Raw genomic sequence first — 288358 nt, forward strand, 5'->3', positions numbered from 1 at the left:
TATATTGGGCAACTGTGACCGTAACCACACCAGCCTCAAGTGGAGCGAACAGGTGGCCCGCCACACAGGACCACTGGTCCTGTTGCGCGCCCACATCCACGTTCAGTCACGAGGAAATGCTCCAGATACCATATGATGGCCTCAAAACTTTTGGAGGAAATATCAGATGCTTCTGGGAAATCAAATCCGGAGCTCGGCACCCACACAGCCCAGCATGAGGCATACGCTTCAGTCTAGAGGGAGGAGCATCAAAGCAAACCGTCAGTGTTGTGGCCCCAAACATCCCCTCAGTATATTTCTATCGAGTTAATTTCTTCTGAGCTGCTTCACAATGACAAGAAAGCTGGCCTAGTTTGGAGCTCTGAATGGAGCTTTTCTCCTTCCAATCATTTCCTCCATGTATTTGTTTTTCAGAGGCAGTATCCTCTGGTGGTGGGGAGATGATAATGTCACGGAGGAAGGGAAGTGATGGTCTGCACGGTGTTTATACAAGACTTTGGCATTTGTTGTCATTGGGTCTTTCGTCATTGCCGGGCAAGTTGCCACAGAGCCCGTTATATCCTCCACACACACACACACACACACACACACACACACACGCTCCCCACTCTGACCCATATAGGTGCTTTGAACCGCTGGCAGGCCCGACAAGATTATCTGGGCCCCCTTCCCGGGTAGACCATTGGGATGAGGGTGCGTGGTGGTTTGTGTGTGCATGAAACATGTAAGTCTCTGCATGTGTGTTTGCATTTCCGATGCTGTTAAAGGAGATGTAAGGTGTCTTCTCCGGGTTGTTCTTTTCTTCAGACCGTCACTGAAGGTACATGGAGGATAATATGGATTTCTTTAGGGGTTAACAGTTAAAACCAGTGTACCTTGACAAACACAAGCTTCACTTTGCCAGGACCCTGTGAGAAGCCTACATGCACTTATATTCAGGAAGTATTAAATGATTAAGTTAGAAAACCAAACAAAGTTTCCTCCCTAACTGTGATGACTAATGTGCGGCCTGTTTGCCCTCTCTCCCATCTTGATTACATAATCCCACATTAATTAGCTGTGTGTTGCAGTCACTTCCTGTGGCGCGACCCTCAAATGGGCTCCATCCTCAATCTGGCCTATCGACTTACAGGGTGCCAGAGCTTTTTCTTTGAAGGCCGCCTCGGCTTCAGAGGCAGAAAAACTCTCTGATCTGACGGCTAAAGGAAAGGGGCCCCTGCAGTGTGCCGTTACGGACTGATAAAAAAGCTCGAAAAACAACATTTGGGTAACACACACACTCACACGGGGAAAATAAATTAAGAATAATTTGGTTGTGAAAACAAGAGGCGCTATGGAACAATGACAATCTGGCTCCTTTGGTAATTTCCTGTCGCCGTTCATTCGTGTGATGTGGTCGTGACTGTTCTGCCGGGATCAATCAAACCTGTGAGCAGATGGCATCGCACTCCTCCGGTGGACTGGGGAGTGTCTGTGTTTTTTCAGAGGCGGTAATTGGCCCGCTATGTCATGGACCGGAGCATGCTAACAGCCACTGCCATCGCCGCTGTGCTGCGACAACATGAGTCGCTCTGCTTTGTATGGCTCATAAAGTGCTACCTGAGCTACAGGCTCCGTTTCATATCAACTCAAAGTTGTGTCAAACGTTGCTATAATTAAAATGTTACGATTGGAAAAACACATTTCAGGAGCGCATACAAGCTAAGAAATGCAACATTAACGTTCGCACTCTCGTTAGTATTCCAAGTCATGACTGTAACAGCCGACATAAGACACCTGTAAAAAAAGAAATTGGACTACTTTGTCTTACTACGGACGTCCAGGCCAGGAGACCCCGCAGAGTCACACATATCACGTCTTGGATCTGAAACTCTGAGCTGTATTTGTTAACAGTGTTTGCGTTTAGGTGAGTAAATCTTATGTGGATAAATGGAACCGTGTGTGGGAGACTCAGCAAGCTCTATAAAAGCGAGGCAGAGTAATTGCATGTGTACTGTACGAGTGTGTGTGTGGCTGAGACGTCGAGCACTTCAAAGCTTTGATGTTGGAGCTCCTAAATGAGGGCCACCAGAGGTCCAGACTAATGGGACATCATGTGGAGATTAGAGGCCAAGTGTAGCAGGCTGACAACACGACGTAATGTATGTATGTGTATGTGACAGAGAAAGCGAGGGAGAACATGAGATTGTGTGTGTGTGTGTGTGTGTGTGTGTGTGATCCCCGTGTTTCTTCTTTTTGAAATTAAAAGTGAGTTTGTCTCAGACGGAGTTTGTGGGTAATTGGACAGGAAGGTCAATAATGCTACGAAAACATCACATCAATCAAACTTCTATGTTCACACAAAGTATCAGAGTAAGAAAATGTTAGCCAGCGTTTTCCTCAGTATGGTATAAATCCTTTATTAAATAATCATAACAATAATTATAATAACAATCATAAAAAGAGCATTTCTGTACAAAGACCCCCTTTAAAACAACAACAACAGCAGTCCGAGCAGTGCGAAAGGGGGATCCTGTCCTTTTTCTTATTTTTTTTTTAAACGTTGTTTGGTCCTCCCAGGCAGAAGGGGGCGCTGTGACTGTCACTGTCAGCGTCAAGTTACTGTATCTGATACCGGCTCCAAAGGCAAGCTGGATCCCCGAGGCTCCAAGGCACTTTGAAGAGAGTCAGTGGGGTCCAGAGAAACGGGCCTCAGAGGAGAGTGTGTTCATGGTGAGGGTAGATGGGATGAAATGTTGAGTGCATGTGTGTGTAGTGAATCCACGGCATTTATGTACTCCATGGTCTCAAATATATACCTTAGGCTTCTCAGCGGCAACGGTTGTTCCCTTCATTTTCAGTGTTCATGAGCGAGAGAGGGTGTGTAATAATGTTTCTGTATATACATCTGTATATACAAGTGAAGCAATGTGTGCATGTGCGTGGGAGCGAGACTCTCCCCCTCTTGTGAGTCCATCAAGAGCACAAGACCCTTTCTGATTGGTTCGAAACAGTCCCGAAGAATGCCCGCCTTGCAGAGCAGACATTATGAAAAGTAAACAAACAAAAAAACAGGCCACAATTAGCCGGTAGTTTGAGGTGGGGGTGGTGTGTCTGTGTGTACGTGTGAGTTGGGGGGGAGGAGGGGGGGGATAGGTCCTTTAAATCATGGCTTTTGAGGTCCACATGTAAAAAGAGAGAGAGATGGATACCTCCTCTCTTGTCTTGGTGTCGCCTCAACTTTCCTTTTTCAACATTTCCGCGAACAGTTTGCTTTTAAGGCTTGTTGTGTGTCCGGGGCACACGGTCAGTCGATTGAGAAGAGCTGTTTCTGGCATTAGTTTGTTTTCTGTCCTGGCGGAAAGCACAGGGAGGACATCGCCCCTGTGAGAGAGAGGCAGGGGGAATTTAGTGCTCCGTCAGTCATAGTCTCTCTCACTCGCTCTTTGTTTGTCTTCCTTCAGTGGTTTTCAGTCTCTGCCCTTAACAGCAATCCATAGGTTGCACCGACCAAAGCTCCTTGACCTTTCACCATTAACCACAATGTAAACATGACCTTCTCTTTGACAGGAACCAGTAACAACAGTCTCCGACAACTAAATCTAACAATAACTCTCTCTGTCATTAAAAGAATGTGTTAAAATGCCCCCCCCCCCCCTCCTCCTCCCTCCCCACCTCTACACACACATACGCCTCATTTTTTCTACTTATCTGCCATCACAGGCTGGCGATAGGCCAGAACGAAAACATTAAACAGAAAGAGAGTGACCGAGCAAACTCGATGGACGTCTGTGACTAAAAATACCACAGACTGTCAGGAACTAAGAGGATAACTGAGGCTGATAGGTAGCAGATTCTACGACGGAACAAAAAGAGCCAACGGGCCACACAAAGGAGCTAAGTTCTAGGCCACTGTGTTCACATGTGATCAAAAAAGACGCTTTCTAAGCACGTTCCTAACCTACCACCTTTCCAACACGACGTGTTCTGACTCAGTATGTGTAGCTTACAGTATCCAGCTTCAAAACTAGACCTCTTACAAATCTATGATGCATTTATAAACAGTTCTCTTTTGGTGGAGCAGGAATCTGTAATTGATATGTGTAGATATTTTTTGAGGCCTAACATCCCCGCAGTGGAACGATGCATCTGGGTAACCCCAGTCTCTCTCTCATTTCACCACATGAACTACCAACACTGGAGCGGGAAACGAGTTCTCGTTTGAGCTAAAGAAAAGAAAAGAAAAGTGGCTTTCTCGTTGTCCGTGTGTCCCGGCATCTGCACCACTCAAGTCAACTGAAAGTGAACTGGAGGAAATTAAGAAAATAGTGCGAGGTTTTTCACAAAATGGCTGCATCTCTCGCTCTTGTTCCGTCTCCTTTCGCGTTCCCTCTCTCGAACCTCCTCACGCCTCGGTGCAGCAGCGCTGTTGGTTCAGCTTGACCTTGTGCTTGAGACCGTCGTACAGTTCGAAGTTGTAGTTCTCCAGGGTGGTGGAAGAGCGGGACGACAGGCCGCTGTAGGAGCAGGTGCAGTACAGGAGGAGGCCGGCGCACACCGCCCCGAGCACGACGCCCAGGGAGCTCATGACGATGATGGTGACCAGGATGGGGTCCAGCGTGTACAGCCACGAGTTGTCCTTCTCTGAGACGCGGGTCACCGGAGGAGATGACGGGGATGCTGTGTTCCACTCAGGGAACTGTATAACTGGGACAAGAGGGGAAGGAAAGTGGGAAAGTTAATTTCACGACAGCTAGAAGAGACTCTTCTGCCTCTACTGATCAAAAGGTGTATTGAGTGCCTTACCTCCACCGAGCGCGTCTCTGCCACTGAAAAGTCGTCCGTCTCCAAATTCATTGGGTCTCTTCACTGTCAGAGAGAAGCACAGGAAACGTGGTCTTAAAGCATCAAGCACATTCTACACATAAGTACAGTTACAGCATTTGGATGTTTATGTTTTCAATGTAATACCATTTGTAATGCTAACAATCAGGTGGCACCGGTGATGCAGGACCACACACACATTCACCGATAATTAAGTCTTTGGATATTGTAAACTCCATACACACACACACACACATACATCTTGGAATAATAGAAAAATATGACTTTATTAATAGAGAAAGATCAATATGATACATTCCGCTCAAACACACAGTCATCACATAGCATACTGATGGTATAAGACTGTTCATTCTGTGTGAATAAAGATGCAAACACATCAAATAAGCAACATTACCCATCGTTATCACCATTAAAATCATCGACACAGTTACGGTCAAGTTTAAGAGTGGTGTATAAGACGATCAAAGAAAGAAAACAAAAACTAATGGCAACAAATGGAAAACGTTTAAGTCGTGCGTGTGACAGTGAAACTCACAGCCAGGGGGGGGGGGGTGTGAACTGATATGTATGTGAGTGTCTGAATTGGAAGATTATAAGTGAGGTAAAACTTGCAATGGCTGCAGCACTTGAGCCAAATAGCTCAAGTGTACTTATACTTTAGATGAGTTTTCTTCCCACTTTGTGTGTGTGTGTGTGTGTGTGCGCATTCGTGTCTACGTGTGTGAGTGTGTGTTTGCGCTTGCTGCTTTTGGCAAGCGTGCAAGAGTGGGAGTAACTGCTTGGCAAGGCACACGTCTGGATCTGGAGGCCAATGGCGTTATTAATACTGTTTCCGGGGCAACTGAAGTTGGCAGCGGATTGGGTGACAGAGGTGTGGTAGAGCGGAGGGAAAAGTGCTTACCGCAGCCTTATTAAATGTTATCTGTCCATTAACTAATTACAACTATTAGAGGCTTGGAGCGAAACGGTGTCGAGATGGCCCACGTAGGGTGTCCAATCCCTCCTCCGCGAGTTGATTTAAAAGCACATTGTGAGAGTGTGCCAAAAAACACTTTGAAGAGAAAAGTGCAGTTTCTAAACTGTGGCAACAAATCGAGGTGCTTTGTGCTGAGCTGTGGGCTAGTAAGTGATGGATTTCTGCTGGTGTGACAGATCACGAAAGCACGGGCCGTTAAGCCACAGAGTGAAGACCTCAATTTCTTTCAACCTAGGGTGATAAACTGACCTCTGTACCCACTGATGGGAGAGAAATTGGTGCCAATTTGTCTATCTCAGTCAGAGATTTGAGAAATTTCACAATAAAACAGGCTTTTAGATCCCGGATACATGTTAAACATGAATAAGAAGTGCATTAGCTATGTCTCATGTTATGTTAATAGCCATTTATGGCGTCTTATGGCACTAAAGGAAGAAGCGTTGATAGCTGGAGCTCTGTTCTGGTTTTCATAACAGCAGAACGCTACACTTATGGCTTCCATCTGGTCCAGCGGCATTGTGGGAGTTGTAGGAGTATAAATCAAGAGGGAAATGGTGATGGCAGACAGCTGTGTCTATTTACAACCCCAAAAACAACAGCACATATTCCCACTGAAAACACAACAAGGCTGGGATCAGCACAAGTTTCATCTGGGCAGCTCCAAGACATGGGGGAACAACTGGGGTGGGTGGTAGGAAGCATAAATGGGAGTGGGAACAACGTGCTTTATTACGCCAGAGAATCAAGATGAAACACTAAACACTGAAGACGGCTGCATCCATCACTGACTGATGCCTTTATCGGGAGAAGACAAGACGTTCAATCAAACGAGCTGGTTATCTCCATTTGTGATGCAGGACTTAAAGTATGATGGATTTGCATTCCTTTGTTTTTAAATGTGCACATGCTCTGTTGAAAAGCACAATGGAAGGATTTTTCCTCCTCCGTTACAACCCCCTCACTATTGGTACAACTCATATCACAGCTATCTCATGTTGTTATTACAGAGATACCAAGAGCTTTATTTTTCTGGGGCTTGCCAGATCATTTCCACAGCCAGCACGTTGAATGCCTCTCGGCCTAACAGTTTTCTCCTCTCTCTCTCAGCACTGCAGAGCTCCTCATGTCTCTGGGGTCTTGTTTTAGCCTGTGGTTTGGCAGCTCTGGCTGGCTCTCGCAGCGGAAGCAGCTCGACCCCCTTCTCTTCCCAGCCCACACATGTCTGTGTGTATATCCATGCTGGGGTCATTTCAGGAGGACCGTTGGGGTTATGAGGAGCCAGACGGCACTCAATGGTCCGAGACAAGCTGTTTAGATAAATAACTTACTCAGACTTTAGTCCTCTCATCAGGAGCAGCATAGTGTGAAATGTCAACAGCAAACTCCTTAATGGAACAAAGAAGAAAACAGCAACCGAAGCTACATCCATTCGAGGCAGAGAGAGAGAGAGAGAAAGATGTTTCTTTTGCAAATTTTCACTTGACAGTTTAGGACAATGTCATCATCACCCTTGCAACTGTAAACTAAAGGAGGGAGGGGTTCGTCGAGTGGATGTTCTGTCAATCTTGCGGCATCACACGGCCACTGACATCACAAGTTGGCGTCCTGCTCTGCCAAACACAACGCAGCTAAGTGCTTCTTTTCAGCAGAGGGTACGGTGTCGGTCCCGGCTGTCCAACCTCACTGTCAGGACTGGCTCCACCCCTGGGGCGGCCATACTGGAGGACCAGTTAGAATACTGGAAGCACTGCGAAGAGCTGTGATAGGCCACTGACAGCTGGCTCTTCTTGGTGGCCAGGTGTTGTCGGCAGCAACAGAGCGCCCTGACCAAGATGGCCACCGCCAGGAGAAGGAGGGCACCCCCCGCGGCCATAATGTAATACCAGTGGATGGGTAAGGGAGGCACAGGAACGCCTCCCCCTGGTGGAGAGATACAGAATAATTGGCCAGCGGGAAAAGAGAGGAGTGGCACTACATTTAATTTCTTTATTTTCTATCCCTATTGGTCTTCATCATATGAACAGCAGGCGTGCGCCTCATATGAGCATGCACAAGCATGCCAGTTGCAAAAAAATAAATAAATCTCCAAGGCCAAAAAAAATAAATGGAAAATTAAAATGCATCCAATTCTCTCATGTAGCTTGGGTTGCAGTTGGAGGACAAGTTTTCACACCAAGATCATCAAGAGATTTGGTTTGAAATCAGTCCAATTGTTGTTCCAGTCAAATTCGATGCAATTAATTTTTTTAAAAGCTCCAATGGAATGACTTGGTGTGAAACGGAAGCCAAAATAATTAGTTATAAAAGGACCCACACACATTGAATTAAGGAGCTTCCTCTTCCTGTTTCGCACGGGCACAGGAAGTCACAAACAGCCCCCTGATACAGCCTCAGAACCATGCAAGAATCAGTCGGACACCACATGGGAACCCAATGTTCCAGAGCTCTCTGAGCTCATATTGGATTGGGATTTGTTATTTAGCTGGCAGATTTGTTTTGAGTACATAATTTATCCTGTTCTCTGTTCTTGGTTTTTCATTTTTCTTCTTTCTCATGCATCAGCCTCCTGGCCAGTCCTCTCCCCCCTCAAGCCAAGCTCTGTCTCCTTGGAGACTATCTCCACAGATCCTCTACACTGCCGCCCCTGGTTTGAACCCTCTCCTCAAATTCTTGGAAAGTTCCAACTAATCACCTTCCAAGAAGCCTATCCAATCCAAGGCTGCTATGCAAAAACAAACCACCGAAGACATTGAAAAACTATGAAATCTGAATCCAAACTCGATGTGGAGCATTGTAAGACAGAGAGAATGTCAAATTGAACTAGGGGAAGTGAAGCAGAGCTGAATACATCCTGATTTTTGGACCGTGTCACATAATTACAGAGGGAAATGGTGCGTGCTCCTGCTACTTCACACTGCACACACTCATTAGACAGAGCTGAGTTAGGGAGAGGAGAGAGAGACACCCGTGCTTGCCGCTGCTCAGTCACTCTATCTGATTGCTTTCCACTGGGGACATTGGTGTGTATGCGTGTGCTGATATTATTGTGTGTGTTTGTGCATGTTTATCAACGGTTAGAGACTTTGTGTGTGTGTGTGTATGTGTGTGTGAAGGCAGAGGAGTAGAAAAGCCAAAGAAGTGCACACACATCACATTCGCACTGAAACCGCCGAGCTCTTATCTTATTGGAAGACATTATGAAATGCCAAAACACTAACATCAATCTCATAGAGTCCCCCAGGATGCTCTAAATATTTTTCATGAGGCAGACAGTTATTTAAAACCCTTCAGGCTGTGTCAGGCAGCGTAGAACTGAGAATATGTAGCTCTTTTCAAATATCTGACTCCATGAGGTGTGCTTGAGTTAGCTTGCCTTGCACGCAGAGTTCGCTCTTTTGAGACTAATCCTTTGTTTCCACTGAGACTGGCAAGGTCAAACTAGGTAGCACATTACTGACTTTGAGAAAATGTGATAATTAAGATTTTAGCGAGGGGTTTAGTATTTGTTTGGTGATGTCTACATGCTGCAGCTGATGACATGAATCACCAGTTTTAATAATGAATGCAGATTTATTCATCTGGAGTCCCAGAGCTCTAGCCGACTCAGCCTCTGTGTTTTCGGAGACGGCTCGCTTTGGGCTGATTGTTTTTAGCGGTTGAGACAACTGAGTGCCACCAAGCAACCCCAGGCTAGTGCATACCAACGGGCAGGAAGCAAGACCAGAGAGGAAGTGACATCATATCAAAGTCAGACTCACCTGGGTTTTCAGGAGAAAACGCTGCAAAGGGTTCTGCGAGGACAGAGAGAGAGAGGCAGGCAGAGACAGGAAGAGAAAGGGAGAGAGACAACTGTTAGATAACTTTAAATACGAGGGGAAAGTCAGCCAAATGTCACACAAATATCACAACTATCAAAGTCCTCCTGAGGAAATTTAAGTTAACTCCTCAGATAACTCACATGAGTTATGGCATTTAGTCGGCTCTTTGGCCAGAATGCAATTTCAAACAGAGTACATTGTGCGAGTGGGGAATCTGAGATGGGCTGTGCTGAGAGTGTATAGGGTACGTGTGTGTGTGTGTGTGTGTGTGTGTGTTTATGCGATCGCAAAGTTCACGCATTTCAAGTTGTTTATCTGCCGAGTCCAGTTAAACTGGAGCGAGCAGGTTTTTTCTTTTTTGGCTTGCTGCAAACGCACAGAGCAGAACCTTCACTTAGATTGCCTGGAATGCAAACACAAAGAACTGGTGTGTGTGTGTGTGTGTCTCAGTGTGTGTTTGTGTGTCGGGGGGCAAGTGGGAGAGAAAGAAAGAGGGAAACCAACTTGGGAACCGGAGCCTTTTGGCGGGTACCCCAACATACTGTGAAAAACTCAACTGCGTTGGGTGATAAGCAACATCCCAGAATGCTCTGGGAGTGGCGAAGGAGGGGGGCTGCGCTGTCATCTTTGCCTTCTAAGCTGCTGTGCTGCTTCGACTCTCTCAAGATTTGATTGATGGAACGCAAAAACACACACAAACTAAAGTGTTTGCTGCGGGCTAGGGACACTTAGCACACACTTTCCTTGCTCCCCACTGTGGTCCAAACTGGACGTCAGTCAGAAGCGATGACGGCAGGTTTTCGGCTCTGAACCCCCGGCTCGGTCTCTGATCTGTTTAAGACCCTCTCCAAAGCCCACTGCTCGGGCCAGATTAAGGAGGTTGTGCTGGCGCTCGGCTCACACCAGGCACCCAGAAAAGTTGCTTGGGAAACAGCCTGTCTAGTAATTCCCTTTGACGGCTCGGGAAAAGCTCTGTTTACAAATACGACAGAGGAGTGAGAGCGAGAGAGATGGAGGGAGAGGAGAGAGAGAGGGAAGAAGAGAAATCTAATGAAACATAGATTAGCATCGCCGGGGCCCACGGGGCATTTATGGCCTAGTTTTACTATTCTTCCTTTCTTTTCTTTTTCTTTTTTATGGAGGAATAAACGTTGTCCCTCCCTCTCCTTCCTCCTCTCATCTCCGTATTCGGTGGGCTCTTTGGAGGAGAGGCTGTCTCCAAAAACTGTGGAGGGAAGGGTGAGGGTTGGGGGTGTTGATCACTTCATGTGTGTCATGTTCAAGGACCTTCCTGGTGGACGAGATGGTGAAGTTGACAGGGGGCTGGTGGGTCAAATGGATGTGTGTGATTGTCTATTTGTTTTAGTTTTTTGTATTCTTCTGGTTGGAGAAGATTTTGGCGAACTGTGTGTGTGTGTGTGTGTGTGTGTGTGTGTGTGTGTGTGTGTGTGTGTGTGTGTGTGTGTGTGTGTGTGTGTGTGTGTGGGACTTACGTGTACACTCTTTCAGGGGGGTGCTAGAGCTCATGTGGAAGTTGTCTATCCAGATGTGTCCTCTGGTGCCGTGCACAAAGAAACCCTCCATCACAACCTACGGCAGCCAAAACAGAGGAGGAGGAGGAAGAGGAAGACGGAGACAGGATGAAGGCAACAGGGAGCAGAGGGGGTGGAGGCAAATTGAGAACGAGGACAAGCAGGAAGAGATGGAGGAGGAGGAGAAAGAGGATAAAAACTTAATACGTTGCCTGTGATTTCAAAGTTGCACTCAACACTTGCAATCATCCTCCCTATCTCTGCAAGCTTCTTCAACTTACTTTTTTATGAGAACATTAACTGCTTGTGATGTCTCTGACAAATGCACAGCGATCCCCAAACAATCACACAGCCAATAGAGACAATATGGCTTACTTTAGATCTGTTTGAAGTCAAACCTGGCCTAAGGTGACAGTTGGATTAAAACTGATGCTTTCTATTGCTCTGAGAAGAATATATCTCCCTCAAAACAACCCTGATAACGACATTAAAGGCATGTTTCTCTTTCTGGGGAGGCACATAACAAAGGGTTTGACCCAGATACTTTAATATAGCTGATAATAACTTTACAGTCATTTTTCATACCAGTAAAGAGGAAGTTCATTCCAATCTTTGTTCAACGTAAAAATGAGTATTATTACCTGGAAGTCTTTGGGGGATCGAGGCAGGATGGTGCGACCCTCCCTCCAGACGGGGCCCTGATCGTCTTTCAGCGTCCACAGCACGGTCTCCTCGTTGTGGGCGTCCCGCAGCAGGACCTTCAGGTGGCCCTGCGCCTCCCCCGACAGCTGGTAGGAGAAGAGGAGGCAGAGGGGCCCGGTGTCGGCCGCCACCACGGAGCTCACGAGCCGGGCCTGCTGCTGCTCCGTCTTTAGGCTGGCGTCCATGTACAGGTAGCTGTTGAGCTCTGGAGGGGAGACGATAAGATAATAAGCATGTGTAAAAAGTCACCACACGCACTTTCATCTGCTCTACTTTGAAAACAGAGAAGGCTTCCTAAATCCAGCACTTTGATGATTTCCACGTTTTGAAAATCCTATAAACTTTGGACCTATGAAACTCTTTCATAACCTAAGTGAATAAACTCAGGACTACATTGGATCAAGTGGAAAAATATGAACTACATCATGGAGAATTCCACAGCGTCAATATGCAACCAAGCGGTTTTAGTATTTGTAACACATTGCCAGAAATGAGCAGAGCTTAGTTTTAACCTTGAGTTTGCTGGTTGCTACAGTCATTTAATGGCTTTTTATTTCAGCCCTCAAGGCAGTAAAAAATAGGAAATTTGAAAGGATGTGTAGACTTTTGATATCAACTGTAAATGGATGTTTTTGTGGGGCACAAAGGCAGCACGTACACATACTGTGTGTGCATACACTTTGGCACAAGTATGATCATAAATCATCGCTGTTTGCACATACGGGCAGACGTAGACACTTAAATATCCATGTGTACAGTACAGCTTCACACAATTACAGATATCTCAAACAAAAAAGAAAGAAATGAATCACCACCTAACAGGAACGCGATCACTGCCACAACAATAGGGAAGTGACAAATGTAAACACACAGAAGAATAGGTCCAGTGAGAGCGCTACCAGAACTCAAGTCAAGACCCTCGGGGCACATTTCTCTTCATTCCCTTCCAGGTAAATGACTTACACAACGGAAAAGTGCAACAAAAAGCACGCCGCTCCATTTGTTTACTCCAGAGGATGTTTAGTTTGCAAATTGGATGCCGACATGAATTCCATTGTGAGAGATCATTGAGCCTACAGTATGTTTCAGTCTGTGTGTGAGAGAATGACTCAAAGAGGCGTCTGCTGAAGAATTTCTTAAGTGGGTCCTGTGGGAAAATGTCCAGCATCAACAATCTGCAGATTAAATCACCTGCTTTATCATGTACAACTGTGTGTGTGTGTGTGTGTGTGTGTCGGAGCAACTGCCTTTCTGTATTACATGCACGGAAAGTCCATCACGGAGCAGGACAGGTATCTCCCAGAGTGTGTGTCTGTTTCAGTTTCACACCACAAGGTTTTTTCTTTCACACAACGTCTGCTTTTTATCCAAAGCACTTCACGGTAGCAGGGTGTGTGTTTTTTAGCGTAGCCATGCTCAAGTTATTGAGTGACTGGGTCGATAACCTCTCGCTTTGTGTGTTTGTGTGTGTGCAGTCTGTCCGGCAGATCCGACAAGCAGTATCTGGAGGGACAAATCTTCCTGCGACTTGACAGCTCCCCTCTGCCCACCATACGCCCAGACTAGCCTGTGTGTGACACTTCAGACAGTGTGTGTGACAGAATGTCCCTCGGCCCTTCTCGGCGCTGGAATGAGTGTGTGCGGGTTCCTTCGCTCCACACGACACTGTTTTCTTGTGTATATACACTACACCTACAGAGGATGTGCCAGTGAAACCTATTTGTGACTCCGCGAGGTGTTTCATCACACATTTTAAATGTGTGCACCAAAGACTCTTCCTCCCAATTGAAGTGCGGCGTCTCGCAGCGAACCCCCCATTGTTGTGCCTCTTGTTCGCCAGACAGCTCATAATCGAGGCTGCCTCGCCGTACGCTGCACAACAGAGCATTATTAATCCATTTCACAGCGGTCTCCTGCCGCGAGAAGCAAACGAGGATTCAATCTATGAAGCCTATTTAGCATGTTTTTACTAGCGGGGTATGTTAAGCCAAATAACACAGTATACGGGGACTAATTCCACCTCTGTGCCTAATAATTGGTTTCATGACTGAGGTCAAGAGGTGAGGAGATCATGGTTACTGGCTCTCATGACGTTAAAGAACTCTATAGAGGATTAAACAGTGATTTGATAGCAGTGAAATAATGATCCTGGGTTGGCTGGGATTCCTGACCTTTGACATCAGAAGGAAATCAAAGGCTGGCGTGGCGTGTCAAAACGGCTGGAAATGATACACCGTACATGAAAGCCACAACCTGACTAATCTGAGCAACCCTTTCCAGTCCGGCTGTGATGAAAGAAGCTGCTTTGAAGCCCCCCCCCCCCCCCCCCCCCCCCCGTCAAAGATGGCTGTGACCTAAATCGGTCACGCTTCAGGAAGGTTTCTGTGAGATCCGTTTGCCCTGCCGAACACGACCCAGGTGACATCACAAATTTGACAAGAAAGCGGACATGCTGAACCTCTTGTTTAATTCTCTCCAGCTGGAGAGATGCTGAATCTTTCATGGAAACTTGCTCGAAACCAATGAATTTTAAAACAAGGTTGAATAACAATCCCTTACCCTGCCTATGAAACATTATAAATAGTTCTTAAACCCAGCAGGATACTTCTTCTATAGCTTTTAATAACACGCCAAAAGCTGCACTTTTGATCCGCGGGTATGTTATAAAAGGGAAAATTAATAATTATTTCTTCAAGGAGTGTCTAAGTAGACGGAGGCCTACACAGCATCATCTGGGATGTGCCTGCGGTAATGGAGGGGCAGTAGCGGACAGCTGGGAATAACTGCTCGTCTTAGGAATCTCCTCCTCTGAACTTAATTGGAGCTACCGGGTCTTAACCCCTTCCTGCCGACACGTCACACATTTTGACACACAGAGGCGAGCGAGCGGAGAGCTGCTGTGTGTCACGTGTGAGGCTTTATGTGTCTTGAAATTGCGGCGTGGCTGGCAGACGACGTTGCGGCTAAATTAAACCGGTTTCAATTTAAGGAATTATTTTAATCAAATTGAAAAAGGACTCAATGTAGAGAATGACTCCATTTAATTAGTGTCTAGACTCAATGAAGTTGATAAAAGAAACGTAATGCATTTGTGCAAATGAAATTCTCCTTGCATACATAAAAGCTCTGCAGCAGAGAAGCTGATCCCAAAATAAAACTTGAAAATGTCCAGAGTCTGCCTGAGCTGCTAACAGCATTGTTTTGTAAAATCCTCCAGACCTGCACATGTAAATTTAGACCAATTTTAAAACAAAACAACAACTTCTTGCTACAATAAGAAAAGCGTAAGTCCCTCTGCTAACCAGACAGCGGCAGTGAGTCACGCAGAATCTTCACATGACTGATGAGGACACTCACCGTGGCTGTGCAGGGACCAGAGCAGAGGGGCGTTGGGGTCATACGTCCACCCACACAGGCCACGGTCAAAGTCACAAACACTGTCTGATGGAGGAGAGGAGGCTACTGGAGAGGTGGAGAGCAGCGAGGAAGGAAAAAGAGAGTCAGAGTGCACACAGGTATGAGCAATCATTTCAAATGAAGAAGCATTAAAAGCTTCTCTACATAATGTCATACAGCTCTTTCAAAGGCTTCCATCAGTTCTATTACTGCTCCCTAACAGCACTATTAATACAGTACATCTTCTCATGCTAAACACTCATGTTGCCTGGACTCACCTGCAGTCGAAACGGCAGCAGTTGTGGTGTCAATGTCGGGCACAGTTGGTGTGACGGTGTCGGCCGGCGTGGTCATTTCTACAAAAACAAACATAACACAACTCAGGTCAAAGCTGGGTGTATGCATGGAACAATGCTCAGACATTAGATTACTGCGAAGACGACACATTAATCACCAAATGTTTGTTTAAGAGATCGTTTAAGTGGAATTTCTCCTTCCACGGTTGCAGACGAGAGAGAGGACCAGGATACACAGATGTGACAGGAAGTGATAAGCAACCGAGGCAGAAAGGAAGAGGAAGTAATGAGGTGTAGTGTCTACAGACACGTCTAATAACCTTCCATTGAGTCTATATTCCAGTGATTTAGATAGCAAATTAAGCCAGTTACAATAACACACATAATAAGTCTTTTTCTCATAGACTTCTGTAGAATCTGATTTCTTGTGCTCCCCTGCAAATGGCAAAAACTCAGTTCAGGTTCACTATAATAGCACTGAGAGAAGTTGTGCGGCTGTTTGGAGCGACTTTTGACCATATTTCATCACATTAACAGCATGTTTCATTATCCTGTATATGAAGGGTGAATTAAAGCGCATGAGTGTGACGTCATTGTCCGAAACTAACTCTATCTCCCGTATCCTGTCTCCTCTCGGTCATCCCACCCAGAGTGTCAGAGACAGATTAGGGCAGACACACATAGCCCGAGATGTTGTGTCTGGTTGCTCAGGCGTCAGTATCAGTCTAACACACACACACACACACACATATGTCCACAAATGCAGAGTCACACACACACAGAACTGGGGTTAAGGCTGATGGATGGATGAGTTTAATAAACTTCCCTCGACCTTGGACAGGGTGATCACACTCTGGGACTACTCACTGGCTGTCAGGGAGGACACAGCGCACACACACTCCGTCTACCATTTATTTTTGCGTGTGTGTTACCAAGTTTCTCGCTCACTCTGTAACTCATACGCACTCAGAAGAAGGGAACGCAAACAACAAGTGAAATGTCCTCAACATCTATTGAAGCACAACTGTATCACAAGTACAGACAAACAACACACTATGGCATAACAAGTTGCTCATTAAAACACATCCCATGTGTGCACACACAGACATGTGTTGAGCAGGCTGCTGCTGGAATGTGAAGAGGGAGAAAGCGCTGTGTTATCAGGAGCAGATGGGTCAACCCTGGTGTGTTATGGGAGATTACGCTGAGGTTTGGGTCACGTCTCACCCGAAGAACCAAATGTATCATGTGAATAAACTGTGTGAGCTGTTTAACCATTGCTACAGATGACCCCTGAAATGAGTAGATTATTAAGCATCTTACATTTCATATTGCTTTGTTAGCTTTCCCTAACAGGTCTATCCGAACTCTGTGAGCTCATTAGTTGGAAAATGAAACGCAAAAAGCATCCAAACATCGAAATTCATCACCACACTTTACTCTGCTGTTAGTGGCAATACGGGAGCGTCCCGCTGGTCTTTCTGCATGACAACCATTATCATTTAAAGACTATGAAAGGCACTAAGGGCAACAAACGCGGCGTGATACACAATTGATCCGCTTAAAGGAACTTCCTGTGGAAATGAGCGCGACGGCGCCCCAGCTGGAGAAATGGCAGGCATGAAAGGGCCGGCCCCAGCTGGCGACGGTTTCTGACATTAACCCAGCGTTAATGTCACGTCCTTTATGCCTGTCATTAACTACCTAATGAGACTCTTATTGCTGCCGGCCCACTGGGAAGGTGAGGCTAGGGAAGCGGCCCTCTTCCTCCCGAATTTCAAATGCATCTCTTGTTCCCCTTCTCCTCTTCATTCTGTCTTTTGTGCTCACTTTTTGTGATTGCGTTTCTATTTCAGTCTAACCTTTCAGTCCTCCACTCAAGTCTTGGGAATGGGGCCGTTAAAATAAGCATATACATTACCTGGCCGCGAGAACACACGCGTCCCGTGTGTGTACAACTAAACACACACAAACACAAAACACACGACCTAGTCCATTAAGATTCTTCCCTGCTCCTGAGCACTCGATGCTTTCAAAAGGTCAGGCCTTGTCACAGTGTAAATGTGCTGACCTTTCCAGGGTGTGACAGGAGTGTCGGGGGCAATGGGAATGGGACCGCGTTTGTGTATGTTTACGTGACACAGAGAGAGAATGTGTGTGAACGTATGTGACCTGCCTACCTTGCCCTAAGCCCTGTCCTTGACGTGAGGAGTGTGTGTGTGCTGAGGCAGGTCTGTACTGTACATGCGCAGCAGAGGGTTCTTGTAATGCAGGAAAAGTCCCTCTGCAGCGGAGTGTTGGCTTACATAATGTGTCTGCTGCTGCAGGTGATGATGCAAGTCATCATCATGCACGAGATGAGACATTAACACTTAGAACTGGACCCAGGGGAACTGCCGGCATAGATAATGGAGGTGCACGCTGGCACGTACAAATACACACTGCAGCGGCGCATGCATAAACATACGCTCATAAAAATACACATAGACATACACAGAGATAGATGCTTATTTTTCAACACACACAGACACCAAAAACACACACACACACACATATATATATATAGACAGGGTGGAAAGGGCTCTCTGCTAAAAGACATTGCTCCCTCCGAAAGAATCTGACTCAGCAATATGTCAGAGAAGAGAAAAAAATATTCAATTATGTAGAAAGCTTTTCTGTAAATCTCTGCTTGGCAGTCCTAGGCACTTACACACACACACACACACACACACACACACACACACACACACACACACACACACACACACACACACACACACACACACACCCCAAAAGAACATGATGGGAAAGAGAAGTAGCCATTCTTTGAAAATCTTTTGGGTGGGGTTAAGTGATCATATCAAAGTTCATCCACACACACACACACACACACACACACACACACACAGACACACACACACACACACACACACACACACACACACAAAGCCAGTGCGTAGCTGAGACACGTGAGATTGACAGTACAGTTGTGTGTGTGTGTGTGTGTGTGTGTGTGTGTGTGTGTGTGTGTGTGTGTGTGTGTGTGTGTGTGTGTGTGTGTGTGTGTGTGAGAGCTGTAATCCAGTGCTCTTAAGACTGAAATGATCCTTCCTGGAAGAAGGGAGAGAAGATATTTTTGCATTTATTTTACAGTCTCATAAATTTATTTCCAGAGCTCATACATTTTTCATTTTTGGAGCATGAATACTTGGAAAAAGAACTGTCATTGTAGAGGATGTGTGTGTGTGTGTGAGACAGCTGTGCAGGAACAGGGGGGAAACAGAAGGAGTCAGGACCAACAGCAGTGAGCATGGAAAAGAGGTGCGAGTGATGAGTAACGGAGGAGGAGGAAGGGGGAGGAAAAGGAAAGGAGAGGAGGCATGGTAATGAAAAAGAAGAACAGAAACATTTATGGACCCACGCACTGTGCCTCAGGGTGGGAAAAGAAAGAACTGCAGCCATGTGTAGGAATGAGAGAGAGAGCTTCTTCTGCCTCAATGTGGTCGCTGCTGCCATGTTCAGACTATAGGAGAACATATTGTTTCCTGTACAGAGAAGAAAGTGACCAGGCATTTAGAGCAGCAAGAGATTATTGCTTCATCACTTACTTTTCTATTATTATTATTATTATTATTATTTACATTTTCCATAGCACAAGAGCCACGTACTGCGTGGTTTTGAGTGTGTGTTACTGTCCGCACAAGTGGAAATAATGATGATGTGCTCTAATCTTTTATCTCTCTTCAACTACAGAGCAGTGCACTTCATCAGCACTTAGTACGCATGTACATTTCTCACTTTCTGTGGTTTATTGTGTGTGTGTGTGTGTGTGTGTGTGTGTGTGCTTGTGCTGAGCATGTTGTGCTGTACAGCCATTCTGTTCAGGCACAGAGGGAGTGGTAAACAGTGAGAGTCCACATGTGTGTGAGTGCCGGTGAATGTGTGTGTTTCTCCAGCACTACCTCACATCTGGATAACAGCCCACGCTGGGAAGTGCACAAACCAATGCTCTCTCTCTCTCTCTCTCTCTCTCTCTCTCTCTCTCTCTCTCTCTCTCTCTCTCCGGGGATGCATTCCTTTAAACCGAACCCTGTCCACTCCCCGCTGGTGCGGACACTTGTTGTAACTAACTTATATTTCCCAGGTGAAACAACGTCAGACACAAATCAAAACCACAACCTTTGAGGGTCAAGCTTTCACTGTGCTTTCCTTTCCTCAGCCAACACTGGGTGTCTCTTCACCTCTGGCAGTGTCTCGCTCATGCATATCTAATGCGAGCCTCACTTTTCTGCACCTTCCTCAAGGTCCATTCAGTTCTGGTTAGATCAGTTCATTACAGCACTTGGGCAAATAATTCAGCCCGGAACGGTGTAGGCAGCAAATTATCATACACAAAATGAATTCCTGTCATACAAGATACAGCAGAACGTCCTACCTGGAAGGTCGCAGCCCAGTATCTCCACTCTCATCCCGATTCCGGCTGGAGACCACCTCTCTGGGTACAGCCTGATGTACTGGGACACTATCTCCTCAAAATGACGCAGCTCTGGGGTGTCGTAGTGTGTGTTCCCCTCAAAGATCTGCCAAACATACACAAAGACAAAATGTCATCTCGAGGTTTTTTGCAAACACATAATTGTCCTGTGTATCTTCCTCTCTCACCCACCTTGGGCAGGCTGGTCTTGATGTCCATGATGAAATACCACTCTTTTCCATTCAGGCTGTGTGCCACTTTGTATTTCCTGACAAACGCCCGGTTATCTGTGGTCGCCCCACTTCCTGCGTCTCCTCCCCTCGCTCCCTGGGTGATCACTCCGCGCACTGTCTTAGGCACTCCAAGGTCCACCTGAGGTTAGATTTAAAACAATGCATATTGAATGTACTGCACAAAACAACACATGGTTTTTGCAGTAATGAAGCCAGAACTTAAGATACTACTTGTTGTATATAAACATGATATTTTCACTGGGATAGCAAACAAATGACACCTCAACCAGACTATAACTGGCTGTTGTCTTGCATATTTAGCACTAACCCTAACCCTAGAACATAATACAGTGCATGAACAATGTTTAAAATCTTGTACCTGAAGCCACTCCTCTCCAGCCAGCGGCTGTGCAGGGGAGGGGAACCAGCCGGAGCGACTGGCCACCAGACGGGCGGTCCCAGGGTTCCACACCATATCTCTGCTGGAGGAGGCCGAGATCTGGGCGTCGGGGAGCAGGCCGGACAGCAGGCCCTGCAGGTCTGAACACGGAGCATCTGGAGTGGAAAGCGGAGAGGGCAGAGATAAGTTTAACCTTCACCTCGGGCGGGGGGGGGGGGGGGGGGGGGTTGATGGAGAGGTTTCAGCGACGACCTAACATACACTCATGCTGTTACACAAATTACCGCCTGGGAGCTGTTAAGCATCACCACAGGATTGCACTACTGGCCACTCAGCATTAAGAGTTTAGAGCAAAGAGGAGAAGGTGAGGGGAGACACTGAAGAGTTGGGGAGGGGGGAGAGACGTGCAGTGCAGCACTATTGCTTCATCTTAAATACGCAATTACACCGCCATTAGTGAGATAAAAGCATACGTTAACTCCCCTGCTTTGCATTCAAATCTCACACATACATTTTAAATATGTTATTGTGTCTTTATATTCTCGACAATAGATTTGGGCTTTTCGCTGCGCTGCACACATTTCATGCTCATTCACTGACAGAGAAAATGTTCACGTACATGCAAAAGCACTTGGAAATGAAACTCATTCAGATATGGATGAGCGAGTAGCACTGAAAGTAACTTGCTGAGGGAGTATGTGAGAGAGAGAAATGAGGATTAAGGGGATAAGAGAGGTATAATACGAGGAACCGGGAGGCAGGGAAGTAGAGACCGGAGAGAGTGTAAAAAAGGAAAGAGAGCTGAGGATGACGGCTCGGGGAAGCTGGGAGGAGAGCAAGATGATGGAGACGAGGCTCCTAAAGAGGCAAACAGTGGGAGAGGGAAGGATCGAGGGAGGAGGAGACACAGAGGTAGAGAGAAAGGCCACGAGGAAGGGAGATGTGGAGATGTTAGTTGTGCTGACGGTTTAAGAGAACACAGATCAAAGTTTCATGCTGTTATATCACTGCAAAAGCAGAGGATGTAAATAATAAATAAAAAGGCATAGGAAGTGTATATGTGTGTGTGTGCTGGGGAGTGGTGTCTGTGTACATTTCAAAGGGTGCGCCGGTTTTTGAGGTCATCTGCTATATTTAGAAGCTGTGTGGATGTACCTGTGCTGTAAGAGCTAACAGTTATTTCAATAGCAGCTGTTGAGGCTGAAGCGAATCACAGTTTGTGATGTAAGAGTGAACGGGGAGCCATGAATGATTGATCGGGACTCATTTCTCAATATAGAGGAGCTCACAGAGCAATGAGGACACATCGAAAGAGTATCGTAAAACCGCGAGAGGGGAAAGAGGCGTCGCTGGGGGGAGATGGAGACAGAAAGCGAGCGCTGAGAAGAAGTTGAGTGAAATGACACTGGTGGAGTAAAAGTTTCCTTAATTACCCCGAAGCTCGCTATGTTTAAAAGATAGCAGGGGGGAGTGTGGGAACGAGTCTCATACAGATGTATGAGTGAGTGTGTGCCAGTAAGTGTGTGTGTTCTTGGCTTTTATGGTTAAGGCCTCTTGAAGATGATCTTTTGGGCGTTGAAGAGGACATGTGATGCTCACTTTGAGGTTCAAAGTCAACTTTCTTCAGGCAAAATAAATGTTAGAAAAGTCTAAACTTGTGACACGCACACGCCCACACACACACACCTGTAATCTGGCATCCGTAGAGCTCGAAGCGCAGGGCGATGCCGTTCCTCCAGGTTTGTGGTCGGATACGAACAAACCGGGCCAGAACTGGCTGTGGGACCCGATTCAGAACGACCTCAGCTGGGTCTGTGTTGGCGTGGAAAATCTGTGAAAACAAAGGTAATTGTATGAAGGAGATGTACTGCTCATACCGGTATGAGTGCTTATCTCTCTCTCTCTCTCTCTCTCACACACACACACACACACACTTGTGCTTGGCTACACGCACACACAGTGGCAGGCCGGACAAAGCAGAGACAACCCAAACATGGATCCAATGTCACCATCCCAGCTGTCGGTGTGTTTTAGGGTCAAAGGTTCGGCGCTGGGAGGCTGGGAAAGCCTGACGATGGATGAGGGTTTCTCTCACACACACACACACACACACACACACAGACACACACACACAGACACACACCAACTGCCATACACCTCCATGCTGGTGGCCATAGGAAGCTGTGGGAGACGTGACCTGACACGTCCAAACATGATTGGCTGTCAGACACGCAGGAAGTCTGTCCAGGTGGGCAGGATGTGAGTGAAATGAACTTCCCAAAGCATCAACATTCACTTCTTCTCTCCGAACACTCCCTTCCTTCCATTTGCTCTTAAGCGGCGGGGTGGGGCAGCAGGGGTCGGAATGCAAATGTAACCAGGGTGGTCATGTTACTTCCTGTTTAGGGCAGAAAAGCCCAAAACAGTCCTGAGATGCTCGAGGGCGTTGGATGGAGACATTCAATGACAGAGAGTCTTTCCTTCCTTATTGCGTCAAAAGAGATTATAATTATAAATAACTTCCTCTTCCCTCCACTCTGAATCCCTATATCTCAACACCTCCATCCATTTCCTCCTTAAATGTCTTCCTCAAAACCGTTTATATCTCTCTCTGCACACATCCTCTCTCACCCCTATTGCCTTTCTTCCTCTTGTTGGTGGCTACAAACTGAAACCACACACACACACAAAGACACAGGAAACCACATGAACCCCCACACATACACACACATCCTACACAAGCAGACGCAGTGTCTTTTAACTGAGTGACTGTTAAGTGTCATTCACTCTATCTGTCTGTGGTCGACCGGGCTGGCTGGCTGATAGCGGAGCCGTTGACAGATATTCGACTTACATCACGGCCACTACGCACAGCGGAAAGACAAGTGCTACAAGCAGCTGAATTAAAGATTAAAGGCATCATTTCTTTAAAAAAACGATCCCTACATGACTTTTCTTTTACTCTACTCCAAGCAGAGGATGATCAAACCAAAGCACGCTCCCTTAGCCTTAACGTTTCATAATGTTGTTCTTATTATAAGTCATAAACAGTGTGATTTCAATTAGAGTTAAACATATCTCTCTGCCACTACTGGGTGTAAAGTGACCTAATTGTAAAATTCCCTGTCTGGCGCATGCCTCCAAAAAAAAAAATGATATGATTTTCCAAAAATTCCATAACCAGTGGGAATATGAGAGATATGACTTCAAAATCCGACTCAAGGGGTTTTATTTGATTTTGGGCATGGCCTGATTTAATCAAGTGCAGCTGACACTGGTAATACAAAGCTGTGTGAGTGTTTGAACAGATAAGCGGGTCTATCTCTGCTGTATCTGCTGCTGGATTGAGGATAGACAGCCGTTGTGTTTACCTAAGAGGCCAAACAGTGGATGTGGGCTCTTATGGGGGTTATGTAAACACCCACGCATGCTCACATAAAGTAGAGCGTATGGCGGAGGGCTAGCCTCGCATACAACCGACACATCTCTACCGCTCCCAGATATTGCGTCTATGAAACAAAGAGCAGCATGGAGGGAAGACAAAGAGGACAAGAAAAACAAGAAAAATGACTGCAGGGAGGAAGAGTCCTCAGAAGAATAGTTAAAAACAGATGGGGAGGAGGCAGGTGAGAGAGGAGAGGTTGAACGGAGGGCAGCAGATATAACTAAATGAGGAATGTGGAAGAGGAGGCAGGGAGCGGTGGTGAGTAGGAAGGACAGAACAACAAACTGATTCATCACCAAAACAGGAAATACTCAATCCAAGTGTTAATGAGGCCAAACGGCTAAATTCAATGGAATTTCCTACACTTCATTATTCAGAGTCTGAAAACACTAAAATATTGAAATATTTCTCCACTACAACTTCCCAGAAATGTTCCAATGGTACGAGATGTCCGCCACGACTAAAAGGCCATTAGCCGGGTGCATTACAATATTTCCAGCTGCTTTCCTCTGTTTTCATCTTTGGATAAAAGCAGAGATATATAGGCCGACATTACTGACAGAAAAGAACTATTTCTTCAATAAGAACCGGCTCTCAAGAGGCTCTTTCCATTTTACCTTTGGATGTGAGAGGAGAGAGAAGCAACTCAGACAGGAGAGAGACAAAGACGAGGAGAAGTCGGCTCTTAGCTTCTTCTGTCTCCTCCGCTTCCTCCCATCTATTGTCAGGCTACCTGAGAGGTCACTCATTTCACCCCTGACCCGTTTCTACCAAGGTTAAAGATCAACGGCTTGAGGAAGCAGATGGTTGCTCATTGACCAACTTGTCAATAATGTGGTTACTTTTTGACTAACTAGAAATGTGACATGAATTCAAATGTATGCTGGTGTTGTAGACGGGCAAGCTGCCAGTCTGTTGTCTGGGCCGCCGCTGTAATCTGCCCGACGACTGGCATGTTTATTGTGCTTGTGTATGTCTATGTGAGCCTCGTCACGTGACGTGCAGGAAAGGTGGGCTGAATAATTAACGTTGTCATGTTGTGTCTCCTAGTGTGGAGAGTCATGAAAATATAACGAGGCCCTGCACACACACACACACACACACGCAGCAGCATGTGACGGCCAGACTCGTGTGTGTGGACATTGCGGGACACAGGCACCACGGGTATTTAACTATTGATGAACTCTCCGGAGAACGAGGTCACCGTGAAAGATGTGTGTTATAGCAAAAACCCTCTCTGAATATCTAAAGCTCTGGATCAGCAAATAGAGTAAAAAAACAAGCACGTGTGTCTTGTTAGAGCAAAAAGAATGTGCTCTGTGGTAAAACGAGGTGTAGATAGATGTATAGATCATAGCTTGATTCATTTACCATCTCTCTCTTTCTCTCTCAATTCTGTTCTTTTGGCACACGTCTCCTTCCCTGCCAGTGTTTTCCTTCAAGTTGATGGCACCACAGGGAGACGCAGCGAGCTCTGCACAAGACATTATTCCTTTCCCGGCCGCTTTTTCATCCCCGCGTTGTTCCCTCGATCCCAGTCTCTTTCTCTGTCCATTACACTCGTGAGCCCTGTCTTCTTGCTCTAGTTATTCCCTCTGTCTCTCTATTTCTTTCTAGCCATTACCCCCCCTTTTGCTCCAGACGTTCTCTCCCTCCCTCCTTCTCAGTATGAAGATGTTGACAGTAGGAACTGGTTCCAGCTGGCCGCTCTCCACTACTGGCTCTAAGAAGAGCTAACAGCGTGTGTGTGTGTGTGTGTGTGTGTGTGTGTGTGTGTGTGTGTGTGTGTGTGTGTGTGTGTATGTGAGGCAGTGATTGTCTTAGAAATTGTCTTACAACACCTTATGTCAAATTCTGTCAAAGTGTGTATGCAGAATTATGTATGTATTATGTATTAGCTTGAAAGTGTGTGTCTGTATGAGGGTGTGTGACAGCGTGATGGAGGATGACCTAAAATGCTGTGTGGGCGTTTTTTCTGTCTCTCCCAGGTTACTTGTGCGTGTGCGTGTGTGTGTTTTAGCACGGCCTCACAATGCTGTTCAGTAACACAATGCTTGGTTAGTGCAAGGGCTGATGGGATTTTCCTCACAGACGGATGACAGTGTTTTAATGTGATTTTGTTTAGTGCACGTGTGTGTCTGCGGTACCGCTACAAAAAAAATCACTGTGTGTGTACATCTATGTGTGAGATATGCAATTCCTAAGTGTGCTCGCATCTCATCAGGTAATGAGGTGCATATGTGAGAAGTGTGATTTAGAATTAACAAGTCACATGGGTGTCAAACTGAAAGTGTGTGGTGTGCAAAAAAATGAGTCACACACACACACACACATGTGCACAAAGCCTGTTTGCTGGTGTGACTGAGGTGATTGCAATCTGCAGTGCTGGTGCTTTTCTCTTCCGACAGCACTTTATATTTCTTTCCACACAAAAAAAAAGCACCGTTTCCAACAATGCCAGCTTCTCTCTCTCTCTCTCCGCCTCTCTCTCTCTGTCAAATAATCTTTATTGGCATTAAATCCGTCACTCTTTGTTAACACGGCAAATAAGAACACAAATCTTGGCAAATCAACAATAAATCGTAACACGCTGTCCCCAAAAAACAAACACGGTGAGGCAAGAACTGCCGAGCCAATCCTTTTATTCATGGGTGATTCATATCGGAAGCAAAGACACACTCATGATGGCTCAACCTTCCACAAACACCAGCGTCACATGCACTCTTCCAAAGACACATTAGCTTCCAGCTCACTGTTAAATTACAATTAAAAGAACCGAATCCCAGTCATTACGGGACCCCCTGATGAGAATTCAGTTTCAACCACTTAAGGGCTCTTTGGGGGGCTTAGGACGGGCAAACTGGGAGTTTGTCAACAAGACAGGTGGATTAGCAGTCACGGAAGACTCTACTGTGACAGAGGCGGACCTAGGGAAAGCGAAGAGTACGGGGAACTCTTCAGCTTCAGCTCAAATCATGACTGCGAATTGAGTGCGACTCAAAAGTTTTATTCCTGAATCCAATCCAACCGTCACCGCTGTGGTCGGCGACAACACAAAGAGAAACTTTTATCCAACGTAATCGGAGATCTCTATATTATACAGCAGAGAATGAGAACGGGCAATAAATCTTTGTAGATTTGAAGTACAATTCAAGAGAATGTTGTCATATTTGCTTTATGATCACCAAACACAGATGGTATCTTTAATTCTGTCTACATCTCACATATAAAATATAACGTTCCATTCTTAAAACGCGCTCACGGACCGTTGAGTCGAATGTGTCTGCTATCCGTTTTTTGATCTTTCATTTTCCGACTGGACTTTTAAAAGCTGCAAGCATAACCAATTTTCAGATGTTCAAAGCGACCACTCGTACGAGCAGCATCTCTCCCAAATGCAGGCCGATGCATCTGTCTGAGTCCATGTCTAAACAGTTTTGTTTTTTTCTCAGACGAGATTAGTGGACTCAGATTACACGGTACAGACACACACATCATATGCATATGCACGCACAGATCTCCAGACAGAGAGATCAGCCAGAGGTTATTTTAAAGGGGGGGGGGGGGGTCTGTGGATTTTGTATGTGTGCATGTGTAAGGAGAGGGGGAGTCTAATAAATGGCACAGATGTTGACTTTTTAAGTCAAATCCACGTTTCCCTCAATAATCTCCACATCAAATACCCCCCCGCCAGCCCCACCCAAACTAATCACCGGCACACACAGAAGGGGGCCCCCAGTCTGTGTGGATAAGTGAGTGGATTAACCCTCCACACACACACAAGCCCACCCTCGCCCCTCTCTATTTTTCCGCATGCAATCCACAGTGACCTTAACCCAGAAAACAGCGAGTTCAAATCCCCTTGAGACGGGCTTACTGTAGGTCACAACAACGACCTGCGCTGTATATACATTCAAACACAAGTCCCCAGACTTACTCACAAGCTCCATCAATTTCAGAAAATGATGTTGCTATGAGTCTCTTAAAAGCCAAAACTTGCTCAGTCCACACACCTGGTATGACTCCACAAACCTAGGTGTGTGCTTATGTGTGTGTGTGCGCGTTAGTGTGAGAGAGATGATGAATAGCAAGCCCAGATAAGGGCACATAGAGGACTCCATTGTTCTTGTTTGTCAGCTTCTCCCTCCTCTCTCTATATCTCTATCTCTTCCTCCCTCCAATTCCCTCGTTCTCTACCTCATGACCGGGGTCATGACTCAGGTTCATTAACAGGCCTACGAGGGGAACGACTCCTTCAGGAATGTTCCATGTATTGATATGGCTGTGAGACGCACACAACAGCCTCTGTTGTTGGAAAACATTGTGATGGTAGTATAAAGGTTAGAGAAAGGGGAGCTTGTAACTACAAGTTCCTGGATGAGGAACGTGTTTTTTTAATGCAGGCTGTTCTCAGACACTGTTCATAGCAAATAGACGCATGTTGCTGGACGTGCACAGTATGCACGTGAATGTGAAATCCTACCTTGTGGTTCTTGCCGTGCCGGTACACCATCCAGTCCTCCCCGTTGGTGCTGACTTCCAGTTTGAAGGTAGTGACGTAGTAGGACTTCTGTGTCTCCGTTGAAACGGCGCCCTGTGTGGCGATGCCCGTCAGAACCTTCAGGAAGTGAAGGTCGACCTGGAAAAAGGAGCAAAACAGAATTAAAACATGCATTTAAAACTCATTTCTTAATAGAAGAGATTAGAACAGATTATAAAAGAATAGAATCGGAGGACGGTGCAGATTGCTGTAGGGATTTATGTTGCTCAGGGCTGATGTAGATAACAGAGACAGACCAGCTGCTGTGTCTATCTGTCATACAGACAGCAGGGGATGGACACCAACTGTGGCCTGCTGCTGATGGAGCTTAGGGTGGTGCATGTGTGTGTGTATCTTTGCATTGTCGTGTGTAAGAGGAGGAAGGCTGGAGGCAAAGATCAATGGCGTAGTGTTCGGATGCATTCCTGAAGAGCACCTTCATCAATCACGGGCTTCTCGCCGCTATCCTCTGCGCCTGTGTGTGTGTCCACGTGTGCATGCATACGCGTGGGCCAGTGTGTGTTGGAGACAGCAGAGAGCGCGGAAGCACTTCCTTATCATCTGTTCACAGTTACTCCTTTTCCTTTCAGATGTGTGCTGTGCTCCTGTTGTTCTCCTCGATACTAACATCCCTGAAACTAATTGTAATGCCGATTCACATTTCTCTTTGTGTGGTCTCTATGGTCACATCACAGCTGGAGTTATTATCATTGTCAGACCTGGATGTACTCCTTGTTGCTGTCCTCTGAAGGCGTCCAAGCGTTGTCGACGTTGTTGAGGCGGGCCTGGCGCGGCAACCAGCGGTTGTCATAGAAGGTGGTCGAAGCGGTGATCTGATCGTCGCTGATCTTCCCCGACTCCATACCGAGCGCCATGCTACAGTGGAACGCTGGTGGGAGAAAGAGATGAGCAGATGGAGAAAGCAGAGCGTTAACAGTGTATTTGTTGACGTGGCTTTACAGTAGAGATGGAAAATAAGGGATGAGAGAAAGGAAGGAGAGTTGAATAGAATGGATGACAGATGCAATAACTTTTATTAAAGAGAGAGGGAAGATCTAAGCAGCATATTATACCATTTATAGACAGAGACAAAAAGATAAATCCAGACAGAGAAAGGGCAAAGGGAGACAGAAAGCAGCCCAACAGGTGAGCAAATGTAAATTGAGGTGAAGCTCATTTATATTCTAAAAGAAAATAGTATGACTCTGCTTCTGAGAAACCATGCTCTCTTAGGAGAGATCAAAATAGACTGAGAGGGGTGAGAGAGAGCTCTGAGATTAAAATAGCATTAACGTAGGTAAAGCGGAAAAGATCAAGAGAGTAAGAGGAGTGAAAGATGAAGAAAGAAAGATGAGTGTCGGCAGAGATGACTGAGAAGAAGCTGTTGAAAGGGAGAAAATAGACCCACACAGAGAGCGTTTGCACACACAAACACACACTCGCTTAAAGTCATCTCAAACTCACAGTCGCTGACTTCTTTGAGCGTCATGTTGTATCGGGCGGAGAAGCCGTCTTTGGCCACGGCCATGTCAGTGTGGAAGGAGAGGGACAGCAGGCCGGAGGACGACTGGATCTCCGGAGGGATCTTCGTCCCGCAGTACCGACCAATCAGAGGAGACACTGCAGACACATAGGAATTAAATTGATGAGCGTGTTTTATATTGTAATTCATTTGCTGTCTACAGATACATTTTTAAGGTGATATTGAACTAAAGGTTTACAGTAGGGCGGCTTTTATTTAGAAGAATCGAGTAGTCTCTGTTTGCATTTATTGCTTTTGCTCTACGATCCTACAGCGTGTCCTGAAGGAAAAGGAATCCAACACCGCAAAGGCTGCTTCAGTGGCCAAGCTGCTTCAGTAAGCGTTGTCTAATGAGTCACAGCATGCTTCCCCCACATTTCTTTCTCCCATCATTCCTCTCTCTCTCCCTTTTCTCTCCTGTCCATCCCTCCATCTGCCATGTGTGTCTCAGCCAGGGCCTAGCAGGGGGATTGGAATCCCCGCCTTAATGCAAGCTGTACTGGGATCAGCTGCAAACACACACACACACACACACACACACCAGTGAGGATTACTATAGTCTCAAGGGTAGCTCCCTCACCAGACACCAAATTCTTCACCCTTCCGTCTTGTCTCCCCGTCCCTCTTTCATGCCCGAGGACTCGGCTCACTGGAACTGGGTTACATTTTAATTTCCTCCTAATTCTCAACTTTGAATGGTATAAATTGTTTTCAGCTATCAAAGCTCCCAAATTCAATGCTATAATTGGAATTTTAAATCCACTTGGATCCCTTTTTAGCAACTGCAAATAGAATAATTAGAGCAAGTCCTCACTTCTTTGCTTCATATTTAAAAAAGAAAAGGGGGAAAGAAAGTGACCAAGAGAGAGGTGGGGAGTGAACCACTCACCACTACTAATGTGCTTTTCATCAGCACTACAGCAACTAACAGTACCCTGTGGCGGTCACTATCAAAGCCCTTGATAATATCCCTTAAAATGTTTTTTCCTCGCCACTTCCTGATCCCCGCTGATAGGCCACTTTCGCAATGCTCGGCACCTCCTATTGGATGCAAACAGATATGCATCGCAGCCATCACTCTCACTCGCCCGGGGGAGGAAGGAAGCGCTAGGTGATAAGGAGATAGGACAGGGGGAATAGGAAGGGGGTGATGAAGGGTGTTATTATGGAGAGGGAAGAGGGGCATGGGAAAGGGCTGCTCCTTAGGGGTGTCGAGGCACTTTCAGCTTACCGTGTGAAATAATGTTTCCTCTATGTAATGTGAAGAAATGTAAGGCAAGGCTGACATCAAAGAGCTATGGCTGCACGGGAAATTGAAGACTGGTATGCAAATGTCTGTGTGGGAATGTGTGAGTCTGTGTGGGGTTCTGAATGTGGATATGAAAGTGATGTGTGTGTGTTATACCCAGAACCATTTTCTCAGCATGTGTTTCCACGCACCTTAACAAGTGAGTGTATAAGGCTTTTATCCAGCGTGGTGAGTCAGTGTGCGTGTGATTTGCGTGTGTGTGTGTGCGTGCGCTCTCACCTTGCGGCAAGCCGTCCCACGCGTCCAGCCAGTCGTACTTGCAGTCGCCCTCTCCCACCAGCAGGGGATCGTTCTCGAGGTCAAAGGTCAGGAACGTGAGGGTGATGTCCATGTGGGGCGGGGCGATGATCATGTAGGAGCACTCCAGATTATGAGGGTATTTATCCGGGAAGCCCGGAGACTCGATCATGCTGGAGGAGCTGGTGAAGTTGCGGAAGCAGAATTCCGACCCTGTGCGGATACAAGGATAAAAGGATATTTAGAAAGGAATAAGCAATCGTTCATATTAGCAGAAGATACGGGCGTGAGCAATTGATCACACTCGGATATCTCATCTGACTTGCAGAGGGTGTTGCAGAGAGTCGTTCATCACTGACAGCACGCTGGAATATACAGTAGCTGTGGTGGTGAGACACACAAACACACACAGGGCTGACGATCACCGATGAAGGAGAAAATACACTGTGAGCAAATGCTCAAGTGGGCGTACGTAACGTTGCAGCTTCTGATCTGTGCAGGCTAATAGCTCTGTGTTTGACACAAAAGCACCAACATTTTTAACCACTTCTGTGTTAAAAACAATAAAGATGTGAGAAAAAAATCTATTCTAATCTCCGAAAAGTAGTAATACTATACGCTTGACAGCTTTATTGCTCCCGTTAAAGACTTGCTCCTCATACGTTATGTAATATGACTCAATGATACACACTTAAGCAAGGCTAAGAAGAGTTGACTGACTCCTGCTCTATTCTATATACTCAAAACAAATATTCTCTAACACCCTCTCTTCACCTCTTGTTATTTTTTACACACACACACACACACACACGCACACACACACATCACAAACATTGTGTAATGGCTCTAAGTGGGCCCATTGCGGTGGCTCCTCATTAGCCATGCAGATTTATGCGCCCTGGGCGGCTCACCTTGAGCGGCGGCAGCTGTGTGGCTCAGATCATCTACCCATCAGCCACTGCTCCACGCCCCACTGGGGAGCCTGAGTCACGGCCGAGTGTTTATGGAGTGGCACATCAATGGTTAGTTTGAATATACTTCAAACTAATGTCACGCACACAGCCCCATTCACAAACTTTTCTGTCCTTTTCACACTCACCTCGGACGTTTCTATATTTATGAAGGCTGTAAACAAGTCTGTTTAGTCTTTCTGTGTCTCTATCTATTTAACGTTTGCCAGGAGAGCAAATATCTACGTGTCAGAAGACTTCTCATTAGGTCTTTGTTTAACTCAATCACTGCTCTCTTCTTGTGTGGACGCTGATAGCAAACATGTTTTATTCCATTTCCCTCTGCCAAGACGCTCACAAGCATATAACTAGCACTAAGAAAAAATCTGTTCGTGTAGTATTTTCCCATCATTGCATGTGGTGGAAAAGCAGATAGGGAGGCCATGTTGAAGAGACTCAAGGGAGGATCTTTCTGGTGGATTTCAAACCTGGGAAAGTGGGGTTACATCCAGGAGCCCTGGATTGTCTCAAACAATTGCCAGGGAGCGTTTGATACCCAGATACATATTTATAAAAGGCAGCGTTTAGGGAGCACAGACATGTTAACATCGCATTCCTTCTGCAGCATTCCTCCAAGGCACCAGTCCTTATTATCAGACAGCCCTATAAAAGCTGAGGGGTCGACAGGCTGCTCCGGCCCTCCCCTGTCTACACTTGGTTAATGGCAGAACGCTGACCCCAATCACGATGAGAAAGAGGGAAAACAACCTCAGGAGACTGTCTGTGCCTCTCTCGCTTTGTTTTTCTTGTTTGATCTATTTTAATGCCAATTGTCCTGTATTTTCCTCGACTCATGTACGCATTAATGTGTTGACAACGCCCGTGTATGTACCTGCCTGTCTATCGATGTTGTACTGAAGATGTTGACACAAACGTATGAAATCTTCCCCCACATGTTAAAAGCAGCACTCAAGCTCTTGTGTGTCGACTCCCATACACGCTGCAACATCAAAACATGCCGTGGATCATCTGCCTTCATGCTAGGAGCCTGGCTGCCTACACACACACACACACACACACAGACACAACACACACACTCACAGAACTAGGCATGTTGAAATATGACGGTAATTAACAGCAAGCTACCGGCGATATCCCCTCAAACGGATGACCTCACCTCGCTGTGGTGATAAGGGTGTTTTTGTGTGTGTGTGTGTGTGTGTGTGTGTGTGTGTGTGTCTACAGTTAGTAACTGAACAGCATAAATTGGAGTAAACACGAATGCTATGAATCCATAAAAGCAGTTAGATGCACATGATCGTGATAATGAAACATTTGCATGTGTATGCCTTTTATGAAGCGTCCTCACATGTGTATCTTTTGCTGCCGGCATGTTTGCCTCTCCGTGTGAGTCTGTATGTGTCTGAAGGTGTGTGTGATAGCTTCACAGTATGTGTGAGACCCAGTAACACACTGGCCTTGTTTCTTAGTGGGTCACTGTGCAGCAGTCTGGAGTCTCGCTGCCGAAACCTTCAATCTGAGCACAGCTTGACTCCATCGCCTCCAAACACACTACTGTGTATTTGACACACACGAAATAGCTGCTTCACACACTCTGCCGCTGCCACGTGCCAACGCTGTGTTCATATATTTGGGTGTGCAGCCGTGTTTTCGTATGCATGAGTACCTTCGTCAGCGCTCATTAGTTCACAGTATATGAACATGCTGAAAACAAGTCCTCTTTACTACCTCCCTCCGTCAACCCTTGCCTTGAGCAGGGCCCCGGTTGGTGCTTGCATCGCACCATGAGCTGCCATTTGGCAAGGGATGCTGGCAAAGAAGGGGAGGTCATGGTAAGAGTGTGTGTGTGTGTGTGTGTGACGCTGGGGGGCGAGAGGGTGGGTTGCTGGGTAGAAACCACTCAACTCTTGCACATGATTGCCTGATGTAGTAGCAGCTCCACATGTTGTGTCAGGGCAACCCCCTCTCCTCCTCCGCCTCTTCTTCTCTCATCCTTTCCTTCGTTCCCTGTCTTCTCAGCAGCAACATGCCGAGTCTGTGTTCATTCACTCTTTTAACTCGGTCTCGTCTGGCGTCGCCTCGCTCGTCCCGTCCTCGGCACGCAACTCTTGCTGAGGGCTCACCTCTGCGCACAGTGTCTGCCGCACATCAAAACACGCCTCACCCTCCAATCTCTACCTGCCTGTCTCCGTCTGACATGCCTCATACACACACAGATCTCTCATGTAACCCCCGCTGGAGCTCACTTCCAGATTTCATTGAAGAAAGTCTCTCCTGAGGCATTTGAGGAAGGGTGTGTGTATGCTGGCGTGAATGTGTGGCGGAAGAGGCGTGCTTCACAGTGGGGTTGGGGTGGAAAACCCACAACAACAACAAGAACAAGACCCAAGCAAAGAAAAACAACTTTCTTGGCGTGCCATGGCTAAACACTTTTATGGAGCCAGAGAGACATCAGTCTGAAGCCACTTTAAATAGAGGAATGCTCCTTTAAGTCACGTATCACGCTGATGGAAACATCAAGTTGTGATGGAAGTGTTTGTGCAGCTCTCGATTTCCTTATTCATGGCATTTGCTGATGATGCCTCATTATTTCATTATAATCATCCGATTTATTCATTCATGAATTTGATTTACCTTTGCTCGTTAATAACTTGAGTGTAATTTCAGCATCGGGATGAATCTGGCGTTTCAGGAATAAACACCACTTGGCAATACGCCATATAGTAACAGCCGTCACTGATGCAAACGTTGGCATCCAATCAACGCGATAGCATCAGAAATACACACAGGGCAAATGTTGCGACTGGCACTTGGTAGGGGGTTCCTGCCTTAAGGCTGTGCTCCCGCCGTGACCCCTCAGATGTCACGCAGCGGTCACAGAGGAGACCCAACACCCTGGGGTGCTCTCTGCCCAGACTTAACTCGGGATTGGCTGCGACGTTATCTGCCCCTGCCGCGCTAGTGGTGGGCTTTGGGGAACTGGGAAGAAGGGGGCTTTATTGGCAAGTCTTCCCCCTGTAGCCGTGGTAACAGCGTCAGCAGCACATGACTGTAAGTGAAAGTGTGTGAGGGATGGATGGGGGTGTCGGGGACGGGGGGGGGGGGGACGGTGGGTATGGGGGTTGGAGTGGTAGTCGGGGCTGAATAAAAGGTTAAGCACGCATGAGTAGGAGAAAAGTAGGCCACAACAATAATAGGGAGGAGGGGAGTCGTGCACTTTCACTGTACAGCGGGATTAAAGCATACGTGTGTGAGTGAGTATGATGGATGTTGTTTTGGGGCAAATGCTTGCCCTGGCTCTCCTCAGGAGGTGCACTGAAGGGTGGAGGGGTATCAGGATGTAAAGCCAAAGGTTGACTGCTGCTCCTCCTCGCTAGAAATAATTAGCTTTCATGCACTGTACCCCATTACACACACACACACACACACACACACACACACACACACTGATACACATTCGCACATGTTGACACAAACAGATTGCTCGTTCAATTCACAAAACCCTAGAGTTGTTACAGTCACCACTTATGTAATAGGGTTGAATGAACAAAAGAAAAACAACTAGCAGTAGTAGTTCATAGAACGGAAAACAGGCCAAGATATGCCTTCCGCACTCACACACACACACACACACACACACATACACCCAAAAGCAGACACACTGTCTGAGTTCTGGAGACAGCGTGGTGGGGTCAGCCTGTGCTGTCTGTTTAATATGGGAAGGAAGCTGACACACACTGACACACACACACACACACATATATCTCCCAGCGGTGTGCTGAGATTTCTATCTATGCTAGGACGCACCCTTTAAAAACACATACAACCCATAAACACACACTGTACCAAGAATATTCTTCCAGTGCAGTCTAGGATTTCCTCACACTTTAACAGCTGTGATAGCGACTTTTAAATATAACAAAATACATCTACATGAATGCATACGTTAGTAAAAAATATCACTGTCTTCCAAAGCTGATTACAGGTACACAAAAATGTAACTAAAATGCATTAATGAGTGTAAAGTAATGGCAGTGCAATTACTCCCAGTCTGGTAAATAAACACATCTTAGCTGGGATCTCTGTGTTCACATCAGAAGTTGTAAGCTGTGTTTAGTGGAAACCCGTAGCCCAGGCCTGCCACGGTAAGACAAACAGCTAAGATGAGAGAGCGTGCGGGCGCTGGAAACGCCGTAATTAACACATGGCCTCTATCACGCATCCTGAAAACATTTTCACTCTCTGACTTACTCCTGCTTTGTTGGTCTATCTCCCTTCACCCCAATCATTTCCCTACCGCGTTTGTCTGTCTGTCTCTCTCACATACACACTCACACATCTATCATTCCGCCTACACATAAATACAGACTGGCAGAATCTCACACAACAAGCTGAGTGGAACCACCCACACAGGCAGCGAGCAGACACCTACATGTGCTCACACAGTGACACAATCTCTTATACCCCCTGAATTTATACCAGGATCTTGTTAAAGCCATGGCAACCGCATCCCCCATCTACAAGCCTTCAATCCACCAATGTATTGTGTGTGTGATACAGATGCAATCTACACTATTACATTGTCGGGGTTCGAGCTGGTGGCCTTGGTAACGGAGCTGAACTGAACGTCAAATCTGGGTCACATTCATTTGACACAAAAGCAGAGATATTTTTCAAAGGAAGGAGGTGATAACTCAATGCTCTCTGTGTGGGATGGAAGCTTGTTTTTTGTGCCTGAATTTTACTTTTCTTCAATGGGTTTCAATTGAAACACTTGAGACTTAAGATTCTGAATTTCAATGAATGGTGGCCCGCTGTTATAGAGCACAATCGGCTGGTGACTCACTTGAACATAAATCTTTTAGCTGCCTCAAGGCCACCTGACCATTTCACCTCACTTCTACTATATACATACACACACACACACACACACACCACCACCAAAACAAATACACTTTCCACTACAATCTCACCTGCAGTGTGCGCCTCACCTCGTGCACTTCAACGACCTCGAGAAAATTCCATTTCGCCACACACTCATCCCCATCAATCTCCCCACCACCGCCTCAAGTCGTAAACCTTTAACCTTAAGTCCAACTCCAAGTTGCCTTGGAGCTCTCTCCATCATACAACCACCACCTCCCACATCAAGCCCCCACATCTCCCCAGAGGAAGCAGATCCTGCTCCAATTAAACAAGCATTCCTCTCATGCTTTCAGGCGGCTTGAAGGTAATTATTTCTCCTCTCTCTCTTGAATTTTTTGTTTACATGCACGACTGCCGCTGCTGATGATTGTTTTAAGAGTGTTGGGGTGAATGATCACAGGTTTCGGGCCATTAACATGGGGCAAAGACAAAATCATTAACTTAAGTATTAATGTACAGCGGAGCCCTAATGTTTGGCTCAGAGTGTGGAAAAGTTGAAACTCTTGTTTCCCACAAATGTGAATCCTTGAAGACATTAATGTAATTTATATGCCTTGAGCAGTGAACCCTGGTTTCTGCCCTTATCGTAAAAAATACGCAACATGATTCAGCTGCCATGCCTTGTATTCCAAACTTGACATCAGCATAATGTAAAACTGAAACAAGATGATAATAAAACTCTGCTCTCTGCTGAGTATCCAACACACACACATTTGTAGCTAGCTTAATAAAATCTTATATAAGTTTAATAAGTTCTCCTAGAATTGTTTCCAGACTTGTCAAAATAGAGAGGTATGATTACAGGATTATGTTGCAGTTTTGATCAAACTAGAAAAACATTTAGCAATATGAACCAGTCAATTCCAAACTGCCAATCATGTTTCCGGTCCAGTCTCTCACCTGTTTTGAAGACCTCGTAGCGTAGAGAGAAGCCCGCCCCCTGGTGCGCGTAGTCTGAGACAAATCGGATCTGGAGGGAGGGTCCAGACGAGATGATTGGCGCTGGGGCGATGTTGCTACAGTGTCGACCCAGAACGTCGGCATTTTCCGAAGTGCCATCGCGTATCTCGATGAAGTCATACCTGATGAAACAACAACGAACGACATTATTTCCTGTTGCTTTAAAATGTTTTCCCACAGAAAACAATCTCAAAATTCAGTTTGCATTGATCTTAATGCAGCAGGAAGGAAATAAGAGAGGTAAAGAGATCAAAGGAGGGCGGCGCAGAGAAGATAAACATAGATAGGTAGTTATGGGGTCATGCAATGAGGTAAGCTAATAAAAAACCAGACAGGTGTGGACCTACTTACCATCAGAGTTCAGCCTCAGGACAGAATACATAGCATTTAGAAACCCAACATAACATGAAGACACAAGTCAATATATCTGCACACAGACGTGACTCAGGACAACAAACTCCCAAATCATTGAATGTTGGACCGTCTGTGTTACAAACATCCTCGATACTTAGATGGATTCATTAATAAGAAATGCAAAAATAGACAGAGGAGCTCATGAAAAAATAAAGACGCGAGGGCTTGGAGAGAGGAAAGGTGAGGACATTAGCGACACGTGAGTGAGTTGGGGGCTTTAGAGAGATAGATTAGGATAAATAGATGTGAAGGCCCCTTGCTTCATAGCTTCCACATGCTTGCGCTCTCAGCTCAAAATAACTTTTGACTGGCCAACTGACCCTGAACGATAAAAGCAAATTCTTAACTGTCAGGTCAGTGTGTGTGTGTGTGTGTGTGTGTGAGAGGGTTTTTATGAGAGAGAAACAGAGAAAGAGAGGCAGAGAAAGCCCACCTGGCTGATCCTGAATTAGCTCAGAGCCCTGTGTGTCATTGCTCTAACATTATTAACATGCAGCAGCACAGTCACAGACAGGCAGAGTGAATATGCAAAACATGACATTGTTGCCAGGTCAAATATAGCTTAATATGTCATAAATATAAGTACAAAATGAGAGGGAAAGGAGAGATTAAGAAGTGACGAAGACGTGATGAATATAGCAGGTTGCTTGCATAATGAATGATTATTTCACCCTTGTATCAGTTTGTATAAAGGGCTCTCTTTGTAAACCTTAATTTGCCCAGCAGCTACACTACCTGCTGTTTCCAGAGGAACTTTCAATTCCTCAACAACATTTTTTCAGACGTGCTGCACAATGAAAACTGTTATTTACTATAAAACACAGTCCATCTGTGCATTACCTCCAATAATTGGCACCATAGCTTTGTTGACACGATTAAGGAAGATGCCGGAGAACCACAGGGTTTTAGGGTAATAATTTGGGGTTGTGTGACAATATTGGAAGGTGTGGAAAACTCCATAATTTCTGTTTGTGTGCTCAAGTACTGTTTTAAGTGAGATAACCTGAATTTCACTTGAGTAAACAGGCAATCATACGAGAGGTAATCTATACTTTTCTACCTCTTTTTGTTGCTGCATTTTTTTGCTAAATATGCATGTTATTGTATTTCAAATTGCGCAACTGTGAAACAATTCCTTGTAATTTTGCTCTCCATAATATTTATCCTCTCTCTCTCTCTCTCTCTCTCTCTCTCTCTCTCTCTCTCTCTCTCTCTCTCTCTCTCTCTCTCTCTCTCTCTCTCTCTCTCTCTCTCCACAGAGCTACCAAATGTCTCTTCACCCCCCATATTGTGATTCCCTGCGTAGCTAACTGCATCGCCACAGGAGCCCCGCAGCTACACCGAGGACGCCCTCCCATCACACACACTCATGCAAACACACTCGTCTCAATTAGTTCATATGACGAAGCCGTCAAAAAGACAACGGGGCCGCTGTTGTCTCGCTAATTACTGTGATGGGTTCTTTGAAGCTGAAAGAGCATCACATACGTCTCTGGGTTTTCAGACACTTTTAAACACAACATCTTGCTAATATTCTAAACAGTTTTTTTTCTCACTACTTCCTCAAACTGAAAAGTATTAAGTAAAGCTGAGAGGTACCAATCAGCTCTAGGCTGTGTTCCTTTATGGCATCCAAGCACTAAGACTGCTTTTGTACTGCGGCTTGGAATAAAACGTGGATTAAGTAGAGTCAGTAAGCCTCTTTCTTGGCTATTTTACTCCTGCAGTGTTCTGATTCCTATACGGAGCATTCAAGATAAAACTGCTGATGGAGGGATAATCCCAAACACGTTAATCTGGGTCAAAGTGGCACATGCACAGGTGAGGATCAAACGCCTGTAATGTCACCACAACACTGTTGACACCATGCAAGCATCCCACAATGTGTAGGAAGTGGGGTGTTTCATTAAACACAGACATTGAGTTTGCTGGTATAATGAAAGGTGGTATGGAATTGGCTCGGGAACGACAGGATGGATCACTTTTGACTAAATGTCCGGATCTATCTGCCTCTAGCTGCTGCCATGCTGGCTGTTGTTCCGCTCTGCCTGTGTCCCTCAAGGCCCTCAACTGAATGGAAGTGCATCACTAAATCGCTGAAGTGCTCTTTCACCAATTCACATTATATCTGTGCACCAGAATGGAAGAACATATGTGAATTATTCAAAGACAGATGTCATTCCCCTCTAAAGAAGACGTTGTGTCGAGATATTGGTAAGAAGACGTTTAGAAGTTTCAGTGTACCACCTATGTGATGTAAAAAGTAGCAGAGCACTCGTGCTAGTGAGTACAGAAGCCGTCTTCAAATTTTCTTATACATGTCTTGGTTGTAATCCTGCATTACAGAGGCGATCGTGAAGGCTTTAGCTGCAAGCTCCCACGGTGAGCCTGTAAGAGCCACGGCTATCCCTAAGTACGCCTGCTTAGGGCTGTAACTGACACATGCTTAGGGAAAACACACAGTCAAACATGTGCCAACAAATGCACACACGCAGATAGACAGACATGTACACTCGCGCAGATATGGACAAACACAGGCGTGCGCGTACACACTCGTCGCCAACACTAAGGATAAAAGGCCTGCGAAAGAGCTGAGAGCCTAATTAGGTTTTAATTGATTTTGGAGTGGGTCTCTATCCTTCTCCCTCTCTCTTTCTGTCTCGCTTTTTCCGTCTCGCTCTCTCCTGTCGTGGATTAGCATCAGCGAGTGAGTGTTCCTCAGATGTGATTATTGACCTGTTCGCTCAGCCTCTCCCCAGGCTCTGATGAATACATGCATGAGGGCCTGACGTGTGAGAGCCCGCTGTCTCTCTCAAACACACACACTTGAATGCATTCCGTGACACACGCACACACACAGAAATTAAATGTGCACACACAGAACCCCGCGAAGACACACACTCAAACACTCACACACTCACACACACAGAGCCAGATTCCATTAGGTACTTGTTTTGATCCAAACCCCGCCTTATGTCTGACACCACCCATTCCCCATGCTTTCTGTCTGTCTGGCAATCTGGCTGTGTTTAGGGAGCCATTACGGGGCACCAGTTTGAACCCTCCCTCATTTCTCCCATGGAAAATAGCTGGAGCAGAGGGAGCGGGGTTAAGGAAACTAGAAACCCTTAAGGGCCAGTAATTCTGCACCAGTTCAGACATGTCTTCTCTTCCTCTGCTCTCATATATCACTCCGTCCCTCCGCCAAAACAACTAATTGCCTTTCGCACCTTTGCTGTTTGTCGAGGATAGGGACGTCCCCCGCAGGCATTGACGCCTCACCACCGAGAAACAGAACTGCGGGATGTATACACTGTATGTATGTATATTTATAGGTCTCTCAACTTGCCTTTAGTGGCCTTCAGGGCTCCAGTTAGTGGTCATCGTCTTACTCTGAAAGAGTCCCATTTTATTTATCTTTAGTTCTCCTTTAACCATCCGTGTGCAAAAGAAGTAGCTTGGGATCCTGCGTTGCATTAGGTTTCATCTAAATGCCTACATAAACACAAAGCATTCACTGGGAGCGTCAAAATTACACAAAAGATTAACACGCAATTTGCTGTGGGCGCGTCATGGTCGTCTGATTTATTTTGTTTATGCCTATAAAAGAGCAACAGCTGTTCGCGAACATCAGCAAATCAAAACTTGGCTGCGCTCAGACACTGGAGGCCTTCAGTTGAAATGATTTTTCCTCTCTGCTCCATTGTGTGTCTTTTTCCACTCTTGGAGCACAGAAACCCACAAGATCCCGATCGGGTAAACAATGCAGAAAGTCTGTCGCTTCCTTCTTCTCCCTCTGCAGAAGCAGAACTGAAGTAAGGCGGAGGCCCAGCTACACGAGCATCTACACACACTACCACCCACTACTCCCGCACCTCGATGGGGACTCTAATAAACCATAAGTGCCTCTGAAATATTAACTAGATGCTGCGAGCAAAATCCCTGCAGATCTACAGAGCCTGCCATCTTCAATCTAGCCCAAAAAACAAATAGCACTCCTCTTCCTCGTGCCTCACCTCCCTCTTCTGCTGTCCATCACAGACTCATACTTACACATGACTGAGGCCAAACCGCTGACCACAGGCCGTCTGGGCTCGGCCCCGGACCTTCTAGTGCGCCATCGATCTGAAACATCAGACTATAACTGCTGTCTGAGCCGAAGCTGCACCTGCTGGATGCATTTTAAATCGATCTCTATCAGCATGTATTTTGCGAAGGAGATTTTTTTACTCGCTGTGATGCAATTTATCCAGACACTCAGACAAAATGTAGATCCTCCAGTCAGCTTTGCTTCCATGTTTTGGGACTGACGAGCTTCACACGAGACGATGCTTATATATCTGAATGTCTTCTGTGGCAGGCAAGAGCAATTAAATAAATCATTTGAAATGTTTGATAACCCAATTAATCCAACCTCTTACATATTATATGGTCATTATAGCGCTGACAACTGTAATAGTCATGACCGCTGGACGCTGATGACCATGATCTTGTCCTAAACGCGGGCCAAGTGCCAGATATTGACGGATCAGAATCTGAACAACTCCCTTTAGTCGTAACCTCTGGCATCTCATCCGTCTCTCCTTTCATCCCTAACCATGACCCTCCTCCTCTTCTTCATCTCCTTCTCTCTCTGCCCCTGGACCTTGCTGATCATCTATCGATTTCACATTACAAGCGGAATACAGATATTGATCCCACACCTCTCTAGACCCCCTTTGGGTGTTAGTAAGAGGGTAATATCATGCACACACACACACATGCACACACGAGGACAGGTATGTCACAGGCCGGAGAGATTTACAGCTTTGTGTGTGTGTGTGTGTGTGAGTTATAAAGTTATAGCATCAAATCTTCCCACCTCAGGCTGAAGTCAATAACAAATAATAATAATAAAAGTGAGGAAATAAAAACCAGAAAGGAGGAAGAAATGAGTCTTCTGGAATGACATGTGTGTGTGTGTGTGTGTGTGTGTGTGTGTGTGTGTGTGTGTGTGTGTGTGTGTGTGTGTGTGATTCTGCCTTTTTCAATGTTTAATTCAAGTGTGTAAAAATAAAACACTTCATTCTCAGGCTGGAGGAGAGGGAGAATGAAAGAACAAAAGGGAGGAAAGAGATAGATTAAGATAGGGGGAGAGAGAGCTGGAGAGAAAGAGAGAGAGAGAGAGAGAGAGAGAGAGAGGGAGGCAGAATAATCCCCCCTCATCCTTTCTCTCTCTCCTCCTCAGCTCCTGGTATATCACTAGGTAGCATCCTGGGGCCCAGTGATGGCAGATTGCATTAGAGATATGGGCCTGATATTTCATCTAGCCTTTATTACATTTAGTTCACATCAATCGGCTGGCAAGCTGGAGGTAAGAGCTATTTGGCACGCGGTCGGACTCCCCCTGAAATGAAATCCAGAATTAAAGTGCCACCTCAGACACGGAGTGCCTGCATAAAGCTGAGGATTTGATTGCTGCAGCAGAGCCGTGGTTTGGCTACGTTACATCGTCCGGGTACTGACTGTTTGAACCCACTGAGGGAAAATCACCAGCTGGCCAGGGACATTAGAGAGTTCTGACCCCTTGCCTCGGCTGACCAAGCACTTTTCTCCATTTTATAAGGGCCTTGAGTGGCCATGGGGGGATATGGGGGCTCATGAGCTCTCTTACACCGACAGGTTGCATGCTTAAGTGTGTACGTGTATGTGTTTTTAAGTGTATCCACCGGAAACACATGTCCGTTTACAATCTTCGTGACCATTTTACCGTGTTTTTCTTTTTTCTTTTAGTGATTCCACGATCAGCAGTCCAGACCACATAGCTCTGCGTCTTTCAGGTAACACACAGCTCGGGTTTTCTCTGCTGCGGTCTCTCTGTAATCCCAGCTGTCACACACATTTCCAGCCTTGACCAAGATGGTGAGCCCTCCACCTCTGCAGCCTTTCGCCTTCCCCCCATGCCCCCCCCCCCCCCCCCTCTCGCTCTAACCTCGCAGAGGACCGTGAAAACATGCAAAAATGTACTCCATGCTCGCTCACACTGCCGTGCCTAATCTTACAGGCAAAAAAAGGAAGCTAGGCGTAACAGTGCAACAAGGCTCGGATCAATCCGGGTGAAAAGCATAGCACAGAAATATCGAGCCGTACTTTAGCTTTTTCCACTTATTTCTGCTGCTATTTCCTAAGGGAAAAGCATCCTCTAGAAGGGCAAACACATTAGTGTTAGAGGTTATGCATAAATAAATGTTGGCGTGATCCCCTTTTTCCTCTAATGGGCCTTCAAAATGAGGGTAATCACAAGGAGGCTGGTTGGATAGATGGATGTAGGGAGGAGGAGAGCGGCTTGTCTACTGACTGATACTCTTACATACTCTCAGAGTTACTCACACGTAGACGCCTTTCTCCCACCCACGCTCACTGACTCTTCTGCTCACACATACACACTCATACGAAGGGAAAGTGAGTGGGAGTGAGTGTTAGAGGGCAGGCCAAGGCCTCAGTCCCCCCAGGCGAGTGTAAAAAAAAAAAACATCGCAATAAAACCGTCTGTGGAGAGGAGAAAAGAAGAGGCATTTCAGTTTTCTCTTCCTCCTCCCTCTGCCTCCTGCCGCCCTGCCCGCCTTAGGCTGTGAGAAACTGCTTGACACACTGCTTATCAACAGCTGAGCCGTTGCTCTCCACCACTACAGCGGGGAAGTCCAGAGTGCTACTGCGACTGCGTTTGGCGTAAAAAAGCGTTTATTACTGAGCAACATATTGCAAGGGAGATAATTATGCATCATTCCGCTTTTGACAAAAGCAAGCGCCAGAAACCTGGAGACACAAAGCGGAGACATCAAAATAACATTCCCCCCGGCTCGCTGCAACGTGACACAACTGTGCGAACAGATTCGACAAATCATTACAAAAGCCTTTTTTACCAAAGCTGCCATTGACGTCATCATGAAAGTAAAAGAAATGTTTTCTCCTGGCCAAACAAAGTGCTTTGTCGGTGAACAATGCAAAACCAAAAACAGCCATCTAGGATTTTTAATTCTTCAATTTACAGAGAAATAAACGGTCATGATGGTCTGTGTTCACTTCAGACCGAACACACAATGAGAAAGTCTCAAAGTGGGCGAATTGTGTAACATTCTCTCTGACTCGGTTGTTTAAAAGAGGATTAAACAGAGGAGACCGTGACTTCTTCCTCGCTCCTCTGAGGTCAAAGACAATAGAAGACCATATGATTTGGATTATTCACGTCTCTGAAGAAAGGAAACTGACCAACGCAGTCATATCCAGACAAACAGCTGGGCTTAATTCTCTTCTCCTTCCTTCCCCGTGTATCTACATCATGATTCTATTCTCTCATCCTGCCCTCACACTCACAGGATGGTTCTCATACGTTTAGTTGAGAGACAAATGATTAGTAAAATGTGTTGACATAAATCAGCATTCAGCAAAGCAGAAAATGGTTCCAAGTAGAATAGAACAAAAGGTACGACATCCTGAGTTTAACCAGAGGAAGAAACTCTACATATTGAGACATTAGAATCATTCTTTCCATTCAGTCTTTATTGCGTCTTTGCTGGTCTGCATTCACCATTGTGTGAATGAGATGTGGAAACTGTTGAGGTGCAGCCGACGTGCCCTTGAGCAAGGAATTTAATGCAGTAATTGCTCTGGAGAAGGCCAACGCTAAAAGTGTGCGGTTGCACCGGGCAGCATCCAGGAAGAATAATGTGTGTAATGGTGTGAATGCAGAAACGGACGGCGCTGAAAAGAGCTTATGTGCTTCACCATTCTCTCCATAAATAATTATTTCACAAAAAGAAAACCGCAGTCCACTTAATGGTCTGCAGAAAGCTTGTATCTGCAATTATAATTTCCTTTGCAATTGACCTGTTGTGGTCAAAATGTTTCAACACGTTGGGATAAAGCCAAACCGCCAGCAGTGAATTATAATATGTAAAAACCTGTGTGCTTCAACAGGAAATGACTTATTTGGGATGCTTATGCAGCATACTAATGGGAATGTCAACACAAATCATCATTCAGCCAGAATAATTCTTCTTAATTCTACGTCTTAGCATTTTTACTGCGCTAGAAGAGAGGTTTCAGACATCACAGACATCACACGACTCCCGTGTGCACCCTCCCCGTCTTACTTGCAGTCCAGCCTCTCGATTTCAAAGTGTGGGTTGAAGTTGAGGACGATGCGCTGCGAGGGCTCCGGCACCGTGATGATCCAGTGACAGTTCTGGTGAGGCGGGTACTCCAGAGGATAACCGGGGGAAGTGATGTAACCCGCCACGGCGGCATCGAAGACGCCGCCGCACTGTGCCACTGTGAGAGAGACACAAGGGTGGGGTAGAGGGGGAACAGTTATTTATTGTAAAATATACAAAATATACAAAGTAAATGTGGTAGGTTTTTATTTGTTTCTTTTATTTATCACACTCCCTGTAACAGTGACTCGGAGGACGCTCCTTCATTTACCTCGTTTCTCTGTATGAAGATGTGATGAGCAACAAATGAACAGTAAAACAAAGAAAGCAATTTAGGCTGTCAGAAATTGGAAAAACTTCTCCATTGTGGCTTCTCAATGCGAGTGGGAGCGCATGGGTAAGCTATTAAAACAATAAAAGATCATCAATGCTGCATTTGGTGAGCGCACACACATGGAGATAAACACACAGAGCCTTTTTCACCCTCTTCCACACCCAGGCTCTTATCTCTCTAGTTCCCCGTCGGGAGCGTTCACCAAGTGTAATTGTTGCTCTGGCAAGCCAATCTGCAAACATTAGGACACATTCCCTGATCCTATCACGCTCTCCCAGGAACAATAGCCTGCCAATGGCGTCGCTCGGAAGGCTGAGACAGGAAGTGACACGCAGACGGCCTGTCTAGCGGGGTTCTGGGGGTCACCCCGACTCTGTAATGAGAAGCTCACGCTGCAACAAAGGCCCTATTCTCTGCTCACGCCCTGACAGCTAAGGCAGCTCTCGCGCTTTTCGTTATCTCCCATAAACACGCTAAACACATAAACTCACATGGACATACAAAAGAAACATGTATATGGGTATTTTTTATGCACACACACACACACACACACACACACAGACACAGACACATCCAGTGGGGCATCACACACACACAACATTGTGCACAATGGTTCTTTTATTACTCATTGCATTGCAATAGATTTGCAGGCATTATTATTCTTCACGGAGGCAAAGGTGCAACGTGTTCTCCATGACAACAGCGGGGGGGGGGGGGATTTGGCTCTCTACCTACCTCTATATGTGTGTGTGTGTGTGTGTCTGCTGATGCACCACGGGGATCTCTAAATGTAATGAACTTTGTGATATTGAACTCAAAGGAATGACTGTTTTCTTAATATTGGAGCTGGCGAACGTCGGCCACATAAGGAAAACAACATTGAGAGGAAGGGAAACTGCCACAAAGCTTATGATGTACTGACATTAACAATGTGCTACCAAATGGTGGGCTTAACCACTCAGCCGCTGAGATGCATCTATTCTCGACATAAATGTGTTGATATTCTCGCCTGTTTCTTTCAAATTTCTGTGAAAGCATCAATAAAGGAAGCGGAAAAGAAAGCAGCACCAAAGGCTTGAAGTGTAATAGACCCTTCAAGTGTTGACATTTCCACCGCCTATTGTGCTTAAAAGGCACACTTAAGATTCTCTGACATTTGATAGAGCGGCGATGGCTTCCTTACTTTGTTGCTGGAGAGGAGCAATGCCCACGCTCACACACCAGGTGCACGCAGCTGCCAGTGGTTTCATGAGAGTGCGCGACTCCAGCCGCCCACATACACACACACACACACACACACACGCATACACAGGCCGTTACACAAATTTGCAACACACACACAAATTGCAGCTACATGTGCTCATGTGAAGGCACGTACAGGGACGCGTGCTTAAATACACACCCACGCTTTTATACACACACGCGCACGCACACGCACGCACACACACACACACACACACACACACACACACACACACACACACACAGCCGCTGCTCCATGTTCAAACGGCCACCCACGCAAATACACATCCAAATACATACAGAGGGCCTGTCAATCATAAGGGCCGACAGAGGTGGAGAAATAGCTAACTGAAACATTTCAGAAAAGATAGCAGGGATGGCAAAGAATGACAGAAAGCCCCCCCCCCCCCCTCACACACACACACACACCACTTTATCTGCTGCGGATGTGCAGACAGACAGTCATTGTTGGGAAGCCTATGGAGGGAACGGTGTGCAGGAGGCTATCAGCACGCAGAGCCTCGCCAGATTAAGCCGTTTGGGGAGAATCCTGCAGCCTCGACACTTTTTTCACTGAGCTGCCCATTCAATGGCCTCCAAGAAAGATGAAGAGGAGGGGTAGAGGCAAGAGGGAAGAAGGAGTGGGAAGGGAAGAAGGGGGGGGGGGGATTACAGTGGGGAGGAAAATGGTAGAGGCGAAAGAGAGGATGAAAGGGAAGAGAAGTGGTGGATTGAAAAGGAGGAGAGACAGTGAGGCGATGGATAAAAGATGGATTGAGGAAGAAGGGGGAAGATTGATCGTACGGGCAGGAGGGTGAAGGCGGTGGGTGGGGTTGATGTATGATGGGTGGGTGCGAGTACCGAGGTGGGAAGAGCGAGGACGAGTGACAGGCGGAGAGAGAGAGAGAGAGAGAGAGAGAGAGAGAGAGAGAGAGAGAGAGAGGGAGGGAGGGAGGCGACAAAAGGTGATGAGGAAGGAGAAATACATAGATGAGAGAGAAAGACGCAGTGAGTGAGAGAAGAGATGGAGCGAAGGGACCGTGCGTGTGTGTGTGTGTGTGTGTGTGTGTGTGTGTGTGTGTGCAGAGAGCCTGACGAGCCTCATTAAGACATGCCTGCTATCCAGCGGCTCCCTGTAGACACTGACCCCACTGGGAAACCTCTGTCAGTCAGCTCACACACACACACTTGCATTGGCAGTGTGTGTGCGTGCGTGTGCGTGTGTGCGTGTGCGTGTGTGTGTTTGTTTGCTCCTGCTAGGATAAAAAAAAGAATGATGGGGATGCAGCAGCAGCAATATGTGTGCACAAAATGAAGCGCTGTGAGAATATTGTTTGATGACAGACGTGTGTATTTCTTCCTAATTGCTTGAATGTCTATTGCAATTAGTGAGTCAAAAATATGCATTTATGATGTTTGTGTGTTTCACTGTTAAGCAGCATGTTTTGGTGAGAGTAGAACTTGTGGTGTTGGATGAGTAACACAGGGGAAGCACTCAGGAGCTGCCAGCGAGCTTCATGAATTACAATGTCTCTTCTACTAGAGGAGCCAATCTGTCTACACACACACACACACACACACACACTCACACACACACACACTCACACACACACAAGTGCCACATATGTTTCTACCATGCTGGGACCGAACCCCTATTACATGAGAACAATGCCACCACTATGTGTGTGTGTGTGTGTGTGTGTGTGTGTGTGTGTGTGTGTGTGTGTGTGTGTGTGTGTGTGTGTGTGTGTGTGTGTGTGTGTTGTGTACACTGTTTCTAAGAGCGAGAGTGTGTTTTTCATTATTTTTCTGTGTGGATGAAACTGAACTGCAGCAGAAACACTATAAATGTGTGTGTGCCTACACATGCAGCCACACCGTTTGTTTTCAGCGTAGATTGTGTCAATTAAATGAACGTTAAGTCAAATCTGTGTGTGTCTGTGTGTCTGTGTGTGTGTGTGTATACACATTTTCTAGTCACTCCAGATCAAGTCTTTGTACCCGCTGTGAGTGCCTTTATCTTCATTATCTGGGTAAATGTGCATATGTCTGCATGTCTTAGTTCACGTTCTGTGTGTGTATGTGCACGCCCGCGCTCTCATTTCTATTAGCCCGCCTTATCGGGGAACTATGGCGTCACGCTCTGGGATAAGCTGCGAGTGTGAGGAGAGGCGCTGATAAATCCCTCCATCATTCCTAGTGTCTCTCGTCCCTCCCTCCCTCGCTCATCCCCCCCCCCCCACCCACCTTAATTAAAAAGTGCTATCGCCCAGAGTGAGGGAATGAGAGGGGAGAGTGGGCAGCACTCATCCATTCAGTCAAGAGCAGGAGTTGTCTCTCTGACTGCTTTTAATCTCACCCATTCCACACTAGACTGGACCCAAGGAGAGGGAGAGGATGAAGAGGAAGGGCGAAGAAAGAAGATTTCTTCTCCCTGTGCTTTAATACCTTCATGCTGAGGGAGCATGGAGGTGCTTTGGGGAATAGAGGCAGGGGCATGAGCAGTATTAGTTGCAAAGAATGTGTGCGAGAATTTAAAGTTCATATTAATGGAAATTAAATCAAATATAATCAAACAGGCATGGATTCAAAACTTTGTTGTGGGAGACATTTCTTTAACTTTCGTTTGATTTCCATTTGTGTGTGTGTAAGAAAGATGCCCTTGCTTGTGAGCTAAATGCTTCACCCCTTACTTATATGTATATATCTGTAACAATCGGTACAAGATGTTAAAAGGACGTCCTTTCACTCAGAGACATAATAACTTGCATTGATGTTAAGATAGATTCAACGTATTCATATCTACCGGATTGAACTAAAATTCACCAAAACACAAACATCAGCCTGGAAATGCAACACACACACACACACACACACACACACACACACACACACACACACACACACACACACACACACACACACACTAGCTTTTGGTTAAACAGAGATAATGTGTTTAAAAAGGGATTTTTTTTCTTTTAAGAACTGACAAAAGCGACATCAAAGGCAGATCATATCCTAAATCCTCTTTTCCTCTCCCTCTGTCTCCTTTTTCTTTCTCTCTTTCTCCTCCTCCCTCCCTAACAGGATAAGTGCTCCATGCTAATCAGCTAAATGCACAGTGCTGGTCATCCTGATCAATGGTTCAATGGATCAATCGGGTAAACAGATGGTTGCTGGTGCCTGCAGGGGGGGTAATGGTGTGGGCCTAATCCGAAACACTACCTGACTACAGTATCATGTCTCTGTCTCCCTCGGTGCACTCTTTTGTCTCTGAGCGGCAGCGGCAAACCTGCACAGCTGAAGCACTTTTCACAAAACATTTCCTTGTCTAAAGAGTGGAAATGGCTGAGACTACATCAGCGAGGGAGAGCTGTGAAGAATTGAGCTTTGCTGCAAGGGTCTTAGTGATTTGTTTGCCACCCTCTACCCCCCACCTGACAGACTGTTACCTTTCAGTGGAACTGACTGCCTAAAAAAAAAACCTTTCTGGGAGAATTGCAGCTCTTACAAAAGCAGTTCCTCTTAATTCACACCTTTTGCTTGTGTACCCTTTCCTCTTTAACCCCGCTTGTGAATTACAGTCAATTTAAAACGCTTTGCCTCTTGACAATGCTAACCCCCTCCAGCTCCCATCTAAACCCGTCCCCGAGCACCCGTTAAGACCCCCCTGTGCGGCTAATGCGACAGAGTGAAAGACCCAGCTCTGTTTTATTTATGGGGGTCTTGTTTTTAATTTCACCCCGAGTGCGGCGGGCTGTTCCAGGGCTTTTGTGTAAGCCTGCGACTCTCATACCTGACTGGTATTGAACGAGCCGCTCGGTTTGTCTTTGGCTATGAATGCTAATAGGTGACCTTGTTTTCGCAGCTGATACCTCTGAGGTAGATTAAAACACAGAGAAATGCAAAGAATTGAAGGGCGGCGAAGGCATAAGGGGAAAAACAGACCAAGAAAAAGGATAAAAATTGTAAAGTTCATTCAGCCAGGAGATAACATTTGGAAAAGAAATGATTAAAGGAATAGAAATCCAACTGGGGAAGAAGTCGATACCATAGGAGGAGAGGATGCACAGCCGCCCACTCAATAAACATGCAAATGAGCTGCTTAATGGCCTGAATATTAATGCTTGTGGTAAGGAGTAATTGATGCACATGTCACTGAGTCAAAGCATTGTGATTATAGTACAAGTGAAGTGGAAGTCTTCCTGCTTTGGCTATAAAGATTGCAGCAAATCGGTTCTTGAGACAAGAAAAAGGGACCTTTTCTTTTCCATGCGAGGACGCCACTAGCAGGAAACAGCAAGGCCACAACTGGAAATGTCCAAACAACAAACATCTTTCATGCCATGCAGAATTTTGCTCCACAACATTTTAATTGAACCTTTTTTTGCTGGAAAAGTACCAAGCTGCTCAAACCAGATGGAGTTAATCATCAAAAGCACGAACTTGTGTGACTCTAGTGTGCTTAACTTTCACAAAAGCGTGTCTGTTTTTTAATATACTTCCAAACTCTCTGCAGCGCTGTGGCTGTGATTTTACCTCACTTTAGCTGCGGCACACCAGACCAGTGTCACTTCATAAACCCTTAACGCGATCTGTTCCCTAGTCAGGTGGCATTTTAACTCTGTGACCCCCTTCACGCTTTGATGTTGCCCTCTCCTCACACTCTGTTTGATGCACAATCCAGGCCCCGAAATCCTCCCCTTCCTTGTTCCCTTCCTGTATCTTCACATTAAGTCCCGGTGGGTGCCACGCTCACTTTTCTGTGCCTGATAGCTTTGCATCTGCCTCCCATTCTTCTCTGCAGTCCCTGTCTCTCTGTCCCCTCACGTCCTCTGTGAACCACCCTGTTCTGTTCTCCTTCAGTCTCACTTCCCTCTGGCATCTGTGTGTAATGTGGCTCTTGAGGGGAGCATGGAGGCAGGGACATGCGGTGCAGTGTCTTGGCAGGGGAGAGAGAGCGAGCGAGAGGGAGAGAGGGGAGGGGGATCTAGCTTCTTGCTTGCCTGATGGCTGCCAAGAGGCCCACATCTGTCTCTGATCAAGGGGTACACAGGCAGCCAGTGAAACACACACACACACACACACACACACACACACACACACACACACACACACACACACACTCAGAGGGATGGCTGAAGTGACTGTCCTATTTAAAACAAGTAGCCTAAACAAGAGCGAGAGCCCATATGAAGTGAACAGAGCTTGAGTAAAACCAGCGGGTGGTGTTGTAAAGGCTCAACCGTCATCATGGGATCATGGTGAAAAGCAACTACAACCACATGTAGACTATAGGACTACATAGCATACAAACTATACATCTTATTCCAATACTCAATACAATAGGAAATGATAACTGTCATACATTGAATCGTGTGAATTAGCATGATCAACAGACACACAACATACCGAAACATTAGATTCACTATTGTCTTTTTTTGGGGAAGAAATCCCACATGGCGACAGGCGAAGAAAACGCGCGTCCATATTAAACATACAACTGTGACACCCGGAGTCAAACCACCGTAAAAACAACAAGAATGCTAGTAAGCGCGTGAGCGAAAGGCCATGTGTCATCCCACACAGTGGCGTCACTTCTCCGCATGGTAAGCCCCAACATACAACATCCTGCACATTTCTGCTCACATACCGAAGCAATAACTACTCATTGTTATTATTAAAAAATATATAATTCTTTGATCATGTCAGCAGATGGAACCCTGTGCTCCCTGGTGTTAAATCCACATTTAATGAGTCTTCTAAATAAATGTGGCGCTTCGCTCTCAGTTTGTGGACTCGTTTGCCACTGTGCCGTTTCTGTGCTTTACGAAAAAAAATAATTAGGCCTGCTTAAGTGTCTTAAAGCAAGGCTCGGAATCCCTACCAGCTGCAGGGCTGCTCATCCCGCACTATAATCTCCCTTCTTATTGTTATTTGATTGCCAAGAGCGCACGGAGGTGACGGTGCGCCGCCGCCTGGAGCTGCCGGTGCTCAGCCACCAGCAGCCCTGCTTTCACCTTGCACAGACAACCCCGAGGAGCACGCGGAGATAATGAAGGAGAGACTTTTGGTGGCTGATGAAGATAATGATTATAATGATGGTAATTACAGTCCTATTAGTGCAATCCTACAATGACAGTGTAGCTTTTACGCACGCTTTGTTGGACACCAGCGAATTTATAAAATAACAGCTCAGCCTACGCCTCAAACCTGTTCTCATCCGGATGTGAAATATCATGTTAATCAGGCACGGGTTTGTTTATTTCCCTTGATGAATATTTAAATTGCAGAAAAATAAAAACAAGGGGCAACTCGCAGTAAACAATGTGTTTGAATTTTCAAAAAGCTTCGTGCATATAGCTCATTCACAGTCCAGAGCGCTGAAGGCTCTGTGCAGCTCCCAGTCGAGCTGGGACAGATAACTGTTTCCGATCTTCTAAATATTTCATGAAAGCATTCAAGTTCTTTAGTTTTATATGTGTAACAGCTGGCTTGGCACAGGGCTGAATTAGACTCTGACTTTCATTTGAAAAGCCATCTTTGTTCCTATGATGAAACTCACACATTAGACCGATATACAGAATACATAAAAACCCTCTCATTGCCTCCCATATTTACGGGAAATAAGTGTGCTCGAGACACATGGGTCTGGTTATCACACAATGGCTTGATCATGTGAATTGAAATAATATTAAACACATGAGAATAGCTCTTAAAAAAATAAAAAGGTTAATCAATTGTAAAGCAGGTTAAACTCAATGTGAACTCATTCATGCTTCTGGGTTATAGAATATTACGTGTTTTCCATTCGGCGAGTTTTGGTGGAGACAGACCATGCGTACGTCAAAATCAAAGAAGTAACTACAACTCACCCTCTTCTCCTCTGACTCTCAATGCCAGGTGACACAATGCCATTAAAAATCCAATCAGCGACGACTCAAAATCCATCTTGGATGATGCAGTAAACTCGCAGAGAGCTTTAAGTTTCTAATGTTTCCACCTCGTAGAATATCAATTCTGCTGCTCCTCCAAAAAAAAATCCACACCCCTGTAGGACCAAAACCCGCTGGCTGCAGTCAGACCACTTCAGGAATAATCCCACGGAGTTTATTAAACCATTGATGGAGGAAACTATGTGCCAACTACATGTCATTGAAGAAATTCAGAGATTTCTATTTGCACAGCCCCTTTGCCTTTTAAGTCATTTAGCAGAGCTATGCCACTCAACCTCATCCAAAAAAAAATAGTGAACAAACAAACTCCTTGATCAATATTGCGTGCGCTCCGCAGCTGGGAGGCTTCGGGCGATATCTGCGCTCCACAGACGGCGGCTCCAGGGTGCGTCAAGTTCCGACTGAGAGCTTCTCAGTCTCCGTATGTCCCTCTCTGCGTCCCCGCGTATTTTGCGCACACAAGGGTTGGTTCTCCTCTAAGGGCTTGGTAGTAGCAAGTCCTGGAAGCCAACGTCCGAGAGTCAGAAGCTGATTTTTAATGTCCCAGAAATATAAATAAGAAAATGTGTTGCGCTCTTGCTCTCCAAAAAGACCGTTAATGGCATGCCACCTCCTGCAGCACCGCTCCTCTCTCTTGTGTGTGGCTCTCTCTGGTAGCGGCTCCGTAACAGCCTGCGCTCCGCGACACCGGCGTGTGTCCTGTCGACGCGTCTGGGAGGTGTGTGTTGTGTGTGTGTGTGTGTGTGTGAGAGAGTGATCGCGCTTTTGAGCTGAGCAGCTATCGCGTTACAGTCACGGTGCCTCGGCTCCGCCCTCTCCTGTCGGTCGCTGATTATAGGGAGGGAGAGAGCGCGCACGTGCACGCGCCCCAAGCTTTCAATCGCTTTCTCCCTCCCTCACACACACACACACACACACACACACACACACACACACACACACACACACACACACACCCCCTTTCAGAAGATACCACAGATAAGGCCCAGATAAGACATATTTTAATGGTAAACCAGGGCACACAGAACTTCTCCTAAGGCTGTTTTCAAGAGAACAGAGAGGATTGATGAGGAATAGAAAAATCCCAGAGAGAGTGAAGCAGGAAGGAGTGTCTGTCTGTCTGAATGGGGAAGGGGTGGTTGCACAGCAAACAGGCACAAGGCCGCCTTTCACCACAAAACACATAAAAACGAGCAAAACCAATGTCAAAGCCCTCAACTCAATAGAGGGAGAGCCCACCTCAGCCCTGCCCAATCTCTGCCCTGCAATCAACAGGCCTAAATACAGAGCGAGAGGCCGTGTAATGACACAGTAGTGAGCCCAAAATAATCTGCTGAGAAAGGCCTCTCCAGCGTCCAGCCCATGTGCCCTGCCTTTGGCTTATATTACCGTGTAATGTAATGGACTCAGGCCTGGCTGTGTAATGAGGTACAGTATGTAGCCTCGCTGGCATCTTTATTTGGAACAGCTAGGTGCATTCTTTACCCCCCCCCCCCCCCTTATAGGTATATGTTTACACTTGTGAGAATTGAACTTAACATTAGGAGTGTTTGCACAACAGACTTAAGATAAGATGGTGGTAAACGGTAAAAAACAAGCTTTTGCAGCCCCCATCATCCTGCCTTATTCTCCCCGTGACAGTCTGTAAACAATGTCAACAAAAGAGGCCGATGTCCTTGACGGAAGGTTGTATGACAGGTCTTGGTGTCACTGCCTGTCTGTCTGTCACCTCACTCTTCACCCCCCCCCCAGGTTGACTAGATACAATCAACTTGCAGCTTTCTTACGGCCTGCCAGTCATTTTTAAGCCCACCTCTCCCCCGAGGGAGCGGCGGCTGTCAGACGTCACTGCGATTGGCTAATCTGAGCCTCTGGGTGGGGTTCTGCACCGGCGTAAACCAGTTTGTCATGTGCTGTATTGTCAAGTTGTTTATGTTTGAGAGTTTAGGGTTAGGGCTGCTGTGCCACTTGTGTGCTGTGTGTTTATTGATGAGAAATCATTGATTAAGCTTTTTGATGAGCGGCGGGGGGTCTACGCTTCACCCCCGTGATGACCCTTTCACAGAGATAGAGAGAGATAAAGAGAGAGAGAACACAGCCACTATAAAACCTTCCAGCAACACTGGGACTTCTTGCTCTGGTCTGTTACCCCCCTCCCTATCCCCAGGGGTCATTTGATACTCCTCTTTCCCATTTGTCAACATCTCTGCCCTCACCGTCAGCTTTCAACCCCCCAAATATTGGGTCAACGCATGGTTAATGGAGGGCAACAGTCCACAAGAGAACGTGAGAAAGAGAGAGATAAGGAGGGAATGTTGTGGGTGGAATATGTTCGTATCGATCCCCCAAGGGAACACATATACTGCAGCCTTCATATTTACAATTGGGTGATACTTTGATGTCTGATTTTCTTGGATCTTTGAGTTTCTGTAGGGGACACACATTCATCCATGTTGGCTATCGCTCCAATTCTCCAGACAATGAGCGGCTCTATTCACACATGGGCTAAACACGGACTTAGTACTAGGGAGCTGGCAGGGTGAGGTCCGTCTGATGTCCGGTCCAAATGATTCGGGCATTTGTGTTCTCACATACAGCTCCTCCGGGTAATGTCTGGATCATTTCAGGGTTGCAGTGCACGTGTGAAAAGGGGCGTGGGTAATGAAACTCCTTGCAAGCACATGCCATGCTACAGTGTGAGCCTCAGTTTAAAAAAGCCACTGCATGTCTCAGTGTCAGAGGCTGTTTAAGTACCACCGCAGTGAAATCAAACACTCAACTTGCAGCCTGCAATATGTGGAACCCTTTTTCCTAATGTGTTTCACCCCGGGTCTTATCATCTGTATTCCCTCTGTCATCTCTCTGGCCCAAAATCCCGCCGACAAATGGCTGCCGTACAGTCCAACTCCTCACCTCAGCACACCTGCGCTGTGCTCACTCATGGGTGGTAGAGGAGAACACAACAGGGTCTTTCTCCCTGTTTTGTGTGTGTGTGAGAGAGAGACAGAGGGAGAGATAGATACCAACCGCTGCCTTACTGCCTCTCTTATCACAACCTGCCCCGGAGACTGACAGCATGACTGATAACTCTCCCTCTCTTTCTCTGTCTCTCCCCCCCCCCCCCCCCCCCGTCTCTGTCACACACAAACACACACCTCTCTCCCTCTTTCACTCTCTCAACACCTCTCCTCCCCCTCTCTCCCATCAGTGTGTTTCGCCAGTAATCCGGCCGTAGGTTCAAGGAAGAAACTGTGAGAGTCTCGTAGTCTTTTAGAGAGGCTGAGTGATCCCAGTCGAGGCCTTCAGCTTTCTTCTCTTCATCACCGACAGACGTGGCTTTAGATCTAACGGCGGAGGAGATAAGTTAGAGATAGCCTTGACTTGACCCTATCAGCATCTCAAGTGTGTGTGTGTGTGTGTGTGTGGGAGGGGCATTCAGAGCACATCAAGGGTCAAAGAGGCAGTTTTGTGATCTCCTTTGGTATTCATTGGAGTGACACCTCAGCTAGCAATATCAGAGCTTTCCAACCGTTTCTAGGGCTGACAGGAAATGATAACAACTGTCACACATACCGACGCACAGGTTCGAGGCAGAGCCCTTTCAAAACCTCTAGGAGCTCCGTGTTAAAACCGTGTAGCTGCTGCATCATTAATCTTCAAAATGTTCTGTTTGTTGTATTTTTATCTTCACACTTTTTCTTTGCTGCTGCTGCAGTGACCCAATTTCCCCTTAGGGATCATTAAAGTTTCATGTAATCTGTATCTTATAATCACATCTACGCACACACCCTTGTCTGCCATATATTGTAAAATATTTTAAACACCAATTCCTCCAGTGAGAAAGGATCTCCCTCTTTTTAGCAGGAGGCACAAATCTCTCACATCTTGCACTATTTCCAGACTTACTGCCACCGTCAAATTCCTGATGGGCCACCCAGGCTATGGGCATGCCCTGGCCAGGGTAATAATTACGCACACACACTTCAACCGACTGTACTGCATACACTAATCTGGCTTCTGCTGTGCTGGCTGGTTGGTTGGATTGTATGGAAACATCTGGTGTCTGGCTGCTGTCTCACCACTCCTCCTCCTCCTCCTCCTCCCTCTGTGTGCTTCTGTATGTGCTACCTTCAATACCAAAAACAGCTCAATCATCAAAACACTTTCAGCTGCAGTTAGAAACAGCACTCACAGCTGACAGAGAGGAAACCTCAAAGTAGAGCTGCGTTGAAATGCAGTGTTTTGATTTAAGGAAACAACCCAAAAAAAGATTTTGCTCTGCAGATTTGCGTCCATCAGTGTTGTTGTGAGCTGTACTATACTTTATCTGACATTTTGTGGTTGCTAAGATCAGTTTGTCAGGCAATAGAGATGACATACCCAATGACTACCCCGAGCTTGTTCCAGTACATGATTCATTTGCAGTACACAGCTGAGCCTAATGGGGGCAGGCAACTGCACCAAGCCAAGGTGGTGAGGAAACCAGGCAATCTTTAGGAACATGGTGTAAATATGATCAAACCTGATGCTAGATTATGCATACATTAAAACGATTAAGATATTAGATCAGCATGCAGGCAAACTGCACATATGACAGCTATCTAGACCCATCTAATTTGTTTAATCGCGGCATATCCAGAGCATCTTAGAGTGCAGTTAAAAACAGGCAGAATCTATTAATCATTGAGTGAATAAGTCACAGTGGATGATCAGCATGTGCCAAATGCCCTATTTTGATGAAGGGTAATTTATGAACCTGCCTAATAAGTTGCTGTTTTTGATTCAGATTTGAGTTTTGCTTGTACCACATGCAGGATGAATGCGCTGCGGTGCATCTACCCCATAGCTGTTGTGAGCTTGGTTAAAAAATGTTGTTTGCTCACTTTAATTGCAAGACGCCCGCTCTATTCCCCGGCCACCTCTCGTTTATGATACAGCATCATTATCCTCTGTGTGTTGCAAAAAGGGGGTGAAGAGAGAATGCATCTCCTCTCTTCCTCTGCTGTTCCACCAGGATCTATTTTACTTCTGCTCTGTCTCTTTCATCTCCTTCCACTGGCCTGCTGTGTGTCTTTATAGTCACATCAAAGTGACCTTCACCACCCTTTTCCCTCCAAAACCCCCTACCCTTTCTTTTAGTCAGGAGACTGAACTGAACTGAGACAGAGAGAGAGCGGGGGGGGGGGGGGGGGGGGGCAGTACAATACCTGACATGTTAAGCAGTTTTCAATGAGTGATCGAAATACAATTGCATAAAAACTTCCCTGCAGAAGTAACAGCTAATGTTTTTATGCATTATCTGCTGCTTGCGTGCACATCAGTGTGTATTTGTGCTTATAAATGTATATATTTGAGCGTGTCTCTTTTCCTTTCTTGTGTGTACGAGAGCGTACGAGAGCGTACGAGAGTGTACCCCCCCCCCCCCCCCCCCCCAAGCCTCAAATTGGGTTTGTAGGTTCCAACCCCACTCCATCACGGCAGGAATGAGTGCTGCATTAGGAGGCAATAATAAAAAGACAAGAGCCCATTCTCCACGGCTTGTTTACTCTGCAGGGCCTTTATCACTCGGCCTCTGAAGGAAAGATCAGCGCTTGACAAACCGGGGAGAGAAAACACTGGAGGACAAGTGCATGCTAATGAGAGAGAGAGAGTTTTTTGTTTGGGGGGGCAGATAAAAGTGTTGCACGGCTAGGAGCTACAGTTTTGTCTGCTGCTACCAGAATAAGAAGAATCGTGTCTTTATCGTATGAAGTCAGGCACTTAAACATTATGTATGCATGCTGTAACTGTAATATTACATCATGCATGGGTTATTTTTATATAAATATGTCTATTTATACTCTGCACAGACTAAATGTAGATATTTTCTGCATGTCTGTATCTTATAGGGTTGAACTGGGAATATTTCCAACACATCCACACAAGGATACATTTCCCCAGAGTTTGTGCCATCTTTAAAAACAAGTCACAAATGCATATATTATAAATGCAATGCATCTGTTGGGGACTATTTTCAGCTGCGGATTAATACATATTGGGTGCTCTTGCGTGTATTTAGGGTGGCAGGACAGTGTATGTGATTGTGAAGTGTGTTATAATAATGTCTCTCAGTGCAACGCTGTAGCTCACTGGTGTGTTTCGGCCAACAATGGAGCTCCCTGGCACAGAGGAATGAGATACATCAGGCTTTGGCGACACAGGAAATGTTAGTAGGGTCGATTTATTGTTGGTTTTGGTCTTTTCATGACTTCTGTCAAAAATGATAAAACAGGGTGGGACAGAGAGACATTTAAAAAGAAATATGCGATGAGTCATTTCATTAAGTAGAGACAGACAGACAGACAAATGGGCAGACAGATGGGCTGAGGAAGTTTGAGATGTAAAAAGGAGATTTGCTGTGCATCTGTTCTGGGAGGAAGAGGATGAAGAGCGAGGGAGCGAGGGGCACACAAAAGGAGGAAAAGTCACATTTACAGAAAGACGCAGAGGAAGGCACTTAGGATAAGATGGCTGACCATCTAAAGAAGCAAAGATCTTTGAGAAAGGCGGCTCCCTTAATGTGGTTTAACCCTGGTGCCTTCACATTACCATGGTAATCTTATCAATATCGTGTGTGTGTGTCTGTGTGTGTGTGCGTGTGCTTGTTGGGGACAGCTAAGCGCTCGGCCCCATTAGCAAAACCTAATTGACTTACAGCCTTCTGACCACAAAAGGTAACATCTGTGTCAGCCATGTAAGTGAATGCCCCGTGCCACCTCACACACACACACACACACACACACACACATACACAAAGACACACAGGTTTAATGACATTTGCTTCATTGTGCATCCCTTTTCTACTGATTGACCTTGATATATTTGTCTCCTTGAGACGAGATGGAGCGGGAAATGGGGCCAAAAGAGAGACAAAGAGAAACCTTTAAAAACAGACAGTTTAGTCGCTCTGAAAAATCATCTTATCCTCAGACAGAATCACATTTATATTGTCACTTAGTCAAATATTAAACCCATTTCATCCAAAGGGAATATCCTACAGTACATGTGCATCGTTGTTTACATAGTTTCATACATATTTGGTCATTTTGGAAACTTTAGGATCTTTGGTATAGATGGTAGTAGAAGAAGAAGTTAGTAGCAGATTATTCAATCTTGCCATGTGACCTGTTTGTGGTGAGTTTTAAGTCCTTATATCCTCATATAGTTTAGTTTAAGAGAACTTACTGAACAGAATGATATCATTATTTATACCAATCAATCCAGTAATTACATTTCTCAGACTTCAGGGAAAGTGCTCCCTTAATTTCAGAGGATGAGAGACTTACACCAGCCATCAGACAGACACACAGACACACAGACAGGAAGAAGCGACAGGACGACAGGTGAACAAGACAAGCCCAGGGATCCATCCTTATTTAGCCGTGGATATAGGATATCAAATGGAGGACAGGGGACACCTCCATATAAGCCTGCTATTATTGAAAATGACTAATATATTCTGCAGAGAGAGGCAGAGAGAGAGAGAGATGGATGAGATATGGAATCCGATGGAGACTGACACTCAATCTTTCTGAATAGTAATCCAATAACGTCTCCTGAGTTTCCTTATGGCTAATCAATTGTGCCGCAGCGCAGAAACAAATCACCATATCGCCGAGTCAATAACCGTCAGTCATGGAAATACCTCGCCTCAACTGTCAGTGTTTATCAAGCTCGGCCGGACCTCAGCTCTCGCTGCGTCGGCGGAGGGAAGGGGGACACGGGTATGTTCGGTATGCACTCTTGCAGCTATCTTAAAAGGTGGTTGTAATTCCGATAGCGATAAGAAGGAGATTGCGCCCTGACCTCAGGTGAAGCCGAGCTCGAACAAAGTAAAGATGGATGATGATGTATGGATGACTGGGCAAACACAACAAACACGTTTATCAGGGGAGCGGGGGAAAGGTCATGTTGGGAAAATCAACACAACATAATGTTTAATCCATTAATAGTTAGTCGCACTATGTTTCCTCAGTCGCTATATTCACATTCCAGGTCATCAGCGAGGCTGTTAACTAGCTGTTTGTGTCATTGTAGCATGTCCTCTGATGCTATCAACAGCCAGCTGCTAAAAGATAACGTTGGCCTCTCTGTGTTTAAATCACATTATCACTAATTAACAGTGGGCTGAGTTTAGTCACAGTGACAAACAGAATATTTACCCAAAAACACAAACCAGTCAGATGAATTAATCTTCTTACCTTCACAGTCGGGGTCGGAGACAGCAGCTGGTGTTTTTTCCGCTCACCTAAAACAAGACACTATAAGTCCTCAGCGCTGCAGTCGGGGGGCCAAAAAGAGTCACAAAAGTAACATTGATTGACAGGAAATGTCCCGTCTAATTAGCAGCTTTATTAAACACACCTGTGTCTGCAGCCCAGCCGCACTCCTCGCTGTCCTTTATGACTCAACGAGTCGAGGCCTGTTCGGAGAGAAGCAGCGTTTTTAGGAAGGACAAACGTATTTTGCTTCCACAAAAGGAAAATGATAGGACTTAGAATTTACAGGCGTCGGAAGACGGCCAACTTCCCAATGCACCACCCACTCCAGGATTTCATCCATTACACCAACTCCGTGGAGTATAACTCTGCAATATGTTAATAGTTATCTCTTAAAAATGTCAGACTAGATAGAATAAGTTCCACACTAACCTGACCTGGCGTGTCAGACTTTATGTGCTCACTGCGGCGACACGGTTAACGTCTTATACCGTATTAATTACAGCGAGGCAAAACTGTCAAGGGTTCACCGCCGTGATGATGAATGAAACATGTGACTGCTGTCACTGCCAAACCAGAATTGACTCATGTTTGGCTCTGACCTAGATAAGCTTGGCGTTGTGGGTTTTAAAATTCTGTCTGAAGCATTTTACATTAATACATAGTCCAGTACTGGAAGGCCATTTTTGTTTTAAGGGAAAAGCAATTCCCACTAAGTGGCTTTTGCCTTAGTTTCCTGTCCTTACTGGGAGGATGGGTAGTGAGAAAACACCAAAAAAGCAAACGGCTTAGTGACCTTACATTGTATTTAAATCCTCAAATCAAGAGTCAAGACAGAAGTATGGGATCCTCTCTAATTCCTGATTTAATAGCGTTGTTCCTTTTTTCATTTGCTTGGCAGAAAGTTTCAAAAGACTTGTATCGGAGCTTTGTTAAGTAAAAATTAAATCTTTATAAGTGAAGTTCTTTTGTAACAAGATTAGCAGAATCCTTGTCCGCCTTCACACTACAGCCTTTAATTATAAATTGTTAGAATTATAATTAAGAGAGCTCGACTGTCTGACTTGTCATTGGTTCTCTAACTGATGTATAAATCCCATCTAAAACAAGGATAGAGAAGATGATGCTACATGTAGCAGGGATATCTCACTCAAATATCACATATAGTCAGATAGATAATTATAATCATGATTAGATAATTAACACCCAGCCATTAAATGCAACTATTTCTAATTAACACGCGAGTAAATAATATGTTTTATGCTTTCATACGTCAATTTATAACTCGGACAGGAGCAAGTCTGAAGTTTAAACAACATTAAAGTGATAAGTGCTGGTGCTGAACTGTCTGTGTTGAATGCCACATTATGTTTGAGTGCTCTGCTTTGCCGTGTTATACATCTCATAGAGCCTAATTAACTTCTAGCTGGGCTAAATCTGATGGCGGACACATTAAAATAAAGCTCCTGTGGTGCACAATTGACATAATGGGAATTTACCCCGAGGTAAAAGGTCTAGCGAAATAATACTATTTATTTCTTAATGAATTATCAATTAATTAGTAAATGATCGAGTCTCCTCAGGCAGCTTGCAGTGATTGGCTGACCCAGTATTCACTTTGCTGATCTTTAAAGCAGAGTTATAAAGATACTATCAGACGGAGAAATGTTACATTTTCTGTTAGTCAAGGTTGAGTGTCTTCGTGCCTTTATTCCCTTCACAGCTATTTGCTACTATTACTGCTCTTAAAAGTGATATTTTTGTGAATGAAACGCACACAAAAGCTTCGCCTGATTTATTTATGATAGGACACTGCCTCTCTTAGCGGTCATGCATCTCCATTCAAGACAAAACGGGTGTTCAAAAAGGGAAATCTCAAGAACTTTCCTGTAAATCGTCCATTTCGAACACTTCCTGTCTGATTGCTGTGATGCTCCAACGTCACAGTTGCCTATTAACATTCTCATTAGTAAAAAGCTGCTAAATATACACATTGAATCCCGTGAGAGGAGTCTGATATGTGTCAGTGTTCACTTTGGATACTCTTGAGAATGATTCTGTTGCAGAGTTGTGAGCAGGAAGCATCACTGTTGGTTTGGCTAGGTTTCACTGTGTGTGTGTGTGTGTGTGTGTGTGTGTGTGTGTGTGTGTGTACACCATCTGGATGGGGTTTTATAGTGACAAGCCCGGTTGAGAGTCAGATGTGGTTCAGTAGCTGCTAACCCAGCGGCCATGTTTGGAAAAGTTAATGTCACTTATGTGGAGAAAGTTCTTTAAAAAGTAGATTTGGAAAAAGAGGACGTATCACCTAATTAGCTGCATTTATAAACTGCTTTAAATACTATGAGTTGAAGAGTCGTGTGTGTGTGTGTGTGTGTGTGTGTGTGTGTGTGTGTGTGTGTGTGTGTGTGTGTGTGTGTGTGTGTGTGTGAAAGAGACAGTGATAGTGAAAGGGGAAAGATAGAACATTACCTTACTTTCTCTTTCCCGCCCTCCCACCTCTGTTTCTTCTGAAGAGGAAACAACAATGGCAGCATTAAGTGTCTGATCTTTGATGTGAATGGACCCTAAGTGGTCCTTTCAGCAGCCTGAGGGGGAGGGGACGGAGGGGGGGGATACAAGTAGTTGTAGTAAAGGGGGATCTCGCTTCAATGCAGTATGTATGTTAGTTTCTCTGAAACACATATGACATTAAGAATCTATACAGGCCCTATATTGTAGTTTCACAATCTGACAGTTATTTTGAGTGCATGGTAAACATTGTAACTTCACTCCCTCCGTCCTTGTCTCCCCATTAAGTATCAATTCCCAAGTGCGGAACCATCTCCTGTATTCTATCAAACCATGTCAAACTTGCCCCCAAGTCACCCGCCTACCAGCGAAGAGCTCTCAATAAAAAACGAGTAAGTTGTCAATCATTTGGCTGCAAAGTCCATCAAACACAAGTGGCAGACAGGATCCAAAACACAGTGACGTATAGGATGCTTTAGAATACACCGAGTGGGATCACGTGAGCCGTTCGATTGAGATGTTGAGGCATGTTGAGCTTCATCATCCAGAGAATGAATCTGGGTATGCTCCTCTTCATTGTCTGTGCAGAAGAAGAACAATCTACTGCAGGTGGCGTGCTGGGAGGCAATGGGACCTCATGAGCCAGAGAGATATCACAGAAGGAAAGAATAAAACATGCTTCATGCCATCCACCAGCCTGACCTTCACACTTGCTCCATAAGGGGAACATTACTTCCTGCATTGGCACTGAACATTGGCATTGGAGGGGGTCGGCTCTGAGCCCCTCACAACCATATACAACACGTAACGGATGGATAGCCTCCTCATGTTGGGTAAATCGGTAAATTGGGATCAGGTCAGACAGAACATCTGCAAACATTTGAAGTGATCGCCGTATTCTCTCTGCCACCCTGCAGCTCTTCCCAGGCAAGCACCATCATATGCTGACCCAGGAAAATAAAGCAGAAATGAATATATATTGTTTATGGTGATGATTTGAGAGGACGTGGATGCTAAGAAATAAAGAACTACGACATCGGGAGAGAAGGAGAACGGAAGAGAGAGGAAAAATATGAAAGAAATGATAATGTAAGGAGGGCAGGAAGAAGGAGAGGAACTGTCATATCTCCGCTGTAATAGGGGAAAGGGAGCCTTTGCTGATTGGAGTTGCCATGGCAATGGCTGGCACCTAGTGCATGTGTGTGTCCGTGTGTATCTGTGCATGATTGTATTTGTGTGCACAGGGTTTTGTGTATATGAATGTGCTTGTGAGCATCTGGAGATGTTTGTTAGTGTGTATATACGTGTGTGTGTGTGTGTGTGTGTGTGTGTGTGTGTGTGGGGGGGGAGGTTTGAATGGGGGATCTTGTTGGGGGATTATCAGTGTTGTCAAAGGCAAATGAGGAAGGGGACCAGAGAGGCACAACGAAGCGCTACTAGCCTCCTCTATGGATTGCAAACACACTGTAAACACACAAGCAGGAGACAGACAGATGAGCGTGTGTGTGTGTGTGTGTGTGTGTGTGTGTGTGAGCGAGATGTTGATCTTTTACTTTGATGCACCAACAACCTCTACTTTTACGCAGCTACACATGTCGAACTGATTGAATTTGGGATGATAGAAAGTGGCAGAGAAAGATGAGAGCCAGGAACAGAGAAGCTTGGATGTCCACATGTGAGAAGAAATGTTCGTCCAAATCTTCAGACACGGTTGCCTGCTTGAGCTTCTTCCTGCCAGAGTCTGGCTGACATTAGCCAAGTTACAGAGAACTTAACATGCAGTAAATTGTGGAAATATACTCAGTTATCACTCAAATTTGCATTTGAAGACTGCTGCACAGGAAATTACTCTCTGGCACTGAAACACATGACAATACTGTGTGAGCGGTCAATGCAAACGTCTCACAGCAACACAAAACACACTAAATGTGAACCACGTTTGTAATCCAATTGCTCTCCGACGGCGATACACACACACACACACACACCCCACACTCCTCTGGGTAATGACTGCAGCCAGATGCATCATTTTCAATCCCAGGTTCCAGGTACGATACCACCGAAAGGTGATGACAATAGCGTCTAATTGTTTTTCAGGGGTCACAAACATGTTTGTCGAAACGTCTAAACCGACACCTCGTGTGTCCTGCTCATTATTAATAATGGCCACAGTGCTGCGGCGTCTCACGCCCTGCTCCGGGTCAATATGTTTTCAATTCAAACTTCTAAACTGGAGATGGTTTGGAAGCGGGCAGGGTGCCATGCTGCTAAAACCCACACAGTAACAGGATGATGGATGTGTTGAGTCAATTGGCCAGACTATGTCTTGGAATGTGTCTCTATTAGGATTAATCTTTGACATGCGGTTTCCCACAGATCACCTGTCAGTCAACAGAGTTTTGGTAGATGGAGCTAAACATTTTTTTTCTGCTTTGCTAATGCTAACAACCCAGGTTTTCTATTTAACGTAAAATGCATCACATGCAAGTGTGCACAAGGGCTTCCCGTGAAAATAGCCACCAGACACTGGGTATTAAGAAGGCTATATGCTGAGCCACTAATCTGTGATAGACAGGTGCATAATGAACATGTATTTATAGGCGAGGCAAAGCAGGTTTATTTATAAAGGACATGTCACACACAAAGGCGATTCAAAGTGCTTTTTATAAAGGCTACAAACATTAATTAAAAAATCCAGCATTAGACGATAAGACGTTAAAAATTAAAGAAATTAAAATGACGAAAATAGAGAAATGAGTAGAATCGCGCTCGGCATTGAGTGATTCAGTCGAAGGAGTATTTTTAACATGCATGTAACGGTAGCCATGTGAGTCTATCATACAACCTGGTTATAGTTGTGATGTGTTGCTCTGCAGAACAGTCTGAAAGGCAGCAGAATATAAAAATAGTTACACGCAAGAAGGAAAAGTTTGAGATGGAGCCGTGTTTTAATCACAGATGCATCCGGACAGTTGCTGTGCATTGTTATACTCAGTACGCTGCTGTGTCACACAAATCCTTGAATAATTATTGCACTTAGTAACTGATAGTGATTACAGAGCTTTTTTTTTTAATATCCGTGCTATGAATAAATAAAACGACTACAGCAAACCTGTCATTACAACGGGCCAGTTTCAGTTTACACTCTGGATTCCTGCTGAGTAAATACAACAATCTGCCCGAGCCTGTTGTCATTTCACTTCCACTTCAAATCCTCAGCCGCTGTGGGAAAGAGCTCCAGTTCATAAATCATTCACTTGTTATTCTGCAACCCAGATATGGAACAGACGAACGCATCGCAGTCAGCCTCCAATCCCACATTATATCCGTCTTTTCTGCTTCTCTGCGACTGTGATAGAAAAATCCCGGCACAAGTTTCCGACTTAGTGAATGTCAATCTCTCGGAAGGTTTGTGAAGAGACTTGCTTCCACGCGGCCACAATAGGCTTTTTGTGACAGCTTCAGTACCATGATAATTAGGCAGAGGTTGGAGAGGCAGGCTAAAACTGGGACGCCATTTGCAGAGTTTTCACATGTGTGTGTGTGTGTGTGTGTGTGTGATCCACAGTACACAATGGACTGGCAGCTGCTGTAAACGATAGCAAGGTCATCACTATTGCAGCCACTAGATCAGGACCGTGTGTGTGTGTGTGTGTGTGTGATGGAGAGTCTGGGAGAGAGAGGAGAGAGAGTTGGCAAGTGTGTGTGTGTGTGTGTGTGTGTGTGTGTGTGTGTGTGTGTGTAGAGGGAGTGCGGCCACATATCCATCCATTTGTGAGAGGTTTTTAAGAGGACTTTTCTTAACTTTGCAAAAACAAAAAGAGCAAATTAAGTGCATTCCCATTAACTTTATTGGAGCGTATAAAATATCTCAAGCAAAATGTATGGTTTATGTCTTGGTTGATAGCAGTAATACTTGGTTTGCAGTCTAAAAAGAAGACGCAGCCAAGTCAGATATAAAACAACAAAACTACACAGAGAAAAATGGATCAAGGCAGAGTGGTTGAATTGCTTTTCATGTTTCATGTTGCCGTATTGTATTTCATGTTGTCTGGAGACTGTTATGAGAATATCTGGGATCACAGCCAAAAGCTGCTCATAATTCATGTTACTTGTCTGTTCACTGTCCATTTAAAGCATGAAATCCTCAGTGACAAAAGCAGAAACAGGCTGGAGCGAGCTACAAATCTGCTCACGGGGTCAGGTTCTCCTTCTCCAATACAGTCTTTTTAATGTGACACTTGCACAAAAACAACTTGGAAATCTGGCAAGTGTGCCAAACAAGAGAAAAATAGGGAGACGTGTGCATAAACAGAGGAACACACTGTACCTGTGAGATGTTACTTCTGACAGGGAAGGAGCTGTCATTCAGGAGCTTCTCCCCCCGGTGATGGAGACGCTGACCCTTCGCAAGTCGACTCGTTGTTTCCTGTTTGGCGAAAAGGAAATGCAGAAAAACTGACAGCATAGCATTTGTTTTTTTCACAGTAGATGAACAATTTATACACCTTGCACACGAGCACAGGTGTTTCCACTTATTCTCTGCTCGGGGGTGAAGTGGGTGGAGGAATGCAGGGATGACCACATGTCCTGTGCTACAAAGAAACATCAGGGTGGAAGTTCTGTCCTCATAATCGAGCATGTCAAGTCATTTTATTTATATAGAACCAAATCCCAACAGAAGTTATCCTCATGTTCATATGGAGCATATAGTGCAAAGAAAAACTCCCCATGCATGAGTTCCTGAAAACAAGGTCTAAACCAGGCAAAACAAGCATTTGTGTGGGTGGAACAAAAGGTGTGTAAAGAGCAGCTCACCCCACTTTCTTCTCATCGTGCTGCAGTGAACTGTGTCAGGACACAGTGACATCATCGTCGGGTGTGGTCTTCCATCTAATGTGTTTACTTGGACATGTTTATTTTCTACTCTAGCCCACTTCAATAATAAGAAACAGCACGGTTTCACTCTTCATCATCATCTCTGTTACGATCGTAAAAAAAGAAGAAGTCTGGATTTAATAGTAGTATAGGAGAGCTTGACGGGGGAAATGGCTGCACGGTACCGAACAATTTGGCGCTAAAGCAACACGAAGAGCACAAGTCCAGCGTGTAGACAGAGAAGCAGGGTATTGAAAGTGTCACATTAGCTATATTTATTAAAAATCTCCCTGCTATGCCTGACTGTGCTCTAGATTTCCTTCTGGTACAATAGGTTTTTTAATGAATTGGCCGGCATCCAACAGCACAATATTACCCTGACAATAGCAGCGTTTGCACGCCACTAAGTATCTGATGGGCTCTGCCGATTTCTCTGCTGATGTGAAGCGCTAAATACGGAGATGCCATTAGTGTGGGCCCGGCAGCCCACAGCCATTATCTTAGCAACGCCATCTTGACATAAACATTTTGGAGGCAATTAAAGATTATATGTGTGTGTGTGTGTACGTAGCTGTCAAACAGCAATTACGGTGACAATGTCCTCAATGTGGTTCCGGACGGTTCATTTTCATATCAGAGGAGACCGTGATGTTTTCCATGATTTGATTAATGTGTTTTCAGAGGGACACGTGCAGCGCGTGGGGACGTAGTTGAAAAAAAAAAAAAAAAAAACCCACGCACATCTGAAGACATACTCAAACACACACACACACACACACACACACACACACACACACACACACACACACACACACACACACACACACACACACACACACACACACGTGGAGATGGATGCGAGGCAGTAAATGGCTCTTAATTGATGCACAACATGCTTTGTTTCATTATTTACAGGCTCGCCTCATTATTCTAACATTCCCTACTCTAAGTACTCCACAGAGCTGCTTCCATGATATAAACAAATAAAAACAGAAGCCCAGAATAGCAAATGGCCCAACTTCATCGTTATGGGACGATGTGGTCGTGTGTGTGTGTGTGTGTGTGTGTGTGTGTGTGTGTGTGGGAAGTGGGGTTTACATTATTTGTAAGTGTGACAGAATGTGAAGTCGGTTACAATGTTCGGGTTGACCGTAATTGAGTGTGTGTCTTTAGGAATTAATGTGTGTGTGATTCTCTTCGGCTGTTGATGTCAGAGGTCTGAGACTATGTTCGCACGAAGCCGACCAAAACTGAAAATGTGTGGAAAAGATTATTGCAGTCGGCTTGAACTAGTTTTTAGAAATCAAAGCTCAGTTTTTGGTGAGAAAAACACTTGAATAAAAAGCATAAACTGAGAGGAGAAGATGTGTTTTGATTTAGCCATCTTACGATCGCTATACTTCTTCAAAATGAAAGGTGGTAATATGTCTCATAATGCTAATAATGACCTATAATCATCTTATATGCGCGGACGTAAATCTTTCCAAATGATGTAAATGTCACTTTGAAAGGAAAAACCTGTAAAAATATAAGTTAATTCAATGCAATATTTTACAAAGGGTGTGTGTGCAATTGATCACATCTGGGTGTGAGTGAGATCACTTTATTCTGACGGGAGCGCGCACGTGTGTGTGTGACATGTCAGGCCTTAATTGAAGCAGGGTGTAGTGCCAGACTGGCCATTATGTGGCTAAATTTTGATTTAATCCGCAGAGTTAGTGCTCCTGTACTGGGGTCCAGTCACTAAGGAGGCCGAACATGTAGTCCATGTGTGTGTCAGTGCATGCATGTGTGTGTGTACACGTACAGGAGCAGACAGCTGAAACCAAGCCAAAGGCAGAACGGCATGCCTCTGGCATGAGCAGCAAACTTTCCAGAGTAACTGAGACCCCCAGCTGGTCTCTACAGAGCGGTGTAACTTTAACGCTCCACTAACATGAGCTGACACACTCTGGATCCAAGAGGAGGAAGGGAGGCCTGGGTACGACCTGAGGAGGATGGAAATAGAGATAGTGATGGTGAAACAGACAGATTGACAACCCAACAGACTGAGAAACACAGCGGCAGACAGATGACAACAAAGCAAGTGCAAGAAGAAAAAAATAAATAATCAAATGTAGGGGAAAAAATACCTGCCAGAGAAAACAGAGAGGAAGAAACCCCCCAGTGTACTCCAAATTGCAGAGCGGGGCATTAAAGTAGCTTGTCAATCACGACCCCCTCGACACGCACGGAGCAGGTGAGCCGAGGTTTAACTGATACACACACCAACGAGTCAATTACAGGCTGGCGAGGCAGAATGTCACGGCCGCCCGGACACTAAACCGACAGCTTAACCTCCTCACACTGCATCAATATGCCTCACCGGAGAGGGGAGGCCGGGATGCTGCGGGAGGCTGCGGGAGGCTGGGAGCACGTGCATGTGTTCTTGTACTTCATAATAGTGGAAACTTAAAGTGTTATTTCCACCTGGGCCTTATTCCCCCAGTGTTTGCTCACATAGGTATCAGTTTTGGCGTCAACATTTCATCGCTTACTTCACTGTAAAAGTTGACGTCGTTGCTGCGAGAGGCCGGGAACGCACGCACATGGAGATCACTGCCAAGACGCAATTACAACATGTCCGCACGTCATTACGTCATCGCCTATTTGCATGTAATGGCAATGGAAGCTGGCACTTGTATGCTACTTCAGCTAGCATTAGCTCACTGGCAAGTAGTAGACCAATCAAGAGTGATGGTGCGTTCAAAGACAGCTCTGCAGATAGGAACAACCATACTGGATAAACCTTCTCAGAATATGAGGGTTTGATTGAAAGGCATCATAAACAGCATTCATTCTATTCTGCTGGCAGCGTTAGATAAGTAAGTAATAAGTAATATTCACACCACAACACAATATGGATGTTTTCCTAAGCAATGAAAACAAATCCTATCCTTTCACTGTTTCCGAAAAGGCCAATTACCACTGACACTACGCTCAAGGACATTGACACTGAACCTCATTTGGGTTTGGTTTTTGCAGAATCATCCAATATCAATGTTTTGTTTGGCAAGTGGCTCGTCTGAAATATTATAACAGCAGCAGCAGCAGCAGGCAGAGAGGAAGTGTGAGCTGAAGTATTATCAACGTGACCCTGAACAGCTGCCTGAAAGTATGTGTCCTTATAGTGTTTTAGAGTTGTCTCTGTGACTGATACTGGAGTTCCAAGTTCCTTTTTAACCTCAGAATTCATTGCATTGGCGGTGTGTCCCCTTGAGCACAGTCTGTAGAGTTTCTAACGTAAGATCAGTGCACATAAAGGGCTCCAAAAGCCGACCACAGAGGCCTCAAACACTCGCCAGTTTCACAGCGGGACAGCCCCGAGCCCTCGTGGACTTAGCAGGAGCACGTGTCTCAGGCTTCGCTCTGCGACCTTAGTATCAACAGTCATATTTATGCAAAATTTAAGTCACTCTAGATCAGGGGTAGCCAACGCGGTGACCACGTGAGTCGCCCGCAGAGCATGTTCTAAAAATAGCACTAGTCACCACAGAGCTCCGTCTAAAATTTGTATTTCATTTTATATAAACTCTGACCCTGTAAACCAAATCTCCATTTCCCTTCTCACTGAGACAAGCTAGCGGGAGCAGCTAGGGTGGGGCGCGAGGTGCGTTGTTTACGCTAAACATGGCAGAGAAGCGAAAGAAAACAAACTATTTTCACAATGATTGGGAGGAAGTGGATAGACTGAGAACATAAATAAATAATATTGCATGTTTAAATATGTTTCCTTCAGACAGTCTCTTCACATATTTGAATATTTATTATTATGATTATTAATGATAATATTATCATTAAAGGTGAACTATGTTATTCAGGAAGTTTGTATCTGTATGCCCTTCGTATTATTCAGTACCCTTGAAGTAGCTCTTGGTATCAAAAAGTTTGGTGACCCCTGCTCTAGATCGACATTTGTCACAACACATCCCAGCACTCCTGCCTCGGGCTTCCACTACACATGAACCTAAAAATCAAAACATAAATGCTGACTTCAGTGGCATCCATGTTTACTTTCGTACGACAGCATGCCAAGTGTGATGTCTTTGTTATTGTTCACACTTGAATCTGAGCCTTAAGGCTCGCCGTACGAACGTATAGTCAGTGAGTCCATCGGGGGGAACTGGGCCAACAGGTAACACAGTTCAAATGTTATGTTTTTGTAAAACGTGTTAAGAATTAGGTATGAAATGATTCACATGAACTCAACGTGTTGGGCTCCAGCATCCATGTTCACAGAAAAAGCAGCCTGTCCACACACACTTCCTACTGTCAATTGTGCTTAACTGACTCACACATCTCCTGTTATTCCACACACACACACACACACACACACACACACACACACACACTTCTATAGGGCTGTTGCTCACTTTGCTTTCCACTCAAGAGGAGGAATAGGATGTGACACAGACACCCATCGGCCTTCACCCTTCCAGGGCGTCTCTATACGTGTGTGTGTGTGTGTGTGTTTGTCACCTCTATGAAGTCTGTGTGACTGCCCACACACACACTGATGCAAACAAAGGCAACTCTATTCTGCTATAAAGCATGAAAAATGGTTTGTGCATGCATGTGTGTGTGTGTGTGTGTGTGTGTGTGTGTGTGTGTGTGTGTGTGTGTGTGTGTGTGTGTGCTAGCTGGGAATTAAGCAAAACACACAGGGAATCCCCGACTCAGCCCTCTCACCCCTCCCTCCCGCCGCCCGCCCGCCCCTCTCCCTCTGAAGTGGGGTGGGCTGAGATAAGGCGTGTTATAAAAACACACTCTCTCAGAGGGTGGTCAGAGTGAGCAGGTCACATATCTCTGTTTACAGGGGATATCCATGATGAGAGTGGGTACAAGGAGAACAAGCCTGTGTGTGTGTGTGTGTGTGTGTGTGTGTGTGTGTGTGTGTGTGTGTGTGTGTGTGTGTGGTTTATTTACTGAACTCTGGCTGCCGCGTTTTTATCTATGTTTGTTAGGGAAAGATTGTGTATCACTCAAGGCGACGGTACACTGTGAGTGCGAGGCCGTGCCAGGGAATGTGCATATAAATCAGGGAAGAGGTCACACAAATGGGGGGGGGGGTAGGGTAACAAGGACTCTGCCCCCTGTAGGTGAAAGTCAGGACTAGCATCGGTGCACAAGTAATACAAACTCTTTAAATAACTTTAAATGATCAGAACTATCTGCAGAGTCTTTTTCAAAGCAACTTTTAAAGAGAGATTGGCAGGCTGCGTGTGTGTCGCTCTCGTTTCCTGCCTATCACAGAGCTTATCTGTGGACTGTAAAGAATTGGGGGAGAGGAGTGACAGAATGGAAAGAGGAGACGGAGGAGTGTGGCGGAGAGAAACAGAGAGATGGACGCATGGAAAGTCAAGCTGCAGAGTGAGAAGGGCAGGCAGTTGGTAACTTGTGTCTGCGTGTTTGAGAGCGTGTGTAGTTGAAAGGAGGCATAATGAAGGGGAAGGCAAATGAGTGTTGTGTTCTTGCACATCTACCGGAAATTCTTTTCCTGCAATAAAAAGAGTCTTGCGTCAAAAAGAAAGATGAAAACCTCTGCCTGTGTTCTGCTCCTTATTTCCCTCAGGCTGCAGCTCTGCAGTGAACAACCGCCTCAAGAAAATGAGCTTGAGGTGATGCACACGCTCGTGAGGAGGCTAGGGTAAGAGAAGCAGAAGGAAGCAAGTTTGTCTTCACAAAAAGCTTCTCGATTAGCCACTAATTGCCTCGCCTTAACGAGCAGGACATTTCTTAGCACTAATGAAGCTGGTGGAAGGCGCAGTGTGTGTGTGTGTGCATGTGTGTCCCAGCTACAGTGCGAGGTGTGTGTGTGTTTTTGAAAGATAGAAAGCCTAGAGCGGAGATCTAATGGAGTCGAGTCCGCAGCTCATTTTCGGCGAGCTGTTTGGCATTCTCTGGAAGGAATGCGTGGATGGATTACACTGCTGGCTGCTACGGCGACTTTCCAATGAGGCTCCACTTTGTCTTCACCCTTATCTAATCCACGTCGGAATGACCATCTCTGCAAAATGAAAACGAGGCCGGAAATCAAATGACCTGCCTGTTTGTTGCAGCTGCACGGACGGACATGTGATTTGAGAAATTAAACTCGGAGTCTACTGCGTGAAAGTGTGATTTGCATTGCACGCTGGTGGAGGGAATGTTCTACTTAAAGATGCAATGCATGGGGCAGCCCTTTTTGTAAACGTTATTAAAAGGCCACTCTACAGATTTGATTTGTCAGAGTCTATTTTCTTTTACTAACGAAAGATGCTATCAAGTTGCATTGTGGGACATAATCAGGACTAAAAGTCTTCCCTTCTCTTTTGAATCCCTCCCAACTTTATAGAAGGGAAATGTTAAATCACTGGAGTCTCACATTTGAAATGATTTGCCTTCTTGCAGAGAGTTATACGAGAGGATCTCATATCTGTATGATAAATATGAAGCTGCAGCCGGTTAGCTTAGCTTTAGCGGTATGGATCTGCTCATTTAACTCTCTGCAACAAAGTGAAAAGGTACATTTTCAAAATGTCCAACCGTTCCCTTGCCAAATGAAATGTCACCTTGTCTAACGGGGCCAAACAGTGTCTTGACCTTTGACCTTTTGACCCATCAGGACAAACAGTGGCAACACTGTCAAACAGTTAAAGTAGTCCCAGTCTCACTGTACACCAGGTTGTGTGTTTCTATTTTTATATTAGACAATTAGGCACCGTTTGCAAGCTCATACAGAAACTAAGCAGTCTCTAATTCCTCTTGGACCCGGCAGAGCTCGATCTCAGCCAAGCGGCCGGGCTAACTGGGACACACGACATATTACCCCATCCTTTCCTTGCCGTTCACAGCAACCCAACACTCCTGACACAAGCTCGCCCCCAGCACCCCTGATTGCCAAGCAAAACACCTGGCATCTGTGTAAGAAGGGCGCCAATTTCACAGTGACTGCCAGGCGGTCAGCTGAGCCTCTGCCCCACACACACACACACACACACACACACACACACACACACTGGTAACGTGTGTGAGGGCAGAGCGTTGCGGCTGTGCTGCAAAGACAGCTTGTGTGTGTGTGAGAGACAGCGGTGGAAGCGAATGAAAAGTCTGCGTTAGAATAAGAAATTCTACAAAGATACGAGTGTGTGCATGACAGACAGCTCAGTCTGGACACACACAAAAACAGTTTGTCAGCGTCAGTACACTGGATACATTCATAACTATATACACATCACAAGCGCAACCGCACTGTGTTAACTTGCATGCCGATTTGTACTGTATGCATGTCAAGTGTTGGGCAAAGTGCCTACGTATAATTTTATATGGTTCCAGTGTCTATCTGACATTGATGCATTTCCCTGTTGCATGCTTCCATTCCTTGGCTGGAGTTTTGTGTGTGTCAGAGGCCAGGACTGGTGCTGAAAGCCTGATGGATGGGGTCCAGGGGTCACGGACTTCAGCTGTTCCTGGCCACATCACAACCCAGTGAACCACACCGCTAGCCTTGGGTTAGCACCAGAGTGCACGGCACCAAACTTTGGTGTTTTTCATTGTTGGAGCGACGGGAAAGCTGAGAGGGTCCGGGGTCATATATAAGGAGAAGATTTTGCAGGGTTTGGAATGCCAGCGCGAGGACACGCGAGTCAAAAGGGACGCCGTTACATAATGTGCGTGAATTGCCCTGCAAGTTGTCGTGGCGCTTAGTCATGAAATTAAGACCCACTGCATGCAAGCTCAGGGAACTTCAGACATGACACAAATAGCCTGCTTATAAAAGCAAATGACTAAAATTAAGTACAATTTTCACTCTTAATATGTCTCAAGATTTAAAAAAGACATGTTTTGAAATGTTTTAGAAGCAGGAGGTCTAAATAATAGCGAATATTTTGCCAGCCCAATTCCATTGTTTACAGGATATTCAACCTTTGAGACGCAGGGGACTCTCTTCAGCACAGGGAGCACATACACATGCAGCCCCCCCTCTTATCAGGTGGGATGTTGCATCCAAAATATTTGAGATTTACAAAACATAAACTCAAAGTGCCTCAAAACGTAGAGTTAGAAACGCCGTGTGGAGCTTACTGAATATAGCTTTGCACTTACGCTCAGGCTCAGCGCTGACTGAATGTAATGCAGATGGCATTCCAGCAGCACGCTGCCCACACGTGACGCGGTGCCAGTGCTGCCGAACAAAGGATTTGATGAAGGCTTGTACAGTATGTGATGTGAAGGGGCTCAGTGACCCTGCACATCCTGCTTTCCCCCCCCCCCCCCATATAAAAACCTTTCATTGTTGCCACGACGATGTCATCAGCTCTGCGAGGGGCTGCTGTGCCAGGAGTGGCGGCCACGTTGCCATGGCGACGGTTGGTGTAAGAGATGGCGGGTCGGTGGCTTCGGCTGTGGCGTGTGGGCAAAAGCGAGAGGGCCGTCGTCGCTTTAAGGGTAAATATGGTCGAAATTAACGGCCGCCGCCGCATCGACACGGCAGAAGAAGAAAAGACATTAAGTAAAAATGGATGTCTTAAACACAGCACAAGGTGAAACCAAGCAAGAGCATTGCACAGGATATGAAATTATTTCCAATATCAGCCCGAGTGTGGAAATTCAATTTCACAGCTCATGAACAATATCAAACAAACATGCTGGCTGAAAGAGCACACTCCACCCTGAGTGATACTGTATCAAAAGGCTACACAGCAGACATAAAAGCGAATGAGGTGGGTGAAGGGCAGGCTAACGGCTAACGGGTAACGGTAATCCATAACTCCACCAATCTCCATATTCAGGCCGTTTAAACTGCACATTAGCCACCAGCTATTCCCATGGCCCGCCTCAGACCTGGGAGGGGAGGCGGGCCGGCTTTCTAATGAACTGTATAATTAAATGAGAAGCTCTGCTCGGCCCGCTCCCACTACTCTCCATTCCGAGACCATGTTGCCTTAACGAGGGCTGAATTGAAATGAATGGCAGCAGGTGAAGGACAGAAGGACAGCGGGCTAATGTGGTGGAATGTGCCTTTAATGAAGAGGATGAAAGAAGAGGGAGGGGGGGGGGGGACAAGAGCTGGTCGAGGTCACCGTGGGCACTCACCCGTACCTTCACTCTGCGGTGCGAGGGTCCCCACACACTCTACTGTACACCCCCCCCCCCCTCCATCTCTTTCTGTCTATCTCGAACACCTTTTTTTTGGGAGCTGTGTGGGAGAGAGATAACCGTTTCAGCTCTCCACTTTGCCCTCCCCAGAGCACGCCTTTTGATTGACACATGCTAACAAGCTAAGGTGTTCGGCAGGGGCGCTGGCAGAATAGGTAATGCCGAGAGAACATAACCGGGGAATTCTCACACAACCCGTGGTTCATGACGATCGACTGGGGAACAGCCTGTGCTTCTGCATTCTCACCCCCCCACCCCGTCCCCCCCACCCCGTCCTCCTCCTTTTCAAGAAGTGCGACAAGAATGTGGGCTTATAGGGTGTCAAATTAATTCAAACTCATAACACAAGAAGAAAATGTAAGTGGATCTTCAAAAAGAACCGAGCAGCATCGTCGGGGAACTTGAACGAAGAGCAGAGAATAGACAAATAGCTTTCAAGGAGGGGTGGGGGGGGGGGTGGGGGGGCTTCATATCAAGCAGAGGGAGAGGAAACCTGCTGATGTGAGGCATGTCAGCGTATTGACGGCCGTGACCGCGTCCAGTGAACTAAAGTCTCTCCAGAACAAACACACACCGTCTACATCAGACGTGTTACAGCCGAGCTCTCCCGACAGGGATTTCAAAGCTTTCCTTTAATGGACGTTAAATGCAATTAATTCTCCGATGTTCCGTTGTTGCCGTTGTTTATCGTCTTTGGCAGCAAACTGACCACAAGCACTTGAAGGAGGCCGTTGGCTGCGTAGTTATTCTTTAAAGTACAGTGAACGGGCAGCGGAGACAACTTAAGTGCTGTGAGATGCCCTCTGTGAGAAGAAGAGACACGGTCCGGAAAATACTTCCATCGCAGTAGTTGGTGGAATCTAAGCGTGACCACACATCTTAACTCAAGGTCCACTTAGTAGCTTTTTCTAGAGGTTTCAGTTGAAGGAAAAAGCAAGTAAGTGGGCCTTTAGTAAAGACTTGTATGTTGTTGTGAGGAGGCACTGGCTGTTTGTTTAGGGTTTGTCAAAAATAGCCCATAAATGCACGTTTTCATCAGCTGACAAAGTTCAGATCCTGGAATGTCTTTGATCAGCACACCAAAAGGGAGCTTTTCACAATGTTCCATGCATTACCATCGCATAATGCCATTAACGTGGCATTATTCAGCATGGTAATGCCTTTGGTAATGGTCAACCCACATGAGCATGTGACTGTTAATGACCCAAAACATACAAAACCCTCTTTTAAGAGGGTGAACATCCTCCGGCGCTGCTCCATCAGTTCAATGTGTGTTTTGTCATCACAGGATGGTCAGCAGACAGCTGCTGTGTTTTTGTTTATCCAGCTTCTGGTTTGTGGTGCATTGTGATGCTGTTTTGATATGTACTATATGAATAGAAACGGGTTATAATAAGCATTTGTTTATAGCTATTACTCAGCTTGTAGGTCAGGATCCGTGACGTGTGCAAAATGTGCTTTTAAGTGTATTTGCGCTCCGACAGAGGAGGGTCAGAGCGGTGCAGAGACGAGACGGATCAGCAGAGGCCCGGTCCTTGTTGGCCTTGACGCTAATTAAACACTAACTGATAGTAAAAGCCTTCTCCACACTCTAATTATTCCCCATTTCAAGTCTAATTTCACCAATCAGTGCCATCTTTATTTCTGAGAGCAAATTGGGCAGTAATCATTTTCCAGTGGAGATTTCCCTGCTTCTAATTGTTGAATATGATTTAGTCATTATCAGAACGCTGGCTACTCTTATCAGTCATCTCATAGGGCAAATTTATCTGGAGATTGTGCTGAGAGAAATTAAGCTGAATATTTTAATGAATTTTTAAAGTGATGACTCAGAGCGTTGCCGTAGTTTGACTGGATATTTTTAAACATGCACAGTCTGGATAATTGGTTCAATGAAACAGAAATAGGATGAAAGAGAGAATTTCAAAAATATTTAATGCAAAATATTTGTATTTAAAAAAGAAATCCTGCATTTATTTGACAGCATGATTGAATCAAACCACTATTCGACACATTTAATGAGTTTTCAGTGCAGTGACTTTCAGCAGTGATATGTTAAAAGATAAAATGTTTCATTAGCTGCGCCGTGTGTGTATGAGCAGTCACACGGCTTACGCTTATAATATGTAGCTTGTGTGTGGATCAAGATTTATACATTTTTATTAGAAAACACCACAAAAATATCTCATTTACAAAGCATTCGATAAATGTACGGTAAATGTATAAGCCACTGCCACTTAATCAAAGGCATCACATACAACAACACAGTGTGATAGCAGGATGCAGAGGAAGTCCAAGAGACAAACATCAAGGACGAGAGGACGCTTTGAAGGGGAGCTACTTCCTTTTTCCTGTTTGTCGACTTCAACTTCCTGTGTCTGCTGGTCCGGCTGCTCAAGGTGCCCCCTCTCTATTTCCTCCAGTTTGTTCAGCTTGTGCAAAATGCTGGAAAAGAGTTGATTCTATACAACATGTACTAAGTTACCTCTATATATTTAATTGCCCTTAATTACATTTTTATTCAACATTATAAAATCTGTCGTAATACGATCCTGTTAATATAAACATGGGCACACTTATACACAAAGCGCTCGCAAACATGATTATATATATGTACACACGCGTGAGTCCTTAATGCTTGTTAAACCTGTCTTGGCCTGTGGACAGAGTTATGACCAGATGGTTCTAAAATAAGTCTAATTTCAGCCTCCCAGCTCGTCACTTATTCTTTTATCAGATAAACTAATATGGCTAAATCGCACTTCTACACGTTGATGTCATGTGTCACAAATCTGGAAACACTATTTATTTATATTCTTTGTATGACTGGCCTTCAACATCCTTTTCTGAGTACCTTTACACCGCACCGATCAAGGGGTTCTTCCGCCTTTGCTCGGGCTGTCTCTCGTCTCCGTAGCGTTCCCCGGTGTCGGGGTACCTCTCCGGGCTGGTGTAGCGGCCCGAGCTGGCCTGCAGGTAGCCGTCTCCTCGCCCTCCGACGGCTTCGTTGTAGTGGCGTCCTCTGCGGCCCGCGTTGGGAGACGGGGGAACGTCCTGCCTCACTGCCGCACGGTGCTGCTGCTCTGCGCGGGGAGACGAGGGGTAGTAGCGCTGGTTGTTGGGCGCCTGCGGGAGCTGCACGCGGCCCGGGTGGCTGGAGGCTGGAGGGTCAGAGTAGTGGCCCGGGTAGGGGGCAGGATCTCTTGGCACGGGTCTGGAGTGGGTGGGGTAATCATATGGATCCCTCCTGAAAGAGAAACGTGGTCAGTGAAGAAGGTTTTTAGGACTGTCTGACACACGTACGTATAGAGTATACGTATGTAGACAATATTTAACACTGGTTTGAACTGGTTTGGAGTAGAGGACGAGCCACAGATTTGGCCCTCCCTTGCGGTAAGCCTCCTCCTGTTATTCAGTTTACGTGGCGAGGCTGTGGCCTTGGCAGGATCGAGTTGTGGGGGGAACGTGGATGGAGAGATGCCAAGAGATAACAGCAAATGCCTTGGTAAGCATATATGAGGCTGTGTGTGTGTTTAGCTGGAGTGTGTAGGAATGTGTGTGTGTCCCAGGGGTCTGCAGTAACGAGGCAGCCAGCTGGAAGTCTCCGGTTCCCTCCCCGTAGCTCTGGGTGATTAGGGGCTAAACCCCTGGGTAAGGCGACACGCGGGCCGTGGGGAGACGGAAGGAGAGAGAGGGAGAGACACTGAGAAAGAGAGGAGAGGAAGTGAGAGAGGGGGCAGAGAAAAGAAAAAAGGGAGGGCTGCTCACCTTTCACAGGCCCATTCAAATGTTTTCCATCTTATGTGCTGTTTCCAGCGCTGGGTGACACACACATCTAGCTCCAGCAAGTAAGCAAATCTAAAAGTCAGGTCTTGGTCGGCCTAGCTGGAAGGGAAACTCTCCTATTTTTAAAAGTGGTGATCTACAAGGAGCCCCGTCAACATCACAAATGAAGTATCTTTGCAAACAAAGACCACGTCACTACCTCTTTAAGGCCATATATAGGAGCTCATTAGTACAATGCTACAAGGTATATTTGACTTTATGTGCACAAACTGTTCGTAGTAAATGAGATTCTAATTGCGATACGCTTCGCGATATTGGAAAGAATACTAATTTTTGCATAATCTTGGTGATTTCTTTTTCTTTACAAAGATCTGTCCCATGGTTTTTCCAAGGATAAATCTAAAATAGATATCTCTATATCCAGAAATAGATATCTCTATATCCAGATTACAGACACCAAGGTTCTTGTATAAATAACATTGAAGAAATCAATTAACTGCAGAAAACAAACATTTAAGTGCACGCAAACACACATTTGCTGACGCTAGTGTTGGTCTAAACATGTTCCGTTAACTGGCTACAGTTCAAATTATTATAGCACATCAATCAGCGGCAGAGAGCGGCGGAACAGAGTTAGACATTTACTTCCCACCCTTCAACAATGGCTCCCACTGTAGTTATTATACAGAAGCCTTGAGCTTAGCCCTCTCCCTTGTTCTGCAATCATATCCCTGCGTCTCCTCTGTCCACTCCCTCGAGTCCAGCTCGGCACCTGTTGACTGGCCAATTAGAATGACTCACTCACCACAGATTAGGTCGCACACAGCTTGTGCATGTGTGTGTGTGTGTGTGTGTGTGTGTGTGTGTGTGCATAGGAGGACTTCCCTTGAGGATATTCATGGACCGTGGTGACGTGCATTTCTATATGTGTGTGTGTCCAAGATATCAGTGTGTTTTCTGTGGGCTGGGAGGCCTGACCACCCAAACAGAGCGCTGGGACAGGATACACAGGTGGTCCCAAGAATGAACAGCGCTGCCTTGTCAGTCAGCAGAGCAGGAAAGACCGAGCCGCACGCACGCACGCAGAGAGACATGCACACATGCATTGCAAAGGCCTGAGAGATAAGGTAAGGAGGCATAAAAGGAGATCTGAGCGGTAGAAAAGGAGCAGATGTGGAGGGAGTCTGGGTGAAAACTAAATACTCCTCCATGTAAAAGCCTGGCGTGGAGTGAAAAACGCTAGAGAGGGAAAGCGAGACGAAGGTCAACCTCCTCATTAATCCAGATTAAATGGTGAAGGCCACCAGGGGAGGCAGAGAGGAAAATAAAGAAGGATATAGGGGTAGAGGAGGGGGAACACCTGGGTCCTCTATCCGACTCAGGGCCACCCAAACAGGAACCTCTGCTGGCTCCCCCATTCTTCTCTCATCACCTCCCTCTCTGCAATCTTCAATTTCCACATCTTTTCCACTGGAATATTCATCTTCCTCTCTTTCTCCGTCACCTCTGTGACCTCCCCCCCTTAATATCCTCCATGTGCACGGTGTTATTTTAAATGCCTCCGCCATCTTTGCGACGCCATCCTTGGACAAACGTGACACTTGTGGACGCAAATTTGAGGGAAAAACAAGGTCCATTACCGTAACTTTGCTTTACAATCACTGATAGACTCATCTGTTTCAATTAATTAACTAATTAACTCAAATTAAACGAAGCGAACCTAAACACACCAGTGTAGGCGTGAAAGCACCCCTTAAATACGCTCTTTGTTTTCTGGAAGGGATAAATGAAGTAGGATAAATTCCTGAAGTGCCAGGGTAAATGGGTCTGGATGACCTTTGACCCTGGCATTACGAGGCCTAGTAGTCCAGGAGTAATGGCTGCTCATATGGGAGTACTTATGTTTCTTCAGGGAGGTGAGTGTCTGACATTTTAAAAGTGTTTGCAGAAGGAGCAGAAGTGTTGGACCTTGATCTCCATCAAAATGTGCGATATTACTATGAAACCATTGCATAAAAACAAACATAGGGCAGGCCCTGACATATTGTGGTTCATAGCATTTGTGTATCTGTGTGTGTGTGTGTGCACAGCAGCTGGGGGATTAGGGGGTCCACGGGCCTCAGTGACCCACAGAGAGTTCCTCATCCCTGGGTCACACAGCTGGCTGCAGCCTGGTCGGGAGATGTTGGGCAGGGAATGCGTTTCGTCTTTGTGTGAGTCAGCTAACCTGAAATGTCCTCACGCCATGTCGAATGTCCCAGAGCGAGCCAGAGGAAGAGCGCATCGCTGCGTTTGTATATCCCAAGTGTCGGCACGAGATCTTTTGTTTACTTGTTAACTTGCGTAACCTCATCGGTAAGTTTGCGTGCTACGAGAGAGGGGAAGCGTGAGAAGGTGAAAGAAATAAAAACACAGAAAGTACACGCCAAAGAAGTTCCATATAATCATGAAGCGATGTGTAAGAGATGCTGGGTGTTGGTTCTCCCGTCTGCCACTTAAAACATAAGTGAGTTACAGGACAGGGTGGAGATATCCTCCAGAGCTTTTAAATGACAAAAAACCTGCCAAAAATGGCGGATTCCTGCCGAAACACAACCTCGGTTGGCGTCGGTAATGACAATTATTAAAGGAGCTCCGCTAATCCAGCATGAAGAGAGCTTCTGACAATAAGAGACATGCGTGTTTTCATGCAGCTGTCAGGAGAGTTTTGCGCAACACTTTTGAAATGTCAAAGACAAATGCAAATGAGATGTTTCCATGAGCGATGTTGAAATAAATAAATAGCTGTCAGAAAAGGGAAATGGAAAGACTTTCAAGAATGAATTAGTACTAGGTTTATTTATTTCCCTGTTGTTATTTAATGTACTGGTGAAATACAGCCATCATTAACAAAGCAGCAGTTACAACTGACATGGGAGTGACAGTCGGGATGACATTACTCAGTCCGAAGGGGTCATTTACTGATTACATTGCAATGAAACTGAACCGCACGTCTCTATAAGTCACCAGTAAATGTATTTCCATCATTATTCATCATATCTTTTCTTCAAATAGTTATTTGTGTATACGTATAAACCTTTTGGTGGGAAAAGTAGTTCTATGTCCTACCTTTAAATTGGATGCATTTGCAGTAAAATGAGGAAAGAGAAAATGGAGACGGTGTAAAGAAAGGGAGAGGCCGACAGGAGAAGAGGAGGTTTAGCAGGAGGCCGATGTAGACAGTCGTCTGTCCCTCTGAGGTCTATATAGAGCAGCAGCGCAGGGTGTGATGTGAACCGCAGGGACCAACTAGAGTGGAAAGCTGTAATGACACGCCGTGTAATACATCTGACTCACACTTCAAGCACATCAGCACCATATACCACACTCCCACCCACCCTCAGAGTGTGTGTGTGTGTGTGTGTGTGTGTGTGTGTGTGTGTGTGTGTGTGTGTGTGTGTGTGTGTGTGTGTTGGGAGCAAATGACAGCTTGAATATTCCATGCGTATTTATATGCATGTGAATGTGTGTTGGGAGTGTATATGATTACAACAGTGAAGGGAAAATGTGTGTGTGTCATCATGTGTGTTGCCATGTAGGCATCGCTTCCGCCTTATGACAGGGAGGAATTTGTGTGTATGGTGATAGCATGGGGAATAGGGGGTGAAGGGGCTTACCCTGCACCTGCCCCTAGGAAACGGAAGGAGGAAATTAGTAAACAACCCCCCCCCACCCAACGCCTTATTACACCCCACACTCACCATCCTGGTCCTAAACAGCTGGAAAACAACCATGTGTCTCTGTCAGACCTACACACACACACACACACACACACACACACACACACACACACACACACACACACACACACACACACACACACACACACACACACACACACACACACACACACACACACACACACACACACACACTTGGGGATCTGCATTTTTCACTTTTCACTATTTCACAATATCTTTTGGCCTGATTTCAGAGCCCAGTAGTTAGAAACTTATTTTAAGACAAAGGTTTGGCACAGTATGGCGCAAAACATATACTAAACTAATAAATAAATCTACTATATATATATATATATATATTAGAGAAGACCATCTTGGTGGTTTCTCGACTCTACGAGGATGAAGGATTTTAGTCATCGGACGTCTGGATCTTAAGTTATCAGAGAAACAAGCTGAGCAAACGTTAGCTGCAGCTGCACAGTGTTGGAGAAACTCTGATATGTAACATGACACTGCATCATTCAGTGCTTTCACTGCTTTTAATCATCGGGTGCGTTTGTTTCGGAGACCTCTGTGGATAATTTAGCTCCCAACTAACAATGAACAATAAATGAATCCTACCCGGGACAAACTCCCCTGATCCCCTGCTACGTCTTTTGCTATTGTTTTGATTGAGAGTGGCAGAAAGATACATATTGTGCGGTTAAATAAAACACTTTTCCAGTTAGTTATGTATAGAGACAAAAACAAATGCCTGAAGAATGAAACATTGCGATTCTACTGAATATATTATTCTTTACTTCGTACTACTTACCTACTCTGCCTTCTGCTTAAAGTTTAAGGATGCATGTTTGTTTGTCTTCTTTTCTTCACACACACACACACACACACACACACACACACACACACACACACACGCATGCATAATAAATGAGTGCAAATGTTAAAACATTAAACTGCACTCAAATAAGTGACATTTGCACATATAATTCATTATTATGAGAACATACAGATGCAACACGGATGCATATGTAAGCACAACTGCCAGCTCTGTGCTCACCTGCTAGTCAAGTGATGAGCAACAGACACGCGTTGCATGCAGAATGCATTAATTGCTCTGCAGAAAAACAGCTGCTGCACTTCACTGCCAAACACTCCCACACGCAGACATTCATATGCATGTCCGCGCACACTTTCCTGGGTTAAACGTGTCATCATTTGTAGGAGAAAAAGTAGCAGGAAAAGCCTTCATTTATTTAATATAGTGAAACCAGTGTCCGTGGTCTCTTGATGATAAGTTGTAGCCAGAGCACAAACACGGTCATCAATTACTGTAAAAAATGGTTTGTTTTAAAAGATGTAACACAGTATGTTAAGCAAGTTGGCATACTCATTAGTGTATGATGCATTCTCCAGATTCTCCAAATTCATCCTTGTCCTAACTAACCCTGCACAGCCCCACACACACACACACACACACACACACACACAGTCGTGGCGCTAATGGCGCTGTGCTAGCTGAGTGCTACAGACACAGAGCAGGCCCGCTGGCTCCGCTACAGAGGAAACCATTAGCCACTCTGGCCCTGGCCGCAGAGGCAGCGCTGCTAATCAAACCGGGCTATGTCAACAACAGCAGTGGAAATTGGCTCTCACCTAGACACACGTGCTTCATCTAAATGGGCCCGTGTTTACACTCTCTGCTACTATGTACTGAGCAGTGACAAGGGATGTGAAATGTATCAGTGGCAGGTAGCGGTGGGACCGGCTGCAGAGTGGGAGCTTTCTGCTGGAAATGAGCAGGCGAGGAGAGACGGGAGGCACCAGGGCAAACAGTATGTACACTTAGAATAGGTACTCTCATGAAGCTCATGTAATGACTCATTCATCACTTTAGTGATGCCGTGCTTCAGACGACCATCAATAACCGTTTATTCTACAACATTGGGATTCATTTGATTCTAATGACTTGCACTACATCTACCTGCTGCTGTTGTGCAGAGTGAATGACAATGACTGCAAGAGTACAACGAATTGTACATTCCTGCACCACCAAAAAGTAAATGCAGCCATTACTAAGGAGGTCAAAGGTCAGATTTACTTCTTGGACAGCACTCCAAGAGGGAGAGTTATCATGTAATAGAGACGTGCTGGGGAACAGCAGTGACGGCTAACGGCAGAAACAGATGGGAAAGCAGAAACTTTAAGGCAAGTCGCAACTCATTTTCTATTTCTCAGATTCTTCACAGTTCAAATCGAGTTCACTTTATGCCCTTTCTATTATATTTCATTCCATTCTGAGCAAAGAAGAGAACATTTGAATTCACGCTGACTCCTGTGCGTCTTCCACAGAGCTGCCTGTCCGTCTGTATTTGCGGACTGAACGTCATGCAGACTTGTACATGACAGTCTTTGTATTTCTAACTGAGCTCATAAAGAGCGCCGAGGCCTCAAAGTGTACGTCTTTTGGTTTATTCATAAAGAGATGATTTTTATTTTGGGAGAGAGGGATGGAAGGGGGAGACGTAAAAGTGATATAAACAAAAGCAAAAACAAAAGGATTGATGGAGTCGGAGGGAAAAGCCCAGAGAAAGGAGACGTGGTTGTAAACAGGTAGAGCCACTGCTGCCTGAGCAGTGCATGTGGCAGAGCTAGCTAAAGCCCTTTCATTTCCTACTGCTGATTCCATTACATTGTCCCGTGTCTGAGCGCAAACACCCCTAGCAGGACAAACACGGCCGCCTCTGCACACCAATGGGGCCCGTTCCTTCATAAATAAAAAAGAGGGCCCGCAAATAAGAAAGGGGTCAGGACGCCTCTCGGGAAATCAAACAAAATAATCTGCACATTGCTTCAGATGCTCTCGGGGTGCTTATTCAACAATAAAAGGAGGGGGGGGGGGGGGGGGGTCACATCACCTTTTAAATCAATCACGTAAGGTCTTGGAAAGATATTAGCAGCTGTTATGGGCTAAATGTAGAAAAACGAAAGACTCTCCAGGACCGGAGAAATGTAATGAGTTACAGAGACAATAACTGTAACCGAGTGGGGAGAGTTTAAAGTGAGTCATTCGACAGCTGGACAGCAGCGAGCGGAGAATCACTTGATCACTTATGAAACTGTGAGAAGCAGGATTAGTTTTTAATAAAGACGGGGCGAGTGCAGCGAAAATAGGATTTCTCCCCTGACCTTGAAAAATGCCATCGGGATTCTTTGGGAGTCTCGAACTGCGGGACGCAACGATGTTACGGACCTTTGCAATAAATACAAACATTCAAATGTGTGAGGAGCGACACTATGGGAGCTTATTTCCAGTTGACAAAATCAGACAAAGAAGCAAAAATGAATGAAAAGGTCTCGGGGTTTCTTTCCTTTCTTGTTCATCCTATTCTGATCAACAGATTGCTTTCACTCAGAGGGGGGCCGAGACCCTTATTCTTTCTTATTCTGTGTTTCTAAGTATGTCCAGGCTGGACATGGCTCATTTAGTCCAGAGGAGACAGAGCCCTGGGTGAAAAGGTTCAAGTGCTGAGGCATGGTGGAGAAAACCAAGTGGCTGTAGGACTGCAAAGTGTGTGCACTTTTCAGGAAGGTCAGATAAGAGTCCTTAAGGGACACTTTCCCACATACCGGAGGATACTCAACATGCTGAGGACAATGGAGACGTTACCCTCTGGTTTTTAAGGAGGGACAGAGAGCGCTTGATGAGAGCACTGAGCGTTCACTCCACAAACAAAGAACCCGAGAGGCTCCTTCAAATGACAGCACGATGTACATGCTAGAGGTCTTCAGGAGTCCAAAAAAGGAGACCAGATCCAAAAGGGACCCGAGGACAGTCGCTGAACCACATGGACCAAACAGAAACGGGAGCCAACACAGGCGGCAGAATGATCTTCTAAAGTTAATGGCTATAAACGAACTCCACCACGGTTGCATGACCTTACGTCACCACCACTAAGCTAAAGGCAGACTAGTGTCTCATTGAGCCACTTGTTGGCAACCGCCTTCTTTAAGACATGTAAACACTTCAAAGTTCCCCTGGTGGCGTAGTTGCTGGTGTATTTTATGATGTAGTAAATATTTTCCTTAGCTTGTGTGGTAACCAAAGACCCTATTTCAAGCATCACACAAAATAACATTCAAAAACAAATTGAACCAGAAGTGCAAAAATGCTGACTCATTCCTGCTGCACTCTGAGACTGAACATCATTTGGACCCGGCCTGATGTGGACCCCGTGTTGGGTTATTGGCGGACTGACCGAAGAATTCTGCTTTGTTATGTTTAATGAATGGTGTCCATCACATGACAACAAGTGATCACTGCTGAAAACTTTAAAAAAACGAAACAACAACCTTTAAAGACCTTTGCTCCACAAACACACACACACACACACACACACACACACACACACACACACACACACACACACACACTCTGCTCTCTGACTCACTGGCCATCAGCTTCACATTAATCAACCAATTATCAGCCCCGGCCAGCAGCGTAGCCGCGCCAAGCCGGCCCCCTAATCCAATCACCTTGGGGAGTGGGTCAGGGGTTGCTCTGATTGGATAACCCGGGGCCGGGTCGCTGCGCTCATGACCTGCCGCTTTGAATTGGTAATGATGTTAATATTCTCCATATGGCGGTGTGTGCACGTGCATCTGTGTGTGTCCCCAAGCACAGAGCCTATCCGCGGGCTGAGCTGCACCCCAGCGTTAACGGCCAACGGAGACAGAGGTAAGAGCCAAAGCAGCACTCCCTCCCTCCCTGGGGGCAAACCTTTCGACGCTGCCACTTCCAGCCCTCTTTCCAAATCCTCTTTCCCAGACATCAGCATCGCTTGTTGGCTGCCGTGCAGTAGCTCTCGGCACTAAGTCCCAGGCTGACGTCCACTTTCTTTCACTGCTATTCTGGCATCCACTCCTTCAGTTCCAAAGAAACTCTTGATTTGAGAGGCGAGAATAGCCAGGCAGATCTCGGTTTAATAACATTCTGTACTGCAGGAGGTGAGAAATGTTTTCTGATACAATCAAGGAAGAGAGAAGGTAACATGAGAAATATACTGGTGGTGGTGGAATATACTGTGTTCCTTAACGCTGCAACACAACACTGAAGGTAACATTTCATCCCCTTCCTTCTGACTCATACCTCTCCTCTCCTCTCTCTCCATTTGCTCCCATCTGTGAGGTGCTTTGCTACATCTCCTGTACTATCCATGCACACACATTTACACTGACACACACACACACACACACACACACACACACCTCCTTCACTCCCACCCCTCCAGCTGCAGCCACAGCCGGCTCCACACAAAGGCAGGCCAAATGTATGCTAATGAGAGCCAGGCCAATGGTGGAGCCGCACTCATTTTGAGAGGAAATGGCTTTCAATAATGGCGGCCCCCGGGGGGAATTTGCACAAAGTTCAGCTCCACTTTGAAAAATGCATTCAATTCTCTTCTGTGTCTGCTCTCTCTCTCTCTTTTTCGCCTGTTTTTCCCTCCGATGAAAAAAAATTATTCCCGGAATACATTTGCGTCCCCTCCTCTTGCCTCTTGTATTTATGCGAGGGGGAGTCGGAGGAGTTTTTTGCGGGGGGGGGGGGGGGGGGGGGGACTGAGGAGTCGTGATTTATCTCTACAGAAACAAGAACAAAAATATGTAAGTTTGAATAGTGTTCAAACTCTATCTGGCACTTTATTCTCTTGCTTTTGCTCTTCTGCTGAGGCAAATATCCCCAGAAGCATGTCGACTGTGGCGCATGCATTTCAAATGGATGGCTTCCTATGGGTCTTGGGTCTAAAAATACTTCAAAGAGGAGATGAATAACAATTAAATAACAATACAAACATTTCTTGAGGTAATGAACATAATTTGAACCTGTAGTTTTATCTTCATACCTAATAATAAAAGCCAGAGAACATGATGACTGCTACTTAATGCCTTAAATAGAAAACATGTGAGCTGTCATTTTATATAATATATTCCAATAATTCAGTGTATTTATTAGTATGCTGTAAGACAGTGTAGGCATTAGAGCAGGGCTGCAACTAATGATTATGTTTCATTGTCTATTGATCATTTCTCTGGAGTAATAGAGGAAAAAAAAGTCCAAGTTGACGTCTTCAAAATGTCAAAACAACGACGTGAAATCCAAAGAGATTCAATTTGCAAGGCAGGAACGTTGAAACCGCTTTACACAGAAGCCATTTTGACACGGCCTTGGTGAAACACAGGTGTAATTAATAACATTAATTATGGCCCTGTTCCAGTAAGGTGTGCCAGGGCTCTGCTACTGAGCACGCTGGCTCACTGGCATGGCTGAGGCAAACTAAATAGAACAAGACCATAATTACATTTATCAATAACACCTGTGGTTACCCTGCAATGACATGTCCAAATGACTGCTTTCAATTTACCGCCCTTGCTTCAATGTTATTGCGTGGAAAGTTTTGAGTGTATGGCGAGCTTCTTCTTCCTGTGTTACTGTACTTAAGTATAGTTTGAGCTGTCAAAGGTCATGCATGTCTCCCTGGGTGTGTCTGTCTCCATTTGGGTTTGTCTCCACAGTTACAGCTGGCTAATCTGTCCCTGCGCTGCTTGCTCGTGTCCCTCCTCCTCTCGCCCAGATTCTCAGTGTGTCTCGTTCCTCCCTGAGCCGGTGCTGATGTCTGCGCTCCCTGGTGCCTGTCATATCAGGAGGAGCAATAACCCGTGAAATGACTGTTCTCTTTTTCTCACTCTCCTCCTTTCCATCCCGGTGTCCCCTCTTTTCCTCATTCTCCTCCTCTCACTTTCCTCGCTCCACTTCGCTGTTGGGGCAGCGAACATCACGAAGATGGCGTTTTCTCAGTGTGCGCACACACACACACACACACACACACACACACACACACACACACACACACGAACTGTGGAAATCTGGACAGGTATGAGTGTCCCTTATTTGACATGGGAACGTTTATACAAATATAAAGGAACATGTGCAGTTTGGTTAAACCCACACTAGAGGTTATACATTCTTCATACCATCCTCTGTGCATGTGTGTGTGTGTGTGTGTGTGTGTGTGTGTGTGTGTGTGATCCTCCTGCCTGTGCCCTGCTCTCTGGAGAGCTGAGCACTCCTATTCCTGGGATGAGTAGACGCTCCCAAGGCAAACACTCCAGATTTAATTATAAGCTCCAAAGAGGATTAGTCTGTGCCGTGTGTGTATGTGTGTGTGAGTGATGGAGACACAAAGGGAGGGAGTGGCGAGAACTTATCCCTTTATTTCCTGCATTGAAGACTAAAGCACACACAGAGTGGTCTCACCTGGGGTGCGTGGGGTACTGCCGGTCCACCTCTTCGTAGCGGGGCGCGGCTCGAGATTCGGCTCCCCTGGCTGCCATCTGTGAGGAGACACGGGACAGGGAATGTAAGCATGTAGACTAAAAAGGACCAAGCTTCAGTCACTCAACAGACAAAATACCCTTGAGCAAGGTGTTGAACTCCGGGAGAGATGTTTGTGGATTCTGGGCTTATTGAAGCAGAACAAACATATCCTCAGGCTATAGGTTTAACCTCAGTAATATTCCAATTCAGTGGATGTACATCAAGCATTTACAGCATGCACGTGTTCGTGTGCAGCCTTCAGAGGAAACACAAAACAAGAGCGGCAGAACTCATGGAACGCCCCCACATGTGGAAACGTAAACACAAGTGACCACATGGAAGCGACGTGCCCCTTCCATTCAACATGTGTGTGTACGGTTCATGCAAACATGCCAGTTATATGGAGACAATTACATCTAGAGGAGGTTGTTGTCATCCACAAACACCAGGAAGTGATTGATTAAAGCCACGTCCAGGCTCAGCAGGATCAATCTGGAAATGCTGTTTACATATGAACTTTGGTACACAGTTTCAGGTCATTTTGTGTCCACACTGGAACGCCAAAGTAGTAGAGCTAAATCTCTTCTGTTGGCAAACAACGGTGGATTAAAGGCATCATGCGATAGGAGAGTAGGACAGACACAGTTTGGCCTCGGAAGGCTAAACCTCGATGCACAACAGCTCATTACACGGTTTGATTTTGGAGTGACACATTAGCACCCTCCACCATCGTCTTAACACCAAAAGAGGGAATATGTTGTGGACGTTTCATCCTCTCACAGTGTCTGTGCACACTCCTGTTCCACACTAACGGAAAGTGTTTGAGGAAGGTGTTAAATCATCCTGTTTTGGTGTGAAAAGCACCAGCTCAGAGTGGATCGGAGGCGAACATGTAAAGAAAAAGACGTGGTGTCAAATGGAGTTGCGCAAGTGGTGTAAGGTTACAACAATACGAGGGGGTTTAAACAAAGACAGAGAGGAGAGAGAGAGCATGCCGCTTCAATCATCTGTAATCTAGGTTCTGGGCTCACAGTTTCCACACACAAACACAGGCTGTTTACTCAGAGGACATTTCACCGGTCAAACACGCTGTAGTGTAGCACGCACACTCCGGCACGTTTGGTCAAACACGCCGAAGCAGCCGTACATACAATAACCGACATGTGTGTACATAAACAAGCAATCACAGGTCCGACAGACGCTCATTCTGAAGAGGTAAACACGCTTGATCCAGGCTATCAGAGCCACATACACAGAATGTAATTTCACAAACACACACACACACACACTATAGAGGGTGTAAATGACTCCATGCAGGGCGAGTGTATCGCTGTGTTTTGCATGTACGTATGAGTTCAAACTCATTCTGCATGTCAATGTAGCAGCGGCGCATTACCAGATATCATTAGCATGTAATGTAGGGAGCTCTAATGTCTCTGAATGGGAGCCAGGAAGTGAAAGCACATCAGAGGCAAGGCTGCTGCTCGACTCACTAAAGTGGTTTTGTGCCTCTGTGTGTGTGCCTGTGTGTGTGTGTGTATATGTTAATATTGTGGTAGTCGGGGAAGGCATATGTGCGCAGGTTTAATACGATGTCTGGAAGCGAATGCTCCGTCTTTTGGATGGCGGTGTGTTTGCGTTAGGTAGGGGACATTATGCATAATGTGAGGTGAAGGGGACATTAGTGTCAGCAAGAAGCTGGGACTCAGGTGGAAGACCTTCTGTGCGTGTGCGGCGATGTGTGCGCGTTGAACGAGACATCATACATCTTCTGAGCATGACGCGTGGGGAGAAGGGAAGAGGAAGAGGAAGATGAGGAGGGGAGGAAATGTGTGTTTGGATAACACGAGTGAAATTCTTTGTCCATTGATTGTATTAACATATTAGCCTGCAGACATAGGTCCGAATGATTCCTTTATTAAACACACACACACACACACACACACACACACACACACACACACACACACACACACACACACACACACACACACACACACACACACACACACACACACACACACACACACACACACACACACACACACACACACACACACACACGGATGTCATATGGATGCTTTTCATGCAGAAGCCCATTTCCCCAAATTAGACAGCCAGCTTCAGTGCCAGATGATGTGCCTCAAAATACTGCTGTGGCACGCACGCACACACACACACACACACACACACACACACACACACACACACACACACACACACACATACATACACAAGTCTGAGTCTCACCATGGCAACTGGTAAAACAGCAATATGAAATTCATTCAGGTTAGAACAAAAAGTCAGACTTCGGAGGAGGCGGTCATAGAGCAAAGAGCCTCGTCTTCACAGCTCCGGAGGTGAAGAGCGATGACGCGCATTTTGTTATTCCTCGCACGCCACGCAAGTTCACGTCCTCATCCTGGACCTGGTGACATCACATACAGTGCTGTGTGTATCTGCGGTATATGCATGTGGCATGTGTAAGTGGTTATCAGTGGAAAAGTTAATGTCTTGTGCAGACAGTAGCTGACAGAAAGCCAGATTCTCTGTGGAGCCCGTGCCAGACCACAATAGAGAATTTCCTACTTCTCATTAATGTGTCATGTGGGAAAATTGTAAAGCTGAAAGACTTTGTTAATCTCGGAGTTCACTGCGGTTGTGTGCGTGCATTCGTGTGCAATACAGCCAAACCTTATCAGCAGCTCCTCAGTCCGCTTTTTAACATGTTGTCATCAGGGAAAGCACATTAGCCTAAACATATCAGGATCAATCTTTCTTATAAAGTGTATCATTGTGCTGAGTCATTGCCGCAATTCACCAGCTGACAAACGCTCAGGCGGAGTGCTTGGCGCGTGTGTGAATGAGCAAAAAGTCACTTTTCCATTTTTCCAAATTAGAAAGCCCTGTGTCGACAGTGCCAGACGATACACTTGCAACACACACACACACACACACACACACACACAAAGACGCACCAATCAACTCCAGCAGCACAGCTGTCGTATTCATCAGAAAGTATTGCCGGAGATCAGGAAATGAATTTCTTGGAGCACTTTTGGCTTCGCTGTAAATTTGCGATGCTCGTATATACAATAAAGCTCAAATGAGAGTCCAAGTGCTTTGACACGATGCCTGAGCAGGGCTTTCATCCTGTGACTGAGATGCTCAGATTTGCCTTTTCCAAACCGCTTTCCTGCACCGTCTCTTGCCAAACAGCATAATTAGCCTCCTGTACTTCCATCTATTCCTCTTCCATCCTTTTCTTTCTCCCTCCCTCCATCCATCTTGGATGCTAATTACGCATGTGTCTCAGTGTGGAGCCTCTGCCTGGCACCCCATGCCCACCTCCTGTTGGCAACCTCACCCCGACGCCCTGCATCCGACTGGCACGATGAAGCGGAACCCACCCGCTATTCACCCCCCCCCCCCACCCCCACCCCTGAAAATCACTGTGATGAGATTCTGCTGACTGCCCCATGAGAGGAGAGGGAACAGATAAGAGTGGGGGAGAGAATGGAGCTGGCAGGGAAGGAAAACGGTTTGGCTGGTGAGGAGGTGGACGCAAAACAAAACGGAGCACACACTACTGCTGCCACTTGTTGTTGACAGTTGTTCATACGGTTGTTGAGTTTGAGCTTTAAATGCCCAAATACAAAGAAACCACAGCAGTATGTTTATACAAGGACTCACCCACATACAGGGTTTCATGTGTACGTAACGCAACCCTGTAAAAACACCTGCAGAGTTACTTTTTTTTTTGTTAACTGACCAAATGAAAAACAACATAATTATGTGTGTATTAGCGCCGTGATTCGGATCTGTTATTCTTCGGCCCTTTCCACCAAGTTTCATGAAAATCGGGGCCAGTAGTTGATCCGTAATCCCGCTGACAGACGGGCAAACTGAGCCAGAAACATGACCTCCTTGGCGGAGGTAATTATCTCCAAGACTCTCTTAACGTTCTCAGTGTTCGTTCCCTTGTGTTTGTTAAGCAGCCATTGGCGTGACTGAGTGCATTTTCAGCAGAAAGTTTCTTAACAAAATTCTAAATGTGCAATATTTTCCGTGTGAAACGGCTTGTTGGCATAGTTACCAACTAATAACCAACCAAATCTTGAAAAGGTCAAAGCACCTCTTTGATGCTAAGCCGTTGGCACACACAAGATTATGCTGTATTATGTGTGTATATATCAAACAGGAGGCTCACTCGCCCCCCAGTGTACACTAAACACTCCCACACCTGGACCCTTGCTCACTCTGAGCTCATTAGCAGCAGATGGTACACACACACACACACACACGGGGACCAAAGGTTACACACACTCAGACTGGAATGCAGTCTATTTTGGTAATAGGCCAATCTGCTGGTAATTGTCTTCATTGTTAGTGTTTGTATAGGCCTCAACTCTTGACCTTAGAATGGCTTTCTTACATTTACATACAGTTGGATTCGGACTTGTGTGTGTGTGTGTGGGGGGGGGATTTAATCTTCCCTTGTGAGGATGTAACAGGTAGTGGGAAAAGACTGCATTAGATAAATAAGCCCTGCATCATTTCCTGCGTCTCCAAACAGACTACTTTATCTGTCCGAATAAATTAGCTAACCTTTCAAACTGTTTGCACAAACTCTAAATGTCTAAATGTTTACTGCACACATTCAAAATAATGTTTTACTCTGCAGGAAATGTACGGATGTCCCTTGCTTCCAAGTGGACAAACAAATGGAGAAAAATATGTTTTGCAACCCAAGAGAGTATTTGATTTGTTTAAGTGGCTATTAGCCACGACAACCTTTGTGACTGGACGATTTATCTGCGTGGAACGGGCTCGGAGGCTACACGAAGCACTTGTATTCTTATTGGGTTATTCTGATACCCCACGAAGCTGTAATCAACATGCATCTTTAACCTGTTCCATGTGTGTGTGTGTCAGTGTGTGTGGCCATGGCAGTGGCCGTTGGGGTGTTGTTTATTTACTGGAGCCGTGTCCCTGTTCCTCTCCCCCTCTGTGGGTTTGTTTGCCTCCCCACTGTTCACTGAAATAACATCCAAATACCCCAGTGTGTGTGTGTGTGTGTGTGTGTGTGTGTGTGCTTTATTCTTCCCTCTCCAGATTGTGATGCCCCCAAAGGTATGTCACAGGGTGTGTGACTAAGACCGAGTTTCGCTTCATTTTTTACCAACAGTGTGTGTGAGCCTCGACGCACACACACAAGCTGCAATATCGCCAACAGCTCCGTCGAGTCACGTGACCGTGTTTCTGTGACGGGCGCCATCTCCACAGCACAGGTTACTCAGTCGTCTGTTGCCCCCTTACAGCCACAGGTTTGTGGATGTGGGGGTTGACGCCACCACCAGTGAGGCTTTGATGAGTCAATTCCGGCTCCTCCTGTCCTCCAACGGCCCCGCTGCAAATGTCGTGAGGCTGATGCGTTTGACCTTCACATACTTTTGATGCAACTCCTGCCAACTCCAGACTGAAGGTCCGTTCACCCGAAATACATCTGCAGCCGTTTGTTTGTCTGAAGCACAGAATCGGGAGAAGAAGAATCTGGATTTGTCTCACAGAGGGTTTCCTTCTCTGGATGGTGAAGAGGCCTGTTTGATGTCCCAGCCTTTTAGTGTAATGGCTCACATGGTTCCACTGCCTACAATTCTTGTTTGAATTCCTCATCTTACAAAAAAGGAAAAAAAATCCAATTTGTCCATCGTCTCTTTTCCCTCTCTGGAGAAAGACAGTACGAGCTCAAACAAAGAAATAACTCAAAGTCTCTGTTCCCTTTGTTTTAGAGCTGAAACCATCAGTCGACTTATTGATGAGTCGTGAGTCGAGTTAAGGTGAATTTCACTCGTGCTTCAAAGTGTAAAATTAAAACACAGATTGGGACTTAAGAATATGATATTAATGTGTAATACATTGTTTAGAACAGCAACATGCCCTGTGTAAAATGAGTTGGAGCATTCACTTCCTTTGGTATGGTTGTATAAAGTGTGACCTCAGCAAAGAGACACTAGCACACAGGCCCGACCCTACTGAAGCTCCCCATCTTTAACTCAAACGCCAGACTGGCGACGAGCTTTGAAGTGCGAGCAGGGCGCGAGTGAGGAGCAGAATGGGAGATTGCTATCAACTTGGAGACAGATCACACTCTGCAGTGTGCCCGTAGGCCAGAGACACGCTGTGGGGATAAAGACAGACACCAAATAAGTCCCTGTAGCCCAGATGGGTAGGAGGGAGAGGAGGGAGAAAAAATAAATAAAAAACCTTGCGCGGTTGCTGTGCAGCATTGGAATGAAGTGACTTAAAACAAAGGAGAGGAGTGTTTTAAGCCTCGGGGATGAGCTGGAGAGACAAGGACGGAGACGAGTCCGTGGCTGGAATCTCTCATTGTGACTTTACGAAGAGAAAAGCGGGAGAAAGGTGCAAGACGTGTGCGTGAAAACTCTTGATAGCAGTGGGGAGAAACATAATGCCGGAATGAGATGTTCACTCTTGTCTTTGTCTCCCAGGAGTGTGAGCGAGAGTTCAGCCTGTGCCTCGGTCTTTGCGTGTGTTTGAGAGAAAGAGGAAGTGCCCCTGTGTGCGCCAATCAAACAGCGAGGTGCCAGCCGACGGCAAGAAACAGATGATGCAAAAACTGTGTAGGTGGTCGAAAAGAGTGACATTATTTAGGGAAACATTACCGCCTTTGCCTCTCGCGTTCTACTCTCTTATCTGCAAACAATCAATGCACAAATGTGGCAGAGCACATTTGTTTTCAGAATATTAATGACGCATCATATCCAGATAAAGTGCCTTATTCTGGAACGCTTAAAAGGTATTAGTGCAAGAAACAATTACATTTGCAATGCAAAACATGGATTAATCCCACCTCGCTGGCAAATGTCTTCAAAATGATCTTGCAAGACTGAATATTGGACTAAATGGCTTGTTTAGAAGAATTATCTTCGCAGCACTACTTTCATTTTTGAATGAATCACCTCAACGTTCTCCTGTAAGCTCTCCCTCCTGCCTTTTTTTTTCCTCCTCTGTCATTTTCCTGTTTTCCCAGTAGCAGTCACAGTAGCGTGTTCAGGGTTATTCCGGGGTGTATGATCCAAACACTAACTTGTGGTGGGGCCTGTGTAATTACACGGGCCAGAATAGCATCGAGCCCGGTCCGGAGCTACGGGACCAACGGGCAGCCTTTGATCAGCGCTGGCTTCAGCAGCTGCACGGGGCTCACGAGGAAACCAGGATCAGGAGACTGCATTTCTTGTAATTACCGAATTTACGAGATTTCCCTCAAAAAAGTTTGTGTGTGTGAGCTGCCAGCGTGGGTTTGGCTGGAGCCTCCTACAGAGAAATGAACTCTGAGAACAGCCACAGTTTGGCCAAAGCTGAGGTTTGCAGCCCTTTGATGGTGACGGAGTGTGTGTGTGCGTGTGTGTACATGTTGCCTTTGCATGGTTGATTGTGTGTTTCTTATGTGTTTGGGGTATGTTACCTCTTAAAAGTCTGTTATAAAGTGTGTGTGAGCGGGCGTTCGTGCTCGTGAGTCAGTTTGTGGCCACGCACATTTGTATGTAGTGTGTATGCATGTGCACGTGCGGTAATACGAGAGCGCATGTGTGTGTGTAAAGTCATTCCAGAGGGAGCTACGTCTCTAAACTTGTGAGTATGAAAAATAGAAAGCAGGACGTAATCCAACTTGCTTGGATGCTTCAAATGCAGCTTTTCCTATGGGGATTGTGAGTGTGCGTGTGTGTGTGTGTGTGTGTGTGTGTGTGTGTGTGTGTGTGTGTGCGTGTGTAAGAGGGGAAGAAAGTGAGACGGACAGAAAGAGAGCGATGTTGAGTGATGGTGTGCGTGCTAGCCGGTCATCTTTCTCTCTTTCCTCATTAAAATATGGCAGGTGCATCGGTAAAACCTCAAAATCGACACGCGCACGCACACACACAGGGCACGCACACAGACACACACGGGGCACACACACACGGGGCATATGCTAACCTGATTAACACTAACATTAGACTAACATTAGTGCAGCCTCCTTCAGAGAAACACCCCCGGACCAGCTGCTCTCTCTCCCTCACTTTCTTCCATATGCACACACCAGCATCTCGGCCTCCCACGCTCTGTTTCTCCAATTCATCTTCTCTTATAAATCTACATTTTTTACAGCTTATTTGCACAAAGTTTCTAATTAATTGGACAGCGATGGAGACAAACGGCACAGAACATGTATTGACAAAATAAATCTGCAGGCTGCAGCAGTTGAACTTGCGACTCCCAGTGGGACATTTCTTTCTCTTTGGCCTCCTTAGGTAGAGATTTAATGTCGTGTTCAAGGACATCCCATGCCTCCTTCGACCTTTCTACCACCTGAAAGCATCACGGCTTTCTCTGCCTCCCCCGCTCCATTCCTTCAGTCGTTTATGTCAATGCCTCCACGTGTCCGTCAGTCCCATCTGTCTCCTCGTCGTGCCAATCCAATGATGTGCTATTCCTCATCCAACCCATCTTCCCCTTAAGGCGCCTCTTTAAGTCTCATTTGCTTCGACTCTGCTCTATTGCTTTGTCACGTTCTCTATCTTTCTCACAAACACATGTTCCCCTCTCACTTTCCGATCTTCTGACTGGCTTCCTCGCTGACGCTCTCCTTCCCTGGTTTCCCATTCCCCTCGTTTTCTCTCCCTCCTCTTTCTCTCCCTTGGATCCCCCCCCTCTTGTCTTTATAAGCAGCTTTCTGCTTGGCCAACAGTAGCAGGACCAGCCTGCCAGCACATCCATTACCATTGTGAGTGTGTGTCTTCAGGTGAGAGGGAGAGAACAGTGTGTGGTATAAGGAGGCACTTGAGAGGTGAAAGCACTGGTGGACAGTCACTGGGGTTCAGTGGGAGCCAACCAATCTCACCAGTAAACAAACTAAATATCAATATGCAACCAAAAAAGGGCCTGAGGACACATCTGCTGTTGATAATAACTTTGTGACTTTCTAACTCTAAGCTTTTGGATCAAGTTCACACATGAATACGCGTGCATTCATTAGGACTGTGGGCGCAAAAAACCCATCGGGGGCTTTTGCCTGTGGGCACGAAGCATCCCGCACGGATCACCAGTGCCTGCATGTGTGTGTGTGTGCGAGTGTGTGTAGGCCATCTATCACCGTGACAGGCTGGTGCGTGTTTACTTAATGATGTGGGGGTTTATTTATGAAGTGATGGCCGACGTGTGGGAGGGAGAGAAAAAGTGAGAGAGGGGGAGATATTGAGACAGCCTGAGGATGTGACATTAAAATATCATCAAGGTGATGGATGTCCACACGCACACGACATTAGAGAGAAGTACAAAAAACAGCTGCGCAACGGATGACAAGTCGTATCTGGACTTGTGCGAGTGTCTCTCTCTATGTGTGCGTGTGTTTTATAATGACTCAGAGTGTGTAGTTGCGTGTGTGCTTTTCTGTGACTTCTGTGTTCATTAAAGTGTCACATGTGCTGCCACCGTTGTTTACGACTCACAGGGTAATGAGTTGAAGATAAGATGCATGACTTCATTTCAGTGAGTTTCTCCTCTACCCAGCGCCTGTGTGTGTTACACTGGATGAAAACAGATTCTGGTTCACTGTGGAGTCACTTTATAAATGGTCAGCTGAGATGCACACAGTACTTTTACATTATAATAAACAGGCCAAGGATGTGCAACCAGGACTGTAGTAAACAATGACACATAATGTGAAGGGTCCTGGATGTTCAGGTGTGTGATTGTGGTCAGTGCGTCAGAAAGAAAAAAAGAAAGAAAGAAAGAAAAAAAGAAAAGAACAAAAGAACAAAAGAAAGAAAGAAAGAAAAAAAGAAAAAAAAGAAAAAAAGAAAAAAGAAAGAAAGAAAGAAAAAAAGAAAGAAAGAAAGAAAAAAACAAAAAAACAAAGAAAAAAAGAAAAAAACAAAGAAAAAAAGAAAAAAAGAAAGAAAGAAAAAAAGGAAGGGTTAACTCAGCGTGGACATAAAAGCAAAAATAAAGTGGTCATTGTTATGACATCTTCTGCTCAACACTTTTAAGAGACCTTACTCATGTCTAGCTTTAATGTTTTTAATGTGTACTTAATTGTACCTCTGTGTTCTGTATTTAACCTTCTTTTAACTCCCTGTTCTAACCTCATAGTTTCATTAAAGCCCTTGTGCTAACTAGCATCCACTATAAATAAATACATTGTATGTGTCCCTATCAAATAAACCATACATTTATTAAAAGATGCTTCTGGTTGCATTATGGGAGATGTAGGACCCAGTGTTTATGGACCTTAACTTTATGAAGTATCCCTTTTACAATGTGACAGAGTAATTCAACTATTGAAATATTGAGTTAAAAAAAAAATCAGCCTCTACAATAACAATGTCATGTGAAAAGTAATTCCCGACTTCAAGAACAAAGAAGTCTATGAAAAGAAACGGCTCGCTTTGCTTTTGTGGCTTAATTGGCCATCAAGACATTACAGAGAGCCTATCATTAGCATATAGAGAAAGTAGACGGAGAGAAGGGGACAGTGTGATTGTCATAATTACAAGTGTGACCTTTACACAGACAGGGAACATGGGGGAAGGGTCAAATTAGAGACGGAGAGATAGACAGAGACATGGAGGGAGAGGGGTTAGTGGAGACAAATGAGGAAGGGACATGAAGTCCTTTTTGAAGGCCAGATTTAGCTGCACACACACCCACTTAAACGTGGCTCACCACACACAGGCGAACAACTCCACCTCAAGATCATGTAGATAGACGACCGCTGAGAGAATAAACAGAGACATGAATAGATACTGAACCGCGGTCTTTTATCCATGCTTGTTTACGCCAGAGTAGGTTAGTGTGTTACCTGGGATTCTTCTAGCTAGAGAGCAAAAGGAGACACACACACACACACACACACACACACACACACACACACACACACACACACACACACACACACACACACACACACACACACACACACACACACACACACACACACACACACACACACACACACACACTCGTCTTCTCTTTCAAATCACATAAAAAACACTCAGAGGGAGAACGGTGCTCCTGGCCTTGTGTGTACAGCTTGGAAAAACCTTTTTAACCATTCAAGGCTACTGACATAGCGGTGAATAAAAGAGCAGCGCGACGCTAAAAGGCTGGTCGCACAAGGCCGAAGCGAGCAAGTAAGTGTTGCGCTCAAGTGGCCTGCATTTACGCTATTGTCATAGCACACTGAGAGAGAGAATAGGTAAATGTGTGTGGAGTAACACTGTAAACTTTGTCAGTACCTGAAGGGGAGCAACCCTCGACATAAACAGTTATCAGTTATGTCTTATGTCTCAAACATGTTTGTATCCACATATTTAGATCAGCTTTCAATTCAAGGCTCAGATTGTTATAGATTTAAGTTTTATTCTCTTGAAAGTTGATTGTTGGTTTGTTTTTCAGCTAATATTGAGCGCTTCTTCTTGTCATTTACTTAATCGTTGTATTTTTCTGTTCGTATTTGTTATTGTACTGTATTTATATTTACAGAACTTTATTATTAGTTGTTCAATTAAAAGCACCATGTTGTGTTTTAATACAACATTCCATTATCATCTCTTTTTTTGTACCCAATATATTACTTCCTGGGTCTTTTACTGTTTCTATTCTCGCCATGTGTGTGTGATTGTGAGTGGAGTGTTTCATTATCGGGCCCCTCAGGGGAGGAACCCACCGTGGCTTTCACCGTGGACACCTCTGTCTTTTCTTTTTGGGTGAAAAACAACAAATCAGATCAGAGGTTGCGCCTCACGCCTGCTGCGCTTTAATTGCATCATAGTTTCGGTACCGACTGAGTCACGGCGAACCGATGGCAGAAGCACATGCTGCACGGGGATGTGTAATGAGTGATGAAGCCCTTCGGGCCTCAAAGAAGGTGGCCGCCGTGTGTGTCTGCGAGTGCCTAATGAAGACTGGTTGGCAGAGCTTCATTGCTCAATAAACACGCAGACCACAATAAGCGAGGAAACGAGCACAGCAGGATGCAGGCTGTGTCAGGTGATTGGGTATCGACGATGTTGTCAGTAAATCCATCCCATATTTCCCAGATTCCCCCGCGTGCTCGGAGGAAATGCCTTCGCAAGAATCGCCCCGGCCAGATTCAGCGATTCTGATTCGGATCAAAGTGTGATTTTCTGCATCCTTGGGCTCGCTATTGAAAAAATCCCATTTGAAAATGGCTGATAAATGGCTATTGATCTCCACGGCGAGTATGCGGAGTTCAGGAGTGTGCGGAGGTAAATGAAATGATTCCTCAGGCAGGATCGATACAAGTTCAGGGACATTTAGCAGTGCAGCTTTGTTAGGAGAGGCAACAACTGGGAGATGTCAGGCCATTGTTGTCCTTGCCAAAATAAGAAAGACAGAGAAGAGGGAGCAAAGACAAGAACACCAGATAGGAAGTGGAAAAGCAATAGCAGAAGAGAGAGAGAGAGAAAGAGAAAGACAGAAGGTTGTGTTGAGCTAAGAGAAACAGTGGATGGAAATGTCACCGGTCTAATAGATCTCTCCACAAACTAAATGAGGAGGAGAGCGGGCGCCATCAGGGTGGCACACAGCACCTCCAAATGTTAACAAGGGAGCTGAAAATAGCCGGAGAAAGGCTCAGGGGAAAACAGGCTGGGCTCGCAGGAACACTGGAGTGCTCTGGAGAAACATACTCCTTCATTTGACATTTCAATCTTTTAAACCGGTGTCCAGCGTGGGTGTGTGTCACGCTGCAGAACACGTCATTCCACGGCGGTTTGGGTGGATGTTTAGGTCAAGAAGCAAAAGAAAACGCTACTAAAAAACATTTCCAGGCCACACACACACACACACACACACACACAACTCAGGCATGCACACTCACCCGAAGTGGGTCGTTCTCCAGGACTCTGCGGCGTGCGGCGTCTAGCTCGTCGTAGCCCGGAGCGGCTCGGGCCTGCTGGTACTCCCTGCGCAGCCCCTGGAGACGCTGGTCACTGCAGAGAGACAGAGAGGTGTAAATAATCCATAGTGGGTGTGCTGTGAGAAGGTAATCTCAAAGATTTAGGTAGACAAGGGACTAGCAGGGTTCCCATCATGGCTTCAAAGTCGAATTCCAAAACTAATTCCATGATAAACGGTTTAATTTCCACCACAGCTGGGGGTTACAAAGTGGAGAAAAAGCCCGAGCGGAACATGGTGCATTCAGCTTCATCCTTTCTTAAATCCACCTGTATTTATTTTTTTCTGCTCTGCAGTGAAAACCCTCGGCAGCACAGGAAGAGTGACAGGCAGACAGATAATATCCACAAAGTAGTGCCTCTGAGAAGACATCAGTGCCTGAACTGAACTTTCTACAGCTGACAGAGGGAACCAAGGTGCAGAAAACGCTATAAAAACATTTGATGGATTTGCCTTTTCACTTAAAAGTCACGTAGACCAACGCAGCGCTCTCATCAATTGAACTGCAGACAGACGCATCGACAAGTCGACACCCAAATGATCCCGCTGAAGCTGACATTCAAATGACCGAAAGGGGGAAAAGAAGAACACCTCAGCGAAAAAACTCTAGAAAAAAAAAAAAAAGGGAAAAAAAGGTGGCGGTGACTGCGAGTGAAGAGATAAGAACTCAGGACAGAATGGGGACAAAACTTAAAGAGAAACATCATCATGCTCACTGGACCCTAATGCTAGATAAGCTCCACACACACCTGAGAGTACAGAGCCGAGCACGCATAAACAAAAGGTATGCGCACACACACACACATACACACACACACACACACAAAAAGGCCAGACGCAAAAATGGTGCACCTGAGTGAGCACAATCCTTCAGGATGTGCGACCAAAGTACGACACAGTGGCGGAGTTTATCTGTGTTTACTGGCTGCATTGGAAAACCCGTATCTCATATTGGACACTGATACGAGTTCGTTTGCTATTTCGTCTTCAGGAGATACACGACGTGTAAAAATATTAATACAAGGATAACAAAAAGCAAACTTTCCAGCCTTCCTCTGCACCTGTAAGACTCAAATAGCCCTAACAGCTACACACAAGGAAGGCCTTTGTCCGACACGTAGACACCCACGCAGCCTTCATCAAACGGGCGATGTGCCGTACATTCTAATGGTCTGACCCCGAGGCAGATATTGACCGAAATGGAGCGAGCGAGAGAGAGACCGAGCGAGAGACACCGAGCAGATAGAGGTTCATTAGTGGAGTACATAGCTTACATGTTTAAGTCTCTCTTGTGACCCTTCCTTTAATTAGAAATATCTGGCTGAGTGTGTGTTTGTGTGCGAAGACAACCTCAGGAATGTATAAAAAGTGTGTGTTTTTCCTTTATAATTTAGCATTTGGTACACACTGTGAACAGCGTGTTTGTGCACGTGTGCATATCCTGATTTGACGCAGCCTTCTATGCAAATCGGTGAGGACCGAAGGCTGAATCATACACACTTCTGTGCCATTATGTTGGGATGCAAAGGGACGCTGGTATGTGTGGACTCTCATTGCAGAGCGATGCTGCCATGAGGAGTTTCCCAAAAAGGTGCTGCAGCGAAACCCCAGCAAAGACTCTTCTCCTTCATAAAGACATCTGAGGCGGCATTAGGCCGAGCTAAGTGTTGCTTCTTTACGTTGCTTGATTTCCACACTACTCCGTTCTCCCCCCGCGTCCTGCAGACAACCTTGCTGTTCAGATATTCACATTTAATCTCTTGTATTATTTATTTATTCACTCACTTGCTTTTTATTACTCTTACTCACCATATGCCACCCACAGCTCAAACAAACAGACCCTGAGAGAATGCATGCACAGAGCCGACTTGCGACTTTTCTTCTTTTTTCTTCACGCCACCCCTCTTCTACCGAACCCATTAGCCAATCCCTGGGCCCGTAATTAGGGCTGCCATTTTGATTGAGCGTGCGTGTCGCTCTCCCAATGAAACAACACTGTAATTATCTCATTATGCCGCGGCCTCCGACAACGCCAAATATTATCATATTAATAGCTGAAGACGGAGGCTGACTCTGGATGTGGGGGACGGAGTTTGGAGAGTAGCAGTTTGATGGGTTGACAATTCAGCAGGCTGCTTTCCAAACAGTGACAGAAGAGGAAGAGGATGCACGAGTGTGTGTACCAGTCTGTATAAGCAGACGCATTTGTCCTGTCCTATACGTGTGTGTGTGTGTGTGTTGAGAGGGAGACGGCTAGCTCCCCTGTTGTCAGCAGCAGCTAATAACTGCTGCTGATTGTCTGCAAACCTGAGGCCAGTTGCATAAACACAACAGAACTAAGCTTTGGAAATATACTTTTCTCAATAGAGCAGTGTGATGTGAGGCTGTTTGACAGATGAACCAGGAAGAACTCTTCCTCCTAAAAAGGGTTCTTCAGAAGCAGGTGGTTCTGGGTAGAACCTCAGCCCTTCAGAAAGAACCCTTTTGACTCCTATTTCTGAGTGTAGTGAGCTCATACTGAGTGCCTGACATGCAAATAGACCACGACTAATAAATACGTCAATAAAATCTTATTTTGCTATATTAGCTCTACCCCTGAAATTGCTACCACTTAAGTCGGACGTGTTTTTCCTTCAAGTATCATATTTCATCCATATTTCAGAATATCTGACTATGCAGGTTGATATGAGAGCGTGCTGAGGGACTGGAGGAGACGGTGAGGAAGAGGGGGAGAAGATGAGACACAGGAGCAGGAAATGAAAGATGCATCAGAAGACAGAATGAGAGCAAAACCAAACAGCAACATAAAGACGGAGAGGGAAACTTGGAAATGAGTGAAAAGAGAGAGCAGGGGAACTGGAGTGAGAACAAAACCTTCTGATATGAAAAAGGAGCGGGAGGAGAGTTTGTGAGTAATGCAACTATCCCGTGGTGTGAGCCTGTGTGGGGGCAGGCTAATTAGGAAGTGTGCGCCGCCGCCGGCTGATTTGGCGACTTCTTCTTGCTGCGGCCAGCTGATTTAAACACAACACACTGGGGGGAAAAAGCTCAGGCAGGCAGTTTTTTCTTTTCTTTCGCTGCCTGTGCGCTGGAGGTAAGCACACATCAAAGTGTGCGGTCAATGTTTGGTTTCCTGGCGCAGTATTGGGAATAAAGTCGGACAGAAACTCAGTGGAGCTCCAAACGGGAGGCGATGGAAAAACAAAGAGCTTTTTAAAGTCCCGCTGCATAAAGAAATGTACCTTTATATACTCCGTCTGAACTCCAGTCTGTTATCAGCTGCAGCGTAATGCCCTCATCTTTCAAACTCAAAAACATACTCTCGAAACTTCTGACCCCTCCGGAGCCAAAAACGGTTTCTGACACATTACTCATCATGTATCTGTGTTCTGTTAAGTGCACAGCCATAAAAACTCAAATATGATTAACTTTAACACCAGCTTCCAGTAACAGTAACTGACCATGAACTAAAGAAAAAGCTCCAAAATGAAACTGCTAAGATAGAGCTCCAATAAAAAATGCACGGAAGACAACGACTTAATATGCAGGCTACACTAATGATGTGTTGTTTTCAAGGGAACAACACAGCCTCTCTCTTTGAGCTCTTCCTCAGACAGGTGTTGCCTGACAACTAAATCCACAGCTGAAAACAAGAGGAAGTATTTTGCGGTTGAAATACACAGAAATAGTGAGTTTCTGCATGTGGAAGTCTTCTTATATAACGTCAGCTTTGCATGCTGGTTGCTTCCCGTCTTCTCGCTTCATAGGGGAATAAAACCGCGTCGAGGAGGGAAGAAAAGGAGACGGGGAAGAAAAACCAACACTATTCAAGAGCAACAAAATACCTTGTAGTTTCTTTCAAAACACGTTTCTGCAATTAGTGGAGCCTGTCTACAGTGATTTGAGAATTGGACTTTGTCGCAGTGTCAGCTGAACTTAAAGGGACGTATTCCTCGTACTTGATCCGTGGTAGAAATGTGGCAGCATGCTCACTGATGTGTCATTTATTTGTCTTGGCTTACAAGATCACCTTCATCTTCCTTTTCTTAGCACAATGGTGCATTTTATAATACACCTCTCTCTCTCTCTCTCTCTCTCCTCTTTCATCTCGTCTCCCCGTTTCTTGCTCCAGCTACAAGGAGTGCCTTCTGGCTAATAAAATTTGACAAGCATAGCTAACCTTTTTTCTCCACAGGTCAGCCTGTAGCATAGCTCTAATCAAATGTGACGCCCATCACGGCACACACCTGCCATTGAAGGCCTAATGAAAATGTCCAACAGTAAATTAGGGAGACAGCGCCGGAGACCACTGTTGAGGGCCTTGACAGGAGGAGAGTCGTGTGTGTGTGTGTGTGTGTCTATGCAAACAATGTGGATGCAGAGTTACGCACATTTACATTTAAAAACATTTGAATGAAGCTATATTAGCATTAAGGACGTCCCGCGTGTATAATGAGCACATTTCTCCTCATCATTAAAACAGTGTAATGTAAAAGATGAAAGAACGCAGATATGTTGTTCCCTTGGAAACAATAAGAGATGTGCACGCTGCAGCTATCAAGGAGTGCATTGTGGGAACATAACATACTCTGAAATTGGAGCTGAAAGTAACTTATGAATATATATATATATATATATATATATATATATATATATATATATATATATATATATATATATATATATATATATATATATATATATATATATATATATATATATATATATTTTACACACACACACACACACACACACAGTAAGTGAGCTCACACCCAGGATTTGTGTGCAGTGGTATAAAAGCCACCGGACCACACACAGCATTGTTGCTAGGTTACACTGGACTTCCTCGCCTAGAAAACATTACAGGTGGGTGGCTCTGTGTTCGTCTATTTCTGATCATGTGTGTACGTCTGCGGGGTTCCAACCTCAAGGCGGGCGGTGTTGTGTTTTAACAGATGTGCAGACTTTGTGAATGAGCGCCCGTCCAAGCCGCAGGTGGCGGAGCGGCTACGAGGAAGCATGAGGATGGGTGTGAGCGCGTGAGGTTGTCCGACATGGCCAGCTTCAGTAACTTCAGGTTGTATACCATTAATGCTAAATATTGCATCCTTTTACTTTACGCAAAAGTTAAAGACAAAAATAATAAGCTCACCTTTTTCTGACGGCCGCAAGTTAGTTTAATTACTTGCGATTGGGCAGTATGACGGCCCACTAACAACACTGTTACACATTTATTTCTGTCCTTTCTTTGTCCCTGGAGACAGAGTTAACAAGCTGAAGAAGGCTCCTTATCCATCATGCTAATGCTGAAGACCATCTAATATACATTATGAGCAAAACAGGGGAGGGAGAACGGACACGTCGAGAGTTTAAGAGAGACACAGCGACGGAGGGACAGCGAGGGAGAAAACAGGCTGGTAATGAAGTACCCAGCACTAGTGGATGAGAGCTAAAGTGGTCTAACAGATCTGTAAGGCTGCTAGACTGTGGCTAATTATCCCTCCTCCTCCTTTGTCTGCATCCTCTCCTCTGTCACTTCTTCTTCTCTGGAATGTACTCTGCCTATGCAACGTGTTTTCCCTCTCCTCTCGGCTCTCGCTTCTTTCTTCCCTCTTTCTCTACGCCGCTTTCTCTTTTCTCCGCGTCCCTCCGTCTGTCACTTCTTTCCATTCCCATCTGTCTCCTTTCCACGTCCAAACCCCACTCTCTCTGTATCTTCTCTTTTTCCTGCATGAGATTGGGTGTCTGGGGCTTAGCTTTTGATTTGCAAGTCAATAGTAATTTGTGTCAGAGAGTTTAAGTTGAGGGAAGTTTTAATGTGGCCTGTATTATTTCACACGGGAAATGATAAATTTGCATTAGAATCCTCTCTTGTTTTACTCCTTTTCTCTTTCCTGTTCATAACTGGCTGCAAGTTGAACTCCGAGGTTTCAAAAGCTTCAGCAGTAATAATATGTAATATCGTTGGAATGACAACTCTGATAAGCAGTGCCTTTCTGGGGGCTCTGACACCCCAATATTATAATAAATAATACGTTTTTACTCACATATAAGCTAATTCTGTCATTATTACTTTAAATTGCTTGTAAAATACCTTCTGTATTTGTATTTGTGTGGGAAAACAATGGCTATTTCAAATCATGTCCACATCCATACTGGGTCAACAGAGCAGGTTATTGCAGCAAGACTTTGACTCTCAGACTGCTTTTTTTTAACTTCCCTGTGTACACATTCATATATGTTATTCTTCATATGGCATCCATGAACACCTCGGATAGTCTCGAGTAACTCCACTTGTATTCATTTTGCATTCATATCTTCATATCTGGCCACTGGTGGTCGCATCTGCTGCATTACAGCGCCTCGTGTGAACAGACAAGGTTACAGCTGGTGGCCTGAGAATAGTGGTGGCTTCAAATTCAACATTACATTAAAGAGAGGGCAGAGCTGGGGCGACCTGGTGCTTTCAGGGATGTGCTCTGCTGCACCTGGACCCCATATATACTGTATATATATTTATGGGTGTGTGTATGGGTAAGAGAATAAGGCATATGGAGAGAGAGCGTTTTAAAAGGAAGGAAACACATATTTTAAGCAGTAAAACTGACCCCAAACAAACTTTTTCTAAATGTATACAGTAGATTAATACTAATCAGTTCTTGCTACTAATATTACGGAAAGATTTAATTATTGAGAATTCAGATTTTAAAGATTAACAGAGGTCAAAATGATCACAACAGGGAGTTACATAAATCATGCATGGCATTACTTTATGAGTGTGTGTGGCTGTGTGTGCGTATACGAGGGAGTTGCTACAGTGTAAGCATGCGTTCATGTTTAATGCATTTTCCGGATTGGCAGCGCATGAATTTAGATATGTGCAAATACTCCCGGTCAAGCCGTGGTCTGTGACCTTGTGTGCACACAACTACCTGCATCAAGCCAGAACTACAGATGCAGATGCAACACACTCAAACACCTAAGTATTACGATGCATGTCAAGTCAAATTGGGAGTTGGAGTTGGGTCCTCGCATGTATAGAAAAACATAAATGATCACCTTTCAGCCTGTGCAGGCGGGGGTCTGGACTTGTTGACCTTGGCGTAGAGCCCATCCAGCTCCTCGGAGGAGACCCGGAGCGGGTTGGGCCCGCTCGTCAACGCAGCGGGGGAGGGCGTGCGACTGATAAACAACTGGGGCGAGGGCGGCTGGCGGAAGTTGTTGATGCGGGCGTAGTTGGGGTCGCTGTCGTCGTCTTCCACGTCGGGGAAGGAGGCTGAGTCGGGGGTGACGTGGCCGGAGTGGATCTCGGCGTAACGCGGATCGTAGCTGTCGGGCAGGAAGGGAGGAGGCAGTTTCACAAGGGAACACAAATACACACATTTTATTTGCTCTTTTCACAATTCTTTGGCTCTTTCAGTCGTATCCACCCATTCATACCCGTCTCCACCCATTCATACCCGTCTCCACCCATTCATACCCGTATCCACCCATTCATACCCGTCTCCACCCATTCATACCCGTATCCACCCATTCATACCCGTCTCCACCCATACCCGTCTCCACCCATTCATACCCGTCTCCACCCATTCATACCCGTCTCCATTCATACCCGTCTCCACCCATTCATACCCGTCTCCATTCATACCCGTCTCCACCCATTCATACCCGTCTCCACCCATTCATACCCGTCTTCACCCATTCATACCCGTCTCCACCCAGTCATACCCGTCTCCACCCATTCATACCCGTATCCACCCATTCATACCCATCTCCACCCATTCATACCCATCTCCACCCATATCCACCCATTCATACCCGTCTCCACCCATTCATACCCGTCTCCATTCATACCCGTCTCCACCCATTCATACCCGTCTCCACCCATTCATACCCGTCTTCACCCATTCATACCCGTCTCCACCCAGTCATACCCGTCTCCACCCATTCATACCCGTCTCCACCCAGTCATACCCGTCTCCACCCATTCATACCCGTCTCCACCCATTCATACCCGTCTCCACCCATTCATACCCGTATCCACCCAGTCATACCCGTCTCCTCCCATTCATACCCGTCTCCACCCATTCATACCCGTCTCCGCCCATTCATACCCGTCTCCGCCCATTCATACCCGTCGTCATACCCGTCTCCGCCCAGTCATACCCGTCTCCGCCCATTCATACCCGTATCCACCCAGTCATACCCGTATCCACCCAGTCATACCCGTATCCACCCAGTCATACCCGTCTCCGCCCATTCATACCCGTCTCCGCCCAGTCATACCCGTCTCCACCCATTCATACCCGTCTCCGCCCCAGTCATACCCGTATCCACCCATTCATACCCGTCTCCGCCCATTCATACCCATCTCCACCCATTCATACCCGTCTCCGCCCAGTCATACCCGTATCCACCATTCATACCCGTCTCCGCCCATTCATACCCGTCTCCGCCCATTCATACCCGTCTCCGCCCAGTCATACCCGTATCCACCCATTCATACCCGTCTCCGCCCATTCATACCCGTCTCCACCCATTCATACCCGTCTCCACCCATTCATACCCGTATCCACCCATTCATACCCGTCTCCACCCATTCATACCCGTCTCCAACCCGTAACCCGTCTCCATTCATACCCGTCTCCACCCATTCATACCCGTCTCCACCCATTCATACCCGTCTTCACCCATTCATACCCGTCTCCACCCAGTCATACCCGTATCCACCCATTCATACCCGTCTCCACCCATTCATACCCATCTCCACCCATATCCACCCATTCATACCCGTCTCCACCCATTCATACCCGTCTCCATTCATACCCGTCTCCACCCATTCATACCCGTATCCACCCATTCATACCCGTATCCACCCATTCATACCCGTATCCACCCATTCATACCCGTCTCCGCCCATTCATACCCGTCTCCGCCCAGTCATACCCGTCTCCGCCCAGTCATACCCGTCTCTGTGATCAGGGATCCTGTCCAGCTCCTCTTCATTCAGGGCCTCCAGTTTGTTTTTGGAGGCTTTGGCAGCGTCTTTGCTCTTGTCGTCTTTCTTCCTACCAAACCTGGACAACACAAAAAGAGACACAGATGCCACAAGGTGAGTTTTAAACCGACCTGAACGAGTCGGTGTATTAATCTTAAAACCTCAGGTAGATAAAAACCTGCATGCTGCCAAATGTGCTTTTATTTTGGAGGCGAGGTTTATGTGCTTTAATAGAATATTTTAGGACACTTATGATGAAACATTAACTTCACTCAGGCAACAGAGCATGCACAAGTTTATGGAAGACGCTCTTTAACACACACACACACACACACACACACACACACACCCTTGCATCACATTCCCAAATGGTGACACACTCATGCACACCGCAAGACTCATTCTTACTCCCGTGAGTTCATTAGTGGCTCTGCCTGGAAAACGACTGCTTAATGATAGATATGGTTATAATGTCACAGCAGGCACTGACAATCCACAGTGTGTGTGAGTGTGTGGGCACATGATAAAGGGATATAGTTGCCACGCAGCCTATCAAGCATGAATATTTTAACATTTTGTCCAATAAAATAGCAGTTACACCACAGTGTGCTATGTTTTTCTTATCAACTATGCCATAATGACCATCATCATCATTCTTGAACTCTCATTTTACAGGCAAAATATAGTCGTCACCTCTGTTCCAGTTATAATGAAGCTCACACTTTCAAGAAATTAAGCCTTTTCCTCTAAATATTTCATGTCTTTCCATCTCTCGCCTCTTGCGTCTCACCCACCAACCTACTTTTTTCTTTCTCCTTCCCTCCGAGCTCCCGCTGAGCCAGTCTAATGTCTGTGTTTATCTCATTAACAGCGAGGCACTTCTTCTTACAGCTACAGGCAGATACGTGGCCTGAATGGTAACCCTGCTGGCCAAGCCGAGACCAGCGTGGAGCATCATAGCCGCAGTGGACAGGGAGGCCACGTCGACCTGGCAGCGTCCTGCAAACCAATTAGTGTTGTTTCTTAGCTACACTTCACTTACACCCGAGTGCTTTAACGCTGCCAGCAGCACGGCAGATATATGCTGTGAAGAAGGCACAGAGGTGACCAATCATATGATCTTCTTTTCATACAGTTAACACTGTTGCGTGTGCTATGTTTACCACCAGTGTTTAAAAGGGGAACCTCAGGAACTTAGATCTGCTCTTCGGTACGTTTGGTGGATTCGTTTAAGTTCAAGAACACTGGATCCTACACTTCCCAAAAATGTCAATATTCCAGAAAGCTTGGAAGAATATGTCCAAATGGACTTAGTTTCAAAGCTCACAGCACAATCTAAGTTAAAGCTAATATGTTGTTAACCATTGAGAAGCTGAGGCCCGAAAGTCCATTTTGTTTATTGTTTTGGTTGTGTGGTTTTACTTCATGCGTTTTATTTATTAATTGAATTTTTTTCACAATCCAATTCCAATGTCTGAATATTTGTAAGAATTAAAAGTGAATTGCTCCTTGAAAGAGTGTAATTGCATTTATATGCTATTATATTATCATTACATCAGAGGCATAAAATGGTCTTAAAATATCAAAATTGCAATTATTTCATAACATACCGTCCAACACAGGGAGTTATCGGGACCTGCTCACCCATAGTAAACCTATTTGAATCGTTTTGGCTGACTAAGCTCTTCTCACGGTGGTGTGGGTGCGTACAGTCAGGCTAACCATCCTTATCAGTGCAAGGAGTCATGTGACCACTCACCAGGTCTAATCAGCCACATGATTGAAAACACCTGTATGAGTGTGCAAGGCGGAGTAGTACTACCTATTACTGGTGAACTGATCTCAAATCAGTGGAGTGGCCCTTTAAACAAAACCGGCATCCATTACAGTTTCACCTGATCTTTGAGCCTTTTTAGAAAGATTAAATCTGCCATCTGCAACGTCCCCGTTTAATCTTTACTCTGGCTACTAAACCCTTGTTGCTCTAATGTATTTCCAGCTCACTTCCTAGACATCCCTTGCCACAGAGAACAGTGTGGGCGCTGCCGCAGCGGCTTTTCTTTTTTCTTGGAACTATTTTGATTTTCTAAGCACTCCCCACATTATGCGGGAGCCAAAAGCAGACGACTGCCAATTACCTCACTGATAAGCATATAGAATTCAGTGTTGTATAAAAGGAATATCAGCACTATTCATCTTAGTATGCATCAATAGACATATAATTATATTACATATAAATATATGATTATCCAAAATCCCAGGTTTATCTGGCTAAGCTGCCTGATAGATTTACCCTGTCCCCACACACACACACACACACACACACACACACACACACACACACACACACACACACACACACACACACACACACACACACACAGAGCACCTTAATCAACATTCAAAGGGGGCAGAGGTCCACAGTTGGACCCATCATTATATCTGCATTAATTAGGAAAGCCACTTTTTCTCACTGCATTGTCTGAGAAGATGGAAGGAGAGAGGGTGGGGGGGGGGGGGGGCAGCATGAGTGTGGGACTCCCAATTAGAGACATGTACCTGCCATGAGGGAGGTGGTTATCCCCCTCTCTCCCATTATCTTATCCCATCTTTTCCCACTGCGCTGAGCCAACTGTTTGTTAACTATGTCCCATTGCTTTCCTTTTCTCTCTCCTAGCCTATTTTCTCCACCTTCTTTGTTTCCTTTATTAATTCCGTCTCTTCTTAGGACACTTTCTGCTCCATCACTTTTTCAGACATCTGACAGTTAATTTCCTGTGCTCGCCGGATGCTGGATAAAAATAAGTGATGGAACTATACTGTACGCAGAAGCACATGCACAAACACACATCTACAAAAACAGCTCTGTGAAGCGAAGTTACACATCCAGCAATATAGAAAGCAGTATATTGTTCACTAACGCAGGTAGGGCAGCCACACACACACACACACACACACACACACACACACACACACACACACTCTGGCAGACAGCAATATACACACACACGGGAATTCTGTAGGGAACTGCAAACCGTCTCAGGGAATAGGACATCTCATTAACTTAGCATTATCTACCTACACAACCACTCCATCAAACTCTCATTAGGGGGAAGTAGGGGATCCGAGTGAGTCAGGCTGCTCTGGTGTCCCATTTAATACACTCCCCACTGTCACAGAAGCTACCGGGAACCATGATTAGTGTGTCGCTGTCATCATTAGCCCGCCGACTCCCGCCGTCGACCCGCCGTCACCTCTGTGAGCCCGGCATCTTGAGACGAGACTTCGCTGGACTGTTTGGTTTGCATTGAACTCTGGGAATGAGAGTTCCTGACAGTATCTTTGTCACTGGGGCTGCGACGATTATTTCCATTACAGATTAATCTGCAGATTATCACGCTCGTTTCTTCGATTAATCGTTTGGTCCGTCCCCACTTTTTTTTAATGTTTTGTAAGTGAAAAACACAAAGATATTCAATTTAGTATGATATAAAGCAGACAATAAAGCAGGACATTTCAATATTTGAGAGGCTGCCTTTTCTGCCATGTCTGCAAAAAAAGATCAATTAAAAAATAGTTGCAGCTGTATTTGTCATGACACATAAGTATATTAGAGATATAGTATTTATAGTTCCTGTGAATAATGATTAAAATTCACAAGAAAATGTAAAAAAAACCCAAAAAGATTCTATTTTTACAATTTGTTGTCATCCGTTTTCTAAGGAAGCTGATTTAAAACTAATTTTTCATCTACTTCTTAAAGACCAAGTGGCCTTTACTCTTCTTCTTCTTGTTTCAATTAGACTGAATCTCTTGTGAAGAACCGAGGGCGGCCATCATTGACGATGACTACAGCACTTTACAAAACCGACTGATTTGGAGAGCCAGCTCGCTGCAAAGAAACTGGACTGACTGTAATTACTACAGCTACTGTCATTCTCATTACTGTAGGAGAGGGGAGGGGGGGGAGGGAGGGGCGATGTGCATGCGCTCAGTTAGCCGTGCTCTAATGAGGCTCTATATGTAACATGGAGATCACAGCTAGCCAGTGTGCTGATGTCACCGACCTGACCTGTGTAATTAGCCCTCCAGGCAGGGAGGGAGAGAGAGCTCACTATTACACAAACTTAACCATTACAGAGGTTTTTCAGAATTCTCCAGCCCCAAACAAAACATTTCATCTCTGCAGACTAAACAGCGTGACGGCGGCTTTTCCTCCATGAACCTTTCAAGAAATCTTTTTTTCCCCCCGCTTCCGATCTCAGCATTAGGGCCGCTTTGTGACAACAACTCTGACGGAGTGCAGCGCGAGTGTGTGCAGTCTTAATAAGCTTTTGCAGCAGGGAGTCTGTGGGTGGTTATCACCAGGCAAAGCGAGGGACGTGTGAACGCTGTCTGGCACTGAAGATGTGTGTGTGTTGAGGGAGTCATGTTTTCAGGACGAGCACGAGGAGTGTGTGTGTGTGTGTGTGTGTGTGTGTGTGTGTGTGTGTGTGTGTGTATTATGTGTGAGCTCACTCGGTGAAACTCATGCACACCAAACACTCAATGTATGTACAGCTGAGGAAGTTTCTGCTAAGTGGCATTAAATTACTGTGTTGTCATGCAGACAGATATCGACGTGTTGCTTTAAACTCTCTGAGCAATAAAACACGACACATCTTCTCCATGTTGTTTCCACATTATGACTTAAAGCTGACTGGAAAGGACTCTTGAAACTTAAATCACTATTGAACAGAACACCAGGATTTCCTGCAACATGCTTGATGAGTTCTCTGGTAGAAGAAGGCGGCAAATAGTGAGAAAACTGGCCAACTAGGGAGTATGACTGAAAGTCAGATACAGAAGCAAAAAGAAGCAGAGTGGGTAAAAGAGCAAAAAGAAAGCCAAGAGGAAAAAAAGAACGAGTAAAGTGAGAAAAAAGGAAATTAAACGAGCAAGCCAGAAAAATTGAGAGCCGGCTAAATAGCCGATCTGCCTTTGAGAATACGAGAGAGACACTAAGAATAAGAAAGAGCCGGAGAAGAAAGAGAGGAAGCAAAAAGAAAGTGAGAGAAAAGAAGAGAGCTGGATGGGTGAGCAAAAGCTCCTGTGAAAGTGCAGCTCGGCTGGGGAGGAATAAGGAGCTTAGGAATATATAGAAGCAATGCAGCTGCGTTCAGAGGCACAGGGAGAACAGTTAATCAGCCAAGCAGAAATGTTATCGCAGTAATTAGATTGCTCTGTATGTATTTGGAGAGGAGTGCACATATCTCAGTGGAGTTTGTGGGAAAGGGAGAAAAGAGGGAGACGGATAGAGGGAGGGTGAAAGAGGAACAAACCGAAGAGCAGACGGAGAGAGAAATGGGAGACACACACACACACACACACGGAGATTAACACTATAGAGAGCTGTGATGTAACACACATCCTCCTTCTCCTGTTCTGGCAATGTGGCGTCGCTTCACGGTGAGACTAGTCGGAAAATATTTCCGGCTTAGAATAGACAGAATGACATCCGTGGCAAAATATAGACAACAAGCGCTCTTTAAAATTGGTGTGGTTTCCTTGTGGAACTGAGGATCAGGCTACAAGTAGACCGACACCCAACAACAAGGTCAAGCCAGGCCACTGGAACCCCTTTGATTGACAGCACCAACAGCCAATCCTGGCATCGCTGCAGAAAGCCCCATCTCTGTTCAATAATGAAGCAAAAACAAAACTGCCAGCAGGTCCCGAGTTTGCCCCACTGGGCATAATTAAATCTATTTATCCGACTTCCTCTCCATATGCCCTGAGCCGCGTACCAGCAATTTGGCCAAAATCAGCTTCCATTAATGGCCGATATTAGCAGAGATAGCACTAAAAGAAGGAGTGTGAGAGATACGACTGCACCCTGCAATCCACCCGATGCTAATCGCAGTTAAAACAGCTTCACTTAGAGTGTATGAATAATGTAGGGAGGAAGATGCGTGTGGAGGATTCATCCGTTAGTTCGTATTTTGATGTCTAATTCTTGAAAGTGCGTTAACTCAGACACACGGAGGGAGTGCATGAGAAAATTCCAAAGAAGCACGGGCCTTGCTACAAATATATATAAACGGTCAAAAGGGGAGGAATCAGTTTAATTTCCATTTTAAATGACTAATTTAACACCTGGAGGCCGACAGACAGGTATGAATGATTGTTCTCAGGGGAGGAGAAAGCAGATATGGAGCTTTTCTTAATCAACGCCTGGCCTGTCCCCTGAGTGCGGATACTTCAGTCAGACAAAAGAGAGAATGACGGAGGGAAGAGAGGGAAAAGGGAAAGAAGAAGACGAAGGAGGCAGGAAGGAGACATGAGAGAAAGGAGCGAGTTAGAGAAAGGAAGAACAAGGCAAAGAAAGGGAGGAGGAAGAGAGAATGTGAAGCTGCATGATAGACACCAGGGGAGTTAAGAGAGGGAGAGAGAAGAAGGGAAAGGGAGGAAGATGGAGATCAAGGAATGGAGATGATGCAGAGAAAAAGTGAAGAAATGGTGAGAATAAAAGATGGAGAGAGGGAAGGAAAGCAGGGAGAGGAAGAGCAAATGAGAAGGTTCTGTGTGAGCGGCGCCTTCCAGGGGCCGTCTGGAGAAACATTGGCTCTTTAATTGTTTGCATTCTGATTTGTGTCGTATATTAGCAATTCCACACAAAATCCGTCGCCAACGGCAATTTGTGGTCTCGTCTTTCCTCTTCCCTCCCCACTTCTGTCAGGGAGGCTATTAATATTTAAGGAGACTACTGGGCGACACGCTTCATCCTCACACCCTGCCATTGTGGAGGGAGCTTTGTACGTTGGCTGTGTATAGACAGACATAAACACAAGTAGCTGGGTGGTAACTACAGTGACTCCTCCGCCCTTCTGGTACTGTATGTGAATACATTTAGTGGGGGGGGGGGAAAAAAAAGATGCCTTTTCTAAATTCTTAACATTTCCCCCAGCTGGAGGCTGGAGGAAAGGCTAGGTCACCGTGGCTCCAGATGACAGCCATTGGCAGACTGGAAAAGGTTAGACTCTTGGCTCCCGCGGCCCTCCGCACATCCTTGGACAGGAAACACTTAACCTTCTCCGTCTGGAAAGCAGAGGTCACGTTCCTCGTGTGTTTCAGTGTTCGATGCGCGAGGCGGCGAGGGAAGACACAAGTGTGCTCCTGCGTGTGTGTGTGTGTGTGTGTCATTAGACATTAAATGACAAGAGGAAGTCCATCAGTCACTCATGGCATGTAGATGACTGTATAGGACATTTGAGGTGTAATCGCTTCCTGGCGCCCCGTGCTTTAAGCATACATGTGTGCGTGAATGCTAATTGGTCATGACTGCTTCCTGTGGCCACATGAATACCTTTAATTGGCCGCTGAGTGATGGGCAGTCGGCATCCGAAATGCCGCTGAGCTGTCTGGCCGATACGGATGTGTCTGCACTTCAAAGCGACCATCCCTCGAGGTCAATTCAAATGTCATAACTCGATAGGAATTGATGGATCGTGAAACTGATCAACACAAATGGAAGTCTCAGCTCCGCCATCTCATTTGATAATTACCTTATGGGGCAATAATTCACTGTACAAATGTGCGTATCATGTTCCTCAGTTGGATTAGTCACAGACGTTACCGGCAGAAATAAAACATTTTCATTTCTAAATGAGATCTCCGCCGTTTGAAAAATGTGACGGCTACTGGCAAAACTCTGGAGGACATTAGCGATGTGATTAGCTTTCTGAAGATTGCTCCTTACAGAACAGGCAGTATGAAACATTAAGCCGATATATAATAGACAATGTGGCCGACTAAAGAAGTTAGACGAGAGAGTGGAAATTAAACCGTGCAGACATCCAAAAACTTCCCCCGGGAAACTCTGCAGGAAGGAGGTAAACAAGGAGTTTGAAGCCCATGAATAAAGTCATTAATTCTTCTACTGCTCCGGCGGAGCCGCGTCACGGTCAAACTGCAGAGGAGCGAGTCCCCTCCCTGCCGTAAATAAGAAAAGAGCTCTGAGGCGAACGCTGTGGGAGAAGAAGAGGAAGGTGTAGCCCGGGCATGAAAGACAAGAAACATAAAAGCCTTTGGTGTGAGAAGAGAAGAGAGGGAGGGCCGGGGAGGCCTGTTGTCACTGCCCCTTTATCAGCTGATATATATGCATGAGGATTTCCTCATCATCTCCACTGTCAATTCCCCATCCCTCTGATATTTGACGGACAGCTCACATCAACACCAATAAACCCGCACATCATTTCAAGAACGCTGCCCATCGTGCCGGATGGAGGGTAGAAACGGAGGGAAAGAAGTTAATTTGTTTTCCGGCGGCTGCCGTCGGTGATAGCGCCAGTGTCTGTTTGCTTCCATGGCAAAGTTGTAAATTAGAATTATGCCTCAATAGAGTGTACAGGAAGCTGCTTCGACTATGCGAAAGCTCATTTTCAACGATTGGAAAAATACTTGGCAGCTTCTTATATTTCGGGCGGCGGGCAGCAAATTGTGCACAAATGTGAATTATGAAGGAAATTTAAGAAATAGCTGTCATTTGTGAGACTGCTGTCTCTCTATGGAAAAGGTGATTCACTGCTTGCTGTTAACATTTCAATGTTACAGCACTTTCCAGGGGGTTGAGAGGTTTGGTGGGAAAACCGCATTAGGAATCGCAACGGCAGATAAGAGAGACCCTAACCCTACGCGGGACGTCCATCTCAATCATTCAAACCTCTCACCAACCTGCACACGAACACAGTCTGCAAGGCTTTACCTTCCCTGGCAACATGTGTTTAAAGCAGCCCTGATTAGCACGCCACGCCCGTCCGCTCCGTGCATGTCAAGCATTGCAAAGAAAGTGATTTGTGGATGTGCATATATTATTTATGGTAAAGATAAAGAGATGAATAGAGATGAAGTGAGAGGGAGCGATAATGCTTATCCACAGGAGATGGGTTTGCCTGTGTGCAAACTGTATGCATATTTTACAAAAGAGAATACCAACATTAATAACTACTCTCTCGGAGACATATTCTATATCAGAGCAGCTAACGGTCCTTAAATGGCAGACGAGATGTTGGATCAAAGGGATCCACCTGCGGTGCATTAACCAACGGTGGGATTAGGTAATGCACCTCCAATTTACCCCCGTCGCGGCTTAGAGTCACCCACACAAACATGTCACAGGGACTTTGGTATGCCGAGCAACACTTTTGACAACCTTCAAATACTCTTCGTCTATCTTTCCCTTCCTCGGTGTTCTTCTGTGTTTAAAGTCACTGCGAAGCTGCTTATTGCCAACAAACAGTGATTAGTGCTCCAGCCAGCTAAAGCTGTTATATATTTGCAGGTATAAACACTCATTAGCACGATGATCTTTTCCTCTGATGCACAGGAAACGATCACTTCCTGGTTTGTTAAGAGTAAACAGGACGATATCTCATGTTGTTATTACTGGCCATCATGGCTGAGCAGTTGTAGAGAAAAGCCCCGACGACAGAAACTTCACAAAGACTAAGTCCAGGAACAACACGCCTTGTGCTGGTTTAACTGGCAGGAGTTCTCCGGGACCTCACAGAGCTCATATTAGCACACTTAATCACAGATCATCACAAACTTGTGTGAATTCAAACGGGACTTGAGAGCTCATTTTGTCTAATGTAGCCTGGTTAAATCAATAGTTCACTCCAGGAATTAATGAGATGAAAGAAACACTCAAATATAAGTTACAAAGGACTCGGGAGGTCGGGAAGAAAGGAAGTAAAGGAGAAGATGGGAACATCTTAACACTGTGATTATATTTTCAATCGTACAGCATTGAGTTTGTATTTTGTTTGGGTTATAAATAAAGTTGCTTAAAAAAAGTCGGATGCTCTCGTCTTTTCTTACATCGAGGTCAAGGACAAGAGGTTAGGAAAAGACATAGGACGCAGCTTAAAAGAGGAAGGGAGCAAGGGTTTAAGGAAAGGGAACGAGGAGAGCACAGCGACAGCAGTAATCCATCAGGAATCATCTCGCAGTATGACAACAAGGCTTTGAGATGGATGAGAGCGGAACGGACGGCTCTAATTGGCTTGCATCCCTGTCGGATTTCTTCAGCGCAGCACACAGAGAAGTGGGGGGGAAGAAGATACATCGTGTTGTATGTGGATTTGTAAACAGCGGATCAAAAACGCCCGGCTTTCATGTCTCCTTAAATTGCTGCGGGGTGGGGGGGGGGGGGGGGTCGCGCTGTCACAGTGGGACGCGTGCTGAGAGCGACAGCTGAACATTGATCCTGACTGACTGAGTGAGTGACCGGACGGGACGCGGGGACGGACGGGACGTGTCAGCGCCCAGCGGGGCTGGCGGGGCAGTGACACACCTAGTGATTGGTCGCACGCGCTCGAGATGCACATGGAGTTGGAATAAACACTTGATGACACAAGAGGATGTTAGTCACACCCCTGACCTCCTGATTTACTCATGTTGGTTAAAACTATAATATGTCTAATCCTCACATAAGCTGCCAGCATCAACTTCTAAAGGAGAAACTTGTGAAGAGATGTGGCAGGGAGCACAGGGAAGTGCAGCCTTTACTTTTTAGATCATAATATTGTTGGCAAAGGTTGTATTAAAACGAGAGAGTGTAATGTAAATGTCCTTGTTCGATAAAGACATCTGAAACCTTTGACCAGGTTAGCCTCTTTGTTCTACAGGAGTGAGCGGATGTCAGGGAACAGCAGCGCAGAGTTCCAGTGTTAGTCTTTCTGCGGCGTGTCAGTGGCACAGCCCCCGAGGCTACGTTACAGGCGAAGGCTTCACCGCCGTCTGCTGAATACAGACAAGACAGGCAGTCAACCTCTGCTGAGGAAGGTCTGAAGGGCACAGCCGTGTGTCGTGGCTTATTTAGCAATCGGGGTGACAGGATGCGAACGGGGCTTTAAAAGCCCGGTGAGGAAAAGGAGGAGAAGCCACATCTGACGGCGTCTCGTGCGCGTGCAGAGCGAGACAACAGCTGAACCGACGTGCACATCATAGGGTTTCAATCGCATCATTTTCATCCGCCGTTAGTCATGGAACTCTATTAAAATATCATTTTCTCGAAGCATTTCCTTGAACGTTCATCCCGATAATTAACGAGCATTTTGTCACCATCGTCTCACAATGTGGAAAGTGTGTACGAAAGAATATTTAAAATAATCCAGTTTAGTGCTGAACTGCTCTGAATTACAGCTGCACAACAATACAAACGTCTTAATTACACTTCGCTTTGCTTTGTAAAAACAAAACTTGATTATATCGTCAAGATACAATTCCACTAAAAGTCAATAGATATTGAATATACTCTGAACTGTGAGCACAATTTCCACAAAACACTACAGCACCCTGATTAGGCCAATTTGTAACAGCTGGAATACGTGAAGCAAAGACTAAACAGTATGGATGTCGGCGTCTTTGACCTTTTATCATCCTCATTTTTAACCTTTATTTGAAGCGCTTTCTTGACGACGGCAGTTAAAAACAACGACAGACTCTCAGCAGGAAACACCGACTGTAGAGGAAATGATCATATAAAGAAGATCACATATGGATTCAGCAAAAACAAAACCCACAAATGTTGCCACAACAAATGTGATCTCCAGAGGTCACCTTACACCCAGCTGTTTGCAATACACTGCTGCCAAAATCAGCTTGTTCTTCAAATACCGGCGCAGCTAAACTAAATATTTATTGCCGCTGAAAGGACAGGGCCGACTTCCAACGTTTGTTTTGCAGAGCTGCCGCTGCGCACGCTTCCATTGCAGAGGTAAATTGAGGTCGTATGTTTATAATTTGCCCTTTTCCTAATGCTGCCATTGGAGTAAAATAACATTTGAGAGCCGCAATTAGATTGAACCGTGCAATACTCCGGCTAATTAAGTCATATTTCAAGTTCAATAACGATCAAGCCGGCCAGATAAAGGCCAGTGAGAGAAAGGCGAGTGTGTGGAGCAACAATCTGGGAGCCTTTTATACGAGACTCTGCTCTATTGTTTAGTTAGAAAAGCACTCAGACGCAGGGCTGGGATGAGCAGTGGGCTGCGTTTGAGTGTTTCTGACTATTGTTGCCAATTCAAAAAGGATGACCGTGCAAACAAGAACAAGCAGAAGGTGTGTGTGTGTAACTACCAGCATTCATATTTGTGTCAAAAAGTCTAGAGAGGTTATAAAAAGGCAGGTTTTAAATAATAATCAACATAATATCCGGTTGCATTTTCTCCAACGTTGAGAGAAATGCTGCATTATTCATACACTACAGTCCAGTGCACTTGCAGAGCAGCTGCCGCTCCTACAATGAAGTTTCACATTTTTTGCTGTAAGACTCACGCTTTACTGCCTTTACTGGCATCTGACATGATCATCGTCTTTGATGTGAAAACTTTGGCAGAGCAAAAGAAACGGAAAGTTTGCATCTCAATCTTAAAAGCTCTGCAGCTTCTCTCCCTTTACCCGTCACTGTTAGGTTTACAGTGAGGTCAGTTCAGCGTCTTCAAATAAAGACGGCAAGTTAGTGACCCTTTCACAATAAGAGTATGTCTGACCCAAAGAGGACTCATAAAGAGGGCGATGGAAAGAGACTATAAGAAGAAAGAAATCCCAGTTCCAACATGTACACCTGAGAAATGAGGGGAAACAACAGGAAGTGGTTCGGCTTGTGGAGTATAGATGCAGAGATTACCTTCCAGACATCCACACAATCTGTCACACAGCTAGCAGTGTCAGCTCCTACATATTCCGCTGCGGCGAAGCAGCAGAAGCTTGATGTGTGTAATAAATTGAACGTTTTTACGATGAAGTAAAGTACATTTTATTGGGGAAAGGAAGACTTTTCGGCGGGTTTGCGCTCAACTACAACCTCCCTTGACACGCGCTCCTGTGAGTAACTCAGCTCCTCTGTGTGCGTCCTTCATCTTGCCCTTCTCCTCTCTGCCCTACTCTCCACTAGCAGCCTAACCATGTGAACATCTCTTCCATTACTGCCCTTGACACTGTGGCCGATTGGATTCTTATCTGCCATCGGTAGGCCAACGCTCAGCCTGCGCTATCTCTCGCCACAGCCTAATTGAATCTCAAGTGTTGGAAGTGCAGTGATACACTGACCACATCGTGTCACTGCCAATAGATAAGGACTTCCCGTTGGAGGATTGGACCTCCACAATCACGATGGGGACACGTTGATAAAGGGGTGACAAGCTGCTTGGGTTGGGACTGTGTCGGTGGGACTTTACTTGGATTGAGAGATAATGGATACCCTCCATTACAGCGAAGGTTGTGTTCGTATCCAATAATCCAATATCCCATAATCCTGCTGGGCTCAGTGGGCAATTTGTTGAAACGTAACCAGGGGGAAAGTAGGGCAGCTGTTTTCCGTCGATTTCTACATAAATCCTGAAATCGAGCGTTTACAGGAGGGATTTTATTTCCTTCTCTGAGCCCGACCCTGAACATATGGAAGTTAAACAACCAAAAGTGCCAGTTCCCAAAAATAAAAGTGATCACGCTCACACGTTTCTTGTTATCAGGTGACCTTTTCAATTTAGAGAATTGAGTTACTGTCAATTTATCATCAACTAACCAAAGGGTGTTGACGCTACAAAGGTTTAGAATAAAGAAACCCCACGTCTGTTGTTTAAATGTATGACTCGTGACTTTAAAGTATATTCCTACCTCAAGAGGCCAAATCCTTTCTTTTTGGTCTTCTTCTCCGGCTCATCCACAGAAACGTCAGTCTTCTTCCCTTTGCTCTTTTTCTCTTTCTTCTTCCCTTTGGTTTTCTTCTTCTTCTTTCCGTCTTCTGCGTCCAGGCCGTGGCGAGAGGAGCTGCTGACGGGAGTCTCGTGGCCGGAGCTCTGCTCCGACAGGTCGTCGTCTGAGGGGAAAGCGATATACGCACAGACTGGAATACACACTCATAGATGCAGCTGCATGTATAACATTTTGTTCAGTATGCATGTACGTTTCAGTGTGCTAGTTAGTCCTCTAATAGGCAGCATTTCTCCCAGTGCAGGGGGGCTGGCCAGAGGCACGTCTCTCCACCTGGATGTGCCAAGCCAAGGACACCATAAGAGATTCTCATGTAGAGTTTAAAGTATAAGAGCACCTGCTAAAAACAGAAATAGAGTCAGACCTCTAATACAAATGCAGACATTTTTCATGTCAGCTAACACGCAGGATCATTTCCTCAGTTATCACACACGACGTCCAACATGTCTGTGGGTTCACAAGGTAGAGAAGTAAATTTTTTTAATAATATGCTGCTGTAAGATATAAAGTTGCTCTTCCTAAATTGCTGAGTGGATAAAATCATGTAGCATTTCATTACGGTACTTAGTCTAAGCAGTGTCCCTTGGCAGGCCTCTGGCTCTTCTCGAGTGCCAGTGTGTTATAAAGCCTAAGGGATGTGCATTGGCAGTGTAGGGTCTTATTAAAAATGGAAAATAATCCCAGGAAATAATCTTATATTATAGGAACAGAGACAGTCCTACATTAAGAATGAACATTACTTTAAGCTGTCTTGTGTCTCTTTCTTGTCATCAGTACAATAAACAGTAAAATGTTAATGAAAAGTCTTACCATCCTCAGAAGGTCCATCGTACGACTTGTCGATGGCGTTGCGGAAGCTCTGGTTGGCTCCCCTGCCCCGGACAATGTGCGGCCGCGGGCGGTGAAAGGGCACCTGGGCCCTGCTGCGGCTCTGCTTGGCCTCCGACACGGCCGTCTGGAGACTCTCGAGCGAGCTGGACTTCCAGAGGCCCAGGGTCGGGCCCAGCGCTCCGCCCGCTGATGGCTCTGAGAAGCAGAAAGAGACGAGAGAGGACGAGAGAGGACGGGAGGGCCTGTGAGCGATGACGTGGACGATTGTATTGGCAGCAGATACAGATACTTTATCTTATGTAAACACGCGGGGGGGAAAAGAGCATTGAATACTGCAAATAAAAGTTCTGAAACTATAAAAATAAAACCTGTGAAAACAAATACAAACACTTTAAGGCAGAAGGTCAAACTAAGCAGGATTAAAGAGAACAATCTGATGGAGTCTTGACTGGATCAGAATGACAGACCTTTCCCAATTGCCATTTACTCTAAACTATATTAATAAAGAATATATAAAAGCTGGTGATATCTTGCCTTTATCAGCCTTATAAGACCACCTGAGTGTAACCTGATGGATATGGCCTTTTGGAATGAAGCTCAAAAAAGTTAAAATCCAGAAATATAATGTTATGAAGATGAAATGTGGAGAGAGAGAGAGAGAAAGAGAAAGAGAGAAAGAGAGAGAGAGAGAGAGAGAGAGAAAGAGAGAGAGAAAGAGAGAGAGAGAGAGAGAGAGAGAGAGAGAGAGAGAGAGAGACAGACAGACAGACAGACAGACAGACAGACAGACAGACAGACAGAGAGTTAGAGGTAAGAGGGTGAAACCAGGTTTGACAGATATGAGGGGAAAGTCAAGAGTCTATAGGAGCAACATAAAGGAGGGGGGTTAAGTAAGGATGAATGAGGCGGAGTGGTACAGGGACAGGTGAGGAGCGGTACTACGGGAACTGACAGGCTCATGCATAAGCAAAAGAGAGGGGGAATAAATGAACTGCCATCATACTGTACTCGGGTATGGCCTCCAAGTCGAGACGGGAAGAAAGGGGAGACGGAGGAGCAGGAAAGTGATGAAGGCCACAGCTGATTCAGCAGGGAGTCGGAGAGAAGGGGAGGAGGCGCCGGGGAAGGAAAGTGAAGATTTGAGGAAGATTTGAGGAAAATGCAGAGCTGTGGGGGAAAAACACTGAGAGAAAACGAGACAAAGGAGAAGAGAGAGTAAATGTCACGCCAAAGTGGGACCCGCCCTCACGCCGCTCTGTGAGAAACCGGTGACCAACAGTGAAACCCATCCCAGTCGTGTATCACAACGAAACAGTGGCAAGCGCTCTTCGAAGAAGTTACCGACGGGCTGCGAGAGTTTTTCCGGCATCCTGTAGGGATGACTTCCTCGCACCGTGGCACTCCCTGCTTAAGACGTCATTTCAGAGGCTTCAAAGCTTCCGAAGTAGAACGGGAATAAAAGAGGGAAGTGAAACTGAAGCGGCGGTAGAGTCTAAAGAAGGAAAGGGGGGGGGGGGGGGGGGGAGTAAGCGGAGCATTGCTGCCTTTTAAGTCCTAAATTGACTTTCTGAGAGGAAGTGGGATTTATGGGGAATAAGGGGTTATAAATAGAGAGGGGGGGAGCGCTCAGGAATAAAACGCTCAATTTGAGAGGCAGGATTTGTGTCACAAATGTAATTACGGCTGTCCAGCTCGCAGCCTGATAGAATTAAGCTCCTTGCCAGCACACTGCTGCACTATACACAGACAAAATGTGTGTCTAAAAGCGTGGGCACGCGTATGTGTGTGTGTGTGTGTGTGTGTGTGTGTGTGTGTACTACAAAATGGGAGAATTTTTGGTCCAATAAAAAATAAATAAAAATAAAGTCATGATGCTGCCTGTATGAGATAGTGGCGTGTGTGTCCTTGACCGCTTTAGATGAAACGGGAAGAAATATGATCACTTTTGCTAGTTTGCGTGGGGGCTCTGAGTGTGGGGGCTTTGAGCGCACTCATTCCATGCATGTCAGGCGGATGAGGCTGGAGGTAAATGAATAATGAGCGTTTAATAGGATGGATGAGCGAGGGAGAGGTGGCTATCATCGCCAGCTCGATCCAATGGAGGGTGAAATCAGCGTTTATCACATATCGCTGCCCGCTGTGCCAGCAGATGCTCTCGCCGATCCGTTCGCATCACGTCCGCCTGATTGCCACTGATTCAAGCTGGTGCACATATTTGACAAACAGCCTAACAGCCAAACATGGCAATGCCCTTCACAGCTGTAACACTCCTAAATTAAAGATCAAGCCTCTTCACTTTCCGTTTGGTGGGGAAGTCCAGTGTTTCAGGAAGACAATGTTTGGAGAGTCCAGTGTTGAGGAACATCAAGGAAAACTTTCAAGTGATAATCAACTGTGTATAAAACAATACTTATTCGACTTTTGATAGACAAGCGACTTCTGTAAGAACATCCTTAATGCCAAACATGTTTTACTGAAAACAACGAACCTGCCAATTACCTTTTTAAAATGCTGCTTGCATTTCACACTAAACCCACAAACATCCACTCAGAAGCCCACACCTGTTGTGCATACTGTAGATGTATGCACAACAGTGTGCACATGCCAACATCCACACACACACACACACACACACACACACATTTCAGTGTGCTATGTACAGTATATTGTGACTTTAGTACAGGCTGTGGTGTCAGCACAGCAGTGAAGTCTTTGCCTACAACCTAGCCGTGGGTCCTGCTGTGCTGACAGGCCCTGCGAGGAGGAACACTGCTCCATGATGCCGCTTTGTACTTTAAAAGTGAGTGTGACACACCTGCAACCTGTGAGCGGCACTCTCATACAACTCATTCTCTGGTTTTATATCACGGGGGGGGTCAAAACTTATATTTAAAATAATTGCGGTCCACACAACTTTAATTATCTCACACAATGAACACAAGTAGAAATTAACTTGGAAATTGAAATTGGATTTTGCCTTAAAAAGTTAAACAAAACCAATTGTCAATATAGTTGGCGATTAATTTATCCAATCAGCTTGTCTTCTTTATAATAAATGTGACGTTGTTGTTCCAGTCAAAACATGCAAACAAGCCCACACGCTTACACACATGCCAGATTAAACCCCGGCACACTGCAGCACCCTCCCGCAGTGTCTCAGCGGGGTCTTAACACTCACCTATCAACTGGACTACAATGAGCTCCACAGCCAGCAGCGCTGGCTGAAAGGTTGCCACGGTTACAAGAAAGTGCCCCCTCCATCAAAACCGCTGGGGGGTGGGCGGGACGGAGGTGACGGTGAGTTGCCAAGGAGACACTTTAGCCAACAGTGAAAAGGGGCTTGTTTGCTCCTGGCCCAGAGAATCACCACAGTGCTCACACATCGCAGAACCACACACACGTTTCCATCTATATCCAATCTGAGGACGGGCCAATAAAACAGGCTCTGACCTGCACTCTGCCATAAAAACACACATCTCACACACACACACACACCTGTGAAAAGAAAGCCGGCTCGAAGTGTCACCCTGTTCAAAGGAGGTTATTTATTTATTATTGTTACAAGGGACAGAATAACCTCTTCCTGTGTCACACCGGTTCAATAAAAGTGCAAGAGGAGCCTTAAGGATCTTGAATTACAATAGCCATTAACAAATCTCATCTCCATAAATGTTTATGAATGGATTTAAGTTCTTTAAACTACGCGGAGAAACGGACATAAAGACCTCTCATGGCGCTCACGACCGGAGATTAAATGTACTGAATACAGACCATTAAAGCTTTATTGGAGCAAAAACAATGATGACATGCGAGACGTCTAAAGAGTGGCAGGACGCAGATGTAGGCATTATTCTACTGAAGATGTTAATATTTCAGAATGGATAAGAATGTGTAGTTTCATTTTTGCTGTGGTAGTTTTTAAACCCAGGAATAAACAGGATCAGTTCATTGTTGATTTAGTTTTTCTTCATGGGTCGCCTCTCATCCTTTGAATAGTGTATAATGTTTCGTCACAGAACGTCATCGATGCTCCGTCTTCATCGTCGAAATGTTTTCTCATCATACGACAAACTTGACTTCAAACCAAATCACTTCAGACAACTGTATAGCCGGTAAAAGCAAATCCAATTCATGTTATGGCCAATCAAAACTCCACTCCAATTAAAGACCTGTCCGATCATTAGGCATCCCTCCATCTCTACGTGAATGCACTCAGCTATATCAGAGGCTGAAGCTGGGTGGAGGCGCTGCTCTGGCAGTAATTGGGTTTCGCTGTTTGGATGTATGAGAGAATGGGGGACATATGGGCGGTATGTATTCAGCCTCAGACTAGATGAATGGCTTTAATAACTGGAGAGGACTTAAAAGGCCATTTCATAATTACTGCTTACCTCTACTGGATTACAGCAGCGCAGGGGGTTGGCAGAGTATGGATGAGGCTTGGAGCGCACTGCGCCGAGCGGGACATGAGCCATTTGTACACGTGTGACGGATGAAAAGTGCTGGTGCATTGAGGGAGAACTGTGGAGTCATACATTCACAGACACACCTGCAAAACAATCTGCACGTGAATCTTACCGTCAGGGTCTCGAGGTCTTTATGGGGAGAACATTTTAGACTTGAAACTGACTTTTGGACTATTACTCGACCCATATATGCATCATTTTAGACCGGATATGTCAGGGACATGAGGAAAATAAGACCTAATAGAGGCTCCACCACTTGATGAGCAGCCACTCACACACACTTTCACTACACCTTGTTGCCTAGAGGTCTAAGATGTTGACCATGTAAAAAGAGCAGAACAGAAAAACACTTAGAGATGATCCTTACAGATGATAAATCAATTTGAATCTACACAACAAATCCACAACGACACGCCAGATGCAGAGAACGGATGGAGGGAGGGAGGGAGGGAGGGAAAGAGCTCAGGAGCGAGTGACAGCGAGAGGCAGAGTTACACAGCACCCAAACAGAGCGTGTGAAAACAAAGCAGAGGCTTCAGCGCTGGCAGGACGTCGGCTGGTTTTAAAAAGTCTCATTGTGCGGAGAGAGAAACGACGGGGACTAAAGGGCGCGCGGAGAGACGGCTCTGACGTCTGCGCTGCAGGGTTAGCCGTTAGCTCGGACAACGGATGTGTTCAAATGATCATCAGAAAACACACATGGAGGGAAAATAACCACATTACAGCAACATGAGGGCTGAGATGCAGTATTGCAGTTGTGTGTGTGTGTGTGTGTATGTGTGTGTGTGTGTGTGTTGTGTGTGTGATGGATGAGCTCCCAGGTGTGTTGTAACAGGGCAGCTTGCTGCCAGGGGAGATGTTAGACTCTAAGGGAGAAAAATGGGGGGGATGAATGAAGGGATATCTTTCCATTACTCTCCTGGCGGTCTGCAGGGTGTTCACACACATATACACTCACACACACTTTCACAAAACATACAGAGGCACTAAAAGGCTGTTCTGACTTGGTGGAGGAAACTCTGAGACTGGAGCATGTTCACCATAATCACATAAGGCTGGAACAGATACAGCTGCAGAGGATGGAGAGAGAAAGAGAGAGAGGAGCGAAGATAACGGAGAGTGAGTGAATAAAAAGGGATCAGCCTGTTGAGAGAAAGAGAATGAAAGTGATCATAAAGAGAGAATGGGATGTAGGAGAGAAGGAGGGAGAGGGGGAAGAAGAATGAGAGATGAAGGTTTGGGATTGCGAGGATACTAAAAATGGGGGATGAGCTGGCGACAAAGAGCAGGAGACGGAGAGAATAATCAAGAGAGAAGCGAACGGGAAGAAGCGGAAAAGCATGAGAGCGCTGGCAAAGATGAAAGGCAAAAAAAAAAAAACTAAAAGCTCTATTGAAGATGGAGACTCTTAAGACGAGAGAGAGAGAGAGAGAGAGAGAGATAGAGAGAGAGGAGAGAGAGAGAGAGGAGAGAGAGAGAACTGACAGTGTGAGTAAGTGACAGAGAGAAGGATGGAGATAGGAGAGAGAGAGAGAGAGAGAGAGAGAGAGGGACAGTGTGAGTAAGTGACAGAGAGAAGGATGGAGAGAGAGAGAGAGAGAGAGAGAGAGAGAGAGAGAGAGAGAGAGAGAGAGGGACAGTGTGAGTAAGTGACAGAGAGAAGGATGGCGAGAGAGAGTTAGAGGAGTGAAGCGCTCCTCGCAGCGGCTCTAGCCAGAGAGAAAAAGGGTTTTAGCCAGATTAAAGAAGCCATGCAGGCCTCTTAAGACCATCCGCCTAATGAAATATGTCAAAGCTCATAAAGAAACACTGAGGCCATTTAGGAGGGAGGGAGGGGCGGGGTGTAGCTCTGGAAGCTTGGCAAATACACTGCGTCAGCAAAAATGAAAAACACGCAAAAGCCCTGTCAATACACATTAGCTAAGACGTCAAAGGGGCAGGAGATGAAAAAAAAGAAGAAAGGAATGCTGCGGCAGAGGAATGGATTTATATATCATAAGGGTTATAAGGGTTAAGGCTGATCAGAAATGCCAAGAAAATCATACCATGGAGGAGGAGGTGGGAGGGGGGGGGGGGGGGGGGCGAAGCCACTTGTGTGAATGCTGAGTGTGGGGGGGATTTGAGGTCACCAACGATGCTCGGGCCATTTGTATTCCACAGGCAACAGGCTTAGTTGGCTTGTTGCAGGTGGATTTAAGAGATCGGTGTACGCGAGTGCGAGTGCGAGGGCGAGTGCGAGTGCGTGTGCGTGTGCGTGAGACACAGAGGCAGAGAGCCTGTCTCCCAACATCAGGACTAAAATGCTGCTCATGATCCTTCTCTTATATTAGCCTTGTTGCCGTATCAAAATACAGTGGGAGCTCTAAATGACACGCTGCTGAACTCCACAATTAAAGTCACGACTCCTGCAGCCCGACCTGCCAGCAACACTCTGATTTATATGTGTACTGGAGATGGCCAGAACAAAACCACACGACGTTGGCTACTGAGAAGCCATGCTGGAGCAGTTATATCTGGCTCAGTGGGAATGCATTGATGCCCTATCTGCTCCTTTCGCAGCACACACTGCTCCTACATACAGCCCTGGAACTGTGTGCACAAGCTATAATAACTTTTGACCAATTTCTTCGTTCTTTATCTTTGGTGTGAGCACTGCTTGGTTACATTTGTGTCCATTTCCAGCCTTCCCTACTGGCTTTGCTGTATTTATTATATCTCACAATTGAATAAAAAAAGGAACGCTGTGATCTCTGGTGCGACGCTCGATTTGCTGCAGTGGGTTCCACTGTGACGTATTGTTTTACGAATTACACAAGTGGACACATTTTAAAGCCCTTTACAATCATTTTTACAGTTTTATTCAGATGTGACTTTTACAATTCATGCAAGATATTTGGCACCTGATGCAATGGAGCGACATCGAGGAAGAAGAGTGATGTCACGGGCTGATATTAAAACTTATTTCGCTTTTCAAGCCCTAATGACAGATCACTGTGAGCAAACTGTCCTGTTTTATAATATATGACAAGCATGGAACGATAATTGGGATTTAATTCCCATCTGCTCACATGTATGTAAACTGGATATTTACAGGCAAACCAGACGGGGATTTAATCTCTCTGTGTATTTACCCTTCAATTCATGTGTTATAAGTTGTATAGAAAAGTTGTGACGTTGGACATATTCCATAGTGACTTATATAGACATATTTGCATACTGAGGTCTGAGACGGCTAATTCCAACAGTTGTCCCCGCAGTCAGAAATATAAAGCGCTTCAATTCTCAGGAGTGAATTACACATAGTTTGAACCACTACGGTGTAATGGCACTCAGTAAAACTGTATTTTACCTTTAACTAGACTTTTCTCGAATAAAACAAGGTGGAAGTGAGTGAGGAGGAATAACCGAAGCACAAGACATTGTAATGCTATACGGCCGCTGTCAGCCGGGTGAGGATTGAGCACTGTGGGCCTGCTGACCTGGACGGCTATAAAGCAGCGAGAGCTCAGACACTAAGTGCTTCACAACTCAACTTTGTCAGCCGGGGAGTGAAGGGAGGGGGAGGCAAAATGAGAACGAGGAAATAAAGAAAATGTTTGAGAAAAGCTAAAGAAATGCAGAGGAAATGAAGAATCTTCACGCAGAAGGTCAATTTTAGAGAAATGGGGCAGATTGCTGGGACAGAAGCGTCTTTCTGTGAGAGTACGGATGTTTTTAGATTATATACAACACTCACCATTCCTCTGCCCGACCAGTGATCCCATGTTGCTCTCATCAGCCACTAAAAAAAGCAGACAAAATCACAGTTAATAGCTCATATTATTGCAAACTAGAATAGAGAGCAGCTTTGTGCTGCTTTGTAAATGGTTATATTGGTATCTACTGGTGCTGGCACACGCTGTAAACGACTCCCTGCAGTAGTATCAGAGGGAGGAGGACGAGTGAGCGACGAAATGAGACCGACTTAAAGAGGAAATGAAAAAGAAGCAGAAATATAAGGAAACCACAAGAAAGAGTAATGATATTGTGCTTGTGAGAGAAAATGAGAACAGATAGAGGTGAGACAATGAGAGAAATAATAAAAGGAGGAAAAGGAAAACAAGAAGAAACCCCCACTAACACCCCACCCACCACCACCTAATCTAACTAAACAGGATTGCGGTCGTCCAGCAGCCGCCGCCGCCGCCACAGGCTGGGATACAATAATAGGTTTTCATTACGCTGCTATTTCTCTTAAATAATCCTTTTCATTTTTTATGAGGTCAATTTTCCCGGAGGAGAGATGGGTGAGGGAGAGGAGGGGAGAATATTGGAGGGATGGAGGAGGCTGAGAAAGTGATAAACAGCGAGCAGAGGGAGCAAGGAGGGACAGATGGAGGGTGATAGGGTGTATGAGCGCAAACCTGAAATCAAAAGAACTTGCTTCATATAATCCTGAAAAAGAAACATCTGTAGCAACCAAGACAAAGACATAGAAATACCTTTGTTGTGCACACATGCCAGATAAAATAAAAAATGACAGTTTGGAAGAAAAGCTATTCCAGGCGATATGACCCAGCCCTATAATGAAAAGCTTCCTTTGCTGTGAAGGAAAGATATAAGTCTGCACGGCCACCAGCCAACTTTGTCTCAAAGTGTAGAAAACCCCTTTTAACCTCCAGTCAGCTGCCGTATAGTGTGATGTATGTGCACTATATTACTGGATACTAGAACTACATCAACCTGCACTATATGCTGGAATATCGTTTATGTGGAAGTGCAGGAGAGACGGTAAAGAAACAACAAAGAAAAAGAGGAGAGAGAGAGACAGAGAGAGAGAGAGACAGAGAGAGAGAGAGAGACAGACAGACAGAGAGAGAGAGAGAGAGAGAGAGAGAGAGACACACAGAGAGAGAGACAGACAGAGATACAGAGACAGATATAGAGATACAGAGAGAGAGACAGAGAGAGAGAGAGACAGACAGAGATACAGAGACAGAGAGAGAGAGAGAGAGAGAGAGAGAGAGAGAGAGAGCGAGAGAGAGACAGACAGACAGAGATACAGAGACAGATATAGAGATACAGAGAGAGACAGAGAGAGAGAGAGAGAGAGAGAGAGAGACAGACAGAGATACAGAGACAGAGAGAGAAAGAGAGAGAGGCAGAGACAGAGAGAGAGAGAGAGAGAGAGAGAGAGAGAGAGCGAGAGAGAGAGACGACAGAGATACAGAGACAGAGAGAAAGAAGAGAGAAGAGCAGAGAGAGAGAGAGAGAGAGAGAGAGATAGAGAAGAGAGCGAGAGAGAGAGAGAGACAGACAGAGATACAGAACTAGAGAGAAAGAGAGAGAGAGGCAAGAGAGAGGAGAAGAGAGAGCCGAGAGAGAGGAGCGGAGAGAGAGAGAGAGAGGCAGACAGATAGGCAGACAGAGAGAGAGAGAGAGACAGAGAGAGAGAGACAGAGAGAGAGAGACAGACAGAGAGGCAGACAGATAGGCAGAGAGAGAGAGAGAGACAGAGACCTAGAAGAGAGGAGAGAGACGAGAAGGCAGACAGAGAAGAGAGAGAGAGAGAGAGAGAGAGAGAGAGAGAGAGGCAGACAGAGAGAGAGGAGACAGAGACAGAGAGAGAGAGACAGAACAGAGAGGCAGACAGAGAGAGAGAGAGAGAGAGAGAGAGAGAGACAGAGAGGCAGACAGAGAGAGAGAGAGAGAGAGGACAGAGAGAGAGAGAGACAGACAGAGAGGCAGACAGAGAGAGAGAGAGAGAGACAGAGAGACAGAGAGGCAGACAGAGAGAGAGAGAGAGAGAGACAGAGAGAGAGAGACAGAGAGAGAGACAGAGAGAGAGACAGAGAGAGAGACAGAGAGGCAGACAGAGAGAGAGAGAGAGAGAGACAGAGAGAGAGAGACAGAGAGAGAGACAGAGAGAGAGACAGAGAGAGAGGCAGACAGATAGGCAGAGGGAGAGAGAGAGAGACAGAGAGAGAGGAGAGACGAACTTCTCTACAAAATGGTAACTCTCTTAATTGTGAACAGTTTTTCACGACATGGTTTGTTATAAACGTAAAGAATTGAACATGATGTGTACTGTGTGTATTCGTTTAGCGGAGCCACAACTCAGAATGATGCATTTAAGAGGGTCACCGCCTGAATGACATAAAGTTCCAGGTCGGGCAGCTCCACTTATGTTTTAAAGAGCCTCAGTCTGTATCCAATAATTAAATAACTTTTAACTTCAAGCAGCCTCGTCATTGTACACAAAATAAGTTGTATTGAAAGCGTAGTCTACAGGCTTCACGTCTCCTCACAGGTCTGACGTTTTAATGCACTTTGAGCATCTTGAAGTCTATGCAGATCATTTCCCATAACAGACCATAGCTTCTTAGACTGATAAATGCATTAGTTTCCATTATTGCTGGTTCAGTCGTACCGTCAGACTCGCTTGAATAAGTTATCTGTTGCAGTGTTTTATTGTTGTTTTAAAGAATGCAAATGGGAGCAAACACTCTTTTTCCCTAGAGGTACAGCTATAGAGATACAGATCACCTTGGCATCGGCAGGCGGTGTGTGTGAGGATCTCTGTGTGTGAGTGGAAGCTCTGAGTCAACAGACTATTTGCTAAGGCACCCAGGGTTAATAAAAGAAGCTCACCTCTTTCTGTCAAGTGGCGTTTAATAAAAGCTAACCTGCTCTGTGCTGCGGCTAAAGCTCAGATACATGTGAGTGTAAAGACTGACATGTGGGAAGCTCTCCGCAGGAAGGGAAAAAAAGAAAAGCTCTTTAAATATAAAGCGTGTAGACAGGGTCAGCATCTGAGGTCTCGTATGTGCTCAGAGCTCCTGCCATCATGTACACACACACACACACACACACACACACACACACACACACTCAGCTCTGCTAACTACCTTGTTTCAGCCCTGAGCACTTTGGAAAGGGAAGGGACAGATAGAAGCAGAGAGATAACACAAAAAACAGATTGAAATGGAGGATGGCCAGAGATGGAGATAGAAGCCAGAGAGGGGAGGCAGATAGCGCTGGTTATTGGAGTGGGTCCTCAGTGGGATAGAGCAGAGAGAGTGTGTGTGCGTGTGTCTGTTGTGTGCACGGCCGTGCGTGTGCGGACCACCCTTGTCCATAATGAAAGCCAATCAGCTTGGGTGGCAGAGGCGTGTGCTGCAGGAAGAAAGCCAATCCACTGAACCTAATGAACCGCGATTGGAAATCAGGGAGAGGCAGAGGAGAAAGAGAGATAGATAGAAGAGAGCGAGTTGAGAAAGAAAGTACTGAAGGGAAAATGGAGATAAACAAAGATGGAGGGAAGGCTGAGAAATAGAAATAAAAAGCGAGAAAGGAAAAATGAGCAGTGACAGAATCTCGACAGTGACGAGAGGAATTGAAGGAAAGTATCAAAAAGAGAAAAGTAAGAGATGAAGATGGAGAGAAAGAGAAGAGAGGGCGGGATGGGGGTCACCCCGGGTTAATGCGAGGAAATAAGCCCCCTCGTTCTCGCCTTCCACTCCCACAGCAAGGGGCGAGATTGGAAACCTCACGCCCAAATACAAGACACACACACACCAGACGGCGTGTTCATGCAGTTCGTTGGAAAGCTCCTGGGTTTATGAGTTCAGGAGGTCAAATCCCCTCAGGCCGGGGATAATAGGAGGGGGGGGTACATATGACAACAAAGAAATGTAGTGATAAGAGGCATGTGATAGCTGTTGTGTGTGTGTGTGTGTGTGTGTGTGTGTGTGTAGTCTGTCTCCATGATCAGACTTCGTATGTTTTGTGATGGTTGAGAATGTTTTTTTGAAGAAAATTCGTTCAATCTGGTGAGAACTTTAATAACAGCTTCTTTCATTGAGAGTGTGTGTGTGTGTGTGTGTGTGTGTGTGTGTGTGTGTGTGTGTGTGTGCTCACCCAGGTCCATGCTCTTGGACGCTCTGTTGCGTGGTCTGTTGTCCTCGTAGTCCTCGTAGTCCCCGCGGGGCGGGCTCTGATACTCGCTGCAGAACAACAATCACAGTTATTTTAATAGATCATTGGATCGATATCCGCTGTGGAACCAGAGCAGCAGCAGCAGCAGAGGGAACTTACATCACGTGACTTACATCACCCAAACAACAAGGAGTAAATGACATTTTAAATCCACACACAAACAACAGATCATTCAATTTCCTCTAGTCCAGATGGCATGATTCAGTAAAACAATAGCATCTCTATTAAACTTACAGGGATATATGGATGCCAGATTCTAACCACATGAGACAAACACACGCACACGCACACGCACACGCACACACACACACAGACTCTCAAACATCATTCAGAAACCCTTTACTTGTGCGGTGTGTGCAGCAGGATACTTGCAGAAGTGTCGTCGCTCTTTCTAAGCCTTCAAACTCAGAATTGACTCTATTATGCAATCACCATAATGATGTATGCATAGTGCAAATAGGCTATTGCAATTAGACTGTAAAGTCAAAATAATGCATATGAGCCGTGTAATATTTAGTGTAATGGCTCTTCTTTATCTCATAACACAGCGGCCCATATTAAGAGTGCCATTAGAACATAATAACTCCGGCCCTGTGTGTAGTTTCATAGAGTGCTGATGGTGCAGTGTGCTGCAGATTATGTGCGGGGGTACCTGTGGCGTGGGGGAGTTAGCGGTAAGTCTCTATTAATTTCCTCCACAGAGCCGAGGGAGGGCGGCGGGGGGAAGCCTTCCTCGAACTCCTCGTCGTCGTTGCCGTAGTGACCGTAGCCGCCATTAGCGGTCACAGCGGGATATGAAGCTGAGGAGAAACAAGAACAATCAAACGGGGTTTCTTAAAGAAAAAAAGAAACTTGGACGACAGAAGAGGTGTTTCATTCCTCGTGGAGTTTAACACGTTAACTTTTTAATGCTCCGAATGTCCTGAAGGCAGTACAAGCTGAATGAATACCGAAAGCGTGCGTACACTTTCTACTTATTGTTCATATATCTGCAGTTGCACACAGAGATATGAAGAAATACAGACATCAGTGTCTTTCATTGGACCATCAATATTAGAAATATAGAGCTCTACATACAAACACACAGACTAATCATTTCCATTCTAACTTCCTGCATTATTCCCCCACTGTAAAGCCTTTGTGTTGAAATCCCCTCTCTGTACAAAATAACTAACAGTAGCACCAGTCTGACAGAGAGCTGAGAAAAGCATCGGGGGGAGGGAGGGGGACGGTGAGAGATAAAGAATGAATTTAAAACAGTTTGTTAGTCTTTTCTTTTCTTCTTTTCTTTATGCACGCAACGCCACACACTACCCTGAATGCAAATACGGCCCACGTAGAAGCCGTTTCATCAGCGTAATGATTCCAAGGTCGGATCTTTTGCACATGAAAAGCAAGCAAGTTCAGGAAAAACACAGTTAATGACTTCCCCCTCTGTGGCTATAAATAGGCAGGGTCGAGAGTGAAAGGAGATATGAAGAGAGTCTGGAGAAGGTGTGACAATTCTAGAGATGCTCAGGGTGGCTGCGACAGGAGCCTTGGCTGGGTGTCATGCTGTGCAGCTATAGCACACACACACACGCACACACACACACGCACACACAGGAAGACAAACATACTGTGTGTACACTCTCAGTGGCAGATAACGGCGGTACACAAACACTCAAATCCTAATGTTGACTATCTGACAGTTCAAATGGACAAATGTTGTGATTTGTCGAGTGTGCGGCTCACCACTTCCAGAGTCCCCGTGCTCGTCGTCGGTCGTCATCGGAGTGTGACCCGCGCCGTTCACGGGGGGCTCCGTGCTCCGGAGTGGCGAGGGTCCTGAGAGGCCCCGGTGGGCACTGTGGCCCCGTGGCTCCTGTCGACAAGAGATGAAGAGAACGGTTGTTAAGGGCTCGTATGCAAAGATGTGGGCCACATCCAAGCCAAAGTGCTCATGAAAAATTGATGATGTTGCCTCACACATCAGAAGATTAAACTTATTTATTTTAATACCCAGTAGGAGTGGACTAATGCCTTTTTTTATTCCTTTTGTTTATCGCATATCAGCCAACGTTGTCCACTGCTGCTATATATGCAGAAGAAATAGTATTTGATGAATCTCTAACCGCAGAACGACGGTCTTCTGTTGGAAGTGAAGATACTGTTTAATTGGATAAGCTGGGGTGTGGACATATAACCTGTTTTACGTCTATACATTGTTAGATTTCTTCTTATGCCAATAATATTTGTGCATGTAAAGTTGTGAAGGGCTTATTGTGAAGAGACTCAATGGATGTGCACACTCACTAACGCTGTAGGATACAAATGTGAGCATGTCAACACATGGCACAACATTGAAAGATTGATACAAGACATTTTGAAACAAATAATACGGCATTATTAAAGGACTCCTTTCTAAGGATCTGTAGGATGTGTAAATATGTTTATATATTGATCACAAAACAAGCTTCAACACTGTAACTGCGAAGACACGGCGACTCTCTTCTTCATGTGCGCGATTGGAAACGCAGTAATTAAGACAGTCCTGACGGCCCTGACAGGCATGTTATCGAACAGCCCAGCACTACAAAAGACCCCCCCCCCCCCCCCTCCTTACAAATGGAGATAAGGACTTGAAGTGCTGGTGGAGGATGAAAGAAGCTAGTCAAAGAGATGGGATCTACAGCTGTCACACACACACCTATACACTTATATAGGCGTGACAAAGAATAATCATTAGAATAATGAAATGTGTTTCGATATCCTGGTCGTATCAAAGCATCGGGTGGGGTGTGTGCACAATGGCATGGGCGTCCCTGGGGTATCATTAGTAGCTAGCATACATGTTAATATGTCCCTTCATCATAGCTGTCAATCACTTTGAGCTGATATATGTGTGTGTACTATACATTTGCACACAAAGTTCTGACAGCTTCTCTACATGTGCCATAAATCCCGTCATCCGTCCGTCTCCGCAAACGGACGACTCGCCCAAGGCTTTTGAAGCCGCCTGGCAGACAGGCAGTCAGATATCTTAATCCCACAACAATACGTATACAGGGGGGGGGGGGGGGGGATCCATCCATCCAGCCAGCCCCAACCTACAGCTGCACACAATAGGCTTCTGAGAGGCTTAGCCCTGCCTCACCCTACGGTGTCACCCGTCCCACCCGTCCCACCCGTCCATCACCAGGGCTCGAAAGCAAAACAGGTAAGAAATAGAACACTAACAATTGTGGGGTGTTTTTCTTTCTCTTTTCTATTTCTAATAATATTTATATTCTAGTGTGTCAGTCACAGGTTATGTACTCGCAAAATGTCCTAAATGAAACTTTACAAATAAAGTTTGCATGACTGAACGATTCAATCAAAAAGAGCTCAATGCTAACGTCAGCATGCTAACTGGATCTCTTACAGATCTAACTGTACGGCCGATAAACTGTCAGAAACATATTGTCATTTATTTAACCCTCGTACTGTGTTAGAAATGTGCGCATATCTTTTGTGTCCGCTGGTCTAATTCTACCTTTTGTTTATTTTTTAAAACAATATAATGTAAAATCTACATTTAGGTTTGTATTTTGACACATTTACCGTGCTGTTGAAAATGTAAATCAAAAATAATGTAAAATCTGACCCACAGAGAACTTTTGTTTTTAATTCTATGACAGCAATAAAACATTCGGGGTAGTTTTATTGTTCAAAGCCACAAAGACTCTTTAATATTCTCTGCCGGGTCAGATTTGACCCAGAACATCACATTATGTAACCTTAAAACCAAATAAAAAGTGAAAACAATTTGTGTTGTTGTTTTGCGGCCTTGTTCCAATAAAAAACTGGTTAATATTTATGAAATATTTTAACTAGAAACGGGTCAAATTTGAGCCGGAAATAAAATGGGAAGGTTAAAACAAACAACGATGTTTTTCTAAAAGGTAAATAAGGTAATTCTATGGTGATTTAGGGTCCCTATCACCTATCTCTAATGAAAACAAGCTGCAGACAGAGACGGGGAGAGAAAGGAGAGACGCTGAGGGGCTCAGGGAGCTTTGCTTTAGGGAGCGTTTGTTTTATCACGCTGCGCCACGGTGCCACCAGACTGACTGGGTAGTGATGAGACTATGCAGATATATAGTGCACTTTGAACTGGGTTTGATAGCATTCATCTGCAGGCTTGGATAACTAAAAACACACACACACACACACACACACACACACACACACACGCGCACACACACACACACACACACACACACACGGGATTTTGTGGCTTAGATGAGATGGAAACGCCACAATGGGCAGGTCAATGGCAGTCAACCCACTAACCCTCCCGTTAACACTCCCTCTCTTACGCACATTATCGCTCGGCATCTGCTTTAACTGCTGTGAAACATCTTTATGAGCGTCTGAAATAATCAGTCATGGTTCAACGTGGAGCTGAAACGACGGACTTAACCAAGAAACGGCTATTTCCCACCGCCTGTCATAACTGATGTCTTCATAAGTGCGTCCATTGGTGCTGCTTTTCGAGCATCACTTCAACACACCTTCTTGTGGGACTTGATTGATTCTAATGTTGCTCTCAAGTTTCCCACCAGGGAGTTAACAAACTGCCACCTCGTTTTTTTTGGTTTTTTTTAACGGCACTTCAGCACACAAAAGAGGTAAAAATAAGCAAAGGTTAACACATTCCATGCACACTAATCACATCTGTCTCTTCTCATTAGGTATTCCTAAATGTGTTTATTATATATATATGTGGCTGCGAATGTGTGACTCTTGGTGTGATTATCAATGTACAGTTTAGGTGTTGGACTATATCCTGGTGTCAGCTCGGAGTGGGAAACAAAGGGTAAAAGGAAAGACTGAAAAGAAAAAGAGACCGGAGGCCAAAAGAGAGGGAACAGAGACCCAAATGTCATTTAATAAAGTAGGAGGTGCAAAAGGAGCCAGTGAAAACAGAGAAGCAAACAGAGGCATGCAGGAGGCTTCAGATTAGCTTTATTTCACAGAGGAGAAACAAGCAGGTGCGACAGAGAAGCAGGAGTACATTCCCTTAAAAAATATGGAAATTAAAACAAAAGGAAGAGTTAATATAAAAACTTATACAAAATAGAAAAAACAGGAAGACAACCCGCTGGTTTGAAGAGAAACTATGAAAACAATCATTTCAGTGAGTTAACACCGACGACAGAAAGGAGGCGGCACAGAGCGAAGAATTTAGTATCGCATTGAGTTTATGGGTAATATTTTAATAAGAGTGAAGTGTATGCAGTAGCAGTTAGTGGTTTTGGCAAAGACAAAAGCTTTCAGTCAGATTAATAAGCTTCATCGGCATCGATCGCTAAAAATGTCCCGTATTTACACATCAACGATTTGGTGCAAAAGACTCATAATTTCATTCAAAACATAACATCAGAGGAACTATTCACAACTTTACAGAGAGTTTAATTAGAAATGTGATGCACAGCTTTTGCCTGATGATGGAAATGATGCAAATAAATATATTTCTGTGTGTTTTTCTGCTCAGAATTGATGCACTGTAAGGTATTACGTGCAGAAATGACTTTGTGTTGCACACAGTTCAGATTGTGATTAGGAATTATAATGTGCTCCTGAAACAGCTCAACAATGTCTTTAATTTGCAGCCAAAGTGTCACTACACCACTTTTGTGTGACCCGCATATACTGTACACACACGCACACACAAGCGCGCGCACACACACACACACACACAGTCAGAGTCCACCAGAGAGCTGGATGTCTGGGTGCGCTGGGTGTCTGGTGAGAGCTCGGTTGTGTGCGTAGTTATGCGAGTGTGTGTCGAGGTATCTGTCTGCAGGTGTGTGTGTGCTTCTGTTGGGTATCCTGCTGTGTGTGGGTGGGTCTCCGTACATCTGCCCTGCCATCGCCCTGATGTTCTCAGTGTAACTGTTGCTCTGAGAGCCGTCTCGTCCGTGGATGACGTCCGGCGTGCGGCTGCGCGCGTGCCTGGACATTCGTCCCTGAGCATCGACGAACGTCCGAGCGTTATCTGGCGCCGAGCGGCCCTGCCTTTCTGCGAGCGCTCGGCTATGTGCGTATCCAAAATCGGAGCTTTCCCTATTTAAGTTCCCCTGCGTGGGTCTGTTGAAGCCGCTCAGCGTCTGGCCGTGAGAGACGAACCCAAACTCGTACCTCGAAGCCGGTCTGTGCACATCTTTCAGTGCGTACCCCCCTTCGTCATCGCTGTACTCACTATCCCTTTGTGCGAGGCCAAACGTGTAACCACTACGCTTCTCCCTGTGATTAGAACCATAAGTGTATCTGGTGTGCGTCTCCCCCGGCCTCTGTGTGTAACGCTGCCTGTGGCTGTGAGGCAGCGGCTCTGTCGCCCGCCTCCTCAGCGTGGGGAGGAGGGAGGAGGAGCGGTGAGGCGGGGGCGGCTGATGGCAGACGTCACTCACTCGTACCTGATTGCTGGAGCCCGTGTGGTGGTTCTGGTGATGGGACCCGTTTGAGTTTGCCGCGGGGTAGAAACTGCCCATCTGTAGAGAAAGTAGGATCATTTGTAGGAAAATTAAACTTTCATGGATGGTGACTTTTCAAAAAGGAAGTTTTTTATTTCGACGTTTTTATTATTTTAGTTGGAACTGTGTTTACATCGAGGCGCTGCATTGCTAATCTTCAAAGTAATAACTGTGCTGAGGCCTCTTTCATATTACTGACACGCATGTAGGTCAGTATGTACAGTAGATCTTTACTGTGAGCCTGACATGATCATGATGTGTGTGATGTGCGTCATTGATTCTGCTGTCAGAACTCTGATGAATAATCTCTCAACACATCAGGCTGCGCCGAGGATTTCATAATGCATAAGCATCCCTAAATGTTTCATGTAACCAAATTCATCCAACCAAACTTTGGGAGTCAAAAGATTCTAACGTGTCGCCCCACATCCACACGAGCTTCAAAATGAAGGAAGTGACAGGAAGTGAATGACAGGGATATAATCTGTGGTTAGAAGGATACTTTTAATGTATGACACTATGCTAATTCAAATATTTTATATATTTTAAACATGGTATTATTATATTATTAAAAGGACATACTTTCATTCTCCCAACTGATTTCTGAACTATAAGAAGCTCTTTGATGTAAAGCTCGGCTGCAGCCCTTACATGACCTCAAACTGTCAGAAAGCAAGAGACTGACTCCCAACCACAAAATGCACCCAAAGAACTGCAACTCCAGAAATGTTTAAAGTAGGATAACAAGGTGATATCAGCTGTACCTGTCTGGGTGCTCGCAGCACCACCAGCTGGATGGTGCCTCTGGCGGTCCCCTCTGACGACATGGAGTGCCTCAGCGTCTCCATGGCAGCGTGGTTGGAGCGCCCGAGCAGCGACTCACCGTTTACCGCGATCATCTGGTCATTTACGCTCAACCGCCCGTCCTGTTGGGAGACCGAGAAGTTATCAGCATTAGCATGAGGGGAACGAACAGTGAAACTTTTCTAAATACCGGCCGCACTTCGTTTGAATTTGATCTAAACTAGCCGCATAGAAAATGAAGCAATAACAGGCCTTTTGAAGAACTTCATATTTGCTCATGACACTTATGCTAATGTGTCATAAAAAATAAATGACGTAAAAAATGCAAGGGTGAGGAGGGGGTGTCTTACATAAAATAAGACACACATGACTGGTCACCAATAAAGTTTTAAGAGAGGAGAAGAGGAGAGGTGGGTGTGTGTGTGTGTGTGTGTGTGAGAGAGAAAGTGGAGAAAATGGTAGAAGGGGGAAGGCAGGAAAATTGCGGAGTTAGCAATCTACTGAGAGCGGGAGAGCCATGATAAATACATAGAGCAGCTAATGGAATAGCCTCTGTGGGCACTAAATCACTTCTAAGTGTTTTAAATAGCAGCCTCTCATAGAGAGGCAACACAGAATGGTGCCCTGGAGGGAGAGAGGACAAGTGAGCAAGAGAGGGTGAGAGAGAGGGAGGGGGGGGGGGGATCAAATAAGGAGAGGAACGCAAAGGGCAATAATTTATAAAAAGGAACAATAAAGATGAGGACACGTTGAGTCACTAAGACTCTCTTTGAGTGTGTGTGTGGAATCATGATTGGTCCGTTACGGTCAGCACTGACCTTTGACCCCCACCTCATTAACAAGGCACCATCGGGGCTGACCTCCAATGCAGACTGGGATGGCGCCACACACACACACACACACACACACACACACACACACACACACACACACACACACACACACACACACTCCAAGGATGTCATCAAAAATTGATGTTTGTGCCAAAGTCAGCGTGTGTGTGTGTGTGTGTGTGTGTGTGTGTGTGTGTGTGTGTGTGTGTGATATTCCCTGTTAATATCTTCACTTTCCAAGTACACAGCTGCAGCACCCTACATGTAATTTTAATTTGTTTTCTTCAGCATACTCTTTGATATGATCGTGTGACAGGATCAGGGAGAAAGTCAAGGAACATTTCTTTATGATAGAATTGAGGCCCCGGGCCCCCGACAGCAGATACGACTCTTTAATGGAAATAGGTTAGATCTCTACATGACTCTTCCTCATCTCCTCCCTTTTCCCCCCTGCTGTGCGATTGTGTGCGACTCGGGGGACGCCTGGGTTCCCTCCTCTGTCCTGGCCTGGCACTGCAAAGTCTCATCAGGCAGGCTCCTTAGCTGCTTTTCATTAGCATGCATCAACATCGAGGAGGACACACACACACACACAGACACACACTGATGTATTGTGTTCCTGCTGAGTGTCTCCACTTTTCAATTTTCCTTTTTTCTCCTCTTATTCCGTCTCTTTCCATCTCTCTATTGTTCGATACCGCTCATTCCTTCCCTCTTAGATCCCCTCCCCTCTCTCACTTGTTCTCCCGCTGTCTTCTTTCAATGGGATTCCTCCCTCCCTCGCTACTGTCCGTCTCTCTTCCTGCTTGTCTTTCTTCCTCTTATGTGGTATCTTGTCCCAGAAACCTGTTTTGCAGCCAGCCGGAGATCTTACCAGGCCGTTCTGTCGGAGTGCTATCCGCGTTGGCAGCTGTCGGAAACTACTTCTGAAGGCACTTTGGGGAGCTGCTGTCTGGCCGCCCTGATCCCAGACCAGCCGTTTATCTACAACACCACACTCGTCTCTGTGCCTCCTCCAGATCTGGGAGCAGCATCGAGGGGCACGAGGAGTTGTGACATGTGAGGGAGGGGGGGGGGGGGCGCAGATATTGAGGCCAAGTGGAGGAATCTCCAAAGTGCTGAAACGGGATGTTTTTTTCTTCCTGATGCACTCACAACTTGAAGTGAGTACTGAGTGATATAGATAAGACGGCTGCAGTGCTGATGCGACGAGGCCACTGGAGGGCAACGAGAGTCAAAGGTCAAGGGATGGCGAAGCAGAGGGAGAAAGACAGGAAATGAGATGAGAGGCGAGAAGCCAGAGAAAGAGGAGAAGAGAGGAAACAGAGAAAGAGTTTGGACAAATAAAACAAGATCCTGCTAAACTTCCTACACAAATATCCGTTCTTAGTTCTGGATAAAACAATAACTCAAAAGTACCTTGATTAGTATTTTGAATTAAAATGTTTCTGCAACGCTCCTGATAAAAACCTAATGAGGCATTTTGGGACTATATAGAACCCTTTCTTCACACATGTGCCCACGTCAATCTGCAAGGATTAAAGGATTTGGAAAAACTTTCTTCTCTTCAGAAGACTCGACTTCTGTAACGGTGTCTTCACAGGTCTCACTAAAAAAATCGATTCGGCAGCTGCAGCCGATTCAGAACTCTGCTGCTCGAGTCCTGAGGCCGAGAACGTGGATATCTCCAGTCGTCACACTCGCTTCCTGGCTGTCAAATAATTGGTTTTAAAATACTACTAAAGGTTTTTAAAGCACTGAATGGTTTATTCCTGATCTTCTGCTACATTACAGTATGACCCAGACCTCTCAGGTCGTCTGGTTCAGCTCTGCTTTCCGTCCTCACAGTCAGTTTTTATGCTCCATATATATATCTGGAACTAATTCCCAGAAAACGTATTTTTAAATCAAGACTTTTCTGTTTTCCGCTGCCTTTAATCAAATCAAATTATTATTACTTACACTGCATCTTCTACTCTTGTGTTGTTTTACTTGTCTTATTCTATTTTAATTTTTAATCTCTTGCCTCTTTAATGTTTTAATTGTATTTAAATGTCTTTTTGTGGTTTGTTGTCTTGAGCACTTTGTATCGATGCGTTTGATGATTAATGTAAAGTGCTCGGGATTTGCTTTGTTGCTGCAACGTGCCGTATAAATACACTCGCCACATCAATACTTAATTTAATCATTTAGAAGAATTCCTGTTAATTACAACTCTGGACGTTATTTTTGTAACTATCCAGGTTGTTGTTTTTGAACAACACATGAGGATCCTGTACTTTGTACGCGGCCCCTCCATGGATGATGGACTTGATGAAGATGCCCAGGTCCTCCCCGGTCTCTCTGGACTTGTTGCCCTTCAGGCTGACCCCCAGGCCGGCCGAACCCGACTCATTGAGGGGGATCTCGTACATCAGGTGCTCCCTGCCGTCCTCCAACACCAGACTGCCTTCCTCTTCCCCTTTCTGAAAGACAGGAAAGTATTTCAAACTCTTACACCAAGTTCAGATTTCTCTTGAAATGTTATGTAAAAAGCTACAATTCCTCGACAGGAACTCAGAGTTCATACCTAATAGCTACTTTACATAATAAGTGCTGCGTGTGATCGCTGACGATTGAGGTGGGAGCACCATATCTAATGCACTCCCGGATAATGCATGCTCCTACACCACGCTGATTATACTCCGCACCAAACAGAGAAACATAATCAAAGAGTCGGAGGGAAGAAGTCTGCGGGGAAGAGGAGTAAAAGAAAGGGACGGAGGAAGACAGGAGCAGGTGTTGTGTCCCGGAAAAGAGAGATGAAGGTGTAGTGAGAAAAAGAAGAAAGCTACTGTAGAGAGGTTATTCCATTTGGAGATGAAAGGCGCAGACGGAGAGCAAGCCATTTCTAAAGGAAACATAATAACCTTTTCATACCTCCCTCCTGGAGCACAGTGGGGGAGGAAAGAAGCGGAGGGGACGAGGATGGAGGCGCAGAGGAGCATTTAAAAGTAATAACCCATCCCTGAGGTATACCCGCTTCTCTCATTCACACTCCCCCCCCCCCCCCTCACTCTTTACATTTCATTCTAATCTCTCAATCTTACTGTACTTCGCCTCGCTCCACTTTCTACAGGTCGCTCTCGACATCATTCACCCGCTGCTTTCTAATGTGGAGAAAATGACCGTGGCAGCGGCGGCAACAGAATATATGGGGGGGGGGGGGGGAGAGAGAGACAAAAGGCAACAAAAGTAAAATGTGTGTCATTAGAGGAAGGCAAAATGGAGAGTGGGAAAGAAAAGCCAGGTTCAGTCACCCAGGGAAAAAGGGCCTGCGGAGGGGAGGAACACCACTTCACTGTGAGGCCCTATAGAGATAGATGGGAGGTTAACGGTGTGTGTATATGCATGTCTCCCCCCCCCCCCACCCCCTTGCTTTTCTCACTCTAGAATAAAACTGAAAATAGAGGTTCATTCACTCCGGGAACAACAGACGCTGGAAAACTGACTCATGTCAAAGTGAATCTTGTAGGAATGTGCATGTACATCACACCAGCCATACCTCTCGTCACAGCTCTAAAGATGCGAGTACCCGCATACCAGGATTGCGGAAGCCTTACATCAGAAACCTTTCCTGCCACCGAATCAGAAATCCATGTTCCTCCGTCACTGTTGCACAATGTTGAAGGATGTGGGAGGCAAATATGTCCTCCAGTAAAATGCTGTATAATTCATAACCGTAGGAGTTCTCTCTCACGATGAGCCCCCCAAACTCTGTCCCCCTCCGTCAACACTACTGCTTGGTCGAGGTGCTTCGTTAAAACAATAGGAACTATTCCGTATCTCTAACAGACACAAGACTGCAAACTGTAGCAGCTGTTGATCACTTGCAGGTCGGTTAAGAGGGGTGAGGAGTCATTAAAAAGGTACAAAACAGTCAATATCATTGTGTGTGTGAGGCTGATGTTTCGTACTGAACTTTGCCGCTCCTGGTAATCACCTTTCAGCTGGTGTTCTGATTCCTTGATATGCCGATAACAAGTTAAATCAAGCAAAGCAAGTCCTGGAATCTATTTTCTATTTCAGTACAATACAAGACTTTTCAGTCGGGGCTTATTTTTATCAACAAGGCATTTCAGAGTGCTGCTACTCAAAACCGGCGGAATTACAAAGACAATCCGTCGCTTCCTGCGTGAGAGACACTTGAGAAGACTCAGGTGGCAACCTGGGAGGTTTTAAATACCTCTGTGATCGAGCTGCAATAACACACAAGGTGAAGGTGGACCAATCAGAGCACAGCAGGCTCTGGAGAGAAGCCAAGATATTGGAAAGTTGTGAAATGTAAAGTCACTTATTCATTGTATCCTATTAATCTATTACAACTCAGTGGTGGTCCAAACACTCACACACACACACTCCAAAATCCCCTCTAAAGCCCTTTGCTTGGGGGAAGTTTTCCGTCCCCAGGGTGGCTGAGACCCCTTGGTTCCCCTCTGTGCGCCCCCACCCTCCCTCCACGCTTAGCCCAAAGCAATAGCTCTTTAACAAGCTTTTAGCCAGGAGAGAGACCACCCTCTTCAACACTCAAATGAGGAGACAAAAAGGAGCTTTTTCTTTCCCCAGGGTGGGTGGTAAGGGAGGGGAGGGGAGGGGGGGTGATACACAGCGATTACACACAGAGCCTTTTGTCGCTGAGGATTTCTAAATGGGGGGTTTCAAAGCAGGTGGGATTAGTGGTGAGAGCGACATTCAATTAAGATGAGATCTCGCCGCGCTCGACGGCAACGATGGAGCTGCCAATTAATCGCCTTAATGTCTGCCTCTTCGCCGCTTTACACCTTTACCTCACAATGAAGAGAAAGGAAAGCAAAATGACTGATTGAGAGATAATTCTGGTGAGTTGGAGGGGGGTGGGGTGGAGGGGGGGATTATGAAAAGAAAAAGAAGTGAAAGAAGAGCTTCAGAAGACAGAAAGAGGGAGAGACGACAAATAAAAAGACGGCGAGGACAAGCTGTCTGGCGACCCCTTCTTCCTGCCGACTGGCCTAGGCTCGCTCGCGACTGAGGGTCAACCATGTGCAGCGTGACCCCTCCATCCTGTCCTTGGCATTATTCTGCTACGGACACACACTTTCACTCACACGTATCGCACAAAAAAACCCCACAAGAAACTCTCTAATCTCAAACAAAACGAGGCCCCGTGATAGAATGAGAGCGTCGAGCGTTGGAGACGCAGAAACGCTGACAGGAATGAAACTGTGATTAGAAGTAGAAGAACTTTTTAATTACTTGGAGTGTGCGTGTGAGCGCGGGAGACGGGGTGGAATACGCTCGTCCTTTTGTGTCCTAATGATGAGGCTAATTCACATGGCTTGCTGTTTGTCTTTTTTTGACTGAAAGAGACCAGTGTGCCTCCCAGGACCGCCGAGTGCTTTCACAGAAGCACACGCTGCTCATGAAACATCAATACCCTCGCTATTGAAACTAATCAATCAGCAGCTCAGCTCAGCTCCTCTAAAAGTCCACTTTGCTTGTACAAGGGAGAGAAAAAAAGTCAAAAGACTATGAATGCTGGAGAGGAGAATATAAATCTTTGCTTGGTAGCAGGATGGTGCACGGAGAACAAAAACCGGCCTTTAGACCCCGATGACCCGGGTTCTAACTGCTGTGTCAGCAAGTGTCTTTTCTGCTGAGTGTCTGGCACAACACTGACCCCTGACCAGCTTCAGGGTTGCTGCCGTTTAGCCGAGCCGACCTCTAATCTCCATCTTCCCTTAGTCAAGTATCACTGGGTGTATTTCTACTGACATCAGTGCAATGTTGGCCGCTCGCTCGCTTATGGGTCACTGTAAAAGCCCTGTTAACGTACCACTAGTCAATAACGCTGCCATGATTAGAGGCAAGACTGGCATGTGTGTGAGCGTGAAGTGAGAGCAGGGTCACACACTTCTTCTTCACAGTGCAAATGTGTTTAATATTTTTCAAATATTCTCCTGCTCAGCTGTGAGAGCAGACTTCCTTGACTTCCTTTTTCTGGTGTCAGTTTCAGGTTTAGTCAGACTTTCGATTTAATGATTTTGGATACAAGGACACTCGGCTATGAGTAATGACCTTTCTTTTTCATCCCTCTGCACTGCTGTGACTGATACTTTCCTAAGAATTATGACAAAGAAATCGGATTTATCCAGCCGTAATAGAGCCGGGTAACTTGTTTATGGGTTTTCGGGCGGCGAGACAGTGACAGGATTGAAAACGTGATGAGGATTTTACAGAAACGCCTGAGAGGTGAGACGCAGGAGAGGCAGAGCAGAAGCAGGGGGTCTGTACTTACTGATCATATCATCACAACGTGGCAGAAATGGTCCCAGATAACGAATCTGACACTGTCAAGTCAACTCCTTCTGCTTGGAAAAATGTCGAAGCCCAAATGAAACCTTGATATATGCAATAAGCCGATATTTGGAGTTAGAGAAAGAAAACTTTTAATTCAGCCAATTAATCTCCACAGCTACTGAATTTAAATCTGTGATAATGAACTGCTGATTTGCATCAGATTTCTTTCTTTTAACAAATGACCGTAGTCATGCGGCTGCTTGCAGGGAGTTTTTACAAGATATCACAGCCTCTAAGACATCGATAAATATTCATGAGCATCTACGCTCAGTCAGACACAGAAATGCAGCCGGACACCTACGCACAAGCGTTTCTCATACGACGGGAGAAGCAGATGGCCACGTCGACTTAATGCGTCTCCATCATCATCATTACATCTTTTGAGCGACCGAATCGACACGAGCCGCTCCTCTAAATGCATTTCCACTACAATTTACTACATGAGAGCAGCAGGAATAAGAGCCGAGCAATTAAAACCTGCAAGGAGGGAGAAAGAAAATCTTTCTTGGTTTGTATTTTGCAGTAGAGTGTCGATTTTGGGAAGGTGGGGGTGTGTAGTCACATCTTTGGGCTACTTTCAATGAGGAACTTTTTCACCGTGGTATCTGTGTATTTATGTAATCCTTCGCTCTTTGAGGGTCTGCACAGAACTTCTAGAGTGCTTGTGTGTGGTGTCTGTAAATATACTAGTGTGTGTGTGTGTGTGTGTGCGCGCTTAGGGTACATCAAACCGTCTTTGAGGTGGAGGACTGTGCTGGAGATAAGGGCCAGATCTCACGGGGCACCGACAACTTCAGCAGCCTCGACAGAAACAGGAGTGAAGGCTCTCTCTCATTCTGCCTTTGCACCCCCCCCCGCACCCTCTCTTTAAGTCTCTAATGCCCAAATACAAGCAAGTGTTAGATGAAGACTGTAGAGGCTCTTCAAAGTGCACTTGTTATGCCAACACTGCTGGGCCATTAATGAGGGCAAACTATTTTTGGAAGCAGTAACTCGGCTGTTTAAAGATTGTGTGATGTCTGTGTACACGTGTGTGTGAGAGAGTGGTTTTTTTTTTTTTACCAAGGACTAGGTGTTTAGGAGTTTGTGTGCACGAGTGTGTGCGCAGCCACTCTAGGTGTGAATATGCATCAGTCACTACAAAGCCCTGCGCGTCTTACTCTGAGCTCTTTGAAGTAGCGGAGAGGGAATAATCAGAATAACCACCGAGGACACCGAGGGGAGAGAATAGAAGCGGCGCAGGCGAAAAACATCATTTACAGAGAGCGGGTGACTTTCAAGGGGCCAGCTGGCTGGTAGTGTATATGTTTAAAAGTGTGTGTTTATTGATAAAATGTCCCCCAGTGAGGCACAGTCAAACTGTGTGTCAGTTTCACAGCCGTGACGCTGACCTCTGACCCCGTCAGCCGCTGCAGGTTAACGGTCACGTAACGCTCGCGGTGTGTGGACATGCGTGGACATGCTCGCACGTTTCCTGCGGGGCGGCTGCGGCTTGTGTGTGTGACTTCCTCTGGCATCGCTGTGTCAACAAAGCAGAGTGGGACAGGAAGGCCGGAGCGTGCTCTGAGTGGGGGGGTTTGTGTGGCTTATAGGAAAAGGGCATCAACATAAAGAGGTTAGGTCCTTTGAGAGAGAACGAGGCACAGAACACGACACAATGTGAAGGAAACGTTCCCAAAAACTAAACAAAGATGAAGAGGCGACAGGAAAAAGAGCGCAAAAGTGAAGACAAATCATCAGCAGAAATGACCAACGAAGAAGACGAGGGGACGTGGATGCTATGTTTTTTCTCTCTTACCAGTTCCCGAGGTAGGAAGATGTCCTCCTGCCGTGCGACCACAACACACACACTCTCTCCCTGCCTGGTGCTGCGCAGCATGGCCACAAGTTCCTCCTGGCTGTGGCCTGTCATGTCTACTCCGTTCACCTACGCACACACAAAAACACACACACACAGGAGTATACTAAGCAAAGTGTATTATCCACTCAGTGCTCCACCAACACGTGTTAAATGTTTAGAATTCTGGTTAAATCCAGATAAGATAAAAACATTTTCCCAGGACACTTCCTCAGTGAACCAGCAGGTGAGCCACAGAGCTGTGTTTCCTGCTGCTGCCGCTGCGCTGCTGCTGCTGCCGCTGCGCTGCTGCTGCTGCCGCTGCGCTGCTGCTGCTGCCGCCGCTGCTGCTGCTGCCGCCGCTGCTGCTGCTGCCAACAACAGAGTCTGTTGCTGTGACGGTTGCTTTTCTACTCTGTGGGAGATCACCAGCCGGGGTTCTGTCTTACCTCCAGGATGCGGTCTCCAGACTGCAGGCGGCCATCTTTGACTGCCGCGCCGCGCTGCAGGATGTTCTTCACCAGGATGGGCCCTGGCCCGTGGACCGAGGAGTCCCGGGTTACCACGGTGAAGCCCAGACCCTCGGTGCCTGCGGGAACAAAGCAGCCCGCGTCACGGTGAGCATTAGGGACATCAATCCCCCAGCAGGCGAGACCTTTATTACCTTTATTACTTTTAATTTCGTTTTAATTGAATTTTCCCTCTCGTCCTCCTTCTCTGTCACTTCTCTTCTTCCTCTCTTCTTCCCTCTCTCCTCCTCCTCTCCTGCCCTGCTGAACCCAGTCTGTGGTTTAAGCATCTTCCTCACATTAACTACTGTTTAAGTGCTTGTTTTCCTCTGGAGGGTTTTGTTGCCTGGCTCAGCCTCTGAGCCGCCGGGAGAAGGCTTCTCTCCGAGCCGGATTAGACAGACTATGCCTTTAATTTCACGTGTGAGCAGGCCGAACGGTGGTTGATGAAGGGAGGTAGAGGGAGAAGATGGGAGGAAGGTGGGGGGCGGAGGGAGGAGAGAGAGAGAAGAACCTGAGAGATATTATTCCCTTCTCTAGCTTCCCTCCCCGGGGATGCAACGTGATTTCCACAAAGATTTTCCTTGTGGGTGTGAGCCTCCGTTTATCTGTGTGTATACATTTACAAGTATGTGTGTGTGTATCTGAGGCCCCACACACACATACGCATGAGTCATCAACCCCCAGAAGCCTCCACCCTCTCCCTTTTTCACGGCCTCACAAGCCCCAAGCCATGAGTGAAATGTGCCACGCTCTGTGTGTGTGGGTGAGTGTGTGTGTGCAGGGAGAGTAAAGCCGGCGTGGCATACTAAAGGCGGTGAGCGATGCTATCTGGTCTCCAAGCTAAGCCTCTGCCTGCCCTACATTAGCGCACCTAAACCTCACCGCCTGTCAATCACGGAGAGAAAGAGCCTGTTGCCAAGGGAGAGGGTGTTAGAAACCCCATAATATCCTTTGCTCTGATCTTGCATCAGGTGAAAGGGATGGAGGTAGACAGGGGGGAAAGAAATCTAACAAAAGAAGGATGGAGAGGAAAAGGAGGAGAAAATGGGAGGGGTGAAAAGATGCGGGGGGGAAAGAAAGAAACTAACAATAAAAGTGCGGTGAATAGGGCTTTGAGCCCAATTTCTTCTATCCTTTCATCTGGGTATCTTGGTGCCTTTCTCTGCGTGCCTGTAGCAAGTGTGTGCATGCAGCCCAATTACAGCTATCCTTTCAATGCCTCATACCACTACAGGTTGCTAGAACAGAGCCTATCACAGTCCTACAAACCTATTCCAGTGCTATCAACACATCAGCGCTCCAGCTCTGATGCATTTTAGAGGGATAATAGATAACGCAGCTGGAAGCCAGACTGAATCAGTCTGGATTGAAATCTAAAAGCAAAAACACCCAGACGCGATGTAATGCTGCAGTATAAAAAGTGGAAAAGTTACTTTCAATGTGGGATAAAATAGCTTTCAGTGGTGCAGAGTTTTATATGGGACTACTTATATCATCTTTACATTACATCAGCAGAAAAACAAAGCTTTTTGAGAATTGTTGTGTTCTCCGACAAATTGAGACATGATTAAAAACTCAAGTCAAGTTGCAGTTAACATCCATGTCTGTCCAAAATGCCATCACCTCATTATGTTATCCTTTTACAGATTTGTATGAAATTGTCCCAATTAGCATATACATTCTTGCGTTATGGCCGCAGTGACATTGATCTATGAGCACCAACATCTAATTAGTTCAGGCTGGAATCCAAGTGGAAGTTTGAGGTTGTTGCAAAAATGTTAAAAACAACATCTGTATATTCATTTTCATTCAAATTCAGCTGCACATTTACCTTTCTTCAGGTCAATTTTGAACTTCTTGCCGCCCTTCCTGCCGGTAAGGTTGGCCAGGCCGGGCACAGGGCTCTTACTGGTCTGGGGGCTCTGGCTCCTGGGTGTCGGGGAGGAGCTCGCCGCCCTGGTTGGAGATGTGGGAGACACTCTTTCCAAGGAGCCGTGCCCAGGCCGGCGCTCCGCCAGCGGTGTGTTCACCGCAGCTGGCTCCGGGGTCCAGGCACGCGGGTCTGGACGCCTCACTTCTAGCTTGGTGTTCAGTTTGGCATCTTGTTTGGGTTCTGGTCGGGAGTCGCCTTTAGCACGGACCACCATCGGACTCTTTCCTTTTATCGGGGGGTCTTTGCCGTCGCCAGTGAAAAGCTGACCGATCAGGCTCTTCTCGTAGCGCGGCTTGTTGGCCAGGGGGAGGACCTCCAGACGCACGGAGGAGGACGACATGGCGTGGCGGAACACATCCTGGGACCTAGGGAAAGAAATTGAGGAAATAATGTACACGTTTGCTTTTTATACATGTGATTTTAAGTTAAATGGGAAATTCAGGAAGGGACATCTGACTGCAGTCTTTTTCACTTCAATTATAACACCCTCACTGCAGCCAATTTGCCTCGTGAATTTGCCACGAGGAAACTGTAAAACAGCAGAAAAAGACGGAGAAAGTCGAGCAGAACACAGAAGAAGAAGACAGCAGAGGATGAGGAGGGTGAATGAGGCTTGTGCGTCGTTAATGGAGCTGTATTTCAATTTGGATCAAGCACAGAGTGACTCTTCCAGCTGGTTTGGGACATTGCGGCCCCTGTCAGATGGGGGAGACCCCGACAGCAGGCTCCTATCGCAGGCCTTAATAGACTACTATCAGCACAACATTCACACAGCACAGACGACACAGTGGGATGCAGTTAAATGGACCCATTCAGCTCCACCGTGGAGAGGACGGAGAAAATAGAGAAAGAATGGGGACGGGAGGTTGTCGACGTGTGTGTACCGGAGAGAGGAGGAAATAAGAAACACAGAGAGACACACACACACACACATTTCTTTGAGAATAGATGGCGAGGCACGAGAGGAAGATAATGATTTGCCTTTGGCTGATAAAAGGAAGCAAAATGAGTGATGGGTGAGGTGTCTCAATACACAGGGTAGGGGAGGACGCACATAAACAAGGAGAAGAAAGATATTCTATTTCTGCTTTTTGTTTTAGCTCTGAATCACATCCCTGACGCATAAAGAAACACAGACACTCATTTCTAGTTTGGATAGCGAGTTCCATATTTGGGGCCGGTCCAGGTTGGTAAAATATCTGGATTGCAAAGACATAACACATCTCTTATCACAACTCATTTGTTAGTAGCAAATTATTAAGATTATTATACAAAACATCCAGATAGCAGACTAAGAAACTTTGCTAAAATGCCCAACTTAAACTGAGCAGATAAGTAATGGATTCTAAGGCTGTCCTCGAAGAAAGAAATTCTTGGTCGGATTATTTTCGAGATGAATTGATTAATCGTTTGGTCTTTAAATGTCAGAAAATAGTGAAAAATGTCCAAAGTGATGTCTGCAAAATGTCTTGTTTTGTCCAAAATCCAAAGACATTCATTTGAATGTGATGTGATGTGAATGTGAACAGAGAAAAGCAGGAAATCTGCATATCTGAACAAAGAAACGTGCAAAAGCATCACTTTAAAAATGCTATTTTTTTACCAGAGATGTGCTCAGAAGTTTCTTGGAAATAAGTCTTTAATCAAATTACTAAAAGACAAACAAAAACATTTATTGACTAAAACCAAAACGACCAATAACTCGACTAATCGAGGGGAGCCGTGACCGATTCACATTAGTAGAAGGCTTTCAAAACCTTCCGCTACTCGTTTCTGATCCCATTAGTAACGCTTTGCTTAGATGTGTGTGTTGGGGATCGCACCCCGCACTCATACTCACTGTGCGAAGGTCTTGTCCTGGAGCGGCGTGTCGTTGATTTGGACGATAGACTCATCCGGCTGGAAGAGATTCTCTTTCTTGGAGCGACTGTTTTCCTCGATGCCTTTAATGTGCAGGCCCAGGGTCCTAGCAACACACACACACACACACACACACACAGTAAATATGAATTCATGGAGGTAAACACAGATATGATTACATGCCAACGCTTGTGCATTTCTATAAGTCAACATTGCCATCTGCCTTTCCTTATGAATGTCTGATTACATGTGGTAGGGGGAGAGTGTGTATTTGCACAATATGGGAGTGTGTGTGTTTGTGTTTGTGTTTGTGTGTGTGTGTGTGTACTTACCGTCCACTGAGAGAGGAGCAGTATGGGATCACATGGATACCCAGGGGTGCCCAGTTACCTGGAAACTCCACAGCCCTCGTCAGGTTGCTGTCAACAAAACACACACATCTTAAAAGATTGAAAGTGAGGGTGTAAATAAGGTATTGCATGCAATCATAAAAACACTGATACAGTAATACACAGCTACACACACACACACACACACACACACACACACACACACACACACACACACACACACACACACACACACACACACACTCCAAACCTTTCCATTTGCAAGCTCTTCAAAATAAATTAGCATTTTTCCTCAGGGCTACACTGATAGGGATACAGATGAGCTTACAGGTACTCCTGCCAAACGTCAGAAAGAACATGTGTGTGTGTGGGTGGGTGCTTGGGACGCAGGTGGCTACTTCAGCCTTTATCTACCTGCTTCTCAACCACCCAATCTAGCCGGTGGACAAAAGAAGAGAGCCGGAGATAAAAGAGAAGGACAGATAGAGGAGCAGATAGAGATGAAACAGAATGAGCATCTCTAATAATCTGTGCCGAGCCCTGAACTGTGGCTTTTAGCAGCAGATAAACAAGGACAATGCAGCTAAAAGATAAAGAGGAAGAGGGCTTTAGATACCGGGTGGCTCAGAGAGGGGGACCTGCATGATGGGAGCATGGTAGAGGAAGATCACAGCAGAGCAACGGAACATTTCCAACTTGAAGTCGGAGAAATCCTGTTCTTAGTCATATTTGCAGTTTTCGTTGCATCAAGTCTGCTTCGTAGTTGTTCCTCTTTGTACAGCTTTACAGTCTTATCTGGTGACATTTTTACTTTTAACAATAATGACAACAAAGATTTTATGCACAAAGCTATTCAGCTAAATGCATGTTTTGGTTAGAAGAAGTAGGAAGATTGAAGCATTGACTGAATGGTACTAATTTGCATTTACAATAAGTTATGGCCAATTATTTTCAAACAGGAAATGATGTATCTTTGAGGTAACCCAAAAGAGGCCAAGAACATAAAAGGTTCTGTTTTCTCCAAAGTTTCCCCGCAGAGCTTTAACAAAGCTACAATGCAACAAAAAAAGAAGAGATGAGGTGTCTACGTGTTAAAAAAAAGAAGTAAGTCTGAGAAGAAAGGCAGTGAAGTTCAAGGTTTATGTGCTTCTTGCACGTACACAAGCCCAAGGACTTGCCAGGATCATTATAACACACTCCTCTGTCTCTGTCACCCCGCTCTCGTTAACCTCTGCCACGGTCACACACACACACTGTACACACACATCCCGCACACACGTCCAATTTGCATTCTTATTGCTACATCTATTGCATACTCACAAACACCATCACTCACATTCCTCTCAATTGAATTCACAAATACACACATGCATCACATTTACATCTATTAGAGAACACAGTTACGTCTAAACAACACACGTGCACCAGCCATGAAGTGCACACACACACACACACACACAGACACACACACACGCTGTTTAAATTTAATTTCAGTGATGATAAACAATCAAGACACACACACACACACACACACACACACACGCACACAAACAAACGGCGGCACAAACAAGCTCATCAGAGATGCCGTGGCTTGTTAGTGCCGCACTCTAATATGCAGAATAGCTCCGCTCACCCATTTTAGCATCCCGCTGACACAAACACAAACACAGTCATGTCACTGGGGGGAGAGAGGGGGAGAAGGAGAGGGACAGTGGGACGGATGAAACGTGCACCGAGGAGTGAGACAGATGGAGCTCCCGCTCTTGGTTGACTTCCTCTACATCAACGGAGGCCGAGTGCCCAACACACTTGCGGCCGGGACTCACTGAAAATGTGCCCTCGCTCGCTCACCGTGCTTTTTTTAGCCGCCAACCATCTGTTACCAAGGCGAACTATCTGTGAGAGTCATGCCTCCATTGTATCCCAGTGCTGTCAGGACTCCGCTGCACTTTAAAATGCTGAAAAATCACCATCTGTCACCGCAGCGTAGTCTCTTCCTGAGCGCCCGTGATTCTCACCGGAGTTCTTCTTTAATAGAACGATTTTCTAATCGGGAAAATCACTCGGCTGCAGAATTATCTTTTTTACTTTTGTCCCGGGCTTGCCGGGGTGAAGGGTTGTGATGAAAGGGGTTAACCGTTGCCATGGTTGCTGCGTGACTGACAGCCTGTAGAAATGAAGATAAAACTCCCATCATGCCAGAGGTCTGCAGGTGACGTGGCCAGAAACAAAAAAGGTGGAGGTTGCCATGGTGAGATGTCTGCGCTCAAATACAGTACGCTCATTCACCTGTACACACACACACACACACACACACACACACACGTGAACCGTTGTACTAACACCTGTAACGGATTATACAGCATGTGCATAAAGATTTGGTTCATGTTGAAGCATTCAGACACAAAATGCAGTTCTATGAATTCCAAAGTTGTCAGATACGATTATTCATTACAGATCGTCAAACTAAGCAGTAACATCCGTTGTTTGTGCTTTACCTGACCGCAAAGCTTTTAGCATAACGACCCATAAATAACAAGCAAATCAATCAATGGAGTGCAGCGACAAACCTTCTCACTTCATAGGGTCAAAGGTCAACACCCGGGATATCGTCACATTACAACAGTATCATACTGAATAATTAAGACGGGCGAATATAATTGTACTTCAGGAGCGCGGGACGGAACTAAACTTGAGGTTTGTTATGCAAATGTTGCACGGGATCACTGCATTAGGTTATATACTGTACGTGTGCGCCTCCCTCTCACGGTGGGCGGAACACCGGCGTCCCCGCGGGACCGACTGAGATTGATGAACCTAAAAAAAGCCCAACATATTAATCAATAATGCAAATCATTAGGTGCAGCCCTACTACTTTACATGGTAATGTTCCTGACCTTGCCTCGTGAGGACCGAAAAGCTAGAAGAGCAACGCTTTTGGAAAGTGAATTTTGGGATGTATTTACATCCTTCGACACTTTTTTGGATTCTGTTGTTTTAGTGTCTACGTCCTAACGTAAAGCACTTTCAACCCTGTGTATGAAATCTGCCACACAAGCAGCGCTGGTGAGTAACTAGTTACATGTGACGGAGTATGTGGTTATATGTTATATGGTAATTAAATGACCATATAAATATAAATGTAATCAGTTACTGAACATTTTTATTTAAATTACAGTTATCAATCACTTCAGGACTTTTCAGCCCAGATTAGAACATTTGTTAGAAAAGTGATGTAAGTTACATCCCTTTGATGAAGTAATTAAAATATTTAAATTACCTACATGTTTAACTGGATAACTAGATATCTGTAATCTATTACATTACAAAAGTATCCAAGTAACTTGCCTTGTTGTCATTTCAACTTTTACAATAAGTGTAAGCAGGAACTTCCCTCCAACCCCTGTTCAAAACTCACCTCTGCTCCTCCACATACAGATTATAGCCCACCACCACGTATGGGACACACACACACACACACACACACACGCACACACACACACACCAACTGTTTAATCCAGTGTCAGGCTGTCAAACAAAGACAGGAAGGATAATCCCAGACTCCAACACGGCAGCGTACACAGCTACAGTATGATCTGTCTGCTGCCATTAGGACATCCAGAAACACACAGCACACACACCACACGCACACTCTTACCTGAAGTTAACTTGGCTCATCTTGGCGGGGGGTGGTCTGTTTTGCAGCCGGTCCAAAGCTCCTTTCAGTACATGGTTGATTTCCTGTTTAAAAAAGAAAAACACAAACAAACCCATTCAGTCAACATGATACAGCTAAAGTGACACATTAAGAGTGTCTACGTTTACACACACACACACACACACACACACAACTAAACAAACAGGAATACGAGGAGGCCCGTCGCCAATTAGCAAAACAATCTAACGCCGCATCAATCACCTTTGCAGACAGCGAAGAGAGAACGACCGCGCGGACGCTGAGCTCCCGACGCACGCCGCTGTCCTTGCTTCACTCTATGTACATTTCTATCTGTCTAACTCTCCCTCCCCCTCCCTCCATCCCTGCCCCATGGTCAGGCAGGGCTCTATTTTTAAGTCGGCGAAATCAACAACCCCCAGGGAAAACGAATACAAAAAAAAAAAAGGATGAGGGAGAAATGTAGGAAGACAAGAGAGAAAACGGCGTCGTCAAACTGTTGCGGGACGCTCTAACACGCCAATGAGTGGGGGAGAGCAATTGCCCCAAATCGTTTAAAGACAAGAAGGGTGCAATTAGGTCCTTCTGCCTTGTCACTTTCATTGTGTCACCAGTACTAATGGCTGAAAAGCTCCCGCCCACCAACCCGCTCCTTAGCAACCCCCCGACCACCACACCCAATTCTCCGGTGGACCCCTCCGTCACACAGCGAGTAAATCCATGCTTTAAAAACACACATACGTCTCCTGCAAATATCACCTACACACATCGACGCCGCAGAGCTGCAAACATGAGAATGGTGCGAAAGCGGGGTGAACTTTCAAGGGGCCGCTGGCTGGTAGTGTATATGTTTAAAAGTGTGCGTTGTTTATTGATAAAAATGTTCCCCCAGTGAGGCACAGGTCAAAGGTGTGTCAGTTCTAACAGCCGTTTTGACGATGGACCTTGACCCAGTCAAGCCGCCGCAGGTTAAGGTCACAGTAACGCTCGGCGGTGTGTGGACATGCTGGACATGCTTAGACGTTTCCTGCGGAGGAGGCGGCTGCGGCATTGTGTGTGTGACTTCCTCTGAGGCATCGCTTTAGTGTCACCAAAGCAGAGGGACAGGAAGGCCGGAGCGGTTCTTGAGTGGGGGGTCGTTTGTGTGGCTTATAAGGAAAAAGGGGCATCAACATAAAGAGGTTAGGTCCTTTGAGAGAACGAGGACAGAAACGAACACACATGTGAAGGAAACTTTCCCAAAAAACTAAACAAGATGAAGAGGCGACAGGAAAAAAGGAGCGCAAAAGTGAAGAACAAAATCATCACAGCAGAATGACAAACGAAAGAGAAGACAGAAGGGGACGTGGATGTGCTGTGTTTTGTTCTTCTCTACCAGTTCCCGAGGTAGGAAGATGTCCTTCCTGCCGTGCGACCACAACACAAACTCTCTCCTGCTGGTGCTGCGCAGCATGGCCAAAAGTTTCCTCATGGTGGGCCCTGGTCATGTCTATCTCCATTCACCTACGCACCAAACAAAAAAACACCCACACACAGGAGTATATAAAGCAAAGTGTGATTATTCCACTCAGCTCCACCAAACACGTGTTACAATGTTTAGAATTCTGGTTAACATCCAGATAAGATAAAAACATTTTCCCAGGACAATTCCTCAGGAACCAGCAGGTGAGCCAAGAGCTGTGTTTCCTGCTGCTGCGCTGGCTCTGCTGCTGCCGCTGCGTGCTGCTGCTGCCGCTGCGGCTTGCTGCTGTGCTGACGCTGCTTGCTGCTGCCGCCGCTGCGCTGCTTGCCAACAACAGAAGTGCGTTGCTTGTGACGTGCTTTCTAACTCTGTGGGGATTACACAAGCCGGGGGGGTTCTGTCTTACCTCCAGGATGCGGTCTCCAGAACTGCAGGCGGCCCATTTGACTGCCGCCCGCGCCTGCCAGGAGTTCTTCACCAGGATGGGGCCCTGGCCCGTGGACCGAGGAGTCCACGGGTTACCACGAGGTGGATGAAGCCCAGACCATCGGGGATGCGCGGAAACCAAGCAGCCCGCGTCACGGTGAGCATTAGGGACATTCAATCCACCCAGCAGGCGGAGACCTTTATTACCTTTATTACTTTTAATTTCGTTTTTAATTGAATTTTCCCTCTCGTACTCCTTCTTATGTACTTATATTCTTCCTCTCTTCTCCCTTCTCCTCCTCCTATCTGCCCCTGCTGAACCCAGTCTGTGGTTTACGCATTTCCTCAATTAACTAATGTTTTGAAGGCTTGTTTTTCCTCTGTGAGGGTTTGTTGCCTGGCTCAGCCATCTAGAGCCGACGGGGGAGAAGGAGAGAGAAGGCCTTCTCTCCGAGCCGGATTTAGGACAGACTATGGCCTTTTAATTTCACGTTGGGAGAAGGACGAACGGTGGGTGGTTGATGAAGGGAGGGGGTAGAGGCGAGAAGATGTGGAGGAAGGTGGGGGGGGAAGGAGGGAGAGAGAGGAAGAACCTGAGAGATATTATTCCCTTCTCTAGCTTCCCTCCCCGGGGAGGATGCAACGTGATTTCCACAAAGATTTCCTTGTGGGGTGAGCTCCGTTTTCTGTGTGGGATACATTTACAAGTATGTGTGTGGTATTGAGGCCCCCACACACACACGGCATTGAGTCATCAACCCCCAGAAGCCTCCACCCTCTTCCCTTTTTCACGGCCTCACAAGCCCCAGCCATGGTGAAATGTCTGCCACACGCTTGTGTGTGTGGGTGAGGGAGTGTGTTGCAGGGAGAGGTAAAGGCCGGCCGCTGGCATTACTAAAGCGGTGGCGATGCATACTGGTCTCCAAGCTAAGCCTCTGCGCTGCCCTTACATTAGCGCACCTAAAAACCTCACCGCCTGTCAATCACGGAGAGGAGAAAGAGCCGTTGCAAGGGAGAAGAGGGTGTTAGAACCCATAATATCCTTTGCTCTGATCTGGCATTCAGGTTGAAAGGGATGGAGTAGACAGGGGGAGAAGAAAGAAATCTAACAAAAGAGGATGGAGAGGGAAAAGGAGGGAGCAAATGGGGGGGTGAAAAGATGGGGGGGGGAAAGAAAAGAAACTAACAATAAAAGTTGCGGGTGAATAGGGCTTTGAGGCCAATTTTTTATATCCTTCATATGGGTATTTATCTTCGGTGGCCTTTCTGACGTTGCCTGTTGAGCAAGTGTGTGCATGCAAGCCCAATTACAGTATCACTTGTTCAATGCCATTCATTACCACTACAGGTTTCTAGAACAGAGCCTATCACAGTCTACACAATATTCCAGTGCTATTAAACTATCAGCGCTCCAGCTCTGATGATGCCATTTTGAGGGATATAAATAAACGCAGCTGGAAGCAAGATCTGAATCAGTCTGGATGAAATCTAAAAAGCAAAAAACACACCCCGACGCGTTGTAATGCTGGACAGTATAAAAGTGGAAAAGTTATTCAATGTGGGAGAAAATAGCTTCAGTGGTTGAAGAGGAGTTTTATATGGGCTATTATATCATCTTTACATTACATCAGCAGAAAAACAAAGCTTTTTGAGAATTGTTGTGTTCTCCGACCAAATTGAGGACATGATAAAAACTCAAGTAAGTGCAGTTAAAAACATCCAGTTCTGTCCCAAAATGCCATCACCTCATTATGTATCCTTTTACACGATTTGATGAAATTGTCCCAATTAGCATAGACATTCTTGCGTTATGCCGCAAGTGACATTGATATGAGCAACCAACATCTAATTAGTTTCAGGCTGTGGAATCAAGGTGGAAAAGTTGAGGGTTGTTGCAAAAAATGTTAAAAAACAAACATCTGAATCATTTTCATTCAAATTCAGCCGAACATTTACCTTTCTTCAGGTCAATTTTGAACTTCTCTTGCCGCCCTTCTGCCGGTAAGGTTGGCACAGGCCGGGCACAGGGGATCTCGTACTGTTGGGGGCTCTGGCTCCTGGGTGTCGGGGGAGGAGCTCGCCGCCCCTGGTTGGAGATGTGGGGGAGAAACTCTTTCCAAGGAGCGTTGGCCCAGGCAGGCGCTCCGCAGCGGTGGTTCACCGCGGCTTGGTCCGGGGGTACAGGACGCGGGTCTGGACGCCTTCAACTTCTAGCTTGGTGTTCAGTTTTGGCAATTCTGTTGGGTCTGGTCGGGGGAGTAGCCTTTAGAAGGACCACCATCGGACTCTTTCCTTTATCGGGGGTCTTGCCGTCGCCAGTGAAAAGTCTGACGATCAGGCTTTCTCGTAGCGCGGGCTTGTTGGCCCAGGGGGAGAGACCTCCAGACGCACAGGAGGGGAAGACAGGCGGTGGGAACACAATCCTGGGACCATAGGAAAGAAATTGGAGGAAATAATGTACCGTTTTTTATACAGTGATTGTAAGTTAATGGAAATTCAGGGAAGGGAATCTGACGACAGCTTATTTTCCATGCAATTATAACCACCCTCACTGCAGCCAATGTGCCTCGTGATTGCCACGAGGAAAACTGTAATAAACGCAGAAAAAGACGGAAGAAAGTCAGAGCAGCAACACAAGAAAGACCGAGAAGACAGCAGAGGATAGAGGAGGGTTGAAATGGAATGAGGCTTGTGCGTCGTTATGGGATGTAATTTCAATTTGGACTCAAGCACAGAGTGGACCTTCCAGTGGCTTGGCAGGACATGCGGGCCCTGTCAGATGGGGGAGAACCACGACAGCACGGCATCCTATCGGCAGGGCACTTAATTAGACGACTATCAGCAACAACATTCACACACGCACAGACGACCACTGTGGGATGCAGTTAAATGGACCCTCTTCAGCTGCCAACCGTGGAGAGGACGGGAGAAAATAGAGAAAGAATGGGGACGGGAGGTTGTCGACGTGTGTGTACCGAGAGAGAGGAGGACAATAAGAAACACAGGAGAGACACCACACACCACACATTTTTTGAGAAATAGACTGGCGAGGCACGAGAGGAAGATAATGATTTGCCCTTGGCGATACAAAGAAGCAAATATGAGTTGAGGTTGGTGAGGTGTCTCAATAAAAGGGTTAGGGAGAGGGACGCACATAAACAAGGAGGAAAGAAAGATATTCTATTTTCTGGCTTTTTTGTTTTTAGCTTGAATACATTCCCTGACTCATTAAAGAAAACAAAGGACATCATATTACTAGTTTGGATAGCGACAGTGTTCATATTTGGGGCCGCGTCAGGTTGGTAAAAAATATCTGGATTGCAAAGACATAACACATTCTATTCACAACTCATTTGTTATGCAAAGTATTAAGATTATTATACAAAACATCAGATAGCAGACTAAGAAACTTGCTAAAAATGCCCAACTAACTGAGAGAGTAAGTAGTAATGGATTCTAAGGCTGTCCTCGAAGAAAGAAAGGGGAAATTCTTGGTGGAATTTATTTTCGAGATGAAATATTAATCGTTTGTTTGTTTAAAGGCTCAGAAAATAGTGAAAAAAGTCCAAAGTGATGTCTGAAAAAAATGATCTTCGTTTGTCTCCAAAAATCAACAGACATCATTTGAATGTGATATGTGATGTGAATGTAACAGAGGAAAAAGCAGGAATCTTGCATCTAACAATGAAAAAAGAAACGTGCAAAAAGCATCACTTTTAAAAAAGATGCTATTTTTTTACCAGAGATGTGCTCAGAAGTTTCTGGAAAGTAAGCTTTAATCAAATTACAAAAGACAAAACAAAAACATTATGACGATAAACCAAAAGGACCAATACAAAAAAAACACTGACTAATCGAGGGGAGCCGTGGACCGATTTAATAGTAGAAGGGCTTTTCAAAAACAGTTCCGTACTCAGTTTCTGATCCCCATTAGTAAGCATTTGGTAGATTGTGTGTGGTTTGGGGATTCGCACCCCCGCACTCATCTATCACTGTGCGAAGGTCTTGTCTGGAGCCGGACGTGGCGTTGATTTGGACAGATAGGACTAATCCGGCTGGAAGAGATTTCTTTCTGGACGACTTGTTTCTCGAGTGCCTTTAATGTGGCAGGCCAGGGTCCTAGCAACAAACACCACACACCCCCACACAAACACAGGTAAAATATTGAAATACATGGAGGGGTGTGGTAAAACAACAGTATGATACATGCCAAACGCTTGTCATTTATATAAGTCAAACAGTGCACGGCTTTCATTTGAATGGTAGATTAAATGTGGTAGGGGGGGAGAGTGTGTATTTGCACATTGGGAGTGTGTGGGTTTGTGTTTGTGTTGGTGTGTGTGTGTGTGTAATTACCGTCAATGGAGAGGAGGGCAGTATGGGATCAATGGATACCCAGGGGGTGCCCGTTACCTGGAAACTCCACAGCCTCGTTTCAGGTTGCTGTCAACAAAAACACAACTCATTAAAAAGATTGAAAGTGAGGGTGTTTGATTGTAAATAAGGTATTGCATGGCAATCATAAAAACACGATACAGTATACCACAGTACACACACACAACAAACCACACACACACACACACACACACACACACACACACACACACACACACACAACACACCACCACCATCCAACCTTTCCATTTTGCAAGTCCAAAATAAAATTAGGCATTTTTCCATAGGGCTACACTGATAGGAAGATCAGATGAGCTTAAGGTACTCTGACCAAAACGTCAGAAAGACATGGGGTGTGTGGGGGGTGCTTGGGACGCAGGTGGCTACTTCAGCCTTTATTACCTGCTTTTCAACCACCCAATCTAGCCGGTGACAAAAGTAGAGAGCCGGAGATAAAGAGAAGGACAGATAGAGGAGCAGATAGAGATGAAAACGAATGAGCATCTTAATAATCTGTGACGGAGCCCTGAACTGTGGCCTTTTAGCAGCCAGATATAACCAAGGACATGCAGAGCTAAAAGATAAAGAGGGAAGAGGGGGCTTAGAACCGGGTGGGCATAGAGAGGGGGACTGAATGATGGGCAATGGTTGAGGAAGATCACCAGCAGAGCAACGGAACATTCCAACTGAAGTCGAGAAAGAAATCCTGTTCTTACGTCATATTTGCAGTTTCGTGGCATCAAGGTCGCTTCGAGTTGTTACTCTTTTGTACAGCTTTACACGTCTATGTGGTGAATTTTACTTTTAACATAAATGACACAAGATTTGGTATTGCACAAAGCTATTCAGCTAAAATGCCATGTGGTTAGAGAAGTTAGAAGAAGTAGGAAGATGAAAGCATGACTCTGAATGGTACTCATTTGAGCATTTACAATAAGTTATGGCCAAATTATTTTCAAACAAGGAAATGATGTATCTTTGAGGTAACCCAAAAGAGGCAAGAACATAAAAGGGTTTGTAGCGTTCTCAAAGTTTCCCCGCAGAGCTTTAACACAAGCTACCAAATTGCAACCAAAAAAAGAAGGATGAGGTGTATACGTGTTAAAAAAAAGAAGTAAGTCTGAGAAGAAGGCAGTGAAGTTCAAGGTTTAGTGATTCTTGCACGTACCAACGCCCAAGGACTTGCCAGGAGTCATTATAACAACTCTCTGTTTTTCGGTCCCCCGCTCTGCGTTAAACCTCTGCCCGGGTTCCACACACACACACTGTACACACACACATCCGCACACCACGTTCCAATTGCATTTCATTGCTACATCTATTGCATTACTCACAAACACCATCACATCACATTTCCTTTCAATTGAATTCACAATACACACATGATCACATTACCATCTTTAGCAGAACACAGTACGTCTTATAACAACACACGTGCACAGCCATGAAGTGCAACACACACACACACACACAACACACACACAGCTGTTTAATTATTTCAGTGATGAAAAACAATCAAGACACACACACACACACAACCACACACACACACGCACACAAACAAACGCGGCACAAAACAAGCTCGATCAGAGATGCCGTGGCTTGTTACGGCCGCACTCTAATGCAGAATCGCTCGCTCACCCTTTAGCATCCCGCTGACACAAACACAAAACACAGTCATGTCCACTGGGGGGAGAGAGGGGGAGAAGGAGAGGACAGTGGAATTGGAATAGGAAAACTGTTGCACGGGAGTGAGACAGATGGAGCTCCCGTATTGGTTGACTTCCTCTACTCAAGGAGGCACGATGGCCAAACACGTTGCGGCGGGAATCACTGAAAATGTGCCCTCGATCGCTCACCAGTGCTTTTTTGAGCCGAACCATCTGTTACCAAGGCGAACTATCTGTGAGAGTCATGCCCCATTTGTATCCCATGCTGGTCAGGACTCCGCTGCCACTTTAAAATATGCTGGAAAACATCACCATCTGTTCAACCGGCAGAGTAGTCTTCCTGAGCGCCCGTGATTTCTAACCGGAGTTTCTTTTTTAATAGAACGATTTCCAATCGGGGGAAATCACCTCGACTGCAGAATTATTCTTTTTACTTTTGTCATCTCAAACAAAACGAGGCCCCGTGATAGAATGAGAGCGTCGAGCGTTGGAGACGCAGAAATGCTGACAGGAATGAAACTGTGATTAGAAGTTATCACTTTTTAATTACTTGGAGTGTGCGTGTGAGCGCGGGAGACGGGGTGGAATACGCTCGTCCTTTTGTGTCCTAATGATGAGGCTAATTCACATGGCTGTTTGTCTTTTTTTGACTGAAAGAGACCAGTGTGCCTCCCAGGACCGCCGAGTGCTTTCACAGAAGCACACGCTGCTCATGAAACATCAATCCCTCGCTATTGAAAACTAATCAATCAGCAGCTCAGCTCAGCTCCTCTAAAAGTCCACTTTGCTGTACAAGGGAGAGAAAAAAAAGTCAAAAAGACTATGATGCTGGAGAGGAGAATATAAATCTTTGCTGGTAGCAGATGGTGCACGGAGAACAAAAAACCGGCCTTTAGACCCCGATGACCCGGGGTTCTAACTGCTGTGTCAGCAAGTGTCTTTTCTGCTGAGTGTCTGGCACAACACTGACCCCTGACCAGCTTCAGGGTTGCTGCCGTTTAGCCGAGCCGACCTCTAATCTCCATCTTCCCTTAGTCAAGTATCACTGGGTGTATTTCTACTGACATCAGTGCAATGTTGGCCGCTCGCCTCGCTTATGGGTCACTGTAAAAGCCCTGTTAACGTACCACTAGTCAATAACGCTGCCATGATTAGAGGCAAGACTGGCATGTGTGTGAGCGTGAAGTGAGAGCAGGGGTCACACACCTTCTTCTTCACAGTGCAAATGTGTTTAATATTTTTCAAATATTCTCCTGCTCAGCTGTGAGAGCAGACTTCCTTGACTTCCTTTTCTGGTGTCAGTTTCAGGTTTAGTCAGACTTTCGATTTAATGATTTTGGATACAAGGACACTCGGCTATGAGTAATGACCTTTCTTTTTCATCCCTCTGCACTGCTGTGGACTGATACTTTCCTAAGAATTATGACAAAGAAAATCGGATTTATCCAGCCGTAATAGAGCCGGGTAACTTGTTTATGGGTTTTCGGGCGGGCGAGACAGTGACAGGATTGAAAACGTGATGAGGATTTTACAGAAAACGCCTGAGAGGTGAGACGCAGGAGAGGCAGAGCAGAAGCAGGGGGTCTGTACTTACTGATCATATCATCACAACGTGGCAGAAATGGTCCCAGATAACGAATCTGACACTGTCAAGTCAACTCCTTCTGCTTGGAAAAATGTCGAAGCCCAAATGAAACCTTGATATATGCAATAAGCCGATATTTGGAGTTAGAGAAAGAAACTTTTAATTCAGCCAATTAATCTCCACAGCTACTGAATTTAAATCTGTGATAATGAACTGCTGATTTGCATCAGATTTCTTTCTTTTAACAAATGACCGTAGTCATGCGGGCTGCTTGCAGGGAGTTTTTACAAGATATCACAGCCTCTAAGACATCGATAAATATTCATGAGCATCTACGCTCAGTCAGACACAGAAATGCAGCCGGACACCTACGCACAAGCGTTTCTCATACGACGGGAGAAGCAGATGGCCACGTCGACTTAATGCGTCTCCATCATCATCATTACATCTTTTGAGCGACCGAATCGACACGAGCCGCTCCTCTAAATGCATTTCCACTACAATTTACTACATGAGAGCAGCAGGAATAAGAGCCGAGCAATTAAAACCTGCAAGGAGGGAGAAAGAAAATCTTCTTGGTTTGTAATTTTGCAGTAGAGTGTCGATTTTGGGAAGGTGGGGGTATGTAGTCACATCTTTGGGCTACTTTCATGAGGAACTTTTTCACCGTGGTATCTGTGTATTTATGTAATCCTTCGCTCTTTGAGGGTCTGCACAGAACTTCTAGAGTGCTTGTGTGTGGTGTCTGTAAATATACTAGTGTGTGTGTGTGTGTGTGTGCGCGCTTAGGGTACATCAAACCGTCTTTGAGGTGGAGGACTGTGCTGGAGATAAGGGCCAGATCTCACGGGGCACCGACAACTTCAGCAGCCTCGACAGAAACAGGAGTGAAGGCTCTCTCTCATTCTGCCTTTGCACCCCCCCCGCACCCTCTCTTTAAGTCTCTAATGCCCAAATACAAGCAAGTGTTAGATGAAGACTGTAGAGGCTCTTCAAAGTGCACTTGTTATGCCAACACTGCTGGGCCATTAATGAGGGCAAACTATTTTTGGAAGCAGTAACTCGGCTGTTTAAAGATTGTGTGATGTCTGTGTACACGTGTGTGTGAGAGAGTGGTTTTTTTTTTTTTACCAAGGACTAGGTGTTTAGGAGTTTGTGTGCACGAGTGTGTGCGCAGCCACTCTAGGTGTGAATATGCATCAGTCACTACAAAGCCCTGCGCGTCTTACTCTGAGCTCTTTGAAGTAGCGGAGAGGGAATAATCAGAATAACCACCGAGGACACCGAGGGGAGAGAATAGAAGCGGCGCAGGCGAAAAACATCATTTACAGAGAGCGGGTGACTTTCAAGGGGCCAGCTGGCTGGTAGTGTATATGTTTAAAAGTGTGTGTTTATTGATAAAATGTCCCCCAGTGAGGCACAGTCAAACTGTGTGTCAGTTTCACAGCCGTGACGCTGACCTCTGACCCCGTCAGCCGCTGCAGGTTAACGGTCACGTAACGCTCGCGGTGTGTGGACATGCGTGGACATGCTCGCACGTTTCCTGCGGGGCGGCTGCGGCTTGTGTGTGTGACTTCCTCTGGCATCGCTGTGTCAACAAAGCAGAGTGGGACAGGAAGGCCGGAGCGTGCTCTGAGTGGGGGGGTTTGTGTGGCTTATAGGAAAAGGGCATCAACATAAAGAGGTTAGGTCCTTTGAGAGAGAACGAGGCACAGAACACGACACAATGTGAAGGAAACGTTCCCAAAAACTAAACAAAGATGAAGAGGCGACAGGAAAAAGAGCGCAAAAGTGAAGACAAATCATCAGCAGAAATGACCAACGAAGAAGACGAGGGGACGTGGATGCTATGTTTTTTCTCTCTTACCAGTTCCCGAGGTAGGAAGATGTCCTCCTGCCGTGCGACCACAACACACACACTCTCTCCCTGCCTGGTGCTGCGCAGCATGGCCACAAGTTCCTCCTGGCTGTGGCCTGTCATGTCTACTCCGTTCACCTACGCACACACAAAAACACACACACACACAGGAGTATAGCAAAGTGTATTATCCACTCAGTGCTCCACCAACACGTGTTAAATGTTTAGAATTCTGGTTAAATCCAGATAAGATAAAAACATTTTCCCAGGACACTTCCTCAGTGAACCAGCAGGTGAGCCACAGAGCTGTGTTTCCTGCTGCTGCTGCCGCTGCGCTGCTGCTGCTGCCGCCGCTGCTGCTGCTGCCAACAACAGAGTCTGTTGCTGTGACGGTTGCTTTTCTACTCTGTGGGAGATCACCAGCCGGGGTTCTGTCTTACCTCCAGGATGCGGTCTCCAGACTGCAGGCGGCCATCTTTGACTGCCGCGCCGCGCTGCAGGATGTTCTTCACCAGGATGGGCCCTGGCCCGTGGACCGAGGAGTCCCGGGTTACCACGGTGAAGCCCAGACCCTCGGTGCCTGCGGGAACAAAGCAGCCCGCGTCACGGTGAGCATTAGGGACATCAATCCCCCAGCAGGCGAGACCTTTATTACCTTTATTACTTTTAATTTCGTTTTAATTGAATTTTCCCTCTCGTCCTCCTTCTCTGTCACTTCTCTTCTTCCTCTCTTCTTCCCTCTCTCCTCCTCCTCTCCTGCCCTGCTGAACCCAGTCTGTGGTTTAAGCATCTTCCTCACATTAACTACTGTTTAAGTGCTTGTTTTCCTCTGGAGGGTTTTGTTGCCTGGCTCAGCCTCTGAGCCGCCGGGAGAAGGCTTCTCTCCGAGCCGGATTAGACAGACTATGCCTTTAATTTCACGTGTGAGCAGGCCGAACGGTGGTTGATGAAGGGAGGTAGAGGGAGAAGATGGGAGGAAGGTGGGGGGCGGAGGGAGGAGAGAGAGAGAAGAACCTGAGAGATATTATTCCCTTCTCTAGCTTCCCTCCCCGGGGATGCAACGTGATTTCCACAAAGATTTTCCTTGTGGGTGTGAGCCTCCGTTTATCTGTGTGTATACATTTACAAGTATGTGTGTGTGTATCTGAGGCCCCACACACACATACGCATGAGTCATCAACCCCCAGAAGCCTCCACCCTCTCCCTTTTTCACGGCCCTCACAAGCCCCAAGCCATGAGTGAAATGTGCCACGCTCTGTGTGTGTGGGTGAGTGTGTGTGTGCAGGGAGAGTAAAGCCGGCGTGGCATACTAAAGGCGGTGAGCGATGCTATCTGGTCTCCAAGCTAAGCCTCTGCCTGCCCTACATTAGCGCACCTAAACCTCACCGCCTGTCAATCACGGAGAGAAAGAGCCTGTTGCCAAGGGAGAGGGTGTTAGAAACCCCATAATATCCTTTGCTCTGATCTTGCATCAGGTGAAAGGGATGGAGGTAGACAGGGGGGAAAGAAATCTAACAAAAGAAGGATGGAGAGGAAAAGGAGGAGAAAATGGGAGGGGTGAAAAGATGCGGGGGGGAAAGAAAGAAACTAACAATAAAAGTGCGGTGAATAGGGCTTTGAGCCCAATTTCTTCTATCCTTTCATCTGGGTATCTTGGTGCCTTTCTCTGCGTGCCTGTAGCAAGTGTGTGCATGCAGCCCAATTACAGCTATCCTTTCAATGCCTCATACCACTACAGGTTGCTAGAACAGAGCCTATCACAGTCCTACAAACCTATTCCAGTGCTATCAACACATCAGCGCTCCAGCTCTGATGCATTTTAGAGGGATAATAGATAACGCAGCTGGAAGCCAGACTGAATCAGTCTGGATTGAAATCTAAAAGCAAAAACACCCAGACGCGATGTAAGGCTGCAGTATAAAAAGTGGAAAAGTTACTTTCAATGTGGGATAAAATAGCTTTCAGTGGTGCAGAGTTTTATATGGGACTACTTATATCATCTTTACATTACATCAGCAGAAAAACAAAGCTTTTTGAGAATTGTTGTGTTCTCCGACAAATTGAGACATGATTAAAAACTCAAGTCAAGTTGCAGTTAACATCCATGTCTGTCCAAAATGCCATCACCTCATTATGTTATCCATTTACAGATTTGTATGAAATTGTCCCAATTAGCATATACATTCTTGCGTTATGGCCGCAGTGACATTGATCTATGAGCACCAACATCTAATTAGTTCAGGCTGGAATCCAAGTGGAAGTTTGAGGTTGTTGCAAAAATGTTAAAAACAACATCTGTATATTCATTTTCATTCAAATTCAGCTGCACATTTACCTTTCTTCAGGTCAATTTTGAACTTCTTGCCGCCCTTCCTGCCGGTAAGGTTGGCCAGGCCGGGCACAGGGCTCTTACTGGTCTGGGGGCTCTGGCTCCTGGGTGTCGGGGAGGAGCTCGCCGCCCTGGTTGGAGATGTGGGAGACACTCTTTCCAAGGAGCCGTGCCCAGGCCGGCGCTCCGCCAGCGGTGTGTTCACCGCAGCTGGCTCCGGGGTCCAGGCACGTGGGTCTGGACGCCTCACTTCTAGCTTGGTGTTCAGTTTGGCATCTTGTTTGGGTTCTGGTCGGGAGTCGCCTTTAGCACGGACCACCATCGGACTCTTTCCTTTTATCGGGGGGTCTTTGCCGTCGCCAGTGAAAAGCTGACCGATCAGGCTCTTCTCGTAGCGCGGCTTGTTGGCCAGGGGGAGGACCTCCAGACGCACGGAGGAGGACGACATGGCGTGGCGGAACACATCCTGGGACCTAGGGAAAGAAATTGAGGAAATAATGTACACGTTTGCTTTTTATACATGTGATTTTAAGTTAAATGGGAAATTCAGGAAGGGACATCTGACTGCAGTCTTTTTCACTTCAATTATAACACCCTCACTGCAGCCAATTTGCCTCGTGAATTTGCCACGAGGAAACTGTAAAACAGCAGAAAAAGACGGAGAAAGTCGAGCAGAACACAGAAGAAGAAGACAGCAGAGGATGAGGAGGGTGAATGAGGCTTGTGCGTCGTTAATGGAGCTGTATTTCAATTTGGATCAAGCACAGAGTGACTCTTCCAGCTGGTTTGGGACATTGCGGCCCCTGTCAGATGGGGGAGACCCCGACAGCAGGCTCCTATCGCAGGCCTTAATAGACTACTATCAGCACAACATTCACACAGCACAGACGACACAGTGGGATGCAGTTAAATGGACCCATTCAGCTCCACCGTGGAGAGGACGGAGAAAATAGAGAAAGAATGGGGACGGGAGGTTGTCGACGTGTGTGTACCGGAGAGAGGAGGAAATAAGAAACACAGAGAGACACACACACACACACATTTCTTTTGAGAATAGATGGCGAGGCACGAGAGGAAGATAATGATTTGCCTTTGGCTGATAAAAGGAAGCAAAATGAGTGATGGGTGAGGTGTCTCAATACACAGGGTAGGGGAGGACGCACATAAACAAGGAGAAGAAAGATATTCTATTTCTGCTTTTTGTTTTAGCTCTGAATCACATCCCTGACGCATAAAGAAACACAGACACTCATTTCTAGTTTGGATAGCGAGTTCCATATTTGGGGCCGGTCCAGGTTGGTAAAATATCTGGATTGCAAAGACATAACACATCTCTTATCACAACTCATTTGTTAGTAGCAAATTATTAAGATTATTATACAAAACATCCAGATAGCAGACTAAGAAACTTTGCTAAAATGCCCAACTTAAACTGAGCAGATAAGTAATGGATTCTAAGGCTGTCCTCGAAGAAAGAAATTCTTGGTCAGATTATTTTCGAGATGAATTGATTAATCGTTTGGTCTTTAAATGTCAGAAAATAGTGAAAAATGTCCAAAGTGATGTCTGCAAAATGTCTTGTTTTGTCCAAAATCCAAAGACATTCATTTGAATGTGATGTGATGTGAATGTGAACAGAGAAAAGCAGGAAATCTGCATATCTGAACAAAGAAACGTGCAAAAGCATCACTTTAAAAATGCTATTTTTTTACCAGAGATGTGCTCAGAAGTTTCTTGGAAATAAGTCTTTAATCAAATTACTAAAAGACAAACAAAAACATTTATTGACTAAAACCAAAACGACCAATAACTCGACTAATCGAGGGGAGCCGTGACCGATTCACATTAGTAGAAGGCTTTCAAAACCTTCCGCTACTCGTTTCTGATCCCATTAGTAACGCTTTGCTTAGATGTGTGTGTTGGGGATCGCACCCCGCACTCATACTCACTGTGCGAAGGTCTTGTCCTGGAGCGGCGTGTCGTTGATTTGGACGATAGACTCATCCGGCTGGAAGAGATTCTCTTTCTTGGAGCGACTGTTTTCCTCGATGCCTTTAATGTGCAGGCCCAGGGTCCTAGCAACACACACACACACACACACACACACAGTAAATATGAATTCATGGAGGTAAACACAGATATGATTACATGCCAACGCTTGTGCATTTCTATAAGTCAACATTGCCATCTGCCTTTCCTTATGAATGTCTGATTACATGTGGTAGGGGGAGAGTGTGTATTTGCACAATATGGGAGTGTGTGTGTTTGTGTTTGTGTTTGTGTGTGTGTGTGTGTGTGTGTGTGTGTGTGTGTGTGTGTGTGTGTGTGTGTGTACTTACCGTCCACTGAGAGAGGAGCAGTATGGGATCACATGGATACCCAGGGGTGCCCAGTTACCTGGAAACTCCACAGCCCTCGTCAGGTTGCTGTCAACAAAACACACACATCTTAAAAGATTGAAAGTGAGGGTGTAAATAAGGTATTGCATGCAATCATAAAAACACTGATACAGTAATACACAGCTACACACACACACACACACACACACACACACACACACACACACACACACACACACACACACACACACACACACTCCAAACCTTTCCATTTGCAAGCTCTTCAAAATAAATTAGCATTTTTCCTCAGGGCTACACTGATAGGGATACAGATGAGCTTACAGGTACTCCTGCCAAACGTCAGAAAGAACATGTGTGTGTGTGGGTGGGTGCTTGGGACGCAGGTGGCTACTTCAGCCTTTATCTACCTGCTTCTCAACCACCCAATCTAGCCGGTGGACAAAAGAAGAGAGCCGGAGATAAAAGAGAAGGACAGATAGAGGAGCAGATAGAGATGAAACAGAATGAGCATCTCTAATAATCTGTGCCGAGCCCTGAACTGTGGCTTTTAGCAGCAGATAAACAAGGACAATGCAGCTAAAAGATAAAGAGGAAGAGGGCTTTAGATACCGGGTGGCTCAGAGAGGGGGACCTGCATGATGGGAGCATGGTAGAGGAAGATCACAGCAGAGCAACGGAACATTTCCAACTTGAAGTCGGAGAAATCCTGTTCTTAGTCATATTTGCAGTTTTCGTTGCATCAAGTCTGCTTCGTAGTTGTTCCTCTTTGTACAGCTTTACAGTCTTATCTGGTGACATTTTTACTTTTAACAATAATGACAACAAAGATTTTATGCACAAAGCTATTCAGCTAAAATGCATGTTTTGGTTAGAAGAAGTAGGAAGATTGAAGCATTGACTGAATGGTACTAATTTGCATTTACAATAAGTTATGGCCAATTATTTTCAAACAGGAAATGATGTATCTTTGAGGTAACCCAAAAGAGGCCAAGAACATAAAAGGTTCTGTTTTCTCCAAAGTTTCCCCGCAGAGCTTTAACAAAGCTACAATGCAACAAAAAAAAGAAGAGATGAGGTGTCTACGTGTTAAAAAAAAGAAGTAAGTCTGAGAAGAAAGGCAGTGAAGTTCAAGGTTTATGTGCTTCTTGCACGTACACAAGCCCAAGGACTTGCCAGGATCATTATAACACACTCCTCTGTCTCTGTCACCCCGCTCTCGTTAACCTCTGCCACGGTCACACACACACACTGTACACACACATCCCGCACACACGTCCAATTTGCATTCTTATTGCTACATCTATTGCATACTCACAAACACCATCACTCACATTCCTCTCAATTGAATTCACAAATACACACATGCATCACATTTACATCTATTAGAGAACACAGTTACGTCTAAACAACACACGTGCACCAGCCATGAAGTGCACACACACACACACACACACACAGACACACACACACGCTGTTTAAATTTAATTTCAGTGATGATAAACAATCAAGACACACACACACACACACACACACACCACACAAACAAACGGCGGCACAAACAAGCTCATCAGAGATGCCGTGGCTTGTTAGTGCCGCACTCTAATATGCAGAATAGCTCCGCTCACCCATTTTAGCATCCCGCTGACACAAACACAAACACAGTCATGTCACTGGGGGGAGAGAGGGGGAGAAAGGAGAGGGACAGTGGGACGGATGAAACGTGCACCGAGGAGTGAGACAGATGGAGCTCCCGCTCTTGGTTGACTTCCTCTACATCAACGGAGGCCGAGTGCCCAACACACTTGCGGCCGGGACTCACTGAAAATGTGCCCTCGCTCGCTCACCGTGCTTTTTTTAGCCGCCAACCATCTGTTACCAAGGCGAACTATCTGTGAGAGTCATGCCTCCATTGTATCCCAGTGCTGTCAGGACTCCGCTGCACTTTAAAATGCTGAAAAATCACCATCTGTCACCGCAGCGTAGTCTCTTCCTGAGCGCCCGTGATTCTCACCGGAGTTCTTCTTTAATAGAACGATTTTCTAATCGGGAAAATCACTCGGCTGCAGAATTATCTTTTTTACTTTTGTCCCGGGCTTGCCGGGGTGAAGGGTTGTGATGAAAGGGGTTAACAGTTGCCATGGTTGCTGCGTGACTGACAGCCTGTAGAAATGAAGATAAAACTCCCATCATGCCAGAGGTCTGCAGGTGACGTGGCCAGAAACAAAAAAGGTGGAGGTTGCCATGGTGAGATGTCTGCGCTCAAATACAGTACGCTCATTCACCTGTACACACACACACACACACACACACACACACACACACACACACACACACACACACACACACACACACACACACACACACACACACACACACACACACACACACACACACACACACACACACACACACACACACACACACACACACACACGTGAACCGTTGCACTAACACCTGTAACGGATTATACAGCATGTGCATAAAGATTTGGTTCATGTTGAAGCATTCAGACACAAAATGCAGTTCTATGAATTCCAAAGTTGTCAGATACGATTATTCATTACAGATCGTCAAACTAAGCAGTAACATCCGTTGTTTGTGCTTTACCTGACCGCAAAGCTTTTAGCATAACGACCCATAAATAACAAGCAAATCAATCAATGGAGTGCAGCGACAAACCTTCTCACTTCATAGGGTCAAAGGTCAACACCCGGGATATCGTCACATTACAACAGTATCATACTGAATAATTAAGACGGGCGAATATAATTGTACTTCAGGAGCGCGGGACGGAACTAAACTTGAGGTTTGTTATGCAAATGTTGCACGGGATCACTGCATTAGGTTATATACTGTACGTGTGCGCCTCGCTCTCACGGTGGGCGGAACACCGGCGTCCCCGCGGGACCGACTGAGATTGATGAACCTAAAAAAAGCCCAACATATTAATCAATAATGCAAATCATTAGGTGCAGCCCTACTACTTTACATGGTAATGTTCCTGACCTTGCCTCGTGAGGACCGAAAAGCTAGAAGAGCAACGCTTTTGGAAAGTGAATTTTGGGATGTATTTACATCCTTCGACACTTTTTTGGATTCTGTTGTTTTAGTGTCTACGTCCTAACGTAAAGCACTTTCAACCCTGTGTATGAAATCTGCCTCACAAGCAGCGCTGGTGAGTAACTAGTTACATGTGACGGAGTATGTGGTTATATGTTATATGGTAATTAAATGACCATATAAATATAAATGTAATCAGTTACTGAACATTTTTATTTAAATTACAGTTATCAATCACTTCAGGACTTTTCAGCCCAGATTAGAACATTTGTTAGAAAAGTGATGTAAGTTACATCCCTTTGATGAAGTAATTAAAATATTTAAATTACCTACATGTTTAACTGGATAACTAGATATCTGTAATCTATTACATTACAAAAGTATCCAAGTAACTTGCCTTGTTGTCATTTCAACTTTTACAATAAGTGTAAGCAGGAACTTCCCTCCAACCCCTGTTCAAAACTCACCTCTGCTCCTCCACATACAGATTATAGCCCACCACCACGTATTGGGACACACACACACACACACACACACGCACACACACACACACCAACTGTTTAATCCAGTGTCAGGCTGTCAAACAAAGACAGGAAGGATAATCCCAGACTCCAACACGGCAGCGTACACAGCTACAGTATGATCTGTCTGCTGCCATTAGGACATCCAGAAACACACCAGCACACACACACACGCACACTCTTACCTGAAGTTAACTTGGCTCATCTTGGCGGGGGGGTGGTCTGTTTGCAGCCGGTCCAAAGCTCCTTTCAGTACATGGTTGATTTCCTGTTTAAAAAAGAAAAACACAAACAAACCCATTCAGTCAACATGATACAGCTAAAGTGACACATTAAGAGTGTCTACGTTTACACACACACACACACACACACACACACTAAACAAACAGGGAATACGAGGAGGCCCGTCGCCAATTAGCAAAACAATCTAACGCCGCCATCAATCACCTTTGCAGACAGCGAAGAGAGAACGACCGCGGGACGCTGAGCTCCCGACCGCACGCCGCTGTCCTTGCTTCACTCTATGTACATTTCTATCTGTCTAACTCTCCCTCCCCCTCCCTCCATCCCTGCCCCATGGTCAGGCAGGGCTCTATTTTTAAGTCGGCGAAATCAACAACCCCCAGGGAAAACGAATACAAAAAAAAAAAAGGATGAGGGAGAAATGTAGGAAGACAAGAGAGAAAACGGCGTCGTCAAACTGTTGCGGGACGCTCTAACACGCCAAGGAGTGGGGGAGAGCAATTGCCCCAAATCGTTAAAGACAAGAAGGGTGCAATTAGGTCCTTCTGCCTTGTCACTTTCATTGTGTCACCAGTACTAATGGCTGAAAAGCTCCCGCCCACCAACCCGCTCCTTAGCAACCCCCCGACCACCACACCCAATTCTCCGGTGGACCCCTCCGTCACACAGCGAGTAAATCCATGCTTTAAAAACACACATACGTCTCCTGCAAATATCACCTACACACATCGACGCCGCAGAGCTGCAAACATGAGAATGGTGTATTTATGAGCACGCCTTTACAAATAGTGACCCACTTATCTGGGCAGTGCGAGATTACCCCACAATGGAGCGCATGTGTGTGCGGGGGCAGAAAGACGAGCTGGAGGCTCCATTGTTGCTGTGCATCTTCCCGCAACGCCATTAGCTCCCACAGACAGGCTTCTCCTCCTTTAGTACACACACACACACACACACACACACATGCTGATCGCAGAGCAAGGTACTGGCACACAGCCTTTTAGGAACACAAGGCTGGCACGTGTACACACTCATCAAAAACACACTTGCACATCCAGTTTTACAGGAACTACGCTCACGTGGTAGCATAAAAGGGTATGTCTGCTTGACTACATCTACAGTGTTGCATAACATATTGCCACACACACACACACACACAGATGTGATTACTGTGCTTCACTTGCTCTAACGTCTACATACATTTCCCGATAAACTACACATTTCAAAATGTAAATGCACTAAAACTCTACTACAACCCCCAGCTCTACCAGACCCCGTCTGTGCTGTGACACTTTAACTTCTTGAACTGACAATAACGTCTTAAAACTCCTTTTAACACTTTAAACAGCTTTAAAACTGCAGTTTTCTTTTGGCGGAAGTGAGCACATGTAAATTCGGTTTTGTATAATCGGTTCTTTTCCCCACCGAGTGATTACAATGAGGCAGGCTTTGTGGTCCCAGGATGAACACTCCACATAGTGTGAAAGCTGTCTGAGCACAACTAACAGGTTGTCTGCTCTGTTATTGTGTTGCTCACTGCCATCCGTGTTTCAGTTTTACTTCTAGGTGCCGTTTGTAGTTTGAGGTATGTGCGAATGACGGGGCTGTGTGCAGACGTATGAGCGATGAGGTGTTTGTGTGCGAGTGTGTTAGTGTGTGTTTGTCAGACGGGTGAGTAATGATGTGTGTGTTTCTTTCGTGTATTTCCTCTGGGTGCCGTAGTCGCCTGCTACACGTCAGGCGCTTGAGAAATAGCGTGTGTGTAAGAAAGTGTTTGTATGTATGCACACACTGCAGGATCACAGCTTCAGCGTGCTCGCCAGTGCTCCTTGACCTTCATCACATCCATTACATCAACTGACTGCCGTGGTCACATTCTTTCACCTACGAGAAAACCCCCAAGGGACGGACACACAGATACACTCGGCGTCCAGCCGCGAGCAACGAGAGACACACACACTGTACGGAAAAACAGCTGAATTTAGTTTATCTCGACTAGGGTGTCAGCTCTTTACATTACGGCGGTGTAACATATTAAAGGCCGACTTTCTGCTGTGTTAACATGTATTGCATCACTGCACCTCGAGGTGTTCAAAATCCGCCAAAAATATGGGAGACAGAGCGAGAGGGAAAGAGCGCATGAAGGAACATAACGAGGATTAGAAAAAAGGAGAGTGATGGAGGTAAGAAGAGTAAAAAAAACTGAATTGACTATACCGCTGTTAGCAGGCAACATTAAACGTCTCGTTTATTAGCTTCCAACATGGCAGGAAGTCCCAATCAATTAAAGGGCCGACTGCATGTTTAGCACGACTCAGCCTTTTGCAGGTTTCATTAGCTTGTCTGATAAAGACAGGAGCGCTAAGAGCACTGTGTGCAAAGACTACGTGGGAATTGAAGACGGAGAGAAGAGGGCAAACCTTGGCCTTCACCATAGTAGGCAGGAAAATCAATTAAAGGGGCAGGGCGCATATTTATCACTGTATCAGCCTTAATTACACTTTATCTAGTTTTCAATACCTCCTCCAAGACACAGAGGGACACAAGTGTGTGTGTTACTTGTAAGTGTGTGCGTTTATGAGTAAGTGAGCGTGTGTAGATAAGGGGGAGGGGGAGCAGTACAGTGGATGAAGTGATAGCGTATTGATCAATGGAAGTCCATCAGGCCCAGGACTCAATATGCCCAAGAGCTGTGACGGCCTCCTAGCCCTTCACACACACGCAAACACACACACACACACACACACATACACACACACACACACACACTACAAGTCCTCTTTGTTCTCAGAAAACATCATATGCTGTGTCCCTACTTTATTCACCATATAATAAAGCAGAACTGCACTTAAAAAACATTGTAAATAGACAGAAACAATAACATACCCACATCTGCTAGTGAGTGAAATAACTGTCTGAGTTTAAATGAGCCTGTGGAGGCATGAAGCAGGGCTGCATCTGTCAGCACAGAGATGTAGTTTCTGTAAACAGTTATAAGGACATGTTAAATCTTCTGTAATGAGCCTTTCCACTCTGGTTTGTTTGAATGGTACGAGGTCTGAAATACGGGCTTTGTCATTGTGTTTACTCGCAGCCCGCGTTCTGCTTAGTCACCGCTGTGTCGAGCACGGCAGGAAACAACAGGACTGCCTGAGTTCCCCTCTCACACACGCGTACCACTGTTACCTCACACAGCCTCTGTCCTGCCCACACCCCCCAACACACACACACGCACACAGGGACGAGAAAAGGCAGCACACAGAGTCCTCCTTAATGGCAGCCTGTTTGGAAAAGAAGGAAGAGCACTTTGAAAAGCCGACCCTTTGCAAAGTGCAGCCCCGGGGTGCAGAGCCGGACCACAAGAGGAATATTCACTGGGGAGTTCCGTCTTTACACACGAGAGGAATAATGAGTAGTGGGATATGTTCATCTCTCCCGTTATTTATTTACTTTCTTTGTATATTTTTCATATCTTTGCATCGTCTCTTGCTTTGGTTAAAACATGCTTTGAAACAGCAGGAGTTTATCTGCTGGAAATTGAATGCTTTGTCCCATTTTTTGCTGACACACTACACTACTCTTTCTTTGTTCTTTAAAAAGCTATTAAATAGCGTCGGAAATCGAAGATTTCGTCAAATAACAAAGACTGGAGTACAATTTATCTACTAGGCTGATTTGCATTATTAGCAACTAATCAAACCACCGTAGTTTCTAAAAAGCCACAATATAAAACAGCTTTTAAAGTTGCTTCCTTTGATAGTATGCTTACCGGTTCAGGAGACCTGTTGCTATGGTTATCAGGTGGGGGCATGGCTCTCATCTCATGGCGCGGGACCAATGCAGAGTCACTGCTGCTCCTCACCAACAGAGGAGTGTCTGGGGGGGGGGGGGGGGGGGGGAGAAAGATACAGCAAGTGAATGCTGGAGTCAGTCAGTTGTTCCCTTGCATGACACTTTAATGTATTTTCTTTGACACACTGTTGCAAAGCAACCATATCGGTTTTGATTTCTCAAACTCCGGAGGTGAGAGAAGAAGAATCAAGAGTTTTTTTCTGTCTTTTGGCAACTCTCATACCGAGCAGCTGGCCTGAATCTTGTTGAAATGAGCATGAGGGAGACTCAGAGGGTAAGACAGACCCCGAGGCTCTCTGTGCTCTCCAACAGCATTTGACACCAAAGCACTCAAAAACAGAAAATGTAGGATTGTCTGTTGGGACCTGAAAAACGAAAACAGACTCCCGATTGAGCAAAGCTAATAGAAAAGGACATGAATAACATCTAATACAAACAAACCCGTCCCTGTATGGTGTATGTGTATCGTAATGAATTTCAGGACGACTCACAAACCCTTAGAGTGGACCGACAACCACCCAACGCTTTCAGCAATACACCCAAGACCCGCACCAACAGTGTACATTGTCATATGACTAGCTGTTCCCGGAACACACACACACACACACACACAGTCACACGCACACACACACTTGCCCAAAGGAGCTGGGAGAGGGAGCGGTAACATGGGCAGGTCTGAAGCCACAACAAAATAATTCAAAAGGAATCTAAATTGGACCTTTCTGCTGCCTCTTGCTTTTCATATCCACCCCCCCAAAGGGAGCAGACTGTTATTTGTGGATGTAAACCCGTAGCTTGGTGTTTTCCAAATTTGACTCGACAGAGGAGAAAATAAAGACAGGGGAGAGTAAAAAGAAAAAAAAGGTGCGAGACAAACAAAAAGGGAAGCGGGGAGATAGTGACATCGAAGGAGGGAGAAAACCTCGAAAACGGAGACACACAGAAAGGGGAGGCAAACAAAATTCTCTTCTTTCCTGTAATCAATCTCTCTTTGTCGGGTCAGTGACAGGGTCCTGGTCTAACGTGGTCAGAATAGAGAGAGCAGAGGAGGAGAGCAAGTAGGGAAGAAGGAGCGGGCAGGGGTCTCAGTGTGCGAGTGTGTGTGCGTTTGTAGGGTTTGTGATTGCAGACAGATGAGAAATGGTCATTCCAACCATCCCAGACACACGAGCAAACATCCTTTATTTGCTCAAACGATCTCCACATGTTGTGTTCAGGTTCGTCTGACTACTAATCTTTAATGATTAGCATAAATGATTAGTTATCCGTCTGCTTGTGTTTCACACTTTCAGTGGAAAGTCACAATGCTGACTCGCTATCACTATGTGAGGGAACGCAAAGGTGTCGAAAAGCACAAAATATCAGGGCTCAAGTCTTTACTGAGGAAATCAACCCAATCCGGTCTAATCTGATTTAGAAAGCAGACATCATGCAGAAACTACACAGAGAACAATATGATTTGTAACGGTGAAATGTGCTTTGATTTAACACAGAAACCAAAATAATAAAAAGGTATCTTCTCAGAGCATCAAAAGGCATCAGAAAAATACATTAAATACATAAAACAGCGCTCCAACTCCATCTGATTATCTATTAATCGTGTGTGTATTTAAAATAGGTCAAACACGGCAGGGTTCCTTTAAATGTTATTAAGCTTTCCTTTGAATCATCTCTTAGGATGCTATGGAGGTTTGTGTGACAACTTTTTACTTTCACTCAACACAACCTCAGGAAGCACTATTTCTACGTCTTTACATTTCCCGGACCAACACATGTGACGGTTTATAAGTTCGGAGGGGAACACATATAGAAAGCAGTAAAACTTAATGGACGGTTCTTTGCTCTTCGTAGCCACCTGTCTGGAACATTCACAGGACGTGGATGCAGATAAGAACACACACACACACATGTACACAGCATGTATCAGGTTTTAACACCCACATGTGTTTTAAACCGGTCTGCTTTCCCACAATATGGGGATAAAAGTTGACACTTATCTTACATAGTGATGAATTGCACAACGTTAAAATCAGACAAGGACAATAGGTACATTAAGTACCTTCACTACAGCTGGACTAAATAACAGCACCTGGATCCTGTAGATTTCACAGATACTGAATGATGGACTGTATTGGTCTGTAGGTTTCAGAATAAGCTCGACAAATAATCGCCTCAAATTGTGACACCACAATGTCAACGATGCAACTTTGTGACGTGACCAAGGCCGCGCCATGGTCACAGTCAGAGTCCATTACCCAGCGGTCGACCCAATAAATCCTCCATTCATCCATCGGAGTCAAATCCGAGTCCATCAATCCTCCCACCACTTAGAGCCCCAGGAGCCCGGCCATGTGAAGGAACCTGAGGGTCACTAGCTTTGATCTCTGACCTACGTTGACCTCCGCAGGGTCAAGAGGTGTCACAGAGGGTCAGATATATTGATGAGTGACAGTTTTAACTCCCTTAGGTCAGCCACTGTTTGGACGGTTATAAACAAGATTGGCTCAGAGCCATTACTAATTAAAGGTGACTGGGTTAGTGTGCGTTAATACTTTCTTACATGCCTGACAAGTAGGACAATGTACCCATCTGCACCCGCAACCAACTGCACTACTGATGTACAGTATTATATCCATGACCACAGTATTCATTATACATCTCTGGGATGTTTATTTAGAGGAATGCGATGATATTTAACATTTTGGTACTGTACTTCTTGTAGTTCTATTTTTTTACACAACACGAGTGTATCTGACATACTAGAAATGTCCTACTAAGATTAGCTCTCGTGAAACTGAGTACGAAGGCTTTAAGGTCAAAGCTACTCATGAAAACCTGTGTGGTAGCAGCCTGTCAATCACAAGGTGGCCACATCCTTAAGCATACACTACTTTATCGTCTGCTTTACTCTAAATGGGAACATCATTTTCTAAATAAACATCATGCTGTATTAAAGAAGACTTGGAACTAGAGATTGAGATCATAAACTCATTAAGAAAATGTTTAGAAGGTAATAAATCAAGTGAGAAGTTGGATCATTTTCTCATAGACTTCCATATAATCTCTTTTTTGTAACCAGTGGATTCGCCCCCTGCTGGATGTTATAAAGAACTACATTTTAAAAGGCACTTTACTTTCACTTTTTAGGTACAGAAATTAATTTTTTGACACTTTGATGATACATTATTAAATCTAAAAGCACTATTTGACCAAGTTGTTTCGGATCTAAAACAGGTCTTGCCTTTGATAAAATGATAATTATTCAAATCAAAACCCCTCTGTGGAAGTTATGTAGAGAGACTTGGTCTTAAAGCAGCAGTGTGGCATCTGTAGCTCTCAGAAGCCGAACATTATTCATGCCCTGTGTGCATTGTGAGCAGAATTTTTTGTTTATTTTAAGATCACAGACATTTTCTGACTTTAACATGCAGTCTCCTGCCAAAAGGGTGGAGAGGAGGTGGAAGCACTATAACTTTGGATGTATTTTAGGTTTGCTAATTTGACGCTGACTGTACAGCCACAACCACAAGGTACCCTGCAACTTTAAATACACGTCACCCACCAAACTCATCTCAACGACCACTTCAAGGCCAGAGAATATAGATGGTAACACATCGAAACACACACACAAGCTATGTTCCTCCCTTATCTTTCCGTAGAGACTCGTGTTATTGGAGAGACCCTGAAGAGGCCTTGTGAACTTCCACTTCTGTGTTTATCCTCCTCTGACTCTCCGCCTGTTTACGCTGTTTATGCAATTCTGGGAACACTGAGGTTTATTTTAAGACTTTCCTCTTGTTTTCAGTTGTGTGAACGTTCGGCGGTTCACTGCCGGAGCCAGGATGAAAACAAGGATGCATCATGTTTCTTTCTGACTGTGTGAGACTGTGTGTATGTGTGTATGGGTACACATGTTAATCAGTGTAAGTGCCTTTGTTTGCCTTCGAGTTTGCATGAGCAAGCATGCGTGTATGGAGTCTGTGTACTTTTTATATTTATATTTGTCTGCGTGCGTGCGTGCGTGCGTGCATGCGCGTGTGTGTGTGTGTTCATGCCACAGGCCAGGGTGGTCTTGTTTCTCTGCCAATCGATAGAGCAGCCCGGCTCAGGCTGCTCATGGGATGATGCGATAAGGAGTCTCTTCCTAGAAGTGTGCGTGTGTGTGTGTACGTGTGCGTGTGTCCGTGTAGCAGCGGATCAATGCAGGTCTAATCATCCCACTGGGGCAGTGTGAAGACCAATCACCCTGTTCAAACAAGCAGTCCAACCTGCCACACAAACACTTTGATGCCTGACTGATTACCGAATTACGTCGTGTCTTGTCCACCACCACTCACTGCGATTACACGCACACTATAACCAGATTATTGGGAGTAATCAGATTAAGGTGATACTGTGATTTAAGCATTCACATGATTTGCAGTGACCTATTTTCCCCCCAGTTTACATGATTTGTTGATAAATGTCTGGAAGGATGTTGTCGACTACATGACGCATCTTATGATCCCAAAGCTGCGAGTCTCACTGAGTTAAGTGTAATACAGCCATCAGGCTGCGTTGACTCTAATGATGACTTTAATTTGACTGATAACCCAGTTAAAGTGTTTACATACTGTATACATGACAGCCTGCAGGACTTTCACCCCCTTTGTTTAGAGGCTTATAGAAAAGTCACGACTCGTCTTAGCTTGACATGCCATACATTGTCATGAAAGGTTAGGCATGCCAGTTATACTCTACATAAAAGTGTCTAAAGGTTTCCAATCACATATGAATGGAGGAGAAGCTACAGAGTCAAAACGCAGTCAAAGCCATTTGCAATTAAAACGTTATTCTACATCCACTTTTCTGCTTGACATTTCTAGTCTATACCGTCCCATTTAGTCTGTGCCTCCCTTCTTATATGTTACGTTACCCTCAAATTAGTTGTGGGTCTGTGTAACATTGTGTGACGGTTCTGTAATGTGTTGAATTTCATGCATATGGATAAGCTCAGGGCTCATTTCCCCAAAGCTTCTACCAGCAAAGAGTGCTTCCAACAACATGTGACTACTATATATATATATATATATATATATATATATATATATATATATATATATATATATATTTATTTATTATTGTTATTATGACTTTTAACGTTTTATTTGCTGTTGTTACAGGTTGTGGTCAGTAACCACCATACATTTGAATACAAATAGTTATTAAAAAAATTAATATATATATATATATATATATATATATATATATATATACACACACACACACACACATTTCTACATTTAAAACATATTGAAATCTACCAGGTTTGACTAGCTTCATCCCTTTGTCAAAGTCTCCAAAACTGATGTTATTACGAACAGTCTGCATACTAAATGTGATGCAACACCCAGTTAACAACTGATCTTGTTACAGCAAAAGGGAGCGCAAACACACACACACACAAACACACACACTCTCTTGAAATCTTCCCAGCAGTGGATGGGTGATGGGTTTTTCGGCTGTTTAACTTGCATGCTGGGGTTCTTTTGTCAAATTGTGTGTGATTGTGTGTGATTGTGTGTGTGTGTGTGTGTGTGTGTGTGTGTGTGTGTGTGTGTGTGTCTCCAGATGACAAAAGCGGCCTTATTGCATGAGTCTGGCTCTGTATGAGGGGCGTCACAGGGTCACATCATAACTAAGTTAGTCAGGGTTCAACAGGGCTGCAGAGCAGGTTGGGGGTTGGAGGCAGGAAGAGGTCCCACTGGGTTACAGACAGGATGGGGGGCTGGAATTAGTCCATTCATGCTCGGCTGGACTCTGGGCATGCTAACAGGCTACAGTGCTAATCTAGTTAGAGCTGGAAGCCATGCAGAGACGGGGCGGAATGGGAGGGGACAGAGAAGGTGTCGGGTGGGGGTGGAGGGCGATGGGTCAGGGTCTAGAGGGCCGGGTGGTGGGCTGGGTGGCAGGTGGTTGAAGCTGAATAGTAGAGTGTGGAGTGGAGAGGGGGCAGATTATGGGGCAGAGGGCAGAGGGATGGCAAAGGGCAGGTGTGTGTATGGTGGAGTCACACTGTTTGACAGATGGAGAGAGGGTGTCCCAGTGATTAGACAGACCCATCCCGGCTCATTGAATCCTTTATCTTGTGCTGGTGGCATTCGAGAATCAATGCAAGGCACTGAAATAGAAAAAATCATGCTCTACTGTAGATTATTTACAGTAAAATGAATTCATAGCCAGAACAAAATGCCGCCCAGACAGCAGACATTTCCCCAGAGGCTTCTGACTGACTTGTCTCGTGATGATGTTTCCCTCAGGAGATGCACCGTGACCCAGTACCTTGTTCAATTTATTTCCTGAATGCAGTTCCTTGCTTATTTAAAAGCTGTATTTTTTACAACATCCCTATTTGTCAAAGTGTCATTCTCACTTATCTTCCAGTATCTGCATTATGGAGGTGACCTTGCTCAACTCACTGAACCGCCAACAAACCTCAGAAGTGTTTTGCCTGTTTTTTCTGAGCCGACCCTAACCCCGAAGTCACAATTTCCCCGCAGGACAGTGCAGTACTTTGTTACTTCAAGTACACACAAAACTCACAAGTGTACAAGAGGAGGCGTAGAATAAGTGTGGTCACGAGGGTCACACACACACTGCGTACCCTGGGTAGGCTTGTTCATACTATAAAATGACAACAACAGAATGAGTTAAGCTTTCATTTATCAAGATATTTACTATGTCAGGAACAGAATCGGAGTATATCCATCACCTTAATGGTGCTCAGAGGGACGTTTGTGTCAGTATAGGAAGATAAAAGTGGAGAGAAAGACTAAATGAAGGAGCTGCGTGGCTCTTATTAATATCCTGTTGTTCAGTCAAAGTTAATAGACTCTTCCATACCAAAATGTGACTTCACGGTCAAATATAAAGCAGTGGCAGACGTGAGTATAGACATATGTTGTGTACATTTTTTGTGAAACGCTCTTCAGTCCTCAATAGTCAATATATTAAACACCCTGAAGCGCTACATTTGTTGCTCTCAGTCTGGGCGAAGTGTGAAAACAAGAACAAAATAAGTCAAATGCGGACGGCGGGAGAGAACGCTGCGTCAACACTGCATCTGTTTTCACACGCAATCAAGTTACAGGCAAGGAAAAAAAAATCTCTCTTTACACAGCAGGTTCAGTGTACAGCTGTTCCATAATTGTACTTTCTGACTTTCTCTCTCACACAGTCACGCGCCTCCTTCTGTCTCAGCGTGATGCACTCTCACACGCACACACAAAATGGCAAAGTGTTGATTGAGCATTGCTTTAGTTTGTTGTGTGTTTGAGATTTCTGCAGATACTTCTGCTGAAACATTAAATGCACATCTGACATACTGGTTTTGAGGATGGCCTCGTTGACTTCAATCTCTCCTCTGATTGGCTCCTCGTACTGCAGGTGGCCAAAGTAGTGGAGGGGTTCAGGGCTGGGGGCGGCGCTGGAGTAGCCGTTGGACATGGTCTCTCGGGGACTGTCCGTTCTCCCGCGCTGGGCGTCAAACACCGCCACAAGCTGGAAGAGAAACAGAGTCAAACCGTGTCCTAAATATTATAAATCATCAATCATAATGTGCACACGATCTGAAAAGAACAAGCGCTCCTCAAGATGAGCGTGACAATCTGAACAATGAGATTTCTGGCATGTGAACAAGCTGGAAACACTCAGCCAGGTTATATACACGTCTCCAATGTGCCATGATCACAGAGTGATTTATCTTGCCAACAGTGGGGATGCAACCGGCTTCATTCTGCCAAATGTGTAGATGTGTGTGTGTGTGTGTGTGTGTGTGTGTGTGTGTGTGTGTGTGTGTGTGTGTGTGTGTGTGTGTGTGTGTGTGTGTGTGTGAGACAAGCAAACAGAGGTGGATTCACAGTTCAAACCTCTTACGGTGCACAACGCAACAGCAGATGCCACTTCAGCAACACAATAACTTTCTTCGTTACGGGAAAAAAAATCTGACCACCGGAGGTCGGCTCGGAGGAGTTAGCACACGTGGCGAGGTGTGCGTGTATGAAATTAGCAGTCAAATGAGATCTGACACGAGAATGAGAAGCTGTCAAACACAATGACACGGCTGCCACGATGAGACGGGGGGGTGCGCCAAATGAAAAGAGGATGGAGGGCAGAGGAACGACAAACAATCCTAATTGAGACAGGGACATGATGGCAGATAGAGCGAAGGGGAATATGTGTGTGTGTGTGTGTGTGTGTGTGTGTGTGTGTGTGTGTGTGTGTGTGTGTGTGTGTGTGTGTGTGTGTGTGTTGAGTGCGGGGCCGTGCCATCGCGGCTACGTGGTTTGATAAATGGGCGCGAGGTGGCGTGACGCTCTCATTAGACGGTGCCGGCGAAGGAAATGACCACTTAATGAAAAGCAATAACCACAATGGAACGAGGGATGGAAATAGAACAATAGACGAGTAGAAGACGTCAATTAACAACAAAAGGAGCTCGCGGGCAGCGTGTGTGTGTTTGTGAGTATTTAAAAAGTGTGTAAACAATAAGCACGGAGGAGGCGACAAAATATGTATCATCCATCACGCTGTGACGCCGCCTCTCAACCTCCCGTGATTCAATATCCTCATGACACCTAGTCGACGCCATGCAAAGGAGATTTCTTTTGCTGCATTTGTGTGCATGAGAGCATTAGAGAGAGGGAAAGAAAAGATGAGGAATTGATGGGCTGGCAGATGCCGAGAAGAGAGAGAGAAGAAAAGACGGTACACCAGGAAAAACAATCTGATTGGCCGCTTGATGGATGCTTCTTGAGCTCTTTCTCTCTTCTTTATCTGCTTTCCTCTTTCTCTCCTTATCTCCTTCCCGTCCCAAGCCTCCGTCTCTTTCTCCAAACTCGCTGACAGCATCAATCAAAGAAGAAGTCTCGGAGCGTAATGTGATTTACACACACACACACACACACACACACACACACACACACAAACACACACACACACACAGAGACACAGAGATGAGCTACTCGATTTATTCGTTTTGAACAACAACAACAACTTCTTTGAATGTGTGGAGAGGTGATGATGATTTGCTTTCCGGGAGTTTATTTTTTTATGGCTGACAGGGAGTGATGCAAATGACGGCCGCCTTGCTGCTTCAACTCATCACTCCATCAAACACAAAAGTATCAACAAAATGAATCATCCATTGCTTAATTTGGAACAGGCTAAAGTTTAGAGAAGTGGTGATGAGGACTTTGCATTCAACACATGCCTCGTAACCCATGACCTTTAACTTAACCCTAAGGTGACGTAACCCTATCAGGTGACGTCTAATCGAGGGGCTTTGCCTGCAGACGTGGTTTGTAGTGATCTCATTGAAAATTCAGTCCAGGGTTAAAGATCTGACAGTTTGAATCCAAAGCAGCCGATACAAGAAAAGAAGAACATGAAATCTTACAAATGGTACAAGTGATGTCTATAGTTTACCAAACTAAACCTAAATCTATCGGCATGGCTAGATGTCACTAAGGGTATGGGCGCATCTTGACACACAGACATGCAAAAAGCCCCACCACCTCTCGTTGTTTAGCCTGTTGTCACTTTGCATCTCTTTGTGGTCATGCCTTTTTCTATTTGTTCTGCAGCTTGTAGTAGTTGTGTGTCTCTTTGTAGTCGTTTTAAGTTTCTTCCTGTTGGTCTGGTCTCTTTGAGTGGTATATTGTAGGTCAAGGTCAAGGTCCCCTGATACTTTGGGCCCCTGGGCCGTGTCCGGTTGGCCTCTTCAGTAATCCATCAAAACAATTAAGGGTAAGAGAGAAAATGCTTTGTTTTGTTGTAATTTGAGTGAACGAACCCCTTAAATATGAAAAGCTTCGTCCCCTGTTGTTACAGAACGTCTTGGCTTAATGTACTGCTAAAGAAGCTGGTTTCAGACATCTCATTACAAATTAGATTCAAGCTTTCAGCCGGAAGAGACTAAAAACACTAATACTGTGAAATACTAGGAGAGGAAACTTGGGAAAAGCTTATTTTTCAAAAGCACATAGAAGTTTGAAATTCAGTCCAACGTGCTCTTTTGGAGGACCCTGTGTCCCAGGATGAAGAAAACAACTGGCTCACAATGTGTTTACTTAACACACTTCTCTCCATCCCTCCTGACTGATTAGTATTCTAGGAAACAAATCGCCTTATTTTTCCTGTCGTGTCTGTGGGGGGATATTGATATGGACCTGGGGAGCCTGCATGTCAACCACTGCTGAATAATGTGACCCCTTTGTCTCATTTACATAAGACACACAAACACACACACGCTCACAAACACACACTGATACCCGTGCCAAATACAAATGGCTGAACCCTTCACATTGTCATGTTATGATCGTCTGTAAATCACAACGCAGCGTGTGTATCAAACGTGACCAGACTGGCTTTGGAAGACTGTGTGTGTGTGTGTGTGTGTTTGTGTGTTGCAAAGCCAAAGCGATTATCATGACACACATGAAAGCCATATACAATAACATTTGTGAAGCAGAGGGAGAGATAAACACTGTGCCTAGGGTGCAGAGTTATAACATGTTGGAATATATGTGGCCTACAAGACACAAAAGCACACTTATTTTACTCAATTTCATAGAAAGAAAAGCATAAACCCAGCCACACATACACAAATGACTTTGCCGAAATGGAAGTTAACTTCCTTTCCGAACATGCATGTCACGTAACGACTGCAAGCTCGTTAACATGGATGTAAACGATGCCGGATTTAAAAAGCGGGCATCAAACCGCCAACCCTGCTATTAGTTACGACTCATTCTGCTGAATGCCACAGCTGTACCTTCAAAAACACTGAAGGGACAGATTCAAAGCTATTATGTAAGATGAAGTAGTCCCTGGTTGACACTGTATTGTTGCTCCAGATGTTGAACTAAATCTTAAGGGGGCACTTCCCTAACAACTCCATGACAACTGAGCGAACTCCATCCCCTGACGGAGACCGGAGATGCGGTTGAAACTGGAAAAAGCTTTTCGACTGAATTAATTGTCACACCCAGTAATAATGTTATACGTTACACCTGTGATTTTCTTGCTACGGCATGATAAGAAGGTATGTTATATGAATTAACCATCAAACAACAAAATGAACCCAAAACACCAGAGCGGGTGACTTCTAGCAGCTGCTGTTCTACAGCATCAAAGTGTGTAAGATCTAGGACTTGATCATAGTCATCAAACTGCTTTAGAAAAACAGTATCAAGCCATTGTTCACATGCCGTTTTCCCTGATAATGCTACATTGTGAACAACAACTCCGTGTGGAAATTGGCAGTCGGAGAGCTAGTTGACGTTAGCGGTTTACGGGTGGGCAACACAGTCAGGGAAGTGACCTTGCGCTAGACTTCCTATTTTCCAGGCTGTAGCCAAGCCTGACCTTTAACCTCCCCGTCACGAGAGGGTAGGAGAAAAAAGGATTTCTTTACTGTGATCAATAAACTTACACATCATTATGATCACCATTACTGAGATCAGATACAGAGTTTGCATGCATCATGGTCATAGTTTTTGAATTTTGAATTACCAGGATATGAAATGATCTCAGCTGCCGTAAACAGTAAAGGGTGTTTACATGTTGCAACTCAAAGATGGAACACTTGAGTGTCTTTAATAATTGATGTAGTTGCTAAGAATTAATTAGCCAAATGAAGCATATCCTGTATGGGATGCAGCACAGACACACACACTCATATATATGTATATCCAATCAGGGATGTTCACGCACTGTATAATGCCATTATTTAAAAATACACACCACAAAAACAAATGGTTTTACACAGTATGTGGAAACAATCTCAGACACATACTTTTTACAGTTAGAGGATGAACAGTGCCACCTTGCTTTAGTCGAACACTACTGCATGCTGTTACCACTCACGCCTCTAGTCTTTACATAAGCATCAGCAACACACACACACACACACACAAACAAATAAACGTACACACTTCCCTATTTCATCCGCTGGTACTAATCAACCCATTTCTCTTCTCCTCTCTCATCGCTGTCTAGCATTGCTGTGTGTGTGTGTGTGTGTGTGTGTGTGTGTGTGTGTGTGTGTGTGTGTGTGGTACCAGTCTATTGAGATGCTCTGCTTTTGTGCTGTTGTCATTTATCTTACGACTGCCCCCCCCTCTCCTCCGCTTTCTCCCACTCACGCTATTCTTCATTCTTTCTTTGAACGAGAGATGCATAATTCAGAAGGAGCACGCAGCATCCTGACAGTAGTATGGTAACCCAATCATCTCTCACACACACACACACACACACACACAAGCACTCATATATACTGTACACACACACAGATCTTCTGACTCACACTTATTTTATGAAAGTACAGGTTTACGAAGACTATTTTAAACACCTGCTTTTTCAAGCGCTAAAATCTGAAATCACAGAGAATAACCCTCCCACTCTCAGTGTCTTGACTCGACGGCGGGGAATGAAAGCCTTCACTCCGCAACGATCTGACTTTGTGTATACGTTTCTGAACCCATTACAGCTGAAAGGATTTAAACTGCAGTTTACATTCAGCTGATGGAACTGTGCATACAAAAAAAAAATGTCTCCATACTGTACGAGTACTAAGATTTGTGCATCTGGTGTTTTTCATTCTCTGAATTTCAAGCGGCTGAGGTGTGAAGAGACTGGAAAGCTGAGCGTTCCCAGACAGAAAATATCCCCACAATGTACGAATCAGATACTGTTCAACAAAGAGCCGATAAGATGTGTAGAGAATGGGCTTCTCCATGGTTGTAAAGCATGATGAATATTGACAGTGCACAGGTACGGAGGGGTGAAGTGTCAATTTTGGCTCTTGATATCCATGGCATCATGTGAGAAATGGCAATTAATTTGAAACAAGACGGTTATTTGCCTTTTGAAATCGATTAGCAGTTAATTGTAATTTGTGATACTCTGCTGTGATGTTGAAGTTGCAGCTGCTGGCTGGTTATTCTAACATACAGCTGTGTTTGTTGTTTTTTTTAAAGCAGAAGTGCCTTAAACGTGCATTCTTTGTAATAGCCAGCAGGGGGTCTTGGCTGCAAAAAGAAGTCAGATTGTATAGAAGTCTATGATTTTGATCTTGATTTATTACCTCACGTCTCGATCGCTAGATTCAAATCAATGTTCATTCTGTAAATGATGGTCCCATTGAGACTAAAATAGACGATAAAGCAAGTTTTAGGGCAGGGCTGGCTTGTGATGGAAAGGTCATCATCACGGTGTAAGTGTTGAGACTTAGCTCCGCCCTCTCGTGTCAAAAACCAAGATGGCGACGACCAAAATGCTACAAACCAACGTCACGGTGACTACGTCCACTTCTTATATACATATTATATATATATATATATATATATATATATATATATATATATATATATATATATATATATATATATATATATATATATATAATATATATATATAATATATATATATATATATATATATATATATATATATATATATATATATATATATATATATATATATATATATATATATATATATATATATATATATATATATATATATATATATATATATTTATTTGAAGTGATTTAAAGTACATTTCTCCTTTAATAATGAACAACTCGCATAACACAGGGATGCACCTACTCAGTATAGCACAAACAAGACCAAAGGCAAACACCACACACACACACACACACTAAGACATACTTACATGCACTCAAGCATGTACCAGAAAACTAATTCATGTTCAAGAACACATAGTGTACACACACACACACACACGGACGCTTCGTATGTGGCCACCAGAGGAATGTTTGGCCTGTGTTATTTAAACGGGGAGAAAATTGGTTGTATTACCGGTGAGAGCAGGGCTAATCCTGCTTCCATTTCCAGTCTGAATCTATACAGCGCACTACCAGATGTGGGGTATTACCTCTCAGAAACACACACACCTGGCTCTGGGCCTGCACACACACACACACACACATTGTCTCCCACTCATGAACTGAAGCACACAAACTGATGCACAATCCAACTTGGCAAGCCTGTGGTAAGGGACTCCTTCAAAATAATGAATCATATAGCGAGACATCACTACTTGAACCTTTAAATGTTTCCTTCTTTCCGTTTGAAGCGATGCCAGAAGTTCCAAATAGCAGCTAGTGCTTCTGCATTGAACATAATGTCTCTTTGAAGCTTCTGACAGACTGATCTAAACACCAACACACCAAAGTAAAATCCTCAGTCTGTTGGTGCCGCGGTGTAAGCATTTGCATTCATGCAAATTCAGAAAATGATGACCCAGATCTAACACTGCTTCCACAAATTATAAATAGCAGTGAGAGAAACATGGCCAGAAAAATTTAAATGCTGTCCAATATCAAGGAGGAGTTGCCTCAATACGTAACGGATCAAAAACATATTCTACTTATTTCACAGGGATAGAGATAGCAGTTTGTAAGCTGCCATGAAAAGTAAGTAAGAAAATCTTGAGTATGCAAACACACAGACTAAATATACATCGTGAAATGTGCACTGCCGAAAGTCACCCAACTTTTGGCACATTTCACGATGTATATTTTAGTCTGTGTGTTTGCATACTCAAGATTTTCTTACTTACTTTTCATGGCAGCTTACAAACTGCGTGGCAAAATATTGTGTCGAGCAAGTGCTTCCCAATTATTTTACTAAATATTTCAAGTAAAGTGCAAATTCAACTGGTTTAAAACGTCTCAATGCGACATGCGGACCTCTTAACAAATCAGAGCGACATTCAACAGGTAATGCCTCAAATGCACAAATAAGGATACAAGATTGTGATATTCTGAGCATCAAATAATTCCATATGAATTGCATTGTGTTGTTCCACCTCAGAGATTGTATCTTCTGTATCTATGATTACATTTGGACAGTTATGTGTTTGAAATCAAACTTTATTAAACTAAACAATTTATGGCGAGAAATCCGTTTTCCCAGGAAAAGAGGCCTATATGCTCCACCCACAGATGACCCCACACACACACACACACACACACACACACACACACACACACACACAAAACTTAAGCAAAGGTTTTCAGAGAAAAAGCATTTGTTACATATTGTTCTTCCACACGGCCAAAAAGGTAAAAAGCTTCTTTATGGCAGAGAAAAGGGTTGAGTTATAATTCTCTCTGTGTGTCCACACACACACACACACACACACACACACACATCTGTCGCATCAGCCACAGTGATGGAGCATGTGTGCACCAACTGGGAGTGTGCACACATGAAGAAAGAAAAAAAAAAAGCGAGCCACCAGCTGAGGTATTGCGGTGCCGGGTTATGCACGGTGAAAGGCCACATTATTATTTATGCACACTCATAAAGGGAGAGGGTAAACTCTTCATAAATCACACATGCCCGAGAGGCCGAGAGAGTGAAGGAGGGGTGAGGAGGAGGAGGAGGAGGAGGAGGAGTGAAGGATGTGGGTGACAGGGGAGCTCCAGGCCTCGTATTTCTCAGGCCCGCAACACAAATATCAACCCGGCTCGTTCATCATTCCCGCAGTGCAAACACACCAGTGGTGGTTACACTAGTCCTGTTCCGCATCTGTGAACATGACACATGCACGGGTACGTGTGCTCCCATGGCACCCAGAAAGTCATAACCCCGCTCTCTCATAAATGTGCATAAACATTCCCGTGTACACACAAACACGGAGCGAAATTGCACACATGTTCCAGCTCTCTTCCCCAAAAGTCACAGCCAGAGCCAAATAATCAGCTTTCTTTTCCCTGTGGCCGCCGCAAGGCCAGCTGCTCCCTCCAACCTCCCCGCCTCCTCCTCCTCCTCCTCCTCTATCCTCCCTCCTTCCTTCCTTCCTCCCGGGATCTAACAGAGAAATAGAAGGAGTGATTAACTCAGCGCTGCGAGGCTTGTGCCCTCTCACCTGTGGCTCTCTCCTCCACAGGCCTCCTCCTCCTCTGATCTCCATCTACCCTCCCTTGACATTCATACCTTACGTCACTTCTTCCTTTCTGCCTGTCGCCGTCCTTTTTGTGCAGACAGAGCTCTCAAAGCGATAAGGATGGTTTAAAAGGGACTATCGTTATTATAATTCTTCAGTCAGTTATTAATAATTTACCCGTGTTGTTATGCGGTGGCCATGATGACCTGAAAGTGTTTTCCTCCCTGTATTGTTGGTGTTTTTCAGCTTCTTTAGGGGTAAACCTGCTTTCCATCCAGCTCGCTGATATATACATTACTGACATTCAGTACTTGCCGTTGCCATGGAGAGCCTACATCACTCTCAGCCTTAAGGTGTTTGGGAGGAGAGTAAAAAAAAAAAAAAGCCTCAACCGCAGATTTTTCCTGCACCCATCAACATATGTGTTCCTTCCAACACACCTTATTAGATAGTTATTGACTCAACATCAAAGCCTGGAGTAGAAAAGTGGGATTTGTGCTATATTACATATCTGCAAGCCTCACAAGTACAAAACAGCGCCTGACAGCAGCATCCATCAGTTTATATGAAGGGCAGCGGGCTGAGCTTTCCCGTAACATCACTGTATAATGTGCGTGCAGTAGAACTGTACAATCGCAGAGCAATTTAATGATGGAGACTCAGCTCATTAACTCAGTATATCAGCTTCTAATTAACAATCAATGCAAAATAGAAATGTACTTAGTGCTGAAACAATTAGTTCATTAATCCATTAAATTAATCAACAATTTGCTTTCCGTATCTTCTAGATCAGCGAGTTCTCGTCAGGTTTAGAACATCATAATAGCTTTTTACTACAGATACACATCTGTAAGAACTACAAATAAAACATAGATATAAATGCCATAACATATATTTTGTCGCTGCGAGTAGTATATAAAAATATAGATTATAGCTTTAGACAAATAGAAAGAATATATTACTTAGTTTTCCTTTTTATTTATTTCTTTAGTGCTACTTTTATATAGTTTGTTCTATTTTATTCTAATTTAAATACTTGCTTTAAACATGTTCTGTGTGTCGCGTGGCTACAACTCGTGAACATTTCATTGTGACGTCCTGTATCATATAATGACAATAATAAATCAATTGTTTGAGTCTTTAACAGGCAAAAATCAAACATTGCTTGTTTCAGCTTCCTGTAAATCAAATACTTGAGAGTTTTGGACTGTAGGACGGACTAAAGATATATCCGGTGGGCATCATTCACAATTTTCTAGGCTGTATCTGAATCAGGATCGTCAAATCTGATTAATCAGTGAGACGTTTTACAAACATGGCCATCATCTGCGATATGAAAACTAATAAAGCAGCCCCTCCTCCTTTGCACACGTCCCTCCCATGTCAGATGGCTAATAATTCAAGTGGCCTATTCAGACACATTACTGTCCATCGAGCTCCATTCATTAGTCCAATCAGGTCGGTGATGAGGACGAAGGCAGGAAAACTGAATAACAACATTAGTGTGTGCATGAAAGTGTGTTTGGGACACAATGGACACAGATGCGGTTTCAGCTGTGTAATTGCACACAAAATCATTAAATACTTAACCTAAATGAGTTGGATTCAGTATTACAAGCATTTATCCTCTAGTTGCACACACACACACACACACGATTTGAGTTATTAGCCGTTGGAGTGAGCGGAGGGAAAATACACCACGCTTTCACACACACAACACACATACTATATATATATATATACACACACACACACACACACACTCTGGGGCAATGTCATATAGGGAAACAGATGGTGAGAGGCTGGTTAGGTCAGAGAGTAGATTTGCTGTAAACAAGTTGATCTATAATAGATCATTAGCTGGATGTGATTAGCTCCTCTGCAGGCTGCGGTGCCAACATTGTGCTAACTGATGAAGCTAATGCCGACGACAAACACAGCACAAGCTGCAGCTTCACAACAACATCAATGGGACTGTTTTTCTAACTAAAAGTCATATTTCATGTCACATTTTGTGGTGTTGGGGTGTGCAGGGATTACACACATAAGTTGAAACACAGACCATGACAGAGGTCACCTCTCCCACATCCCCGTGCCTCATCTTCTCCTGCCACACTGATTATCTGCACGTGTTATTAGAAACGTCCAGAGAGCGCAGAGCACCTCTGGCCTCGGGACGGACGCCCCCCCCCCCCCCACCACCTTCCAGGTTCTTCCTGCCAGACCACAGCAGGCGCAGGCAGGTCAGGTTACAGTCTGACCGTCTCACTCCATTAGGAGCTAATGGGTGGTGCGATGGTGACACGGAGGGCAACATAGAGTCTGTGTGATTAACACGGGGAGGAACACCGAGAGGACGAGATCTGAGGCTGCGATGACCTCGTGTAGCCTCTGGAAGTCACACACCTACGCAGAGAAAACAGAAACGGGCCTTATCCCAACTGAATCCCAGTCTTTTGCTTCAGCGAACTGACAAATGACTTTGGAGAGGCGCCATCATTCAAAGTCGAAAGGTAGAGCAATGGATCATCTAAAAAAAGGAATTAAAATTCCAAAGTGCAGCTTTAGGAGAAAACTTTGATGAAAAGCAGACGGGGCACGGCAAGAATCCTTTCTCCTTAAGCCTTCCTTGAGTTCTCACGTCGTAATTACAATCAAACGGGGTTTGGTGAATGTGTGTGTGAATGTGTGTGTGTGTGTGTGTGTGTGTGTGTGTGTGTGTGTGTAGGGGGTATTGTTAATTGAATATAATCAGATGAAGAGCTGTTGTGTCGCTCAGATATGGGGGGGGGGGGGGGGGGGGGGTTAAATCAAGGGTGAGGCTGTTGAGATATGATGAAATCAGCTCAAGTGGCCAAATCCCGCCGGGAAAAACTTCCAACTGCTCTGATCTGAAGGCAACAGAGATAATCTATCTTTATTCAATATACTGGAGAATATATTAATGCATCACTGACATTCAAGAGAATACATAATTCAAGGTGAGGACAAAGCAACAGGAACTCCTCTTCCTATCATCTAATTCAATAGTGCCGTTTATGAACAATATAGAGAACAAACTTCATGTTTAGAGTCATAAACAAGTCATTATGTCAGAGTGTGCGCGACCTTCAGCCGCCTAAAGTCACCCGACTCATGGGACTGGAACACGCGTCCAGTTTGTTCTGTCGTTTTAATATAAATTAATTGTCAATATCAGACAGCAGTCTTGCAAAATGGACAAACAATATTTAGAAATACGATTTCACATTATGAGAACGCCGGCGCTGAAGCCGAAAAACATTTTTTAAATACCCATTTTTCCATTATGCAGTTTAGCTTTTTGAGACAATCGAATCTAGATTGCTCCGCATGTCTGGAGCCTCCAGGCTTCAACGGGGACGACAACCTTAAGAAGAGAAAAAGGCTAGAATAAAATTAATTAAGCAGACAACAGACGGAACATAATGACTTGTTCCAGGTGAACTACAGCCCATTCATTTTATACATGTTCAGAATCCATGCCAGATTGATAATTAATATTCAAATGTGTCAGACAGACACAGGTAAGGACGTATGGGTCATGATGTGAACGTGAAGAGGGGATGGATTATGATTAGGCTGGCATGTGAGTGATATCCGGTATCTTTAAATGACTTGGGTCCAACATACAACTTCGTCTTTTACCACACGCACCCTCTCAGGTCATCGGGGTGCCGTCTGCTCCCAGGGGGGCAAACTTGCAGCTTTTACAGTAATTACTGTTCAGCACAGAGGTGGAACAAACTTCCGGGGGTTATTAACACCTACACCGACTCTGAATGCCTCTAAATGCTGGTTAAACTTTTATATTCCACACTGAACCTTAAAAACCATAATCATTCCATTCTTTTAATTCGCATTTAAATGTTTTTATGCGTTTTTTCCTTCCATTTCTTTTATTCTCATTGCATTATGTGAAGCTCTTTTGAATTGCCTTTGGAAATTTAATTGTACTATAGAATTAAACTTGCCTTGACATTTTCTAATCAGCGCACTTGAACCTCATGCTCCCGCTCATCACTGGCCATTCAGACAGTGTGCAGAGTTATGAGAGTATTCAGATGCCAATCAAATGCTGCTCGCCGTCGCGGTGAATGAGGGGAATGGAGGTGAGGGAGCGAGATGTCACGGAGCGTCGAAGGCTAATCAGCACGTCTGGGTCTCGCAATCATGTCCCATTCACTCAACTTTTTCTACAGCGGGTTCGCACGTTTTAAGTAATGCCTTATTGTCGCCTGTCAGAGGGGCTGACATCTGACATGCAATAAACGACTTCAGGCAACTCAGCCGACATCACTTACAACAGACTTCTCCTGGAACTGGTGGGAATAAAATCTACTGCGGCATTATTTCATTTCACCGGGAGTTTTGAGATCTGAAGCTCAAGTCCACATCAGGTCCGTCAACGGTTGTCATGGATATACTGGGAAGTAGCTTTCATGCATTGTGTTCCACTTTGAGGCATAATAGTCACGTTGAATGCATTTAAAAAATGTGTCATTCTCTCTTTAAAAAGGATTTGAAAGATGCTCATGACCACGGAGTTGCTTTAAATATCGTAACATATGTCTTTTCAGCATTGCGTCCTCCACTGTGACATGCAAGCACGCAGAAGAGATGGATGATGGGAGATGGCCTCGTAATCAAGCAGTTGACATTTCAGAGCGAGATCAGCTTTTGTAATTCACACTGATTATCATCATATTCAAGATCGACACGCTTCGCTCTATGGTTTATCAAGACATGTCGCAATGATGGCTATTTTATTGTTTTACTAGAAACATAAATGCACTCTTATTCAATGAAATGAATCATTATTTTAAGGAGAGGACATGCTTTTAATCCCATGTCTTATCTAGCCTATGTATTAGTTTTTAATTAAATAAATTGTATAACCTAAAGCAAAAACAGAACATGTGACTCACTTCTCACACACGGATGTTTATTAGAATCAACAATTGAATATAATAAAGCAGCCGGCTGCACTTACAGGAGCAGTTTGGCCGGCAGCCAGCGCTTATAGAAAGCTCTGCATTACCGTTTACATTCCAGCAACCGGAGACTGCACAGGAGCTTCACGGACGCCTTGTGGGCTCAGTGATTAAAAAAAGGCTAATTAAAGAGAGATGGAGGAAATCATTCCAAATTAGATTTCTCGTTTGGCTGCATGGGATGGAAGGTTGATTTTTTTTTGTTGTGTGTGTGTGTGTGTGTGTGTGTTTCCCCTTTCGAAAACAAGGTCCATGTGGAGCTGTGTGTGTATGTGCACGGGGAATGAGGAGTGACAGTCCACTTATGAGGAGACGTTATGCTCCCTGAGTTTAATTCCCATTCTGGAGGAGACCGCCGTGACAAGAGAGGACACTCACACATGTTAAACATGTTAAAGTTTCAGCTGCTTGTGGCTGAAGGAGAGGAATGATGGGAGATGGCCTTCTTATCAAACAGCATCTATATGGAGTTTAATTTGAACACGGGAAACAGCAGCCTGTATATGGTACATACAGGAGAGGGCTCACCGATTGAAACCTGGTGTATAGTTTGATGTTAATGGCACGCTGGCATTAGACAGCCTACCTGACAGCTCCTGTGTACCGTGGAGACTTATGGGAGTAATGGCCGTGGCTAATGCAGGATCCCAAAGGACTGTGAATGGGAGAGAATGACAGCTCTGGCTGCTGTAAATGGGCGAATGTGAAGGAGGTAAAGCACTACATCTGTTAATAACAGCTTTTGAAAAAGAGGCAGGGGGGAAGAGACGGAGGAGCGAGGGCGAGATGAAGAAATAAATGGTGCAAAAACGAATGGAAATGTCTAAATTTAGCAGAATTAATACCTGACACTCAAGATACTTCATCAAATTGAGGGAAAAATCCAGTACAACCAATATTGCCAATGACAGTTTTTATATACATGTATATGTATAAATGCTGGCCAAAAATAATTGAGATTTACGATATTATCCCGATAATCGTCAAAATATGTTAAAAACTCTTAATATGGCCCCACAGCATACGGGAATCTCTTAACCTCACATTTAGTTGAGAAACAAATATTATTATTGCATCACAGACAGAACACATCGTTACATAAGTGAACATCCTTTTTATTAAAATACAAACCATCTTAAATAAGGTAATCATGAATAATAAGGGATTTAAACGTGAGTCAGTTCTTTCTGATAATCCGGCGTGTTGTTCTCTCCACCATGATACTGATCTTCAAAGTCAGTCATGTGACAATATTCACGGTTATCCCAATAATGGAAATTCATCACGATCAACTTATTGCGAGTGCTTTTTATTGCGGATCCTATAAAGTCCCATCCCTACATACGAGACCATGATGTGTGTGAGTGGGAAGAACACAGAGATGGACTGATGGAGGATACAGCAGGTTAACTAGTCTCTACACTGCAGCGATTTGACCCAAACAGCGTGACAAAAGCAGATGAGATCTAAAAGCTGTTATGTCTGCCCACTTCTTCTCACCATTAACCAAGTAGTGGGGTTTCTGACAGGTCAATGACTCCAACCGTCTTCTGAGAGCTGCAGGAGACACACACACACACACACACACTAAAGGGTCAAAGTAGAGGAGCGTATGATTGACTGAAGCATGCCCTGCTCTCTTTGTATTTGGTCTTTTGTGTCTGCGAGTGTGTACTGTGTATATGTGGTCACACCTAAGCCAACACCCCCATGGCCTTCTTCACATTCATCAGATTGATATTAATATTCATGAGGAGACTGGTGGCCGGTGTCTCGAGACGGGGTGCTAATGAACGGAGCGTGTATGCATGTTTGTGTGTGTGTGTGTGTGTGTGTGTGTGTGTGTGCCGCAGATGCAGGGGGCAGAACTGTAATCAAATCACAGCCGCCCCCTCATCTCCGCCCTCATCAACCACCAGTGGCGCTCCTTCCGCACACGCAGATGCTAACATGCTACGCTACGCGCCTGCCTGTGGTTCGGCGCAGGCAGGCAGGGGACAACAGACGTGTATGTGTGTGTGTGTGTGTGGGCGTGCGTGGGTGAATAATGGTCGGGGGCTGACCCAGATAAAGAGGTCTGGACTCGCGGCTAAGCTAACCACTAGGCGTACAAATAGCTTACCATTATCTCTCATCAGCATCCGCGGCTAACACAGGGCCCATGCTGTGCGGTGGAGGGCCCTCACAATAGGACCACTCCTGTATGATTGATGGTGAAACAGCGTCGGCCACAATAACAGAACAAAACAGAAAAAGCACTAAAGATAAAATGTGTCGGCTGCAGTGAGGAAATAAAAACGTGGACAAACAAAAGGAATTCAGACTAATCAAGAATGCCAGGCACGGCTCATTAATCCACGAGAGCCAACACTGGAGATAAGTCGGATGACTGGCACGTTGTGGAGATCACGTGCGCTCGTCCTTTTCCGTCTGCAATCTCTTCATCAGCAGAGAAAACAAAAGGATAAAATGAGAAGTGAGATGAAAGCGGGGAAGGCGTTTGGAGAATTGGGCGAAAAGCTGAGAAAGTAAAGAAACAAAAAAAAGGTAAATTAGACAGTTCCTGCGCGGTGCAGGTTCTACTGAAGCGTTTGCTCAGCAGAGCCAGTAATCACAAAAAAGCACCGCAGCGTCGGGGAAAGAGAGCCGACGTCAGGGCAACTTGTTAGTGAGGGAATTAGATCAAATGCTGGAGCGGGATTTGATCTGTGGCACTTCATCACTGTGAGGATGCTGAGAGAAAGCAGGTTTACAGGTCGGGGGAAATGAGTCATTAAAATCTACGAATCATCCTCTTATGCTCAAATAACATGCAGATCTTGTGATTATAATTCCATCATCCCGGAAAATGAAGCTTCTGTTCTGTGTGATTGCAAAAAAACACATTTCTTTTTTCTTCTCAGATTCCCACTGAGTTTACACATCTATTATTTAGTTGTGTCCCCTTTCTCACAAAGAGTATTTTGCCAAACTTGCAGGCCTACATGCACATGACGCCGTGCATAAAGACACACACACACACACACACACACTATTGTTCATGAAGCTTAAAACACCAATTGTTACTGTGTGGTACGGAGTCGGCTGAATATTCCATTTCATTTGGCCTTCTTGCTGACTAAGTGTTGATAATTCATCATTCGTCTGGGCCGGGGGCTTATTTAATGGATTTCGGGCAGTTTATTAGCACATCTTAGGAGTGCATTATGGGAAATTAGCAAGAGGAATGAAATTTGCTCTTTATAGAAATTGGGCCACTGTGTGTGTGTGTGTGTGTGTGTGTGTGTGTGTGTGTGTGTAATGCAGTGAACTTCAACTCCCAACGCACTTCTGTGAAGTTACATCGCGGCTGATTCGGAGAACTTCACCTTCCCTCGATTTGTTTTAAGTCTGAAATGGTGTTCTTTCATCTGTCTCGGTGAAAGTGAACATGACGGCTAAATCACACAGCGCCGTCACCACTCCTACTCTGGCTTTTTTGAAGAAGAAGGAAAATAAGTTCATTTTCTTACCAGGCATGCATGAAGCAAAGTAAGATGCGATCAAATCCAATCCAGGTTTAATTTCTTTTATTGCATCCATTCTGTTCCTCTCGGTGTTTAGTTGGGTTAGACTTCCGAACAGCCAGTGACAAGCTAAACAAGGTTTGGATTCACAAATACCTTGTTCATTGGACATCCTGTCATCCTGCCAGGCTGGAGACTTTACAAGGGGAGTCAAAATAAATAAGCACAGCTAAGAATGACAGATTCTCCGCTGTAATTTAACGCACCTCATACCAGGTAAGAACAATCAAGAAACAGCTTGCCATCCGCATCACAGCTCGTGTTGTTATGCTAAGCTGTCCAACCATGTGAAGCTGCCGTCTATCAGACGTCAACATGTGTTGAAGGGTGGATAGGACAACACTGTGTGAGCCTGGATGAACCAAATACCAAAGTTAACTTTCACTGTGGTTTCCGTGGTTTGAATCAAAGAAAACAATGCGGCGCGATACACCCGGTGCATCGATTCCTCCTCACCTTGTCTCGGTCTTCCACTAGATCACTCAGCAGGTCGTCCATGTCCAGGATCCCTCCTTCCGTGTACTCCAAGTGGTGCGTCTTCACTGCACTCTCCCCGTGCTGGACACAAAGTTAGCAAAGATTAGAAATTCACTTTAGGGCATTAAACAGAACTTTTATATTTTAGTGTACAATTAAACTGAGAATAGCTACAACAATCAATGACTTCTGAGAGGGAGTTTAACCTTTGACCTTTAGCTCATCAACACACATACTGGTCAGAATCCTTTAACACGGATTAACACATACGGCTCTATTAGGGCTTGCAAAACAAAATGCTCTGAATTAAGGTTAATAATCACCTTATTTTTAATGCATAGATTTGTACATTAGCAGGAAAGTAGAGAAACATGGAAGTGAAAGCGGTAATGTGAAAGTGCAATAAAGAAATCTGGATCTTAATACTCATAATAATCCTGATTATTGAAGAAGGACCTGTAATGATGATCATTGTGGCTGTAATCCTGCAGCCTGAGGTTCTATAAACATAAATCCTTCATATGTCATTTCCTACTACAGACAGACCCTGTTTGTTTGGCAGGTCCAGCCACAGAAGTGTTCCAGTGTTGCTGCTCTGTGGGGAGCGGTGGTGGCCACATTCCAGGCCGATTCCACTGTCACCGTGAAGACAAAGGTCAAAGTGAACACACCCCACAGAGCAGGAAGTACCCGGAGCCATTGTAAAAGAGAACAAGGACTTTTGACTGAGCTACAATCTGTGTGCTGTTGAAAAAAAATGAACTGAGAAGTACATGAACAATAGCATCTTCCCCTTTTTGTGACGAATGCTGTGCAGATTCAAGAGAAAGTGCATCTGTGGACACTTTGTGATGAGAAATTGTGTAAAACATGAATACAAAGTGAAACTGAATGTAATTCCAACCTTCCAATGTCTATTAAAAGTCATTTCTAGAAGTCTTTGACAAGCCTTATCGTTTCTAACGATAGTGTGCAGTAGAAAACGGCCCATTAGGAACTGCCCATACCAATAAGCAATCTGTCCGGAGCAACACAACACTACATTACCAGCTAGATTAACAACTATAGGCTGTACACCTCGCAGGCTGGAATGAGTTTGGCGGAGACCCAGCGAGAGGCTTCTGCTGTATCACTGAGACTTGTTGTGAATGGGCTCCATCTTGCTCCGCTGCCTCCGAATGTGAATTACGGGGCGCATAAAAAGAGGGTGTTTGCCTTTCACAATGGGCCAAGTCCTTTCTCTTAAAACAAATGGCTGGGAGAGCCTGGGATTTCAATCACAGGAATAAAGCCAGAACCTCCCTTTCTTCAGAAGGGCCCATAATGCCAGCGCCAGAGCTTTGAGAGATAGAGCAGCAACTGCAACTGGAATACAAAAAACGCCGCCGTTTTAACACAATGCAGCGGCACGTTGATATGCAAACAGCCATTCACCACAATGATCCGGAGCTAAGAGCATCCTGTCACTGTAAAGAAAACTGTTTCAAGATAATAAAAAAATAGGAGTGAGGGCCTAACAAAGAAAGTATAAAAAGACGCCATGATAACTTTCCAGCTTAGAATGTAAAAAGTAAGCTACAGTAACTCATGGCCCAATTTACACCTGGTATTAATGCATGTTCCCTTTATAGATCTCAAGAGGCTTTTTTTGGGTCACCTGTAGTTTCTTGAAAGGCAGCTCGGGGTGGCAGGAAGAGGTGGAGTTACATGACCTATCAAAATAAATAAATGAGCTAGAAACTGACCTGACTTGAAAAGGATACGTTTGAGGCAAAAGATGAATCGTTAGATTCATCATGAGATTGCGACAGTGCTGAAACTATTTATTTTAAACGGTGTGATGACTGATCATTTGTTCTATTTTTACTTCAGGGGCCGCACATGTGGGATGGAGACGTTGAAACCGGTGGAGCACAGATGTAGCCGAGACCTAAGGGTAAAGCATTTACACCTCGCCAGAAAAACTGGTCCGTCCTGAACGACTGCCGGCATTCTTCTGCCTCTGACAACATTGTTACAGTATGTGTGTGTGTGTGTGTGTGTGTGGGAATGCACGGTAATGGGTTCTTTTGTGTCTTTTGCAATAAGCACTAGCATTAAGACACACACCTTAATAAAATAAGAGGTATTTTCAATGGTTTTCGGAGGGAAGGATTCATTCTCATCAGAGTAAATTGCCGTTAATTAGAATTACCTCTCCAGGCCGTGCCTCGGCACACCTGGCATACCTGTGCTTCGGTTTCCTCAGCCAGAACTCACAAGGCCTGAGAAAACACACTCTTTCTACCTAGTGATGAAAAGGGATGAACGTATGACACTTCAGAAGGAATCTAAAGAAAGGAAAGAGAGGAGTAAAAAAAACAGTCCCTCATTGTGAATCCCTGGTAATTCCCTTTTGTATCTTGAACTCTTCCCATGACATAAAAAAACAAAAGGAGCCGGGAGTCAGTCAGTCAACAGCGGAGGAGAATTACCATGACAGTTCGAAGAGTAAATTCCCTGCAAATTACACCATTAAGCCCCCCACCATTCAAAGAGATACCTCTCCTTCTCCCATCTCCCCCTCTCTGGTGAACAAACATGACACCACTCGAGAACAGTGACGCGCCGGGTCGATTAGTGAAGCTAAATTCAGCGGTGGTGTTGGGGGGGGGGGCTATTTCACACTTTGATCCTTAGGAGAATGTGTAATTGAAACAGCTGCAGGAGGACAGTGTGGATTTAGCCGCAACAAAAGACAAAACGTCTGTAATGAACGTGTCAATGAGTCGGATGCATCGGTGCGATGGGAAGGAAAAAGAAGAAGAAGAACGAAGACAAGTTGACCTTAGCGACTCTACACTAATTAAGTGGCAAAAATACCCCGAACATGAATGGTTAATAACTATAAGACCATAAGCAAAATAAGTCAAAATTCTCTGATTGCAGCTTCTTAAATGTGAATATTTCCTGGTTTCTTTACTCCTCTATGACAGTGACCTGAATATCTTTGAGTTGTGGATAAAACAAGACATTTGGGGACGTCATGTAAGGCTTTGGGGAACACTGATCAACATTTTATGACATTTTCAGATTTTCAGACATCTGCAGATTAATCAACGATGAAAATAAAAGGTTAGTGGCAGCTCTACTGTGTATTATTCATGTCTATACTGCTTAGCAATGCTGAATGGTCTTTTTCCTGAACAAGCTGCACGATAGCACACGCTGAAATCAGCAAGTGTGGCATTCCCAGTCAACAAAAGTTTTTTGTACTTTCACGTCACTGAAACTGAGAACTGACACACAAATCGCGTCAGCTGTTTATTGTCACGATGTCTGAGACGCCCCAAGTTTTAAAGACGCACACCAGCGGGAATCTGTCCAGCTAATGATGTGCCCTTCCACTAAACAGCGAACGCCTCAGGATGCTGCTCTGTAGCGATACGGATTGAAGTTGTTTCCCTTCAGGGGATGCAGTTAACACAATATCAATTTACAATACACAACTACAGCGGTTTGATGAATGCAAACTATTTCCCTGAACGCATTTGACAACCAGCCGGGACTGAAATCCGATGACACATACAGCCGGTTTGAACAGTTACATTAAACTTTCAAAAAATGCCTTTTGCATAGCTGAGTTCTGACTCGCATACCAGCACTGGACAACTCCTCGCACTCCCACAGACATGGGGAGGAGGGCGAAGTGCTTTCAGATTGTTTAGTGCGCTGTCATGTGTCAGTGCAGACTTGGTATAGGGGCTGCAATCTGTACTGAACCTGCACAGGCGGACCATGAGATGGAGAGAGACAGCTACAGTACCTGGCTGTTTCCCCTGAGAACGCACAACACTCACAGTCTACATGCTGGTCCCCCAGGCTACAGTCTGATCCTCGTACAGTGATGCAGTCAGCTGTTATTAAGCCTCTTCACTCCTGCAACGGTAGACTTTTTACTTTACAGGAAGAGGGCTGAAATCATGAAAGTTCATCTGCAAAAACTTTGATAATTGATCGAGCAGAAATACTTTAACTGGTTCCTGTGTCACAAATGTGAGAGTTTGAAGTTTACAATCTTTGTAAATGGTATATTTTGTAATGTTAGTCTGACAAAACAAGTAATTTCGGGAAATTGTGATGTTCACTATTCTTTTGCCATTGACTAAACATGTAATAGCGTAGCTGTTAGCTGCAGCACTAAAAGGCATTGTGATAGAAATAGGAACTTCTTTGTGTTTTACAGTGTTTCTATATTGAGTCATTATATGGAGATGGTTAAGCAAATATATCTATACAACATATAAATCACAATAAAACACCTGTGGTGCAACAATCAGCACAACTCCCACAATCCTCAACGCATGCAACAATAGCGTTGATCGAGTAATGAAACTATACTAAACAAACTATTATCACCATGGTGCCAGAACTCATGTCACAAATCTCACTGTATAACGAGAAGTAGCCTAATTTTCTGTATGCAGTCAGAGGCTTTACTTTCTCCGCAATAGAGCAGCTGAACGCGTACAGAGTCACAGCTGAGATCACATTTAAATAACCTGCTAATTAAGAAGGTCTACATGCCAGTACTGCGATGCACAGTGCGAGAATCCTATTCCCCACTCACACCGTTATAAACCAACACACACAAACACACATTCCCAGTGATTAAACCCAGGTTTTTGACACTGTCCCTGCTGTCAGCGGTGATGCTAGATAGTGGAGAAATGTGCGGTTAATGTGGGCGCTAAGTGGATTCTGCTGGCAGGAGCAGCCGGCTCATCCGGTCACATCTATTCGGTCCTCTCTGGCAGCTCCAGAGCTGGACTGTCCTCGTCGTGATCTGCTTCTATTAAGAGAAGGCAACACATTGCTGAGTCAGCAACGGCTCCTAATTAACATGCTCCGTGAAAAGCAATCAAGGGCCCGGTGCATTCTAATCACGGGCTCACATTTGGCCTACTTTGGCTTGTGCACCGCAGCGTGTCTTTCTGAGGATCAACAGGGACCGCTGGGCAGAGTGGGCATGGCTGTGGCTGTCAGTGAAGCAGAGACGTGACAGCTCAGGGGACACCGAGCTAGATGAGCTCCTCCGTGTGAGTGTGTGTGTGTGTGTGTGTGTGTGTGTGTGTGTGTGTGTGTGTGTGTGTGTGTGTGTGTGTGTGTGTGTGCTTCTTCACTGAGAGGAAGCAATCCATCCAGCCATACAGCCACCCAATCGGTCCTTCCATCCCTGCTTCCGCAGCCTCTCGCATCTCCACAAGCCAGCCTCTCACCTCGCCAAGAGGGAGGGTACGTGGGCGGGCTGAGCTGGGGGACCAGCCAACCGATAAGACAGGGACCTGTCACCAATCCTAATTCCCAATCACTCACAGGACAAAGCCTCCTGTCCGCAGCACACATCCCCGACTGCGGCCAGATTGAGGACATCAAACAGTAAACTTCCACCTGCCCGCTGAGATACCAGGGCTTAAACAGGGAGCTATTGTACAGGTAGACAGCTGAGGCTGCAGCCAGCACCACTCACATCCTCACAGAGACGAAACGCACATCAGCACCCTATCACGCTAGGACAGCATGCACATACAAGGCGGCTGATTAATAAAAGGTCAGTTCGGCAGAATGATTAATGTTATAGTGATTGCAACATCAGGGAGCTTTGTGAATATATAGGACATTCAAAACAACACAGGAAAACAACATTCTCAAAGTGGTTCCTTAAGTCATATTACACCACTAGGTATGGGTTTGGGGCATTCAGTGCATGCCTCCTACATTTCCCAGAATGACTTTCAACTGCATTCAGATGTGTTTTGCATGGAAGCAGAGTTTTTGTGTGACAGTCACACTGCTTACTCATAATCTAAAATGTCCCGCAGCTGCATTGCATTCTGGTCTGTTGAGGCAAGTCTTACTGTGTTATATTTGAACACAGTAAAATAGTTTGGCCTATTTGAAGCTAATGTACTTCTCTTGCTGTTCTGAGTTTGTATTCTCGTGGTTGTTTGCACTTATTGTAAGTCACTCTGGATAAAGGCGTCATCTAAATTTAATGTAATGAATACCAGCACGTGCAAAATGATACTTATATAGGCGTGTATTAGATGTTAGGTCCGTTACTTATGTTGGCAGAGGAAATATTAATCCTTTAATAGAACAATTCAACTGTAGTTGCAGTCTGCACCGCCAAAATAAAAGTACAACCACAAATGCAAGACAACATTACCACTAGCTGTATTTTTTGGGTACACTTTTAAATGGATTAATATCCTTCAATATAAGAGAGGTTTCAGCCAAAAGAGGACACGTTCATTTATAATGTATTTTAGGTTTCAGGCCAAACAAAAGAAACCTTAAGGAGACTATGAATGAGATTTGTACTTGCATGACATGTTAAAGTTAAGTAACAAATTGAGTCATTATGTCAATCTCATGCGAATATGACGTTCTCGGTTTACTATAGCTACTTCCAATATTATGAATTATTGGTCACGTGACGCACACTTTAGCCAAGTTATGAGAGCTAACGTTAGCTAAGAATGAGTGAAATGAAACTACATGTATTTACTGTGGGCACAGAATAACATGGTATGTTAGGAAAGCCCCAAAAGAAATGAGTTAAGGGTTTACCTGCTCCAAAACCCTGCGGTACCTCCGCGTGGCTTGGTCGGTTAAATCCCGGACGGTCCATCCAGCTTTACAGGGAACCACCACTGAAGTGTCCCCGTACGTGACCGTAACTTTCATTATAGCTTCAAATGCTTTTAGAAAATATGTTAAGGAGTTATTCCAAGTGTCGGTCGTCTCTCGAACCGGAGCTGCTCCCTGTTTGAGACGGAGAAAGTAGCACCTGTCAGTGGAAACTGGAGCAACAGGTGTCTCGGGTCAGGATGAACTCCCGGTGAAGTCACTTGTCCGCCGTTACCGAGCTAAACACGTTGATTAAAAACCCGACTTTACATCTTATTGTCAGCAAATCCGTTGTATAAAGTGTAGAAAAAACTTCAGTTTGACTTTCTGTCATGTTGAGCTGCGCCGATACACCCAAGCAAAACAAACTGCGCGAGGAACCCGGAAGAAATCACAGCGACGCTGGTAATCCAGGAAACTACATTCCCCAGTGACACTCCACCACCTTTATAATACTTAATGTTAGTTAACTAGTGTAGTAATGTGTGTCATTATCTCGATAGTGCCCACATGTGTGCTTTAAAGAAAATTACAGTTTAAAGAATAATAAGTGTGGAATTCTCCTTTTTAATTCACTGACTTTGAATATACTAAACAAATTAAATACTCTAGAAATATTATATGTATAAAGCAGCCATGAACTCACAATACTATAAACACTATGTATGTATTTTATATTATTATTGTTAATAAAACACTAAAACATAATACAAAACTACAACTAATATAAAATATATGAGATTGCTTCCATAGGACTGGATGCTGTATATTCTATAGAATCTGATGTCTTTGATTTGTATGGGAAATTTATATTTTAATCGTATTAAATGTTTAAGTACATTTCCTCAATTACTTTATTTTTTAATTAGGTATCTGAGCTTTACTTTACTACATTTCAGAGGCCAATATTTAAATTTTTACTACATTAATTTCCCAGGAATTGCTACAATCTACTGATAAATATTTTACATATGCAACCTTTAATCAGTTTAAATCATATGATACATTGATTTAGATTAAAGTATTCAACAATGGTTCGAATTTCCTGCACTCTGTAATATAAATATGGATAACATCAACAGTGGTCATTTTACTTTTAATACTTTGAGTTAATTTTGTGTGTCTACATACTCCTGCAAAGTTATATTTCTTTTATAAAACAGACTATGGGGTAATCTGTCCACATGTATTTGTGGAGTTTTATATTATCTTAACTCTTTTACTATAATCCCCCTGTACTGACACACACACCTCTACTTACACACATCACACATACTAATTACCTCTCCATTATTGTCTGTCATTTTATGTCATTAGGTGTGTTGTGAAATTGCCTTTATGGATATTAATGGCCACTGACACGCTCCTGTGCCTTATCCCTGCACATTGTTTGGTTTTGCTCTCGGGAATTTCCCCCCCATCAAATCAGAAAGCCACCGCGGCAGATGGATTCATAATTGGGACAAGCAATTATTTCCACTGCCACTGTAATTCACCCGAAATGTACGGAACGGAACAATGAAGGTCTGACAGCCTCTTTTGCCTCCTGTTTCATCTCACTCCTCCAATCCCCAATAAACAAGGTGAGTATCGGAGGGGGTGAGAGAGCAAGGTATGAGGACAGAGAGCGAATGGAGAGATGGAAAGAGAGAAAGAAGGAGAGGATCCCTATTTAGCAAATCCTACAGTGACTTTGTCCATAATCCCTGGGCTCTGATTTTTAAGAGAGAACATCATTTCATACCTGGTTTAACACTGTGTTTGCAAAGCCATTGAGAGTATATGATGCTGGTTATGTTCCCCCAGTGTGATTATGGCAGCTGCTGACTGCTCAGTCGGTGCAACTTTGTTCTTGGCTGCACTTCTATCTGTCCTGTTCTTTAAAATCTTCTTGATAAGAGGTCCAACATTCACACTGTTGGCTAATGAAAAGCTCTGCCACTGCTGTGTATCATTAAGTTGTTGTTGGTAGAGAGATTGTCTCTCATGAACTTTCCACGCTCACCTGCTGCTTAAAAAATGACATATTCCAAGTCAATGCGTCGTAGCTGCACTTGGCAACTTTGCACTTCAGAAGCTGTAAGTGGCGAGAGATTGCTGATTGATTTAGAAAGTTTGGAGGACTTCACTACCCAGAAATCATGTGGAGTGGCACCAGTAAACTGCACCTACAAGTATTCTTTGGAAGAGCAGGTGTAGAGGCTGAAAACAATATTTTTGGATAGTGTTGGTGAGTCCTGATTGTGAACGGTGTGCTAATTATTCTGGGCACATTTTGTCTTTGTTTGATGATGGCAGCGGAGATACAGACAGGAAACACGACAAAGATTCCCAGCTATTTATTGCAGTTATATGAAACATCTCCGGCATGCACTTAAGGTTTTTAAATTCTTTATTGTTTTGTTGTTGTTTTTCCTCCTGATCTAGAATCAAGCAAAGTCTCATCTCAGCTGTGTTCCTTCATGCTTCAAATGACAATTACACTGAGCTTGAACTTGAGGCAACTTTTCATTTTGTCACGTCTTGGGTACAGAGTCAGTAACCACAATGCATTTCTGCAGCATCAAAACGTTACTTACTTCACTTTCACAACATACATGCTTTTATATTTGAGTGGGACTTGATGAAGCTTTTTCCAGACCTTTAGACGGATCTCCTTCTCTGTTTGTTCAAGGTGGCTCCTGCCAATCTGCACAGTTCCCATTTATGTTAGAAAAGAACCACACAGTGCATTTGTCAGTCCATGGCGGAGGCCTCGATGTGTCTTCACGTTGTAACACGTGAAGACAGAGCGATAAGATGTCAGTGTCAGAATGCTGCAGAGTGTTGCAAAAACAAAACACAGTGAGAATTTGATTTGATCTGTTGCCACGTAAGCAGGAAAGGAGTTGTTGTCTGACCTGAGAGCAGACACGTTTGACAACAATGCGTCGCTGCAGTGTTTGCACAACATCACTGCTGCCTATGACGTCACTTCCTCTATCAATAGAGCGCTGTGCTCTTTGCCACGCCTTCACCTGTAGTGGTGTTGAGCAATATGTGATGCAAAGGCCGGACTTTTAAAGAGTTTCATCAGAATTTAGAAAGCTCACAAGTTTACAGTCGCACTTTGTGCTAAAACACTGTTATAAAGTTGCATACACCAGCATTTGATCGGTCTATCAAGCCTTTCTCTTGAGTCTTTTCAATCTTACCCTCGTCTGAAAGTAAGGCATGCTAAAGTGTTGGCCGTCAATAAAATCCCAGTGATGCTTTTTGTTGTTTTGTTCAGCTCTCTCTCTCAATTTACAGGGTTGGGTTGTCTGGGTCGATAGCCGTGTTGATTTGCTTTCAGTCTTCAAGCAGTGCCCCTTTTCTAAAGAGCAAAATTGACATGTTCCCAGCGGCAGTGCCACTACCCCTGTGTTTTAGCTCAGTGTGAGACTGAGACTGGTCAATAGCTGAGACTTGCTTCACTTCCTGCTGCGCTGCTTACAATTACAGGCCCCGAATCAGTAGCAAGGATTACTCATAAAAAACCTGCTCTCGCTCTCTGTGAGTGTGAGAGTGTGTGTGTGTGTGTGCAAGTAGGGCAGGAGAGATAGTTTTCGCAATGACAAAATATGACTTTCATTCAGCATGAGGATTTCATTTCAGACCTCAGGTATAATATTCATGCTGCAAAATTGCATTTCTTTTGTGTGCGACTGCTGAAAAACTCCAATTGAATAGCTAAAGGCGCTCGCCTGTGAATTACAAGTGTTGCCAAAGTTGCCCGAATTGTTGTCTGGAATAATCACAGTTATTCAAAGCAAAACAGCTATCATCACGCACCATGATCTATAGACACACAGAGATGCATATTGTACTTATTACACTTCTACAACATCTTTGTCAAGCGCTGCTGGCAGTCCACTTACCTCTGGACTTCGCTTTGGAGAAGTGTGTATAATTGTAAAAAATAAAAGGGAAGTTGAACTGTTCCCTGTTCTTCAACCCTACAAACCGACATGAATACAGAAACGAGTATTTCATATTGCTACAGAGAGACAGATGTGCACAGTTTGAGAGTGTACAGTAAGAGCCCTTCTTTCTTCACACTCGGGGGAATTTGTCTGGAGTGTGCTGGAAGTTATCTCTTTCCTATTGGACAAGTGACCCAAGAAATACCCAGCTTTTAGGGTTAACTCCAGCTGGCGGAACTTGTGGTCAAAATCATGGTTCAGCAGCGGGTCAAGCTCAGTTCAGCGGAGTGTTTAACCCGCCCGCAGCGCCCTGCTGCACACTGTGTTAAACACAGAATACGGGCTTCAAGTGAGCAGGATTTTCAAATGGCATATGTCTCGTACTTTATGCTATAAGTGTTTTATATAATGCATATGATCCATTTTTATGACTTACTGAATGTAGCACTTGAAAACATCCAACTGGATTTCTTTTATAACCTTCCCACATATTGAAGGATTTCCACCTTTTATGCAGAAGGACAATTGAGAGCAAGACTTTTATTTTGTAGTACAGTTTGACTGACATTCCAAGGGAAATGTTTGGAAAGTCCACATAAAGACAGGAACCTAACAAAATGTCCATTGTAGGTTGGATTCTTTATTTTTTGTAATTCTGTGGAAGATTTTTCCAACATTGCACACATTCCTACAAAATAAGAGCCCTCACTAGATAAAAAAAATGCAAAATGCAATATGAACACTACAACCTTAACATGATGTACAAGCTCAGTAGCTTGTCTCATACCCTTAAAACATCTGTGATCTCACTGCTGGTTTGTACAAAAGACTCGCTTGTTAATCGTCATGCATTTATTTGAAGACACGTATTCTTTTCTTTGATCGAACGCTCAGCTGTTGTTTAATTGCCAGAAGCTGAATGTAGCTTGTTATGCAAGCGGATGAGTAAGGTTCTGTGTTAATCATCGACTCTAGGAGCAGCTCCATTGGCACAAAACCAGGAAATTAGTTATTATATCATCAGCCGCATTAAAGATCACAGAGCAGGTTAAGAAAGGAGAACTCAGGCTGCAGGCGATCGCAGTCAGAGGCAGAATGTGGATTTGACGATTACATCAACGCATATTTGCACACTCTTTTCACAGAAGAAACATATTTTCTCGCTTTTCTTTTCACAACGGAGAAGCTTTTCCATCACTGTTGCACGCGCCTAATTAGACTAATTAGATTTTTCCCCAGCCAAAGCCTGGAGTTTAACAAGACACCATTCTCGCCCTTTTGCACCATGCTCCTTGATGGGTGAGAATGAGACTTTATATTCACTAGGCAGGTAGCACATCACACACTCTCTCACACACACACACACATCCCCTAATGGATCAAATTAGCACTCTGGCACATAAACCCTGTTTTCCACCCATTCTCTCACCACTTCGCGTGCTCTCTCTCTCTCTTTTCTTCTCCTCGCTCCTTCTGTCAGAGACAGTCGCCGGGTAATTAAAATCTACATTGAGACAAAAGTTGCTTTAATTTAAGTTCATTATACCGTGCCAGTCTCTGGATATCTTTTTTAGAAATCCGATCCCTTGAAACCATGGCAACAGCCGCATAACCTCATTTTCACAAATCACAGCGAGAGAGAGAGAGACTGCTAAACATTGATTTGGACAATTATGGGGCTACATTTGCAACAAAAGCAAACAAGGCAGAAGCAATGGTTGAGAAAGGTGAAGTGGGGAGGGGGACAGAGTGCGACTTAAGTGCTTACAGGAAAATTGAAAGAGAGAGGAGAGGAGAGGCGGCAGTGTGGTATACATCGAGATAGTTTAATGGCGCTAAAATGACACCTTTTACTCTGTCTGCAGCTCGTAAATGTCCCGGTGATGTCATTCTTTTCAATCCGACTGACATCCTGTGGCTCATCCAGATGAACTTTTCTTCTGTGCTTATTCAACCCGGTAATTTGACCAAGAGAACATTTCTATTTACAACAGGCACCTTCTGTATAACCATAATTACATGCAGTGGGATATGTTTTCTTGCTTTTAAAGGAACAGTTCAACCAAATCACTTATCATGTGAGGTATTTAGCTGGATCTTAAATCTGGGAATGTTTATGTATGTTTATGGTGTATGGTTTTAGAGAACAAAAACATTGGACTGAGAAATGTTTACAGCAATAAGATCGCAGATTTGCAAACTGGCCCTTTAAACCCGCCGAAGACTTTAAGCTCTGCTCAGTGACACCGCTGCGAGCAAACAACCTGGATTTTATTACAAGTGGGAGGGGTCGTCCGATTGGTTGCGGCCTCAGAGGTCAAAGGTCAAAGAGTGAGAAAGGCTTTACTGTAATAACACCAGCTCATCATGGGGTTTCATTACCTTTCCAACAGGGTCACACATTTGTTTGCGCTGACCTGGCTTCAAAGGGGACACGGTCAGGCTCTGTTGCTGTTATGTGACCCCGGGGTTTCTGGGTAATTATGACTCATTCTGAGAACAACATGGAGAAAGAGGGATAACAGACACACTGAGCTTCTGTGTTGTGTCCGCTGGCCCTCTACTGTGGGCGTACTATACGTGTGTGTCATCCCAACTCTTCCCTGCATGCATCGGTCGGCTGAGATGGAAGAACTAATGACAATCCATCGACCAAACACACCTAATTAAGTTATGCAAATGCTCTAATTGCAAATGCATAGCAGTTCTGCCTCATCACTTAACCCTCTGTAACCTGTTTAAAGGTTTCAATACCAGCTCACCGTTTGCCTCGCAAGATGGATTTGTGTCTGGCATTCAGGAGTGGATGAATAGAGGGTGTGTTGGATGGGAGGGGAGGAGGGTGTGCATGTACATGTGCAGGGGCAAAGAAGAAAAGAGAGATCAAAATTGCCCCTCTGTCAATCAAAAAACCCAATTATCATTCTCAATCAGCGCTGGAAAGACACAAAGATCACACAATGGTCTAGACCAGAACAATTACCGCATAATTAGTTCATCAGATGATCCCAGATTGATCCAGCTTTGATTTGCATGCAGAATTGGGTCGGAGAAAAGCCTGGCTTTGAGCGTGCACAACATGTTCCCATCCTGCCTCCCGAGGCTCAGGGCTGTGCCGGCGACTGAGAAAATGTGTCTGAGAGAGGAGCAGGCCAAAATGACACGGTGGAGAAAAAGTTCTCGGTCAAAAAATCGAGCTCCATAACTCTGTAATTATTGAAACTTTTGCCTCATACTTTTGGGGGAAGATGGAGGATGAGGAAGCGTATCCCTTCATCTAGCACAGTGTGATGAAGCTCTCTCTAACCTAAATGCCCCCAATTTGAATCTTCTTCCAGGAGTAAAGATATTGGTCATGAAGATGTCTCTCACATCATTACGGAGCAGACTCGCCTGCGGAGCATGATTGCGAGACAGAGGTTCTTATTCACTTGACCAGCCTGGACCTGATTCTAAGCGCTCGGTGTGGTGAAAGGAGCCCCGATCAATGACAAGGAGGAGAAAGTAGTCTGAACTTGTCACGGTAAAAGCTTCACGCTGTGTTTCTTTCAAAAATCCAGGCTCGATCACTTTCTGGGAGAGAAAAGGCGCCCTGCTTCCTGCAAACTGTGAATAGGCTGTGATTGCCTGTGATACAAAGGGACGAGGATGCAGGTAATGACTGTGTGGTTTTGACAGACACCACCCAGCAGCAGCTACGTCGCTAGCTGCTGCACCATTTGATTTGGGGAAAATTGTTGCTATGGCGATGGCACAAGTTGATTGCCGCCCTGCTTTTTTTTTTTTTGGGGGAGAAGTGTTATTTAATACCAAGCAGGCTCTGTGAATCCAAATGGAAATATTGATTCAATTAAAACGTGAATCAGTGGGTTTGTTTAATCTTCAGACAACTGTTTCATTAGTTTTGCAAATAATCCCAAGTCTCAAGTCTTAGCACACAAGTCCCAAGTTTTAAACTTTGAGTTTCGAGTCCTAAACAAGTCATCATTTTTTATCTGACGTTAATTTTAGGAAATGAATTGATTCATGGCACACTTTTTAAATAACATGTCTTTTAATCTTCGAGTTCGGGGGGAAGGTATCGAAAGGCTCAAGTGTTAAAGTCCGAGTCAAGTTAAAGGTCATTTTTTAATTTGTCTTACAATTTCAAATCCACACCTTTGCAAATTACATAAAATACTGAAGTTAAATCCTCTTTTTCTCCCGTAAATTTTTATGTGGGTGTAGTAACCTGGGAGGAATTGAATTAGCAAGCCTGCCCCTTAGAAGTTAACAAAGGACCTACTTTCCACTGGGAAACACTTTTAATAATCCTATTTCTTTCCCCCTTACTTATATTGTCCAAGTCGATTTTTATTACTTTTATTATTATTAAAATTGATAAGTCTCCTTGACAGAAGTACTCACTCACTCAAAGTGATAAGATAAGCAGCGAGTGCTTTGCAGACTGGGTTTTAATACAGCAGAGATTTTTATTAGCAGCCCTCCTCCCTCCCCCTGCTCACTAAATAAGGGCGGGAGTAAGGCTGCTAAATCCTAAATCCAGCCCTGCCTCTTTTCCTGAAATCAAGGCCGCATGTTACCTTGAGACTATCAATTTCCTCTAATCCCATCCCCATGTACCCCTATTAATTCAACAATACACTGCCTAATATCTTCTCATTCTCATCTCGCTAAATCCAAACTACACTTTCCCAAGGAAGAGTATAAATATAGATGTAAAGCATGGAAATAAACTCTCCCTCTCCGGGTTCTCAGGTCGATGGCGGGGGCTAAATCCAGGCTTACAGCTGCTTCATGTAGACTACACCAAGGTTGAGGATGAAAAGGAAAGAGTTATTTCTGTCCAGCTCCCCTTTGTAATTAGAGAGGAATCCATACTACGTAGTTTCTCAACCATCGACAATTCTGCAGAGCCATAATTTACTTAATTACCCAGAGACGCCTCTTTGATTCAGTCAATATCAAAAAGAGCTTTTCAGGAGGAGAGGTAGCGAATGATAGTAATTTTGAGGCTGTTTGGCTCCCATTCACTGCAGTAAGGAGCACTGCTTTTCTCCTTCTTCTTCTTGTGAGCAATACATTGATTATAGATTAGAGGTTGTCACATGTGTCTGTTCGGCCTTTTTCCCTCTGTTGACAGACTCATTTAAAAGTGAGGACTTCAGTAAAAGTACACTTTAAATCCCATAATAGTGGAAAAAGCTCATATTGATCCCATCTTTCTGTCTGCTTAATAACCTTCAGATATTGTGCAGAGCTGAGATGCTGCGATTAACTTTAAATCTATTTGATTCAAAAGGCAAATTAGAAATAGAAGTAGAGAGAGTGATAATGCTTTCACGGAAAAATGCGCTAAGTTCTTGAAATCTAAAGAAAACAAGTAAAAGTGGATTTCACCTTAACTTGGTCTCCACACATACACAAAACATTAAGTGAACCTTAGGGATTTGTAAGACCTCTGTAGCATCCTCAAGGCGACAAAAGGCAGGGTGCCACTTACCTGCTGGAAACCCTGCAAGTATTTTTTTCCCCTTAACCAGAGAGGGAAAACGCCAGGCCTTACTTGAAAGCCTCTCTCTGTCAGGCTGAGATTAGAGGACATTCCTCTCTGTTCCCACTCATGTAGGGAGCCCGTCAGTGGTCACCGCAGCCATGATGTAACGCACGGTCTCCAAATTCTTTGAAGTGGCTGGATAAGCCGGCCTTGGACGCAGGGCGAGTTTAAAAGAGCCCACGGAGGGATTTTGAAACAGAGGAAGGAATCCAGCTCTTCCTCAGATCATTTCCAGTCTCATTTCCCACCGTGTCAGCGAACAGCCTGCGAGAGGAAGGAGAAAAAAGAAATCCTGGAAGGTTTGAAGGCGACTGAGTGACTCAGACATTTTGGTTGCTTTATTCTGGGAGGGCAGGGCAGACAGAAAATCTCACAGTGTATTCATTTTGACATCTTTTTGTCTTTGATTCAGAAACTTACAATTAGTGAGCAGCTAGAGTCGAGGTTCAAAGTGAAGAACATGATGTTTTACCTCAGCGTTCTGTCAGCTTTACATGCATGTTGAGCAGAGGCTCTCATTTTGTGATATCCAACAAAAAGGATGGCAAAAACTATGAATACAAAACAAGTCTATATCCATGTTAGCGGCTCCATGAGGATGAACTCATGCTGCGATCCAGACAACTCGGGGATTGGAATTATCCCCGTGCAAAAATACAACTTCCCACCTCCAAGAATTCAAATGTAAACACAAAACATGGCTGACTGTGACAAACACACAATATTACATGCAGAACAGGCAGTTTCTATAATAGTATCTATTGTTTTAATTTAATACAAATATAGTACATGTTTCTTTTCTAGTTGGAGGTTGGAAATGTCCCCGTGTCTGGAACGCAGCATTAGCTTTGAGCTAACTGCTAACATGCTAACGTGCTCATAATGACAAAGGTATATGTTTCAATCGGGACCAAAGTGGTGGCATTTTCCTTTAGGCTTACCTTCTTTCTCCCCTTCACATAAGACCCCCCCGGCTTTCTGTAAGCCACATCCTGCTGCTGTCATCATTTAGCTGCCTCAATCTTTGCAGAAGTTGCTGACAGTCAAAGAACCGGCGGAACCAAAGCAGAGTAATCACAGGACGGAGGCGACCGGGCCCAAAGAGGACGAAAGTGCCTCTGACCTCAGGGAGGACAAAAGTTACCAACTACGTTTCCAGCGCCAAACAGTCTTGCCAAGGTCTGGACAAGCTTAACAGGCTTTTGATACTAGACCGAAAATAGTCGTTAGTTTCCCTTCAAAATTAGAAAAACAGACCCAGTATGTGCTGCATATCACAAAAATGTGATTAAAACCCCTGAGACATGCTCGTGGCTGCTAAGATGGAAAGATTCCTGCAGTGTGCTAGCGTATGAACGTACACACATTTCACTGTAATTTAGCCTGACATGTTTGGTATCTTTGGAAACTTCAGGATCTTGACTTGAATTCAAAATGAAGTTCAGCAGGTTTAAACTAAGCTTGGCTTGTACAACAGATCCGTGTGGGTTGAAAATGTTAAGCCACAGCCGAGCTTGGCAATTCTTCTCTGCTAGAAACAAAGCGTTACAATAATTACACAAGTGTTATTTTTGGGAAGTGTATGAATAATGTGTAAGTCCTGGCTAAAGCTGCGCTTCATGCTGGAGACAGTGATTGTATCTGTGATGAAGAATGGGCTTGTGCTAAACAGCTCAGGTATTGCATGAACCACAAAAGCGTGGACTATTATTTTAAGAAGTCTCCTTTTATAATGCAAGCCCTTTCTATGGACACATCTGCTGTGGTTGTCATTCTTTTTTATTTATTTAAATAAAGCATTTGCAAGGGCAAGTGACAAACTCCGGCTCTGAAAAGCGAAGCACATAAGGGAAGTTCCATAAACTTGCATTTATTAAAACTGGTCATATTGTGTAGAAGTCAACGAGGAAATGACATCTCACTCTGTCTATGGTTAGTGGTTACATTTTTCAAAATAAAAGCGTTATCTTCTTTTGTTACCGAGATACGTATTAAACCATGAATTTTGTCTACAGTTACGTCTCTTCTACAGCGGCTGCCACGAGAAGTCAGTGAGAAATATTACTTTGTTGTAATTTGGGTTAGCATGTATAGCTGACACTGAAGTGAAACGCTTAAAACATGGAAGAAGCTGAGCCTTGGGGGAAGTGAGTGACAATAAGTTCTCATTGCTGCTTTAACTGGCTGACCATCAAGTTACAAATTCAGAATGCCCCGAGGTAGCTGCCCTTAAGCGAAAACCTGCTCCAGGTGAGGTCTGGTCCCTCAGTGTTGCTCTGCTGGTTACCCAGCGCACACTGACCACCTGCACCGGTGGAGCTTGTACTGAGCTTTTATGCATTTGATACAGCATACATTTCCTCCTCTCCACGGCGTCTCCGTGCCTCTCTTCACTGGCCTGTCAAATTGCCTGTTGGAGGAAAAGATGGTGGAGCTTTTTCTTCTTTTTTTTTTAAACCACAGACTAAAAAAGAACCCACAGGTTGTCTGTCCATGTCTAAGTGACAGGTGTCCAAGGCTGAGTGTGTGTGCGCGAGTGTGTGTGTCCAGTCAGACGACAGATCCTGCTAATCCTGTCCGTCCCAGAGGACATGCAGTGTGACTGGGTAATTGGCCACTGACTGAGCAAGACCACTCTGGAGGCACTGCTTATTGAACCACTGTCAGAGAGAGGGAGAGGGAGAGGAGGTGGAGGCATAACGAGACTGGAGAGGAATGGGGGAGAGAAGGTAGAAAGAAGGAGAGGACAAAATCAAGAGAAAGACGAAGGGTAACAAGAGCAAAGAGGAAAGAGACAGATTAAAATAAATAAGTGATGGAGGGGTACAGAGATGGAGAGAGCGTGGGTGGATGAGGTAAAAGTGAGAGCGAAGACAGTTTTAGAGTGACCCTGAAGCCACTGCTTCCTCTTCTCTCAGCTGAAATGTGACACTTTCATGATTACACTGGACCCCCTTTTTGTTGAGGGGGGCCTGCTTAATCTTAAAAGGATGGCGAGGGGAAGAAGCAGGGGATGGGGGAGAGTAGGTGAAGAGGGGGGGAGGGAGGGCATGGTAATGGAAGTCTAGGTTAATACTTCCCTCCTCCAGCTGGCTACCTAACAAATTGCCTTGTAAAAGCAGAAGCGATGGATAAATAAAGAATGGAATAAAAAAAAAAGTATATCCCTCCAGCAAATTGGCTGTCATTGGATTATCCCCTATAAAGCAGGATTTGTGTGTGCGCGTGTGCGTGGGTAGACTTTGGGGTATATGTGTGACCACTTTCTTGCATCACATAGATTTTGAGTGTGGGTGTGTGTGTGTGTGTGTGTGTGTGTGTGTGTGTTAAAAGATGGCTGGTAGTATCAGGCCCAGGCAGAAAGGGTAGAAGGCGAGAAAGGATTGGATGAGCGATCATTGCTTCATCGGCTCCATTAAACACACCAATGGCCTGTAAATCAGGCTGTCACAGAAATACTCATCCCACACACACACGCACGCACACGCACACACACACACACACACATCCAGAAGGCCCAGTGACATCATGGCATAATTGAGTTTACAAAGTTATATGCTAGCAAGTTAATTACAAATTACAAAGTCTTTATGTTGAAAATGTACATGTCAAATTATACATGTTACATAAAAAATATAAGGCAAACAAAACAAATCTAAACACATTGAATATGTTAATAATCAACCATTAACAAAATGAGAATTTGGTCCGATTAATTACTGTCTAACACCACAACATGCCGGCAGGAGACGCTACCTACACCTTAAGCTTTGTCACTAGGTCCATTGTTGATAAAGAATGTTGATTGGTGCAGCTTTAAATTAAGCCCAGTACATTAGATCATAACAGGTGACAACGTGACAAGAGTAGGGAACACATAGTCCCTCCACAAATATGCTTTTCATCAGAGGTCAGAGTTCAGCGCATCGGTGGAACAGCCAGTGTGCTTCTTGATTACATCAGCAGTGCTGCTATAAGACCAGCTGCCCTCCAGGTGATCCCAGAGTGAACTCCCCGCTGGTGCAAAGCACTGAATCAGCAGCTTTTTCTGTTATCTGATATCCTCTCTAACTCCGGCAGTCACGCCTTAAGAGAGAAGCGGAACTCAAGAACTCAAAGACCTGTCATGTTTGAGAAAGTTTAGAGATGAAAGAAAAAGAGATAGGAGGAAACATTAAAAGATAAGAGAAGGATCAAGAAAAAACGTCGAGTGGTCGCAGGAGCAACGTCTTCTCCGAGCCAAAGAAAATCAATAAGTGCAGGAGAGTCAACAGCGCGTGGGTGGTCAACGGCATGATTCAAGCTCATTAGCGCATCGTTTGACTGTTTGACCTCATACCCGGCCGTCCCACTCCCTCGGTTTTTGGCCTGTATGGTCGAACATTTGACAGAAGTTGCAGCGTTTGACACATTTAACTGCAGCGTAGAAACTTCACTTCAAACAGGGAAACACTATTGTCATCGCATTAGAGTGAATCAAGCTAAACTGAAGCTCACTTATTAGTCGCGTTTATTCTGTATCGCCCCGGGGAGGAAATTCACTTTGTTTTTCAGCTCCTTTCCAATATCCTTCAGAAGAAAAGCACTATATATATATATATCGTCAAACAAAGACACGTCCCAGTCAGTTTTCCCATCCTTCCATACAGTCATCTTAAAATTAAATTAAAATGACTGATGGCAACCAATCAATGGTGGTAATTTCAGCAAATGATGCAGCACTGTTTCAAACTGTAGTAAAGTATTGATTCAGCTGCAGCCTGCAGTAAGCCATTTATCTTCCATTAAAAACAATCTCTTGTAATTACCTTAATCTGCTTTTTAGAGCTCATGGCAGGAGAAATTATCTGGAGCTACTGTGTGCAACAAATTACCTGTCATTAGAATAAAATATATTAATGTATGCGCTCATCTTGAGCTTGAATATAACGCAGGAGGCCTAATGTATGCGCTCGTTTTCATTTCCCCGAGGATCGCCTCGATCACAGCGATCATAAAGATCAGCTTTTACAGTTTGGCTGAAGTGTGTCTTGGCTCAACTCCTGAACTCGAGACTCAGCGGGAATCTGCCGCAAATATACCTCCAAATATAATTTATACTTCGTGGTCTTATTATTGTAAGCTTGTGCATTTCAGTTCGCAGCCTGTGTTATAAGATACCAGGCCTGTGCTGGCACTCTTCAGGTTGCACGTTTCTGCACTCAGTTGCCTTATAAGACCAAATCTCTGCAAATCCAATGCAGATCAACATCTGTAATATAAGTCTGTATAAACCTTGGGAATGGAAACTTAGTAATGTTAGCATGATGTTATCGGGTCAGCATTATACGGGAGAGTATTAGGGAAAGGCATGAGGGAGGATTTCTGCTCTGTCTGCTCCTGGTTTGACCTCCATCAAACATCGATCTTCCATCCGAAACTGCAGCTTCGCTCAGATAAACTCAAACAGTTCAATTCCAACTGTTGCTCAGTAACAAGGCCATTTCCTTTGCTTTGAAATACTTACAGTAAAAACCTATATGTCAAATCATTTTGAAAAATAATTGCACAACATCATGTCAATATAAAGTTCAATAAGCGTAAGAAATCCCATTTCTTTTGTCCCTTGTTTAAAGAATGGCCTTTAAAGCGGTTGACCTGTGCGTGGCGGCCATTCTTTCAAAGATTTCCATCCTCTCTGCAGCACTATGGTCACCGCTGCTGCTAGTTGCTGCATTCAAACATCGATCCGACATCTTCTGACTAACATGTGAATTACGCTTTTGGCTTTGATAAGAAAACCACAGCCTCTCTGATGACGGTCGAGAACGCCCCCGGCCACTTGGAGGTAGCAGCCAAGATCTTTTGACAAGGTTAACAGATGATCAGTAAAGAGTGGCTCCCCGTGGCCCTCCCATGTACCCCCACCGCTTCTTCCTTCCCCCTCAGTATCAATCAATACCTGTTAACAAAAGCTCTGCGGGGCTCATCTCCACTCTCTGCACTCTTATTCATATTTCAGGAAGTTATTAGAGGGTGCCGTGAAATGTCAAGATCTTTACAAGGTAAATATGTCTCCGAATGTCACAGGGAGAGTCGAGGGGGGAGAAACTACTTCTCTTCTCAGAACGGCGAGCTGCTGACAGAGGGCACGAATGATTTCTCTGCCAGCGGCTATTTCACCGAGTCGTTTGTTTCTGCCATGTTTGCGTTCATATTGCCGTGGGTGTTTGCATTTTAATCGCGCCTGGTTTTTAATGCTAAAGGTACCTTTGAGATGAATAGAATATCAGAGTAGAGCTGGTCAGACGGTGGGGTGGGGAAGAGTTTGAAATGTAAGTGCATGTGCGAGGACAACTTCCTCCTTTGTAGAGCTCAGCTGCCACAGCAGCAGAAATAAACCGACAATCAGATGAGGAAATCCATACGCCGCCTCGCGCATCTCATCTCCGCGGCCGGTGCATCAAGTGCATGACAAAGTCGTGTCAGGAAAAATATAAATCTGATCAAAAGGACAGCGACAAACATGGTTCGGCCTGCAGGTAGGAAGCGTTCGGAGCAGGTTCCGAGTTAGAGCTCAGTTGCACGAGGGGCCTGTTGATCAGAGGAGAATCATGTCTCTGTATTTCTCTTCTGTGTTTTACACATCAGCAGTGACAACAACAACAGTCTCCACCACAACATGAAATGTGTATTTCTACCAGGGATCATGTCTATTTTTGAGTTGTTTGTTGTTTTTTTCCCTCCGTGCTCAACATCTGTGTGACGCTCCCGAGCGACGGCCCATCAGCGAAGCGGAGAGACGGAGAGGAAAAAGGAAGGGGGTGGGAAGGGAATGGTGGATTTTCAGGTGATGGTAGTCAACCACTGGGATTGTGGGTAATGGGGCTCTCGTGGGAAAGCATGGGAGCGCCGTTTGCCAGCTTGGTGATGTCACTGTGGCGAGATGAACAAGCACAATGAAAGATTCTTTTGACAGGAAGCAAGGAAGCGCAAGAGGGTTTGCGTCTTTCGGTGGTGAAAATGCGAGCGGCGACAGCTCCTGACTGACCTCGTTTGCCGTCGAGATGTCTGTTTTTCATGTGTGACAACGGCAAATTTACCAGCTGCTTTTCACTTTTCGCAACACGCACACGAGCCATCTGGGTAATTGCAAGGTATGGCAAAAAGCTATCCCTCTCATTTTGTTTACCACTCAGCTTGTTGACAGCAAAGACAAGCTCTGTCTGTGACTCCACTGCACGTCCCTTCCTTTAGCACCTCACAGTTCTCCATCCATCATCACTGTCTTATATTGTAACTCCTCTTATTTCAATTAAAGCACAGAGCGAGTCAAAGGACGCAATCGTCCGCGTTAATTGCAAGAAGGGCAAAATCTCCCAATTATTCTGTCTATTTAACAGCTTACCTCAGATCCTAAATTGATCCTTTTGGCATCTTCAATTCAAAAGGCCTTCATTTGCAACGCTGTTGTGGTTGGAATAAACCGTGTCATTCTGTCTCCTCTGGCTTTATGCTGAAGAGCACTGAGCAGGGATAAGGAAGAGCCGAGCTTCAAGAAGCAGAACAACACACCTCCTCTTACCTACCTACCGCCCTGCACTTACTGGGTTGTACTTGTAGTTTGTTCTTCTCTAAGATGCTGCAAGCATGTGCTGTGCAGGGATTTTTTAGTACCACAGTGCCACCTATTGACCAAACACTTAATTTAAGACTTAACAGTAAGATACGCAATGGATCATTTCATCCCAGCATTGTCTTTTTCAAGCCAAATCTGTCTGGTTTATATTTTATCTGCGTGCAAAACAAAGTTTATTCTTGCACTATTTCCTGTCTAGAGCGAATAAAGAAGATTAAACCACAAAACAATGAAAAGAAGACATTTAATGTCCCTTCTAAACATGTTCTGATGTACAGTAAAATGACAGAATTAGGTTATTCAGGCCACTTTACCCAAAAAACTAACCGATTTGTCTGTGAAAATGTTCAAATGTTTGTGAGGTCAGCAGAGAGGGGCTGGAAAGGAGTGAAGTCGCAGCAAAACAGAACAAAACTATTACATCTTTCATCATTTCCCACTCTCCTTTAACCTCGTTGCGCTGGTGGAGCTGAGGTCTAGACATTGTGGAAAGGCAATAGCCATCCATCATGTCCGATTATGCCGTTTAGATGTAATTGCAAACCCTTAAGGATCGCTCCGCCATCCTCATCCCTGCACACGTAGATGCACACACAAATACACACCTGCAGGGGAAAGAAAGGGTAAAGTATCACTGTTGGTGCTGCAGACAGAGAGAGGGGGAGAGAGAGAGAGAGAGAGAGCAGGCAGCCACCTCCATACACATTTCACAGACAATCAAATTAGAGCTGGCGTTCAATACATCACTGACAAATTGTTTATTAAACAAAAGGCTTGAATTGCAGCACAACTGAGAAAGAGTCAAGCGACGAGAGAGCAACGGGGGCTGTGGGAGTTTTATGACTGTACGTGCCCATGTAAGGAAGACCTTTCTGTGTTGCACAAACGCACCATTTATGTCCTTTTCTACAATAGCAGAGCTGTCATTTAACAATACACTGTGAGGATATAAACACCGGGATAAAACAATGTCAATGAGGTCATGAGCGGAGCATGGTACCACACTGTTAGTGTTGGAGGCCACCCACGCTCAAATGGCACAGTGAAGCACTTTGGTTAAGAGCGTCCACCATATGGTATGTTAATGTGCCCCGATCATTTGTTTCCTGTCATCTCTCGTAGTTAACATCGAGGACCCCACGGGTCATAGAGAGGCATATTTCATACATCGGATGTGGATGTGTACTAAGATGCATATGACCGTTACGCAACATTTATCATTTCATGGTTTCCCGTCTGAAAAGGCAATACAGTGGAATGGATCTCCGGCTGTGATGAAGTCACAGCAATAAATTCAAAGAGCTCCAGCCGAAGTATCGTCTCCAGTGATTTATTGGTGGCAGGAGAGGAGGTTTCAATAGACATTTTGATATGTTTCGACCTTTATTCTCCATTGAATTCACACATTCTTTAAATTTGAGATGACTTAAGAGCCACCGTTAAAACCTGTTACTCAAGAAATAGATTTTGACTTTAACGAAGGGGGTTGAAACTCAAGTTACCTGTGGGCCACTGGCCAGGTTGGTGTCTCCACTCGAGGAAATTGAGGAAATAGAAAATTGTCACAAAAATTCAGATGGCACAATACAACAACTTAAAAAGTTAGCGAGTTAGCACACAGCTAATATGTTCCACACATCAGATAACAGGAAAAATGAAAAGTTTGAGAGAAACTTTGGAGTCCATGATGTTAAAGGTCAACCCCTGATTCTCCCGCCGCTGCATTGTACCTCTTCACGGGGCTGATGACACCTGTCAATCAACCCGTGCTGAAGACCTTTATACCGTGACAAAAGCCGTTTCCCAGGCTATTGAGCGAGACAACAATCCTTTCATGAGAATGTCATGGATGTTGTGATAAAAAGGAGGTCAGCCGTGTGTGGAGTTCGACGATGTCAAAACTCTCCACTCGAGTGTGTTTGTGTCACTGTGGCTTTTTTTTCTGCTAAATGATACATCAGCTGTTATTGCAGTGCCGGGAGATCATTATCCCATTGGAGTGTGTGGAGGCAATGTGCAGATGTGCGTGTGGCTTTGTGTGTGGTCGGTAGGTGCTGTGGTGTGATGCATGTCTTTAATAAAAGTCCATTAGCTCTCTGCGTGTGTGTGTGTGTGTGTGTGTGTGTGTGTGTGTGTGTGTGTGTGTGTGTGTGTGTGTGTGTGTCTCCTCTGTGTATGAGCTGGTATCTGGGCGTACTTGTGTGTGTTCGTGCAAACAGAAAGTGTGTCCTTGTGTGGAGATGTGTCGGAAAAGGCCGCTGATGGGCCGTGAATCAGAGCCCAGCGTGCTGTTATTTCATGTTGCTCCCAACGGGACGGGCCGAGCACCAGCCGGGCTGCTGTCTGTTATCCCTCACCCCGAGGTTCACTGACCTCGAGCATGTTTTTTCTTCTTTCCCTCCTTTGTTTTCACTTTCTCCTCCCTTCCCCCTCACGCTGGGACTTCTTCATTCTCACTTTTTTCTTCTCACACTTCCACACATTTGCTCCCTTTTAAAAATTGCCAACATACCAAGATAGTTTGGCACCATAGCTAATGCCGTCATCTTAAAAAACACGTGCCAGGACATGTTCGTCGGAAATAACTCCCTGTCCCACGCAAAATCTATCAGCCGAATACTGACAAAACGCAAAGAAATCCGCCGGTCTTGAACGCTGCTCGCCCACCACAACAGCAGGCTATAACTAATCCATCTCCCACTACATGCTTTTAATGAGCCCCCATAACCGTTATCCGTATGGTGCAGTGTAGCGCGGGCCAAATCGAGCTGCTCCATGACTTTGTGCTGTCAGCAAAACGTGACAAGAGACGTGTGTGCATGTACATTTGTGTGTGTTACTGTCACTGAGCATCTGCGTCGTCAATGTGCCATCCTGGTTGACGATTTTCCATCTGGTAGACGTGTGTGTGTGCGTGTGTGTGGTGTGTAAACAGAGGAGGCCTACCTGCATCCTCCTGTCCCTGTCTGAAAATGTACCAGGGTTGTTGGAGACAGAAGCTGATGGGAGTGGCAGTGTGTGTGTGTGTGTGTGTGTGTGTGTGTGTGTGTGTGTGTGTGTGTGTGTGTGTGTGTGTGTGGGGAGGTAAAAACTGCCAGGCCCTTTTCAGAAACCCCCACAGGGGCCACATTAGGGCCCTCCCGGGGCCAAATTAGAGACAGCTAACCACGTTAGAGATCGGCAGCAGAGGGGGCCTGACTGGCAGGGATGGACTGAATTCACTCCAGCCTCCTGAACTCTCGCACACACACACACACACACACACACACACACACACACACACACACACACACACACACACGTCCTCTCTTTGTTTTGCCGCTGATCAGCAAAAGATAAAAGCCAGTTCCTGACAATCGCAGCCTCTCTGTTGGGGAGTCTTCAGGGAGATCCTGACAGAGAGGAAGAGCCGTAATGTATTCCAGCCTAGATTAGTGTGTCTGCATCAAGAGGAAGTGATTTAAACTAAATTAGCCTTTAGAAAAGGAGTTTCTTTAAATGAAATCTTATTATGCTATTTCTTCCATATGTTTTTACTGGAAATAGTTCCATGTGTATGTCTGCAGATGATAGTCTGTTTATGTGCAAAGGATCGTAAACGGTGATAAGAAATAAAGGAAAACGTCATCGTGTTTTTCAAAGAGTTTGGTAGGAAAGTTAAGGTTTTACATATATTATTGTATACTGGCTTTCTTTCATTCTTTTTTAAGCATTATTTTAAAGAACAAGGCTGCTAATATTTATAATGTCAACAAATATATCTATTTATCCTATATATAGATATATATATATATATATATATATATATATATATATCTATATATAGATATATATATAATATATCTATCTAAATATCTATCTATAAATCTAAAAATGATGCATGATGCACATCTAAAATATTAATATTTTCACCTGATGGCGTCATATATTATGACTTCAGTGCCACAACAAGCACATTTAGAATATATATATATATATATATATATATATATATATATATGTATGTATTTTTTTATTTAATTAAAAAAACCACAAGTGTAATTTTGTGTTTGAGAAATTGAGAGTGTGAGAGGTTAAACAGACTTTAAACATGTGTCTCACCAGTGCAAGATTCATAACAGGTATGTGTGATTGACAGGCCTGCTGGCACAGGTCCAGGACCCGCCCCCCTGCTTCCTGTCGCGCACACACACATGTATTAGGTGGTGGTGGATGATCATAAATCTGGGTTTTATGAGCCACCGCTGAACTCTGCAGACTGTTGACCGCATAGCCTTGACATTCAAGAGCGCGCGGTACGAAAAATAACCCGGGGTTTCAACTCCCTGAAAGCGTTGATTGATTTGTCTCATGGGGGCAGTGAAAGCCACTCACTGTTAGGGTCAGGCTTGTTTCTGTTTATAAAAGTCTTTGTTCATTACCATCATGACAAGTGGAGATTTGGCAGGCGGTGTTTGCCTTTAAAACATTGAAAGCTTAATATTTTTATAATACTTTCTCCATAGTGTTCCACACTGCACACGTGATTATTTAAATGTAATTGATTCTTTATGGAACGAGGCTTTGACATAAAGACAAGGTTGATTTTTTTGGCCTGCACAGCCAAGCAGTGAAAAGGAAGAGAGGAGAGATTGAATCCTTCAAGCTGGAATCCAATCAAGTGATTAGGAGTAGGTGTAACCTGAGCCAAGTTCTCTCCACTTCATTTTTGGTGAGAAGACAATAGGCAGCAGTGCTCTCTGAAAAAACACCAGAAGTTCAGGTTTTTGTGTGATAAGTTGTAATGGGGTTCGGAGAGGGGGTTTTGTTAGGGTTTGGGCTTCTTCTTTTAGGTGGAGGTCTTGGTGCTGCTACAGAAAAATGGTCAAACTTCAGCACCAATGAGACTCTGATCCAAACCCTACAAACACAAGTGACGGCAAGTATCCAGCTGCCAACATCACCGCAGACAGCAGTTCATCAGTCAAACCTGACGGAGCACGGAGATCCGGTCCGTTCTCCTGTCACGTACCGGCTCAAAACCTACCAGCTCAGGAACCCGGCTGTCGGCAAACAAGAAACGCCGCAGCCTATTGTGGAGCCGAGGCACTTTTCTGAAAACGAGGAGGGATCTGAGGACACGCAGCTGACCCCAGAGCAGCTGGAGCCAGAGGAAACCGTGCAGGAGCTGGTGAAACTGGAGTTTCAAGGCCCGGATCTGAACCCACCTGTCAAGGCAGAATCAAAGGTATGACCTCCATGCAGCCTGTTTGATCTTCCCCACCGTTCTAGATTCAGGTGTAATTAAATTTGAATGATGTTCCAGGTGCTGACTCTGGTGATAGAGCAGAGGGTACCTGTGCCAAACGAGAGCGTGGCAGCACGCTGTGACGAAGATGAGGTCACCGTGAAGGTCAAACAGCACTTCTTAGGTAATGGTTACTTGTTTTGTTTTGATCCTTGTGGGGGTTTCATTTGTCCACAGTTCCTGAATTGGAAAATGTAATGGAACAGTGAAGATGGGACACTCAGTGCTGATTACTGCAAATGGCACAGACTACGGACTGGGCGATCAATAATATGTTTCCTTTTATTTCTTCACTCCGAGAAGAAGCATTCTGCAGCCCGATCGGTGCTCAAATGTTGACTTTCAGTGATGCATTAAGAAAGCTTTTTATTTGTCCTGTGCCTGAACCCCCCACTTGCTGTGAGTGTTATTGACTGGATGAGGAAAAGAAATGGCCTCAGGTAATGGTCCCGATTTAAGCTGCACCTTCTCCTCTTTGTTCCTAGGAAACGGTCAGTTGATCCGTCCAAGCGATCTGACCTTAGGGGGCTGCGCCGCAGTAGACACCACTCACCACATCATGCACTTCCAGACGGAGTTGCAGGGCTGCGGCAGCACAGTGACGGTGTGTGTGTGTGTGTGTGTGGCTCTCTGCCTCCTTTAGTGTCCATCCACTCTTGTGTATTTGAAGTAACCGTTTTCTTTCCCCTCAGATGACCGAAAAAGCCCTCATCTACTCCTTTATTCTGATGTACTCTCCAACACCCATTGGCAACACCTTAATTTTAAAGACCAACCCTGCTGAGGTGGTAATTGAATGCCACTATCAAAGGTAAAGTCTCATTAGTTGGTCTTTCCTCCCTTGAATAAATAAAAAAAGTAATAATAATAATAACTAATGTTTGAATTTAACTGGGTGAACCCTGCAGAAACTGTTGTCATATTTACCTCCACACATTATTCTGACTCCCTCTAGTGAAATGTCTGTGCGTCCTGTAATTGTCCTCACAGGAGGCTTTATGTGAGCAGCGCCGCTGTGAGGCCTAGCTGGATGCCGTTCGCCTCCAAAATGTTAACCGAACTGCAGCTACACTTCTCCATGCGTCTCATGACAGGTGGGGAACAAGGGTACACAAACCGACAAACCTTGAGCTGATGTTCTGCCAGTTTAAAACTATGATTTGCGCCAGGCGGTTTGGCTAATTTCCCCAGCGACTGGTGTAATTGCAATCACTTTTAAGGCCTCGCAGACGTTGCCGCGGCTGTTAAAGATGCTAAACAGTGACTTGATAAACAGGGTTTGGAACTTTTGATGCATGGTGATGAGCTGAAATTACATGCCTTGTGGGCTGCGGCTGACTTAACGGGGTCACTCGCACAATAAAGTGATCAATAAAACAGCTGATTATGCTTTGTAATTAATTCCAACACTGCAGACAGCGACTGCAACAAATTGTTTATTTGAAAAGAATCTTCTGTCATTTGTTTATTCGAAACTTAGCATGAAGTTATGAAAGTTTTTTGCAGGCACAGATGTTCATCTGTAATTAATTTATTGTACTTTTCTCTTATTGCTGCAGTACCTTTTTTATTCTATTCCCTGCTGCTGCACTGACCCACTCGCCCCCACAGGCGTCATTTAAATTTCATCTAACTCGATTGATGTCGCCAGCATTACTTTTCCACTCATATTTTTTTTTTTTCTTCTTCTGTATTTAATTAGAGGACTGGCAGTCGCAGAGGCCTTCCAATGTTTACTTCCTGAGTGACGTGATGTACTTTGAGGTGGCGGTCCAACGGGGTTACCATATTCCACTGAGGGTCTTCGTGGACAGCTGTGTGGCCACCAAGACCCCCGACCCCGAATCTCTACCCAGATACGCCTTCATCAGCAACCATGGGTGAGAAGCTAAACATTCAAGAGTCTGCGAGTCATAATAATCAAGATTTAAGTTCAGTTGCACATCATGCAGTACCTAGTAAGAGCATTTATTGCCGGCCTGTGTTTATGCCTGTGTTTTGCCATATAAGGTGTTTAGGCGATGTTAAGCTGACAGGAGCCAAGTCTTACTTCATGCCGAGGAGCCAGGAGGATAAACTTAATTTCCAGCTGAAAAGCTTCAGGTTCCATCGAGATCACAATAATTCAGTAAGTATGACATGTGTTTATACGGGTTTTAGAGTTCTTGAATCACATAGTCACACGTCTGGTTCTTTTTACCTTCCCTGCATTTAATATTCAAGCAATCTAATCTTAATGTGGCCATGCAAAGTGTTCCTTTCACATTCCTTTTGTGTTCTGTTAGTGTCTTACGTGCTAAGTTGGCACGTAATGTACACATTAGAAAGTGTTGTTTGATGGCTGTAATACCCTCAGTTGCTGCCTGTGCTCAGCTCGAATACTTTCCAACTGAGGAAATGAAAGCCCTCTCAGGTAACGTTAAACTGAGTGACTTAATATAGATTGATGAAGCCAGAATGGAGCTTTGCCATGAATATGAGACAGTATCAACCTTTTTGTGCAACTGTACAATCAGAGCTTTGGATGAATATAACATTTCTGCATCCCAAATGTTTCCAACAATCTTCAAACCCGGAGAAAAGACTCATTCTAGTCGAGGTGACGGTCCGTTTCTGTAATGGCGACGTTCCCCCTTTGTGCATGCATCAGTGTTTGTCTGCTAGAGGCGATCATAAGTTGACTTTACATCTCCCATGAGCCCTTGCTACTTCACGACACCACCCAACTCTGTCTTTTGGTATTGTTTATGATTGAGAAAGTGTCAGAATTAACCTTTTAAATTAACTTTGATCATTTTGCCATTGAGGTTTTGGTGCAAAACAACTATGAACATGTATAGACCAAGAAAGTGGAAAGAAATGCCATACACTATGATTTCAGCTGCAGTTATTTTTGTTTAACAAGTAGGAAATGGAGCTGAACATCAGTCTTTTGCTGTCCTCAGCTCTACATCACGTGTCACCTGAAGGCAACAAAACTCTCCGCTCCCATCGACTCGCAAAACAAAGCGTGTTCGTTCTTGACTGAAGCAAACAGGTTTGCTTACTTTCTTTAATTTGACTGATTTTCTGTTTAAATACTTATTTCCCCCGTTGCCATGACTGTAATGCTATAAGAAGATTTATCCAGCCTCTGTAACGGACTATATTCTTGGCTCTGGACAGATGGGTGGCATCAGGTGGAGACAATAAGGTGTGTGACTGCTGTGAGAGCAGCTGCAGTGAGCAGAGATCGAAAAGAAGCCTTGCAGCAGATGCTGGTACAGTTTACACAAGCAACACTACATTACACTCCTGAGCAGTTCATACTGAACCAGGGGAGACATTTTGGGTATCATAATGTTTCAGTACAAAAAGATGTGTCCATCTGAATGGTTGTGAAGTAGTCTCACCCAAATGATGCAACAAGGAGTGAAATATAAGCAGCCACAGACTGCCAGAGGTTGCACCCATATTTAGACAAGCTAACGTTCCTTCCTTTGGCACACATGCTGTTTATTCATCTTTTGGAGGATTGATTTTGAGCTGATCCCTTTTTTTAATTGTCAACAATCAATCAGTCGTATAGTGAAAGGTTGGATCATCTGGCTAAATGCGCTAAGTAGATAAATTTTTTCCTATCGTGCAAATGTTGGTCTTGCAGGGCTTCTGCAGTGGGAGGGGACAGCGGCCCTAGGCCCCGTCCTGCTGGAGGAGAACGTCCTGCTGGAGGAGAACGTCCTGCTGGAGGAGAACGTCCTGCTGGAGGAGAATGTCCTGCTGGAGGAACTGACGGAGCTCCAAACACATGACGTGATTGAAGCAGGTAAGAAGGCACACGTGAAAACATAACTGTGTACTGCTCTTGTATGCTAAATGCTGTGCCTTGGAGCCAATGATATTTGTCTTTTGCTCTCCATCCTCCCTCCTCAGCCTCATATTCATCCATGGCCCTGCTGTGTGGAGTGGGTGCAGCGCTGGCTGTGGTGCTGCTACTTGTCATGGGTGCTATCATCTGCAGCAGACAGTACAAACCCTCAGGACAATTTGTCTGTACCTGATTTAGGACAATAAAACATTAATAACGAAGCCTTATGTTTCCTTTATTCTTTGCGTGGGAGAATATTGACATAAATCCACCATCTTGGAGTCAATAATGACAGTTTTCTTGCTTTTGAGAGAAGCTTTCCTGAGTTAAAATGACATTACATTCTCTTTATTTGTATCTGTACAGTGTGTTTACTTTGTTTCCTGCTCACTATATTCCAGGTTAAGTGTTGTAGGCCTGCCAGAGTTAAAAGGGTAAGTAGTGTCCAGCCTTGCAGAAAATGACCCACTCATAAAATGTATGCTGTGTACACAACCAAGCACTGTGTATATTGCTCTATCAATCAGCAGGCTTTAATACTAGGCCGGGGTTTTACACTGTTTTTGAGGCATGATGTAATAAATGAATGCTTTGCTTAACATCGTTACGTTTTCATAATGTTCAGGGGCGTGTCTGGTTCATTTCCTCCGTTACCGTGCTTTGTGGGTGTGACTTTTTATGCCAATGTCGGTACCATACATATCCAAACAATGTGTTTTTATGATCAAATTGTGGCAGCATCAAAAGAGAACTCTTCATAGATGTAGTTTTGCTCTCAAAGTGCACCAGATTGATTTAACCTTTTATGATTTTTGCCATAATCGAGCGGCCCTGGTGACCTATCGGCGACCTTTATATACACGCATCAGTGTGAATATACAATGCAAACAACGTGATGCAAGTGTAAAGGCTATGACGTGGCCCAAAGTGCCGGCCTTTATGCTTAATTCATGCGCGGATGATTTGTACAGTTAATTTTTAGGGAGCCCGCAGCTAGTCCAGCTATTGCCCTTATCTCGGGGAGCTAATTTAATAGCCACCATTACTACAGAGCTGCCACGTTATTCACTTGAGCTGCGTGAGATCTTTTTCCATCTTTTATACTAATCCACATCTAAAACAAAGAAGCTGGAATGAAAAGCAGAGTGCCTTTGTCTCTGCGCTGCGCGGTAAAACATAAAACACCATTCTGGTAACAATAGTCATATTTTAGCTTCGGGCCATTTTCGTTTTTCCCCTTTAATTCCCCCCCCTCCAGCTTTCTGCCAGTGGCGGACTATTCGTGAAATGGGGCTCATCATGAACTGTTGCTCACAAGCCCAGGAAGACGAATAGACATAATTAAAAAGCCCATAAAGGCGAGAGCAGGGGCTTTTATTACAGTAATATGTGAAGGCCTTGGTTTAATGGTGTGTTTGTTCCCGCGTGCAGGGCTGACGGCTGCGCTACTTTACTGCTGGAGCGATGCTGACCCCCTCCCATCTCCAACACACCAGAGGCTAATAAAAAGCCATACCTAACGATGCACCAGCAGTAGGCATGACAGTGAAAAGCATGCACACTCAGAGGCACAGTGATCCAAACACACCCACACGGCTCCCTCTAAAATGAGTCGTTGAGGATGTGGGGACGGGGTTTTATTGGGAATTTCAGATGGAGGACAAAGAATAGAGAACAACAAAGAGATAAGAAGAAGAAGAAGAAGCAATTGGCCATTAGATGAAATCCAGATGCTGTCCTACAGTACGAGGAAGCACGATTTTACTACAGAACACATTTGGCAGTTTAAAGCTGCATTAATTGATTGTTTTGGCCACCTGGGGGCAGCAAAACAAGCTATAAAGTCTACATAATAGGAGGGAACAGGTGGACATCCAACTAAAAGATGCTAATTGTCTCACGGTCTGCTTTTTTCCCCAGAGCTCTCAACTACATCTCATGGTCTTCATCAGCAGATGGAAGACATGTGTAAAAAGCAAGCAAGATTACCATCAGTTAATATTTTATGTCAGACTACGATTCCTTTTAGACAAAGTTCATGCTTTTGGTTGCATTATGGGAAATGTAGGATGGAGAAGGATTGAGAATATCTCTGCCTTTGTCGCATAGATTTGGACCATTCCTTTTTTTAATGCGTCTCTTGTGAGTCACACAACTGTGTGGAAGTGAAGTACTAAATCACTCAAGTGCCCCTTTAATTAGCTTTTTGGATTTCACAATATTGATGTTTCATTGAGGGGCGAGCTGCGTTTCTGACTTCCTGGTAAAACAAGTGTGTTGTTTTTACATGCAAAACTTGCCTGCAGCTTTCAGAGGAGTCAACAGAGTGTAAAAGGTGTTAATGTCTTGTTATGGCCGCAGAGATTCATCATCATCATCATCATCATCACCCGCCCACAGATGTCTAACGGTTATGGCGCCATGGACCCAAGCTGACAAGCAAAATGGCAGAGAGTCCTGAATCAGCCATTTTCTCCCGACAGGATATGTGACCCCGAGGGCACAAGCACGCACGCACGCACACACACATACACACACACACACACACACAGGCCATCAAAAGTAATGGTGTGTGTCCAGTGGCAGGCAGGGAGAGTCCTCTCGTGTCTGGCAGCCATAACGATATTATTGCTGTAGATGGAGCGTGCTGGGGAATATTGTTCCACACCATTGGTATGCTGCAGACGTCCACTCGCATCACACATGCGGTGATGACAGCAGTCGGCGTTAACACCAGACTAGTTTGTTGATGATTTTGACAAGAAGCCACAACATGTGTATCCCTCCACGAAACTGCATTTTTCAACTGGAGAGGGGATTTGTGCTTTCTCAACAAAGACAGACATAGGCGACCATTATCAGAGAGATGGTGCTGTGTTAATACTCCGAGCCTATTCAAGACCGACAACGCTCTAATTTACTAGATAGTAACTGACTTCAATTATTCACTCCTCCTTTGACTTTAAATAAATATCAAAGGCTGTTAGTTTAAGCCATGAGTGCTCATTGTGTTGTTAACGCCTCTGATGGTATTACATCTGGGCCTAGAGAACGCACGTGCACGCAAACACGCACGCGACCTCTGTCCGGGCCCATAATTAACCCTCTTAATTAAGAGGAAAAAAAGTTGCTAACGAAGGAAATGGATTTAATTAGCTTGGTCTTAGCCGAGGCACATGTGCGCGCCGTAAAACACGCACACACAAAACAATTAAGCCTCTTTTATCCCGGCTAATGGCTTCAGTGACTCAGAGCCTTTCTCATTAAGACTATCAATAATATGCTGATTACATGCATCCACCGCTCTCCTTTATCGGGATCACAAAGGGACGAGTGTGTGTCCCTGAGGTTTCAGGGGTGGGGCAGTCTGTCTGCGCGACCTTATCTGCCGAATTAGACGTTTGAATTGTTTGGCTGGAGAAGCTAAAAGAGGCTTTTACATTTGCCGTGTCTTTATTTTCTGCCGTTCATCTTATCGAGGAGGCCACGTGTGTCTTTCACAGGGAGGAAGTGCCTATGAAGTTGTACTGCTGAGGGCTTTATGGGGGCGAGATAATAGAGTGGCGGGGACTGTAGCTGTAGATCTGTCAGCGTGTATGACTGTGTGCCACTAACCCCTGCTGGCTTTCAATCAAACAAGTTCCCGCCTGTGGAACTATTAGTCTGTCATCTGTGTTTCTATATCGTTCATATTCAAGCACATATCTCACTTGTATTTAAATTAAAAAGCAGCCGTGTAACTTTCCCCTCTTTCTGTTGTTGTACCCTGTCTGTGTTTTAAACAGAGATAGGAAAGAGAGATAGACAGGCGTCTGTCACACAGGCAGGAAGACAATAGTTCTGTGCTTTGACCTTCAGTCTCTTCCTGTTGTAACAGACACTGGGGTCCCTCCCAGAGGAGGACAGAGGAAAGCGGGGGTGGCGTGACCCGCAGAGCCACACCTTCACCCCCCTCCTCTACGCCGCATCCCTAAACATCCATGATGGGGGCTGCCACACTCCCTCTGATCTCCACTGTTTTCCAGTCCAATGCTATTGTGAGATTTGTTTTTCATCCCAAGTTCTAAGGGTCTCATGTGGCCACCTATGGAGCTGACAGACGGGGCTTTGTTCGGTTTACAGCCTCCTTTTTTTTTTTAAATCTTGAGAACAAGTTTTACTGAATCACAATAGATTGTATAGCTTTAAAGAAATGGAACAAATGCATGCTGGGAATCTTTGTATTGCTCTATGTGTCGCCAATCTACCATGTAGGTGGGGGCTGTCCAATAGTTCAATATTGTGTTGGGATTATTTCAACTAATGTTGTATTAAAGGATTATGCTCAAAAACAACAACAAACAACTAATTGCATGAAACATTGATTTTTTTTTGACTCAAAGTCCCCTTACTCTTTTGATTTACTTGCTTTCAACTGCAGCTCATAGTTTTCATCAGCAGATGGAATCTTTTTACAAGTGGTTCTCGCAAACATCTGCAATATTGTGAAATCCATATTGTGGAGGGAAAAAACCTTATTAAAGGGACACTGCAGTGATTTAGTATTGCACTTCCATAAAGTTGTGGAACTCACAGGAGACAGATTAAAAAAAGAAATGATCAGAATCTGTGAGATATATCTGTGAGGCTGTTAGCCGCTAGTTTGAATCCTACATTTCCCATAATGCAACCAAACACATTTAAATGAAAGTTTAAAGACATAGTCTGACAACAAATATTAACTGAAGGTCCACTTTCTAGCTTTTTTGTTTTTTTGTTGATGAAGAACATGAGACGTAATAAAAACTACAACAACAAACAACGATTAGCATCCTTCAGTCAGATCTTCTCTGCCTGAATATCAAAGTCTTTTAAACTCAATGTTATTTTCACAGATTTGACAAAACTCCTCCAGAGCCACAGACATTATTTTCACAAGCTAAGTGACCTTTATGTGTAAATTGGCGACGGTTCCCTTTAATATTGTGCTACTGATGTAAAACATTTTGTCCAGCCCTTCCTGCAGATCTTAGGATGTTAAAGTTCTACCTCTGGACGACCTCTGAGAGCTGAAGATTGTGAAATACAAAGAGCTCAGCAAAGATTAATTCACTGAAACATTTTCTTAAAGTTGCACTCATGTTGTTCCAAAACAGCATTCCTCTTAACCGTATGTAGACGTGCCACATGAGCCTAAGGCAACAGCTCCCAAAATGAAAATAAAGTATTTCTTGGAGGCCTGCGTTCCCATGGCTCCTCATCAGCTGTGCCAACAGCACCGTACAGAACCTCTCCGGCCCAAACGACCAGCGTACGGGATAAATAAATCACCATGCTGGGAAGCATCTGCACCAGGGAAGTTAACACGGATGTGATTTACTGCAGAACAGATGTCTTTTCTGAAATAACATCAGATCCATCCCATAGTGAACCCAACACCTTCCTTTTAACCACCAGGAGGATAACCACAACAAAAGGCCCCCCTTCCGTTTATTCCCGCTTTAGATGTGGCTTTTTCTGGTATACAATGGATGAAAATAATCTGGCTGTCTTGTTTGATGTGGACTTTTTTCCCCTCTTTGGGTGTTTTTCATGTGCTTTAATGGGAATGTGCTGAACAATGTTTGATCCCAGCTCTCAGGTGCACGAAAGAGGCCACAGACGAAGGGATAAGAAAAATGCTTCTTCTCGTTTATGGTTTCTAATATACACATATTTGTCCTACAGACCGTGACCTTTAATCCTGATTGGGATGAACACACAGCACACAAACACACTCTTTTATCATTCAAAGTGCACCAGAGCTATCAACCTTAATAAATAAATCCCCCTCTTATCTCACAAAGCAAAACTGGATAAGCGCTCCCACCGGGTCTGGATGGAGGAAGCTGTCAGCACCTCTATTTTGGTTTGCTTTTGCCTCATACAGAGAGAGAATCCTGTTTTTCTCTACAATCCATCCTCCTGGTTTTCAATCCCCGGAGAGTCGTTTCCTTGCATGTGCGTGAGACGTATATGCCCCCGCCACACCGTCCATACATGATCCCTCTTTCCTGCTTATCTTCGGTGGGCCTATATCTTTCAGCAGCAGATAAATCCACAGAAATTTCCAGGTTTAAGAGGGGAAAAAAAACAGTATGTGTCAGCCTTTAAACCTGTTTGCGATATTTTTGCCATTACTCGTCTCTGCATCATTGCCTTCCTATATCACACCCATGAGTTTTGACACCTGTAGCTGCTGGGAAGTTTTATCTGTGATCCAATTTTAGGAATTGGATTTAGTGTGTTCCTTATATAAATACAGTAACAACATTCTGGATGTATCACTTAATGCAAAATAAGTCATTTATACATTGCATCGTGCCAAATGTTTTACACCCTTGTTGGATAATGACTGTCATTCCACTTAACGAGTCTGCACAGGGCACAACCAATGTGTCCACTGTTATTCTTTGATGGTGTGCACCTCAGAAAAGTCTCTATTCTACAGGTTTTTCCATTCATCAAAAGAACAAAAGAAAGCAAAAATGCTCACAAAAGGGAGGCAGTACAGTCAGATCCCCGCAGAGCAACATTGCCACCTGCAGCCAGCAGAAGTCATTAAAGGGACAGTCACATGGCTTACCAGGCACGCTCAATCAAACACAGATAACGTCTTTTGAAGGATATGAGGGGGTCGTTTTAAAACGTTGCTCAGCGTGTTTGTTCTCAAGTACTGTAATATTTTGAGGTACTATTACTTCACTTGAGTATTTCCATTTAATGCTGCTTTACACTTCTACTCCATACCATTTGAAAGCAAATATTGTACTTTTTACTAAATTAATTTGAAAACTTACTTGTCACTTTGCAGATAAACAATTCAACTAATAGGTTATGATGTATTATTATAGGTGAATATACCCATTAATCCATCTCTAATTTAAATTCAGTAAACTTATTCTACTTATTGTATTTTAAGTATATTTTGATGCAAATACTTTTACGTGAGTAAAGTTTTGAATGCATGCCTTTTTACATGGTAGTATTGCTCATTTTACTGAAGTAAAACATCCCAATACTTCCTCTTTCCACTGCTTTTACATAAGTGACCACCTTAATTCTACACACACACATCTGGGAGCTCAGATAGAGATGTATGCATGCTAAATAGTAGACGTATTTTTTTGCTACATTATTTTTCCAGCATCTTTCCCCTCCAAGCACGAACGCCTCATGCAAGAAGCATGTTTTAAAGAAATGATCAGTCTGTCCTTGTGCTTTTCTCTATCGCCTTTATCAGATTTAGTTTATAGCTAGAACTGTAGAGCCCATCTATTAGTCATGGATGTCTCAGGGAAGGTGTTTCACTTTGACTGTGTGAGATGGAAGGCTTTCTCGTTGCGATGCTGCTCTCCTGTGGCAGTGAAGGGGAGGACACACTGTGCTCTGGATGGCGTGTGGGGGTTAGAGAGGGCTCATGTTGTTTAATATTTGTGATTTTTGTGAGCAACGCTTTTATGTGTTCCTTTTTTATGACACCCGAAACACCCGGGGGGCCCAGAAAAGCCCAGGTTCATTAAAATGGTAGACATAGGCTTGAAAGCTAAGGTCGGGATTACAGGAAAGGACAGCCTCTTAAAGGGGCACCCCACCAATTTTACACATGAAGTTTAGTATACTTGTAATGAGGAGAACTACTCAGCCTGGTAAAACATCTGTACAATATCCTCTGTGGCTCAAGAGGGAGCTTTCTAACGCAATAATAATGTCATCAGTCTAATAAAAGATGCTAGTTTGTGGCATATTGGAAATTGGATCTAGTGATTTTGGAGTTTGACCCACGGTACGGACTTAAAGACATATATCTTAGCCTCTGCTGCTTCAGCTTTGACCATTCTTTGTTTGATCTGTCTCTAGTGAGTCTCTCAAAAGTTGCTTGATGTAGTAAAATGCTAAAATACATTTGCCAGGTATGTTGTGTACCAGCCATGGCCACTAGATGGAGCAGTCTATACATTATTGGAGTTCAAGAACTTCACTGGACGACAGCTTTTGTACTTCTGATGCAGAACATTTAGCACAAAAACAAACAGTTTAGCAGATGAATTAAGTCATGTTTGATTATATGCCTATAAAGTATTTGTCTATATCTGAATCTCTAAATAGAGATGCTTCTATTGCCAGAAAGAACCTTCATGTTTCAGTAAAATATCTGTAAATAGTAAGATATTATACATCACATTGTATATTCTGCAAGCCATATGTGACCGTATTTGTATCATCTTATCTGGGTTAGCTGTGCAAAGCTCAGAGGTCAAGGCACGTGTGTGTTTTGTTCTAGCCCCACACACACTCGCTGATCCTCCACCCACTCTCATCCATAAATACATTTCCACTGCAAATCATACAGCAAGTAAATCACCATGGTTACAGTAATATAATAATTGCTGTACTTGAAGGAGGCTCTGACTGATGATGCTTGCAAGGCCACTTAGAAATCGATAATTACAGGGAAAATATGGCATGCGCAATTCATTTAGCAGCAGAATGGATGTCCTGGTTGATCCACTGAGCAGGATGGAGTGCGGAAGACAGAGCGAGAAGATGTGATCTCGGGAAATAAGAGCGGAGTGTGTGTGTGAGCCCGTGAGTCTCCTGCTCTTCTCAGCTCACATCATCACTGGGTTGTTATTTGTGAGGGTTTCACGTCACCGTCATTGTTTTAGAAAAGTGCTTTGACTTCACTACGATGTGGCAACACCTTTATTATTCCCTCATCTCGCAGCTTCATTATGTAGAAAGGCCCTGAGTTCAGCATGGCTGAGCTTACATTGTGCATTTCACAGAATACATTTGTGATTAATCAAGTTACACTAAACTAATATATGCACAGACAGTGGGAGAACCAAGGGGGGGCCCACAGCCCATTTTTACCCCGGGGAGTAAAGTGTCGCACTGATAGGGGAATGGTTGTGTATGCTAATGCAACGTTTACATATGTTTGTGTAAGTGGAAAATTACAGAGCCACTCAGAAAGACTGCCGTAGGGTCAGACCTAGACAGAGGCGGCTGCGGGACGTCCATGGTTTGTTACACAGTCTGTGAGGTCAGCATGTCTTTGCTAATGGAGGGGGTTGCCTGCTCTGCTATGAGGCATTGGAAGTGTCCTTGTAACCTGCTGCGGCAGCCAGCAGCCTTGCAGCAGAAGCATCAATATTTCAAGCTGATGGGTCGCTTTGAGAAAGGTTATTATTGTCTCCTATGAGAGGAACACACAAACACACACCAGTGTCAAAGATATGAGTTGTAAGAGTAAGAAAACATGCTGGTGGTTAACACGTCATCACAGGAAACGTTTTCATTCATTTTTCATTCACGAAAAACGTACAGCTTGTCAGAGTGCAAAATACTTAATTGCTACCTCCAACTTCACTCTGTGTTCATGAGTGTGTTTGTGTGTGTGTGTGTGTGTGTGTGTGTGTGTGTGTGTGTGTGTGGACATAATTAGCTGACTTCTCTCTGATCCTTAATGCATTATTGAATATTTCAAAGGAGTCTCAATCCTTTGGGCTAAGTGACTGCCAAGCCGGGATCATAGGGCGGGTTCGGCCGTGATGAAGGGCGGTTCAGCCATTAAGGAGTCTGGGCCGGGCTGCTGGCCTTGTGTGAACCTGGAGCTCATGAATAATATAAATACCTCTACTGTATTTGGAAGCACTTTGGACTGTAGAGCGGGAGAGCTGATGACATTGATTTTTGGTCGTGCAATTTCAGGGAACAATTCAATTTTAGTGGCGAATAATGGGTTGTAGAAAATAGACGATTTATTGCAATCATTCCTGACGGAGGACAACAGTGAGTGTCTCATTTCGATGCGGCTGAACTCCAAGCATTGCAAACTTGACAAGACAATAGCTGAGTTGTCATGGTAATATGCCATTTCTCCTGACATTTTCAAAAATTTCATCTCTCACAATTATTGCCTGTCTGTCATCTTTCGTGAAATGCCACCAGTTATAATTGCATTTACAACTGCTGTGGGACGGGATTTAAAAATTATGAAATATTAAAACATGAGGCAGTTGTAGTAAATAAAATTATAATAATCCTAATTCATAATAATGACGTATTTTGATATTATCTTAAAGTGTCGACTCCAAAAGGATTATTAGTGCACTATAATACCTTGGGTCCTAAAGAAAAGTTTTTTCAGAGAGTTACACGTATTTATGAGACACTGAGTCTTTTTTCCTAAAACCTACTCACTGTATTTTGGTAATGAGCTCACACAAACGGAGCATCTATCATCGGTATATTTTATGGATCTACGTGCCAGGGTTAAGGTTTTAAATATTAGCCACTGTTTGTTCAATCAATTCAGAAAAACCAGTGGTGGGAATAAGTAGGCTATTTTCACTGTGCTTAAAGCTGCACTAATCAATATTTCCATATTGACAATGGCTCAAATGACTAAGAGTAATGTGAAATTATGTCTTGTCTTCACCGTGAAGATGCCAGGCAACCAGCTAAAGAAGTACTTAGCTAGACCACGAAATTATAACCGCCATTAAAACTTCAACTTGTAGTTTTTACACCTGTGTTTTTGTATAGATTAAACAAACAAGATATACCAAGTTAACAAGTGAGCTTTAGTTACCTTTGGACAGAGCCAGGCTAACTGCTTCCCCCTGTTTCCAGTCTTTATGCTAAGCTAAGCTAAGCTAACAGGCTATCTTCCAAAAAGTAGAGCTATTCCTTTAACTCAAAGTTCCCTTACTTAGGTATTGCTATTTTTACTGGCGGAAATGATCTGATTACTTCTTCCATGATTGTAAAGTACACAAATTGACTGAACATCCTTGTATCTGAACACTAAACACCTGCAGCACAGCAAGTAAGTGAATCAAATGTTTCCTTTGAATGAACTCACGTATGATTCAGTATGGATTTTACAATATCTTCCATTATGCTGACATGGAAATCCTGGAGGAACGGGTAAAGCAATATGAACAAATGGCTGCAGCGGATGATTTACGGTGATGCATAACTAGTGTTTTCTCAGCGGACAAATGAGTGTGCCTCAAAATGGATCCTCTCATCGTATGAATAAGCTCTCCCGGTGCAGTGTACACGCATTTGGGGATCAGTTTGTTTAATGACGCCGGGACCATCTTCAATCCATCATTACTTAGGCCTTGTGATTAGTAAAATGCTCATCAAAGTCATAGTGGGAGTCAAATACCCATGTGATCTCTCTACAATCAATCAAATTGACTAAACCACAATGAAAGTATGCACACGAACACACACACACTCTTTGTCTACTGAGCTTTGTGTCAGTCATAAGCTCTTTCCATTAAATCTGCGCTGCATTAAGCATTTGGGTTAAAAGCTTTCATAATCAGGTGTGTTCTCATTTAGTGTACGGAGATTTCCAAGATCAATACTGTCCTTGACGGGAGAGCTTAGCCCACTGTGCGTAGGTGTGTGTGTGTGTGTGTGTGGACGTGTGTGCAGAAGGACCTCAGAGTCAGAGCTTTGGCCTGAGTGTGTGTATCTTTACGTATTTGCCTGTCTTTGTTTACTGCCTTCTGTGTTGCCCACCGTGATTTCTTCATTCCGTGTCTAAGAGGAACTAACAATGGTGTTCTGTAGATACTGCGGTTGTTTCTTTCTGCCTGACGCCCCCTCAGTTGATCCTGAGATCCACTCTACAGACTGCAACTGCAACAAATGTGGAGCCAAAACCCATTAATGAGCACAACACACACACACACACACACACACACACACACACACACACACACACACACACACACACACACACACACACATCTGCTTTGCTTCCTCATTCTTTGCTCGTGTGTGTATGTTTTGGAAGTTATGCTTGGATGTAAATATGACATTGACTTTCAAAATAAAACCACCAGTTTCCAGACAACGTTTTTTTACGAATTGAGTACAAAATAAGTGCGCTGTCTACACACAAAACACAATCTTCCTGCTAAATTGCTTCGTCTGGTACGAAACAGGGAGACTCAAACTTCATTTCAAGTCAAAATAAAGGATGAGTCTTGTTAAATTGTCATTTCTGTGCTACATGTTGTATTTGTGTGTTTTTACGAGTGTGAGCCCAGTGTGCATTTGTTTGCGAGCGTGTGGGCGTTCAGGGACTTTTAGAGAAGTATGCCGGCAGCAGCCTTTTTACAAATGCCTCCTCTGCAATGAGATCAATACGTTAGGTCTTGGGGGATGAGCTTGACCTATGTGAGCAGTTTTTCATAATCACTTACGTCTTGAAAATACTGTTTTTCTCTAAAGTGGCACAGTTGATGTGTTGTATTTTGCTTTTCCACTTGCTGTATTCGGATGAAAAAAGTACGAGCCATGTGGATGGATAAAAACAATACAAATGTCTAAGTTCTCTTTAAGACCTTTACGGTTGGTCTGCCTGAGATGATGTTTAGTAAATATCAACGGTGCCACCAGTGTGTTGTGTGTCAAATGTCACTTGATAAATTATGATGTGACACAAGGCAGTAACCAGTAACAAGTGTCAACAGTTACCATCATCCGTCCGAGCCCAAATTTATTGTCAGTTAACATCAAACCATTTCCCCACTATTAGCGTCTTGATCCCTGACACCGCCAGTGTCCTGTCTCCTGACAAACGTGCGATGCCTTCATTCTCAATAGCATTTCACTAAAGCAGGCCTCGGCTCTGACAGAGCAGTCTGTGATGGCTATGTTCATTGTTCATGTGCTCAATAGGCAGCACATGGTGTGGGCAGCAGTCAGTGGGGCTAAATTTGTGCCTCTCTGCTCATTCCGGGGATATTTGTGACTTGCTCCTTGTTGACTCGTTGCGCTTCTTGCTGACAACGGGTCTCTGTGTGTCACAGACGGCTAAATCCAGCCAGCTGCATGCAATTAGGCTGCAAAATGCTGGGGATGTGCATGCTGCTCTGCAAAGCATCAAGTGGTGACGATGTGCTGATTTTGAGTCTTTGATCAGCTAATAAATTGAATTAAATATATTTTCTGCCGTTTTTGCTAATAGATTTCTTTAATAACACGTAATAACTGAATACATCACCATTGTGTGCCTATATTATGATGATTATAGCACAAAATATATATAATATAGATGTATATTCAGGAAAAATATTTAAAATCAGTGAAATATTCTATCAATGCTACTAGATTAAAATAATAAAATACATCTAATATTTATCTAGGAAATCCTGTTTTAGATAGATTACTGTAGTCATATAAAAGTGTGTATTATTATGTGACTTAACAGAATACATTGCAATAGGTTTTGTCAAATGTCTTTAATGTTTTCATCTTGTCGATGGCAGGCTATTTTGACAGACAGACAGGCACTGGTTCATAAATCAGTGGCCACATCTTTTTCCCCAGGGAGATTCACTGTTGTTTCCTAGGTAACAAGCGCTCCCCTCCCTTTACCCTTGGTTCCTCTGGACTGTACCACCTTTACTGTAGGGTGGGAATTATGTTGTTTATCGAATAGAAGTAGATTTCCGTGTTTAAATTTAACGATATGTACCAACACATTCTACGTTCACAGCATTTGTCTTTAAGTTACTGCTTATAATGTCTCATAGAGTTTAGAATAAATGCGTTATTAATGTTTAGACCTTAATACTAACCCCTAAGCGAAGCACGTTGAACATTTCCTCGAACTGTCAAAATCGCTTGTTGCTTCCTACCCTAGCCTTAAAAGTAGTTAGCGAGCTAGCGTGTAGCGAGTGATAGCTTACTTCTGCCTTTCACTGAAACACCGTATACCGTTTTTTTGAAAGCGAAAAAAGTTTGCAGCTGGAAATAAATAGCGAGAAGTCTCAGTTGAAGATAATTGTTGCCGTCCTGTACCCACGGTTCGTAGATCCCTTCACAACCGAAATAGCGCTCTCGAGAAGCGGTGGTGGCGGATGAAGTGCAGCTGGATGTGACAGGTTCGTCATCAGGTAAGCTGCAGGTAGTTAGCTTAGCAGCTAGCACCTTTTGCCTCTGCTATTTCTGTACACACTTGTAACGGCGGTATGGTAGCAAGACGCCTCTTTGGACAGTAGAGGTGGCTAAACATGGGTCTAATGAGGCTACTCAAGTATCATAAACATTATGCGCTGATGTCTGGATTGCTATGCTAGCTCATACTGCACAGATAAGCTAATGAAAACAAGTGAAAGCAGCTCCATAAAAACAAAGATCATATTGTATTGGTCCCTGTGTGTCTCTCCTGCACTGTTACATGTAATGCTTTCTGGGACATTGCTATTAGTGAAGTAACCGATGTCTATAATGAAATCACACGGGGATAAGTTTGGTAATAGCTCATGTATTATTGATTCCATTTATGATAGACAATCATCGTCATTAAGCAATGACGTTGTCATCATTTCCACAATGTGCATTCATATTGCAGTGTACACCGAACTCACTATTGCACGTAATTACTTTGAAAACACAATACATGTGATGGCACCTTGATTAAGGGATAGTTGGATGTAATTGCTGTGTACAAGAAAATAAAATAGTTCTAATGAGACGTAAGTGGAGGCACATTTTAATTTACTGCAGGCTGGCTGAGCAGGAGCCTGTCCACCTGGGTAAGGTTAATAAGTGGTGATCAGACTGCAGTTGTACAGGTGTTGGTCCTTCTGAAAATGCAAATGATCATCTCAGAATAGAATTGCACCAATAAAAGACAGACAGAAGGCAAATGAGTTCAAATGAGCTATCGGTACAGCAATTATACACTTGAGTATGACATGGCTATCCACAGAGCACTATGATTGATAGGAAATGAACAAAGTACATCATATTATAATCAGTTTAACCTACAGAAAATAGATCATGTTTGATGCCAAGCCAATGGGAATTTTAATGTAGAGAATCCAGTACTTCCTGGTTGATCTTTTGTACACAGTGTCATTGCACAGCCTTGAACCAGCTCCAAAACACACTGGTTGGCCACTAGCCTACACATCTATTAGGCACTTGTTTATTCTCTATCATCGTGTGGACTTGTGTGACAGACTTACCAGAATGTGTTTCAAGCGGAAGGAAGCACAACTCTCTGCCGCTTGATATTTGATTACAGCTAATAATAGAAAAAGACAGCTGCCTTTTCATTGATCTGTCTTCGGTGCCCTATTTCTGAGCCCTGTTTTTTTTTTCTCTCTCTGTCATGTGTAACTATCCAGTAGGACCACAGAATATAGTATTCTGTAGCATTTTCAAACAGCTTGAACCCATCAGTCTTCATTTGCTGTAATTAGCCATTGTTTCGGAATACTCCCCTTTGTATTTGGAAATGAATCCGCTTTAGGCCACAGGCTCCTAAATCTGCTTGTGTGTGAGTGAGCCCAGCCATTTGCGGTCAAACAGGACAGGGATAATATGAGGGGAGGGGATACCATGTGGGAAGGAAGTGGCTCGACATGTTTGTCTGCCAGGCTTTTGTTTGTTTTCCTGTCAAACAAATCTATTTAGAAGGTAGGCTATCTGAGGTCTGCCGGTGGAAATTAGCTACAAGCAGGCTTGTTATGCATTTATTGACAGTTATTCAGTAATGTGGTTATTGAGAAGTCGGTTGCAGCCAAATTATGAATCTATCAGCAATGGTGGAGCTGCCTGGCCTGTCCAACTGATATTGTTCCGGATGAATGTTAACATAATGAGTTGTGTAATTTTCTGGACATGACTGTCAAGTTTCATCCAGCAGTAATATACAGTTGTTGCCGCCTATTAGCGTTCCTGCTCCTTTAACGTGCTGCATCTGTGTACAGCATAGTGAGACTTCATTCACGGAAGGTGTAAGGTGACACTTTTGCTTTTGACAATGGCTGACATCCCCCCGCCTCCATGTTCATATAATAGCAGAGTGCTTGTCTGTGGTATTTCATTACAGGTGATCTGATGCCTAAGGTGACATCAATTTGCTGAGGTAGACAATTTTTCATGCAGGAGAGCTGAATCCCCCCCCCCCCCCCCCCAGCCACCATAAACCATTTGACAAATGTGTTTCCTGCGGTGCATCAGCCATTAAAGCATAGTCAGAGGGTAAATAGATTTCTTTATCATGAAACTGTGAAGCATGTTTAGCCTCATTGATGTCAACGAAACGCCCAGGCTGCTGCGTCATTCACAACCTTTGTACGAGACAGAGAGAGCGAAAGAGACAGACACACGGAGAGACACAGAGAGACAGACGGTACAGCTGTTCTATTGAATCTGGATCGAAAAGTCATGAAGCTGGATCTCTGACTCATCAGTTCTGTGACGCTCCGGTTACACGGCTCATATGATGCCGACCAGCATGTCATCAGCTGGGTGGAGGGGAGAGGACGGGTGGGGGAGGAGACGGACCACGACTCTACCAATCTCCTTCTTTTCTTCACAAATTCTGATGCAATAACAATAACAGAAATGTTCACCCTAAATGTTCCAGTCCAGTAAACTAAGGAGTTTGATTGAAATAGAGCTTGAAAGATTGAGAAATGGGGGGAAGGTACAGGTGAAGGGGGGATAGATGTGTAAGAGAAGGGGAGTGTCTAGAGTAGATGAGTTTAGAGGACGGATGCTGAGGGGAGGTAGAGGAGAGTAGGGAGGGGGAGGAGGTGTGGTGCTCTTGTTTCCTGGGGGGGATGGTGTTAAATGTGATGATAAAACATACACATGGACAGGGCTGATCTTCATTGTGCCACTGCAGCAACTCTTTGATGATTGCATACTCGTACGCATGCTTTGTTGTGAAACAGTCTAGACTATATATATATAATATAGACTATATATTTTTGAGTTTGTTTTCTATTAGAAAATCATTCAGGTGGTGCTGATTTGAATTGAAATATAATCAAGTTCACCAAAAAATGGATGAAAAGAGAAAAAATAAGATGCTAGTTGAGCAGAGCGTGGAATTGGGGAAATACCTTTTAAAATGAGCATTCAGAGGTTGTTACTGTAAGCACAGTTTTCACCCTATCACTTAGTCTCCTCTGTTCCAATGGAGAGGCACAGAAAGCTGTGATACAGAGTAGCTGTCTCTCTATTGGCTGGAGCTGTTAAGGGGCAGGGCCTTGCCACAGGCTGGTGGGCAGGAAGGGGCTGGCTTTAGCGGTGTGGGGGGGTAGCTGGAAGTGTTTCAGCCAGATAGTTGGAGTAGACACTCTTCTGCTTCCTGCCTGCCTGCCTGCCTCGCTCGCTTGCTCCGTGGCTGAGAGAGAGAGAGAGACATCGAGAGAAAATCCCTGTCTAGGCATGGACCTCCGGCTGCAACACTCAGCAGCTCGCGAGGAATGACAACAGTTCACATGGTCATTAACTCCAGTCGCAGAGGCTGAAGGGAAAGCTGCACTGTAGCTCAGTGTCACTGAAGCACCGGGTGCCTCCTGCGTTCGGGACAGCAGACAGACAGAGGCACACAGCAGAGCTACGGGACCCAGTGAAACGAGGTGGGAAAGAACCGTCATATTGGCTTGCTTTTTCTGTTTTTTTTCCTCCAAAGATTTTTTTCAGGAGTTTTGCTGCAGTGTGCTGCATACCAGTCTGGGTGGGGAGGGAGGAGAGGGAATGTTTTATCTGTGAGAGTGTGAAGCTGAAAACGAGGGAAGAAAGGGAAAGAAAATATAGTGTGTGTGTGGGATTAAAGCACAGGAGTACTTGGAGCTTGTAGCCACGCAGTCACTACCCTTATTGCAGTTTCCAGCTCTGTAATGGACTTTCTCATTTGACTCCTGAGGGAGAGGCATTATCACAGCAGTTGACTTGCCCCTTCCTCAGTGCAAATGTCAGGAGCTTTTTTTTTTTTTTTTGCCACATGGGCTTCATATTATTCACTCTCTAGAGAAAAGCTTGTCGTGTTGTGTGGCATCTGCCCTGTCACTACTTGCTTTGTGCGGTTCGTACAAAGCTTTCCCTCGTAACTCTTGGTGTGCACATTTTCCAAATAACAAGGGCAAAGATTGTTTGTTAAGAACAGGTTCTGATGTCTTGACCCTCTTCATGTGCGTGGACACAAACCGCTGATGGCCCCCTGAATAAGCTGGAACTTCACAGTTCTAATAAGGCCCACAACACAATTAACCTTTTGAGTTAGATGAGGCATGGTTGACGTGTCCCTCGCTTTCCGCTGTCTATCTAGATTTAGCTTTACGCTAGACTCTGGGCCCGGAGCAGTCAAGTGGACATCATCGCCTGCATGGAAAAGGCCAGGGTGGGTGTCATACATCTGGCCGTGGATCAAGGGGAAGTGGGTGTTTTCTAAAATGGAACATCAGTTCAGCCCTTCCTGTTGAGAAAATAATGGGATAAGTCTCAGACATGTAGCAAGTACTTACAGCAAGACCCTGTCAGCCAGAAATCCCCTTTCTCTGAATTGACTCTCATGCAAATTGCACCTCGAGATGGTATTAAAAGGATTTAGTGGTCGGTAGGTTTTTTCATACATCTTCTGCATGAAAGAGGGAGTCTGATTACTCTGTGACACGAGAGTGAGTGTGCTGCATTCGGCTCTTATATTTTCAAGTGCAGTAATTTGAAGGCTTAAGATTTGATTTGTTTTACTTCATATTCGAATGTACAAGAGCTTTGAATCTAACGTAGTATTTTCAGTCTGTGATTTTAGGGTATGTAAAGTGTCAGCTACTGTAGTTACAGTGCTTCTACACTTTTCACCTTGTAGATGAAGTAAGCTGGGGTATCCTGATAATCATCATGTTTATCAGAACAGCACTATTCACCCCTGGCTGCCAACTATACTGTAATTAGCTGATGACTTGCTTGAGTCCTGTGGCTAAGCAGGGAGCAGACAAGAACACTTACACTGTAAACAAGTCCATTTACAGAGTGCAGGAGAAATCCATCCCAGATACTAGCACACTCTCGTTATACAAACTTAGCAAAAGATGGTAAAAGGTTCATCATGTGTTCTGCAATGGACCACTGAAAAGAAGAGGAAAGCCCAGTCCTATATCATGAGCAGGCCATGCAGGTCACTGTGGTTTAGCAAAGGCTATTATGATATGGAACACACCTATCTGCTGACTCTGTGAAATGCTTCTTGTATCACCTCCCAACAGTAGCTTAGTCCTGGTGTAGCCTCTGCTGAGCTCAGTCACCCGTCCTTATTGCTAATGGTACTTGATGATATTGAACTCAAGGAGCCGTAGCTTATGCCAAAGACAATTTCATAAGCGTCATAACGTCCGTAGTATTAAATACGAATTAGGCTGCATGGTATAGCCCTGCTCTGATCCTGTCTGGAGGGTGCAAAGGAACATTTTGCAAGCTGGTGATGTCACACCGAAAGCTAGTTTAGGGACATTTTGATAAAATAAAAACCTTTACTGTGAGGCTCACTCATTTTCCATTACTCACTGGGAACTGAACATTTTCCTATTTCACTTCAACAATGAGGCCCTCTCTCCACAGCCTTGAAAAACATTGACCACTTGTTCCCCTTGGCCATGCAAATGACCATAGAAGTGTGGTTTGCCAGCATAAAATGGTAATAAATGGAAATGCAGCCACTCAGGTACCCAGCTCGTGCGCTTCTCTGTCACAGTCATTTGTATTTCCACTTTATTCTTTGCTGGCAACACCTGGCTGATGCCACAGTAAACGTTGTCACAAGGCTCACCACCAATGGAAACCAGGTAGCTTATCGTCTCTGCTGAACAAATACAAGCAGCTGAGATAAACTGCAGCGCACTGACAGAGCGCACAGATACCAGCCTAATGGGTTACATATGTGGTATTCAGAGGTCAAGCCAATGACTTTCACTCGAGATGCCCCAGTCCCGCTGACTCTCATTCAATTAAGCAGACTGACCAAGATAATGCCCCTGCCAGCTGGCCTTAGTAAGCGTCAGTAATCCATAAAGTCTAGTACTGTAGTGCTTTTCTTCACATCTCTGCCCTGCTTTATCAGGTCACCCTGTCTGTCCACTGTTTGTACTGAGGACACAGGGAACAAAGCCTTTTGCAGGAACTAAATATAAACATTATATACAGTTATGTGCAGGATTTGGCTCTTTAGGTTTGACACCATCAGGATTGTCGGAAAAGTGAACACCCGTTACATCCATGCAGCCAGGACGTCTGGTATGAAAATGAATGGCATCTTATTTCATTATAATACCTTGAAACTCAATATATTTCTGAGTTGTCAGATCCAGATAATAGAACAAGTACTTGACTCAGGCTGTATATCTGTCAATTCGACTCAAAACTGCAGAAACAGAACCTGGTCAAGGTGTCCAGGAGGGCTTCTTCTCTGAGGTAAAAACATTGGGCGCTGTATGGTCCCTGCTGACCATCTGTCTTTCCCTTTATATCAGTGGCATTGTGCTTAAAGCTTGACCGCTAAGCTCAGCGTAAACTAAGCCAGGCTGCATGTGTTGTAGGTGCAATACACTAGCAGAAGCTAAGCTAGCCTCAACCAAGCCCGAAGCACCCTCTCCAGAGACACCGAACTGCATGGCCTCTTATCTCAACTAGAGCTTTCCGAAGCAGTCATTATTGCGAAGCAATTTTCTCCCACAGTGTTTCTGAGTTTCTCATGCTTTTAAAATGAGATGTTGTTATATGACAGAGGGAATAGTTTTCCCCACAGGATGACAGTTTGCTTTTCAGCAGGGGGCTTTGGTTTGTTTCAAGAGTGCTCAGTCGTCTCTGCTAAACACAGGCTAGCATTAGCTAACATGCGAACAGTGTTACTTTGCTGTTACACGTCCATCTCTTTAAAGCTAATTCAATGAAGCACATGCAGCACACTGCTAATTATAATATATAATGGTTAAGTCCTCCAGTCTTCAGTACATCTTTGTTCTTTCAAAACTGCTTGGGCTGCATCTTATGATAATTTCCACTATTGATTAAACTATTGATATTTTTGATTTGTCTTCTAAGCATTTAGCCTACAAATTAATGATGTCACCATGTCATTGTTTTATCCAGCACATATTTGAATTTTAACTTTTATAATAGACTGAAGATAACATAACATGATGCATAACAGCAGTTGCTTGGACAGCAGTTAAATTCCCTGGGCATAGATATTACACAAACATACTCTAGTCTATCTATATACAGTATGGGAACAGACATGCGGTCATGTTCATGCATGATTATTATCGTACCATCACCCACATGAGGGGTGTTTTTGATCTTCACCATTTGTTTTGAATACCTTTCATGACAAACATTGTTTTGAACGTTGCCTTTTGAGTAGGCTACCCTGTGAGCTTTTCAGATGACCTCAACCAACCCTTATCCACACTGTCGGCCCACTCCATTTAATGAAAGCTTTCAGTGCTGTAAACCTCAGCTTTCTTCTCGAAAAATTCAAATGACCTACGGCTGTGTTCCCTAACCGTTTTAGCACAACTGATGGCAAAGTTATTTCACAGAGAAATGGTGCCGTCGTCCCCTCACACATTCTGACAAAGTAGGTTGGCTTGATAACAGACTTCTTGTGACTTCTAAAAATAAGAAGGGATTAATTGTTAAAGGTCAGATCTGACATGATTCTTACCTGACTTTCTCTTCTGCAGCGATTGGCTCTCTCCCTGGGGAGATGGTGTGAAATTAAATCCTGCCTTGGAGAGTGGAGCCTGGGCGTCAGTGCGATTGGGCAAGGAAGCTTCTCATCTCATTACACATGATCAGCACTAAAGTGGGACAATGTGATTAGCTTGACAATGGTCTGGATTCGTAGGCTTTGAACAGTATAGTGCTGGTGAGGGGTTTCAGGGGGGAGCATCTACCTGTGTCTTTGTGACTGGCAGAAATATTTGTATTCATATACGTCCTTGTGGTCTTTTTGAGTTCCTCCTTTTGATATTTCAGACTTCAAATAGAATTCAGAAATCTCCAATTAGAGAGACCAAGTTTCAGTCCAAGACGCAGGATGATTTTTACATTTACAGGACAGCTTACCTAAATCTGACAAGACCTGCAGATCTGTTCAACTGTATGACAGCTGTGTGAGGGTTTCTCTCTATGAAGGGAATTTGAATTCTTCTTCCCTTAACAGTAGCGTCGATGGTTTGAGTACAAGTCTCAACTTGCCTTCATTAAGACCAAGTGGAGCTTGCCAAATGCCTTTTTAAAGGTTGTTTAAGATATTAAACTGTATTTAACATTTTCTTGGTGTTTGCTCCTGGTCTTGTCTGTTTTCCGTGGATACATTTATATGTTTATAACAGTAAAAGGGGGATCTTTTAACCAGAGCTGTATGTTTTTACAACCTCTTCTGCTTCTCCTTCCTCAGTCTGGTGTCCTCAACCCCTTTTTTGCCGCCCCCAGTTAGCAGAAAAACATTTCCAGATGTGCCCAGAAAATAGCTCCTTGCGCAGTAGCTTAGTAATGGATTTCGTACACTCCAGCTAAAGGTCACTTCCTCAGATTGTTGCTCCAACAATTGTCCCCATTCTCTCCCTAGACAACATGCAGACAGTGACCAGTACCTTCACAGGACAAGGCAGGGAGCACAAACACACATTCCCCCCATGAATGTAAATTGACAGGCCACTGTCAACGAGCCAGTATCTAATTTGGATGGTGGGAGACCAGTGAATATTGCGGGACGCTGGGCAGCGTCATAATCGTGTCTGGCACTGGCATATGCATCTGTCTCAGTCCCTCTGTGGCTGCTGGATAGCTGCCCGGAATAGTGCTGTGCTGCGCGGTTTTCTATTGGCTGCACCATCCTGCCATGCATGGCTCTACTGGGCGGGTTGGACCCTGGGGCTTTTTTTCTATCTCTGCTCTGACTCGATGCTCTTGTCCACTGTCTCATAGCACAGAGGCTTTTGCCATTCACTGCTTTGTGTGCAATATGTTGGAGAGCCAGTGGGCTTGTAGTCACCTCGTACAATGGCACACAGCAGTGATCGGGGGACTTAAACTCAAGTGGCTTCTGAATAACCTCACAACTGCCTTTTCTCTGGTTCATCAGCCCTGTACTCTTCAGAGCTAGCTACCTTCAGGGGCAGTATGCACACTAATTCAGATTGACATGCATACACAAGCACTGTTAACGTCTGTTGAAATGTATTGCCAATCATATTTAGCTGACTATTTTCTCACACACTGTTGTCTCTATCTCTTCTCCATTCCAGATCACTGACAGACAGTGCCTTGTGAGACAACATCCTTACTTGAAGATCCCTGGGGGTTTCTGAAGCGCTCCAGATTTTCTTCCTTCTGCAGTGGTGATAGGACCCAAACACCCTTGACCTGCTCATTTGTCCTTACCTGTGCTCAGTGTGAAGAAATCCTAAGTGAAGCGGTGGAGCTACTGTACTGCTGGCCAAGGTGCCAAAGCTCAGAGAGCGTAGGTACTCAAGACTTTAATAGTAAGCCACAAACTTTGCGTTCCAAACTGTCCATTGCATCTCAAAATAGCATCACTTTTACTCCCCAGCATCCACCCTTGTACAGATATCATCACTCATACAAAGGTCACATTTGGGGACATTGGTCCAACCCGTAGAGCGTGTCTCTGAGCATGCCCCCTTGGCCTTGTCAGAGGTCTGCACCTGAGACTTACTGATTGATGAACAATTAGCTGTGTCACTGACAAACTCCACAACAGCAGTGCAGTCCCATGCTCCGGTCACAGAGACTTTGCCAGTCCATTGCCTCCACTTCCCTGTCCGCAAGGACAAACCTCATCCACTGACCTGAAGCAGAGCATTTATAGCTGCATGTTCCATCAGTTTTAGTTGTTGTGCGTTTAATTTTTTTACTTGGAACACTCTGAAACACCTCCTCAGAGGATTAGCCTCCTCCTAAAACCAGGTGGCTCCACTCCACTCCAGCTCCACAGCCTGTGCTGCTGACATGGCTCTAAACATTGCCTCGATACGGGACACAAAATGGCTGACCCTGGAAGTGTGCCGGCAGTTTCAGAGAGGGACTTGTTCACGCAGTGATGAGGAATGCAAATTTGCCCACCCACCCAAAAGCTGCCAGGTGGAGAACGGGAGGGTGATCGCCTGTTTTGACTCGTTAAAGGTAAGGACTCTAAGATACAATCGGTAACTGCTGCTGTTGGGATCTATCCTCTACTTTTATTATTATTATTATTTTTTGGTTACAAACTGATAAAACCGACACCTATTTAGACCTTTTCATGAGGTAAATGTGTTGTCAAAGCAGGTAACACTGCCGAAATCATCACGGTTTCTACTCTTTAATTTACTTGTCTTTACAGTCTGTAAAAGAACTGTCAAACGATGTAAAGGAAATATGAATGCTTGGATTTCATCTCTCCAGTACCAATATAGTGACTGGCATAAAATGTTACAGCTTTGTGGTTCCTAATGGCCGGTGGGTGTAGGTTGTCTGCTCAAATTAGCATGTGTGTCAGGTCTTCACGCTGCGCTGCAGTTAGCAGACCAGCCTGACCTATAAAGCTAAAGGCCAGAGAGGTCTGTTGTCATGTTCACTGTCACCACAGGTGTGTGTGCGTGTGTGCGTGTCTTTAGTTTTTTATACGGTAAGTTCTTCTAATGTTACCATGCTTTGTCCATCATCTGTATATGAGGGCGAACATCTGATCGCCTTAAGTCATTCCAGGGCTTCTATTCCTGGATGCATGTCAGCTGCCACTCACAACCAACATAAACAGCCAGAGCTTGTTTTGTAATGTTTCCTTCTCTAGGATCCAAGAAGAGGTAGAGGTGTTGCATTGTCAAGATGTGGTTCATCTTCTTTTTTGTCAGAATCTCATTTTTAAATGGATAGAATTGTTATTGTTAACATTTAGCTGGTATTGGAAATCCACTGGAGGCCTTAAAGCCATGTCAAAGTATTTATTCCTTGAATACAAGCCTGTAGTTTATTCCCTGACCCCTCTTAGGAGAAGTTATGTCCCACTTATTATTACACACTTTGCTTTTTAACAGTGGTAAAATATCTTAAATTAGCTTAACACTTTAAAAGTCTCCCCAATTATAAGAAGGTCACTTCATACAAGCCCCTTCATACTGCAAATAAAACGACTGCATCCATGAGCAACCCATTATTTTTAAGCTTTGCGGAAAAAAACTGAAAAAAACAGCAGTGACAATGATAAATAGCCAAAGAAACTAGAGCAGAACACTAAAACTGTGAGGAGTTTGTCTTTTTTTAAGTGTGAACTGTAGCTGCATTTTACATATACAGCAGTGCAGTGTGTGCTGTGTGCATGTTTCAAGGTTGTGTTCAAGGTCAGTGACAAAAAAAGGGTCTAGATTCACAACATGTTAAGAGCTGCTCTCAATTCTGATGTGCTTCATTTCCCCACATCTGAAAGTTGTGATCCTATCCCTCCTAAAACACATATTTAGCTTTCCACACGTTTCATACTTGAAATCCATTAAGATCTTGTAAAAGCTCTCCTTATTGCTCATGGTCAATTATTTATTCAACTCTATGAAAACAAGCTGTGTTCATGGTGCAATCAGCTGTTTTCTTGGCTAAGACTTCGCTCATGGTAAGGCTCGCTAAGCTGTTGCTTACGGCCAGTCATTGAGTGACTCCCAGATGCCAGATTTTGCGAGCTGTTATACCGTTATGGTTTAATGCGCACACAGCTGACTCCGATCGGGATGGATTTCGTGTTGCACCATGCAAGGGATGGCCTGACATGGATCCTCTGCACATGACATGATTTTGCTGTTCCAAGAAAACTCTAACCAGTCATCCTGGAAACTAAATGACCGGAGCACTCAACCACATAGTGCCATCTTTCATTTAGACTATTTCAATAAATAGTGGCATTGAGGCAATCCACTGGCAATTCATGCATCATCTGTACCTTAATGTACAAAATGAAGGAACATGCATGTATTGGTGAGATGTCTCTCGGAGGCAGCTGTAAAGTTACTTATCCTGTAACCCGAGGGACTGGATTCTGATTTTTAGCGCGTCTTACAACTTTTACGCCCTATTGATTTAAACAAGGGCGATCTAAGTGCTCATACTGGAACATACAGACGTCTCTTTCTTAATGTTAATCTAAACGGAAAAGTCTCTCTGGGTCCCAATGGCATCACGTGACGTACCTGGAAGTTGTAACCACGGTTTGGCCACTATGTAAGATTGGCTTCAAAGTCAGGTATTCATCGTAGGCTGCTCTTGGTAAGCCCATCACCTAAAAGCCTAAGGCAGCGGAATTGGTAAATGTTTAGACAGATCTGACTGTAATTGCCGCCATTCGTTCTCTCTCTCTCTCTCCCTCTCTCTCCCTCTTTTCACCATAGGACCCAGTGACAGAACGAGAATACAGGATTCTCTGTACTTTTAACTCCAACTCGCCCCCTTTCCCACAAAGACTTTCCTCGTGACGTGAGAGAATGAATGCTTTATTATGCATTAGGAAATGTGTTTCGCTCCACAGCAGGCTGATTTCCACCCCATTACGCCCGTATCGTCTTCCTGGGTCTTCTCATCTGATAGGGTTATCATGCCAGGGTTGTGTGCTGCCAGGCGTGTATTGGCCAATGATCAGTCGAGTCCTTTTCCTAAACAAGTGAAAGGTACGGCTCGGGAGAGGAGTAGAGTACGAGGTGTAACTGTTGTTGCACTTGTCAAGCAGCAGTAGGCAAACATGCCAAGTCAGTGGAGAATTTGACTTCTCTGGTTGTTGTTGTTGGTAGAACACTCCTGAGACAACGGCTCCTTCCTGTTGAACTCCACTTTAGCCAAATCTCAAATTTTGCAGCTAAATAAGATGTTTCTTATCTTTTCTTATATTGATATTTTAGGCCTATGATTTAGGTTGCGCAACATAAAAAAACAAAACATATTTCTGACAGTTTTGTCAAGCAATCATTTTCTGCAGTGCAGCTTTTTAAAAGGTGTAATTTTGAACACAATGCAGTGGAACTAGTCAGAGAGGTTGCTGTCGTTGCTCCCGGCAAGAAATGGAGAAGAAGTGAGGTAAGTGCTTCATGTGTTTTTGCTGGGTATAAATTACATTTGAGAGCGTAATTCAGTTATTACATCCAGCCTTAGTGGTGAGACCTGGAGCACAACCAGGCCTTTCAGATTTCTGATCAAGCAGTGAAGTCACACGCCATGGATAGGGATGGGTGTAGTGGGGTTTGGGAGCAGCCCCAGAGTAGCATCTTGCAAAAGTTCCATGACATGAAAATACTACAGCTTTTGCATTTTCTGTTAGTGTGCTTTGCAAGGGACGAATGAAAATAAAGAGTCAGTCCTCGGTCATGAAGCTCGCAGCGTCCTGACTCCACTGCGCTGCTCTCAGCACTTCTCTAGTGTCATGTCTGGGGGATTATTTTTTGTCCTCCTGCTCTACACTGTGGGCTTTAGAAATAGCATCTCTATGCTACATTTGTCATCTCTTAAAATAGGACGCGCTGCTTCATCTCTGTGCAACTAACGCTGAACTCACATTTGGTCGGTAGACATGATATAGCTTACCAGGTATAATTCAGTTTCATTGTGACACGAGAATGTGACAGTGGTGACCTCGACAACAGGAGCCGCAGTGGGAGGTGTTTGGATATATCGACCATTTTTTCCCCATTTCTTGTTTAAAAACAGGCACAATTTTGCATTTAAATGTCTTGTTAGAATACAGATTGCTTTAACAGACCCCCAGACAGGTAGATGATTTAAAAGTCTTAATATTTTCCATTGATGTTAATTAGCTTTAGCATCATTCATTGCAGAAGATGATAGTGAATCAAAACAGTCAGAAGTGCGTCACCAGGTGTGTCACAAACGGTGTGTCACAAACGGTATGTGTCACAAACGGTGTGTCACAAACGGTGTGTCGTGGTTGAGCCATTTCCTTTAAGCTGTTTGATATGTTGTGCCGTGTGACCATGGAAACCATGCCACCGTGCTGGTGGGGATGGGGGGAATGAGCGAGGATCCCTACATTAAGGGAGTAAATTCATTCCCAGCAGTCATGTGATGGTGTCACATTGGCTTTGCCTCAGACAGTGGCCTTCTGTTGATGCTTATTTCTCTGTAGTACTGACTGGGTTATATTTCTTCCCGTATTCCGCAGTAAAAGACTGTTCGTGTCCAGACCGTTTGTCTCAATTTAGGATTTTGACTGCTTGTCATTGCACAAATATGACACAGTTGGGCAGATTTGAAATAAAGCAGAAAATAATGCTAAAAGATGAGCAGCTCATGGCGAGACGATACATTTTTCCCCCCACAGTGCAGAAAATGTATTTTAGACTTAGCATTTATTTTATACTACAGAGAGTTTTTAAACACGTGTGTCAAGTTCTCTTTGCCAAACACAAGTCGTTCATGGTCGGTTAAGGTTTTTCTCCCCAGCGTTTTCTTTTTTTTGTACCAGTCAGATTTTACCAGGTGATCTCCACGTCTGAGTGAACTTCAATAGTCTCGAGAGGTGGGGGACAGTCCGGTGCATCCTGGTACTATCGTGTTTCGTCACGTTGCGGTTGTCTAAAAGAAAGTGGTGAAGCAGGAGAAACAATAGAAGCTACTTTCAGGTGTGTGAGGTGCTTTTCTCATTTGTGTCACAGACTCGCAGCAGCTCCCCGTGGGGGTGAGGTGCCCTGCTTTCCCTCACTTTGTAAGAACATCTTAATCCGGACTTTGCCTCAAAAGAGCAGAAGTGTTTTTGGGGGCGTGAGACGGCTGAGACCGGTAAATAAAGAAGAGTGTTAATCTGTTACTCCATAGCGACCAGTCCAGACAGAAACCAGACAGTGGAACTTGCACACCTAAGCCTGCGTTTTTAAGTTTGAGATTCCTCTGATTTAACTGTAACTTCCTCCCTCCGGGCTTATTGCATTTGCATTTTTTTGGATCTTTAGGAAGCCTCACTGAACATGAACTTCATGCCCCCCCTTCCCCCCCCCCCCCCACCTCCCTTGTTTTAAAAGATGGGCTCGGCTGCATTCCTCAGCGTAATCCTCTCAAACTGGGCCACACCCTGGGCAGAGCAAACATGTGGAGGGGAATGCATGCAGGGCAGCAGGAGTTGGTGTTCCCCCAGGGTCATTCACACAGACACAATGAGGCACTGACTTGAGCTTAACGTGGGGCTGCAGTGGACACGGCATGCTTTGATGAGCCCCTAGGAGACCCCCGCCGCTGCCGTTCCTTAAACAGGCCTCCTCGTACACAGCCGCGTGCTCGCACACTTGCTGTCTTTCCTGTGCAAACCGTGCCAAATTTCATTTGATCCATGTGATTTCACCCCCAACACCCTACAGCCCCAGTCTAGCATGGTCTGAAAAAAAGTTAGGGAAAGATAAGAGAGAGGGAGGACGGAGTCAAAACAACTCACTGTTAGAGTCTCATGATCAGTTAGTCACTCAGTCCCATGGTGGAGGAATTGACATAAAAACATTTATTTTGTGCTAATGAAAGCATTTGAACCATTTGGCCTCAGTAACAGACCAGCGTGAGACGCACTTCAGCCATAGATATTGCACATCCAACTTTTTCTTCCATTATCTTATTGTGTTATTCAATCTTTTCTTTTTCTGTCCTGTGATGTCACATCTTTATGTTGCTGTTGTCATTTCTTTTGCTTTGGATAAATAATATTTACGGAGGTTATTGATGTCACTACAGACGACACAGTGTTGATCAGAGAAGCTGATATAGTAGGGTACATGTTTTAATTGGGCCACTCCTCTGACCCACATCTGTGTGTGTGTGTGTGTGTGTTGTGTGTGTGTGTGTGTGTGACTGCTGTGAGCCCCACATTTCCCCCGTCTCCCGCTGGGTCTAGCTGCAGATCTGGACCGTAGGCACGATTATTCTTTGAATATTGGTCTATTTCCTGTAATCATGCCTACGGATTCATTACAGGAAATGAGTAAAATGCAGTTCTACCGTAGGACTCTTTTTTTGATTCCACTAAATCAGTTATATATTCCTTTCTTTCCTGCTGTTGGTGCGGCTGTTTTACACAGGCTTGTACTCATTCTTGGTTTTTCTTTTGCAAACCATGTCCTCTAGCAACAGGAACATTTGTGAACAACTGAGGATAGATGGGTAGTGGTACATGTGAAGGCAGTTTTGTGCCTAAAAGAAAGAGAGAATTTTCCAGACATCAGAAAAAGAGCAGCATGAGTTTGCAACTGAAAGATTTTGTTCTAAGAACTGTTATTGACACCTTACTCAAACATCTTTGCTGCTATGTGTGCGACGGAAAACCATCGTGGTAAAATTGACGGCCATGAAACAGCCCGGAAATATTGCTGATCAGGTGACATGCGTCCTCTAATAATGATATGAAAGTGACTTATTAGTTCAAGTTAAAACCTGGGTTCTGTTACAGAACATCAGCCCTTTGTCTCTACACCACTCTGCTAATACACACAGCCTTTGTTATATCATATACTGGAGTTCTACTTTTGAACTTGAACTCCATTATATCTTCTCTATAAAACAGAAAATGTATGGCACTACTGTTGGTCATGTCAGATTTAATAGAAGGTGTTCGTCACCCAATGAGCCGCCTGCAACATGATGGAGGGACTGAGCACTGAAAATCTGCCCATCTGCTGTACCAGTGTCTCACCTGGTCTCAATCCACCCACTATCTCTGAGTCATCCTCTTTTTCCATCTCTCTGCTGCCCACAGTGCTGATAAAGTACTAGATTCTCTGCAATCTTCTTTTTTTCTCCCTGTAAAAACCTTAAATCAGTTCTGCAGAATCAATGCCATCCTCACATTTGGTGATTTCAAAGCCAGCTGGACTCAAACTCCCTTACTGCTGCAGTAGTCGTTGCTGTTGTGAGCACCTCTGCAGTAAAGCTGAAGGCAGATGTATGGTGAGTCAGGCAGGAGGCTCGCTGTGTGCTTGACCTTTTAGCATTCTCTCATTAATTATTGACATGTAGTTTCATCATCACCTAGACAGACTCGGGTTGTCCAAATTCAATTTCTACTGGGAGTATTTATTTGTCAGCTTTGTTCAGTCGTATGCTTCCCTGCATGATTCCATTTTAAAATGCATATCGTGCTTGGGAAATCAATAGCTTCAGCGTTGTTGTTTTTTTCCCCTTGAAAGGCCCACCGCTATCCGCAGTATGTTCCTTGTAGTATACAGTATACAGAAGCATGTGGCGCTTGATGTGTCCCATATTAAACATAAAATGAATCGTCGCTCTGTAAATGTGTTGACTGCTCCCGCCAGGCTTCTTTTAACTCTCCGCTGATTATAAAAGGGACAAACTTACAAAGACACAGAGCTCAAGATGCTCCACAAGTCCCACCCTGCCACCCCCCAGCTCACACACACACATACACACACACACACACACACACACACCTAGGGAGCTACAAACAGTTAGACAGACAGGCCCAGCTGTCCCCCAGGGGCCAGCCTTTATAATGAGACAGCGATCTTCTTAATTGGCTCCATCTAATGAGGCAACAGAAATGCAATCTTTAGGGGACCTACACCAGAATGCTTTACCCCCACTTTTTCTGTCTTTTGACTATGAGTCTGTGTCAAACAGGCTGTTGTAAACCAGCCTTCGCATGACATCCTAATCCCATGTGAAGATGTGTCAGTGCAGAGAATGTCGAAATGCGGCTGCGTCGGTATCATAATTATTCTACGTTAATATAGTGAGGAGTATAAACTGCTCTGACAGTGATTGACATGCGCCCGCCTTCTAAAAAGCCTGTCAAAGTGACAATGGAGTGTGCCCTGTGCGAACTCATTCCTTCCATCCTGGAAGTGTTCTTGTTCTGACTCATATCCAATTCAGGCTTGATGAGTGGTAGTGATGGACTCCGCAGTAAAAGCTTGCTATAATTTCTTGTGTGCTGTGAGCTGAACGGAGACCACCGACTCAAAACCAGCTCTGAACGAAAAGCTGGAGCTTTCTTCCTGCACACTTTAAATTCTAATCTGCACCTACACATAATGAGGAGGCAATCATTAACTCATTAGATTGAGAACAAAGATTGCATTAGAGTGATGAAATAATGTAGGTGTCTGAAAATGGCTGATTACTCCAAAAACAATACTGCCGTCGCAGTCAGTGCCATGAGGTTACAGTCGTAGACAATTTATTCAAGGCCAATCTAACTTTCCTCAGAAACATCAGGCGTAATAGGCGAGAGCGTCGCTGCTCCAAATTGGGGTAAAATGATGAAGCTTGTCTGGATGAAAGTCTTGGAGTCGGTGTAAATTACTCTTGTATTAGTGAATGAAAGGCCTACAGCTGTCTAGTTAGAGGGAAAGCTGGGTATTGTTGTAAATGTTTTCATACCAATACACACTAATTCAGATTTGATATTGGTTCTTAAATGAGGCCTTAATGATGCCTCTTTTTTTCCATCCGAGCTCAGTATAAATTCCCACAATAACACTTGATGCCTATTATTAAAGCATAAATCGTAGTTCATTCCTATCAGGAATAATGACATACTCACCAGGTTTATTTCTGAGATCTGGGAACGGGGTGATACAGAGAATCAGAATACAAGCTGTGAAAGCTTTAGAATATCTTTTCATAGCCCAAAACACGCATGGTACTGTGTACTATTCTTGTAGGGATTGCTTTTTTAATACCGAGTCCAAGCATGAGGTATTATTTGTGTCACACCCTTCTCCCCCTACCCCTACCACGCAGGGTGGCCATACCATAAAGGTCAACTTTAGGTCATAGCAGCGTATCTGTGCCCGTGAGAGTGTGTGTGTGTGTCTGTGTCGACAGGGGGGGGGGCCATGCAAAGTTCATGGCCGAAAGTGAGATGGCCAATTTCACACCCAGCAGATGCCTGCACCAGTGACCCGCGGCGACAGGTGGGGGACACTAATTGGCAGCGCACACCGTCACAGAGTAGGGTGAACCCATGGTGAGTGAGGGAATGAAGGGGTGAGAGGAGGAGAAGTGGTACCCATGGGGGGCATAAACTGGCACCACATTTGCTGTTGGAAAAACATCCACCCAACGTCAGGTTTAATGATATCTTTTTTCTTTACTAAAATAGGCATTTCATGGTTGATAAGCAAACAGATAATGCTCTGAAAGCTACTCTCTAATCCCATTCTGTTTGCGTTTACCCAGCGAAGACTCTCCTTTGGATTCATTCAGCCCACAGAATCAGGGCCTAGAGAATATATCACAGGGGTGAGCAGTGACAATCAGGGACAAAAGAACTCACAATGACGATATTATCACGACATCTATGGAACATTTGAAAAAATAAATAATACTGATCCTAACCCTAACCCTAACTTTGACTATTGTGTGTTTTGCCACTTGGTATGACGTGGCGCGTACGTGAGATCAATATATTTACCTGCATCCGTCGATTTTAAAATAAAAATACCAAGCAGCTCAAAGGCTGTTTGAGTCACTGTGCCCTGGATTATTGATCTCATGTCTTTGAGCAAAGGGTACTTATTACTCTAACTAAGTATAAACACTCATTCAGCCCTCTCTAGCTCAGTGTTCTCAACTTTATGAGGACTGTTTTCATCATCTCCATATTGGCTTCAAGTCCCCTCCTCCCACGGGAGAAAGCATCCTCAGAGGCCTCATCATCATAACCAACAAACAATGTGCCGATCCAGCCGATGCTGCACTTTATTCCCCTTTGGTTGCATATAACAGCCAGGAAATTGCACAAGACATTTGTGCTTTTGTGTTTTCCCATTTATTACCAGGTTTTTGCAGCGTTTGGTTTTTTATCCTATTTGGTTTGTACTCCGCAAGAAACCAGCATGCTGTGACATATAAATAACTTCTTTTTGTTTCTGATCACTCACTGACTGAGTGATATTTCAGGACGTCAGGGAAACAGACAACATGACTTCTCTCGTGATGTATACAGGGCTATGAATAACTGTGAGGCATGATATCCCGATCAAAGACAAGATGAGATTCATTACAGGACTACTAGTGTGCTTCTAAATTCCCACTCGAGTAACTGGGCTCTCCAGTTCCTCTGTAGTTTGAATTATAAACCTAGAATACCTCTCAACTTCTTTTTTTGTCAGCATGCGAAGCTTTAATCTCCAAACTGGAGAGTAAGCAGCCATACAACATTTCTGCCCCTATCTGCTGAGTGTGTTAGAAAGAGGCTTTGATGAATAGATCTGCTCTCTCCCTTCCATCTCATTATCCTGCTTTATCTGTTTTATGGATTTACACAACTCCTCAACACGTTCTGACACGCGGTCGATAGTGTCAGGGGGGAAAGAAGATGTAGGCTAGCCTTTTTTTTATTTTTTTACTTTCTCGCATTGTTTGTTTAATTTGTCCCATTAGCATTTTGTAGTTTGTGTTATTCTTAGAACGCTTGCGGAGAAGTGGCAGCTTTGATCGCTAGAGACTGATTGAAACTGAGGTATCTGTTAAAAAATGTAAAATTGGGAAATGAAAAGTTGTCTGCTGTCTCCTCTTGGGGCTGTGGCACAGTTCTTCTCGAACTAGGGCGTCGAAGTCATTTAACCTATTTCCATGAAATCGTCCACGAGTATGGCTAGTAGAAGTTCCACGGGGCTATACGACTGCTGTCATACCAGTGCAAAGCTGACGAGATCTGTCTTCTCAGCATATGGAAATGGCAGCTTTGTCGAAAGCGGGCTAATGCCTCAGTCTTTTAGCTGTGACTCACCTATCAACAGACTGAGAGGTGGCATTGTCATGGCTGAGCCCTTTTCTTGTGGGTGTGTATTTGCAGACGTGTGTGTTTGTGGGAGAGTTCGCTTCAGATGTGCACATGCTGGCGTGATTATGTGTGTACCTGTCAGCTACATGCCTGCGCCCCTGCATGTGTTTACGTGCATGTGTTTACGTGCATGTGTGTGTGTGTGTGTGCAGATTAGAGGAGCTCTAGAGGGTGGGTTTCATGTCTCAGCAGGTCACAGATGATCAGATTAACTGAAGCAGGGTTTTCAGCGTCCAGCTGGATTAGCAGCAGGGACCTGGACTCTGCAGGTGCCTCGCAACGCTGCCACTGCAGCCACACGTTGACCATCACCTCCCCAACGAACAGTGGCACACGGGTCGTTATCGCCGCTATCACCTGATAATCTACTTTTAAATTGTCTGCCTCTTTTCTACGTAAAAGCTCCTTTGTAGAAACCGTTCTGACAGATGAAGAAAAACTTGTTTCATAACCTGCATAAAGTATATCACATCTCTTAAAGTAATATACCCTGCACACAATTTAGAGCCCTCTTAATTGTCTTTTGATTGAGCTGTTAGAAAGTAGAATACATCCTTCTTTCACATGCAATCAGCCATGTATTCCAATTCTACCATTGTGGCCTTAGTGTAACATTTTAACATAGTACGGCTCTAATGATCACTTTGAGTGTAGACGCACATCTCCCAGAACTGCCTGCGGTGTGAGCGAACTGATCATCAGCTGCAGTGCCAGTGCTGCGTAGTGTCAACACCAGCATGTGATTGTCAACTGATGCTCAACACTCGGAGATGTCACCACGAAGACTTGGGAGGCAAAGGGAAGACTGACGAAATGTTCAAATGGAGTGAGTTAAAGTCAGTCGACACAGACAGCTGATATTACACATCTCACATGGAGGTTGGGAGTGTTTACACCTTTATCCCACTCTCCCCCTGTCTGTGTGTCTCCTCCTCCTCTCTCTCCTTGGGTAATCTCAGGCGTGTCAGCAGCAGTACTACTCCATCTGTGGGATTACAGTTGGTGAAACAAAGACACTTAATTACTGCTGAGGCAACACAGTCTTACATGTGTATGTGTGTGGCTATAGTTTCTAAATTCCCTGGTCTCTGTCCTTTGCACTTATTTTTTTTATGTTTGCATTCAATCGCATTATCACTAATCCAGCCAGGCCACATATACCTGATCATAACATGATCAGATAGGTTAGTTTTATATTTAAAAGACTTGTTTTTACCAACTGTTCACCATCGATTCATGTTCTCCATTAACAGATCATTTTATAATGGATTTTCAGTGTTTCCTGGTGTCCTGGAGTCTCACTGCTTCAAACAGATCCATTAGTCAGAACGGATCCATTAGAGCCCAAAAACAAAACAGGATCCTTAAGAGGGAGCATTCTCTGTGATTGAGGATGAAGGGAAGCCCTGTCCATGTGCATCCAGCGCCTCGCTACTTCACCGGGTGCTAGGATCACCGGGTCTGCTTTTTCGCAGCCTTCTGAGCACTGTGTTGCCTGTCCTGCTGGTGTCTTATAGCTGGGGGCTTTCACAAAAGTGCTCTTCTTGTGAACTGTTATAGGCTGCATAACCAGCGGTTACTGGAAAAGAGCAAACTGGGAAAATGAGGGAAAGAAAGACATTATGAAAACTGCTTTGATGTCCTCGGAGAAAACCCTCAGAGAGAAAGCAAAAAGGGGGGGGGGGGGACACACGGTCGTAAATGGAAAACTTTTATATTTTATCTAAATGTGGCAGTGAGGCATAAGTTCCTGGAACTGATCATTCCAGGATCAGTTCCAGGAGTTGTTGCAAGCCAAGAAATGCTCTTATTTGGATTTTTATAGGCACAAATATGAATGTCTGTAAACAAAACACCCAGCCAAAAGGATGAGCATGAGCCATGCATATTTTATCAACAATGCAAATGACATAGCATTAAAGGCAGGATGTGAATGCCACGCTGCGAGGACAAGGCGTTGAGGGAGAAAGAAAATAAAGCGATATAAGGGAACACTGAGAGACGAGGAGAGAGCGCGTCCACCCCCCGCCTTCCCTGGTCAGCGGGTATACAACAGGTTCTTCGACTATGCTCTAAGGGGATTACACATATCACAGGCTTCGTGTCAGAAAAATTAGTGTCAGTTTCTTACAGCGGCCCTCCTCCTCTCGCGCTGAGAAGGGCAATCGGATAAACAGGGGAAGACTTTGCTACAGTTTTGTTCTCAAGCCATCCAAAAACATGCTTTGTGTGTATTTTACAGTAAGTCTGTCCCTTTGGATGGGATTACACTTAGTTTCTTCAGTATACTGCTTTATTTGTCTGACCTTTTAAGGTGCCACTGCCTCCACAGCCTTGATGGTGCTTTCAGCCATCACAAGTAACCATTGCCTGTCTTGTGCTGACCCGACATTTTTAAAGTCTGTGTTTCCCCGTCATTTCCCTCCCTGATTGTTTTTTTCTGGATTTCCAATACTGCCAGTCACACTGCCATTGATCACGTCACTGAGCGCTGTGCTAGCATCAGAAAGATATCACTTGGGCTCGGATGCGTAAAGCCTACACAGCTTCTCTCTGCAGCTGGACAAGAAAAGCGGTTTAACGGAGAAACGCATGCACACACATACATCCCAGATCCCCAAGATTGGTCAATATTGTTTCTCCGTTTTAAGTGTTGATGTGGGACAGAAAGCAATGGCTCATTTGGAGTGTATCCATCTTGGATAAGCACCAGGGCACTAGCTTCCTTATTTAGGGCGATTGGAACCACAGGGATGTAATCTAGAGTCGCCTTTACGAGGACATTTACAGCTCCTCTGTCGGCTGCAGCCTATAGGCAGCCACTCTCTGTCTCCAGCGGGCCCGAGGATAGAGCGCCCATTGAGGGCAAAATGCAAATGTTACAGTGGTGGACGGAGGGGCCCACAACTGAAGCGCTATTCTACCGAGGGGG

The 288358-nt window shown here is 44.8% G+C and overlaps 4 protein-coding genes across 10 annotated transcripts in view; 2 read left to right on the top strand and 2 right to left on the bottom strand.

The window, feature by feature from the left end:
• Positions 1-2378: 2378 nt before the first annotated feature.
• On the bottom strand, positions 2379-56449 carry nrp2a (neuropilin 2a). Of its 5 annotated transcripts, none has more exons than XM_029449360.1 (18): positions 55619-56449; positions 47108-47285; positions 38502-38683; positions 31687-31917; positions 30101-30256; positions 29356-29525; positions 28580-28735; positions 22338-22482; positions 20631-20806; positions 20211-20390; positions 19980-20124; positions 15527-15604; positions 15210-15311; positions 11792-12057; positions 11112-11208; positions 9559-9591; positions 4786-4848; positions 2379-4686 (listed from the first exon to the last, which is right to left on the bottom strand). In XM_029449360.1, exons 1-18 carry the CDS (start codon positions 55692-55694, stop codon positions 4385-4387), a joined length of 2736 nt encoding a protein of 911 aa, XP_029305220.1. In that variant the 5' UTR covers positions 55695-56449; the 3' UTR covers positions 2379-4384. The 5 variants fall into 5 exon arrangements, with proteins under 5 accessions (XP_029305220.1, XP_029305212.1, XP_029305229.1 ...); XM_029449352.1 differs by having other exon boundaries at positions 15210-15314; XM_029449369.1 differs by lacking the exon at positions 55619-56449 and adding an exon at positions 48685-48769 and having other exon boundaries at positions 15210-15314.
• Positions 56450-82441: 25992 nt separating this feature from the next.
• On the bottom strand, positions 82442-224937 carry pard3ba (par-3 family cell polarity regulator beta a). 2 transcript variants are annotated; one of them, XM_029449327.1, is made up of 24 exons: positions 224472-224937; positions 217839-217940; positions 200211-200385; positions 192764-192870; positions 188937-189019; positions 185150-185236; positions 184760-184885; positions 182817-183283; positions 180922-181061; positions 180491-180619; positions 154822-155007; positions 151670-151831; positions 150849-150923; positions 146143-146272; positions 145061-145208; positions 144331-144416; positions 140168-140212; positions 131945-132160; positions 131039-131240; positions 117348-117458; positions 115441-115710; positions 108305-108416; positions 95344-95420; positions 82442-83770 (listed from the first exon to the last, which is right to left on the bottom strand). In XM_029449327.1, exons 1-24 carry the CDS (start codon positions 224586-224588, stop codon positions 83380-83382), a joined length of 3744 nt encoding a protein of 1247 aa, XP_029305187.1. In that variant the 5' UTR covers positions 224589-224937; the 3' UTR covers positions 82442-83379. The 2 variants fall into 2 exon arrangements, with proteins under 2 accessions (XP_029305187.1, XP_029305178.1); XM_029449318.1 differs by lacking the exons at positions 180491-180619; positions 180922-181061; positions 182817-183283; ... (5 more) ...; positions 217839-217940; positions 224472-224937 and adding exons at positions 160716-160844; positions 161204-161343; positions 163098-163564; ... (1 more) ...; positions 165392-165478; positions 169068-169093.
• Positions 224938-245987: 21050 nt separating this feature from the next.
• On the top strand, positions 245988-251006 carry LOC115019814 (zona pellucida sperm-binding protein 3-like). Of its 2 annotated transcripts, none has more exons than XM_029449450.1 (11): positions 245988-246877; positions 246956-247061; positions 247423-247541; positions 247630-247748; positions 247928-248031; positions 248640-248817; positions 248948-249065; positions 249883-249974; positions 250103-250197; positions 250572-250742; positions 250850-251006. In XM_029449450.1, the coding sequence occupies exons 1-11, from the start codon at positions 246434-246436 to the stop codon at positions 250975-250977; spliced, it is 1674 nt and encodes a 557-aa protein (XP_029305310.1). In that variant the 5' UTR covers positions 245988-246433; the 3' UTR covers positions 250978-251006. The 2 variants fall into 2 exon arrangements, with proteins under 2 accessions (XP_029305310.1, XP_029305318.1); XM_029449458.1 differs by having other exon boundaries at positions 245996-246877; positions 250581-250742.
• Positions 251007-267941: 16935 nt separating this feature from the next.
• The window catches only part of LOC115019853 (muscleblind-like protein 2a), a 43096-nt gene continuing 22679 nt past the window's right edge, over positions 267942-288358 (top strand). Inside the window, 2 exon segments of the mRNA XM_029449517.1 lie at positions 267942-268225; positions 273896-274793. Coding sequence (XP_029305377.1) covers positions 274620-274793 — 174 coding nt within the window. The 5' untranslated portion in view covers positions 267942-268225; positions 273896-274619.

This window comes from Cottoperca gobio, chromosome 2 (genome assembly GCF_900634415.1).
Source record: "Cottoperca gobio chromosome 2, fCotGob3.1, whole genome shotgun sequence".
Classification (NCBI taxonomy): Eukaryota; Metazoa; Chordata; class Actinopteri; order Perciformes; family Bovichtidae; genus Cottoperca; species Cottoperca gobio.

What these genes read in the sequence shown, in the direction of transcription:
- pard3ba (XM_029449327.1), bottom strand. Translation starts at nt 224,588, where the DNA reads ATGAAAGTTACGGTCACGTACGGGGACACTTCAGTGGTGGTTCCCTGT. An exon ending in GCACGGGGACTCTGGAAGTG is followed by an intron (nt 145,209 to 146,142) that starts GTGAGCCGCACA and finishes GTTTCTCCTCAG; the next exon opens with CTTCATATCCCGCTGTGACC. An exon ending in CTAACTCCCCCACGCCACAG is followed by an intron (nt 144,417 to 145,060) that starts GTACCCCCGCAC and finishes GTTGTTCTGCAG; the next exon opens with CGAGTATCAGAGCCCGCCCC.
- LOC115019814 (XM_029449450.1), top strand. Translation starts at nt 246,434, where the DNA reads ATGGGGTTCGGAGAGGGGGTTTTGTTAGGGTTTGGGCTTCTTCTTTTA. An exon ending in CTGTCAAGGCAGAATCAAAG is followed by an intron (nt 246,878 to 246,955) that starts GTATGACCTCCA and finishes ATGATGTTCCAG; the next exon opens with GTGCTGACTCTGGTGATAGA. An exon ending in ATCGAGATCACAATAATTCA is followed by an intron (nt 249,066 to 249,882) that starts GTAAGTATGACA and finishes TGCTGTCCTCAG; the next exon opens with CTCTACATCACGTGTCACCT.
- nrp2a (XM_029449352.1), bottom strand. Translation starts at nt 55,694, where the DNA reads ATGGATTTTGAGTCGTCGCTGATTGGATTTTTAATGGCATTGTGTCAC. An exon ending in GTGGGACGGCTTGCCGCAAG is followed by an intron (nt 30,257 to 31,686) that starts GTGAGAGCGCAC and finishes ATGTGTCTGCAG; the next exon opens with TGTCTCCTCTGATTGGTCGG. An exon ending in GCAACAAGGAGTACATCCAG is followed by an intron (nt 28,736 to 29,355) that starts GTCTGACAATGA and finishes TCCTTTTTCCAG; the next exon opens with GTCGACCTTCACTTCCTGAA.